At 35.5% G+C, this 288,358-nt stretch overlaps 1 protein-coding gene across 1 annotated transcript; it reads left to right on the top strand.

Annotated features, from left to right (window-relative positions):
- The first annotated feature begins 59,792 nt into the window (after positions 1-59,792).
- On the top strand, positions 59,793-236,381 carry SEMA3C (semaphorin 3C). The gene is made up of 18 exons (XM_059170961.1): positions 59,793-60,130; positions 62,177-62,317; positions 148,034-148,194; positions 149,314-149,376; positions 158,045-158,164; positions 165,416-165,506; positions 169,264-169,383; positions 170,773-170,915; positions 172,185-172,299; positions 174,671-174,740; positions 176,700-176,844; positions 185,410-185,632; positions 211,338-211,426; positions 215,462-215,503; positions 218,709-218,866; positions 227,654-227,721; positions 229,793-229,923; positions 233,567-236,381. Exons 2-18 carry the CDS (start codon positions 62,215-62,217, stop codon positions 233,975-233,977), a joined length of 2,253 nt encoding a protein of 750 aa, XP_059026944.1. The 5' UTR covers positions 59,793-60,130; positions 62,177-62,214; the 3' UTR covers positions 233,978-236,381.
- The last annotated feature ends 51,977 nt before the right edge of the window (positions 236,382-288,358 follow it).

Below are 288,358 nucleotides of genomic sequence, written 5' to 3'. Positions count from 1 at the left end.
GGATTCATTGTTTTTTACTACTTGCCTGGGATAAGGGTAAAGTTTATGTAATAGATAATAGCTGTTTCCAAAGTTAACTAGTGAGAAGGGAATCGTACATTTGTCTCATTTCCCCCCTCCCTGCAACTAGTCTGGTTCCTTAAGTTAAACACTAAAATTAAAAAAGAGATTCTTAAAAAAAATTTTTTTATAAAGACTATTTATTTATTTATTTGACTGACAGAGATCACAAGTAGGCAGAGAGGCAAGCAGAGAGAGAGGAAGGGAACCAGGCTCCCTGCTAAGCAGAGAGCCCGATGTCTCTGGATCCCAGGACTCTGGGATCACTTCCCGAGCCGAAGGCAGAGGCTTAACCCACTGAGCCACCCAGGCACCCAATTCTTAAAAATTCTTAAAAAAAAATCTTAAAAAGAGAGAAATGTGTACTTGATTTCTGAGAAACTGCATTCTAATTGCCTTTTTAGCTCTTTATGACAAGATCAAAGCAATTTATATTTTATATATATATATATATATATATATATGCGATTTCAGAAGTCTCTTCAAAAAAGCTCATGGAATATTTGATAATAAATGGCAATGGGATGCTAACAGTGTTATTGTGCATTTGTGGGTATTTTCTGTCAGCTATTTTTCTACATATTTTTCAGTATATTTAGTGATAATATATGTGTGCTTATTATCATTTCTTACTTAGAGTTCAAACAAATTATTTTAATATTCTTAAATAGGCATTAAACCATTTTTAATAGCTGCATAATATTTCATTTGATAGTGTTTAATACTAAAAACATTATGATGTTATTAGGCAGTTGGATCATCACTTATATTTTGCTGTTAGAAACACTACTGCAGTAAACATTTTATGCTATACAGCTTTCCCCCAGGCCTATATTTTAAGGTATTCTACCATAGATTAATTTCTGAGAAAAAACATTTGGTATCAAAGGGCATGTACATATTTGGTACTATTGACATTATAATGACTGAATTTCTTTTCAGAAGATTCTACCAATTTCATCTTACATTAACAAAACAATGAAAATGCCCATTTTAATGCATTCTCAATGGGAAAAGTGTCATAAACAGGGAAAAAAATGGCTTGAATTCACTGAACACAAAATTCAGAAGGTAATATTCACATGACATGCTTTTGAAAGAATGCCTGATTTTCCAAGTAATTAATTTTTACAACAATAGCAATAGTTAAAAAAAATTTAAATATAGGATTCCCCAATTTTTCTTTAGTGGTAAATATCAGTCTTGACATATATTTAGAATTTGGACCTGGAATCAGGTTTAGCACTAAGATTCTTGAAAGAATGATTATAAGTTGACTTGTGATGGGCATTTTAGTAGTATATATAGATGTGAAAAAACCTCTTTAGGATTTTAATGTTGCAATAAAAGAAGCACCTCTGTTCCTGCAAGGCTAAACCCATATCTCCCTGATATGAGGAAGTGGTGATGCAACATGGGGGCTTAAATGGGTAGGAGAAGAATAAATGAAACAAGATAGGATTGGGAGGGAGACAAACCATAAGTGACTCTTAATCTCACAAAACAAACTGAGGGTTGCTGGGGGGAGGGGGTTTGGGAGAAGGGGATGAGATTATGGACATTGGGGAGGGTATGTGCTTTGGTGAGTGCTGTGAAGTGTGTAAACCTGGTGATTCACAGACCTGTACCCCTGGGGATAAAAATATATGTTTATAAAAAATTAAAAATTAAAAAAAATTAAAAAAATACTATCCCTTTAGAAATGAAGTATTGACTTTGACAAAAATTACCCTATAACTTTTCCAAAGGGTTACCTATTCTCATTTTAGTACCTTTACTTTATGACCTTCCATTTTCTTCTTTGCTTAATCTAATCATGTTTTGTTCCCATACTTCACCATTGTGACTCAGATCAAGGCTGTTAAAGATCTCAATATTGAAAGAAATTGTAATTTCTCTTTCTCATCTTTTTCAAACTTTCATTGGAATTGACAAGTTAAAAACAAAAACCAAAAAAGCTCTATTCTAATAATCCTGAAGTCCCTACCTCTCACTACCAAGCTCTTTTCTTGTGTCTTTTTCTACCCCACATAGCAGATAGTGATCTTTTAAATATGTAAGACAATATTGCTCATTTGCTTTAAAAAAAAAAATTCCAATAGTTTGATTTTGAAATTAGAATCAAATCTAAATCCTAAATCCAAGATGCTGGTCTGCAGCAAAATCTCCTAATCCCTCTGGCCAATTCACCCTCCCCTTGGGAATAAGAGTCTGGCTTCTTTCTGACCTCTATCATACCACCTATGGCAGAAGCCATTGCAACTACACTGCCTAATGTTCACCTAACCACACAGGCAAAATGTCTGGTATCACCAGCAGGGACCTACAAAGGGCAGGGAAGATGAGGGAGGTAAAACCTCATTGACAAACTTAGACCACCGAGAGACAGAAAATGGAAGGAGCTGAGAGATCGTTTTTACTTTTTCCGTCTCCCTAATGGACTATTATGAAGTTCCATACGGACCCTACCCCAAAGTACTCCCTGACTGAACAATTTTTAATTAGCTTAAAAGGCTCTCCTTGTATTTTCATTTACTCCCCCTGCTTCATTTCCTTCCCCTCCTCACATTTCCTACCCTGAGAATACACTCCTCCTAATACAGCTTGCCTCAGTCTCTGTTTTCCAAGGAAACCAGGCTATGCAGTGTGTGAAGTCAACATGATGAATCACAGCTGACCTACACTTTATCATTCTCTGCCAGTATGCCTGATCCATTATATTCTAGCTAAACTAGCCAATTTCTGTTCTGGAATTGTTTCTTCTTCCTCTACCACGCTTCTTTTATATCTTCATCTGGCTGCCTCCTCTTCATCATTTATGTCTCATTTCAAATATGAGCTCCTCAAAGAGGCTTTCCAGGCCCACCCTGCCTAAAGAAGCACCCTCCCATCCTGGCACTTCTCATATACTGTTTTGTTTTTTTCATTACCCTTGACTGATTTTAAGAAGGGGGTATCAAAATTACCTTCTGCCAATAATAGGACATACTACCCACAGTCCCACCAATGGTTCTTATGTGTCTTCTAGTCAAATCTTATTATCATTCCTTCCCTTGCCTGAAATAGTCTTAGTACCTTTTCCTTCTCTCTATGCTGCATGGACCCAGCCATAGAATATTTTATATTCTTTTATTCCTGAGTTGCATTTATACAAGGTCTTTTTTTAAAAAATATTTTTTTATTTGTTTGACACAGAGAGAGAGCCCAAGTAAGCAGAGCAGCAGCCTCTCCAGTGAGCCCTCTCTGGGGCTCAATCCTAGGACCCTGGGATCATGATCTGAGCCAAAGGCAGCAACTTAGCCATCTGAGCCACCCACGTGCCCCAATACAAGGTATTTTTAATAGAATTTTATGAAAAATCCAGAATAGAGGTCAAAGAGTACGATAAAGTGGAGGGTTACTTTCAAGTGTACCAAGCATAGCACAGCACAACTATCTACCACACTTAAATTAAAAACTGGATATGTGTGTCCCAAGTATTTGGGCTACACCCACCGCTGTGACTATCTCACTTTCTTTCTTAGGCCTCACATCCCTACCATCTTGCTGGACCTTCTCCTTACCTGTATTTCTCACCAATTCAAATGCTTCCGGTCCCCAGAAAATGTCATTCTCTTATGAGCAGCTTTGGGAAATCTTGAATCATTCTAACTTTATTATGGAGAGATATTTAGTAGATTGTTTCTTTATCTTTGCCTAACTGAACAGGACTCCTAGAAATACTACTCAGGAAAAGACGGATCCTTCCCTGAATAATTCTGTCACTAGTTCTCAAATGGACTATTTCTCACAGCTACACCCACAAGTATCTTTTTTGTTATTGATGTTTCTGAAATAAAAATTGGGTCATATTAATGATGGAGTAAGAATGCCCCTGTAGAATAAGCAATATTTTCCAAAAGAAAAGACTGTTTACAGAATTCAGAGTCAATCTGCTTTCTCAAGTCACATCATCACGAAAGCATAAGTTATCCAAAAAAGCTAATGTTTACAACTGATCCAAAGATGCATTTATCCCATCCTCTACCTCTGCCTTCCTTCCCCTACATGGTGGTTAAACATGAAAGAGCTTTTTTCAGTGCTTTTTGGGTTGAAATTGTGCTGGCATTTTTTGATCCTTGCCATGATTAAAAATTCAGCTCACTTGTTTATTTTTTTCCTATTTATCATGCTTGTATGTGTAACAAGTTCCAGACCTCGGATCTGGCAGAAGTTTCTAAAACAACATTCAGGAGTGATATTACTATGAGACACTCTTAGATGTAGACTCTGTGGAATGTGTGGTTTGTCTTTTAATCTAGGTGTGTACTCTGAGTAATTCTGCACCATTATGAATCCCTAGGGGAAGCAGTTATAGAACTTAAAGTTGGAAAAATGTATGTGTGTAGGTATGTATTTATGTAAGTTTAAATAAATGTGTATCCATTGGTCTTAAAGATATATTACTCTACAAACATTATTCTTGTCTTAATGCTGAATAAACACTATAGGAAAAAATGAAGGGGAATAAGACACTGTTCCTCTGAGGACAAGATAATTCCAAGGGAAATTGGGAAATGTTCATACAAATCCTCAACATTTTTTTATCTATTTTTAAATTTCCTGTTAGTGTGTTAGGTTTCAATTTAATAAACCTGATAATTAAATTCACTTCTAACCAACTATACTAAATTTTTGTGTTCAGTCTCATTTGGACAATTGGATGAGTCTTGTTTGTTCTCCATAACAAATTACCTTCAATATTGGTATGAACTGTTTTTTTTTTTTGTTTTTTTTTTTTTTTGTAAAATAGCATATTTAAAGAGAACCAAGTTGAGTTATTTACTTTGTAATGCAGTGAAGTGATTTGAAATGAGAACAAGTAGAGTCTGGTTACCTGGGTATAATCCTGTTTCTTCCCGGATCTAGCTGTTTCAACCTGAAAATATCACATACACTGTCTGGTCCATTTAAAATTAAATGTAAGTTAAAGGAGTTAGATGAAATTATTTCTCTGTCTGTATGGTGTTGGGAAAACTGGACAGCAATAGGCAGAAGAATGGAACTGGACCACTTTCTTAAACCATACATAAAAATAAATTCAAAATGGATGAAAGACCTAAATGTAAGACAAGAAACCATCAAAATCCTACAGTAGAACGCAGACAGCAACCTCTTTGACCTTGGCTCTAACAATTTCTTACTACACACATTGCAGGAGGCAAGGGGAACAAAGGCAAAAATGAATTATTGGGATTTCATCAAGAGAAAATGCTTCTGCACAGCAAAGAAAATGATCAAATGATCAACAAACTCATATCTATCAATGATCACTCTAAATGTAAATGGACTAAATGCTTCAATCAAAAGACATAGAGTATTAGAATGGATTAAAAAAAAAAAAAAGACCCATCTATATGCTGCCTGTAAGAGACTCATTTTAGACCTAAAGCCTTCTCCAGATCGAAAGTGGGTGAACAGAGAACAATCTATAATGCTAATGGATATTTTAAAAAAGCCAGAGTAGCCATACTTATATAAGACAAAGTAGATTTTAAACCAGAGACTGTAACTGAGTACTATTGTATTACCTGTAAAATCGGTGTTTCTGGTAATCTCTTGTCCTTTCTAGTCTTTGTTGTTTTTGTTTTTTCTTTCCCACTCAAAGAGTCCCCTTCAGTATTTTTTGCAGGGCTGATTTAGTGGTCGTGGACTCCTTTAGTGTTCATTTGTCTGGGAAACTCTTTATCTCTCCTACTGATTGACAGCCTTGCGGGATAAAGTATTCTCGGCTGCATATTTTTCCCATTCAGCACATTGAATATATCATGCCACTTTTTTCTGGTGTATCAGCTTTCTGTGGAGAGATCTGCTGCTAACCTGATTTGTCTTCTTTTATAAGGTAGGGATTTCTTTTCTCTTGCTGCTTGAAAGATTCTTTCCTTATCTCTGTATTTTGCAGATTTTACTATGATATGTCTCGGTGTTGGCTGGCTTTTGATTTTGATAGGAGTTCTCTGTGCCTCCTGGATTTGGATGTATGTTTTTTCCCCCAGCTTATGGAAGTTTAAGGCTATAATTTGCTCAAATAAATCTTCTGTCTCTCTTTTTTTTTCCCCCCTATCTTCTGGGATTCCCAGGATGTGTTATTATGGTTTATGGAGTCACTGCATTCCCTAAGTCTGCATTAGTTAGCCAGTATTTTTCTTTCCCTCGGCTTTTCAGCCTCATTATTTTCCATGCTTTTATCAACTATATCACTTATTTGTTCCTCTACTTCTTCCATCCTTGTGGTCACTACATCCAGTTGGTTTTGCATCTCAGTTGCAGAGTTTATTATTTTGGCCTAATTGTTAGGTCTTTTATCTCTGCAGTGAAAATCTCTCCAGTTTCTTCTGTGCTTTTCTCAAGGAAGCCTTCACAGAATTTCTTCTCTTGTGTCCTAGGTTTCCTTCAGATCCCTGCCTTTACCCTGTCTATGTCCTTGCCATCTGCCTGCCCAGCAGTGGTACAGTGCTCCTGTGTTTTATCTCAGGTATGTAGCTGGGTTTCAAAACTCCAAATTTTAGGGACCCACAAGGTGCAGACCCATGCTGATATTGTGGGGGAATACTCACCACACTGTCACTGATACCAATTTGTCCCAGAAAAGGAGTTGCGTGACTTTGTAGGGCCTTGAAATTTATGGTAAAGCACAGCAAAAAGCTGGCATCTAGGTCAGCTGCCCTTAGTGAGCATCTCTGCTCATATGATAACAAATGGGGCAGGTCAGCTCAATGGCACCTGCTGGCTCTTTTGTCTCATGAAAGGAAGTGCCTTCACTCCCAAATACACTCCAAGAGGGGGAACTGTCTCTCCCAGCATGGCCCAGGGATTCTCAGAGCACTCTGTCCACTCCCATGTCTCTGCCCTCCTTCTCTGCAGAAGCATAACTCTGCCCACCAGGCTCAACCCTAGTGATAGTGTGGACTTCTAAAACTTCAGACTTTCCATTCTGCTGCTTGTAAACCTTGTGGTAATCAGCCCCCTTGTTGACTCAGTCAGTGGTTTTGGGTTAGTGTTTTTCTTGTACAATCCCCCATCTGCTGCTCTATCTCTCTCCCTCTCTCTCCCTTCTCTCTCTTTCCTCTCTCTCTGATCACCCATCTGCAATACCTATAGTTCTTTTCTCCCCCTAATCACATCACAGCACCTCCTATCTTCCACAAGTGGCCTCTTTTCTCCCTCCAGTTGTGCTCTTTGTTCTCTCAGTCCTCAGAAAGATTTCCTGGGTGTTCCAAATGATTTGATAATTATCTAGCTCTGTTCAAAGGGTAAAGCAAACATAGGGTACTCCTACTACTCCACCATCTTAACTCCCCTATATAGTATTTACTGCTATCTTATGTAATGTTGCTTAAAATAATTATATAATAATAGCTATTGTATTTATTCGATAGTGACTTTATTTTAATTGTTCCTTTTGTTGTATTCTCAACTTCAGGAGATTCAAAATACTTTGATTATCCCTAGTACTATAAATCTGGAGTAAGAGGTCTCTACTTAACAATTTCAGTCAAAAATTTTGATGGTCAAAAACTTAAATATAAATTACACACCTTAGTAAAACGTTGAAATAAAAAGTTACTTTTTTCTACCTGGGCGTACTACTCACTTCAGTATCATAGATATGTAAATAAAGAAGCCTGCGTAAAAGAAGAGGATGAAGTTACTAAAAATTTTAACCATAAACCTTATCATTAGTCATTGACTAAAATTAAAATTTAAAGTCTGGTACAGCACATGTCATTACATTACTTAAAATCTGTTGAATACATGGCCTGTTTTAGTGATTTCCCAAATTACTCTTAGCAGATTTTATTTTCCAAACAAAATCTTACAAGGAGCAACAATGATGAATAAAATAAGGCATGTAAAAAAGAGAGAGAGAGACTGGTTTTCTGAAACAGCGATAGGAAGATGAGACACCTCCAGCCTAGTTCTCTGTCTTGTTTGCAGCTGTTTATGACCTTACCCGGGACCCTTGTGTCTCCAAGGAATGCAGTTCCAAAACTCGCCATTTTTACTAATGTCTAATGGCTTAAATGTAACTAACTCTAATAATTAAATATGGACCAATTATATTTTTTAAAAATTATTGAAAGAATTGTAAACTTACACAAAGCAGGCAGAAACTTAAAGGAAATTGATGCTTGAAAAAAAGAATTTTACTGGGTGAGTTCTATGCTTATATGTTGTCATTGTTGTTGTGTTTTTCTTGATGCTTAGCCAATCCACAATGTTCGGGAAAACTTTAGCGATCAAACAGAAACCTGTGGTTTTATTGTTTTGAGGCGTAGTATAAGAGGCACAGACTTTGGTGTTACCAGACAGTTGAAAATTGAGATTAATTCAGGAAAGTAGGGAACCATAAACATAGAAATCTGTAAATTTTCATATTACTCCCTCATATCCTTGGCTGAACTTTTAACTGCATGAACAAGAAAGACTATAAGAAATCATGCAAGGAACAAAAGCTATAAAGAAGAAAATGTTGAGTGGGACTAAGAGTGCTGCTCACTATAGGGGAGTTAGAATTTGAAATTTGAAATGTACTAGGTTAGAGGAGTTTCTGCTAAAACTTAAGAGGGCACACACCATCTCATAATTCTATGTCTTAGAACTAAGAATTTTCCTAAGACCAAGGGCAAAACTTAAACTAATCCTTACTAATAAAATCTAAAACCAGGGCATCAGTCAGTAATTTAATCCCATGCCAGAAGATTAATTACCACTTTTCAGAGGAATATAGCAGTATCCAAAGTCTGTACAATGTATCACCCACAATGTTCAGTGTACAGTAAAAAGATTAATAAATGTGCAAAAAAACCCAGAAAAACAGGTGATCCACAATTAAGATAGAAGGCAATCAATAGATCCAGACCATGAGATCACCCAGATATTAGAATTAGCAGACTTAAGCTTTAAAACACCTGATATGTTCAATAACTAGCTTAAAGAAAATAATTATTATAAGTGAACCAGAGAGGACTTTCAGGGGATAAATTGGAACTGTTTTAAAAAGACTCAAATTGGAAATTCTAGAACTAAAAATTACAGTATCTGAAATCTAAGTGTGGTCTAAATCCATTGTGTGGTCTTACTATTATATTGGAAAGAACAGAAGGGAAGGGCAATAAACCTCAGGAGAAAATCAGTAGCAACTGTCTAATATGAAGAAGTGGGGGAAAGTTTGAAAATGAAATGAGCAGAGAGACTATGATCTGTGAGACAATACAATTTTTTTTCAAATATTTTTCTTTCTCCATCTGTTAACATTCTCTTTCTTGAACTTCAAGTACAAGTACATTAGACAAATTGATATGTTTGTTAGACCGGATTAAGAAGTGAGATCTAATATCAAAAAAGAAACAAATAAAAAGACTCTACTACATTTCGTCTGCAAAAGATGTACTTGAAATACAAAGAACAGAGAGAATGAATATAAAATGATAGAAGGGTTCATTCTTTACAAAGATAAAGCAAAATTTGACAGAGCTAAAAGTAGAAATTGACTAATCCAAAATCATATTTAGAGATTTTAGCATCCATCTATAAGTAAATGTTTGTTCAATAACAACCAACCTAACTAAAATATTTTAATAGTACTATCAATCTCTTTGACCATACCCCTATGTTGTAAAATAAACATTCTTTTAGCTGCACCATAAAATGTTTCAATAACTTTGAAAAGATTTAAGTCTCAAAATATTTTCTTCTACCACAATAAAATTTAATTAATCACAATAGGATAAATACAAAATCACTTAAGTGATTTTTAAAATCATAAATCTTTCAATACAAATATGAAAGAAGAGTTTTCAATTTAATTTATTTGAAGAACGGTATTAATGATTTAAAAACTAGATATAAGGTGCCTGGGTGGCTCAGTCAGTTAAGGGCTGCCTTCAGCTCAGGTCATGACCCTAGGGCCTGGGATCAAGTTCTGCATTGGGCTCCCTGCTTCGCAGAGAGCCTGCTTCTCCCTCTCCCTTTGCCTGCCGCTCTGCCTACTTGTGCTATCTCTTTGTCAAATAAATAAATAAAATCTTTTTAAAAAATTTAAAATTAAAACTGGATATATGTGTGTGTGTGTGTGTATATTTATTCAGGATTTATACTGTATCAGGAAAATAAAATGCAGAATTTCCTTAAATGGGTACTTTGTCACTCTGCTTTTTAAATAATTTGAGTGAAATATTTTCTTTAGATAATTGGTTATTTGAAAATTCAAAATATAGTAAATAGTTTTGAGTTCCCATTCAACCACCTAATTGCATGGACTGAGCTGTTGAACCAAAAGTTATACATTAAGTTTACTTTTGCTATTTTACATGGTAAGATACTCAAGGTTGGGGACCATTCTCTTCTGATCCTTAAGAGTCAGTTTTGTGACTCAAAAGTATTCAATAAATATTTGTTGAATCGATATTTTTGGTTCAGGAAATGATAAATATTTATCAAAAGAAAATGAAACAGCAAACTGGAAGAAATTTAGAACTAATATAGTAAAGGATATGAACATATAAGATAAAAGATATAAAGTCCTATTTTAAGTCCCACTCTGCAGCATTTTGGATGGTATAAGAAAACAGTTTATGATAAAAATGAGAATATTTGTTTTATTTATATCTTAGGATTCAAATTTATAATATGAAGTTGCTTTTGGATAGTATTTATGAAACTATATTTTTTAGCATTCATATCTTATTTTTCTTTGTTCATTGAGACTCAAAGAATAATCCTTTGTCTTTCCTGAATTCGATGAGAATTGAAGACCTTAGGACAAATGGCTACACAAAAAAGTAATTCTCTTTACTTCATAAATAGGAAAACAGAAGAATTATAACACAAGCCCTTAGGACTTAAAAATTCTCCAACGCACTCTTATTCTTTATTCTTCCTTTACCTCTTCTCCACCAAATATCTGGCTCAAATGCACTTAGTCACTACATAACTCAATGCCGTTACTCTTAAATTATACATCAGGAAAATTCTATTTAAAGCCTTTGTCTTTTACCACTTTATCTTCACATCAACAACTCTTTTGTGTTTTTATCCATCTGCATCCCACTGTGATGAGGTGGGGGGGGGGGGGAGCAGAGTTATCATTATGGAAACAGAAGCAGAAAGAACAAAGCAATTTATCAAGATTATGTACATTATCAATGATAATGGAAATAAAGCCTAGATATCAATCCTTAGATTCACAATGTCTTCTGCTGAAAGTTGAAAATTTTACTTGAAACAAAAGGAGTCTGAGAGATGTCAAATAAACTGGTTAGTCTAATGAAACATATAGCATATATTTAATACAGATGTCTTTGGGGCTAAAAATATGTTTAGACCCAAGTAAATAAAGTCCATTCAAATTAGAATTACATAGCATGACTTCTAGTTAACTCAAATTATCTTGACTATCTCTGGACTTATCATTTTGTTATTTCATGGAAATAGCATTAAATGGGAAGACAGAAATCTAGGTTATAGCTAACTAAAACACCATTTGACCTTGGGGAAGTAATTTCAGTTTCCTGAGACTCAATTTCTTTATTTATAAAACAAAACTTTAAACAATTTTTAGGTAAAATTCTGAACCCTTAACTCTCTAGATAGCAGCTAAGTGATTTGGATTAGAAATATAGGCTTGTGTTTTCAGTCTATACCTATAGACAGAAAGCAAAAGAATATTATTGAATGTTTGGTATGTAGACAGAAAACAAAACAAACTGTTGTTTTCCTGGATCCATCTAAAAGAGAGAGATCCAAATCATTATGATATGAAATTTTACTTATATCCTTATAATGGTTGCTGAATATTGGTTCTTTTCTAACTAGGACCATCTTCATTCCTTATAATTTTATCTAGATTTTACAGGACAGCAAAGTGATTTGTAAAGGGCTGTGGAAATACAGAACAATGGTAGTTCTTAAACCACAAACCAAGGGCCCAGTGTGGGGTTGTACCAACTACCAAGTATTTCTAGTCTATTCTAATTATACATTCAGGAACTGGGTAATAACCAGTAATCCACTGGGTGGATTCTATCATCCCCTTTTTGCCGTAAGTGAGCCTAGTTCTGTAATGGCTTTTCTTTCTATCATCCCTGGCTTACAGCCATCAAGGAACCCATCGTTTGGTAAAGGTCCATCATCTGTCCCCTCCACAGTGGGTTTTCTCTACTCCAACATGGCCACGTCTCTGAATCTAGCAGGTTTCTCAACCTCAGCACTGTTGACATTTTGGGCAGATAATTGTGCAGTTTTGTGTAGAAGCTATTGTGTGCATTGTAGGATGTTTAGCAGCATCCCTGACCTCTACCCAGTTGATACTACTAGCACCTCTACTAGCTATTAGTAGTACTATTAGTAGTATACTAATAGTATAGTAGGACCAATAGTAAGTAGTAGTGCTATTAGTAGCTATTAGTAGTATTCCATACTAGCTAGTAGTATGTGCCGATACTACTAGCACCAAAAATGTCTCCAGATTTTGTCAATCCTGGGAAAGAAATAGTGGCAAACTTATCCTCAATTAAGAACTACTATGCTATGGCAATTCTGGAATTGCAAGCTGACATAGCATAGGCCATATCTTTAAGCTTACTTCTACAAATAATCCAGTCTCAAGTTTGCACTCTACTAACAAATGCTGGGGGGAATTGGGAGGTACTTGATCCTAAGGGAGCTGGAATGAATACAGAAGATTCTGATTTTAAGTTGGACTAGATTTATTGATATGCACATCCTTATGAGTTGTGATTCAGAGTGCTAATATAGAATTGAGACATATGAATTGTTTGCCTACTTAGTTGACTGAAAGCAGAATCAACTGGGGGACTATTCCAAATAAAGCTCAAATGCCAAACTCATGAGGCTCAGAGGAAGAGAAATATCTCCAAGGGATCCAGGGTGAAGTTTAAGTAGCTTTATTTCTGGGTGCTTATGAACTAATATATTAAAATGGATTTAAACCATATAAAGCATTTTGGGATCCTCCAGTGGAAAGATCTTTGTGCAGTGCTCCTGGTCATCAACTTCATGTGAAACAAGAAGTGGTTTTAGATTAAGAGATATGTGAAATCATGGTCAGAGACAATGACCTGCCTGGCTGATCAGGAGAAGAATAATGTCAGAGATAAATTCTGGAATAGAGATGTATGAATATAAATAGCAGTGGGAATGAAGCATGAAGATTTGTGTATCACACACTCCTACTCACCAGAGAGTATCGCCAGAGGAAAGGTACTAAACAATTCAGGAGACAAATGACTTGTCCGTCTGTAGTTAATCAAGCCTTTCCATTGACCACTCTAAAGCAGGCATAATGGGCACCTGAGGGTAAAGTGGCCTTTGAGGTGGAGATGAAACTTGTGCATGGGCTGGCCCCAGAATACAATCTTCCAGAAACAGAGACTAATGTTGAATTCTGTATTTAGTACAATCCCTTAAGGATTGTATAACAAGACAATGGGTGGCCAGTTGACCACACTGGATCTCCTCTACCCTGATAGGGACAGCCAGATACTCACTCTGAAAGGAAGAGATGAGTACTCTGGTATGTTTTTGTCTATCATCTACAAGATTTACTTGCATGAGGTCCCACATGAATATGACATCAGAGAAGGAAACACATTTTAGAGCAAAGAAGATTCCAGAGTGGGACCATGAACAAGGATTCTATCACATACCATACCATCCAAAAGCTGCTGGACTGACAGAACAGAACAGCCTGTTAAAGTCATAGCTAAAGTGGTAGTTTGCAGACGACACGACACATTATGTAAATGGGGCACTGCAATAAAGAAGTATACACTTTAAATTAGAAGTCTTTATGTGGCACTCTACTCCCAATAGGAAGAATAGATAAATTCAATAACAGTGAAATGATAGTAGCAGGAATAACTCCACTTACTTCCAGTGACCCACTTGGGAATTTGTGCTATTTGTGCTTGTTCTGCCCATTGTAGATTTAGAAGTCCTGCTTCCCAAAGGGAGTGAGGGACATCTTCACCTTAGGACACAGCAAGAATTCCATTGAATTATATTAAAAATGATAATCTTAATAATACCAATGTACATTCAAAACATATTTCTCAAGCACCTGTTAATTGCCAGGCACTGCCTCAGTTTTGACACTTCCTGGACAGCTATATCCAATGACAGATCAATGCAGGGGTGTAAAGGACCTACTATCTCAGTCCAGCTTGGGACAGACCCAAAAGAACATTCAACTCCATTTCGATTCACTGAATGAGATTTTTCAAAATAATGTGTTGAATTGACTTGAATGGAGACATTCAGATATCAAAATCAACAATTGAGCATAGATGTATATTGTCTATACGTATACTGCCTATACATATATATATACTGCTCCACATCCACATTTCATTACCTGTTCTTCAAACATATAGATGAGCTCTTTGAAGATTTTACTTTTACCAGCTGGACTGATGTTAAGCTTTGTCAGTAAGGTTGGAAAGATATCACAGGTAGGAGTTGCCCAGTGTGCTGTCTTAGAAAACTTTTACAGTGCACAGTTTCTCTAGTACCTGGTTACTATAGTGAGGGCAGCTTCCCAGCATCTGATTCCAACAGGGGAGGCAGCTTCCCAAGTGCCCACCTTCTACAGTAGGGGTTGTGTATTAACCATGCCTTTTATACTGGTGCTTTCACACACTAGGGCCCCACTGACACTGGAGAGATTGCCCCTTCCAGGGTTCGTTAATTCCTATAGAAAGCAAACAATCAGTCTCCAAGAGCTTCTTTCATACGCACAGTGACCAATCCAGAGCGCAAATCCCTAAGGATTTCCTCTATCAGTCTCTCACACTCTTGAGCCACTATCCACCTGCCCCAATCACCCCTGGTCCAGGTACTAGACTACTAGTGACAGCCCTTATGTCCCAGATGCTATTGAAATTATTCAAACTAGCCAATCATAAGTCTGCTTACCCTGGCTTGCCTTTTCTTTCCTTTGGAAACAACTATAAAGTTCTTGCCACATTTTCTTCTCACTCCCTTTGCCTCTCAGCTGACACTACTGTTCCCCCTCACCATGACCCCTCCTCTTGGATGTGTGAGTATAAGAATCTGTTTTCTTTCAATGGCCGTCATCTCCTGATCCACTGGCCTCACCATACCTGAATAATAATACCTACATTTTAAAGTAAGTAGCTTCTCCAGTACTAGACTTCTGCAGGGCAGTAATCAGTAGTGCTCAGGGATCAGAAGCTTTCCCTAGCACACCCCATGGTGGTTTCACAGTACAGTGCCTCTAGTGACACAGCTCCCCAAGAATAGCTTTCCCCAGATAATCACCAAAAGAGTGATTGTTGGCAAGTTCTAAAGGACAGATTTCCTCCAAGTTCCACCACAACAGCTCCCTTTCAGTGAGCAGGGATTTTTTTCTCTCCCACAAAGTCTGGATCTCAGGCCCAGCTGCTTGGGGAGACTCTTTTGTGGATACTTTATCTCAGCCCTAGGATGTTGACTGTTCCTTATATGGTCCATTTCTAAATTTGTTAGCGTTCCCTTTAATTCTTACTAGCCAACCCCTTGTTACTCTAACCCCCTGTTATATTTAATAATTCTTTATATTAAATTCTTCCTGCTAAAATTCCTATGTGGTTTTATCTCCTGATTGGATTCAGAGTTATACACTGTTAAAATATATACAATTATGAAGAGATGACTGAGTTTTTCCTGCTAGCAAACCCAGTAGGAATCATACATTTTTTTAGCATGGGTATTGTTATTAAGTATTCAGCAAATGCTTAAAAAACACAGTCCCTTCCCTAATACTTAGCATACTGATTTGCCTTATATTAGTTATTTAACCAATTGTCACAATAATAATAATGTTATGCTGTGTGAATGAAGAACCAAATCTTCATTTTTTACTTACATATAACTATTGCTATTTAATCTTATTAAAAATTATTCTGGATCAAGGAAAATTTCAAAATCTATATGTCCATTTAGAAAATAGAACTTGGGAAAGAAACTGCTAAATCCTCATGAACTACATGAGGATATGGGATATGTGAATGAAAGTCTTCATGCTCCTAGTATTGCAAGACAAGTGATGTATTTTACTAAAGAAAAGTCTGATTGTTCACATTATCTTTGATATACTTTCTTGTTATCCTTAGACTTAGATGATGTGCTGTTTCCATTGATTAACTGAATTCGGCTTCCAACAATTCATTCTACAAACAGATTAAGAGGTCATGCCATGTGCCAGGCACCCTGTGGAAGATAAAGTTTGGTGGAGTCCACTGAAAGAGTCTAAATCAAGATAGTAATAATGTAGACTTTCAATTTTATGGCATGGTTATAAAGTTGTCTGACTTTTTCTATTAATGTTCTTCCAACAAGTGAACAATGGGGACGCCCCAAGGTCTGTGAGCAATTTCGTAGAAAAACTATCAGTTCTTAAATTTTCCTCCTTCTCTTTTTTCTGGAAGACTCACTATTGTGACTCTGTTTAGAATTAGTATTAATTCTATAAAGCACTTAGAAGATAAAGATCGGGGATCAAACATCATGAGTTTTATTAATTTCCCACCTTCTTTCTGCTATTGACATTATGTTTCCCCATAGTTAATTAGCAGTACAGTCCTTCACACAAAAAGGAAAATAAAGGAGTTTATGCAAGCCAGATATATCAGAATCTGGAAAAACAGGTGTTAGATGACCACAAGATTGTTTCTCCATGTGTGAAACACCAAACTGTTAAATGCTTTGTTTGACACAAGGTTTTTCCCCTCCTTACCATTACCCCTACAACTACAAGATTTCTTTGTCATAACTCAGAAGCATTCCATTTGGCCTTCATATATGATTAAAAAAAAAAAAAAACTATGAAAGGAAAAACCTAACAGATGGTAATGGGCAAATAAGTAGGCCTTGAAAAATAAAATCCCTGAATTCTAATTCCAGATTTGCTTCTCACTTACTACACTACAGAATTTCAATTCCCTAGATTGTAAAACAAGAAATAGTGTAAGGTCATATTATAAGAACATGAAAAGAACACCTTTAAAGTATATATATTTTTATAATGTACAAGAACTTATACTTACCATTTGAAATGCTTTTTTGATAATTCCAAACACATGTTGTCTTAGTCTGTTTGGGCAACTATAACAGAATATCACAGACTGAATGGCTTATAAGCAACAGATACTCATTTCTAACAGTACTGGAGTCTGGAAAATCCAGCATCAAGGCACCAGCACATTTGATGTCTAGTAAGAACCTGTTTCCTGGTTCACAGACATCTGTCTCCTCCCTGTGTTCTCACATGATAGAATGAGAATGGGAAAGGAAGCTCTCCCAGGTCTCTTTTATAAGGACACTAATCCTATTCATCAGGCCTCTGCCCTCATGACCCAATTACCACACAAAGACCCCACCTCCAAATACCACCACAGTGAGAGGTAGGATTTAACATATTAATTTGGGAGATAAAAACATTCAATCTATAAAACATATGGTAACTCCTTCAGCTACCTACATTTTAAGGTGTGGTTGGTGACTATTTTTTACAGTAATGTACTACATTCATTCTACTCAGCCTTAAAAAATAAAAGAAATAGAATATTTCAGATCACAGATTCCCATTTTCCTCTCCATCCTTTAGTGTATTTTATTGGTTTAGAATTTATGGTGACTTTCAGTTTTTGTAAATATTTGATTGTAATATCAAATAATCATCGGGATTATGTTATGGTATTGTGGATGGCTCATAGTTACTAAAATCTCTCCCTTCTGATAAATTTTATTCCCTTAAACAAGGACCACCCACTGAGGTAATTAGGCAATTGTTTTCCAGCTCATTCTTTCTTCATGACTTAAGTGAACATCTCAGTTTACTATCCGAATCCTGGGAATACAGAGAAAAAGCAGAAATTCTTTTAAGATGTTTATTAAGAAGCAAAGAAGAGAATAAGTGAGGGGAAAAAAACCAAAGTGTTTAGAGGTTTTATGGCGAAAGCAGAGAATTCAGATCATTTGATACATTTAAATCAGACTGGTCAAAATGTTTGAAGAAAAACAGTTGTGGTCTCAAGGGAAGAGGAAAAGTGACTTAAGGTGGTCTTTTCCATTTCTTATTGATGAGATTAAACATCTTGATCTCTGGCTTTTTACTGCCTTCACCAAAGAAGAAACCAATTGGTGGCAATTAGTATGTTGGCTTTACCATGTAGACACCTGCTCTAATAGCTAAGCTGACAGCAGATAAATTTTAAATATGTCAGCAGCTGTCAGGTAGCAACAATTTCAAGTCATTTCTATCCTCAGCTGGGAGCAAACCAGGAGCATATGGGTAAAATTCAGCTTAAGAATCCATGGATACATCAAATTCCTATTACATAAAACATTTTGGTAATTTCTTCAGTTCCACTGTTTTAATTTAAAGACATTAGATCATTCCTAGTCTTCAATTTATGGATTATTTATAAAAGGACTCTGGGTTGCCATTTTACCAGTCATATCATATGGTCTCTAAATCAGCACAAAGAACATGCTTTTGAATTCTAACTAAAAGTGCTTTATATCAACAAAATAGCATAGTATTTTATGGGCCTTTTAACAACTCCCAAGTGTTTACTCTTATTGTGCATGCTTTAAACCTACAAATTTTGTATTCTTAATTGCCAGTTAGTATTGAGTGTTGTTCTGTGTATGTCCTTCCCCCGTTTAAAGCTTCCTTGTGCTCCTAAAGTGATAAATCTCATTACATGGGTTTAGCACAAGACTGGCAATTGCCTCCATCATTTTCTTCAACCTCATCTTCCATCATATTTCCCCTCCTTTTCTCTTGTCTAATCACTCTGGTCTTCTTTCCTGTTGTAAACCAGTCATGTGCCCTTCTACTGCAAGATCTTTAACCATGTCATTCCTTCTACTAGAACACTCCTCCCTCTCTTCTTTAACAGATTAATGTCTGCTTCTGTTCAGAGTTCAATGCAAGATCATTCCCTCAAGAAAGTTCCCTGAGTCTCCCTAGGTCAACGCCCTATTGTAAGCTTTCATAGTGTGTCTTTATCCCCTGTCATATTCACTTGGGCTATGGTAGATTAATGCCTTTCTGCTGCACTAGAAGCTATGCTCCAGAAGGTTAGGGGACTGCCTCTCCTTTGTTCACCATTATATCATTAGCACAGAACAATGCACCATACATATTTGTTAAACAAATGAATTACAAGGAAGTATCTAATTGAACATTGTTACAGAAATCAAATGAGTTTTAATCCCCATAGAAATTGGTCCTGTAAATCCAGATTACTCCAAATTTTACTAGATAAACATTAAACAATATAACATGAAAGGATCTAACTAAAATGTTGTACTTCTTTTTATATATGTTCCCTATTCAAAAAAGAGTCTGACAGAAGATAAGCAAAGTACATCTGCCAAAATATCTGCCAAAAATAAACCAAACTAGCAACAAATTTAATAGACAATAGTAATTTTAGAATTTGTAGAATCATACACTGACTCATGTTTTAGAATCAAAATGTAAACTTAAGTCTTATGGTGATGTTTGGGAGACTCTCTAACCAGTTAATAAGAATTTAAAATTTTAAAAGTATATTTTAACCTTTTAAAAGTTGTATTGAGAGACAACATCCATAGCAAATATATTTTATATTAAGTTGCAATCTTGTAGAACCACTAACACATCAACATGTTCTTCAGGGTTAACTCATCTCGTGCAGATATTAAAGCATCTCCAGCCATTTCTGTGTATGTACTTAAACTTCTTGTAATGTTCTCATTAATTAAGAAAGCACTGTGTTTCTCAATTTTTTTTTTAAATTCAGGCTTCTGAGCATATTCATTATTGTAAATCAGTATAAGTGAGTATATTATTTAGGCAACTGTACCTGTATCAATCTCCATCAGCAAGGTACAAAGGCATTGCTCAGGAGTTACACATGTCAGGATAAAAGTGCAAATGACTAAATTAAAAGGTAACCACATTTTATTACAAAGTATTACCACTAGTCAATTTTTGGGTTTCTTTTTCTGATTTTATATTTATGATAAAGATACATTTATGATAACAGTGCTTCAACTTCAATATTCCCTACCACCTACTCATCTACCAAATATTAAAAGAGATTATCCTGAAATTGCAAGGTAAAGTCTGGAAAAAAGTTATCTTTACAGCTACTAATCTGTGACAATCAAGATGATCCATATATGGTACAATCAAACCAAAATAGAGCAATAACACATATTATCTACAATTGTGTTTTCAAGCCCTTAAGTTCAATTTTTAACATCTCTAAGACAACCAAATTATTCTCATTGACATACATTAAACAAGAAAAAGCTTCACATGTGAATTGAGATTCACCTATTATTTACTTTAAAGAGTTTTTTGTTGAAAAAAAAAAAAAGGATAACCTAAACACTATTAAAATATGTGTAAAGGGATCAGTAATACACTCTTGCTTTTTGAGTTTTACATGAGAAGATGGATATACCTAAGACTGAATACTTTTTTTTATTATTTTAAGGGTTTCTTCTTTGTTTGTTTGTTTGTTTATTTCTGTTTTTGTTTTTGACAGAGATCCCAAGTAGGCAGAGAGGCAGGCAGAGAGAGAGAGGGAAGCAGGCTCCCCGCTGAGCAGACAGCCTGATGTGAGGCTCCATCTCAGGACCCTGGGATCATGACCTGAGCTGAAGGCAGAGGCTTTAACCCACTGAGCCACCCAGGCGCCCCCAAGACTGGATATTTTTAACAAAGGAATGGAATTCTACATTTGCAGAGAATTAAAGAAGATGCACTTTGAAAGCAGAAGCTGCATTAATCCATAATGCGTTTATCAGCCAGCATAACTTAAAACCTTGATTGCTTCTAGTTTATATCAATTTATTTTATAATACACCAGAGTGTGAGAAGTATAGATTATGGAGCCCAGCTTCTTGGGTTCACAATTCCAGTTCTAGCACCTAATCCCTGCATAGTCATAGGCAAGTAACCTCACATCTCAGTGACTTAATCTCCTCATCGGTGATTCAAATCAAATGAGTTCAAAGAGAGCCATGGTCTATAGAATACTTGGAGCAGCACTGGGCACTTAGTAATTGATAAATAAAAATCATCTTTTAAAGTTTTTTAAAAGGCTGAAACTATGTAATAAATAAAATTCTAATTTCAGGTTTGTAGAACCACTATTATGACTCAGAAAGCACCATGTTCTCTTTTTTTGCAACCATTGATTGAGCCCTACTTTTCTCAAAAGGATTCTTGGATTTCAGAGATAACATTATCTGACTCTCAAACAGCAAAAATGATATTATGTACATTACTCACCCTTATTTATATGATCATCTCAGTAAATGCAAAAGAAGCATTTGATAAAGTATAACATCTATGCTTGATAAATACTCTCAACAAGGTAGATTTAGAGGGAATGGACCTCAAAGTAATAAAGGTCATATATGAAAAACCCACAGCTAGCATCATACTCAATGGTGAAAAACTGAGTGTATTTCTTATAAGATCAGGAACAAAACCAAGATGTCCATTCTCATCACTTTTTTCCCAACATAGTACTGGAAGTCCTAGCCACAGCAATAAAACAAGAAAAAAGAATAAAAGACATCCATATTGGTAAGGAAGAAGTAAAACTTCCAGTGTTTGCAGATGACATGATACTATATGTAGAAAACCCTACAGTCTTCACCAAAAAAACTATTAGAACTAATAAAGGAATTCGGTAAAGTCACAACATACAAAATTAATACACAAAAATATGTTACATTTCTATACACTAATAATGAAGTAGAAGAAAGAGAAATTAAGAAAATAATCCCATTGACAATTGCACCACAAGTGATAAAATGGCTAGGAATAAACTTAACCAAGGAGGTAAAAGACTTGTACTTCAAAAACTGATGAAAGAGCTGATGAAAGAAATTGAAGAGGACACAAACATGTGGAAAGATATTACATGCTTACAGATTGAAAGAAACAATATTATTAAAATGTCCATACCATCCCAAGAAATCTACAGATTTAATGAAATTTAATCAAAATACCAACAGCATTTTTCACAGGACAAGAACAAATCACCCTTAAATTTGTATAGGGAAACATCAAAGATCCTGAATAACCAAAGCAATTTCGAGATAGAACAAAACTGGAGAAAATGCAATCTCGAATTCAAGTTATACTACAAAGCTGTAGTAATCAACACAATGTGATAAAACAGACACATGGATTAATGCAACAAAATAAAGAGTCCAGAAATAAACACCCATTAATATGGTCAATTAATCTATGGCAAAGGAAGCAAAAATATGTTAATGGCGAAATGACAGTCTCTTCAACAAGTGGTGTTGGGAAAACTGGACAGCCAGATGCAAAAAAAATGAAACTAGACCTTTTTCTAATCACCATACACAAAAATAAACTCAAAATGGAGTAAGGACCAAAATGTGAGAACTGAAACCATAAAATTCCTAGAAGAAAACATAGGTAGTTACTCCTTTTTAAAATACAGATTTTTTTTTTTTAGATTAATTTATTTATTTGAGAGAGAGTGGTGTGGAGGACCAGAGGGAGAGGAAGAGAGAGAGTCTTAAGCAGACTCTGAGCTGAGTGCGAGGCTCGATTTCACAACCCTGAGATCATGACCTGAGCTGAAACCAAGAGGCTGACACTTAACCTACCATACCACCCAGGTGCCCCAGGCAATAATTCCTTTGACATGAGCTGTAGAAACATTTTCCTGGATCTGTCTTTTCAGGAGAGGGAAACAAAAGAAAAAGCAAATTATTGGGATTACACCAAAATCAAAAGTTTTTACACCATGGAAGAAACTACCAAAAATCCAAAAGGGCAACCTGCTGAATGGGAAAAGATTTTTTTCATTTTTACATTTTTACATGATAAGGAGTTAATATCAACATATCTCTTAATGTGACTATAAAGCTGTAGATTTCTAGAAGGCTATTTGTGAAAACGACATCATTTTGGAAGTCTTAGCAAAATGTGTTTTCCACTGATGATGTTTAAAAAAAAAAGCGCATTTATCATATCCAAATTTTTCAGCTTTGATCCATATTCATAACCATATTATAGGAATAAAAATACAATTGACTGTTTCTATTGTATTTTTCTGTAGAACATGATACGTGGGTGACAGTGGATTCAGTAACTACTAACTATGGTCCCAGGGAATACTGTTATGGAGCAGTTACTGCACATATTCTTCAATAGTTTTGTCCAAAGGGTGATTTTGAAGCTTCATGTGCATTTTCTAAGGGCCTATAAAATTTCTCCTATTATTTGAAATGTCATGTTAACAGCTATTCCTTTTGAATGCGTAACACTGTCAACCACATGATCATGAAAATACCAATTCAAATTGGTGATTAACTTTCTAATCTATCAATTCAAATCCTGCATTATGTTTCTCTCATAGAGCAGTTAGTACTGCAAGATTTCATTAAATAGTCCAACATATTTTGGCTTATTACATTTTAAAGACAGTATGATATTTATTTTTCCTATTGGAAACCACTAAATAGTTCCTCCAGACTGTCAGCAATGTGATTTCAAGCCATATGTTGCATTTTGCTATCAAGTTCCATTGAAAAGGAAATATTTTAATTCTCTTTATTTGTACTTTCTACTTTGGATTTATAGTAAATAATCCTTTTTTCCCCTCAGACCTACATAGCATTTAAATTTGCTTTCACTATTGTCTTCTTTGGAAATTTATGACTCATTGGTGTGACCAATTATTTCCTGGAAGTCATTTTTATTTTATTATTATTATTTTTTTTTAATTTTCAATTATTTGAGAGAGAGCAAGCACACCAGTGACTGGGAGGGGCAAAGGGAAAGGGAGAAGCAGACTCCCTGCTGAGCAGGGAACCCAGCATGGGGCTCCATCCCAGGACCCTGGGATCATGATCTGAGCTTAAGGCAGACATTTAAGACTGAGCCACCTACGTGCCCCAGGAAGTCATTTTTATATGTTTTGAAACAAATTAATAGGTTTTACAAAAATCCCTGTCATATCCAACTTGTTTTCTCATCTCTAGTCATTTTTTAAAAATCTCTATTATTTTATTAATAAGGGAATTTGAGGTACATACATAAATTATTTTAACAGAATGTATTCTTATAGACTTTAATTTTAATGCATTTTTGAAATACCAGGTATTTTTCAAGTTAGCATTTTACCTTATAGACATTTTATATATGTATTCACTCACACATATAATTTTAAGGCATTAAAATTTCTATTGTTTTTCAATAAAATGATACATATTAATACCTGTGAGAACATAAAATATAGGTGACAATAACTAAATTGTTCAAAAGCAAAAAAAAATCAGGTTATTTGCAACAAATTACACAACAGAAAAACTATTTTAGGCACGAATGATTTACTCTGTACATACTACATATAGAAATAAACATATTACGAAAAAAATGATCCTATACTTAGTGTTCACAATCTAATAAAAAACATCTATTATCCAATATTTCTCAGCAGACTATAAGAATTAAATATTATAATAACTATTTTAGTTAAAACTGGTACAAATAAATAAGTATAATGTAAGAAAATGATCAGAATAGTATTGCTTTGGATAGTCAAAGGAAATATCCTATGGATGGTTTGTCAGCGATCAGATGAGAAGGAAGAAACAGTCATATTTTTAGAATAAAAGATGAAGATGATCTATGAAGAATTGCAAGCATAATTACACAAAGAAAATCATGGGATGGTACAAGATGTTAAGGCCTGGAGAATTCTTTGCATTGCCTCAGTGTACCATGCCCTATATCTCCTCTGTTGTGTATTGGCACATTTTGTTTATTCATATTTACATCCCTTCCTACTCATTCTTTTCCCCAAGATTCCTTGGCATACTTTTCACCTTTAAATATCAAGTCAATAATGACCTCTTTGAAGGCTTTCCTGACCCATCGGGAGGCCTGAGGAATTTATTTTTTCAAATTCTAATTTGTTTTAATTTAGAATCACTCTTCTGTTTAAAAAACCACTGCTTCTCCATCTTCTCACTTTGAAATCATCAAGGAAATTTTAATACATTGATGCTTCAACCTCACCCTCAGAAACTCAGATTTAAGTGGTTCAGGGGTACCCAGGACATTGCAACTTAAAAAAAAAAAATTAAAAATCTTCAATCCCAAGTGATTCAGCAAAGTTTGAGCACCACTGGTATGTGAGTTGGTAGTTATATTTGAGATGTCCACATAAAGCTTCCCCCATACTTATGTGAATCTACAAATTGTACAGAAGGAATCTTCTTATTTTAGTGGTACTGGTTGGAATCCTGATTTGTATACTGCTAAAAAGCAGCGGTTTTACTGTGAGACCAGCTGAGTTGATAGTGCAACTCCCTGACTTACTAAGGAAGTGACTTTGGGCAAATAATTTAATCTCTAACCCTTAAACTTTCTTGTTACTTTATTGGGATGATTAAATGAAATGTAATATGTATATAAACATTAACTAGAGTGCCTAACACAAAGGTGACCTTACATAACTACTATTATTGTAATTTATTCATTGAATGTGTGTTATGTGCCAAGAACAATTCTAAGAGCTTAAATATATTCCATTAATTTTCAAACACTCTAAAATAAAGTGTTAGTAAGTTATAAATATTATTTAGTCTTATTTTACATATGAGGAAATTTTCAGTCAGAGAAACTAAATAGTTTGCCCTAGAATTCTGCTGAAGCTCACAAATAAGGTTAAGAAGAAGTGAGATTTGAAACCAGTGAGTCTAACTCCTGGCCCTGTGACTTATATCACTATAGTTTCCTAGAAAAGATGAAACTATTTAAAAATATATACTTTTGTTAATCGTATGTGATACGTGACCTATGATTATTGGAAACAAATATTTTAGAAGTTTAGGAGAAAAAAACTCATTATGTCCAAGAGCTCAAGAGAGGGTTCATGGAGGAAGTGTAATTTGAGCTGTATTACTGGGCTCTTTCCAATAGTATAAATGGAAATTCATGTTCACAAACATACACATACACAAATACACACACTCAAAACACCTTATTTAAGATATGCATAATAGCTACTCATGAATTGCAGTGTTTTAGGTGAGAAGTAGTATTTCTTGGAAATATATAAAAAGCAACAATTGAATAAGAATGAATGCAGCTGTATTTGGGATCATGAAGTACAGTAGATAACTGTTATTAAAGAGTACAGGATGTGATTCTATGCTAGAATGAATATTTTAGTCTTGAGAATAGACACAGATTATTAGACGAATTTAGAAGAGTTCTCTTTCAATGAGAATACCATGTTCCTGAAATCACAAGTGCAAACTTACTCACTAAACACTTACAAATTACTACCCTTTAAAATTAGGACAAAGGATGTGCACTGTTACCAGGACTGTAATATTACATTAGAAGTTCTAGAAAATGTAGTAGGATAAAAAGCAAAACAAAACTGTAAAAGATTTAGAGAAAGATAATCTATATATTTTTTTTATTTGTAGGTTATACAGAAAACCTAAAAGAATCAACTTTGTATCTTCTAGAGTGATTAAGAGTTTGACAAATTGGAGAAGGCAAAAAATAAATAAATGGCCAACACTAACCTATTAGAATGATAATTAGAAAAGACTACATTTGTAATAACATCTAAATATGTATGGTGTTAGGAATAACTTTAACAAGAAATGTACAGAGAATATAGAAAAAATATATATATCAAAGAGAGAGAATACCAGGTCACTGAATGAAAAGATTGATTTTGTAAAGCAATTTTCTTTCTTTCTTTTTTTTTTTTAAAGATTTTTATTTATTTATTTATTTGACAGACAGAGATCACAAGCAGGCAGAGAGGTAGACAGAGAAAGAGGAGGAAGCAGGCTCCCTGCTGAGCAGAGAGCCCGATGCAGGGCTCGATCCCAGGACCCTGAGATCATGACCTGAGCCGAAGGCAGAGGCTTTAACCCACTGAGCCACCCAGGCCCCCGTAAAGCAATTTTCTTGATGATTGTATAGATTTAATACTATTCAAATCACTATCTTAATGAACTATTTTTGGTAACTTGTCAAAATGTGTCAAAATAATGTCAAATGTACATTAAAAAAAAAAAGAAAATGTTGGGTGCTTGGGTGGCTCAGTGGGTTAAAGCCTCTGCCTTTGGCTCAGGTCATGATCTCAGGGTCCTGGAATCGAGCCCCGCATTGGGCTCTCTGCTCGGCAGGGAGTCTGCTTCTCGCTCTCTCTCTGCCTGCCTCTGCCTGCTTGTGATCTCTCTCTCTGTCAAAAAAATAAATAAAATCTTAAAAAAGAAAAAATGTAAAATTGAGTAGTTCAGCTATGCAGGTTCAGTATGAAATTACAAGAATTAAAACACCAAAGAGTTGGTATGAAGTAGATCTTTTTTAAAAAAGTAAATCTTTTTTTAAAAAGATTATTTATTTATTTATTTGACAGAGGAGAGAGAGATCACAAGTTGGCAGAGTGGCAGGCAGAGAGAGAAGGGTAAGCAGGCTCCCCGCTGAGTGGAGAGCCCGATGCAGGGCTCAAACCCAGGGCCCCAGGATCATGACCTGAGCCAAAGGCAGAGGCTTTAACCCACTTAGCCACCCAGGCGCCCCAACCATGAAGTAGATCTTTTAGCATATGGGAACACAATACATAATAAATACATAATAATAAAAGATGCTTGCAATTGATAATGAGGGTATTTATCATTGAATAGATGGTATAAGAAAAATTGAATCTTTATGGTTATGTGTATTTAAATCATGTGTATTTAAATAACTAAATTTCTAATTAAGCCAAAAAAATTAGAACAAAATATAGGTAAACCTTTCACTGATATTAGTACATTAAACCATTTCCTTCTGCCAATTCTATTATTCTTGGCCCAGATTGATTTGAAAATTAAGTGAGTGATGGTTATGAAGCCTCCCTCTGGGGGAAGGAAGAGAACTATATATAAGCACACATAGAAAATCCTGCATAGAATTATAGATAATTCATAAATATTGGAGAGGAGATGAGTGGGTAGAGGATAAAGAGAAGTGGTAAATCATGTATGGCTATTCTCATTCCATCCCTCAAAAATAAATTTTCTTTTACATAGTCCTACTGGATTCCTGAATTAAATTGAACCTTGCTTAAATTTTGGGATCATAAAAGATAAGGTTAGGATTATGAGGTAGTGTGGGGCAGTGGGGAGGAGAGTGTCAATTGTTAATGTATTCTCTTTACTTCCCTCGATAAACACTGTTAGTGGGCATGCAAGCTGGTACAGCCACTCAGGAAAACAGTATGGAGGTTGCTCAGAAACTTAAAAATAGAACGACCCTATGATCCAGTAATTACACTACTAGGTATTTGCCCAAAGGATACAAAAATACTAATTAAATGGGATACATGCACCCCCATGCTAGTCACAGCATCCTCAGAAATAGCCAAATGATGGAAAGAGCCCAAATGTCCACTGACTGATGAATAGACAAGATGTGGGGATGTGGGGTGTGTATGTGTGTGTACATCCATATATAATATATATATTATGTGTAGTACACATATGGAATTGCATATATGGAATATTACTAAGCCATATAAAAGACTGAAATCTTAGTATTAGCAACAACATGGATGGAGTTAGAGTATATTATGCCAAGTGAAATAAGTCAGTCTGAGAAAGGCAAATACCATATGATTTCACTCATATGTGGAATTTAAAAAATGAAACAGATGAACATAGGGGGAAAAAAGAGAGAGGCAAACCATAAAGCAGACTCTTAACTATAGAGAACAAACTGAGGTTTGATAGAGGGGAGGTGGGGGTAACAGGCTAAATGGGTGATGGGGATTAAGGAGGGAGCTTGTGGTGAACACTTGGTGTTACATGTAAGTGATGAATCACTAAATTCTATTCCTGAAACTAATATTACACTATATGTTAGCTAACTGGAATTTAAGTAAAACCTTGAAACTAGAAGAAGGAGGAGGAGGAGGAGGAATGGAGAGAAGGAAGAGGAAGAGGAGGAGGAGAAGAAAAAAAAAAGTGGTTCTATTAACTGTATGTTTGTGTCTTTCCAAAACTCATGTGGTGAAATCCTAAGCCTAGGTGTGATGGTATCTGGAGGTGGGGCCATTGGGAAGTAATTATATAATGAAGATGGAGCTCTTATGAATGGGATTCATGTCCTAATAAAAGAGACCCTAGAGAGCTCCCTTCCCCCTTCTCCCATGTGAGGACACAGCAAGAAAACCGGTCTATGAATCAGGAAGCAGAGCCTCAGCAGATAATAAATCTCCCCATACCTTGATCTTGGACTTCTTAGCCTGCAGAACTATAAGACCATCTAGTCTATGGTATTTTGCTATAGCAGCTTAAACAGATTAAGACAATGGTAAGAAGACAACTGCATAGAATACAGATGAAAAATAGAGATGCCTTTAGCCTATTGATACTGCCTCCCTTCTTTGGTTGCATAAACCCTTTGATTCCCTCCATCTTAAGCAGAAACGTCATTTCCTTTGGAAGTGTCTCCTGACTTCCCCACACTGTGTTAAGTCCTGTGTTCTTGATTCCCACTTTATCTGGTGCTTCATATAACACTTATAATGCACATACAATTATTCTCTAATACCTGTCTTCTAGTTCCTTGAGAACAAGAAATATGTCTCTTTTTAAAAAATCACTGATCCTTTGAGTCTGCTCAATACTCAGCACTATATAGGTACATGAGCATAAATACTGAATAAATAAGGTAGCATAAATGGTAGGTCATCATTTCCATAATTTTGCTTCATCACTCAAAATTAGCTTGGCTACTATGGGAGGCACTGGCTTTTGGCCCATAAAATAGGATTTAATTCAAGACATGTCTCCCAAGGCAAAGGAAACAAAAGCGAAAATTAGCTTTTGGGACTTCATCAAGATCAAAAGCTTCTGCACAGCAAAGGAAATAGTCAACAAAACAAAGAGGCGACCCACGGAATGGGAGAAGATGTTTGCAAATGACACTACAGACAAAGAGCTGATATCCAAGATCTATAAAGAACTCCTCAAACTCAACACACACAGAACAGATAATCATGTCCAAAAAATGGGCAGAAGACATGAACAGACACTTCTCCAAAGAAAACATACAAATGGCTAACAGACACATGAAAATTAGCCATCAGGGAGATTCAAATCAAAATCACATTGAGATATCACCTTACACGACTAAGAATGGGCAAAATTAACAAGATAGTAAACAAGTGTTGGAGAGGATGTGGAAAAAGGGGAACCCTCTTACACTATTGGTGGGAATGCAAGTTGGTGCAGCCACTTCGGAATACAATGTGGAGATTCCTTAAGAAATTAAAAATAGAACTATCTTATGACCGTGAGATTGCACTACTGGGTATGTACTCCAGAGATACAGATGTAGTGAAAGGAAGGGCCATCTGTACCCCAATGTTCATAGCAGCAATGGCCACTGTCGCCAAATGTGGAAAGAACCAAAATGCCCTTCAACGGATGAATGGATAAAGAAAATATGGTCCATATAAACAATGGAGTGTTATGCCTCCAGCAGAAAGAATGAATACCCAACTTTTATATTAACATGGATGGGACTGAAGAGATTATGATGGGTGAAATAAGTCAAGCAGAGAGAGTCAATTATCATATGGTTTCACTTATTGAGCACAAGGAATAACACAGAAGACATTGGGAAATGAAGAGGAGAAGTGAGTTGACGGAAATTGGAAGGGGAGACAAACCATGAGAGACTGTGGACTCTGAGAAAAAAACTGAGAGTTTTGGAGGAGAGGGTGGGGGTTGGTGAGCCTGGTGGTGGGTATTATGGAGGGCACATATTGCATGGAGCACTGTTGTGGTGCATAAACAATGAATTTTGGAACACTGGAAAAAAATTAAATTTAAATTTAATTTAATTTAAAAAATAAAATGGGATTTAATCTCAAAAATTGAGAAAATTTTAAAATCATATGAAATGTTTACAATATAGAAATAACGTCTATTTTGTCATTCAAGTATGTTCAGCAAATTCTCAGGGGTAATGATATACAGCTTTGTTCTGTTTTATGATTCTTTATGCCATATCTTATGAACTAAGTGCCCACCTATGGGGCCCTCTGTCTGGTTCTCTATCCTGGGAACATCATCTGGGCAGGCACTGGATTAGTAGATGTACAAAACACAAACAGGGTTTTGTGATATGACAGACCCTTTGGAATTTGAGGATCAAGTTTCAAAAGCATCAGGCATGCTCTGGCAATACTTGGCAATGAAGCACCATACTCAGAATAGGAAAGGCAAAATCACTTATACTGAACTTCAGAAGATAACTCCTAGAGTTCTGATGATCTATATTATCAAATTGTCTCTCTTCTTTAAGAGCTGTTTTAAGAGAGATTCTCCACAAAGTTCTCTAAAAATATCCCCATAAAAATACCATTTGGTAAGTGACATTTTTTATTAACAATTTAACCTATCACTACTCCAATGATAACTGATTTTAGCCTTTTCAGTGATATAAATGGAGTAGTAATTAAAGAAGGATTCATTAATTTGCACCTCTACCCTAGTCATGAGAATGAATGTTTATGTCTCTAAAAATTAATAAATCATTAGTTAATCATCCAAACCAAACACTTATAACTAGTCAAAATCTTCTAGCAATCATTTTACGAGCACTTGCTTTCATAAATATTTTCTAGATATTTACCCTTTTTATATGTATTAGAATGTAAAAAGTTCTATTTCATATTCCATAAAATGTAGATTTAGTGGTACTGTTTAGAAAATTGAGCCAAAGGCTTTTTACTGTATCCTTTTGCTGTATCTTTTTACTCTTAGTAAAGAAGTTACTTGTTGACAAGAAACATTAACAAAGCAAAAGAAATTGCAGGGGACAGAATTCAAATGCAATAAATGCTAGAGAAATTCAAAGAATAGCATTTTAAAAACAGAAAAATATAAAACATTGTACTGTACGTAATACATATATTGTGTTAATACATAATTTAACAGTTGTTGGTGGTTTCTTTCTTTTTCTATTTTTTATTTTGGTGGTTTCAGGTTTAATGTATTTTTTGAAGCTTTGATAGAATCAGTCCTTAAAACATTCCGACTGTGACTAACTATTGTGCAGGGACTGAGTAAGAATGACACTAAAATGACAGCATGATGATAAGCCAATATGGGATTTCAGATATGGGATTGGTTAAGCTCTTTATTTTTTTTTATTATGTTCAGTTAGCCAGCATATAGTACCTCCTTAGTTTTTGATAATGCTTAATGATTAATTAGTTGCATATAACATCCAGTGAAGCTCTTTAAAACAACAAGGAAACAATTCTGAATTGAAGTGCAGGTATTCTCAGATCATAGACAATTTCAAGCTGCCAATGGTTTTCCAGCTGGCTATCACAATTACTGAATATTTAACAACCATGTCCTCCTGGGCATAAGCTGTCCTGAACTCACGAGTTTGTCAAAAGAAAGAAAGAGAGAGAAAAAGAGAGAGAGAGGGAGAAAGAGAGAGAGAGAGGGAGAGAAGGGGAATGAGAAGGAGAGGGAGGGAGAGAGGGAAGGAGAGAAAGGAAGAAAGGGAGAGAGGGAGGAAGGGAGGAAGGAAGGAGGAAGGAAAGAAAAGAAAAGAAAAAAATGAAAAAGAAGCACACATACACAGAGATAGAAAAAGATTGTTTAAAATGTCATTTTCACATCAAATGCCATCAATGCCATCAAATAATATCGGGGAAGTCTAATAAAAAGCCCTTGTAGTATGATGGCTACTTAACATTTTCATCATGTTCTCACATGCCTGACTCTATGCTAACTCCAGTGGCATTCTGGGAAATGTTTAAGAACCCATTTGGTGAAGGGACCCATTTCTGTAACATATATTACCATCATGGCTGATTTAAAATTACCAACCTGCCATCAGTGAGCAGAGTTGAAAAGTGAAGTCAGGAATACATCATTAGATAATATTTTTACTATAGAAAGACAATAGATTTAAATAGCCTCAAAGCATAGATAATAGTAGTAAATAGTAAAATAATTAGGAAGTCATGAAGTTCTGGATGGTTATTACCTTTGCTTTTAATATAATTGAATTGTAAATGTATATAATTAAAATTTTATTTATTTTTTTAAAGGTTTTATTTATTTATTTGACAGACAAAGATCACAAGTATGCAGAGAGGCAGGCAGAGACAGAGGGAGAAGCAGACTCCCTGCTGAGCAGAGAGCTGGATGCAGGACTTGATCCCAGGACCCTGGGATCATGACCTGAGTCAAAGGCAGAGGCTTTAACCCACTGAGCCACCCAGGCACCCCTATAATTAAAATTTTAATAATGACTGTGTGGGCAGTGGTCTTCCAAAACTTCTGAACATTTAACAACCAATTCTACAAGGCCAGTGCAAGCCTACTCAGAATGCTACTACATTTTACTGTCTACCTGCCTCCCTGACAATCATATAAAATAATAGAAAGACTTGGAACCTCAAGCCAAACTGAGAGACCTCTACACAGAGAGATGCCTAAGGGTCACTGAATGGATCTCCCAAAACTTTGACCCAAGGTCACTACCAGAATATCCTATGATAGTTTCCTATCCCTTTCTATAAACAACAACAGCAACAAAGCTTTAGTCATCTGTCGTTTTAGGCCCAGAGATGTCATCAAGTTCAAATCCACAAGTGATGATACTGGATATAGGACTAGGAATGCAAGCCAAGACCAGTTACATCAGATACATTCTGCTCTCTCTTGTCTCTCCATTTCCTGAAAGCACCTGCTGACAAATGCTAGTCCTGTGAACAGAGCCTGAGATTCAGAATGCCAAGTGCTCTAATGTCTGGCTGCAGCTAACTGGGAGCAGATTGGTATCTCCTCCACTAAGATTTTGCTTTGCTCCAGGCACTATGATAGACTCATAAAACAGATGTTCTCATTTAATCTTGTTACTTTTTAAATATGTCTTATATTTTCATTTCCGATAAGAAGAAACTAAAGCTTAGAGAAATTATATGACTTGGCAGGATACACAGCTAATAAATGATAGAATAAAGTTTGAAGTTAGGCTTCAGAAACTGTGCTCCCCACAATTTCACTATCCTTCATAAGGTAATCATGATGATGTTTATGATAATAAACTGGCATTTGCTGAGTGATAGTTAGATACTAAGCACTATTCCGAGTGCTTTACTTATACTTACTCATCTAATCCGCAAGATAACTAGACATTAAGTAGCACATTTCTTCAATTCTAAGATATTATCAATTTATAGACACATTATTGACCTGACACCACCATTCAAAGAAAAATAGGAGCACAATATGTACTATGTTAAATTCCATATGGATTATACTATGCATCTTCTCTGTTTTGGGAGGTGGGGAGAGAGAGAAACAGAAAGAGATAAAGGGCAGAGGGAAAGGAAAAGAAAGATTCTTAAGCGGACTTCATGCCCAGCATGGAGCCCAACGTGGGACTCAATCTCACAACCCTGAGATCATGACCTGGAAATCAAAAGTCAGATGCTTCACCAACTGAACCACCCAGGCACCCCTATACTACGCATTATTAAATATTAAAACAGATTGCTTATGTCAAGGACCAATAACTCCTGTATTAAGGACACCAAAGGAAGAAAATTTGTCTCAAGAAGCACAAGATGTGAGAGAAAATGGGAAACTGAAATTCTAAATTACTTGAAGACCATTCAGTTTTTCTAAGTTTCTGAATTCACTGGTATTCACTACTCTGACATCCTCTTCTACCTTCCTCTTCCATATTTAAGGACCCTGTGATTCTATTGAGCTCTACTGGATACACAGGATGACCTATTTTAACATGGAGATACTAGCAACCTCTAGTCTTTCGGCAGACTTAATTCCCCTTTGCCATGTAACCTAACATATTCGCAGCCTCCATGGTTTAGAACGTGGACATCTCTGGGGGGCAGTTATTCTGCCAACTATAATGACCAAACTACAGAAACACAAAGAGTAGCTTTTCTTCATTTTAACTTAAAAACGAATCTAGAGAAGCATTCCAATCAGCCTGGCAAAAGGCACCTGCCCATTCTTTTGGCAAAGATGGGATTGGGAGCCAGACAGTATATTATAATCGGCAGCCTCAAAGAGAGCCACATATTTTTTTATTGAGATGTGCAGTAGACAATTAAAAAGAGGGGACTGCTTTTCTCAGAAGGAAGGAAGGGGGCTAGGGAGATGAATGGTGGCTGACCAGTGTGCTGCAATTTTACCCTGATCTCTTGCTACTTCCTTTAGGTACAAGATGTTCTAGTCACACTATAATGCTAACTGGTTCCTCCAATCCCCTTTCATTTTCATAAAACCCTTTCTATCTTCTCTCAGACAGTACAGCCTTCCTGTCATTCTCTGCCTATAAAAATCTTCATTTTTCTAATTATACCTCAAATCCTTAGTTCTTTTAGAAGAGAAGCAGATTTCTAGAACTGCTTAGCTCTCAAATTCAAACCATTTACTACTATATGAAAAGTTTAACAATAATATTGCCATTATTCTGAGAGCAACTGTTGTCCTTTCTCATTGGTTAAATATTTCCAAAACCCTCCTAACTCTTGACTTGGAAAAATGCATTTGTATTTGTCTGCCCTGTCCTTGTATTGTCCTCTGCTTCAAGAGTTATTGCAAATGCTTTCCAAAAGTCCAGGATATTTGATTTTGCTTTAGAGTGATTTATGAATGCCAAGTTGACTTTCTAGTTCAAATCTCTTTTCCTGCAGCACTAATAGAAAATAGTGACAATGCCACACCTCCAGGCCATTTGACTTGTTTTTGCAAAGGGAAATTTAATCCTCAAAGGGTATTTTTTATTAGAAAGGAAGTCATTGAATCAAAATTAGATTTTACTAGGTATTATTTTCTAAAATAAATGATTAAATTCTGACATAAAAATATTAAAAAATAGTATTTTGTCATATACTTTATCATATGTTATTTTTGTATAAAATGATATTTGTCTTAAACATATTCATGAACATCAGTTCGCTGCTCTAGCAGGGAGTTCTAAGACCAATACGATACTATGTTCTAAGAAAAATGTGTCATCTGATGTGATCAATGTTCTATTCAATTTTTTCCTCCTAAACGAAAGAGAAATTGCCTACTCATTGCTTTTGTAATAAAATTCAAAATCCTGAATATGACCTATGAAAGTCTAATTACTCTTGATATCGCTAGACTCAGCATAAGACATTTTAGCCATAGGTTTCTGCTTTCCAACCATATCTGCCTTTTTCATATCTTTGAGTGCATTCTATACCATGCAACCATAAGCCATTTGTATAGACAGCTCTTTAATCCTGGAATGCTCTGTCATCCCCTCTTCACCTAACTAATTCCTACCATTTCTCATATCATGCCTAATTTCAGTCTCTCATAGAAAATTTACCTGGTTAGATTGTATTGTTCTATTCCATGCTTTCTTCCCCCCAAGTCTCAAAATTATAATGTTATTATCTGGTTAATTCTCATTTATGTTATTGCACATTAACTATTTTCTTTCTTTGCCTTGGGAATATAAACTGTATAAAAGATTATATCTTTCTGTCCTGTCAACTCTACCTATCACAATCTTTTATGCAGAGAAGATCATCAATAAACATTTGTTGAAGAGAAAATAAACAAATCCATACTAAGATGCTGTTTAATGTGTTACCCCTTCTAAAAGAATTTGCTTTATTAAAGGAATAATTCTAATGGCATAGCTTTGTTCTAAAATTATATCGATAATTCACTTCTCTTAATTATCTTATGTTTCTCAGTCCTATACTAACTTTGTTCTAAAGGTAATAGCCAGTTTACCCCCAGGCAGACCTATAACTGTCACTACATTTCAATAAATTTAAAAACTGATACCTATTTGGAACGCTGGTGTAACAGAAAATGTTTATCTTTAATGCACTGAACAATACTCAGCTAATGAGAAGATCCCATAATGCTCTTTCTTACATATACATTCTGCTGTTCTCTGAACTTCAGTTTCCTTATGGTTTCCAGTGACTTCTGCCTAAACTTCCCAACTGATGTTGACAAAAAGTTATTCAAAGAGCCCAGAGTTCAGTGAGGACTATTCAGAAATAAAGTATCAAGCAAAAAAAAAAAAAAAAAAAAAAAAAAAAGTTGTAATTGAAAAATCTTCATAGCCTCAAGAGTTCATAATCTGAAAGTAACCATGTCTTTTCCTTAGCAGAGCAACCTAAAACAGTGTAGACCGTGTGTTTTTGTTGGCTTCTGAAAAGCCAAGTGAGTAAATAATTATCCTGTTTGGGACACTCAGGGAAGAATTCTAGATATTACAGCATTTAATCTAAGTCCTAAAACTGAGAAGAAATGGTAGTATGAGGAAGGAAGTTACTCCAGCTAAAGGAAAAAGCAAATGCAAAGACATAAAGACATGAAAGAGAACCATGTGTTGATAGCAATGAGTTGATACAGAGCACACTGGGCTTAGAACCTGTAATGTGACAGAGAAAGAGGTATGATGGAGAGCCCTCCTACCGTGCTGAAGAGTTTACCTCTTACCTTCTAGGAAATTGTGTGTCAAGACTTAAACAGGGAAGTGGATTTTTTTTTTATTTATTTAAGATTTATTTTTCTTTAAAGAAACATTATTGGTATATTAAAGCATGAACAAAAAGGATGAATGATACAGTTACTGGAACAAATAGATTTTATCTTTTTTGCCTATTATTCCTGTGAATCACAGGCACTGGATACATATCTCAAATGTAATCTCTGCAGAAAACGTTGTCAATCCAACAGTGATGTCTACCATATGTGGGGAAAGGGTGTGGTGTGTGAGTACAGGAACATCAACACACTGGGTAGAGGGTGGGGTTCCTGAGGGAGCAGTTCCAATGGCAAGAGGACATTTGCAATGGGGACCAAATGGGGTGTTTGAACTGAAGAGATTTTTAAAAGTTAACAGCAGTGAGGCATCTTGGAAAAAAACAATTAAGAAACAGTTTTCTTGAGTCAAAAAGAACATTTGTCCATTCCTATAGTTTGGTTTTGATATAGATAGGACTAATAGGGATGAAGAGTTGCTTCTGTATTCTCTCTATATTTCACTATCTTTAACGTGTTTTTGTTGTATTTTATTAACTTGTTCCTTTTGTATGTTTGTTTTGTTTTTAGATGACTATCTTTCTAGATAGGCAGCAACAATTTTCTTTTGGAGGCTTACTTGGGACAAAAAATAGAATATTGGTTGAAAGAAAAGAACATAGCATTTATAGGACCTAACTAAGATACTTCATATATGAATCACCATGTTATTTATTAAGGCAGCAAATGTTTGCTCAGTAACTCTTTTGAATCATTTTGTTTAATTATTAAAATCAGTAAACATTTGTTCACTGACTCTTTAATACTTGAGTACATACTCATTGATCCAAGGGGGAAAGAAAAAGAAAAAGAAGTAGTGTAGTCCCTCCCGTTGAAAGCGGTGTTTTCCATATTCTCAGAATAAAATTAACTACTTAGAAACTCTCTCTCTCCCATAGCCTTCAAAGCCAACGTATTAACTACTATTTGATCATAGGAAGGAAGTGGTTCTTTCTAGGGCTAATAGCCAAGAATCTTGCATTCCATTCCATTCATTGCTTCTGTTACTGATTTATTGAGCAATATTAAATAGCAATTCTGTAGACTTTCCCTTTGTCCTTCTAAGTGGGCAATGCACTGGAAATTCAACTAATGTGGGCATGGCTTGGGGCATGACAAATAAATAGGTGGAGACCAGAAATACATCTCTGGCACGTCTCAGGAATGTCCCTAGAGATGGTTCATTTCTGAATAGCTGAGCAGAGACATGACTCAGCCAGAGTTTCTGCAATGATCTGTCTGGGGCAGCTATGAAAGCGCTGGCAAGAGCCATGGATCAGCCAGTATTTCCTGGATGTAATAAAGAAAACTGAGCCTTCTATTTAGAATCATGGCTTTTAAACTGTAATTTGATTATACAAACTTACTTTTTTTTGGTCAGCACTGCAATATTAAGAAGAGAAGAAGTCTTCTATCTCCTTACAATAACTTTTTCAAATATTATAAATGTATTTGAAGCAATTGAAAAGAATTATTATTTAATCAGCTGACATTAGAACTTTTCTTTGGGATGGATTTGTTAGAAAAATACCTGGTTTTCATAGCTGAGAGGTGAAGAAAATCTCTGTTGGTAAAGAGATAACAAAAGGATATGTAAACTTGTTTCTTAAGAAATAAACTCTAAACTGGAAATGGAAAAAAGGGGAGAGAAAAGAGAAGAGAGAGAAGGAAGGTGACCAAACAACAAAACAGAGAGGATAAAGGCTCTATTGAAGAGCAGTGTTTAAAAAATGGCGCTTATATAAATTGTCCTTGTGAGAGCTATGGTATCCATTTAGAAATATATTTTGCATTCAGGTTTTGATAGTTTGGTACTTGTTTTGAGATTGTGTTCAGTCTCTGACATGAAGAATTTAAAAAATTTCTCCATTATGCATCATTGTGTTTTTTAGTGCCTAATTTTTTATGACAGAAACTGGGCAATTAAGACCAAGTGTAATCATTTCATTTCAACTTATTGGGCAATAGTTGCATGATCCTCTGTTTGTAGGAATTTGTGTGTCAAAGCTCATGTGACATTTTCTTTATGGAACTGAAAGAAGACTATCTTTGTCTTTGCTGTGTTCCTCCTGCCTACCCTTGGTGTATTCCTTATAACAATGAATTTGTATTTATGAATCAGAAAATGACTAGTTTGTAACTACAAAGCTAAATTTAACCCCCCATGAAGGTACCAGCTGTCCCCAACTGAGATAATTGCCATTATGATCCTCAAACCAAAAATTCCAGTTTTCCTTTAGGCAGAGCCTTGAAATGGGAGTCCCCCAAGAGGCCACTTTAGATCCAGTGATCTCTTTCAGAGTATCAGAGAATTTCCACACACAAGAGCAGACTCAATTTATTTTGTGATAAAGACCAAAGATTCCCAGAGGTGGCTATCCCAGACCCATTGCTCAAATATAGTTACAGGTTCCTGGTTTATTATCCAGGACATAGTAGAATGGTCACAGGACAGAACACAGTGCGCAGATAGTAAATTTTATGGTAGAGTTGATTCAACATCTGAGAAATATGTAGTGAACAGTGCAGGAGCTCTTCACATATCCTTTTGGATTCTTTTTACCATTTCTGTGTGGGGGTGGTAGGGTGTTAATGGTTTGTTTGTGTATTCAACAATCTATTTCCTACCCCTCAACAATGACAGAAGACTGTCAGATGCTGTGAAATACAGTTCTCTTGCTTCCAGTTTGGGCACCTGTAAAGCACAGGGTGTACTTCAGAGCTCCATGTAGGCTGAAGACTCATGCTTGAGACTAATCTGCACTGTTGTTGTTTTGGCTTCCTTCCCTTCTCTCTCCTGCTTCCTCCAGCTCCCTAACCGGTATCCCCTGGGGGCACTTCCTTTATAAATCATTTATACATATGTCCTTGGCTCAGTGTCTGCTTCTTTGGAACCTGACCAAAATAAAAAAAGGTAAAAGAAAAAGGAGGAACAGGGAAAATGGGAATTTTCAAGTGTGAGATAGGAAAATAGATTACCAGATGCCAGGATGAGAAAGAGTGAGATAATCTGGGGGGAAAAAAAAAGTAAAAGTAGAGTGAAGGAGGGGACAAAAAAGCAAATTAGTAAAATCTAAGACCATGGTGTGTGGGGCCTTCATTTAGCAATCCATGATTGAATACATGATTAAATATGAGCCCTGAACTCAAACTGATTGGGGATAAAATTCCAACTTTGACACATCATAACTGGGTGACCTTTGGCAAGGTGTATTATTCTCTAAGCTTTATTTTTCTATCTATAAAATGAATCTAAAATTTAACCCTTAGAAATAATTTTACATATGGAAAGAAGTTTTATACCTAAAGCTTTATACCTAAATACCTTTAGGTATAAATGTTTAATTTAAAGATGTGTTTCCCTACTGGGGGTGATTTTGTTCCCTAGGGCGCATTTGGCCATATCTGGAAACATTTTTGTTTTCTCAACTTGAGGATGGGGAAGGCACTAGTTACTAGTGGGTTAAAGGCCAAGAATGCCACTATACTCTTAGATGGAAGAGACTGCACCCCACCACCATCCCCAACAAAGAAATATTTGGACCAAAATATCAATAGTGCCAAGACTGAGAAACTTCCGTTTAGAGCAACAAAAAGTTGAAAGCTAACTAAATATTTTGAACAATGAAAAATAGATAGTGATTAAGTAAATTATAGTGCATCCTCTAGATGATGTGGCATAATTGAAAATACATAATTATATTGAAGGTATTCATTAACTCCTATGATGAGACTATAATAACATAAAAAGTGCTAAGAGTCTATAAATCATGTAAGTTCATCAATTCATTCAAGTCATAATTTCTGAGAACTACTTCGTGCCAGGCATTGGATTAGGGAAATTATAGTTGTGAAAGAGACAAATTAATTGCTATTATGAATTTACATTCCAGTGGAGAGAAGGGACCATCAAAGATGATAGGTAGATAGGTAGGTAGATAGATAGGTAGATAGATAGATAAAAAGAAGTTATGGAAAATTTACTCATTAAAAGTAAGAATATAGGGGCACCTGGGTGGTTCAGTGGGTTAAAGCCTCTGCCATCCGCTCAGGTCATGATCTCAGGGTCTGGGATCGAGACCCAAGTAGGGCTCTCTGCTCAGCGGGGAGCCTGCTTCCTCCTCTCTCTGCCTGCCTCTCTGCCTACTTGTGATCTGCCTGTCAAATAAATAAATAAAATCTTTTTAAAAAATAAGAATATAGAGTAAATGAATAATTAAAATAATGAACAAAGTATGATAAACATAAATAAATGAACAAGAAGCAGTTCTCTGAAGAGCTGACATTTCAACTGAGATATTAATGACTAGAACCACACAAGGATGGAAGGGAAGCATCCCAGGCAGAAGACCCAAAGTGAGAACAAATTCGGCAGTTTGAAGAACATAGATGTGAAGAGCCAAAGCAAAGTATGGTTAACATAGACTATAGAGAAAAAAAGACTTGAATTGGAATTCCTGTTCTGAGTGATATGAAGTGAGATGTTCACTCAACATTTTCTCTTCATCTGTAATGGAGAATAAGAAAACTTCTCAGGGTCATGGTGAAAATTAAAGAAGATAATATATGTAAAGTGCTATGTCTTTTGTGTAGTAAGTACTCAATAAATAGTTTTAATTGGATAAAAAAGCCAAGATGTAAAAATATGCATAGAAAAAACACAAAAAAACAAACAAAAAAGATATGCATAGGATATAGACTGAATACAAAAAAATATTCACATACTAAGCCTACATAATATTAAACATAACACATCCTGTAGGGGCACCTGGGTGGCTCTGTTGGTTAAGCAACTGCCTTTGGCTCAGGTCATGATCCTGAAGTCCTGGGATTGAGTCCCACATTGGGCTCCCAGCTCAGCAGGGAGTCTGCTTCTTCCTCTGACCCTCTCCCCTCCCATGCTCTCTCTCTCATTCTCTCTCTCAAATAAATAAATAAAATCTTTCAAAAAATAGAACACATACTATAAGGGTACAGAAGGTATAAGTATAATAGTTTTGATAACCTTTAAGATCTTATCTGATGATACAAGGTCTATGAATTCTTGTACAATAAGATGTGATAAATTGCTGTACAATAATAAATGACATGTTTACCTGTTCATCTCAGTTCTCTGAATCAATGAAGAATGAATATCTAGTTTACTAAAGTATGAAAGTATAGTGAACACAATGTGGAAATGGGAAGAGCTCGGGACTTGTGACCAACAGATATCAGTTCTATCTCAGGCTCTAATTCATCTTAGTTTAATTCTAACAATTCACCAGCCAACTCAAGCATCAATTTCTTTAGGTATAAAGAATGCATTGGACAATATGATCTCAAAAATCCCTTCTAATTCTAGGATTCTAAATATTACAGATGATTTAGGAACAAAAGGCTGTTTGACCAAGTATTAATTTAATCAAATATGAAAGTAGTTTTTAGATAATCCTACTGTTTGTTTCCAAAAGAAAAACTAAAGAAATCTTCTGAATTAAGGAAAATGTCTATTAATAATTTGTATAAAGTTATATTAATTATCACAACCCAAATACAGTGATTATAAACTTTTGTTTTAATGCATTTGCTTTTAATTTAACTTTTCAAACAGAAGTGAAGATGGTCAGGTTTTTACAATAAGTAGTTTAAAGAGACAAAGCAGTCACATAAGGAAACTCTGTAAATAATCGCAGTGGAGAAAGACGAGTTGGCCTAGACATCATTGAAATAGCTGTACATTAGACAGAGGCTATTCCTAACATTGGAAATGGCATCACATGGAAAGTTCAGCTCAGATGCACTGATCCAAAATTGGTGCACCGATATTATTTCTATATCATAATTTAAAATAATTTTATCACTAATTCATCACATAAAAGTGATTTATAAATATTTCATCACATAGCAAAATAAATGAATGGAAGTGAGGAAGTATTGGCTTTGTTTCACACAATTTAACGGATTAAAGAACATAGGTCTAATGCTTTACAGAAAGTCACATATAAATAAGATAAGGTCAGGGTCAGGATCCACTTAAAATCCATTAAAATGTCATGAAGTCATTGCTCCACTACACATGAGAAGGTAATTGTGCTGTCAGGCAATAAAGAAAAATATCCTTACAAGGAGATATAGAGACTTGCATAGTCTTTAAGACTAGAGAATACATAAACAGTTGTACATTCATGTGCTTAATACATACATCCTTACTTATTATTAATATATTATTTTTTTAAATTAGAAGACATAGTATCTAATGAAACCCTATTTAAGTTCCTAGTTGAACTTAATTCACTTCAAGTGAATTAACGGTGTGGGGGGAACTTTGTTCAAAACGGTAGATGGAACTTTTATATTTATGTCCTTTCCCAGTTAACTTTACTTTAAAGTGATATTGAAGGGATATGTAACAATAGGTGAGCAGAATGGAGCTATTTATGAGATCTTTATATACCTCTAGAAGAGAGAAAGCATATGATAAAGTGGTACTATTACTGAAAGATAGAAAAACTGTGACCTAGAGAATATGGGGATAAGACAGCAGTTGGTGAGGAGAAAGTCAATATGTGCTGCAAACCTACAGGAGGTTCAGAACTGGGGAGACCAGTAACTATAAGAAGTGGAAGATGAATTTAAAGTCAGTAGTTGGAATAATTGGCTCAATCCATTTATCACAACTGAATATAAAACACTTGGCAGCAACTTTTTAATTCTAAGATCAAATATTAACCTTTACGGGTGGCTCTATGTCTGGAAATAATCATCATAAAACCAGCTATCATAAGACCATGATATTCTGATATTTAGAGATCCAAGTATGTAGCAATCCAATTTTCTGATTTTATTCCAAGCAGTCTGGCAATCAGCAAATACCTCACACATCAGACAAACTCATAGCCATGAGTCCACATAAATGGACAACCAAAGTTCACAGGAAAGTTTAGAAACATACAAAATATGAAAAAACCAAAGTGAACAAACAAATAAATGACCCCAGGGATACAATTCACAAAAGCGAATAGAACATAAAAAATATATATATAGTAGGGTCATTAGACTTTGGTAAAGAATATACTGTACCCATCATATAAAAATAGGATTCTCTGACAAAAGAATAATCAGAGAACAAAACTCTCCTAGCAATTAATAATTTATTGCCTCAAAATAATTCATTATGAAGTTTGGAATATAAAGTCAAAGATATTTCTCAAGAACTTATAAAAGATAAAATAAATAGAAGAAGAAACCTGGGGACAGAATATCAAACTAATAAAAATTTCTAGGAAGCATGAAGAGAGAAAATACTAGGAAGAGAATTAAAAATAGTAGACAATCACTTTGGAGAGAGAAAGTTTACAGATTAAAAGGGCTAACTGAGGAGTTAACTGTGAAAAAGATATACATTTAGAAAACTATTGTAAAATCTCAGTATGGCAAGGAAAAAGAGATTGTAAAAGACTGATTAACTACAAAGGAATAATAATCAAACTGGTATCAGACTTCTTGACATAATTGGATCCTAGAAGAACGTGGTACAATACCCTCAAAGTCTTCATACTGGAACACATAGAGATAGGAAAGGAATGGTGGACAGAAAATTCGTCACTACACAGGTTAAGGTGTGAAAGTATTACTTTCATAGTCTTTTTAAAGGAAGTTCCTTAAGTGTGAGTTGCAGAAAAATGAAAGTGCAAATGGACAAACTAACACAAAAAGAGGAAGATGGACGCATAGAATGTAGAAAAAAGAGAACTGAAACCTTGTGAGTCACAGATATGTACCAGAATATTTTACAATCAGCCAAGATCGAAGTAGGACAATAAAGGGTAGAGATGGGAATTATTTCATAAGGAAAAAAAGGAATTTCATAGGTTTGTTATTTTGAGAATTTTAAAGAACGTAAAAGTGACAAAAGCAACAACAAAAAAAGTCACCTTAAACTTCAGTAAAGATATAAATAGTGGAATGAATGAATGAATGAAACTAGACAGAAAAGAAAATGTTATCACACCATAACGTGGTTCCATGGTAAGTACTATTTAGGTGGACATGAGTAAGAAACACCTCATACTGCCTGTCAGTTTTAAAAAGTAAGCTATAGAAGAAGACCAGAAGCATTAATTATTGTAGAACTGAATAAAATGTAACCAACCTTAACGACGTGTAAGAAAATGCTCACCTAACTGAAGAGAGAAAGTTGGAGAACTGAAGAAAAGGTTGTGGGTAGTAATAACATGCAGATCCTACAAAATGAGAATTCTAAGGATGCTGGCTATTGTTGGTGGCATAACGAATAAGAGTATAAGAATAAAATTTACAACAGAAACAAAACTAAAAATAATAATCATTACTCTTTTTTTTTTTTAAGATCTTGTTTATTTGAGAGAGAGACAGAAAGCAATAGAGAGAAAGGGCATGAGAGGGGGTGGGAGGGCAAAGGGTGAAGCAGACTCCTCACTGAGCGGGGGCCTGATGCAGGGCTGAGATCAGGATCAGAGCTGGAGGCAGACTCTTAATGAACTGAACCACCCAGATGCCCCAGTAATCTCACCTTACGGAGAAAGAAGATTGAGAATAAGTTAAATATTGTATGAATTCTCTGCTTCCACCTATCATTTTGTGAGCACAAAAGATCACCTCTGAAATTGATTAAGAAATACTAACATAGATTTACACGTGTTTAAAAGTAGAGAGTGGGGAAGGGGCTGGGTGGCTCAGTCAGGTGGACAAAAGACTCTTAATTTCAGCTCAGGTTATGATCTCAGGGTGGGTCATGGGATCCAGCCAAGAGTTGGGCTCTGCCCTGGGCATGGAGCCTGCTCGGAATTCTCTTTCTCCCCCTCTCTCTGTTCCTCCCCTGCTCTCTTTCTTTCGCTTAAAAAAAGAAAAGAAAAGAAAGAGAGAGAGAGCCAGAAAAATGTCATTTCTTTTATTATAAGTCCACGTGTACTATTTGATTTTTAAATTTGGTGCTTTGTGGGGCACCTGGGTGGCTCAGTGGGTTGAGCCTCTGCCTTAGGCTCAGGTCATGAGCTCAGGATCCTGGGATTGAGCATCAGGCTCTCTGCTCAGCGGGGAGCCTGCTTCCCCCTCTCTCTCTCTACCTGCCTCTCTGCCTACTTGTGATCTCTCTCTCAAATAAATAAAATCTTAAAAAAGAATTGGTGCTATTGTTGGCTTCTATTTTGTAATAGTTTAGATTTACAGAAAAGTGACAAAGATAGTATAGAGTTCTCACACACTTTCATTCTGTTCCTTCCAGTGTTAACATTTTACATTACTGTGGTACATTTGTCAGAACTAAGAAACTGACATTGATACATTACTATTAACTGAACTCCAGATTTTATTTGGATTTCACCAAGTTTTTCATAATGCCCTCTTTATGTTCCAGATCATACAATGCATTTAGTTTTCAGGCCTCCCTAGTCTTCTTTGGTCTGTAGCAGTTTCTCCGTCTTCCTTGTTTTTCATGACCTTAACATTACTAAGGAGTACTGGACGGGTATTCTGCATAATGCCTTCTAATTTTGTTTTGTCTGTTGTTTTCTTACTATTAGTCTGTGGTTATGGGTTTTGGAAAGAACAGGTGAAGTACCCTTCTCTTCACATTATCTCTGAAACATGCTATCTAAATTAGATCACTCATGATGTTAATCTTAATTACTTGCTAAAGTGGTGTTTTCCGTGGTTCTCTACTGTGTAGTCACTATTTTCTCTTTTGTTGCTCTGTCCTTTGGAAGTGAGTTATTAAGTCTAGGCCACCAGCATGTGTGAGGACAAGAATGAATCTTCACCTCCTGAGGGTGTAGTGACCACCCATTTGATTTGGAATTCTTCTGGGAAGAAATATTTTTTGCTTTCAACTATTTATTCATTCAGTCATTTATACCAGCATGGCTCATGTATACTTATCTTGTGCTTTAGATTATAACCTAGTACTATGTTACTTATTTTGTTACTGAAATTGTTCCAAGTGTGGCCATTTGGAACTCTTTTAAGTGGGATTTCTTTGAAGTTTTTCTGTCATTTCATTTTTGAGTATTTCCTTACTTCTTGGAAATACAAGATGATCCAGGTTCTTTTGTTGACTTATTTTTGCCCTGGTCTTAGAACCAGCCATTTCTCCTAAGTGCCCTGGTTCCTTTTTATTAGAGAATTGTATTCAGAATCCAAGGGCTAGATAATTAAGATGTGCTTGTTGTTACTGTGGTGTTATTGCTTCTAGGACTTCTCCATGTATACAGCTATTTATTATATGTGTGTATACTAATCCATGTATATACTGTATTAAGGTTTCCAGAAAAATAGAACCAGTAGGATGTATGCATTGTAGAAAGAGATTTATTTTAAGGAATTGACTCATGTCATTTTGCAGGCTGGTAAATACAAAATCTTCAGGATGGGATAATAGCTAGGAGACCCAGAGAAGAGCCCATGTTTCAGCTCAAGTTTGAAGGACATCTGCTACAAAATTCCTTTCATGCTCAAGAGAGGTCAGTCCTTTATTTCACTTAGAATAATATCATATAGGTTCATCTATGTTTTTACAAGTGATAAGATTTCATTCTTTTTATGGCTTAGTAATACTCCATTACACACGCACACACACACACACACCACATATATATTTATATATATATAATATACATTATATATAGTAATATTCCATTATATATATATATATATATACACACACATACACACACACTTACATCACATATATATTTATATATATGTACCACATCTTTATCCATTCCTCTGTTGATGGACACCTAAATTGGTTCCAATTCTTGGCTATTGTAAATAATGCTGCAATAAACATAGAGATGCATATAAAAAAATAAGAGAGAGAGAGAGAGAAGGAGTCTTTTTGTTCTATTCAGGCTTTCAACTGATTGGATAAGGCCCACCCTCATTATAGAGGGTAATCTACTTTATTCAAAGGCCAGTAATTTAAATGTTAATTTTATCCAGAAACATTCTCACAGAAATATCCAGAATAATGTTTGACCAGATATCTTAGTACTGTGGTCCTGTCAAGTAAACACATAAAATTAATCACCACACATATATATCATAACTTTGTTTCCAATATAAATATATTTATATATTAAGCTACATATGAGTTGATATTTATGTCTCTGGTTCTAATCCAGTCTCAATGTTATTTTTGCAAATATGGGTTTTTATTTCTTATTAAATATTTAAGACATGAAACATCTTGACTTTAATTAGTAACTATGAAATTGAGAATTTTAAATTATATATAATCAGAAAATGTTTAAAACTAGTGAAGCAGGGAAATAATCAATGACTCCTAATACATGTCAGATATTTCAAACTTTTTATTTGGTTTAAGCTACACAGTTATGGGAGGGAAACATCATTGGACAAGACAGGAATCTGAAGCTGAGAGAAAACAAAGAACTTGTTCAAGTTCTCATAGTATGTTAACTTACAACAAGTAATAGATTTACAGGAAAGAAAATAGCACAATGCAGACAGCAAGAAAAGAAAATTAACATTAATTAAGTTCCTAGAGCTGCTGTAAAAAGTGCCACAGTCTGGGTGGCTTAAAACATCAGAAGTGTATTCTCTCACAGTTCTGAGGTTAGAAATCCAAATTCAAGGTATCAGGTGTGCCTTGCTCCCTTTGCGCCCTGTATGAAAGAATCCTTCATTGTCTCTTCCAGTTTCTGGTAGCCTCAGGTATTTCTGGGCTTATGGGAGCTTAATGCCAGTCTATCACCATATTTGTAAGGTCTCCTTCTTTTAAAGATACCACTCATATTGGACTAAGGCCTACTCTAATGACTTCCTATTTTGGTTATCTGCAAGGACTATTTCCAAAAGTTCCTTTCACAGATACAGGGGTTAGGACTTCAACATATATATATGTTGACATATATGTCAACATATATATATATATTTTTTTTTTTGCAATTTTTTTAAAGATTTTTTATTTCTTTATTTAACAGAGAGAGAGATCACAAGTAGGCAGAGAGGCAGGCAGAGAGAAAGGAGGAAGCAGGCTCCCTGCTGAGCAGAGAGCCCGATGTGGGGCTCGATCCCAGGACCCTGAGATCATGACCTGAGCCGAAGGGAGAGGCTAACCCACTGAGCCACCCAGGCGCCCCTCAACATATATTTTTGAGGAACACAATTAAACCCATAATTCCTCCCAAGTGATGCTGATATAATTCAGAAAGCCACTGAAATTGTAGTCAAGAGAATGTAGCCATGACCTGCTAGGAGAGAGGACATCCCAAAGGATATAGCTGTGCACGATGGTGATGACCTAAAAAGAATAAGGAGGGACAGAGATTCTGTCTTTCCTATGTTGCATTCAGATTTATTTCCTTACCTAGCCTTCATTGTTTTCAAATCTTGATTGAGGTGTAGGAGTATATATGCTAAAAATATAATTCATAAATGCTAACAGAGTTGTTCCTTACTAAATTCCTTCGGATAATAGGATTCAAACTAATACAGCTCTCTGTTAGAAATTATCAGAATGGGGAATAATGTTATTTCCCTCCACCTCCAACTTACTTTGGAATTATATGAAGCAAAACTTTGATCCCCTATATGCTTCCATGTTTCAGCAGCAAGCATGGGGATTTTTGAATCAGAGATGAGGGTGAGTAGACAATACAAGAGGAAAGAGATAGTAGTGTAGGTGCCAAGGTAAGTGACTGTATTTATTTGTAACATCATGTAAGAAATATTTCAGGAGGGCACCTGGGTGGCTCAGTGGGTTAAGCCTCTGCCTTCGGCTCAGGTCATGATTCCAGGGTTCTGGGGTCGAGCCCCACTTTGGGCATTCTGCTCGGCGGGAGCCTGCTTCTCCCTCTCTCTCTGCGTACTTCTGCCTACTTGTGATTTCTACCTCTGTCAAATAAATAAGTAAATAAACCTTTAAAAAATATGTCAGGAAATGCTATTATACTGTACATTATTTGGGTTAAACTATTGTTCATAAAATATGGATCATTAATGTGATTTGATTAGTCACCAGGTTGCGATGTCCGAGGAAAGTAGATTTTTTTTTTAAGATTTTATTTATTTATTTGAGAGAGTAAGAACAAGAGAGAGCACAAATAGTTCGGAGGAGAAGAGGGAAAAACAGATTCCCCACTGAGTGGGGAACCTGATATGGGGCTCTACCCCAGGATCCTGAGATCATGACCTAAGCTAAAGGTAGATGCTTAACCAACTGAGCCACCCAGGCACCCCAGAAAGTAGATTTATATTTAAGTTTCTGTCTGTTTGTGATATCTTATCTTTAAAATGGTGAAACTGAGCAGTGGAGAGACTATTTCTTTCAAGTCTAAATATTTAAACTTTAAAAGTAAAGAACATTTGTTTGCCCTTCCAAATATAAGATTAAAACATGACACATTCAAAATTCCATTAAATGTTAATAGTGCATTGTTTAATGACTCATTGTTTAAAGCTTACTTTCTCCATTAAAAGTAATTTCTTGTGTGTAATTTGTAGATACTCCCACCCTATTTTGGTTTGATTCAAATCGTTATCCTAAGTAAAATTTTTAAGACTGATAAAGAAAGAATTGAAAAAAAAAAAAAAAAGAATGAAAACAACAGATGATTATGGGTTTAGAGAGTTTTAAATGAAAAGGGAAGGCAAAAAGAATCAAAATGCATATTCTATATAAATATGTCATGTAACTAAAATGTACCTCAGGAGATACATAAGGTATATAAAGAACATAAATCCCGTGGAGAAGCAATATACTGTGACCAAAGGCTACACACACTCAAGAGATTTAAATTAAATGGAATTCAAATAATGAAGTATTTTCTAATATTGAAGACTGTTGTTCTGTAGGAAACTTTTCACTATACACACATAGACAAATGACAACATTAATAAATGGATGCATTAATCTAATTTATACCTCAAAATTGAGGTTATGTCTTTAGTCTGCCTATGTTGTAATAGAATTAATAGAATTACAGTATATTTTGTGCTTGTTCTTAAACACTGCAGATCCAGGGACAGACTATTCCTAAAAACCTTTAATAGGACACTTTTTCAAAATATATGCATGTGTATTGGTGTTTGAGGGGTGGGCTTTTTAAAATCAGGAAGAAAAATAGTTCACATTGAAAATAGAAGTTCTCTAGAAGAACTCTCACCTGGAGTTACAGGTGTACATTTTCTGCCTTCTAAGTTATCAAGGAGAAAAATATCCAGTAATAGCACTTGATTCTATGGCACGGCTCAATGCTTCTCAATAAGGTTTACTTTTGTAAAATTTTCATATTTTCCATAATTATGAAGTACAAATGATTTTTTCCCAGTTGATACAGAATTGCTGTAGATAAAAGCAAAGAATATACCATATATTCCTGAAATAACATGCTTATAATTACAAAAGTTTTTTGTTTTTTTTTTTTTTAAAGATTTTATTTATTTATTTGACAGAGGGAGATCACAAGTAGGCAGAGAGGCAGGCAGAGAGAAAGAGAGGGAAGCAGGCTCCCTGCTGAGCAGAGAGCCCGATGCGGGACTCGATCCCAGGACCCTGGGATCATGACCTGAGCCGAAGGCAGCGGCTTAACCCACTGAACCACCCAGGCGCCCTAATTACAAAAGTTTTATAGTAATTTCTTTCATTGCATTTTAAAACTAAATGTTTAGTATTATAGATGATATCTATTATAACTCTATTTATTGATTTATTTTAGAGAGACAGAGCTCAAGCGAGAGGTTGGAGTGGCAGAGGAAGAGGGAGACAGAGAATTTTAAGCAGGCTTCATGCCCAACCTGGAGACTGATGCAGGGCTGGATGTCTCAACCCTGAGATCATGACCTGAGCCAATATCAAGAATCAGACACTTAACCAACTGAGCCACCCAGGCATGCCTGCAACTATTTGTTTAAATCACAGCTATTTTTTTGAAAATCAATGTATAATTTTTTTTTAACTTGAATGTATTAGGATAACATGTTGATTAAAGGAATCTTTTGGATAAACTGAAGAATCCTTTGATAAAGCAAGTTTTTATTAGTTTGCAAGAATTAAAATGAGACTTAATGTTATTATTAATCCATTAGTTAATGCCAGATTTTCAATTTATGAGATTATTTCAAATAATATATACTTTAAAAATAAAGAAATGGAGATGGAAATCTACAAATTGATAGATTAAAATATGAAAATACAATTAGAAAATTGATTTTTTTTTTTTTTAGAAAATTGATTTCTTAAAAGATGATATTCTTGTTGGTTCAAATTAAGACCTTGATAGAATGCTGGAATGAAACAAATCTATAATGAAACATGAGAAGAAATACTTCCAATTTCTGAAAACAGGTTTGATTTTTTTTTTCTTTCTAATGCCAAGAAGTGCTGCTACTAGTCTCTTTTTAATCTGCTTTTATTTTTATGTTTAATGAGACAAGATTTTCAGAGAATCTTATTCTAAATTTTAAATGGAGAACTCAAAACATATTTTCCAAATTTTAATTTTAAGACTTAAATGAAAAAAGAATTCAAGATTAATGCATACCACCTGTTCCTATAGTAGTTGATTATCAAGAATCAGCCAGTTCAAATGTTCCCACCATTTTTAAAACTCAAATTAAAATTCAGATATGGCCTAAAGGGGAAAATACAACATAATTATCATTGAGAGTAAAGTTATGAGCCCTGGAAAATGATTACTTAAGAAGCCTAAGAAATTTCATGTTTGAATGTAACACCAACAGTGACAATAAAATATTTTATTTAGGCTTTTTAAGGTCCACAGAACATCAATGAAAGAAAAGTTTGGTTTAATTAATTGAGTGACCATTTGTCCAGCAGTCACTATGTGACAAGATTAGCTTTGCTGCTGACTACAAAACATCTAAGATTCCTATGTTCTGCTCTGTAGAGTTTGGCCATCAATGGACAAAATGTTCACACAACTGTAACATTAAATGATATGGCAGAGGGATAAACAAATTTTGGGGAATACGGAAATGAAGGAGTAAATGTTAACACACATTATGGTATCTAATTAACAAAGCAACCTAACAGTAATTGTTATAATTCTTATTTTGTAAATAACAAAACACTGGCAATCAAGCAATACTCCGAATTATATAGGTAGCAAGTTATGTATCAGAGATGTAAATAAAAATTTTTTGACATCAAAACTGTAAAGTTACCAATCTACATATAACATCCAGGACTTGACTGTTTTTGCCTAGGATTGTAGAAAAGGAATGTTCTACACAGAGGATTTATTTGAGGAGAGTTTCAGTGAATAAGAAAGAATTTGCAAGGTGGGTGAAATAGAGAAAATAGCACATGCAAAACCACAGAAGTGTTAGGAGACATGATATGATCAGAGAATTGTAAGGTAAAGCATTTATTTGATACATATGAAGTTTAAGTCGCCAGAGGAAGGAATGGGTAAGAGGGAGTGAGGGATTAATAACCAACAAAGCAGTGAAAGGGAATGTAAGAGCCATGAAAATAAACTGGAACTTTATCCTTCAGTAAAGAACAAAAGATTTTTTGATAACCCTTGTGACAATTAGCATAACAGGTGATTTGTGAGTTGTAATTTTAAAACCAGACTTGACCTTCCCTGATATTGACGAATCTCATGTTATTTAGGCTTGAGTCCACGGTGCAAATTTGTTTCTGGATTAGCATTTACTAAATTTACCTAAGTAACAAACTGAACATTGGAAAGGAATAAAACCAGCTTATATATCTATAAAAGTATTTAGATGGATGATGAAAGAACTTGCATGAATTTTTGTTTCATAATTGTGTGGTCTTTTACCTACCTAATTTATTATCAGTTCCCTATTCCACCTATATTCCCTAAATCCTCCTCCAGCTATATGCCAGCCTGTTCATTAATCATCAGAGTTCTGGCATTCTGATAGATACTAAGAAGGATTAGACAGTGACTTGCTCTCAAGCTGTCTAGAATTTCATGATGAAGACGGGATGTCTGCATTGATCATTCAGATCTCTGAGACAAAGTGTTACAAGTGTCCAACAATAACAGAAAATCTTCTTACCTTAGAAGAGGTAAGGGTCACCACTTCCCCTTCCTATTTATTGGACTATTAGATTGATGCACAAAAGCACTGAAAAACAGGAAATGTATGGACTCTGGAACAGGCAGATCTGAATTCATTGCCTCGGGGGAGGGCTTAGGAAGGGGAATGGTGCCTCAAATTTCTGAACTGGCCTTTTTGTTCGCACAATGGAGATACTTATATCTATTTTTTTAAATACTAAAAGAAGTACTCTTTGTAAAATATTTAATAAATAATGCATGCTCTTTCGAGCATACTAACCCCCTCACCCCACTCCATCTGAATTTCAGTGAGCTCACTGCAATGGACAAAATCCATCAAGGAAAATTATTTCATTGAAATGTATCTTGAGAGTTGCATGTTTTAACTTATGTTTGTTAAAAAGTAAAAATTATATATCCTTCTTTAAAGTTGTTAAATGTCACCTGGAATTTCAAAGCATTAAGTATCGTGACAAAAAATAAGTAAGTAAAATAAGGAGTTGATCCTTTTCAAATTTACTATATACAGCGCTATCTTCTTGAAATTACTGGTTGAAGAAGACAACTGAATTTACCATATGATTTTCATCACGAGAGTGCCTCTAGTAGGATGTGAAAGTTGCTGTTTACACAGTTTAATTCTCTACTTTCTAGTCAACCATTTAAAGTCTACAAAGAGTAGAAAAATGGTAAAATCTGAAGACTACATGGAAAAGGCCTTTGACCATGTTGAAGGGCTGTAGATGGGAGTCAATTAGCCGTAACTAACAGTCCTGAATTCATTACTCCAGCTGGTTATTATTTTTGAGCCTCATTACGCACAGCTGACAATCAGAGGCACTTACACAGCCCTGTCCTGGCTCTCCTGTGAGAATAAATATGGAAGCGGTTTTGTACTCCCAGGTGAAGAGAGAAAGAGCGCTTTAGATATGAGGGCCATAAAAATAGTTTGCCTTTCTTTAAAGAAATCTTACTGTGGATGCACTATATATATTCAACTAATAAACATTATCTATTAAATAATGGTGGGTTACTTTGCAACTGTGGTTGTAAGGTTCATCTTAAAGACATATGTTCCTGGGCTGCCTGGGTGGCTCAGTGGTTAAAGCCTCTGCCTTCAGCTCAGGTCATGATCTCAGGGTCCTGGGATCGAGCCCCGAATTGAGCTCTCTGCTCAGCGGGGAGCCTGCTTCCTCCTCTCTTTCTGCCTGCCGCTCTGCCTACTTGTGATCTCTCTTTGTCAAATAAATAAATAAAATCTTTAAAAAAAAAAAAAAGACATATATGCCCGCATAGAGGTTCACATGAAATGTTATAATAAGGACAAAACAGAGTTTTCATTTTACACCTGTGAGAAAAGGGTGAGTGATCGCAACACTCTTAGGAGTTGGACAGGTGCAAATACTAAAAATGTAAAATCACTAACAGACATTTCTACTGAAATTCTTTATAATTCTATTTTTACATTTGAAATATTATAATATGTAAGCATTAGAAATGATGTACTCTTATTTTGGTTGAAATACAGCACTTTATGATGTCTGAGATGTTGAAAGGTATTTAAAAAATGCTGAAGAATTAAACTTTGAATTTTGTTAAGAGCTTATAGTTCACCTGGTTTAAAATTACAAAGGTGAAAAGAGGGAAACAATGAAAATTCTCTCTGGCCAGTTTTCCTCTCCAGGACTGTTTTATTTGTTTGCTTAATTTAATGCCAGTGACCCTACAGATTGAGAAGCCTAGTCTAGTACCTATCAACAGAGAAAGAGATCAAGGGTCAGGAATATAAATTAGCAATGTGTTAAGAATGAAAGTAGAGATACAGTCATCTTACTGTAAAATAAAGAATGATCTTAATGAAGGAAATACTAAAGCCTATCAACTATGCAGAGAGTAATTTCACACACAGATTTCTAGGCCAGACCTGTTTGACCGGCTTGGTCCCAGAACAGCTAAGGTAACTGGAGGAGAAGAAAGGCTGATGTAAACAAAGTAAATAAGCATTTGAAGTAGAGACTTTCAAAGATACAGTTCAGGAAATTTAAAGTGCTAGCATCTGGAAGTTGAGAAGAGGAGGAAGATCAAGAGGAAACAGGTTCATATTCAAGACCGTAAGGCAGTGAGTCAGTCATGCTTGAGTTTCTCTTTCTGTTCCAGTATTTACTATCCATGTGTGACTTTGGACAAAGTTTTAGTGTTCTCATTTGTGAGATAGTAACGTAATTAAAGAATGCTGCTCATAATACACAGAGGGCTTGGAATATGTACGGTCTATATATTTGTTTCCTGAGACAAATATTAGTTATGACAATAAGGAAACAACTTTTGATCTCTGGAGGATTGAGGTCCTCTTGTTAGATGAAGTGGATGTATATAGCGCATCTATATGATGGAGAAAAATATGAGAACAGTCTATTTTCTTTAAATTTGAAACAAGAGAATTCATAGCGGCCCAACTCGTAAGGAATAGTTGGGTACATCGCTGGAAATCGGTGCAAGAGCTTAAAGTAAATGGCTTTTTTCAGGATCACCAACAATATAAAATATTTAAAATAAGGCCACTACAGCAAAGCAACCACAGTGTATAAGATGTTTCTTTAACATCTTAATAAAAGTGACTCTAAGTATTTTAAGTTGGATGTTTTTCCCAAGACACCTTGATGAGGACAAACTGTAATTAGTGGCCGCTAAATTGAATCATGTCATTACTCCTGTGGCTCTATTTAGTGTCCTCCTTTCCCAAACTAGCTTGCTCAGTTAGCTCATGTTATTTCCCTCCTATCAGGAAAGAGTCAAGAACTCATCCTCGAAAAGTGGCACTGGCCACCAAAGTTTCTTATAAAGGTACTGTTGCATTAAGGTGGTTTAGATTTCTAAGTAGTTTGGAGAAATGAGAGTAGAGATGAGTCTTACTAGGGGCAACCATTGCCACTCTTAAAATTTCACTTATACGGCCCAAGTTCAGGCAAGCACGAGCATTCATTCCATCAGTGTGCTTGAATCTGCCTTGGCTAATGCCTATCAGTAATTTCATGACTTATTTTGAGGTAAGTCCAATGGTAAATGTCTCAGTATTAAGCAAATAGCTTTCAGTTAAATACATTGAAAAGAAGTTTATTTAGGCAAGGTAGAGGAAATCACAGTATAAGTTGCATAGACTACAACTAAATCTAAGCTATTTGTCATAGTTTCCAAAGCCTTGTGAACGTGTGTGAAACATGGATTTAATCCTTTGGATATTTGAAAATTGAGATAGGTAGTAAACTTTCTTGTAAAAACACCATTTGGTATGCATTTCACCTTGCCTTTCTTTATCTTGGTTCCCTGAAACTTAAAGGTAAAATGTATAAATATATTCTACTTTATACAGATGTACAGATTAATCAGTGTCTAATGGTTACACATTTCTAAATTAACAATTATATAATTTGTGTGAATGCTCACAGCAATCTTCTTTCTAATGATTTACTCTCCTCCCTTCTTAATTGATAAATGCTGACTCAGACATTAGTACTCAGTATAGAGGGTCTTGATTGGTTTCAGAATTATTTCAGAGAAATGTGCTTGGTGCTTCTTCATGTTTGCATCTGCTCTTTAAAACTGTCAGATGTTTTGTGGTTAAATTCATTATCATAAACTTAAGGAGCTGTTCACACTTATTAGGCTAATCACAAAAACAGTTTAACTGTATTAAACTTTAAAAAATAACCCATTTATTGAATTAGCAATTTCTTTCATAAACATAGACATTTGAAGATAATATTTTCCCTGGAATATAATTTTTTAGTCTTGAAATTTGCATTTTTTTGAACTCTTAAAATTACATTTGATATCATCCCTTTATAGCTCATCTGTACAGAAAGAGTTAAAGACAGGTTTATGCCAACTGGACATAACAGGTAGTGCTTGGCACATGAAAGATATGTCTTAATCACCTGTTCACTTCCTCTCACCTGATATTTAATTCAACTGGCCCACACCATCAATGATTTTGCACTCTCAGAAGTATTTTCTGTGATTCAGTTTATAAGAATTTAATGAACTGCTTTATTTCATAAAGAAAATTATAAGGAACAAGATGGAGAAATCACATTCCATATTCTTTGTATAGTGACATCTGTGGGCTGTTGTAGCCCACAGTGATTTATTTTTAAACAATACCTGCTCATTTTATGGGGGGGGGGGGTTGTCAAAGCTCATTTGTCCTCCTGTTTAAATATCTAGTCCACTGCGGTCCAGAGAAATAATTTTCACTTAAATATTAAAGTCAATTCCAGAGTGTAACAAGTTTTCCTGAAAGTAGTGTTGGAAATATATCCCTAATGTCTAGATTTGTACACTTCTATCTGGTGCCATAATTCAAACAGCCTTCTTCCGCAGAATTGTGAAATAATTTCTTGTAATTATGTTTTGAGACTACCCTGGAGGGAAGAGTTCTGAATATGAGTCAATGTGTAGAGGTCAACAGAGTTACTGCCTTCGGGATATTAAGGAAACGCAATGGAAAACAACACCCATTAAAAGGGTAAACTGCGATGAGATAGTTGGTTTATCTCTACCGGTTTTAGAAAATCTGCTGCAGGAAAAGGATAAGACTCATGCCCTTTTACAAACGCATCTCTTTGCCTTAAAAGGATGCAGTGATCTTTTTCTGGGGGGAAAAAAAAAACTGCTTTGCACTTTGATATTTACGGCTTAGCAAATCCTGAATGCCTTCCAAGAGCTGCCGGTAACAAAATCCTTGGAGCTCACCCTAGGAGTTGCTCACTCCACCGCGGACCGCGAAAGGAGCAGAGTTAGCGAGCTGGTCCTTCAGCCTGCAGCGCGCATTCCTGCATCTCCCGGCAGCCCGTCCTGGGGTCGGCCCCGCCCGTCGGGCGGATCGCCGCCCGCCCTCGGGGCTCCCTGCCACCCTCTCGCGGGCGTGCTCTGGGTGGGGCCTCGCGGCGGCGGAGATGCAGGGGGTGTGCTGGGCGGGTGAGGCTAGCCGGCTGGGCGGTGCGCCCGGGCAGCCCGACCCGCGCGGCGCGTCGCTGTAATCGGACACCCGAGCGCTCGCCCCCGGTGCCCGGCCACTTTCCATTCACTCCGAAGTCCTTGATTGAGCGACGCGGAGTAGGGCTCCCGGTGCCGCAGCACTGCGACGTTCAGGATTCTTTTACAAAGAAACTCAGAGGACCGGGAAGAAAGAATTTCACCGCTGGGACGCTCTAGAAATTAAAGTCTTCTGGGAAAAAGACTAGAGAGACACGCGGAGCCACACCGGTAGCAAATTGATGACTTTTACGCGCCGATCTCTTCCCATCTCGGTAAGCTGAATTCATTATTTTCGGCATTACAGATTTAGCAAAATATAACTTTTGGTTCCGTGTACCGACTTTTTTTTTTTTTTTTTTTTTTTTTTTTTTTTTTTACACATCGGTGTGCTCAAGTCTGGACATCTTCCTAAGAGCACATGCAGTTTGTCAGGGCAGTGTTTTCCTTGCTGAGAGCCCTGCTTGAGTTGTTTCTTTAGGTTAAGACACCTGCGGCGAGTTTAAAGTTGAGTATTTCAGTGCCTTCTAATGCAAGGTTGCTGGAGAGGACGTACGATTCCTTGTCCTGCATGTTATTAGTGTTGAATCCGTAGAAGTGAAAACAAGCAGCATGTCTAAGTGTCTCAGTTAAAGGGAAGTTATAATATATTGGGGGGACGCACGTGTAAGAAAGACCCTTGGCTTTCCCTCACTTCTCATCTCCAGGTAGTCTTGAAATCACATTGCTCTGTATCCTCACTTCAATTGACTTGTCATTTCATCTCCACTATTATTCTTTGCAAGTTTTAGCATATGTTACTTTTGGTGAGACATACCAGATAAAATACTAATAATAGCAATATGTAAAAATGTGTAAATATTATCCGCCTGCTTAATAAAGAGACAAAGTTACTCGTATTTATAGCCTTTTTTTTTTTTTTAAACTCTTAAGCCACAAAACCAGGGAGCAAATTACTAAGGGGAAGTTATCCCATAAAATCAATTTTCTTGTACGTTAATTTAGAGATGACAAGGTGAAGAGGTTGTGGAAGCAGGAAGAAACTGTTTCATTTGAAAATTACCAACACAAACATCTCTAGGGTTTCCTCCATCTGTGTGGTAAAAGAGGCAAACAGTTTTGTTTCTGTGTCTCATAACATGTACCACCTAGGAAATTAACTGTTTAAAATGTTTAAATTGTTTAAAAAGGCATGTTTAATTTAACTGTGCTTTTTCCTCTGTGTTCATGAGGCAGTCTTTTCAATTTTTTGTGGCCTTTCTTTATTAAATAATGTTAAGAGTTTAATATTAAAAGACACATAATAGTGAAGATTAGAATTATTGTAACCTGTAAAAGTAAATTTCTAGATTAATCTCTGACATTTTATTGTATAATTACATCAGACTCAAAATTATATGATTTCTTTCATGGTCTTGGGTTTATTTTGTATATTGTGGCCAGTGGAGCTGCTGTGACTCTCTAGTTACCCATTACCTGATCTTCCTTGGTATTCAGACATTAGTTAATAGCATGTATCAGTGTTATAGCTACAGTCTCAAAAGGTAATGCTTTTCTCTCTCATTTATCTTTTGGAATTTTGACAGCCTGCTTTCTAGTTGATTTATTTTAAATATACATTGAGGGATACATAGTTCACTGAATTGTTCACCACTAAGTCATTGGTTTGAATTTGGCACTAGTCCATGGTTACCTCATCTGCATCATTTAACAGCTGCATGGTCATCTGTATAAATTGGCAGATAACTAATTTGAGTGATTTCTGTGGTCAAGGATTGAGCACACATATATTTATGTGTAAAAAATCATCTCAGATGATTACTCCAAAAGAGCTAATGAGGATGGAAGTGAGTGGGTGCACGTGAATGTTCATGTGGCATTTTCCTGCTACTACTATATTTATGATAGAAAGAGAAGTTTTCATCCACTAATACATATTGGTACCATTCTCAAGTCTTTTCAATGTTAAGTGATTGTTAGAAGATCAACTTTAAATATTGGGTTTTTCTTTGGGAACCAATACCTTTTTCCTGGATGCTTTGTTCTGCTTTAATATTAGCATTATTTGTTGGAAGAGCAAGCAGTTTCTTTTCGCCCAAAGACTTCCAGATACAAATGAATCAAATCCAAATTTTCACATCTAAGAAACAAAGTCAGAGCACCTCCTACTGTTTGCATGACTGTCAAAGTTCAGATATGTCTTCTGTGAATAAGGTGCTCTGTCTAGATTGCTGGTTTTGTGTGTATCTCTGTGTATGTGCACAGGTGTGCTCCTAAAATGTGAAATGAAATATGACAAACTTGTTACCTCTCTTTTAAAGGTATTTTCCCTTGGATACTAACTTGCAAATCTGAAGATATGGCATTCCGGGCAGTTTTCGTGTTGTTTGGAGTATTTGTTTGTTCTATCTGTGTAAAAGGATCATCTCAGCCCCAAGCAAGAGTTTATTTAACGTTTGATGGTAAGAAAGTTGATAAATACTATGGGAAAATGTCATTTGGAAACTTTTTAAATATTTCACAACCAGATCCAAATATTAATAATAAATTAAAGGTAGTAAAATATTGACTATTGATTAATTTTGAAAATATTTACTGGACTGCTTTTTTGGATGATATGGCTATTTGAAATTATTGGTTCATAGAAAAAAGCCATCTATTGTATTTGTAGATGAAAATACTTGAAATATTTTCTTCCCGTTTTGAAGTATCTTCTTTCTAGTCACCTGGTGTTTGAGAAGCACCCTCCGTGTGCTAATCCTTATCAGCAGAGAGGTCTATGTAGGCTTAATTATTTAAATGTTTTCTTAATAAATTTTGGTCTTACCCTCCAAAATTGGTTCCTCCATATGTTTTTCTAATGGTGCTTCTTCCATGTCCAAAAGGAGGAGTTCCTGGGATTGGCAAAATCTCCTAATTAATTGAAAAGGATATAAAAGAATAGTTGGAAATATGTTTTTAGTTGCTGTTGTGTACAAATATTATCTTCAGAAGCTTAGGAAAATGGATGTGATTTCAAATTTGCTCAAACATAAAAGGTGGAAGACCCTCCGAGGGAATGGTTTGCCAAACGTATGCATGAGTTTTAATCTAGATAATTCAAATGACTTATAGATGGATGACTTTGGTCAGTCCATGCTAATTGGACAAGAATAAGAAATGGATCAAGAAGATCATCTTGCCAATCAGGGTTATTTAGTTTATTACTTTTTTCAACTTGCTTTTTGTATAAACCTTAGTGTCATTGAGCATATTTTCATTTTACTTGAGAAACAGTATACTCTCAGACCTTTCTATAGCCTGTCTTTGAAAAGCTTTATTATCTTGAATTTCAAAGAGCAGATGACTGACACTTATCAGTCAAATGGGTATCTTTTTCTTTCTTTCCTTCTTTAGTCACCAAGGGCTTTCCCCAAGGTTATCTATCATAAGCACTGAAAGAGCTTTATTTGGAACTTAAAGTGTGTATGCTTCTAATTGCTTCCTTAGCTTCTAAACTAGCCATTCTCCCTTAAAACCCATGACTATTCAGTTAAGTTGTGAAGAAAGGAAAAACAGACCCTTGGAAGTGTCTTTTTTTTTTTTTTTTTTTTAATTACTGTAACATCAGTCTACTTATACATTTTCTTTCAAGTTGAGAACTAGGAAATATCTAATCAAACAAAAAATAAAAGCATTAGGTGGTATTGTAATTTTTCTCTTCTATATTTCTCTCAATATACATAGAAAGATGGAGTGGTCTCATAGATTCATTATTTAAACTTGTTCTGTGGCATCAAAACTAACCACTTCCTCATATCAGGGAGATCATATGATAGTTGTCTTTCTCCGCTTGACTTATTTCGCTAAGCATGATACCCTCTAGTTCCATCCATGTTGTCGCAAATGGCAAGATTGCATTTCTTTTGATGGCTGCATAGTATTCTATTGTGTATATATACCACATCTTCTTTATCCATTCATTTGTTGATGGACATCTAGGTACCTGTACCCCGGGGGATAAAAATATATTATATGTTTATAAAAAATAAAAACAAAATTAAAAAAAAAGAAACAAAAAAAAACTAACCAAAATTTTTTTACCCCAAACTTAACTCAAAATGTGTAAATTTAAAAAACGAGTGTGTCACCAGAGATAATTCATCAAGTCCATTATTTGAAAACTTTACAGTTTATCTTTTATAGAGGAAATTAAGTAGTATAAAAATTTTTTTAAAGATTTTATTTATTTATTTGACAGACAAGAGATCACAAGTAGGCAGAGAGTCAGTCAGAGAGAGGGAGGAGGAAGCAGGCTTTCCGCTGAACAGAGAGCCCAATGTGGGGCTCGATCCCAGGACCCTGAGATCATGACCTGAGCTGAAGGCATAGGCTTTAACCCACTGAGCGACCCAAGCACCCCTAAGTAGTATAAATTTTTAAAAACAAACTTCAGTACTAAGTGGGACAGTAACTGCTGTGTGTAAAGTGACTAGAAGTTATAATGGGCTTTTTAAAATACTCCATGTTTAATGCTCTCAAACTCAAAACAGATTCTTGCAGAATAAGACTTACCTTAATTTATAACATATGTAGAATACAGCATGATAAGATAAGCTATTGATCTGAGAGTTCTATAATATTTTATTCTTTTTAGGAGATAATCAGACAGAATATCACATAATTTGTTTTGAAGAGTTATATCAACAGGGAGAAAAAATAATGAAATTCCATAATTTCTAAATTAATACAAAAATTTCTTACAGTAAACTATATTTTAGGCATAGTATTATAGAAAAAATTCCTTGGACAAAACAATTGTTAAAATGTATAAATTTTAATCATTAATTCATAATTATTTTGTTCAGGTGCCTTTCCCAAATTTCTTATTATTTAAAGTTTCTCACTGATTTTATGATGACTTTTCTGTGTATCACAATGAGTAACTACATTTCTTCCAAAATTATTTACTCTTAACATTAAAATAGAGAACTTTTACAGAGTTGACACATATATGACTATATATTAATTAAAATATATATGATATATACTTTCTTTCATTTCTTTCAAAATTTCTGTCACTATTTTTCAGCCAAAATTTATGAGTTAGAAAATGATTCTGAAGAAATTAAAATAATATCAGCTTATACCACACAGAGGTCATTTGCATCTTTATATTCTCTCATAATTACCTTGCCTCCAAACTCTTTTGTCTTGAATTCTTTTCCTTCACTATTACTTGGTCTTCTGCCAGTCTCTTTCTATATGGGACTTCAGAAGAATGCTCTCAGTCTTGTCTTACAGTCCAATTAACAATCGAAGTCAATTTAAAAATGTGTGAAACAAGAGATCTCTTCTCCCATCCAAGTTTTATCCCTTCTTATTGTGGTAGAGTGATGGACTGATAACATTTGGGAAACAATGATTTACAGATTTGCCTTCTCTATTGATCTAGTGCAAGGTCAACCAGATGGTCATCAGTCCTCTGAGAGAATGTACTTCAGATGTTATTAATTAGTTACATTGGTACAAGCTAAATCTTGCATGTTAAAGAACTGTGATTCCTATTAAATGCTATGTTTTATAATTGTTATCATTCTAATTTTTAAGCCAAATAGCTTTTCAAATAAATATAAGGTTCATGCAAAGACTTTTTGATTAAGTTGAATTTTTATTAAGAAAAAATCCAGTTTGACAGAATCATATTTCATAGCATTATTGTAATTGTATTTTTTTTTCCTCAGAAAATCTTTGGAATCTATAAGGGTCATAAGGAAAGTCAAGGCTATTTATGTACAATAGACAAATTTATGCTGCTTATTAATATACAAGGGAAAGCATTGTTGAGATGATTTTGCCTTTATCCAATAAGGATTTTAGCATGTAGTATTTTGCAAAGCCAGAAATAAATACTGTACAATTTGATAATAGGTATCAGTTGCACGTCATTTTACAAAAAGTCTTTGAGCTTGAGAAAAATGGAAATATTGTTTATATTTTAAAAGATATAAAATGTGATTCTAAGTTAAATGTGTTAAGTGTTGTTTCTGTTTTAAAACGAGGCAGATTCTTATAATAAGATTATTTTTTCACTTAGTAATTCAGATTGTGAATCTAAGATATGCAAGTTATTGACATGAAGTTGTCTATAGTATTACCTTACTATCCTCACTATGTCTGTAGGATCTGTAGTAATGTTCTTTACTTCATTTATGGAACTGATAATTTGTGTCTACATCCTTTATGTTCTGACTGATCCATGTGGAGATGAACTTTTTCCTTTTCATTGATCTGTTTAAAAATCAGCTTTGGTTTTGTTATTTTTATTATTATTATTCTGTCTAATATTTCTTTGGTATATGCTCTAAAATGAAATTGTCTTATTTCTTCTTGCTTTGTGTTTAGTCTGCTCTTCTTTTTGGAAATTCTTAACATGGAAACAAACATAAGTCACTGATTTGAGAACTTTTATCCTAATATAACCAGTTATGCTACAATAACCAGTTATGCTACAAATTTCCCTTGGTACACTGTGTAGCAGTGTTCTGCATATGTTGATAAAATGCGTTCTGATTTTCAGTCAGTTCAAAATGTCTTCTAATTGCTCCCCTTATTTATTATTTTACTCACAAGTTATTTAGAAATATGTTGTGTAATTTGAGGATATTTGTTTGTTTTTTATATATCTTTATGTTGTAGGTCTTTGACTCAGTCTCTTGTTGTCAAAGAACATACATAACATACCTCAGTTTCTCTAAAAAACTATGAAAACTTGTTTTATGGCACTGACTATAGCCTACAAAGAAAATAATGTATATTCTGTTTTTGTCACATTGAATGTTTTATTAATGCCAATTAGATTCAATCAGTTGATGGTTTGTTATGTTTTCTCTATCCTTACTGATTTTCTCCCTACTAGTTCCTTCAATTACTGACAGAAGAAAATGAACTTTCCAACTATAATTATGAATTTGTCTATTTCTCTTTTCAGGTCTATCAATTTTTACTTCATTTTTAAAAATTTCTATTATTAGATACTGACATATCCCTGATTATTCCTGATAATAATTAGAGTTCTAAAATGTATTTTTGTCTGTATATAATACTTCTACCTTTTTTGTATAATGGAAAATACCAACAAAATTTTAGTTATAATACATGGGAAAAATGTTTGTCATCATTCTAGTGGCCTCTAGAAAGTTTTTATTAAAATACTAGGACTGTGTTTAAGCCTATATTTTTGATGTATGTGAAAGTGTGAGCATTTGATGTATGTGAAAATGTGAGCATTTGAATGCTGTGAGAACAGCGTTTACATGGAATATCAGGATTTTCAAACTTTGGTTCTTCACTAACTCTGAATCTTTGTCAGGACCTTTGTTCTCCCAACCAGTTAATTGGGGGGCTAACTTAACTCTAAGACCCTTAGTAACCAAATTTATAACATGTCTAAGCTTAATTTTGCTTTATAATATCATCTCCTTTGAGGAAGTGTTCTACAATAATTCCTTTCAATGCTTTCAAAAACATTTTGTAGGAAGGACCCGGGCAAGGGAGAGAACAAAACTAAACAAACAATTTTTAAAAATTCATAAATTTGGAAGTCATATAGAGCTGTTTTTAAATCATAGTTCCCTGCTACTTTCTGGAGATGCTACATTGGGGTAGTTACTTAATCTCTCTAATCTAGAATTTTATCATCTATAGAATGAGAATAACACAGAACTCTTTTTAAAATGAAATGAATTAAATTTGTAAATTGTGTCGTGTAGTATATAGTATATGTCTTATTAAAATACACAAAGACTTACATTAGAGTTAGTATTTATAAATTCCTTTAGGGTAAAACTATGGTCTTTTGTACTATAATTACTTCCCCTCCACTTAGTGTGGAAACTGCCACTTGCTATTTTTCAATAAACGTTGAATTAATGTACATTTTGATACTTCTAACCACTCTACCTTCCCAACTAATAGAGCCTTAGTATTCTACATCAGTCTTTCATCATGAATCTTGGTTAATTTAAGACAATGAACAGTTACTAAGTAGATGCAAAATTTCTTCATCTTAGCATTAAGATACAAGTACCATGAGAGAAGAATTTTTGTTACTTTTTGCACAGATAGCTTTAGACTCGTATCCTGGTACATAGCTGATGATCAAATATTTTCTATCTATTTCCAAACTTTTCACATGTTATACACTAGAGATTCAACATAATCTGGGAATTCAACTTTTATATTTACTCTTTCCAGTTAATTCTCAAATCTCTTTATCTATTTCTTCTCTAAAAGACATTTCATCTCTATAAATTTTAGATGTTTTCTTCTAGAGAGTTTTTTGTGTGTTTTGATTGGAAGCCTAGTTTTCTTTATTAAAGGGAAGAGACTTCATACATACACAGCCCTCCACAGGGCCTTGACTGGTGACCTGTCAGGAATGTTGCCTTAATCCTTAATATTGTTGGCATCTATATATGCTAGTGTGTCTAGCATGTCTAGATAGTCTAGACTTTTAAAGTAATGCAGAAATGCATTATTTAAGATTCTATTTTTTTAAAGTCCAATTTTTCATGATAAACTTGAACTTAGTAAGAACCCTACCTACTTAGTTTACTTCTTATGATTATCATGGTACAGTGCATGGCTTGAAATTTTAGATAGCTTTTTCCCACTCTTGGAACATTTAAGAATACCATAAAACATCAGGAATGTGGAGGGCATATAGGATAATTTCTGATCCACTTCTGTACCATGACATGAAATATATATGTATAAATATACCCATAAAATAAAATACAAATATAAATATATTTATATAAATACCAAAAATACGTCATAAACATACTCCTAAAGTAATGGCTCTTAAATAGTGTATTAGATGTTTTTCCCCCTTTTCCTTTGCTGAGTAAATTGAAATTTACTGAGGAATACTTGGTCTTTGGAGTACATTTTCTGTACAGAAATTATTAAATCCTAAAGTTTATTTTAATTAAGATTTTTTTTATCTAGTTGATCTTATATGAACTAAAGAGTATTATTAAGTTACTGACATAGCAAAATTTCTTGCTTGTTTATGTGTAAGATTGGATATCAACTATAATTCAGGAGTTAACTTATCCAAAATTAAACAGTAGTTCCACCTCTGTTACCTTATAGGCAATAATTCAGCCATGAACATATTTTATCTGTCCAGTACAAACCTCTAAGATGTCAGACTTTTTTTTTAAGTAATCCTGATAAATTCTGGATTATCATTTATATTTGCATGGTTTTTGATCTAGAAACATAATATCCTGAAAAAAAGAAGTAGGATATTCCCACATCCCTCATCACTTTTCTCTTGGGTAAACAAGCCTGGGGGACACACACACACACCCCAAACCAAAATAAAATAAAGAAGTAGGATGCACTCAGTATCCCATAGGCTTCAAAAAACCTGTATATCATTTTACTGAACAGGCAGCAGTCTGGTTCTATTTCAAGTTTTCCTTTGGCTCAAAATCTTGAGTTATCAAGGTGGCTGTGGAAATATACAAAGCACTTATAGAGCCACAAAAACTCAAAAATAAATTCACCAATAGTTAGATGCCTTGCAGAAAAGTCAATTATTTGTGATTGCTAATAATTGTTTGCTTGTGTTCACTAGAACAGTAAAGAGTCCCTACTACTAAACTGCCCCCAACTCCACTGAAACCTGCAACTAATTGCCTTAAACTCAAAAGGAAAATGACAGTTAAAAGATTGAAACTTTATCAAGATTTCTACCATTTGGATACATTTTTTCCTTACCTTATATTTGCCAATTTTCTGACTCAGGGTTGAGTTTTACATTTACATGTGTATGATGGTGGCTTAAAAACATAAAAATGTCAGTTTGAGTTCTATTGAGAAGCAAGTATATGAAGTGTAGAGACTAAGCTTGCATAGGATTATCAGTTCTTTCAGTGATTTACTTTGTGATTCTTTTTTACCTTCTTTTGGTGCTCAATTTTCATTAATAAAATTGTCAAAGTCTCCAGGTCATCGATAGTATATAAATGAAAGATGCTAGAATTTTACAAAACATCTTTTATCTTTTAATATCTGCCTCATTTGACAAGAAGCTTAATTAAACGACAAATAAAAGGACCCCTGTGAACTAGTGAGCTTAACCTGAAAGCTGATGAATTGTTGTTGGACAATAAACTCAAAATAATAAATTGTCTCTTTATGAACTCTGGTAGCATTAACATTACAAGGCACATTTGTTGAAAACAGTTTCTCTTATGGTTGCCCAAGAGATCAAAATAAAGCCAATTGTTCTTGATTTCTCCATTAATCTTAGAGAAAGCTCATTCAGGTTGTATAGAATCTTCTGAAATATTTAGTTCTTGGGAAAATTTGTGTTGATGCAGTTTATTTTAATTCCCCTTCTGATAGTTTCACTTAAATGTCAGTTAAACATCTTTAAGAACACCTGCATATTTAATAACATCAAACTCAACAAGGAATGCTGCTGTGAGTAAGAAATTCTGCATTCTTCCCCCTGTGAGAATGTTTTTGAAATCAGAAAGGGATTGATGAATACAACTGTGAGTAGGACATCACCTAAATCATAAAGACTTTTAAGTAGAGTAGCACTAAATTGTGATATAAAGAACCAATTAAAACTGTTATACTGAGAATAGAAGATGAGAAGAAATTGCTAAGAAATTTTGTATGTCTGTTTTCCCCTATAATATATATTGGTATAGGATTCTAGTAGTCCAAGTAAAACAAAGTCTCTTTCATAGTCTTGAATTAGAGAAGTAGAGCAAGGAATGTCTCTTGAGAAGTATTAGGATAGAAATATGTTACAATGATGTGTTCTTTTAAAGATTTTGGATAAAAGTTGAAAATTCTTATTTTCCTCTCATAAAAAGAGTAATTCTTGCTCACAGTGAGTTTTGTCAAATTCCAGTAAGCTTAGTTCTGTTGCCAAAAGATGATGCTGTGATGATAAGCCATTTCTAAAGGTACAGGGTTCCTGCGACTACAAACAAGGATGGGATGCTCCAGTGATATGATATTAAAAGAGTGAACTTTTGTTCTGTGTTTTTTTCAGTCATCTCACCAAAGCACTTCCCTAAAAAAAGTGTGTCCTATTCCATGATTATCCATAGATATGTATAAACAATTATGATCGAACTCTCTGTTGAATGAAGATAGTTCAAGTGATGTTAGATCATTTAACTAATTAATGTTATTGAAGTATAATTGATAAACAATATTAACTTCAGGTGTACAATGTAGTGATTCAGTAATTGATACATTACTCATTGCTCACCATGATAAATGTAGTCACCATTTGTTACCATAAAATGTTATTACAGTATTATTTAGTTTATTCCCTATGTTGTACTTTTCATCTCTGTAACTTGTTTGTTTTATAACTGGAAGTTTGTACCTCTTAATCTCCTTCACCTGTTATGCCCATCCCCCCTCCCCACCTTCCTCTTCTCTGGGAACCACCAGTTCTCTGTATTTACCAGTTTTTTGTTTGTTTGTTCATTTGTTTTGTTTTATAGATTCCATATGTAAGTGAAATAATATGGCATTTGTCTTTTTCTGACTTAGTTCACTTAGAATAATGCCCTCTAAGTCTACCCATGTTATTGTAAATTATAAGATTTCATTCCTTTTTATGGCTAAGTAATGGTCCTGTGTGTGTGTGTGTGTGTGTGTGTGTGTACCATAGCTGCTTTATCCTTTCATTTATTGATGGACATTTATGTAACCTCCATATTTTGGCTATTGCAAATAATGTTGTAATAAACATAGGGGTACTGGCATCTTTTTATTTATTTATTTATTTATTTATTTATTTATTTATTTTTTTAAAGATTTTATTAATTTATTTGACAGAGAGAAAGATCACAAGTAGGCGGAGAGTCAGGCAGAGAGAGAGGAGGAAGCAGGCTCCCGCCGAGCAAAGAGCCCGATGCGGGGCTCGATCCCAGGACACTGAGATCATGACCTGAGCCGAAGGCAGCGGCTTAATCCACTGAGCCACCCAGGCGCCCCGATGGCATCTTTTAAAATTAGTGTTTTTGTGTTAGTTGGGTAAATACCCAGAAATGGAATTCCTGGGTCAAATGATATTTCTATTTTTTAAATTTTTTGAGGACACTCCATACTGTTTTCCTAAAGGCTGCCCCAGTTTTCAATCCTGCCAACAGTACGCGAAGCTTCCCTTTCCTCCACATCCTTGGCAAGACCTGTTACTTCTTGTCTTTTTGATACTAGCCATTCTGACAGGTATGAAGTAATAGCTCATTATAATTTTGGTTTGTATTTCTGTGATGATTAAGTAATGTTGAGCATCTTTTCATGTGTTTTAGACCATCTGTTTGTCTTTGGAGAAAGGTCTGTCCAGGGCCTCTGCTCATTTTTCATTGAATTGGGGTTTTTTTGGTGTTGAGTTGTTTAAGTTCTTTATATATTTTGAATATTAAGCTCTTATTGGATATGTCAGTTGCAAACATGCTCCCCCACAGTAGATTGCCTTTTCATTTTGTTGATGGTTTCCTTCATTGTGCAAAAGCTTTTGAGTTTGATATGGCCCTTATTGTCTGTTTTTGTTTTTGTTTCCCCTGCCTGGGGAGAAAGATCCAGAAAAATATTGTTAAGATTGATGTCCAAGAGATTACTGCGCATGTTTTCTTCTAGGAGTTTTATGGTTTCAGGTCTCACATCTAGTCCTTAATCCATCCTGAGTTTATTCTTGTATGTGGTATAAGACAGTGGTCTACTGTCATTCTTTTGCATGTGGCTGTCTGATTTTTCCCAACACCATTTATTGAAGATAGTCTTTTCCCTATTGTATATTCTTGCTTCCTTTGAACAGATTAATTGACCATATAAGTATGGGTTTATTTTCTCACTCTGTCATGTTCCATTGATCTATGTGTCTATTTTTGTGCCAGTGCCATACTCTCTGTTTTGAAATCTGGGTTGTGATACCTCCAATTTTGTTCTTCCTTTTCAAGACTTCTCTTGTTATTCAGGGTCTTCTGAGGTTCCATACAAATTTTAGGATTATTTGTTTTAGTTTGGTGAAAAATACTGTTGGTATTTGATAAGGGATTACATTGAATCTGCAGATTGCTTTAGATAGCTTATTTTAAATTTGTTTACAGATTGATCAAACATTTTGATGTTACTCATATATGTAGATTAAAAATATATGTTACATACCTTTCTTTGCAATTTTGATTTTGAAGAACATACTGAGAACTAAAGATAAGCATTTTTCCATTCTTCGTAGATGTATGATATTTTGTCTTCTGTTTTTTCAAAATACTTCTGATAATTTATTTGTATTTGTTATAATAATCACTAACATTAATATTGCCTTTGTGCCAGGCATTATTTTTAATTCTCTAAACAAGACTGTGAATTAGGTACTATTTTTATCCTCATAAAATGGAGAATCCAAGAAAGTAACTTGCCTGAGTTCACAGGGATGGAAAAGGACACAGACATACAAAACACAGCAATCAGACTCCACAGCCAGAGCCACTTCAGTAGATGCTACTAGAATTAGTTTTAAGACTCACAAAATCAGTAAAACTCACTTTATCATGTGAAAGGTGTCACAATAGACTTCTCTTTTTCTTTTAGAATATCCTTCCTTCCTGAAAATAAAGGAAATAAAAATTCACTCTCTATACCATCCCTAAGTACCCCTTCAATTCTGGATTCATCAAGGTGAGGATAAGGGAATGACTCCTGTGGAATGCTCTTCTTTCATTGCGGTAGATAAGGTCTTCCTTTGTAGCTAAGGGAGCAAGTCCCAGCTAAGACAAAGGATAACTATAGGAAAATTTATTATTCATTCCCTTTAGCTAACCGTGCAAATTTATCAGAGTAGTGTCTTCATAAGTTCCATAAAACCTACATTTTCTCTTAAAGAAAAAAAAATGATTCAAATGTTCTTTTTTTATGGATACCATTGCAGCATCTACTAAAGAGAGCACTGAGATATGCTCCATTTTTCCATTTCCTCAATATCTTTTATGTGACAAGGTATAAGAAACTATCATTTTGGTTTTAGTTCCATTACTGTCAAAAATAAAAGTATTGAGAAAGAGAGCTGTGAGCTTTGGGCAATTTCCAGTACTCTTTTGCCTTCTGTACTTTCATTTATATGTTCCTGAGGACCACTGTTGCTAATGAAAACAAATTTAAAAGCAAGGAACAGAAAAGTTAGACATTTTCTGACACAGTCTATGAGTTGGCAAGAAGGGCACATAAAAGGCAGAGCTAAGTGCTGAGCTATGTGCTATTTTAGGGCAGTGCTCTCCCCGAAACAATGTGCTGAGCTGTAAAAGATGGCAAGTTCATCCTACATTTCCAAGGTGCATGCTTCTCCAAAGCTATCACTTCAGTCTCCCCTCCTTATTCAGTGGGAATTAACTGCCTTTGAGAACTCTGTAGTGAAATGTTACTGTTGCAGAGTGCTTTTCACTTTTTGGAGGATTTCCATTTTTATGTCATTTATTACAGAATGCCTATGAAGTAGTTAGGCGTGAAGGCCCAGAGAGGGTAAGGACTTGCAGCCCATTGGTGACAGAGGCACGACTGGAGGAAATGGTATAAGAAGAGAAACGTTAATGATAGCTGTGCTTGTAGAGAATTCTGCAAATGTGTATTATAAAATCTTCAGAAATACCCAGCCATTAATAGGAATTTTAACAGATTTGCCTCATGTGATTTGTTTCCCAAAGTATGTGCAACACTGCACCCTTAACATTCCCTAAATTTTCAATTAACTACTGTTTTTTAGCAATAATTTGTCTATTATTGTGTCAAATTTTAAATATATTTTAGCACTGTATTAGAAACATTTCGAGTTCTCTGAGGAAAGAGTGAGGCTATACATAAATGTCAAAAATTCATATTTTTATTGGTGTCTAATTCATGTAAGTTAATGAACATCCTTTCTTTGTCTTGCCTTTCTCAAATTATAACTCCCATAAGTCAAGAGTTTTGATTGTTGTGCTGCGTACATCAGGATACCATTTTCCTCTTTGTCAACACCTAGAATAGAATATTCATTTATGAATTGTCTTAGAAGGAAAACAATCATTAATCTTACGTCCTAGTTTGAAGTGATATCAATGAAAATGCCTAGTATTCTTGCCTTTCTCAATTTTAGACTTGCTAGCATTTAAGATTCTAGATTAAAAAGTATGAAATATTCTACCTAATTAATTCCTAATTTACTATCTCACTGAAATGATTTCCTTAGAAAAAAATGAACTAGTTTCAATATAAGATTATTCATATTTAATCTTCTATATGTATGTAATGGCTAATGTCAAGTCTCTAGTCTCTATGGACTTGATAAACCGAAGGAATCAAAGTAATATAATTTTGCAACAGATAATTGCTATTTCTCTAAGAAGAGGGTCAGACTACTTATCTCATAAAAACAAAACAAAATAAAACACGTTGATTCTATGTAGGAGTAATAGCACTAACGAAACAGTTGCTGAATTCTTTCAAGAAAAATATCTTATTTCCTTAGCACGGAGTTTCACGTTCTAAAGATAGAATCAGTTATGGAGAGGGGATGTATATCTGAGTAAAAATAAATGTACTATCTATACACACATACGTACATACATACACACATGTACACTGTGAGTAAAGATCTGTTGGGTTTCGCTACTGATTAAGTCTTTCCTGAGCATATACTGTATTGTAAATGCATAAAACGAAAGTTGAGAAGTCAGGACAAAAGCTATTGTATAACTGGTATCATTTTGAATGTATGATTTATGCTTTCTTATGTTCAAGTTTCAAATACCACAAATTTATACTTACATAATAATGCGGTGATTAGCTTGGCAAACACTGTAGTTCTTAACATATTACCGCAATGCAGGTGTACATAGAGTAACAGCTCAAGGCAAGTGAGCTGAGGAGCAGAGGAAGAAACTCTAGTGACTTCTGTCTTTGAGCCTTGCCTCCTTCCCATCACTGATGGTTAGTAATGGTGAGAACAAAAGGATTTGCTGACCCTGCCAGAAGAAGGTAATCCATGGTTACTACAGATAACAGGAACCAGAGCCTACAGGGAATGAACGGGGCGAATCATATGCACATACACCACAAATATCTAAATTGGCTCTCTATGCTTGCTGCCTTTACAGCCAGTGAAGTCTAGCTGCCCAGGTTGCTCATGTTACTATAGTTAGCATGAATTGCCAAGGAATTAGCAGATTTCCAATTATAGCATATGAAACATAATCTTTTTTTACATGCTTTGTTTTCTAAAATCTTGATTTCACAAAATTTAGCTTAGAAAAGATGTTATCTCTTTTGTAAATAGACATCATTTTGTACAAACTGTTTGAGGTGCACCAAGCTGGCACTTCATTCATTACTGAAATTTGATAGTGCACACGAGTCTGAAAATTTTAAGACCGCCCTAGCAAAATTAGAAACCGAGAGTAAAGGGAGTCCAGTACCCTAGTATTCCTGACCTTCCTTCTTTGGCTCAGGTAGAGGGGGTATGTGTGGCCACTGTTCTCTCAAGTGTAAGAGACCTTTACATGTAAAAACACAATTCCAGCAGAACTGTCATTCTTAACACAGAGACCTTTTGTTTAATGAATAAGTGAACAGCACCAAAGTGATTATAAAATGGACTTGTATAGATGCAATAACATTTGTATTGCGTTTCATTATGAAGTTAGAGTTATGTCTGTAGGTATTCAAATCGTCAATAGACTGCCTTGAAAAACTTTCAATGAAAGAACTTAAGATGATGACCAGGCATGTAGAAATTCTGATAATATGATCCAGTGAATATTTTGGAGCTCTTTTCATAACTTTCCAACCTCTTAAATACACACTAGTTGTTATAATTCAAGCAAAAACAAAAACCTCATGGCTTAAGTTATTCCTTGGTTTGAAAGACTTTGAATAATTTATTTTGGATTACTTGCCAATAAGAGCCTTAAACATTCTCTAAACATTATCAACCTAGCTTTGTATTTACATGTAACTGTTATTATGTAATAATGATGCAAACAGTGGGGAGCAATTGGAATCTCATTGGTATCACATACAAATCCGGCTTTAAATAGAAGCACTCTTTCTGGCATCAAAAACTTCCAACTTTTGCCAGTCCATCCAGCTAGATTGTTGCTACATAAATTCAGACTCATGAGCTTTTTTTTTCTTCCTTTTCCCTGAACAGTAATACTCACAGCATTCCAAGAGACCAAAACATTAAGCAGGAATAAAACAATGAGTGTATTGTCATCACCAAAAGGAACGTTTTGAATTTTATTAGAAGAAACCAATTAAGATGTTATTTTCAAGCACAGGGCTTGGCATGGCTTCAGAAAGTTACTTCCTGGAATCGGGCGGGGGTTTAGATGGCACAGAGAGAAGATCTTTAGCTTAACATCTTGACAGCTTTAATGCACATGCAACTGGGATTTTTCTCTGTACGCTGATTCTCTTAAAAGCATGCTTCCTGCCACTGTTCAACATAATTGCATCAATTCCATTTTCCATTAGTACTCAAAACCTGCTGATATGACTGGAGTTGTAAAACCTTTATGTGAAAATCTAATTATGCATCTTTTTTTTTTTTCCTGGAGGATCTTATAATACATATGTTGTATGCAGTTGTATGTTTCTTTATTTTGATATCTAAAGTAAGATAAGCAAAGAGATCTCTATGCCAGTATTTTATACTTTGGTTATTCATTTAATTGTATCAATAATAGTGGTGTAAACAATTTTCTATTGCAGGAGGGAAAGAACATTCAATAGGCTATATTTTGTTGAAGAAAGAGCAGTTATGGCTTTGCTGTAGAATAATAAAATATGCTCATTTCAGGTGAAAGGGAAGGATTGCTTCTCCTCATTTATGCCTACAAAAGCTATATCTTTAATAATTTATTTGTTTTCAGCAGTTTGCCTTTATAGAATCTTGCATGAAATTATTCACAAAATGGTGAAAGCCTCAGAGCCCAGGTACTGATGGAATGTGTAGCAGGAATTGAGTTAAAGGTGGCCTAGTGTTAAGATATGTCATTTATTTATGCTTTGGAAATGAAATTCAGTGCCTTCAGCACTTAGGTGAGTGATCTTTAAAACAAATAACCATCTTTGGTTTCCAATTTTTACAATAAATATTTTATACTAAAATAGAGTTTTAAAACCTTTACTAAAATTGCTTCTGGGTAAAAAAAAAAAAAAAAAAAAAAAAAGTTGGGTTTGTTTTAGAACTAAAGATAAATTTGATGAGGTCCCTTAATAGCTTAGATCATTTTCAAGGTATACAAGTAAATCTGTATTAAGTGCCAACAGTACAAATTATGTTCACCTTAAAGTGAAAGCTGGGAAATCTGCTTAGAATTGATTGTTGGCAAATTATGGGTCAATATGAGAAAAAGCTTTTAGGCTTTTATAAATAATGTGTCCATCTGTTTCTTATTCCTTTGTTCCCCATTCATCCTCCCTACTTTAGATAGATTCCATTAATACATCATTTCAATTAAAAAAAAAAGTGCACGGAATTCTAGGAATATTTTAGAGTACCCACCTCGTGCAATGTTGTGTGCTACATCTTTCTGTATAAAAAGAAGTATGGCATGAATCCTTTCCGTGGTGACCACCCATTCTAGTCAGCAGGATACTCCATCTACATAAACAAGTGTTATACCAGGCACACCCGGCCATAAAAGAGGCACAAACAACACATAGAAGAGGTCAGTTTTGAAATAAAAACATTATCTTAAATTGGTTTAGAATATTGGCTTTAAACCCGTGGTGGGCATTAATCATTCTGCTTACAAGGATTAGAGTTTTCATCAGGGTTAGAAACTAGATTGAGAGGGGAGTTCAGTTGGAATGCCAAAGAGGAGGTATTTGCACTTGAGGAGAGGTCTCCAAGCCTCTGAGGCAAAGCACTTTTGCTGGGTTTTCTTTTCTTTTGTCTTGTTTTATTTACCTCCAGATTCCCCTTAGTGTCTGTAACTATTCAGAATCATTATCTCTACCTGATCAGTTGACAAACAGCTTGACTCCAGTTTGCCAAATTGTCTTTAAATACCCTGCATTAAAAATCCTAAACTGTATATAGTGGGGGTAGGGATGGGGAACTGGTTTTATCCTCTCCATTTCTTGATTTCCAAATTTCTCCTTTGCTCACTCTCCAGCACAAGTGCTCTTACTACCTCTATTCTCTCTCCTTCTCCCTTTCCCTCCCTCTCCTCCCCGCCCCCCACAATCTCAGCCATATTTGAGGGATAGAATGAAGGACCTAGACCAGAGGTTCAAGATAATTAGGTCTTCAGAAATATCTTCCATGCCCCCAAATGAATTCCATACCAGAGGTCGTGCTTTCTCTGAGCTTTCATTCCCATCAGTGGTTTGCCACTCCATCATCATAAGTCTATAAGACAGAAGAAATTAAGCGGGGGGCGGGGGGGGGGGGAAATCAGTAATTCTGAGTTTGGGGAATCATGGCTTAGGTTAAACGTAAGACCTCAGAACAGTGATTTTCAACACTGGCTACACAAGAGTCGTCTGGGAGCTTTAAAATCCTGATGCCCAGACCACACCCAGAGCATTTGAGTCAGTTTATCTAGTGATGAGGCCTAGAAACTCGTGTTTTTAAACTATTTGAGACAATTCCAGTCTGCAGTCATGTTAGGAATCACTGTCCCAAATCCCTAAAGTTCAGTTTCTATGAGAGAACATGAAATCTCCCAGGAATTTTTAAAAATGACAGAGAGCTGTAGACAACCTATTGCTCTAATGGTATTCAAGATAGTGCTAAACAGTAAATTTTAGCTCCTTTACTCAAAAATTAAGATTTTCAGTGCCAGAGAAATCATCATTAATGTAGCCATAATGAGCTTGAGGGTTGACATCCCATTAAGAATGAACAGATAACAGGGCGCCTGGGTGGCTCTGTTGTTAAGGATACCTTCAGCTCTGGTCATGATCCCAGGGTGCTAGGATCAAGCCCCACATCAGGCTCCCTGCTCATCAGGAAGCCTTCTTTTCCCTCTCCAACTCCTGCTCCTTATGTTCTCTCTCTCGCTGTGTCTCTCTCTGTCAAATAAATAAGTACAATCTTAAAAAAAAAAAAAAAGTGTGAACAGATATCCTTCATTTCTATGTGAAATGTGAGGATCTGTTTCAAAGCCACAACCTAGAAAATTATGTTCTACTTTTATTACCTTTATATTTTGAAATTTTAGGGACATCTGACATCTCACCAAGGTTCTTGATAACCTAAGCTAGGTCTTGATTTATGTTACATCACTGGTCATAGAGTGGTCATAGAGTATGCTGCTAAAAGGATTAAATAAAGTTTTGTGCAATGGATACTCTCTCCTAGACAATTTCATTTGTATGTACTTTGTGTCACCCTCCAGAAGGTGAAGAGCTTTCAGATAGTAGTGATAGAGGTAGGGAGAGGTGTAAGAAAAGGAAACTTTCTTCTCAGGAAAAAAAAAAAATGTGTCACCTATGGCAGTGGGAACACATTCTGTTCTTTTTTCCTATATCCTTCTTTTCCAGGCTCTTCAATGAGCATAGATGCTATTATATTTGCATTAGTGATGGAAGAGTACTGGAGGGGAGCCGAAGTAGGTCAGAATAGTGAATCAAACTCTGTCCAGCTCTGAGTTCCAGGATCATGAAGGGCCAATGATTCAGAGATCTTTCTTAATAAATACACTTTTAACCTTCTTCTTAGAGAATTATCTGGATTTAGGCCTTTGGGCTTAGTAGTGTCATCCTATTATTGCCATGTGGGCAGAAAAGATAAGGCTTTTATTAGCTTATGAAATGTATCTGCATACTTATAGATCAGAAGATTTCTGGAGTAAAATACCATGTGTAAAGGTAATGAGAGAGAAATTTAAAAAGCCATGTTACAAGCAGATCAATAAACAGAACACAAAAGTACTTGAGGCCTTTGAAGAGTCAGTATTGACTCTAAAGGATACGTCATGTTTACTTGTTTATATTAAAACAAGATGAATTAAAAACTTAGCCATTCTCAGGAGCTTTATGGTGTATGTTTCAGTGTACCAATATGATGTCTTTCATTAGAGGGAAAAAAACTGTTTTTGTGGAAGATAGAAGTTTAACACCTGAAATGTACAGTATGCATAAAATGGGCAAATTCCAGAAAGCACATTTTGCTCACTGGATGCAGTTTATGAAGGAGAAGAAAATTAACTACTTATTAACGAAACAACAATGGTATTCTAGGACATTGTGTGCTTTTAGTATTCCAGTCACATCAAACTAAGGTTTTGGTTTTTTTCCCCAAGATTCCACCTATGACTTTATTGACTGATCTTTAATGGAAAGATATATTTTTGCCTTTTTAAAAAGAACTGATTCGATGTGGTGTACTCCTATTATTTAGGACTTGGTAGCAAGTCTTGCAAAGTATATAAACAAAGCAAAGTAAATGAAAAACTGAAAAATAACTAATAATGGCTTGAAATATTTCCAGAAATATTTCCAGAACCAATATCTGGCTTCACAGACTTTATGAATACAATTTAGTGTATCAAAATGCAAATTTCACAAATGGAACATACCTTTGTAAAATAGCCACATTTGTAAATTTTAGGGTCATGAGTGAAGGGAATATTTCCCTTATCATTTATTTGTTTGGGAAAATCATTTATAAAACTCAAGTCATTATTTAATTCTAACATGACAAATGGAAAAATTGCTTGACTTTTTAAATACTGTACAGGTTCCTAATTTATTTCTGGAGTTAATCCACCAAAATGAAGTATAGTAATTCCTTGTACCACCCTCTGTAACAGGCAAAACTGTGACTCATTTCCCCAACCCAATTATGCCAGATTGTTTAGTGCAGTGTAACAAAATGAGGTGTTATATTGCAATATTTCCCAATTTATTTTTAAGCCACTTAGGCAATAAATCCAACATCTTTTCTTCCAGGGAAAACACACTAAAATACTGATTATACATTTTTCACATTTCATTCTTGTGTCTGTGTTATCTCAGTAGTAAAGAGGAAAAAAGTGATGGAGAGTTTATAGGGCAGTGCAATGAACTAGTCATGGAAGAACTAAATTTTATGCATTCACTTGTTACGTAGAAGGATTTTATTTATTCACATTTAATGAACAATTTACAGGATAGTAGTGAATAGTCCCTTCTAACTATTATCTTTGCCCAGTTATATCAAAATGGAACAACTGTTTCTGTTTTGTACATGCTGTACAGCTAAGGCAAGTAGGTCAGTCTTAGGAGTAGGGTGCCTGGGTTTGAAATATCCCTCCACCAGTTAGAAACCATATTAACTCATGGCAATTCCCTCAACTTCCCTGGACTTTATTTACTAGGCAGTAAGGATAAATTAGTTCTTACCTAATACTTTTATTATGAATATTAAATGTTTTATAATGTATGTAAAACATTTAGCAAGACATGACACACAGTAAAAATATACTAAATGTTAGGTATTATTTTTATAATTTGCATAAAGCCAAGGGAGTTAAAAAATGACTAGGATATACTCCATGCCCTTAAGAAATATATTGCCTGTTTATATTATGAAACATTATTCTAGATGTGGAAAACTTGTGGGTCACTGGCCTAAAAAAGAATGGTCTTAGCTCCATAATATTTAAAAATGAATTAGCCAACTGAATATTGTAAAATAATAAAAATTAAAATATTTAACAAAAAATGAATTAGCTGCTAACATTTTAGAGTCAGATTTTCACTGATGGTGTGTATTTGTCATTGTTCTTAAGAAGTCAGAAGCCCTAGGAGGGACAGATGGGAACTGAGTAGGGTTGCCTCCTTCTAGCCTTGTTTCCTTTACTCATTTATGTTCAACATGAAGTTTTCTACTCCTGGTCTAGAGTTGGACACAATGACAGATGAAAAATCATTTCTGGGTAAAGCAAGAGGTCTTATAAGAATGCTCTATCTTTGGTGGCATTAGAGCATAAAAGAGAAAAAATAGAACTCTTAATTTAAAGAATATATAATTAGAAAAAAAGAAATGAAAATAATAAAACAAGGTTTATATCATGTCTTCCTTAAAAATATATACCATGTTTATGATATTGAATATGAAGAGACCCAAACTGAATAAAGTAATACATTTACTTTTGTCCTTGTTTATGAAAATACTAGTTATGAAGAAAGTATGTGGCCAAAGAATATGTAAGAAAGTATAGTGAAGAGAATAAAAAACAACACAACTTCTTTTTTCATAAATGTGTAGGTATGTGGGCATGTGTTGAGGTTTGCATGAAGGCACAAACTGTCCATAAGATAACATAGGCGATGCTGACAGACTCTGGGATAGAATATATCAGACACTATGATCAGCAGTGAAGTTAGAGATGTTTTGGGCAGGCTGTGGTTAATGATGTGATCAAATTGCCTGTTATGATGTACCTAAAAAGGTTCATAAAACTTTTTTATTCAATCATTTCTTTTTTTATTTAAATAAAAACAATGACATTGTATTGAGGGATTTGTAACATGTAGAAGTAAAGTGTTGGTAACTATAGCACAAAGAATTGGAAAATGGAAGTTTAGTGATGTAAGAATCCTTTTTTTTTTTTTAACATCTTAATTTTATTTTTTTTCAGTGTTCCAAGATTCATTGTTTATGCACCACACCCAGTGCTCCATGCAATACGTCCCCTCCTTAATACCTGCCACCAGGCTCTTTATTAAAAATCTAGTGCCAGATATCCTAGGTTCATACATATTCATTTAAGGAAAGAGAGAGCTTGCGTTAAGTGTTCTGATACTCAACACAGTATTATTATGGTGGTCTGATTCCCAAGTACTGTGAGCTGCGGGATTGATATGATTTAGTTCTGCCATATTTTGCTAAATATTGACAGAAAACATTGCTTGGAGCTCATATATACTAATAATATAATAATTCTTGTCTTACTATTATGATGCATATATATCTCTTTGTTTCTGTTATTCTTATACATGGAGCTCAGTGTTACTCATCTTTAATAAGACTTATTTAAGATTGAGTCTTTGGGTTCATATAATTTTCATTTTTTAAATCTGGGAATTTTTTATGGTCTCCATAAACCACATCTAAATTCTATCCTGTTATTCTTTGTGTCACTTCTTATTGACAATTATGTCAAGAATAAGAACAAAGAAAAAATATTTCCAAGTTCATAAAGAGTTTAGAAATTTTTATTATATATTCATTCAACATGAGAATGATCCATTGCTTAATACTATCTGACTGTACTATCAATTTAGAAAGGTACTAAATAACAACCTAAAAAAACTTAAAGAGTTACAGTTAAACCAAATAGCACAGTAGCCTTAATCTTTAAAGTGTAAATGCAACCTTCTTCTTAATCTTAGACTGAATTTACATTCAGTTCTTTGTTTTCCCGAGTATCCAACCTTCTACTCATTAAACAGCTTCAGACTGTTTTTCATAAGTTTTCCTCAGCTGGTTACCTTTCTGCTCTTCAAGTACCTGATCCTCATTCTTTCGTCTTCTGTACCTCTGAGCACTCTTTTCTGTCTGTGTGCCCTGCCCTGCACACCTCCTCTTGCTTTTATTTATCCTTCCCAGAATTGACCTGGGCATGGGAGCAGGTCTGAAGACTGTGGTCTTCCCTAAGCAGCCCTTTTACTGCTAGTCATCTACAGTCTCCAACCTTAAAAGAAGACATTTCTTTCCTCCAGAGATCTCCTTATCCCATAGGGAGTAAAAGAAAAGAATATTGAGTTTTTATGGACTTCGGCTGTTTTATGTTTTGATGCAAATTCCCAAGTTTAATATATCTAGTCACTGCCCTACAACTCCATACACTGCCCCACAGCCCAAGAGACAAGAATGAGTAGTTTTGTATAGCTCTCATTCACTTTAGATCCTTATTTTTCCGATAAGTACTTAAAGGAAAATTGTAGAGAGAAGTGAACAGAATTACTAACTTTCAGAACACATTGGCCAGTGGATCAGGCAGGCCGTGCCAGCTGCTGGACAGTTCCACAGTGCCATGCTGTGCTCAGGGGTCTATGTTCCTCTCTCACCTCCTCTCTCCCTCCTGGACTGCTGCTCCATGAACCCTACGGTCCTGCCACACACTGCCTCATCAGCTTTCCTTTATTGGGAGATTGATTCAAGAAGTAGCAGAATATTTTTTTAAAAGCTGGCACAAAAGGAAGAGAAGCTAAGATGTAGATTAGCTGAGTTGCAAGATGGCAAGACTAGATTAGGACCCAACAGATAACCCTATGATAGCCACTTCTGGAGGAACAACCGTTATGATTGAGGGAGGGTCATTTGAGATCCTATTAGATTGTAAGAGGTACTAGTGTACTCCACCTGAGGTTCGGTTCACTATTATTAGGCAGATCTAGCTGGTTGCTAAGATGGCTTTTTGCTTCCCTTTTAATACTTTTATATATTTATTTTATTTTTTAATGTAGAGTCTCCTTTTGTGAAAGGTAACCTAAAATGGACCTGCTCTTGATAATAGGTGTATGACTGAGGCTTGGTTAATTGACAGCATCAGGAGACAATAAAATGAAGAACTCTGCACAGTTGGAATGACTTTAAAGGTCAGATGACAAGTGTTTTTACTGTTACGTTGATTTGACACAAGTGATGATACCAGTAACTACCTTGAGTAATCACCTTTAGATGCTGATTTCATAGTGGTTTGAAGCATTTTCAAGTTCTCTACAATTGGCATTATTATTATGGATTAATAAGCAGATCTAATGTTTGTAGTTGTAGGGCTATTTAAAAGATAATTTAAAAATCATATAGTAATGTGAATTGTAATATGATTATGCTAAAAATTGGGAGTACTGAGTATGATTGATATGAAAAACTAAACACAAATCTTACATTTACATTACTATATTCTCTATATTTTCTCTTTTTACTTCATAGCATTTTAGAGAATATTATGAAAAACATTAATTAGGCAGTACCTACAAACTCTATTCATATAGTGGTACCTAAAGATCAGTCAGTCAATATTTAAGGATGGATTGTAGAAAAAAAAACTTAAAAATGAGAGCAGTTGATGTAATTAATGTATGTAGGACAAACTTTGTTTTAGGCAGCCCTAAACTGAATCATCACCTTGATTTTTCCAGATCACAGAGATATTTTAGAAAAATGAGGTAACTGGATGTTTCCTAAGAGATTTTTTTTGAAGCATTCTCCTGCGTGTTTTTGAAGTGATCATTGTTTCTACATAGATAATAGATTCCACATATTACAGAGTGCTTTTGTGTTTAAATTTTTAAATCTCTGCAATATTCTAATCACTCTATGTACTGTGTCATTTGCTGTGCATATTAAGAATTGAATTTGTTTTATTTATCAAGGACTAGAATTTCTGCAGATTTTCATTTAACATTTTGAATCTTTTGCCACTTTGTTAAGCATCGTCAGGAAATACATTTTAAAAATTAAAAGATTACTGTATCCCAACATTGGACTCAGGGAACACTGCCCTGCATTGTCAGTTTACATAAGGAAAACTAATGAGGCTATAAAGAAATACTATCTGTTTTATTAGAATTTCTTTTACCAGTGAAACAGCTGGAAAAACAGAGTTAGTCGGCTGGCTTCCATTTTCCATTGCTTTCTGCCCTTTAAATTCAGATTTCCTCTTGTTCGTGACCACATGCTCACCACACACAGACTCCTTGGTTTGTTACTTTAAGCCACATGGAGATTAAGCACCATTAGTAAAGACTAGTTTAGGAAAAGTTTTAACTAAAATAAATGGCACTTTCAGAGTCTGGATTTATGGAGAGGGTGTATGTGTGTGTGTGGGTGGGTAGGTGGGTAGAATAAATCAATTAGGAAGAAATCAGGTGGTTGGGTTGGGTGCCATTAGTGACTAAGGCATGTTTTATGTTGCAGTCCCATTTCTAACAGTCTAATTGTACCAAAATGTTAAGTGGCATTCTGGTAGCCAGAAAGAATATGCATCACTTTCCTATATTTAGAATCAGAATTCTATTTCTGGAAGAAAAACCAGAGGTCATTTAATCTGGCCCTTTTAAATTACAGTTGAAGCCTAGGAGATTAAGTGTCTTGGCCACTAGGCAAATAAATAGAACTTGGGTATATTTGTTGCTTGTCTACGGCATTCCTATGTCATCATCATTCTCTTCTCTACCTATTCATGTAAGGGGTATATGGAGAAATTAGAAATGTACCATGAAGGAGAAGAGAGAGAGTAACAGTCGATCTAATCAAGCTTTAAAAAGATACAATCATAAAAGATAAATTGAGTACTGTGAGCTAGGAAAGCTTTTGGACCAGAAACAAATAAAAGTTTGTTGATGTTTTATACCTACTGTTTATGGTTAGTATCTAAACAGGAAAAAAAGCATTTAAAGTCATCTGCCTCCAAAATTCATGAATTGCTACTTAGCCAGTGTCAGAGAGGGTCCAAATCCTTCTACTTTGGAAACATGTTCTTTAGGGAAATAGGTGAATTTTGTTTAAAAAAAAAAATCTGATAGAAACATGCTTCCATAGCCTCAACATTTCAAAAGAATTTCCATAATCATTTTGACAAAAAATATTTTTTTAAAAATCATGTAAGTGTTAATTCCAATAAATATTCTACTAAGATGACAATGAAATAACTGTATAAGACATAAGGAATGATTTATGTTCTAGTTTTTTTAGGAAGGCGCAGTAAGTTTAAATTGCATGTATGCAAATCTAACTCACTATGTTTTTAATGCTCTTTAGCAATAGAGGCCCCCCGCATTTAAATAAGAGTAAAGTAGTACATCCTAACACACTCTCTGATTCAACTGCCACAGTTAAAACTATAATTCACAATATTCAGGAACTAGTTTGAAGTATTGTCTACCAAGGGAAGAATTATCTCATTGTACTATAAACTGGATATTTATATCATAGCAATGACAGAAACAGTTTGGGCAGTAAGGTTACTTTTCTTAGCATTCATGTGTGACAACTCAAACAAGTTATAGCAATATATTCAAAGTAGAGAAATGACTTCAGTTTCTCCTTTCAATCATGACACAGCATTAAAATCCTTGTAACTTTAAGGTTTGTTTACATTTTAAAAATGGTTGTCTGTTTCATTAACGGCTGAAGGGCAATTTAAGTTAATTTTTGTATAAGGTCTGGTCTTTCTTTCATTTTCAGGAATAATTTTGTATGCCTTGGAAATATCCTTAGTATATTTCCCTGCATTATTCATGTAACCTATGAGCTAGAATCTGTATAAACACAGGATGACAGCTAACACAAAATATACATTAATATGATATCCCCATCAGCCTTTCAAGATGTTTCCTAATTTAAAAATTTCTGATTGAGAACCCACCACATTTAAGGTATCCTCTCCTATATTGAGCAGAGTAAATGAGGGACACCTTGCTTTCCAGGAATATACAATCCCATTAAGGAGATGCAGAGAATAATAACTGTACAATGTGACATAATTAGTGACTGGTATTGAAGGCTAAAGAAATAAGGGAAAAAAACAAAGAGATGGGGTAAATCTGAGTTTTACCTGAAGAAAGAGTACAGTTTCAGAATGTGCCTCCAGGAAAGAAGGTAAAGAGTCTATCTGATAGAGCAATGGCGTAGACATCAATTTCCTAAGTTCTGTTTGAGTCCAGGACATTGTGTGATGGATTGGAACAATGTTGATTCCAGGGATTAGGATGAAATGGGACTGGAGAAACTAACCTGACTAATGTGTTTCCCAGATGTTGAGGTAAACTGATGGACATGACAAGGCAGTTGGTTAGAGTTTAAGATACAACATTAAGAGAAAGGGAGAGCCAGACAAGGAGATCAATGTAAATAAACTAACAGGGGATGATTATGGTTTAAAAATAAGTAGAATTTCTGGGTATCATATTTTCTGCCTCTTTGCCATTAATTATCTTCTGATGAAAGAGTTTATATTCAAGGGTTGAAGTACAACTTTAATTATCTAATATAGCACCATTCCTGACTTCCATTCTTTTCTGGAAAAATACAGTAGTACTCTAAGGATAGTCAATGTCCTATATTCTTTTAGAATAAAATGACAAGCAACAAAATGCTTTCACATTAGAGCGATGAAAAATGGAGGGAAAAAAAAGATCATAATACAGTCATATATCCCAAATTTTAACAGGGGAGTCAGTTATTTAGAATGGGAGTTTGTTTAGGAACTTGAGTAGATCCAGAGCAAGTACTTAAACCTGAATCTTTAGAAATACCTTGTAAAAAAAATGAATGTTAGAAAACATGTTTTTGAAAAATCTGTGTTTGGTCTAGTGACTTATATTCTTTAAATCAAAAAATATTAGAAAGTCTATAGGATCTGTTAGCTGTAGGATGCTCTAGGTTTCTCTTTTTCCCCAGGGATTTCAGAGCTTTTTAGTATATCATTTTCCTACAATGTCTGGGACCTACTTCTGTCTCCTTTTTTAGGCAGTGTACACCCTGAACTTAATCACAGGTCTATAGTAAAGTAGAAAGTCAGATGAAAAGAAGAAAATATCATGACTACCTTTGAAGCATTGTATGTAAAAGAATCTATATTGCTCTGCAAGATATAGGTGACCTTGGTATTAGAATAATTTTTTTTTTTTTTTTAAAGACTCCCGTAACTGTTAAAGTGGAGAATGGTCTCTCTGTAAATGCACTTCAATAATCTGTGCTAAGTCTCCCATTAAAGTGTTGGTGGGCATTCAACATTTAACTGTGAAAGATTACAGAGAACTGCAAGATAAACCAAATGTTACAGTGATCTTACTCAATTTGTAAAGCAATAGTTTATTTTCTCCTGTAAAGAAACTCTGTACAAGCCGATGATTTTGTATGTGATCCTAAGATTTTAACATTATGCAAGGAGTATTTACAAAGCTGTATTTCTAAAGGAAGCAGCCTATAACTAATAGAAATATAAATGGAAGAATATATGTGTTTTTAAAAAGACATTTACTATTTCAAACTTTTGCAAAGGTTATTATCCCAAGCGTATGGTACATACTTTTAGAAGAATAAGAGGGAAAAAATAAAATTTCCTAGGTCATCATTCTTGTTTAAATTCCATGATTTCAAGTGCTTTTTACATTCAAGAGTAAATGTCACAGTTATACAATTTTCTAGTTAGCATGGGGAAAAGAATTGTGACTTGGGCAAGTAAAATAGTTCAGTAATCTAACAAATGTATTTTAGTTAAGTGGATAAAATTATTAGTGCTTGTAGTTTTGTAGTTTCTAGTCTGATTTTGACTACTGTATTCAGCAGAAAAGGTAGAATGTTTCTCCCCATAACTCAAGAAAATAATTTGAATATTTGTGTTTGTTCTTTAAAGAAATTTGGTATTTCCCCTTCAAAAAAATTTTTTTAATCTATCATTCTCATATATTTTATCATTCAAAACAAGAAAAAAATGTGAAAGGAACCATAGTTACGTGTTCTTGCTTTTCATTGCGTTTTGATTCTCTTTTCCTCATTCTCTTTTCTCTTCATGGGTCCCAAGTTACTTGAAGATTTTGTGTGTATATGTAATGCAATGGATAAAGTCCATTTATCAGAATTTTAGTGGGGCTGGGGCAGATAAACTGGCCTTTTGGCTATTTCTAGTATGGAAACAGTAGAGGTATCACAAGAAGGGAAGGATAATTATGGAGGGGGATGGGACCACTGCAATAGATTGTGAAGAGTAAGGAGGGACATAGACCATGAGTTTGGGCTCAAGAAGGGATGTAGAGGACAGATGGCAAACATGCTTTAATGACTGATGAGATACTCCCGTCTCACTCATGGACCATTTCAATTAGCTGAGTATCACAAAATGCTAAGCATGTCTGAAATTTCTGTGGAAATTTGCAGGAAAGTGCAACATCCAAGCCCTATCTCATATGGGACACGTGTATGGCAGACAGTTCTGAACCACAAAGTCAAACAGACTTTTAATTGTACCAGACTCAGAAACTAGGGTCTCAAGCAAGACTCTTTAAATCTTGTTAGTTTAGGGAGGTCTCAGTTAATATACAGATTACGTGTGCATGTGCTTTGTAGTGAAACACACTAAAATATAATACTGCAAAGGTCATAAAATAATAGCATTATCCCTAGATAATGCATTTATTTGTTACTCAGGATATTTGCCATTTTGGGTTTTGGAGAAAGCAATAGTATGCTAGTAATTCAGGACAACATATAGAAAACAACAACAACAACTTTGCCAGAATCTTAAACTTTCTCTGTAGAGAGATTACTGAGCTTTGGTATTTTTGGAACTCCATGAACTTAGTGGTTAATTATGTGCCAACCTAGGGGGAAAGTTCAGTCACTGCTAAACATGTGTGTTTCAGCCTTCAGACCAACAGATTTGAAAAGTAGATAATATATAAATAATAAAATAATTCAGCCAAACCTCAAATGAAAAGCAACTTCGGTCATTTTTGAGCCTTTAGATTTGGTTGTTTAGAGGTGGTTTCTAAAGTTTATTTTACCAAGTATTCTTTCAAGAGTTAAGCTTTATGAACTTAATTTCATATTCCTTTATACACTTTTAACGTTGTTATTAATCTTTTTATTGAGTTTTATGGTCTATGTTGAAAAGGGTGTGGCAGGTAAAGGGTACCTTTGAAACCTTGGAAGACCCTCAGCTTCCTTCAGGAACATTTGCCCATATCAGCCACTGAGGAGATCAAAACTAAAAATGAGCTTTCTTTTTTCTTGCCCTTGATCGAGCCATGGTAAAATTTTATCCAAAAGTGACAGCAATAAATGTTAAAGATTTACATATTGAAAATGTGGTAGATTAAATTGGACAAGTGCCCAGATTGTCAAAGACAACAGACTTCTTAGCCACAATGTCAATGCCTTCAATATGTTAGAGTTCTAAAAACAAATGGTTTCTCTTAACACACATCTAATCTGATTCATTTCTTCACATTTTAATTAGGGTTTCTAAATATGAAAACAATAGATGGCATATGAGAACATCAAACATCTAAAAATTGAATAATATGGTTGCTAATTTTGCTTAAAGTGCAAAAGATACAATTTGAATGGTTATTCATCCTCTCCCAACTCCATGGTTGACTTGACTGAATTAGTTATTTGTGACTGTTATTAAAAATTCTCATAAATACAAAAATGTTTTTATCATTAGGTATTATTTAGGAGAGTGATACACAAATGAATTCTTTTTTTCTTTTTATACTATATGATATATCATCATTTCTATCATCACATTTATGCTTAAAATAACTACATCTCTACCTTTACAACATTGCACTCTATTTGGAAATGTACATAGTTACTTTCATTTGTTGTATTTGTCTAAAATTTACCTAAAATACATTTCTATTTACTTATTTTTATTTCAAATTTATTTATCTAATTGACAGGGAGAGATACAGCGAGACAGGGAGCACAAGCAGGGGGAGTGGGAGAAGGAGAAGCAGTTCCCTGTTCAGCAGGGAGCCTTATGTGGGGCTCGATCCCAGGACTCCAGGATCATGACCTGAGCCAAAGGCAGACACTTAATAACTGAGCCACCCAGGCGCCCATAGCATACATTTTTTACTAACAATGCATACTCAATTTGTAACCATACCTCTTTGAGAATAATGTTGTGTTTTTTTTTTTTTAAGATTTTATTTATTTGAAAGAGAGAGTGAGCAGGGGTGTGGGTTGTGCAGAAAGATAGAAGACTCCCTGCTGAGCAGGGAGCCTAACATGGGTCTAGATCCCAGGAACCTGAGATCTTGACCTGAGCAGAAGGCAGATGCTTAACTGACTGAGCCACCCAGGTGTCCAGAGAAGAATGTATTTTAAAGGTTAAGCAGAATTAAAGAACTTATATGACAAGAATTTTACGTCAATCACAGGGACAGGTTATGATACAAGAAAGAAGAAAATGACACTTTCTATATTAAAAGGGAATCCTCAATGATAAGCAATTGTTTGCAGATTTATTTATAACATAAAAAGGTGATGATATGTATGTGAATATATGTAATACAAATAATATATACAATTAGGAATTCTGAAGCTGAGATTCTAGTTTTAATTTGACTATCCCAGTCCCTTAAACTCTGCAGTCTTTCCTTTTCTCTTATCTAAATGAAAATATCAATAACTGTCCTTTCTCAACAGGGCTATTGTGAGATCAAATGGAAAAAAAAGATATTTATTTTTGTAATATAGAATTCAAGATATGCAATTTCAAATATACGATCAAAGCAGAACACTGTTTTTGGCATTTAACTATGAGACAAAATACATTTTTAATTAGACTTAGTATATTTCTTTAGTTATTATGGTTACAAATATTTAAAATATTTGCTATGACCCAAGCATAATCAAAGCCAATTCAAGGATTATATTTGTGAGACATGAAACAGAGGTAGTGGTATAGACAGAAATTTGGACACCTAAGAATGATACCAGATCTTCTGTATTTTTTTAAATTACTATATAGATATATGTCCAGGATGTATTTCCTTCCTTTCCGATATCTCTTCACTACATTGTCTTATAAATTTAGTGTTCATGTCAATATGTTTATATTAACTACAAAATTATTTCTTTTTAAATCTGGAGGCCATCTCAGGAATTATCTCTGACTGTAAATGGTGTAAGCAGAAAACAATGTCAGGAGACATCTTTCCAAAACATTTTGTTTATTTTATATTATATAAATCTGTAATGTTAAAATATGCAAAGAGACTTCTTTAGACGAAGAACCTTAATCTATATTTCTGTCCCCCAAACTACATTCTTTATATAGACTGTTTACTATTGTTAAACTAAAATCAAAATTATACTCTTTGGGATGTCTAAGATAACATACAAAATCAATATTTATAAAGCCTCCACACTAGACTGTGTTAAATATTTCAATTATGGCTTTAGAGACATAAATTTATTTGGAGTCTTTTAAGATTCTTTTCCATGACGAGCAACTACAAGTTGGTCTCGAGTCTCAATTACTCTGTATACTCAGGACAGGCAGTGCTTTCAGTTGATAGAACAAATCCATGTTATAATTAACTCTAAGAACCATAAAACCCGTAACCAGCATCTCAAAACTGGTTTGGCAGATTGAAGGTAATATTCTTTAACCTTGGCCTTGAGGCTACTGTATTTTTTAATGCTGTAATTTGTTAAACATACTACCAGTGCTTTGATTTGGGAATTTGTTTCACCCATTTAATCTTGGTTTAGAGAGCTGAGTCATCAATTTAATCTTTATACTTCATTCTAAATTCAGTGTTTACTAAAGATAAAACCTCAGTGAGAGGCATTCAGTGGGTCACTCTTCTCGACTTATTGACATTTGTTTTTCTCAACCTATTTCTAGCATATCAATTGTTTTGGATGCTGTGTACAAAGTGGTAAGCTCAATCTCTTTAAACATTTAATAACTCTTTTCATTTAAAACTTCATCAAGCTGCTAAATAAGGATTCCATGCAAGAGTGTGTAAACTTCCTTGATGAATCATGCCTTAAATTTTGGATCTGCTCTGTAAATTACATTAAAATGTAATCTTTTCATGGGATAATTTAATTACTTAGTAATAGTATGTGTGAGCTAAGCACTGAGAAGCTGCATGTATATGCCATAGTCTAATTACCCTAACCTATTAGAGATTTTATACATATTTGCACACATTTAAAGATCTTAGTGGTCAATGATGGAATGAGAGAAAAATTGACCAGTATCTGTTACCTAGAAATATCCCAATTCCTTTGTCATTGGTCTCGTTATAAGAAAATACTGACTCAATGAAACTTTTAAATGTTTCTATAAATTCAGCCATATATTCGGCATTAAGGACTAGACTACATGCTGGTTACTTAAGCACAGAGCTGACTTAATCAATTTTAGGATATTGCATTAACTAACTCCTAGAATCCTCAATCCTTGCCCACCAAGCCACTTCTCATAGTCACTTGCCATGTGAATGGTAACCTTAACCTTGTGAATGGAAGTGATCCTTAAGAAGTTTAATTTCTGAGTGTATATATGAGCCCAGCTAAGCCTTTTTTTTTTTTCATAAATACATGGACATTTGAATACAGACTGCATGTACAGTATATGTTTATTGCACAAATGCCAACTGAGAAGCACTTTACCAGATGTTAAAAATAAAATAAACTAACAAGAGTAGAAAAAAAAGTGACTCAATATGTGCAAAGCTATAATTAATTAATTTGCTGATTGGTCTTTACTGTTAGCATCTTCAACAGGGGATGCATTCACCAGTGATTAACTATCCCTCTATTTGAATTACTTTGAATGGATAATGTCGAGTGTGTTCTGGGCTCAGTGGAATCTTACCAAAAAAACGCAGCTGCTCCAAAATCTCAGGGGAGACAACTGAAACTAAAAAAATCAATATGTCACCAGCAGGGTTGTTGTCATAGATGCTTAGCACAGCAGGTTTATACAAACCTCACTAGGCAGTGACAAGACAGTTAGATTAAAGAACTGCCAAGGCAGAATCATTGAGGCAGCAAGTCACGCAAATACAGAAATGCAGGATTTTTGGTGGTGGTGTGAGGGCAGTGTGGCTAGAGTTTACAGTACTACAAACTGAGAACAGGTTTTAAACTTCACAAATGTTATGTGGGTATAAAAATCACTTTGAATTGACTCATGTATTTAAAACTCATTAAGAAAAAGCTGTTACATTTTTACTTTATTAGAGTTTATATGAATTCATCAATGGACAGTTGGTTGGTTGGTTTTTTTTTAGGAAAACAAAAATTATTCTTTACACAATTGATCGAGGGATTTAAGAGAGAAAAATGAGAAGAGCTATGTTCCCAAAGTCTCAAACCATAAAAAGAAACTATATTTGCATTTCAGACATCAGGTAATATTCTCCTTAATAACTAAACCAGGGGCGCTTGGGTGGCAAAGTGGGTTAAGGCCTCTGTCTTCAGCTTAGGTTATGATCCCAGGGTCCTGGGATCGAGCCCCGAGTCGGGCTTTCTGCTCAGTGGGAAGCTTGCTTCCCCCCAACCCCCGCCTGCCTCTCTGCCTACTTGTGTCTACTCTGTCTGTCAAATAAATAAATAAAATCTTAAAAAAAAAAAAAAAAGAACTAAACTATAGGGGAAAATTCCAAGTTGCAAAACATTTAACAGGTTAACAAATTTAAATATAAGAATCATCCTCCTTCTCTCATTCTAAAGAGAAATGTTGTCACAAAACTGTAATCTTATGAAAGTCTACAGCAGCGATGACTTCATTGAAAGAATGACTTCAACTCAACAGTAAAACGTCTTACTTGTACCTACAGGAACCAAAGATTTCCTTAGAGTCCTTTTATTTTTTTTTTAATTTTAAAGGACATCTAATCTATTTTTTTAATTCATACACTAGCCTTAACGTTTATTATTCTTTAGGTCTTTACACAGTTTTCCTCAACAATCAACATATTATTACAACCTGGTTTGTGATGTGTCATCACAATCTTGTGACCTTTAGGCAGAAATTTATGATCTACATCAAAGCAGTAATAAACACATGAAGAAATTCTTCTGTAAACAGACTTCAGTATTTCTGCTGAACATGTGGCAGCAGCTTCCATCTTGGGTGCCTTGCACCAGGTTCCATGAAAAACAATGCCACAGTTTGTATAAGAGTGGAAGCCTTCTGTTCTTGCATCCACCTTCCCTATAAGTCTGGAGTTTCTCTCTGCCCGGCCTTTCTGTTTACACTGCTGGAAAGTATTTGCTGCTTGTCTTCACTGTGGAATTGCCCGTAGAGTAGTTTGTAGAATATGGGCTTCGTTCATTTCTTTGCCATATTGGAACATAGTGGTATTTTTAAGATCAGATAGTCTTACAGCCTATCTCGTGTTTGAAAAGTTAGTTAAGGAGGCCTCAAATTTTTGCAGCAATTAGATAGAGGCTAGTTAGGTGGTTAAAAGTCTTCTATGGTGGAGTTAAAAAACTTTACCTTGATTCTTTCCTTAATAGCCTTTTGGTCTTGGACTGATCTCCAGTTTCTTACCTATAAATTGTGGAGATTTAAATGGATCTTTCTACCTAAAATATTTTCTTGATACTTTAAGGGAAATGGGATTATTACATATATGAAATTTTACTGAGATATGTTCACATATAAAATTAGGGATACATTTCTTTTGCTTAGAACTTTTTATGACTGTAAAGTAAACTTATTAATAGATAAATTAAGAAGTATTAAAATTCAGTTGAAGAGGGCAGTTTAACATAGCAGGTGTTGTTTTTTACTGAAAGGAAATTTCTGCTCACAAATTGGTCATGACGCTGATTTTAACCCAGATTAGAGTACAACCTCTTGGGTTTACCACAGTGCCTCACACTTAGTGTGGATTCTGGAAACATTTCTTGTAGGAAATCATGGCTACCAAGTGAAAATGAAAGATGAGTGATGATTCTTGCAAATTATGGTAATTGATGGTATGAATTAATTTATAATGACATCTTTGATCTTTTCCTCATGATTTAAGTGTGTGCTTTGATACCATGAAGGACCACAGAGAAGTGAATCACTATAAAGCTGCTTCTTATTTTTTTTTTAAAGATTTTACTTATTTATTTGACAGACAGAGATCACAAGTAGGCAGAGAAGCAGGCAAAGAGAGAGAGGAGGAAGCAGGCTCCCCACTGAGTAGAGAGCCCGATGTGGGACTCGATCCCAGGACCTGGGATCATGACCTGAACTGAAGGCAGAGGCTTTAACCAACTGAGTCACCCCTGTAAAGCTGCTTCTAAAGCAAGTCTTAGGGCAAACTGTGAGCCTTTATTTGTGTCCAGGGTGGGAGGAACAGCAAGAAGCATGCATGAGTCATAGGACAAAAAGACAAAATGTCACTCCAAGGAGAGGGTGAGAGCCCTTATGTCTGTCTGAGTGCACAAAAACTACTGGGGAAGTGAGCAGCCTATTCTCAAAAGCTCATGTAGTTAGAGAAAAACCAAAATTTTCCTTTAGAAGTTTATTCCGTTTAATTATACAGTTACTTTTACTGATATTCCAAATGACCTGCCTCTGATTCAGTTTGAAACTATCCCAGAGCAGGCAGAGTCCAGATGCAGACTTGCCTGGGCCTAGTTCTGCTCTTTGTGATTTGGAACAAGAGGACCAATGCGAAAGTGTGTTCTTCTGCCTTCTGAGACTTGGAGCCGAATCCAAATTCCATCTGCACTGTAATGTGCTTAGGCAGACTCAACCTGTCTTTTATTTTGGATAGAGTCTGTTGATTTATTAGATTTAACTTTTTAAAAATTTGTATTTTGTATTGATCGCTAAATACGAAAAGCATTACATACAGGGTGATCTGTGGCCTATTAACAAACATTTGGGAGAAAAATATGAAGTATTATAATAGGAAAATGGGAAAGAAGTCATTTAAACTAACTTACCTGATGGAAGAGAACTTCTAGTTTTCTCATAGTCTGGCTTCATAGAGTGTCACGTCATAGGACCCTCATTCTTTTAATCCATTCCTTCTGCTTTATACATGAGTTTAGGTGAAAGTCACTTTCTAATAGGAGACTCCTCTTTAGGACTTTTTCTTTTTTAAAATTTTCATATGTGCATATCCATTTTTTGTGGAAACTGTCCAAATGAAACATTTGCTGTATAAAAATTTTCCAGATAACTCTGAGACTTATATTGGATGTCCTTACTATATTACAGGACTTAAACTAAAAAAGAAAAAAAAAGGAGGGGGGACAAAGACTATATCCAATTAAAACAAGGAAAGAACTCTTGAACTCAGTCATGCATACAAGAAAAATAAATTGTTTGAAGTGAGACATGAGGTAATCGTGGTTCCCTAAGGGAGAAGCCAGTACTAATCTGGCTTCTAATGTGCCTGTTGGAGATGAAATGTTTCATTGACATTAGTGCTTAACAAGTCACCAAATGTTCAATGAATGCCTACTATGAGTCAGGAGCTCTATTAGTGGCTTATTTTTTATATGATTGCATTCTAGCCAATATGTAAATTATATGAGGCATAGTTGACATGTAAAATATCAGAAAAAAATGCATTTTCTAAAAATTCCAGAGAGTATTTTGAGGTTTCGGTCAGTGCTCTACAGTGATTCAAAGTTCTTGCAATGGTCCAGCCTCTGAGAAAATAAAACTGCCAGAAGAGATATTGCATTTCATGCTAATAACATACGTCCCAGGAAATAAAGACATGTTCATAGAAAGGGTTAACACCATTTTATAAATCGAGATTATTTGAGTCTTGTAGGAGGACATTTTAGTGGTCTAATCCATACAGTACTGAATAATAGCATTTGGGGAACTAGGTATAGTAATCTACACTATCAGTTATAATGACTGAAGTCCATTGTGATTGGGGTTCCTTTTCATATGATCATGGTAAATTTTGTATTGCATAAGTGACAATTAAAAAAACCCAGGCCCTTGTGTGCCTACATGAAAAACTATTTTTCCTCTTACTGATATACTTATGTCTTATTTAAAGATGGTGCATTCCAAAATATTTATTATTAGATTAAATCAACAAAATCACATGAGTACTTTTTTCATGATTTTTCCCCAGTAAATATCTGCATCCCTGTATGGGTGAACTTCCTCAGCCTTTTATGATTTTCAGCAAGCCTTCTTTGTCACTACAAACTTTATGTGGCTTGACATTTCCCCCTCACACTGTCATCAAGTTAATGCACTGGTTGATTCGAGGTTTTCAGCCCTAGTCATTGGTTATCTGCACAAGGAACAGTATGGGTCTAATTCTCTAACCTTATTTCAACTCATTGCTGCTGGTGGTGTGAAGCCAATTGTAAATGCATATAATAGTTTCCATGATTCCTAAGATAAACACCACATGTAGGAGACGTTTGACTTTTCCATACTACAAAAGATAAGCTCTGGGAAGAACGTAGCAATTGTAGCATTCAGTTTCCTAATCAATTACATATGCAAAACTTTTTCAGTGGTGCCAAAACTTGTCTATTATTTCTTATAAACCCTGGATTAAACTCAGAGTGTGCTTAGAGGAAGTATCAATCTATTTTCTTGGAAGCTGGTGCTGTTATGTTTGTGGTAAAAAAAAAAAAAAAATGTGATTTCATCATAAAACATAGCATAAAACATATCTTACAGGTTGTTTCTGAATATAAAAATGGTATGAAATTAGCTAAGAAACTATAGATAAAGCAATATTTAAGTTTCCTTTGGAAGAATAATAGTGTTAGTCTTGTTGACTTCTTGGGTAAAATGGTTGATAAACTTGAGTGAGTAAGTGTGTGTGTCTCCTTCGCCAGGGGACAAGAATAACACTCAGCATGAAATTTTTGGTAGAAGAACATTCTTTTTTTAAAGATTTTATTTATTTATTTGACAGACAAAGATCACAGGTAGGCAGAGAGGCAGGCAGAGAGAGGAAGGGAAGCAGGCCCCCTGCTGAATAGAGAGCTGGATGCGGGCTCTATCTCTATCCGAGAACCCTGGGATCATGACCCAAGCCGAAGGCAGACGCTTTAACCCACTGAGCCACCCAGATGCCCACCAGATACTATTTTAAGTGCTCAGAATATCACTGAAAAAAAAAAAATGCCCCTACCATAGTGGATCTTATATCCCTGTGGAAGGAGGCATAAAAAAAAATACATATGACAAATAAATTATCAGTGTCTTAGACTGTAATAAGTATTATGGAAAAGCAGATGTAGAGTAGGATAATGGTATTCTACAGGGCTAAAGGCAAGGCAGGCTATGTATTATGTGGCAACCAGTGTAGGCCTTCTTGAGACTGCAGAGATTTGAAGGAAATGAGTGATGATCAAGGGGATATCTTTGGGAAGAGCATTCTAAATGGAGCACAGAACCAAAGCAAAGGAATAAAGATGTGAGAGAGCATTCCCAGCATATTTCAGAAAGAGGGACAGTGCAGCTGAAGCAGAGTGAGTGGGAGGGCAGCGGGGTTAAAGTCAAAAGGTATTGGTTTGAAGGCGGGGTTGGTGCACATTTATCTTTTGCATTATGGCTTTAGCTCTATGGCTTTAGCTCAAAAAAAGAAAAAGTAAAAGAAAACTCTACGTACAAAGAGAAGAGTTCATGGCATAAGCCAAGGTAAGGAGTAGCTAAAATTCCATGCATAATTTAATGCATGGCCTGCAAAGTATTTTCACGAAGTGTTATATGTGTTTGGAATTTGTGCTTCTTTCCTCCCCTTCCTTGCACAGCATCTTGAGAGCACAATCAGGTGCCTGCAATCTTATTGCATCCATGTCTCTCTCTGCCTCTGGCCCTCCTGACTGAAAAGAACCAAGTGTCCTCTTTCTGATTCCCTGTGCTCTGGAATTCCATATAGTTTGTCTATGAAGGGACTGTCAGTGTTCCATCAGTTGATGTCCCTGTCCTGTATCTCCAACAAATCCTGGTAAAATGACCATTTCCTTTAATGCATGCTGCTCAGAGGTCTCCCGTCATTTAAAAAAAAAAAAAAAAAAAAAAAAAATCCCTTTCTAGGTCCAGTGTTTTGGCACTATCTGCTTCTCTTGTTCAGTACCGACCTCTGTTGGATGTGTTTCTGTACTTGCTTTCTGCATGTTGTCTTCTCTTTTGTTAGGCTTCAGATCTCTGCAGATGGGATTCATCTCCATTACTTAACTGAAGGACCACCAGTCTTTACCACTACATGAGGCTACTTTTCACTTCTTATCTGATTTGATCTCTGTAACATTGGATATTTCAGGCCATTTTTCTCCTTGAAAATATTCTTTAAAATGACACTATCCTTTCAAGTCATTTCTACCTCTCTGGTAATTTCTTTCTCATCATTTCAAATCCTTCCTTTTGTGCCTACTCTATAAACATCATTGTTCCTAAGGTCACACTCCGTGTTCTAGGCAGTCTCATTCCCTGGCAAGTCTTCCTATCACCATCTTCGTGCTACGAGCCTTTCCAGTTATAACTCCATGGAGGTATTCCTTGAACCCAAGGCTTTTACAGACAACTGTGTACCAGACACCTATGTGAATGCCCACATCCTGTAAGTGCCATGAAACTCAAGATGTCTAACTCTGAGTACTGATTCCTTCCCCCAAATTCCTTTCTCTTCCTTCTGTACCTGGTAAATGACAACCTATATATCCCAGGATCCAAGCTAGGAACCTCAGTCCCATTATTATTTTTACTGTTATCATCATCATCATCATTAGGTTTTAGGCTCATAGTAAAACTGAGAGTAAGTTCTAGATTTCCCCGTAAACCTTCTACTCTGACACATGCACAACCTTTTCCATTATCAACCTCCCCCACCAAAGTGTTACATTTATTTGTACAATTGACAACCCTATGTTGACACATCATAATCGCCCAAACTCTGTCAAGGTTTACTCTTGATATTGTATATTCTGTGAGTTTATACAAATACATAATGACATGTACCCATTACCATAGTGTCATATGGAAAATTTGCCATCATGGGTACCATTCTTTATTACTTTTTCACTCCTTACATTCCTCCTGTATAATCAATTACCTTGTCCTTTATAGCTTGCAGCATAAAACTTCCTAAATTACTTTAGTGTTTCAATGTTAATTTTTGTGAAATTATATTCATTTTTATTCTATAGAATTTGAAGGAAATACAATAAATTCCATTGTGAAAATAAAATTCATATTAATGGAAGAGGCTGTAATCATAAAAAGTTATTAAATTTGAATGAGGATTATAAATTTTAAACTTGTCATTATAGAACTCTAACCAAAAGTGTGATTTAGGTTTGAAAGAAGTAATTTCACCCTGAGTAATTTCAAGTAATTTCATTCCTTGAAAGAAGGAATTCAACACATAGGATCCATTGAGAGGAATTTTGCCGCCTTTCCCTCATATCGCTTCTAACTATACTACGTCAAATCTCACACATCATAAATTATCTCTTATATTTCAAAGTTTGCAGAAAAGTTAATTTGGGAAAAATTTTTAAAGTGCAAAATACTACATTACAATCAATTATCAATACAGAACAAAGAACTAGACAGGAAAATATATATTTAAATTATATATTCATTAAAATTGCATGAAGATGGAATTTACTTTTAAGAAAAGAGGAAACTATTGGGCTGAATAATTTCTTTAGTTCCATCCATCAACTAATACGTATATTTAAGCAGAAATGTAATTAAAATACTTTTTGAAATATCAATGGCTGTTATCACCAAATGGCATGAAAACATGAGACAAATTTAGGGGATAGAGTATATGATCATTAAAATCACACTTTAGAATAATATTTACAGGGATTTAAAAAACCATCCTTCAGTATGGAAGAAATTAAAGAACTTTGTCTATTGTTGAAGTTAAAGAACTTCAGCTTACAAAGAGTTTGGCAGTTGGAGGAGAATGAGGCAGAACATTCCAAATTTGAAGACTTCAGTAGGGTATGACTAACAAATATATCTTGGAATATATAATAAATTAGGACACTTGTTAAAAATAACCATGTAAAGGAAGTTTGTAGTGTAAGAGGGACCTATGCATGTCTCTTCTGATACTGTGCTCCAAATTTCGTAACTATGTATTTTCAATGTGTACTCACAATCTTGCTATGATCTTTCGCCAAAATAAACTCTGATTGCTCCAGACTTTAAAAGGTTGGCTCAGAAGCAAACTGTAGCATGTCAGAAAAGTAATCTTCATCACTTATAGCTAGCTAGTGGCCATCTAACATGACAGATGGTGCCCTGCCCATCCTCGGCAGCTTGTGGGACAAAGCTGAATGTCAACACCACTGGGATGTAATTATTGCAATCTCTTGGGTCTAGTTTGGCGTGACCCTGAAAGCAATTCCCTGGGAACTGCTGGGAGCAGTGCAATGATGGAAAGAGCAAAGAAATGAGAGCTTTTGGAGACTGGCAGCATTTTCATTTTAATGACAAGTGTTTTCACGCTGCTTACGAATAAGTATTTTACATGTGACAAATCACATTGACAAAGAAATTTAAAAATTTGTGGGACTTTCAGTGTGGCCTGTTTTCAGTATTATCAAATGGCTTTCATTTATGTTGCAGAAGGAGCTTTTTAATTATCAAAATGATTTTTTAAAAGATTTTTAATGCTAAAAAAGCAGTATCATTTTACTTCAGTTTGCTAAATAATTTAATAATGCTCTCTTATATTTTGGGACATAAATCATACATTACCACCAAAACTCATTTAATCTGAAGTAACCCTACAGGTTTGATATTGTTATTAGCCCCAATTTATAGATGGGGTGAATGAGGCACAAAGAGGTTAGTCATGATAGAAAACAAATGGTAAATTCAGGACCCCAGCCAAGTCATCTGGTTCCAGAGTTACTCACTGTTCTTAATCATTTCACTTCTTATATGTTGCCTACTGTATTTCTTTACAACACTCAACCCACCCATGTAGGGTGGTAGCAGCTATAAAGATCATGGTGCTTCATACTGGAAACAGATAATGTGAGAAAATCTGAAATTCCAAAATTACTTAAAAAAATAAATCATTAGGGAATTTATTAATGTATAAATTGACTAATCATAAATTTATTCCCAGAAAGATGTCTTTTAAGTCATGTATATTATATATATAGTAATATATAGTAACATATATTAAGCAATTAGATAATATATATAATGCATGAAATATAAAGTATAGTAATATATATATATTCTGAGGGTGCTGAAAATGTTTTTTAATAATAAAAAATTAATATCGTGAAAGTATTCTTCCATACACCATTTAATGAGGAGGACTTTATAAAAATGGCAAAATTTTTTTCCGATTTAGGAATAGCACAGACATTTCTCTTACATACAAGGACAAGCGTCTGGAAGCTGTGCTGCTAATGGTAGTTAATAAGAACTGAACATAGTATATGTATTATCTCATTTAATCTTCATAACAGCCCATGAGTGAGGCGCTATTTATTCTAACTCCATTTTACAGCTGAGGAGACTAAAAGATAAGTTCAATGACTTGCCCACGGTCTTTTAAATAATACATAGAACAGGGAAGTACCTGTGGTATAAAAGCAGTTGCTTATACAATAGACTTAATTCTGGTCATTTCTCAGTGGTCTGCCTATCCTGATCAGTCTCCACTGAACAATAGATCATGGGAGCCTAGACAGCATGAGGAAAGCACCTCAGGAATTATAAATGCTGAAAACACATGCTGGTTGTTGTGATTTTGCTCTTTGGGGTTGGTAGGAGCAATCAGTTCTAGATAGTAGGAAAAGCAGAGAGATAAGTTCAGTTCCTCAAGGAATTTATAGTCTAACTGATAAGAATATTCTGATTGTGAAGAGGTCTAAAGCCATGGATTATAATGTTGTAGGGTAAACAAGGAGTACTGTAAGGACCTCACGGGAGTGATTGTAGTCTGGGAATACCTCCCACCCACATCTCCACTTTGAGGAGGGGGCTTTGAGGCGGATCTTGGAGGAAGAAAAGGTGAGGTATGAGTTGGGGGCAGAACATTCTTGTGGGAAAGGCAAGAGAAAAGACAAAGTTTGTGATGCATTTGAGGGGGGGAGGAGGTGCAGATGAACATTTCAACAGGAGCTTCTACTCTGCCCCCTACAATCTGTTTTCCAGGGAAAAACTGGTTGTCTTTTAAAAACATAAATGAGAGCATTTAACATACCATAATTCAAGGATTTCTCATCTCACGTGAAAGTGAAAGCCAAATGCTACAAAGCCAATGCATCTTTCCTTAGAGCTCTCACATATGCCACATGTCTGTGGCACATGGAAAATGACTTTAGTAAGTGAAACAGGCCTGGATGAATGGAAGCAGAGAGGGCTTCACCTTTGAGGAGGCAATAAGGAGTGGTGGGGACTGTGGTTCCCTCTGATGTAGTAAGTGCTGCCCTACTTGAAAATAACCCTGCTATTGCCTGGTGTTCTGGTCTATTTAAGAGAACCTAGAAATACAAATTTTATATGAAATTCCCATTTTAAAATATGTGTCTCAATAAGGATAGTTAAAAAAAAAAAAAAGAAAGAAACTCTGTGCAGACAGAATACATCTGTAAGACAGATGTCCGGATCAGAACCACAAGCCACTAGTTTATGACCTCTGCCCTGTTCAGTCTGCCTGTGCCTTGCTCTGCAACCACAGTTCATAGCACCCTTTCCCCTGTTTGCCACATTCTCACCACAGTGACCTCCTTTCAGATTCTTTTTTTTTTTAGCTCTTCCATACTCCGGACCTTCTGTGTTTTGTTTTCTATATGTGTACAGTTGTTTTGGGTCCTTCTCATTCTTCAAACCTCTCCTCAGCTTTCACTTCTTCAGAGCAGTATTTCCTGACCCCCATCTAAAATTCTTACTTCACTCCCCAACTTTTGTTTCCTTCCCTTATACCAGTGGTTCCCAAAGTATGGTCCAGGATCCCTAAAGGCCCCAAGATCCATCAGGGTGGTCCACAAGTTCAAAATTAGTTTTATTACAGAATAAGATGTAGCTTTCTTTTTTTCACTCTCGTAATTTCATGACTATATAGTCAAGTTTGACATGGGGCATTGCGCACTGAATGTAGAAGATACGAGATTTCAGGTCTCTTCTATTAAGCCATATACTAGAAAGATCTAAAAAAAAAAAATGTAAAACACTGCCACTCTTCTCAAATTTTTTGCTTTGAAAATACAGGTATTTTCATAAAATCACACCACTTGTGTTTTTATGGTTATTTTTAACATGTTAATGCATATTTAAACTTTCCTCCATTTTAATTTATATTATGGTAATAATCAATAAATATAAAACCAAAACAGGTTCTTCAAGGTACATAATAATTTGTAAGTGTGCAAAAGGGTCCCGAGACCCAAAATTTTGAAAGTTGTGTAAAAATAGGCATCATATGCTGAAATTACCTCTCTTATTTACTTGTTTCTTTTACTAAAATATAAGCACTGGATGGGCACAGACTTTGTCATATTCACCACTTGCACATCCTTCAGCACCTGGAACAGTACCTGAAACATTGTAGACAATCAACCTAAGGAACAGGTGAATTAATGTCTGAACAAAAGGGGTTTGAAGGACAGTAACTCTTAGGCTAGGTGTGAGCCAGCTCTGTAGGAAGCTTTGCATGCATGGCAGCTCATAAAACTGATCATGCAGCTAATACAGAAAAAAATTAAGGTCTCCAAATGGGAAAGTAAGAGGGTAAAAGCTGGGTACTAGAAAGATGATCCTATAGTGACAGATTTGTCTTCCTTTTCCCATCCATCTTTACCAACTCTTCTACGGACTTCCCCCTTGGCTCTTTGAGGGGGCAGAAGTTTGTGAAACCCTCGTGTGTTTCTTACAGCTATAAATACATTTGTGCTAATGAATGAGGTCACATCAATTTAAATGGAACACGGACAGAAAACACAATTTAGTTCGTTAGTAAGGCATGACAAATTTACAGCCAGAATCTCGTGTTGACTTTTATAGAGCAACATAAATTAAAGGTGGCCAGTATTAAAGTCTGAACTCACTCAGGCAAAAATACACATATCCCTCCAAGGCAAGCTGTTAATATATAAAGCAAGGATGTGTGGTATCTGTGGTGTGATTTGAAGGGTTCTCTGGAAAGTCTTTCTCCCACCCAGGGGCACAAGTGTCTAAACTCTACCATTAAAAAGACATTCTTTAAAGTGTCTCTTTCTGCTGTACTTTTTAAAAATACAGATCCCATGGAGAACATTAGGAATTGGGGCTCTGCACCAAACTCCTGTATTTAATTCTGGCTTCATGTTATGTGAGCTACACGATCCTTGCGCAAGAAGTTGAACATCTATCTCCTTGCTTCAGCTTCTGTGTTTGTAAAATAAAGATTTCTAGAGTGTCGTTGTGAGAATTGAACAACACATGTAAAAATAATGAAAACAGTCCCTGACCCCCGGCGTGTCCTCTGGTAGCACTGGTGTTTACTGTTATGGCACAGTGGGTAGCATAGCAGGCTGGCAGGAGGACTCAAGGAGCACTAGCTTTACAGCTGCATGGCCAAGAAACTCCGGTTAAGTCCTTTAGCATGTCGAAGCTTTGGTTTCCCAATCTAAAAGTAAGAGGAGAGGAGGAAAGGCTTGCTTTCGTTCAGTTAAAAGAGAGAATCTGTTTAACAAGTGCATGTGCTGAGTGAAAGGAATAAACGATGACTTCTAAAAAATTAAGATCCTCAGTCTCAGTCAGTTTCTAGTTGAATGGGAATAGAAAATATCATATAAACTCTGCAGAAAGCTTTAGTGGAGGCGTCCCCAAAAGGTGCTATGGAATAATCAAAGAGGAAGATGACAGTTTTGATGAGTGGCATCAAACAAGACAGTGGAAGGGAAAGGAGCTTTTGGGATGGACTTTGGGCACATTAAAAGGGCTTTGTCATGCTATTCAGGTAGGGCAAGATAATTCCCAGTAAGAAAAGAAGGCGCTGATCCATCCAGCCCGTTTGCATAATGAAGAGTTTACAATGCTTCATACCCAGTAAGAGGTGGTGTAGTAATAACATAGTCTGGGACAAACAGCTCAGAAACAGCATAGAGAACACAGATCTCTCCAGGTTACAGGCTGGGCTTTGGCTCTGCAAGGAAGAGCGGGGAGGGAAATTTTCGAGCATGGGAGTTTTTGATTATCTGTTGTCTCTTCTGTAAGAAAGTCATCTTTGGTGACAAGGTAAAGGAAGAATTGGTGCCAAGAGAGAGTCAAGTTTGAGAAAGTAGTCAGGAAGGAGAGGAACCTGAAGGTGGAGTTAAAGATTAGGAGATGTCAGGATTAGATCCCATAGGAATCTTTCTGAGTTGAGGAATGGGGGGACTAAGGGGTCAGGGATGATATTGAGGTCTGAATCCCAGAAACTGGAAAGAGGCGATTAAGTGAATAGTGCTTTATGGAAAAGGAGACACTAGTTTGGGGAAGAAACTAATACATCTAGCAATAAATTCTATGACTTTTAAATACCAGCAAGAGGAAAACATATTAATCAAAAACATATTTGAGGTCCTCTGATTCACTTTTCTCCTGCCGCAGTGCCTGGCACGGGGAATATCAATAAATACAAATCCAACCCTCCTGGAAGGACTCTGGTGTGGGGTCTGGAAAGGCGATGAAGAAGAATGTAGAAATAGGAATGAGAAATGGCTGTGTAGAAAAACATCACCTACTGCACATTTTTACTTCTGTGAGTTTTTATGTGGCTATAAATGTTAAAAGTTACATAGAAAATTCGTGCTTTTAACATTTAAGAACTCATCTATGAACAAGTGCGTTTATACATCAAATGCTCTCTGCTGGTCTGGTAATGAGATGCTGATTTTCTTTGCTACTAAAAAACACACTTTCATTAACATTTTGCCAGCTAATGACAGTTAATTATGAACATCAAGTTCATGTGTGATTACCGACAGCGTTGCCAGATCTGTGTGTGGGGGGGGAGAGGGTGGCATTCTAGTTCATTCACCTAAGTTACTAAAAATTGCAGTGAGTTGTAATACCAGGGTTTTATATGAAAATACCCTTTTGAAAAATCTCCACTCTCCTTATTGTAGTTGAAATTGTAGTTGCTCATAATTTCTTCCACTGAAATAATGCAGGGCATTTTATGCTCTTAAAAATACCATTAAGTTAAGTTTGGGGAATAGTAAACAGTCTTTCCTAATTATAAATGTGTTCTAATACAGCTTGTGCTTTGACAAGATAAACTTGTTGTGCCTTTAAGATGGGTAATTCCCAATTTATTGATAAACTTTCTTCCAAAATGTTGTTGACTGCTCTAGTTCCTTTTCTTTTTTTTTTTTTTTTTAAGATTTATTTATTTATTTGACAGAGAGAAATTACAAGTACACTGAGAGGCAGGCAGAGAGAGAGAGAAGGAAGCAGGCTCCCTGCTGAGCAGAGAGCCCAATGCGGGACTCGATCCCAGGACCCTGAGATCATGACCTGAGCCGAAGGCAGCAGCTTAACCCACTGAGCCACCCAGGCGCCCCCAGTTCCTTTTCTGATGCCTGGTCTGGCCACAATAGCGGGGTCTGGAACCACACACACATCAGCTACAGGTTCCCGTAATATGCTTCCTGGGTTTGGAATTTCCCCAGATTATCCAGATTACAGTGACCTCGCTTCCCTTTAACCCAAATCACAGATTTTGACATCGTCCTTTAAATGTCATGAATAATCTTTGCCTCTGAAGAAAGGAAAGTATATGGTCATGGGTTGGTTACAAATACATGACTAATGCATGCAGATATTAATACTCCGTGTCCTGTTTTAAAATGTAAGGGAGGGAGCGAGGAAGAGAAGGAGTATTTGCTCTTGCTGGTGCTGCCTCAAGTCTGTCATTTGTTTTGTTTGTCTTACTGGTATCCCAGCCCCGAGACCAAGGCTCAGTTCCAACTGACCATCCATTTGTAACATCTCCTGGTCTGCTTCATTCATTTGCATTCCATACTTAGTCTCTAGGGCATGGAGTGCTTCCCCCTTACGATGTCTTTTCCAGGGAGAAGGTTAACGTGTGTGTGTGTGTGTGTGTGTGTGTGTGTGTGTGTGTGTATAAAGAAATGATAAGTATGCTTCTAACATAATAATGGTATTTTGCGCCCTCATTTTCCTCCCTGGTTTCAGCATCACCACATGACTCCTATCTGTAGTAGCAACTCACAAAATTTCACAAAGCACCTGGGACAAGACAGAGAAACATGGGGAGGAAAGAACACAGGGACAAAGCAAGAACAGGGTTAACAAAAACATTGTTATTAGTGATTTTCATATTGTGATAATTTGAAATATTGCCACTTTCATGAGGAGGTTGGTCCTAATATTTAAAAATTGCCTTATGTATACACCAATAGAAACATATCTTCTCCTCGTTTGAAAAAATATATTTAATTTATTTCAAAATATTTTCCTATAACCACTAATCCGAAGGTATTCTGGATTCCCATAATGGTATGTTAAATTGTAATTGGTTGTTTATTTCATGTATTAACAAGTAAATGGTTTCCCAATAGGCATTCCTCCAATAGGCATTCCCGACAGGATTCCTTCCCTGGAAGCCTCTCTTTTTTCTGCTTATTAAAACTTGCTCTTTTTTGCTGGTTCGCAAGCTTCATTGTTTTCACAACTTCAACCTTACGTTGCTCTCTGCATTCTCTCTAAGTATATCCAGTTGGCATCTGTGTCAGCTTTTAAGCTATGTGAGCATGACAACTTCCTTTTGTGCAAAGTTTTGTTCTTGTTCAGTATTTCTACCATGGAAATCTTATGTTAGAAATGTACTGTCTACAAGTGCAAATGAAGATTCCATATCTTCTCATGCTTCTTATTTTGAGTATTTAAAATAAATTAAAATTACTACTAAGTTGTAAAAAGCTCTAAGAATGAGCTCCTTCAACTCTAAGTTAATACTTGTTTCTTCAGAATGCACAGATAGTTTTCAGTAAAAACAAACACCTTGTCCAGCTGCCCCGCCACCTTGCAGGAGTGTTGATTATAATTATGCACAGGCATCACCATGGAATTCACTGATAAACCAAGCTTTAACTGGGTGACATGATACCAATGCCCCCCAAGAAACTTCATAAAGTGAGGTTTTCATTATGCAAATAAACTTCTTTTAATTTTAATTTTGACCATAACATCATAGATGAAACACTGAACTCAGAGGACAGTCTTTTCTTTGGATCTTGGGCCTGAGTTTCACCATCTAGTTATATAATCTTAACAAATTACTTAATTTGCTTGAGAGTCAATTTCCTTATATGCAAATTGAATCTATGGTCTGCATCATAGAGTTTTATGCAAATTATTGAGGAAATACATCTGAAAACACTTTGGAATCTTTAACCTGTTAAAATAATGTAAATTATTTCATTCCAATTGTTAGGTAAATGTTATTAAAAACATAATTACTTAATACTTACTGTATGCAAAGCACTAAATTAGGCAATCCAGAAGATAAAGAGTAGCAAAATATAGTACCTCCTCTTAATACATGTATAGCTGAGAACTGTAATGTGTGAAATTATTGCCTTACAGATAAGTAAAGTAAAAGCAGTATAAACTAAATTCTGTGGACATTGAAAAGAGAGATCTCAGAAAAATCTGGATGTTTGATATGCATCCTTAAAGACAGATGAACTTCGGGAAAGAATATTCTAAATAACAAAGAGAACAAAGCCAAGACATGAAGACAGAATGATTGGAATGATGTTTGTGACATATTAAGTAGACCACCAGGATAGAGTGGAAGACACATTTAGAGCTGTCATGGAGGACATGGCCAGAGAGGTGGATTAAGTATTTCAGGGTCTAAGTGTATATTTAGTGTATGTGGAAATGAGGTATTTTAAAAATATATATATTTCTGTGTTTCTCTTTCTTTTAGATATCATTTAATTTCACACATTAGTTTTCAAGAGCTTATGTGACCTGTTTAATTTCACAAAGCTAATTAATAACAAATGTATAGAAATATGATGTAAGGAAGATTCATATTACTCCACAGCATATGTCAATGCTACAAATGTTTAAGATAGTAAAGAACATTTAAGAAACCATTTCAAGGGGCACCGGGGTGCCTCAGGTGGTTAAGCATCTGCTTTCAGCTCAGGTCATGACCTCAGGGTCTTGGGATAGAGCTCTGCATTGGGCCCCCTGCTTATCAGGGAGCCTGCTTCCCCTTTCTGTCTTCCTCCCTCTCTGCCTACTTGTGATCTCTCTTTCTATCAAATAAATAAATAAAATCTTAAAAAAGAAAAAAAGAAGACCATTTCAATATTCAGATGATAAAAAGAAACATACAATATGTGATGCCAGGTGGTATAAAATCCAACAGAAAAGATCAGTGAGAGCTGGGGAATCATTAAGAGAAAATGAAAGATGTTGGGTACCTGGGTAGCTCAGTCGGTTAAGCTTTAGGCTTTGGCTCAGGGCACAATATCAGGGTCCTGGAATCGAATCCCACTTCAGGCTCTCTGCTCAGTGAGGAGTCTGCTACTCCTTTTCACTCTCTCTCAAATAAATAAATACATAGATAGATGGATAGATAGATAGATAAAAGACAAGTGAAAGGTGTTGAGAGAAAGCATCCGGGAGACTCACAGTCCCTTTAACAGCAGAAGGTAGACAAGGCAGAGTCTGGTTTGAAGGAAAAATAATGAGTTCTGATTAACATATGCTGAGTTGGAATTATATTTACAAAGATCAGGCAGAGATGTTTAATAGGTATTTGGGAAAGTGACATTTTTATAGCTCAGGAGAGAAGTAGAATCTAGAGTGATAGACTCAGGAACCACATACATCCATGTGACTCTAAGGGAAAAAAATTATTTTATCTGATAATATTTTGGAGGCTCTAAGATGTTTGTGGGTTTTTTGGTGTGTCTTTCTTTATTATTACTTATTAATCTCCTACATTATATCCAGTCTTTCTTGATATTTTTCTCTGATCACTGTATAACTGAAGTTTATGTTAGTAACAACATCAAAACCCTGCAGCATTAAGTTAAACATTGAATGAAAACTCCATGAGGAGAGAGACGTGGTGTTTAACTCCATATTTATATTCTTGGAGCCAAATGATTGGTCAAAAATACACACTCAGTAATATTTTTGAAAGAATGTAGCAATTTAATAATAGTTATATTTTTTCAGCTTTGAAATCACTTTTTGAAAGGCTTTAACCATTTAAATTTATAGCTATTTAATTTGTATGAACAGAGCTAGTAGCTTCTGGCTTGATATATATATTTGACTTGATAGATTGCCACAAATACTTATAAAATTTGATATAGCCATAAAATGAAGTAACATAAAATTTGGGCATTTTATTGGCTATCCAAAGTGGGCATGTAATATTGAAAACCAATGCAAGTAAATATGCGACATCATCCTATTTAGTGACAAGTTTAACTGCAAATTACATTTATTACCTTATTACAAATGATGACTGGATTATTTCTAATGTGTTTATAATAAGTTTTCAGAACTAACTGATCTGGAAGCAATGCCTTTTAGAAACACTTGTTTTTCCTCTTAAGGGAGAGACTTTTCTATGGTTTAGGAATAATAGATGGATGCACAGATTTAAAAATCAAATATAGGAGAAAAGATTGCAGAATATAGGAGAAAAACAACTTTGTAATGTGTCGTATTTAAAATCTGTTCTGGGGACGCCTGGGTGGCTCAGTTGGTTAAGCAGCTGCCTTCAGCTCAGGTCATGATCCCAGCGTCCTGGGATCGAGTCCCACATCGGGCTCCTTGCTTGGCAGGGAGCCTGCTTCTCCCTCTGCCTCTGCCTGCCATTCTGTCTGCCTGTGCTCGCTCTCTCCCCCACCTCTCTCTGATAAATAAATAAAATATTTATAAAAAAAATAAATAAATAAAATCTGTTCTGTATTGTTGTCAGGGAAAAAATGATAAAATAATGTTCTTATCAGTATGTTCCCATTTTTTGGTGTCTGTTTGATCAACTGGATAAAGGTCTTTGTTAATAAGGTGAAAATCCATATTATTTCTTCCCGTGTGCCTTTGACTTAAAGTCACGTATAAAGCTATGTCAACATTGCTGACACTAAATAAACAAATTCTAATTAAAGGAGAAATGCAAAACTATGCTTCAAAGGTACCTATAGAAGAAACAGCACTTACCAAGCAACCAGTTTCCCCAAACAGAATTTTTAGGCCCCATAGCACCTGTCTTCATGGTATTCTGTGAAAAGAACCAAGCAAGCAACAAAGCTTTGTGTGGGTGGCCTCCTACTCACTGTTCATCCCCTTTGATTGAATGCACTTGCCAGTTCTGTTTCTGCCACTGCCGGAAGAATAATGACCATAGGCCCTTGACCTCTGCAGTTTTGGATCTCCAACCTGCACTCTGGTTTTCTGCCAATTAAACTTAGATCAGGCTCTCTGATTGAGCTTATTTTCCTACTATCAAATGGAAACAGGAAACTGCCTCTGTAATAATCAGGCTGTTGGACAGAGTTCAGGCTGTATGTACAGGTTTTACCAGGCTGAGTCAGTTTGCTCTGCCATGTTGTAGCAGTGTTTTAAGGGCCATAGTCTGGACCTATTGTAGGACCAGACAGAGACAGAGCCTTATATTAGCAGAAATGTGATGGTACTCCATTCTGAAAAATAGCTATAATCAAGATGGTATAGAATTTTGGGAAAGCAATAGCTGTGTTCAAGTATACCCAAAATAGTAATGAAGAAGCCAGAAAATGGTTGGCCTTTGGGAAGATTCATAATCTTTTTTAAAAATGTATTTTTATGATTATAAACTTAATATAACTTATGCTGGGCCATAGTTATAAGTTTACTTTATTTGGTAAAAACTAGACAATAGTTCATTTCCTCTGGGAAGGAGTTTTATTGCTGAATGGTAAGTGGGATAAAAATACTGGCCTATATGCATTTGCTGGGCATACATTTTTAAGCACAAGGATTATTACAGAAAAATTAAAACTTACTTGAATAAAAGCTGAGTATTATATAAATAGCATTTTATACTTTATACCTCTTCATTAAAATATTATTTCCCAAGTTTACACATGAATTTGTAGCCCAACAGAGGAGACATTCTCGAGTCTGATTATTTAAAATATAAATTGTGTTTGGCAGACTTACAAAGGGACTCCTAAACCAAAGCATATGTGAAAGGTGTTGGAGATTTCTAAATTTCAGTTCAGCTCAGAAACATTTTCTGTGCCAGCCACTGAGCTGGGAGCTAAGCTATCATCACCAAATAAGGCCTTGTGCCTTGTCTCAGAGATGAGCTTACCATCCAGTGAACGCAAGAGACACCCAAACAGAGGCTGTCAACATTCAGTGGCAATGGTTTCAGTTTCAAAAGTGGTACCCCTGAACAATCTTTAACACAGAAAACACACACTCCAAAAATCATGTCAGCTGTATATTTGATTTAAATTCTCCCTTTTGGTTGTTCTCAACCTATGCAGTTCAGTTCATGTGATCCTTTCGCCATAATCGAGAGGGCTGGCTGTTACCCTGACTTAGAGCAGCTCCTTTTTGGATTTATGAGCTTACTGGATCCACCTGAAGTTTGATGTAAATCTTTAGGATGAACTTGGAAGTGACTGATCGTGTATCCCTCCTGTAGATGCATTGGGTACTTTTCCAAAGCAACCACAAACTCGAAGACAGGCATGCCACAACTTAGTAATACACTTGCTATAAACAGCAATGGAAGTGACTTCTAGACCCACATACATAAAGGGGAAAAAAAATTATCGAAGTATGTGTGTCTCAGCATGTAACTAGGATAAAACATTACAATGCCTCATTAATGTATTTAAAGCAAATACAATTTTCACATTCAGAAAAAAAAAGGGGGAATTATCTTGAGTTTTCACTACTATTTACTTCTCTTGGGTTTACGGTCTCAGAACTTAAAAGTATGATGGATGTCTGTTTTATGAGGGAGTTTAGACAAAGATTTCAAATAATGAAGGTTTCAAATGATGAAAGGTAAAAGCAAGAGAGAAAAATAAGCCTCAAAACCCAAAAGCTCTTATAAAGTCCAAGTGTTGCAGTGAGGGGAACAAATAATGTAACTCTAAGGAAGGAGTCCAGACTTTATCCTTTGTAGATACCACTTGTTTCTAACATGTCTAGGATTCAGTTATATTCCAATTTCAGTTGATGTGAAAACATTTGTTTCCTCCCTAAACTAAGACTCCTATAATAAATGGACAAGGAGATTGTAGAGTTACCTTTCTCTACTTCCAGGCTGGACCCTGTCTAGGCTAAAATGCATTTGATCTAATTAAACATCCCAGGGCTGTGTGGGAGAATAGAAAAGGAATGGTCTCTGCTCTACACCTAGCAGCTTCATGAACTTGGATGGCTCAACTGGATACAACTTAGTCTTCTTGTTTCTATTCATCTTATGCATTTTAAAAATTTCCTATTCATTTTGTACACCCTTGTTTGAGCATGTGTGATTTGTAAACAGTGATATTTGATGCCATCGTCTACTTTATTCAGTTGTTTCCTCATCTATAAAAATAGGAACTGAAGTTCCTCCTTGAAAGTTCTTTGGTTTGATGAATTTACAACAAAACTCATAGGTATTATCTTAAGTACTCTAGTTTGCTCTACATTATTCACTGAGGTTTTTCAGTTTGGAATATATCTGGACATACATGTAACCAAACATTTTCCTCTGGGGTCTAGTGTCAGGCCATCAGTTAAAACCAGATGGAAGCCCTACAGGCAAACATCTTTGTTCTGTCATGACACAGATCAGTACGTCTTAAACATGCTTGAGATTCAATATTGTCAGGAAGATTTATTGGAAGTATACATTATTGAACCCCACTCAAAGAAATTGTGATCCAGTGGTTTCAGTGGGGTCTAGGCTACATATTCTTGTCAGGCTCTCCTGAAAGCCTTCCTCATATACAGATAGATTTAGTAGTCTGCACCATCTTCAGTAGCAAATGCCTAATGGTATTTTCAAGATGTCAGTACTTTAAGTGTTGTCGAGTCCTTCAGACATATTAAAAATAAGGTGAAAGTAAAACAGTATCTTAGATAACCCCATATCAGGGTCCAATATCCAAACACTATGGAAGTTTAGGGGAGAAGAAAGTGTTATGTCTTATCAGGCTGTCAGATTCAGTTTCCTATTTTGCGAATATAGAATATCCTTGGTCATATTTAGAAACATCACAATTAATGACAAGGTATGAGTAAACTTGTCCTGCAACTAAGACACTAGTAAATGCTTAACTGTTAAAATGTTTGAGCTGGGGGTGCCTGGGTCAGTTAAGCGTCAGACTCTTGATTTCTGTGCAGGTCATGATCTCAGGGTCATGAAATTGAGCCAAATGTTTGAGCTGGTAAAAATTCTTAGTTTGGGGGCGCCTGGTCGGCTCAGTGGGTTGAGCCTCTGCCTTCAGCTCAGGTCATGATCTCGGGGTCCTGGGATCGGGCCCCACATTGGGCTCTTTGCTCAGCAGGGGGCTGGCTTCCCTTCCTCTCTCTCTCTGTCTGCCTTTCTGCCTACTTGTGATCTCTGTCAAATAAATAAATAAAATCTTTAAAAAAAATTCTTAGTTTGCTTAATTGACAAAGAGCTTTTAGCTCCCTTATGTATTCTTCATGCTGACTGTAAGCTATAACTGATATGATCAAAATATTCCCCTGAATGTTACTGTCAGGTGGTTTAGGGTCCAGAGAAAGTGAAGAACTAATTAACTATACTCTCTAGAAAATTTTTGATAATTTTAAATGTTCATAATGATGTGATTTTAATTTTTTTATGATGTATTCTTAGATGGAGAGAAAATCCTTTGTGTCGGGTTATAGCTACTAATTTTTTAAAAAAATTTTAATACATCATAAGTCAAAAATTAATACACCTTAAGAAAATATTTTATTTGGGAATAAGCAACTCTGAGATGACCCAACTGATTGGGGAATAAATCATGTAATTTAAACAGTGCCCCCATCCCCGCTTTTTTTTTTTTTTTTTTTTTTTGGTCTTTGCTAGCTTTTTCCTTTCCTCCTTTAACTGCTGAACATTTATGAAACTATTTTATTGTGTGATTTGTTAGGTTTGAGATTATATGGCATGTGAGTATGTTCTGAAAATTCAGATTCCCTTCAATAAAGGACCCTATGTCACTGCTACCAAAGCCAGCGTCATTTGATGCCTTATGTTCTCTTCTTGGAAGGCAGGAATTTGACTCTAATTTAAAGAAAATATGTACATATTTAAGAAGACAACAAGGAATGAAAATGGATTATGTTCAGGAATTAATTTAATGGAAAGTGTAGGTAGAGGTGAAGAGAGGTGTTTTTCATTAACATATATCGATGATGAAATTTGTAAGGTTAGGGCCTCAGTGATTGCTCCTCTTGATCCCATTATCCAGTGGCATGTGGTAGTTAGAATGAAATAAGAGGGAGGAAAGGGAGGATGGGGATAATGTTGATTTTTGCTTCAAGCTCAGCCCCAAGGGCTGTAATTTTCATTCCAAAGCACAGGGGAGGCAAATGGAGTGGCCATTTAGGTTATAACACCCTTGAATTTCTGCCATACTTAAAGGGGTGGGGGTTCCTCTTGGTGTGCACCAGGGGCCATAGGCCCAGATAAAGGATCAGGTCCATTTTCTTTTCAGTTCTGGCGCCTTCAGCAGTAGAGACATGTAAGTGAATGAGTTTTACCCAGTAACAGAAGTGTCAGTAGATAATAAGATAGCATATATAACATATTTTTCTGGAAAAGAATTTTATGCACAATGCTTCTTTGTTTATTAATCCTTAAACTCTAAGTCCAAAGTACACAGTTTTTATCTGCATAAATTCCTCTTCTGACCTACTTTCCCAAACAGGATTACGTGTCCTTTGCAAGTCTGGTGGGGGTGTCACCATTATTTTGAATGCTGTGCCGCATGGCAGTGCCAGCCTCTCCCTGCTTTTGCTAATCTTTGTTCCTTCTAGGTGATTATATTGTTAGTTCACCATGAATTCACGGTCATGAGTATTTTCTGTGTTTGAGTGTTGATGTTTTACTGTGTATCACAAGCAGATACACTTGATCTGTTCCACATAGGAGACAATGGACAGAAAAGGGCAACTGTCATAATGTGCAGCCTCAAAGGGATCACTTTTGAAATTCAAATTATCTAGCAAATCCAATGTTATCTTGACACCTTTATAAAATTGGAAGAACAGTGAGTTTTTACCTCATATTCATGGAGAACCCTTCAGGAAATAATAACAATTTTAAAACTCTAAAAATATTGGTAACAGTATTTAATTAAGAATTCTTTTGTTGATTTATGAAAGGCTATTAAAAACTGTATTATCTGAATACATTTAATCCAAATATCTCCTCACACACAACCCCTTTTTAAGAAGCAAGTAATAAATTCATACACACTTAGTTTTATATAAACACATGATAATGAGATTGCTTAAATACATGCCAAGTCTAGCTAAAACAACCTGAGTGATGGAGAAAGGTTTATTTTTTTAAAAAATCTTCATGGTGAACTGAAACCTAAACACCAGCAAAACAAGTAATCTCCCTAGCTCAAACTGGTGTTAACAACCAAATATCAATGAAGGTAAATTGTTAGTTGGATAATCTCCTTTCATTGCTCTTAGTTCCCTTGAGTTTACATTTGTGGATTCCACTGCAGTCAGTCATCCAGGCTTGTGGTTAAGGTCAAGGACACTGGAGTCTGACTGCTCAGGGAGTCAGTCCTGATTCTGTCACTTCATAGATGCTGTGAATGTGGGCACGTGTTTTTTTTTTTGTTATTGTTGTTGTTTTTTGTTTTTTGTTTTTTGTTTTTTGTTTTTTTTAAAGATTATTTATTTATTTGAGAGAGTGAGAATGAGCAGGAGGAGCAGAGGGAAAGGGAGAGAGAATCACTGGCATGAAGCCCAGTGTAGGACTGAGTCTCATTACCCCAAGATCATGACCTAAGCCGAAACCAAGACTTGGTCACCTAATTGACTGAGCCACCCGGGTGCACTGTGGTCATGTGTTTGAAACATTTGTACCACAGGTTCTTTACCCATATAAAGTTAAAATAGTTCTCATACATAGGGTAGCCATCCCTCTTAGTTTGCCAAGAATAGCCCCCATTTATACCAGCTGTCCTGAAGAAATTATTACTAGTTCCCCCCTTTTGCATTCAAAAGCTTCCTATTTTAGGGGTGCCCAGCATAGGGTCCCAGGTTCCCACGGTCCTGAGATCCAGCCCCATGTTGGGCTCCTTCCTCAGTGGGGAGCTTCTTTCTCCCTCTCTTCCCCTCCCCCGCCCTATCACTGGTGCTGTCTCTTTACCACTCTCTCTCAAATGAATAAATAAAATCTTAAAGGAAAATTCCATTTTAAATGATAAAGTATAGGATGTCTTTTCTTATACAGAGACTGTGAAGATTAGATGAGCTGATCCTTAATTATGTAAAGCACTTAGAGAAATGTTTCTTACCAATACAAGCTTATTATATTTCTTATCGATTTTAATCCCACTATAAAGAAATAGAGGGATGCCTGGGTGGTTCAGTTGGTTAGGCATCAGCCTTTGGCTTGGGTCATGATCCCAGTGTTCTGGGATAGAGTCCTGGATCAGGCTCCCTGCTCAGTGGGGAGCCTGCTTCTCCCTCTGCCCCTCCCCCTGCTCATGCTCTCTCTCTCTCTGACAAATAAATAAACAAAAAATATATACATGTATATTATACATATACATATATATTTTATTTATATATATTGTTTATTTATATATATATATGTATATATATAGAGAGAAAAAGAATTGACAAGGGAAATCCAAAAGAGGGGCACATGCAGTTATATAGTAACAAGAGAAAATGGAGGAACGTGGTACCCTCAACACTCTGAAAATATGTATTTTCAACATATCTGGTTGTGTCTTTTCTTACATCTAAAGAGCAAAACAATTTGTTGTATCAGTGGGTCCACTTTTTAATAATCTCAAATCACTAAAATAATGAAATACAAAATCAGGAAGTAATGTTATTGGTAGAAAACGTATGTGAAGTTAGTCTTGGTCTTTCAAGCAGCTATTATTTTAGGCAAATAATAGGTTATATATTAGCTAAAATCTAACTGGATTTAATTGTTGAGTAAATATCCTCTCCTTAAAGGTATAAAAGAGCACAAATGGCCACCCATTAATACAGTGGATGCAGACCTGGTATTCAGCTGAAAAGTATCAATATGCCTGTATTACCATTAAAATATTGAAAAACCCAGGTGACTCTTTTCTACCTTGGTCAATGCAGCCCTACCCCAAAAATACTTGGTCTTACTCAGGATCCAGCAACTAAGAGGTTCCTTTCTGGCCCAACAGTGGGTCCAGCTTTAGGTTGTGACCCTTCTAGTGATACCTGTGCTGTTCCTTTAATAACTCTCCAAGTGGATGGCAGGGAAAATTGTCCCAAAGCTGGATCAGGTAAAGAAGAGTAAGTCTCCTCTCTCCATGTGGATTCAAAAGCTGCTTTCTTTTTTTTTTTTTTTTTTTTTAAGATTTTATGTATTTATTTGACAGAGAGAAATCACAAGTAGATGGAGAGGCAGGCAGAGAGAGAGAGGGAAGCAGGCTCCCTGCTGAGCAGAGAGCCCGATGCGAGACTCGATCCCAGGACCTTGAGATCATGACCTGAGCCGAAGGCAGTGGCTTAACCCACTGAGCCACCCAGGCGCCCCAAAAGCTGCTTTCTTGTACAACTTCATGTTGAGCCTCCTGTAAAGTTCACTTCAAACAAACAAACAAACAAAAAAAACAGATGGGAATCCTTGGAAAGGCCTTCTGTCATCTTTGACAACATTTTTTGGGGTAACAGATGATTTTCCAGAATTATAAGAATAACCTCAGTAACATCACTTAAAACGTAACTTTTCTGGATCCTCCTGATGTCTAATTTGTAATCATACTGTATCAGTTAGAGAAAAATCATTTTTGAAAATCACATAATAACCTGAGTTTTCACCATGGAGAGTAAAACAGCGAATTTATTTCATTTCCTTTGAAAGTGATGACAGAAAAGAATATCCTTTTCTTTTGAAGAGCTTTGTGAGTAACAAGTGACACCAGCCACGTTCCAAGGGGATACACACGCATTTCAAACCAGTGACATTGAGAAGGTCCGAGATTAAGCTGCATATGTAACAATAATGCAACAATAATGTGGGAGTAGGCATATGAGAGTTTCTCCACTCCACAGGATTGCTCTGAGACCTGACTAGGGAATGTAATGAACTGGTTCTTCTGCTTCCACGAAATTGTGCCCGGGTCTTGCTGTAGTGCCTGGGTGATGGTGAAACGCTTTGTCCCCAGCCTCACGCTGTCAGGCTGTTTACATTAGCAGCCTGGATCACTCTGCATAAGGGAATAAGCCTAGGCACTTAGAGATGGCAGAGGGTTGCTGAAGTGTGGAAAAAAACCCCAAACAAACAAAAGTTGTCCATGATTTTTGCCTTTTAGTCATGGTTTTGTTTTGTTTTGTTTTGTTTTTTAATGCTGAAATGAAGATTTTCATTGGTGCAATTGTTGGCTGTGTTAAGAACAGCTAAAATGGATATTTTCTCTTTTCATAATAATGTACCCCGTTTTAGGCACATTTTCATTTGTTTTTACCAGTAGTGGATTATATTAATTTTTCTTCTTTATTACCTGGCATCCTTTGTGGCCGTTTGGGACTGTGACTCCCTATTCTTTACACGTTCTGATACCATTATCCATAAACATGCAGGTCTCCCCTCCTGCTCTGTGAGCCCTTCTCAGCTAATGTTCACACTATTCTGGCATCCTGATTACTGTCAATGGCACTACATATGACAGGCAAATTGTGGCTCCATGAAAGACAGCCACATCCTAATCTCCGGGACCTGTGAAAGTTACTTAATATGGCAAAATCGACTTCACTGGTATGGTTAAATTTAAACTCTTGAGATCTGGAGATTATCCTGGATAACCCAGGTGTACCTTAAGTTCAAATACAAGTTTGCTTGTAAGACAGTGACAGGGAAATTTAAAACAGAAGAGGAAGGAAGGCAATGTGATCACAGACGGAGAGATTGGAGGGAGGTGGTTGCAAAGCCAAGGAATGTCAGTAGCCCCAGAGCCTGCAAGAGACAAAATAATTTTCTTCTAGAACAGCCAGCAGGAGTGTGTCCTGCTCCGCGTCAGCCTGGTGATCCTGATGTTGGACCTCCTGGCCTCCGAAACTGAGAGAATACAGTTCTGTTGTTTTAAACCACAAAGCTCATCGTAATTTGCTACAGCAACTCAAAAACGAACACAGCCTGATTCGGAGACTATGCATGGGTAGATTTAAATATATCTTCTTTTTTACAGTGCAATTTTCCACAAATCAAAGAGAGGTACAGAAAAAGTGCAAAAAAATCCTCTGTAAGAGTGAGTTCTCACATGAGTTAGCACCAAGCAATCACACTTTGACCCAGACTGAAAAACCTGTGTGTCCTCTTTTTGTCCCTCTCCTTCTCCCTGAATGTGATCCTGTCCCAGCTTCTAACATCGTAGCGCAATTTTGCCTCATTTTAAACTTTTTATAAATGGAACTGTGTATTTTATTTTTGTCTTATTGTGCTTAATATTTTGTTTGAGAGATTCATTGACTTTGTTATAAGTAGAAGTAGTTCAGTTTTGTTTGTTTGTCTAATTGCTGAGTACTACCCCTTGTAGGAAACTACAGTGTTTATCCATTTTCCTGTTTGTAGACATTTATGTCTTTTCCAGTTTGGGGCTGTCATGAGTAAAGCTGCTGTGAACTTTCATATACATGTATTTTGGCACATACCTAAGAATTGGAATGCTGGGTCACATAGTATGTGTATGTTCAGATGAAGCGGAGAAAGCCAAATTATTTTCCAAAGTGGTTATTACAAAGTTATATTCCTTCCAGAAGTAGATGGAAATTCCATTTGTTCTATATCCTTGCCAAATCTTGAAAATTACTGTCTTTAATATTTTTTTTTAATAAGATGAGACATTTAGGCAATGGTATACAGTGGTATCTCATAGTTCTAATTTCTGTTCTCTGCATGACTAATGATTTGGGGCACTTTTTCAAATATTTGTTATTTAATTGAATATATTCTAGGGCAATTATTTCAAGACATTGCACATTTTATTTTAGGTTATATTTTTCCTACTGCTTTTCAGGAGTTCTTTATACATTCTGGATATCAGCCCTGTGTAGGTTATAAGAGTTTACAAATATTCTTCCATTGGGCTTTCTTTTTAGCAGTCTTACTGTTGCATAAATGGAGATTTCAAATTTAATGTATTCCAATTCATTGTTCTTTTCTTCTGGTTTATACTTGTTAGCCTTTTTTAGCAAATCTACCTATTCCAAGGCCATGAAGGTAGTGTTTCCGATTATTCTCTAAGGGAATTCTTGTCTAACTTTTCAATCTATGATTGGCCTGCCTTTCAGAAAGAGTATACAAATTTATACTTGAACCAGTTGAAACTGAGAGTATCTATTACTCTATACCCTCATTTATAGTGTTTTTTTGCTTTGCAAAACTATTACGAAAAGGCACATTATTATCCACTATATTCAGCAGCATCCCCCTTTAAGAAAATGCATTTTCAGGCATGCAATTTTTTATTATACATGGAGTAGAGACCTTGATAAAAGTAACATGTAGTCTATAAATTTGAAAAGTACATTAAGGCTTTAAAATCAGGGAAAAGTATTTTTTCAGCAATAGTAATTTTTCTTTGTATGTATCTATCAGCAAAAGCATCCAAAGTTCTTTAATTGTCACCATTAGTAAAACTTAGTCTTGCTGTTTCTCTGGTTTGAAATTTTAGGTAGAAAAGCTGTTTATAAATGATATAAAATAAAGGCTTAAAATAAGCATTCTTGTATTATTTTTCATGGGGAATATTAACCATAAGAGATTAAGCAATTATCTCCTCATGGTGGAATTAGATAGACATTTTTAAGGCTAAATTTGGAAACTTATCTGCAAAATGATGTTTTGTATGACATTCAAATGCTGGGTTAAAGAGGCAGTAAAACTTTTTAGTTTAAGAAATGTGTGTTGCTGTAAAACATAGTAATGGTAGGGTGCTGAAGTGATTTTATCATCTCTTCTGAAAGAGATTGTGTTCAGATTGGAGGGATTCCAGAGTCAGAAAAAGAATTCTTTGATCCAGATTCCACAACAAAATCATCATGAACAGATCCATCATAGATTTAAAAAATGAAAGGAAAACATGGGATGAAAATGACTACATTCTACAAACTGCATAGGCTGCGAAAAGATATGTAAGAAAGAAATGATAAAATAAGATAAAAGGCTGATCAGAAAGAAGTTTGATTTCAAAGAAAAAAAATGGACTTGGAGTATTTAGCCTGTTTTCTAAATATACTTACCAGAGGAATAGAGAGAGAAATCCTTTAGAGAATAAAACATCAGAAAGTATAAAAAGGTTGGTACTAAGAGGTTGTTTTAGACTTACCTAATGGAGGCTTTTTTTTTTTTTTTCTTTTTAATGTATTAAGAGAAGAATCATTTGACAGTGACCCATGACCTGACCTTGAATGCTAGTCTATGTCTAGGCTATGGACACATGAAGGTAGTAAAGTTATCACCTAATAAATAATAATTTTTAAGTTGCTTGACTTAATGCACAATTGTGTACTAGATAGATATAGGGATCTCCTGATAGATGTAGGATTTTAATCAAGATATGACTTCCTAAAGAAAAAAAGAGAGGGAGAGAGAGAGAATATATGATTTCCTAAGGTCAAAAATTGGAGCTTCAAGTCATGAGACTAAACAGGGGGCATAGTTCTAGTCAAAATCCAAAATATTACTTGAAATGTTTTTTTTTTTTTTTAATTTTCTCAAGCATTAGTTATGTTTTTATTCTCATTATTAAATCAGGGGGAACTAGAAATATACAAACTGAAATTTAGTTAAATACATGTGCTTGGGCATTGCTCAGAAATTTTGTAACTGCTTCTTAGACACTAGGATTAGTTGCATGTGGAGCAGTGAAAATACTATTGGGAAGGAAGAAAAAGCCTATTATAGATTAAATTAGAAAGAATTCAGTTTATGTTGGGGTAGAGATTAAGGGTTGTTTTAGAAAGTTTAAAAGTTGGAAAAGACCAATGCTAGAAAGGACCTTATTATTTGGTTCAACTCTTATTTACAGATGCAAGAACTAAGGCCAAGTTAGATGATATGTGTAAGAGTAAAAAGCTGGTTATAAGAACATTATTGTTGTTTGTCTGCTACTGATTCTTTTTCTAGTAGATGTCTTCTACAATGCCACCTGACTATTTGTAACAAGAGTAGTTCTGAGACCTGCTGCTTGAGTTAGCACTGTGTAAAGTGCTCAGTACTAGGAGCCTTGTTGACAGAGTACATTGTTTACCCATTCATTGTTTGTCCTAATTGTTGCACAAGCAAAATGAGAACGCCAAGTGAATTTACTCTTAACTACTTTTAGAAAAGGGAAAAACAAAAACAAAAACAAAAAAACAACTTGTTTGTACCAATGCTATTCAGGCATAGTCCTCCATAACTGACAGAGAATGCCAACAGTTGTTACCAGTCCACAATGTGGTAAATAGAGAAAATGATAGTACAGCCATTTGACAGAATATGGTTTACTGCATTGAATGTGAAGACATCTGGGCTTTTATTTTGTATGGTGGAGTTGTTAATTTTCATTTGTCTAGAAATTCACTTTTATTATATGTTAAACAATTTTTTATAAAGGAAACAAAAGCACTTGTCCTACACCACTGATCATTTGAAACGGTTTAGTCTATGGCACTCTCTCCTCAGATTCCCTGGCTGGTAAATAACAAATACTTCAAGTCAGGCAACACCACCTGCTGGGACAAATAATCCTTTCTCTTCTCTTCTCCTTCCTCTCCCAAACTGGGTTGAGAATTTAAGGAATTTTACAGATTGATGCAAACAATTTTTGTTGAATAGGTACAGTTTGCTAGTCTCTTTATGGCATTCTGGAAGCTTCTAAAAGAAATTTAAAAATTTTTAAAGTGCCTAGTTTTGCACCTAGATTTGCAACACTCAAGATAAATGAGTCTGATTAGGTCTAATATGTGTGAGAATAGATGTGTACTCAAAATGTTATAATGGAAAGAACTTTAGAGTCAAGCTTTCCTGGATTCTGAATTTCAATCCTGACTCTACCACTCCATAGCTATAGGGGATCAGCCCATATTTAACTCCTCTAACAGTAGTTTCTTTATAAGACACAGAATATGATGTATAAATCTCATGGTGCAGGGATTAAATATAGGTAATTAAAACACATCTCAGTGACAGTCAAATCATATCTTACAATAAAGGTAAGTCATTATTCTCATTTCTCAGAGGAGAAAGTGAGAATTGGGAAAGACTTCATAGAAATTATATGATTAGTTAAGCCTTAAAAACACGGAAAAGTTAGCCAGGCAGGTAAGACAAAGAAGACTAATATGAACGAAGCTGAGAAGCATAAGGTAATAAGATGTTTTTGTCAGACACTACAGGTAGCTCAACTTCAGAAACAAAAAGATCAAGGAGGAAATACCAGATGTTAAGGTTGAGGAAGTAAGAAAGTCATCAAAAGCCTTACTTAGAAAACTTGTAGGCATGGAATTTTCCCTTTAGATGGGAGATTTATAACCTGGGTGCATGGAGCCTCCTCATTGAAAATGGGGTATTTGAATGAATTCCAAGGTATCAGTGACATCCTAAAGTTGCATACAATATTTTATGACTTTAATCACATATGAGATTTTTGAGAAAAAGGAAGGTCCTAAGATTTGCTAGATTCTTAAAGTGTCCTACACTTCTAACAAACTCAGAATAATCAGGTTGGGAAATAGGAAGTCACTGAATAGACTTAAAGTGGGACCGGAGTGCTGTATGTGTAAAAAGACGTGGTTATACTTAACTTTTGGATGATAGTTAACTCAAGTGGATACAGGAAACTGTTGTGAGAATTCCACTTGATTTGTAGGTTAGGGTCACAGTCTTTGTATCCCTAGCACCCAGAACAAAGATTGCCTCATAGTGCCCATGTTTCCCCAACATTCAGTAAATATTTGAACAAGGGATAAGACTAATGACAAGAAGAGAAATTATCCATTTTATGCTATTATCCAGTCGGAGATGGCATGACAAGTGTCTAGAATTAAAGAGTGATAATTGGGATGGAGAAGAAAGGACAGACTCGAGAGAAGTTTTAGAGATAAATCAGCAACACTCGACAACTAATTGATTGTGAGGGAGGAACTGAAAAATGATATCCTGGTTTATAGGTTGGATGATAGATGCTTGTGTCATTCTGTGCCTGTCTTTAAAGACAGTTATTTTCTACTGCCTTGTGTTATATTACAATGAACGTACTATATCTCCCCTTGAAGACTGTAGGTCACTAGGAGACATGATTTATTTTTCAATTTTTATGGTATTTGCTATAGCAGTGGGTTTAGTGGTGTCCAACTAAGACGACTCAGGAAGTGTATGTTTTTAAAAAGTTAAAGATGCCATAAAGGATGTTGTCCCCTTTTTAGTACCTGCAGGGAAGATTACATTTTGTTTCCCATTTTTAAACTTCCTGACAGTTTTTGCCTCACAATAGTTTCCAGTTTATGTGAGGAAATGGTTGCAATGCAGAAACCTTTCATGGACTGGGAATAAAAAGTTGAGTAGTACATCTGTGCTCTGTAAACAGTGAAGTGGGAGATTTGGACAGGCAGGGTTCAGGAGCTCCTACTCAAAACTCAACAAGAACAATTTCTCACTGATATGTTGTTGAATTTCTGATTTCACTTGGTGAGTTCTGCTCCTTAATCATGTAGGAGTGAAATGCTTTGACAAAGATAAAGATGTTTTAACAAAACATATACAGAGATTTAAAGTGATATTTTAATGGTGGCTATAATACATACACACACACACACACACACAAAATACATATTACATATTTTATATGTATATATAAATTATATCTTGAAAATTATTGCAGTGATGTACTCGATTAGCACTTTGCATGCATTTCCTTAAAAAGACTTGGTCTAGGGACGCCTGGGTGGCTCAGTGGGTTAAAGCCATTCTGTGGCTCGGGTCGTGATCCCAGGGTCCTGGAATTGAGCCCTATATCGGGCTCTCTGCTTGACAGGGAGCCTGCATCCTCCTCTTTCTGCCTGCTTCTCTGTCTACTTGCAATCTCCATCTGTCAAATAAATAAATAAAATCTTAAAAAAAAAAAAAAACGCTTGGTCTACTGGCAGTCAGGTAGAGTTCAAGGGATGGTGCCCTGACAATATAGAAAGATGGTATGGTGAGTTGTAAAGGACAGTGGCTCTGGGGACAGAAAGACCAAGTTTCAGTCTTCTCCCATTGTGAGAAAGATGTCTGACCTTCCTGGAGGATATTGCTATTATTCCCTGAAAATAAGAAAATGAGTGCAACTACTACATTATAAGCAACATAATGTGCCTGTAACTGTTCTAACTACTTTAATATATTAATTTATCCTAACAAACCCATTAAATATATGATTTCATCATCCCCATTTTATAGATAAGTGAATTTAGGCTCCAAAGAATTAGGTAATTTTCCTTGATAACACAGGATGTGATAAGGAGGGTATTTATCCTGATGCCTAACCACACACAGGACCACTATAGACCTTGTAGGACCGTAATAAAGATAAATGATCACTTATGTAAAATCTTAGAAAATAATATAGGACATATATTTGCTTTGATATCATTATTAGTAATATTAATATGATAACTAGGCTTTTTTTTTTGCAAGGGAGAACTGTGGACCTCAGTCCCACTTATAACAATGGTTTCTTTTAAAGGAAAAATTAGTTTTAAATCTCAAATAATTAGCTTGTTCATGAATTTTTGGATCTTATTTATATATCAGTTAGGGATCTTCTTTACCAAAAACTGGGGAGAAAGGTTTTCTATACCAATGTTTCCATCTCATGCATTTTTGAGACTCTCCAAATTCTTTGTGGGAAGAGGAGAATTAGAGCAAAGTATAAATTATCTCTAATCTTCACAACAAATCTTTGTGAAGAAAAACAATTTCATCTTTTGGAAGATCTGGAGTTCTTTTGTGAGATGATGTTTTAAAAAGTAATTGTCAAAAATTCACATGCAAATGCATAGATTCCAAAAACAATTCTAGTCACATATTGATATTAATTCTATCTCAAACAGCATAATATTTAAAATAAATTTGAGACTTAAAGCCAGAAAAAATTTTAAACACTTGAAGATAACAGAATAGGGCTACAACATAGAGAATAATATGGAGGGGCATTTTCTTTAAGCTTTATTTAGAGAGAGAGAGAGAGAGAGAACAAGCAGGGGGAGGGGCAGAAGGAGAGGGAGAAGCAGACTCCTTGCTAATTGGGGAGCCCAATGCAGGGCTCAATCCCAGGACCCTGAGACCATAACCTGAGCCAAAATCAGACACTTAACTGAGCCACCCAGGCACCCCTGGGAGGGCATTCTTCTGGTAAAGCGAGCACAGATATGTCTTGGACTAGTGCCAGTTAAGGTCTGAATTGTAAGAAGGAGGCAACCTTGGGAAGATCTTCGTTAATCTCCTTGTCAATCACCCTGGTACTACCACAGATTTGGTATGTTCAACAGAGAGATCTGAGAAGATTCTCTGAATAAGTATTTCTGGAAGGAACTATTTTTACTCCTATGAATTTTTATTCTTAATAAGCAATTTACACATCTCTTCTCTGTATATTGAAATTTGAAAACCAATGCTCTACCCAGAGACGAGTGAAGGAGACCAAGTCTTCCAGCTGAGTGTGTTCTCATCCTCCATGAAGGCTAGGAACCGTGGACTATGGGACACACAGACTTACATCCAAAACTAGGGAAAAAGTTACCCATACCATCCACTATTTTTTCATCTATTGCAGAAAACAGTAGGATTGCTGTGAAGATTAAATAAGACAGTGTAAACTTTTTTAGTAAATTGTTAGGTACTTCATATATTCTCAATAGGTGGAAGGTAGCATGAGTGGTAACTTAAGAGAGACAGACTGCAAAAAGATGAAGAAAACTTCTACTTTCAAAAATCATTTGCTTTTGTGATGGAATCTGAGAATTATTTTTGTTAGAACTTGGAAACATCCTAACTTTTTAATTGGTACGCAAATTATACTTCAATATAAATTAGACATTAATTCACAGATGTTATTTTAGCAGGATTAGCTCAGAAAACAATTGCAGAGTAATGGCCTAAAGCTAAGACAGTGTACAAATAACCTGTTTAAAACTGAAACTTTCATCTTGGCATGGAGACCAGGTGAGAGATACTATACTTGAGGTGCTTCACACATTTTCTTGTTCTATTAGCATAATCGTCCCATGAGATAGGTATTACTTCCATCATTCAGGTGGTAGTACTTAGGCACTAATAATTTAAATAACTTGCCCAAAGCCCTATAACTGGACAGATGCAGTGCCAAGATTTGAGCATAGATCTCTCTGTCTTTAAACATCAGACTTTTTTCTAGAGATGCATTAGGTTAAAAAAAGAAGAGAGACACAAAAACAAAGCAAACAAACAAATAAAAGAGAGTTTCATTTTAATTATCTCTGTGTGTTAGGTTAATATGATTTTTGGACTTGAATTGTACTAACTTGAATTAATTTTCCACTTGGGTGTTAAAAGACAGTCTTGGTTATTCTTACATTCATTATTTATGAGTAATAAAACTTGCAAAGCTTTAAAATTATAGAGGTATAACCTGTATGTCTCTTTGATGAAGAAAAACCAAAGGCAAATGCCTAACTAGAAACCTGTTTATCCACTCTTCTGGTTTTAGGGCACAAAGTGGCTTGTTTCACTTAATCTTGCTAAGTCACTTGAACTGTGTAATGTGAAATCCCTCAAATAACACTATCCCAACTATCTGCACCTGTCGCTTTGTCTAGTAAAATATGTTTTGCTCTTTGAAATTCAGGAGGAAAACTGGCTATAAATCAGTGGACTGAAACTTCCCTCCACGTTAAAAAGACAACTGTGAGCTGTTAATACTCAGGTCAAACTTTTGGTTTCCCATAGCTTGACAGTTCCTCTTTTAAGTGTGCCTTATTTCCACAGAAAGATTTTACTTGTACCCTGAAAATTAAAGAGACAGTCTTGGCTAATGCTTCCCTCGTGGAGGCAATAGCATTTTGTAAAATACATCCACTTTGAGTCCATATTCTGCTATTCTCCTTGAAGTGCCTCCAGGAGTGATAAATATTTTGTTTCCAGAGCAAAAGCAGTAAAGTGCCAACAGTGATCTTCTCTTATGAAAGATTGAATGATGCCGCACCCACTCCATCTCGAAATACCGAAATACCGTCATGTGAAATTTGGAAGCCAATGGTTTCCAGGTCTAGGATGAAAAAAAGAGAAATGTGTTGTGTATACATTGTATATGCAAGCCATTGTATACATGATGAGTCTTAGGCTTTTCAAAGCTGCAGGAAATGTGGTCCGATCCTTTGTGTTTCTCTTGAAAAGAATCAAAGGGGAGCTCTATTACTATGTAAAGGCACACTCCAGAGGACTCCCTTTAAATCTCTTCTCCAGCAGCTGAGCACTGAGAGTCACTGACCTTGTATTTTAGACAATGTCAGGGGAGAGAGATACAAGAAGAAAGGAGAAAAGGAGGCTTCGGCACTGAATGACTAGCGAATGTGTTTAAAGTGAAATGAACATGTCTCTACTGTCCCCTACATTTCTCCAACTTGTTTCTTTGTTTTGAAGCCAAATGCAGTAACTTGGCTAAACAATGAGTCACACTGAATTAAATAATGTTTAGATAAAATAGCTGTCTTTTTAGGAAAACATTTCTTTATTTCTTTGTTCATGAAGCCTGGTTCTTTAGATTTGAGAGTTTACTATATACAGTTTATGATATTTTTCTGTGTGCAAATGAAAATGGGTTTAAGAATGCGTCAAGTGAAAGCCGAGTTCAAGAATTTTGGTTGGTGGGGGTGCTGGGTTATTAAAAGCCAAATAGTCTGTCTATGTCTGTCTTACTAAAAGTTGTGTGTGGTCCATCCTGAAAGAATCTGGAGATCAAAAAATTTTGGCAATATACAGCCATTTTCCAGTTAGTGATAACTGCTATTTCTTCCTTTTTGTAGCTCTCAGCATTTTGTTAGGTGCAGTGACTCCAGATTCCTGTATGAGAATATATTTAAATCATAAAGGTCTGTAGAGAGAGTTTGCACTGCCTAACTCTTGATTAAAGATAATTATATTTCTTTAAACTGACACAAGGTTAAACTGAGCCCTCAGTACTATCAGACTCTTATTTTTAACTGAGCACATCATGAAGAAGAGTATTAACAAGTTGAATATTTTCCAAGACTTTTGTCTATGCGTATGTATTTCTATGTGGACATCTTATAGTTTAGTTATGCAAATATTTTTATTCTTTACTCACTCAATATTGCGTCATAAAAAATCTTGCCCTTGAGAACTCTTTAGTAGCAGAATTTATCTAACAAACTTGTCAGTGATCATGTCCTGCACTTGCTCAGATTTTTTTTTCCCACTGGCACCTTCAGCAGCTTTGGAAAAATCGACCATTTTGATTTGATACATGAGGAGTTTGCATCATTGCCTGTTGCTTGTGTGACATCCAAGAAGTTTGCTTTTTTCCATGTTGGTTGATTCTGTACTTCTGTTTGATAAAGCCTGCCCAATTCCTCCTTTTTATCAACTCCAAAAACTTATGATTATCCTTGCATCTCCCATCTCAGGGCTTCTATTTAAGCTCTTTCCACTCCCTGGAAAATGTTTCTTTATTAACCCATATTTATTCCTCAGGTCACAGCTTATATGACACTTGGCTGCTGTAGCTTTTTCTGACTCCTGACGTAAAGCAGCTGCCCTTGCCTTAAACACTTAGCCTGTCTTCTACCACACTTTCTTGGTGTTTGGTAAATGTTGGCATTTATCACTGTGATTATTACTTTAATAGATAAAGTGCCTCAACTAATATTTGTTGAATGAAGACATAAAATGAAGACGTAAGGTCAAGCATTTCCTTCTGTTTAAGATTTCCTTGTTATTTCCAGGAAGACTTAACCTTCCTTCAGTTCTGCCTTAATTTCCTGAGTCATCATTTTTTTTTTTTTTTAAGATTTCTTTATTTATTTTAGAGAGAGAGAGAGAGAGCACTAGCAAGAGGGGCAGGGAGAGGGAGAGAGAGAATCTCAAGCAGACTCTGTGCTGAGCACAGAGCTCAGCGGTGGTGGACGGGCTTGATCTCAGGACCCTGAGTTCATGACCTTACCCATGCTTAACCAACTGAGCCACCAAGGTGCCCCTGAGTCATCGTCTAATGCTGTAGTTGTTTGTGTCCCTCCATTCTGCACTATCCACTTTGAGGAGACCATGAATGTTTTATCTTTTTACCTAGCCCTGGCTTATACACTATCTATTGTATAACTGAATAAATACACATCACTGTTAGGTCCCCCAATAATGGGTCCATGATTAAAGGAGCGAGATTGATACAAACCGAAGGTCAAGCAAAGCTTTATTTCGTGCCAGGCATCAACAATCAGACTGACCGCCCAGGGCCATGCCTCTTACAGAGAGGACGACCCTTCTCGGTTTCGCAGACTAGCTTTTAAGGGTAAAGGCCATGCCGTTGGGCCTGGCCATGCACACGTAGCCAATGAAACTGTAACACACAGAGAAAGCAGCACAGTGATGCTAGGTGACCAATTGAATTACAATTTACCTTATAGTAGACATTTGACCTAGCCTATCACACTTGATTAGAATTGGCACCCAAAAGTCTCCCAAAGGGCAGAACCCATACTCCTTGGTAGCTAGGGAGACAGTATGCAACCCGCCACTGATTGAATGTCTCTACCTGGCCTGACCCATCCTTGTATCTGGGCTTTATTACCTGGGGCTGGTTTCTGGGACTTGTTTTTAAGTAAATCCCTTGGGGGAGGGGAGCAGGGACAGTTTAAGGGTTAAACAACAAGGTTATTGTTTAATCTTAATGGAAGCCTCTGGCTTAAAGGTCATTCCAATCACAAAGAATATTTCAATTTTGTATAGAGCCTACTGTATGATATAAAGGTAAGCTTTGTGTCCTAGAGACCCGTGGCGTGAAGCTTACAGAATTTTATGGGGGTGAAAAGTGACAGGGGACTCACCCTGCACATGGAATCTCCCCCTACTCTCGCTACAATCAAGGGGGCTGACTGCAAGTTCCCACTGGAAGGCTACAAGATATCCCAAGGAAGTTTTGTTTCAAAGTGTGGAAAACCAATAACCAGTTCAAATTTTGTGACAGACAAGTATTAAATGCTTCTGTAAAAATCTTTCCATATAATGGATCCAGTGTGATCACTCTGGGGATTATCATGGAGGAGTGGGGTATATTGTATTCTGGGTGCTCTGGGATTTTGCTGGTGTGATATACCACGTTAGCTCTTCGCCCCTGCCCATTGCACACATGTTGGTCTGAGGGATTGTCTTCATGTCTTTAAATTTCTATGTCTCACCATCAGAAGCTTTTCAGCACTAATATTTTAAAATAGATCCTCTTATTCTTTATTATCTGTGAATAATTTTTAACAGTTTTCATATTATAGCCTGCTTTTAAAACTTTATGATATGAAAAATGTTTCCCATATCTTCAAATCTCTACATATATAATTGTAATGAAAGCATAATGCTATATTTGTTATAATATTATATTTGCATTATTATATACTAATTTATACCATTCTCCAATTGTTATTATATCCCCTTAGTTGTTTTTGTTTTGTTTTCTTTTGGCTTTCTCTTGTTGCATTTCTGCTTTTGTTTTGCTAACTACCTTGGACTGATGGTTTTGAATACCTTGCCCCAAGGCAGCTTTTCCAGAAGTGTCAAGAGTTGTAGAAAGGAGGTGTCAGATGAAGTGTTTCCTCCTCTACAAGTTATCTCCCATGTTTACATCTCAAGTGGTCACTTTGAAACTGAGGCCTTCCTGACAGTAGGGACACCAGTGATGAAAATGATGGCTCAGCTCCTTCATGCTGTCCTCTACAGCTTAACAATGGATTCAGATTTGGTTCTACTTTCCAGAAGTTACTTCCTTCTAGTTTAGAGACTCTCAAGACATCTTAACCATTTACCAATTGCATATTCTTCATACCCTGAGATAGAATCTAGCCACCACTTCCCTTACAAGGAGCCAGAGATTGGGACCTAACGTCCTTGAAGTGTGCTTTCCTGTCTCCCAAATGAGCTTAGAGGAAGGGAGGTCCAAGTTCGTAATGTTCCAGTTGATTGAAATATACAACACAAACTGAATATGCTTTAGGTAGGGGAAAGGAATGCCTTAGTTTTTGGCTTAGCTTAATTTTTCCAGAAAAAACACAGTTGTATTTCTTTGGTCATATTTCTAAGATACGTTTTTAAACATAACCTTTTTTCCTGTGAGATTTATGGTAATGTGAAAGATTACATTAGCTTTACAGATACTCTACAACAGTAGGTAATACTTAAAAACAGTGGGAAAGGAATTGTTTTCATGGACATTTTTATTGCTGCAAGGAACATTAGAGATCATTCTCATTTATAATCTTATTCTTCCTTTTATTCTGTAGATAATAGAGCCAAGGTTGGGGTGGGTAGAAGGGAGTGGTTGGGGAAGGGGGACAAATCAAACCCTGTATCAACAAATGGTGAGGCGAGAACTTCAGTTCCAGTTGGCTAATTCCAAAAATGATTCTACCCTCTCCCCCGCATACACCTTACCCTTTAATAGGAATAAATTATAATCATGTAAACCTGAATTTTTGAAATTTGATAGCATTTTTTTTTCTCATTTTATTGGCTCTGGTCATATTTTTGTTTTTGTTTTTGTTTTAGAGAGAAAGCATGAGTGGAGGGAGAAGCAGAGGAGGAGGGAGAGTATTTTTTTTTTTTTTTTTTTGGAGAGAGATTGAGGGAGTGTATGCAAGTGGGGGAGCGGAGGGAAAGGGGCAAAGGGAGAGGAATGAGAGAATCTCAAGCAGGTTTCATGCCCAGCATGGAGCCTGAACTGGGGCTGATCACAGGAACCTGAGATCATGTCCTAAACCAAAATCAAGGGTCAGACACTTAACTGACTGAGCCACCCCTCAGGCACCCATCATTTTCATAATTTTTAACTCATGAAGATTAAAAGATCCTAAGACTCAGTATAAAAGGAAAAAACGTAGAATGTGAATGGACAAAGAACTCTGTCTTGTATTCAGACACAGTTCCAGCTGTAAAGTGATACAGAATACAGAGATGGTATTAACAAGTCATAGAGTGTAGTCCCCCCCACCCTCTACTCCATGGTATTTTAGAACATTTTAAGTGATCTTCTAAGCAGTCTTTAAGAGAAAACCACAAAGGGTAATTGAGCATATATCAACAGACCTGAGACATAACCTCATCTAGAGGATTAAGGAAGCCTTTATGAAGCATCCAATTTAAGTTACATGGAAACTACTGCTTGAGTTATGAGTGGGTGTTAGAAAATGGCAGAAGGAATCCTGTCAGCCGAGGAAGAACATGTACAAAGGCCCTGAGGCAGAAAGGAGAAAGGCATGTTTGAAAATGTGAAAAGAAGGTCAGAAGGGTGAAAACACAAAGAGGCAAAAAGTGATGAGTGAGAATTTTAGTGAGGTAATCTCTAACCAGATCATTGTAAGGACACAAAGAATATTAGATGTTATTCTAAAGGTAATGGAAAGCCGCGCCAAACAAGAGAAAGGGTCTTAAAAGTGGAGTGACCATATAATTCAACATCCAAACCATGAATCCTTTCAGAGTACAAAAGAGGCACTAGAGATAATTTTGCTGGGAAAACAGCCACACGCTGTACGGTCTAGGGCAAACTAGAGTAAGAACCATCCTTCTTAAAGGCTTCTGGATATTGGCTAATTTTCCCTCTGACCCAACTCCTGGGAGATAGTCTGTACTCACTGTTACCATCCCTGGCCGGGCTCACTGAATAAAACTGTTTCCCTGGTTCCTTCTCTCATCCAGGTGGCATTTCTCTTCCACTTAGCTAATCATGCCCGTCCATCCCAAAACGCAGAGAAGTAGATCTTTTTACCTTTACGTGAAATTATGTTTGACTCTTTTCATCTCACTTTCATAGTAGCCTTTTTCAGACTTGGTATGATGGCTTAGTAAGAACAGCATCCCTGAGAATTTTTGATCATTCTCAAGTTGTTTGGAGTGTGGTCACCCCTTCCCCTCACCCCCTGCCATGCTCCTCAAATTAGCAAAGACAATTTGAGGTTCAGAGGCATTTCTTACACTACATTTGTTATTGCACTGGTGCAACTGCATATGTACGGGGAGAACATGCTGGAAGCCCAACAAGTAGTGTTAAAGTCTGTCCGATTTGAAAAAACAAGGGTATTCAACTGAATTCATGGATTAAGGAACTCACCTTGCCTTGAATCCTGGCTCTAGCCTCTTCTACTCATTACCCTGTGACCTTGGTTAGATTGCTCAAATTCTCTGAATTTTAGTTTCATTATGTATGGAACAGGAATAATTTTAAGGCCTAACACAAAGGCTTTGAATGCCAATTAAGTGAAATAAGTTTATAAATACATGGAACCATTTCTCCTACTGGTAAGCCCAGACGTGGTGATTATTAGGGGCTATTACTTTTAAGCAAATGTGGTTTTAACAGCATGCCTTCTAACTTCTCTTTGCTTTAGGAATTAGGAGGTATCTTTTTATTCTGGTGAAGTTTGACTGCTCTTGTCTCTATCTGCTTGTTTGTCCTAAAGGGACAGGTGAAGTTCAGTTTCTAACCCAGTTTCAAAAACAGTGAGCCTTAGGGAGAGGATGGGTCATTTAAGCCAGTACTACTTAAAATTCTTCTGAGATAAGACATTCTGGAGAGGAAATTATCCTGTCACTAGCAATAGCTCTGAAGTAAAAGATATCCTAAGGATTTACTTTGAAATCTGTAGATGCGCATTCTGCCTGGGGGACAGCTAAGGTTTATGTTGAGAAGGTCACGGTGGGCTAGCCAAACAGAATAGCAGAATGTAAGATAAGATTTGGAATTGTTGTGAGGGCCTGGGATCTTCGTATTTGTGGCCTCTATTTGAACAGTGTCTAGTCGGCTGTGATGAGGGCTCAATATGTATGTATTGAACACATAAGCTAATAACATCATGAACTTTAAATATAATTAATAAGTAACCATAGCATATGCTTCTAATAGAGAGACCCTGGAAATTGATTTTCACTCAAGTAATCTTGTACTTGTCATTTATAAAAGGCCAAAGATAATGTAGAATTCTGAACGAATGAGTTCTCCTACTTAATAGTTTAGCAGATACATATTGTTTATGAGAAAGAAGGACTGGCCACCCTTCACCAAGATCACATTTCTCAGAGCATGAATGAGTTTTTATTGACTTAGTCACCACAGAAATGTTAAGATCTCTCACTAGTTCGAAAGAGAACAAAAGTTAGTTCTCATGTGGTTAGAGATACTGTTATTTACAGACAAAATATATTACTGTATATTAAATTATGTTGTAATTGCTACAGCAATATATTGACTATATTAAAGTGAACCCAGAAGCTTATATTGCTAGGGTTTATATTTTGGAGGAATGTATTATTCTCCCAACCTTGGTGAAATTCTCAAGGCTACTGGTAATTTCTATTACAAAGGAAAATCCATGTCAATACATGAATTTCAGGTAAGCATATTATGCTGCAAATTTTCCCTCAGGGAGCATTGGCATGGAAGGCATTACAGTAATTTTCCATCACAGAACTCTACAATAATGTGGATTTCAGGATAGAAGCATGTATTTTTTTTTTTTTTAATACTGTTTCCCAGGAGATTTTCCCAGGGACTTAGAGACCTACACTGCCCTTTGTGGGGCACTGCATTTTCTAATACTACATACTCTCAGCCAAGGTTCCTTCTCAAACTGTTGAGCATGTTCTAAGAAACAACACAACTAGTTTTACCTCCAACACTTAAAAATCGATGACATCATTAAGATTTAGAGAAGTAAAAGGACGGTGCTTTCTTTGACTTGTTTAGTTGAAAGACCAGAAATAGTGATTTCCTTCTCACTAGCCAAATCATTAAATCATTTTCTTTTACTATGAACAAATCACTGAATCATTCATTTGGCTTATGTTGGATCTGCATTAAACCAAAATGATAGATTCTTCAGTCATTTTTTTTATAGATAAAGATCCTCAATGCTTTGAACTCATCTCTTTATTCTAAAAAAAAAAAAAAAAAGTCTGTTTTGTTTTGTTTTTTTCCCAAGCTCCAGAGTTCAGTTATGGCTAACTAACAGTAATTTAAATAGCATTTAAACAAAATAACCTTGGCTTCTAGGTTTGTAACAGGGCACTTCCTAAGTAAATCTTCCTTGGTTAACAGCTGTCAACTGTCAATGGGCGGCAGGTAATTAAATTTGAAGATAGCTTTATGGCTCAGGAAAATAGATAAAATCCTTGAACCAGAAAGGTCTTTAGTTAATGTGGTTATTGCTCCCTCTGGTATTTGAATTAATGCAAGAAATTGATTATCTTCTAATGAAACAGATAAATGGGAAAGCTGCCATTGTTTGTTACTTGAAAGTAAATTTCGGTTGAGGCTGTTTTCCCGGCTAAGATCACACTCTTGGTTTTATTTCAGTATAGATTAGGAAGAGAAGGGGAAAATAAAAAAAGAATATTTAAAAAAATACTGGAATGAAACAAACCATGATAGAAAGAATGAGAAGATGGCAGGTAGGGGCTGTGAATACTTGGAAGACGTGGCAGTTAAGAAGGGTTTCTTTTTCTTTTCTTTTTTTAAAATTTTTCTTACTTATTTTAGCTAGAGAGCGCACAAGCAGGGGGAAGCAGCAGGGTGGGAGAGGGAGAAGCAGACTCCCACTGAGCAGAGAGCCCTGCACGGGCTGGATCTCAAGACCCTGGGATCATGCCCTGAGCTGAAGGCAGACACTTAACTGACTGAGCCACCCAGGCATCTCTAGGAAGGGTTTCAACAACAGGAAGTGCAAACCTCAATGTGTCTAAAAAAAAAAAATTGCATGGATTTTTGTTTTTTTAATCTTCTGTTACGAAAGTGGTCCAGTGATGATAGAGCAGTTCTAGGATTTGTTCAGAGATTAAATCATTTCTTCAGCCAGTTTTTTTTTCTAAAATTTTGCTTGCCATTCTGAGCTCCCAGTGTGCATAGTAAGCAGCAATTACGTCACATATCATAGCCCTCATGTACAAATGTCCAGAGGCAGAAAAAGAAATCACCTCCTTTTTTTGTGGTGCCAGTTTTGAAGACAGAAGAAGCCTCTTCCAGTACTCCTGCAGAAAGCTTCCCTTTAATCCTCATTGACCAGCACTCATCACATGTCACATTTAAGTCACTCACGGGCTAGGGGTGAGGTGGGACAATGATGGTAGATATAGATGGGCTCTGCCTACGGGGAAGACAAGGAAAACTCTGTTAGATGGAAGGTCAAGGGAGCACACCCTGACCCACTACTGGGTGTTAGCATAACATATAGATGAAGAAATCAAAATTGGGCAAAGAGTGGTAGCTTTCTTAAAATAGTATGCTCAGTAAGTGTTTAAGCTTGCATTTCAATTCAGGACTGTCTGACTTGGATTGTATACTCCCACCCCAATGGCACACTGTTGCCTATATATCATGATTCACTTTCAGTTTCAATTACAGAGCTGCTCCTTTTGGGTGAAACAATCAATGCATCTCTATGTTTGGCTTTTCACTTCAGATTTACTACCTCAGAGTCTCTTCTCAGGGCATTCTCAGAGCTGTCAACTCTCAGAAACTCAACATAACACCTGAGAAGAATTGGAAAAACTCTACCTGCTGACTTGATATTTCTTTTACTTATTATTTGACAGAGAAGACACAGAGAGAGAGGGAACAGAAGCAGGGGGAGTGGGAGAAAGAGAAGCAGGCTTCCCACGGAGCAGGGAGTCTGATGCCGAGCTTGATCCCAGGACCCTGGGATCATGACCTGAGCCAAAGGCAGACATTTAATGACAAAGCCACCCAGGCGCCCCTGACTTGATAGTTCTGATGGCAAACAGATACTTTAGTTTTACATGTTTGTGGGATGTATCTGCTTTGATTTGAATTTAATCTGTCATTACTCAAGCAATCTCTCTACCAAGGAAATTTCCCTTTCAAATCCCCCAGAACCAGTAAAGGCATGTTCATTTGTCCTGTTCTTAGCTTACAGCTTCCATTTATCCCCCCAGACCAGCTTCTTATAAAATCGATTCCAAATCCTTTCTTTTCTGCTCATCAATTCTTCTTTTCCATTTTTAGCATATCAGGTCTCTATCAACATCCTATTTGGAATACCCTCATCTCATAGGTCCAGTCTCACGTACTTTAAAATTATCCTGCTGCTCAACAAATTATTTTTCTTAAAAATGATTTTGTTATTTTATTCCTATTCAAATAATTTGAGTACATTCTACCTGTGAAAAAATGAAGTATTAAATATATGAATAAATAAAAACCAGGCCATCTGGTCCTTCATGTTTCCTCCATGTGTAAAGAATTGTTCTTACCTTGCTGGTTGAAGCTTGACGTCTTTTCCCGAGTCATAATAATATAACCCATGTCACTATGGGACAGGCTCTCTTTTAAGCACTTGATGGATATCAACAATTTAAACCTCACAACACCGCTATGAGGTTGGTACTATTATTATTATTCTGACCTTACACATGAAGACACTAGAGTGCAGAGGGATAAAATAACCTGCCAAGTATATATGGAAATATATACATGGAGCGCCTGGGTGTCTCAGTGGCTAAAGCCTCTGCCTTCAGCTTAGGTCATGATCCCAGCATCCTGGGATTGAGCCCCGCATCAGTCTCTGCTCAACAGGGAGCCTGGTTCCTCCTCTCTCTCTCTCTGCCTGCCTCTCTGCTTACTTGTGATCTCTGTCAAATAAATAAATAAACTCTTTAAAACACACACACACACACACACACACACACAAACCCAAAAGAAATGAAATGGCAGAGCTCGGATTCAGACTCTGGTGGTTGGGCCCCAGAGGCCATGAACTCAGTCATATTTTACTTTCCTAGTCTATATATTTCACTGGAGAGTTATTTATTGAAGAGGTATGTGTTGAACATCGATTCTTCATTCCAACCTATCCCTTTCTCCTAATGTTTTTTATAGAAACATTATACAACCATGAGTCTCTTCCATATGATGAAAACCAAGCTTTATATAACATCTTGAATTTTAGGCAATATCAAGGCAGACTTCATCTCTGCAAACTTTGAGTGACATTTCTTGGATACTATATTCTCTCATGTTCTGAGCTCTTGGATTTTTTTCTTTTTTTCCCCTATTTCAGCAATAATCTGGTCTGGCAGGAGCTGACTTTTTTTCCTGAATGACATCCCTCTCTTCAGTCTTGCTTTCCTCCTGAAAGAAGCAGTTCCAGTTCCTGGACCAGTGGCACCATGGTTGTCATCCGTATCACCTGTCTGTGATGCCTCCTGAGGCCCAGTAACTTAGAACTAGGTTAGCACGCCACACAGCGCTCTGCATCTCAGATCTCCGATTTCCAGATCTGTCATCTATTCTCTTGTTTAAATCATCTTCCAGTGTCTTTTGTTTCTGTCTTCTCACATGATTTACTTCTTAAGACTCTTCTGAAGTATTTTTATATCTTCCACATAAAAAAATTTCTACACTGTACTGTCATTGTGTGGACAAAATATCAGAGACTATGTTTTATGATTATGTGTTAGTAATTTGAGAAATCTAGTTCCTTAAATTAAAAGAAAAAGGGAAAAAAATGTGTATTTATTTATCCAATTTCATATGTCATTTGAATAGTAATTCTAATTTGATAATATTATACTAATAACTAACCCATAATTATTAGAACTTTTTGGATACTTTTTCTGTCAGTCATTTCTAAGATTTACATGTATTCAGTTGATTTCCATGGAAACTCTTGGTAGAGGTGATATTGTTGGTTTTTGCAAATGAGAAAATTAAAGCCCAAAGATGTTAAGTAACTTGTTCAATGTCACAGGAAGTTTGGTACCACAGTCTGGTTTCATAATCACTGTTCTACTCCCATGACATTTTCAGATTCTTGGCTAGATATAGAACTGCTTGAAGAATATAGTGGCAAACATTCTGAACTGATATGCCCAGGAAATAGGTTAAATTTGTGACTTCTCTATCCTTGCATATGGGATATGGCCCAAGAGTTCACAGACTATAGTTCATGTCTTTCTATAAGAATTCTTACCATTTTGAGGCGCCCGGGTGGCTCAGCTGGTTAAGCGGCTGCCTTTGGCTCGGGTCATGATTCCAGGGTCCTGGGATTGAGCCCCGCATCGGGCTCCCTGCTCAGCAGAGAGCCTGCTTCTCTCTCTCCCCCTCTCCCTGCCGCTCTGCTTACTTGTGCTCTCTCTTTAGCTCTTTGTCAAATAAATAAATAAAATATTAAAAAAAAAAAAAAGAATTCTTACCATTTCAAGCTTTGGTTTATGTCACACCACAGCCTATGAGAATTTCTAGAAGTATATTTGTGATTCAATATCTAAAATTTAGAAACAGTAAATTATGAAAGCAGACTGCTTTGTAGAGTTTGTCACTCTCTTAAGATCATAATCCCAAGAATGAAGAAATACTTCACCATTTGAATGGGAAAGGCATAAATTGTAAAAAGAAGTATTTTGGCTGGAAAAAAAATTGAATGTGCTATACTGATTGTTGTTTTTTTTAATTGCCGTGGTGCATTCATTGTCTTCAAAGTTCGGCTGTATGGACACATATTTTGCACATATTGTAAAAGAAGTTAAATGAGCATGAGTCAGTGATCATTTACATACTGAAAATCTAAACATTCAAGTGATCTGAATATTTGTGGTTTACTTTTTGATATATACATAGCCAGACTGTCATTTAAATAGCATTGTCTTCTGGATGAGGTATAACAGGCAAAGAGTAGATTTGTTTTCAAGTAATTTATTAAAAAAAAAAAAAATCAAACTAGTTAGAATTATGTTAAGGAAGTAAGGTAAATATTTCAAGTAAAAAATACCTATCTTAAAATGATGAATGTATTGATTATAACCATAAAACATTAAGAGAAGTTAAGAAGACATCATACTGTCATTATTTTGCTTTTCTTGTTGTTGTTCAATCTGCCCATTTACTCTGTTTTTTTGGTTGATCTATTTTAATTTTGAGCTGATGATAGCCAGTGATAAAACTGAGATGAGATTCTTGCATAATGTGAATAATATTGCAATAAAATAGAATCATACCAAATCGGCAAAGAAGAAGTCAAATTATCACTCTTCGCAGATGATACGATGCTATATGTGGAAAACCCAAAAGACTCCACTCCAAAACTGCTAGAACTTATACAGGAATTCAGTAAAGTGTCAGGATATAAAATCAATGCACAGAAATCAGTTGCATTTCTATACACCAACAGCAAGACAGAAGAAAGAGATATTAAGGAGTCAATCCCTTTTACAATTGCATCCAAAACCATAAGATACCTAGGAATAAACCTAACCAAAGAGACACAGAATCTATACTCAGAAAACTATAAAGTACTCATGAAAGAAATTGAGGAAGACACAAAGAAATGGAAAAATGTTCCATGCTCCTGGATTGGAAGAATAAATATTGTGAAAATGTCTATGCTACCTAAAGCAATCTACACATTTAATGCAATTCCTATCAAAGTACCATCCATCTTTTTCAAAGAAATGGAACAAATAATTCTAAAATTTATATGGAACCAGAAAAGACCTCGAATAGCCAAAGGGATATTGAAAAAGAAAGCCAACGTTGGTGGCATCACAATTCCGGACTTCAAGCTCTATTACAAAGCTGTCATCATCAAGACAGCATGGTACTGGCACAAAAACAGACACATAGATCAATGGAACAGAATAGAGAGCCCAGAAATAGACCCTCAAATCTATGGTCAACTAATCTTCGACAAAGCAGGAAAGAATGTCCAATGGAAAAAAGATAGCCTTTTCAATAAATGGTGCTGGGAAAATTGGACAGCCACATGCAGAAAAATGAAATTGGACCATTTCCTTACACCACACACAAAAATAGACTCAAAATGGATGAAGGATCTCAATGTACGAAAGGAATCCATCAAAATCCTTGAGGAGAACACGGGCAGCAACCTCTTCGACCTCTGCCGCAGCAACATCTTCCTAGGAACAACGCAAAAGGCAAGGGAAGCAAGGGAAAAAATGAACTACTGGGATTTCATCAAGATCAAAAGCTTTTGCACAGCAAAGGAAACAGTTAACAAAATCAAAAGACAACTGACAGAATGGGAGAAGATATTTGCAAATGACATATCAGATAAAGGACTAGTGTCCAGAATCTATAAAGAACTTAGCAAACTCAACACCCAAAGAACAAATAATCCAATCAAGAAATGGGCAGAGGACATGAACAGACATTTCTGCAAAGAAGACATCCAGATGGCCAACAGACACATGAAAAAGTGCTCCATATCACTCGGCATCAGGGAAATACAAATCAAAACCACAATGAGATATCACCTCACACCAGTCAGAATGGCTAAAATCAACAAATCAGGAAATGACAGATGCTGGCGAGGATGCGGAGAAAGGGGAACCCTCCTACACTGTTGGTGGGAATGCAAGCTGGTGCAGCCACTCTGGAAAACAGCATGGAGGTTCCTCAAAATGTTGAAAATAGAACTGCCCTATGACCCAGCAATTGCACTATTGGGTATTTACCCTAAAGATACAAATGTAGTGATCCAAAGGGACACATGCACCCGAATGTTTATAGCAGCAATGTCCACAATAGCCAAACTATGGAAAGAACCTAGATGTCCATCAACAGATGAATGGATCAAGAAGATGTGGTATATATACACAATGGAATACTATGCAGCCATCAAAAGAAATGAAATCTTGCCATTTGCAACAACATGGATGGAACTAGAGCGTATCATGCTTAGCGAAATAAGTCAAGCAGAGAAAGACAACTATCATATGATCTCCCTGATATGAGGAAGTGGTGATGCAACATGGAGGCTTAAGTGGGTAGAAGAAGAATAAATGAAACAAGATGGGATTGGGAGGGAGACAAACCATAAGTGACTCTTAATCTCACGAAACAAACTGAGGGTTGCCGGGGGGAGGGGGTTTGGGAGAAGGGGATGGGATTATGGACATTGGGGAGGGTATGTGATTTGGTGAGTGCTGTCAAGTGTGTAAACCTGGTGATTCACAGACCTGTACCCCTGGGGATAAAAATATATGTTTATAAAAAATAAAAAATTAAAAAAAAAAATAGAATCATAAACTTCAACATTGTATTTATTGATTTATTTATGTCTTATTTCAATATAAAAGCAATAAATAAAAATAACCACTAACATAATCTTTTAAATTATTTATTATCATAGGAAGGAAAATATATCTTAACTTTTTTGGTAAATATTTCTAAAGTAATTTTCATTAAAATAATAGAATCATGGAACCAAGATACACTATTTTCACTGTGCTATTCACTATTTCAGAGCTTCGTGAAACCAAGACCTCTGAATACTTCAGCCTGTCCCACCACCCTTTAGACTACAGGATATTATTAATGGATGAAGATCAGGACCGGATATATGTGGGCAGCAAAGATCACATTCTTTCCTTGAATATTAACAATATAAGTCAAGAACCTTTGAGTGTAAGTTTATCATTTCTATGAAGGCCATGTTGAGTTAGTTTCCTTTTTCTTTAAAAATTTCAAATAAAATGAAAAAATTGTGTATTCCATTAGAACTATAAAAAATACAGGCTGCATGTCAACAAGTAATCAGAAGTTAGTACTTACTTAATTCAGTTCTCACTGTCTAGCTTCATAGATTTTAACACTTCAAAATCTAAAACTAAATGAGAAAACACTTCCTGTGTATGTGTTTGCATATGATTGTTTGTGGGTGTGGATACAGAGAGAGAGACAGAAAGATAGACAGATAGAAAGAAGCATATAATATAGCCTGAAAAAATGATCAGGCTAAAGGAAGATCTGCCTTGCCATCTGTATGCAATCCAAGAAGGCCTTAAAAAGAACCATTATTAAGTGCACTGTTCTTTGAACAAGTGTGACCTATATTTATCATTCTATCTCATAAGAAGGACATAAATTGGTCTTCATGGAATAAAGAAATAAAAGTTAATTAATTATACGTTTATTACAACAAGGAGACTTCTGAATTTATTATTTTAACAAGGGTCAGTGGCTGGCAATTAAAAAAAATAATAATAATCATCACTGTCAGACTTGACCCAAAGCTGTTGTGACTTAGAACACTAGCTAAGTATTTCAGGGAGGGAATCTCTTGGATTCAATCCAAGTTGTTTTAGCTCTTGAGGCTAGGGGCCTGTTTTAAGTAAATCTACCAGCCTGACTGTGGTTTACCAAAAATAATATTAAACCAAAATGGTAATGTAAATATAAATACATTGTGATGTAAGCAGTTGAAAAAAGAATAATGGAAAAGGAGGGAAATAAACATTTTATTGTACACATGAATGACATTATTTTAATATTATATCATTAGGAAATGGGCACATATTATTGAAAGTCTTTTGTTAAAGGAAAAATTGATGAGAAAAATAAAAAGTTATTAGAATAAAATAATAAAATCTTTATGAATTTCAGTTTATAAACTGAAAGAAAGAATCCTGAAATATAAATATAGAAATGCCTTAAAGAAATGTGTTAACATAAAGTAGATGAAGAGCACTGAGCTGTCATAAGTGTAAGTGAGATTATGTAACCTTTATTTTCCTTTCCGAGCAGGTTTTCTGGCCAGCATCTACAATCAAAGTTGAAGAGTGCAAGATGGCTGGCAAAGATCCCATGGTGAGTGCCTAAAAAAGCTCTATAACTTAAATATTTGGTCTTTGAATCCATGTACCTCGAGTGCAGCCAAGAGTGAGACAAAGGGTGTTGGTATTTTAAATCCTCTGCTGGACACATGGTAAAAAATGAAAATGCAAAGGAATTGGAACTCTTAAACACTGTAACTTAGGAATTCCTGACTTGGTAAAAACTTCTTGCCTTGCTTTCATTATTGCATTCCGGCACTTTTCATGATGGATTTCAGTAATAACCCCTGTTCCAATGGATCCAACCTGCAGAATTCTCAGCAGGCCACTGAAATAATGATAATGCAAGTGTCTGGAGAAGCTCCCAGATACCATGTGGGCTTTTCCAAAGAAAGATCTCCTCAAAAGGGTACTGGTGAGCCAGCACATTCCAGAAGCATAAATCACCAATGATTACCGATACCTTTGTTAGCTAAAAATAACACGGAAACAAAAATCAAGGCAGCTGTGAATATCAATAAATGTTCAGTATGCAACATTTGTACAAATTGTATATCTTATGTGGAATTCCATATAAAGAGTTAAGAAAGAAATCTATGTGGATTTCTGCAAACAACTTGCTGAAACTTATACATTAAATTATTCTCAAATATGCTAAAAACAAATACACGGAGCCAAGCTTCAGTGTACATGTTTGTTAATTTTATAAAGAAGCATGTACATCATTTTGTCTTGTCTCAAATCGTGAAAACTCTTATAATGGAACTCTATATCAGAATTACCCATCTTACACAAATAATGTGGTAAAGAACTTTTTTTATGCATTGATTCACCGTTTCAGTCATTCATTCCACCAATATAGATTGAGCCCCTATTATGTGTCTAGCATAATGTTTATTGCTACAGCCATAATGTAAACCAAAATAGACAGTCTGATTCTCCTCAACTTTATTACCTTGCTGGAGAAGTCAACATTAATTGAAGGAGCATGGAAGTGCTTATGCAGGTATGAAGTTGAAATACGGTGGCTGGTTAGAAAAACTAGTATTTGTACACATACATACACAAAATCAGATCTGAGGTCATAAGAAATAACAGCTTTGACTTTGTGTAAAAAATGTTGACTAAGCACTCATTAAAAGTGTAGAGGTAAGAAATGTTGATTTCAGGGTCCAAGGCTATGGCACTGAGATTTGATAGTGAGGGTTTCAGAGATTCGTCGTGGTGGTTCAAGGAAAAGACTAATCTTTGTGGAAAGAGGAAGTGTGAAAATTAAACTTTTATTTTCACTGACTTTTACTCTCTGGGATGAGGTTCTGAAAAGGTCTGGTGCAAGACAGGGCCATGGAAGACCCTGGCATCTAGTATCTCTGGGTCTCACTGGAGGGTGTTGTTGAGAGCTGGTGATTCAGTTCTGGGTCTCAAATTTCCAGGTTTAGAATTCATCTTTTAAGAGAAGTTTTCAAATGGGCAGAAGGAGCTTGCAGAGGCATATTTGCTTCCCATAGGATCTGCTGGACCATAGTTTATGGGAAAAAATCCAGAAAAATATATAAGAAACACTAAAAAAAAAAAATTATACTTATCTTCTAGGGAACAAATAGTAGAAAGTGTAATGTTGTGGAGAAGTCTTTTTTTGTCCCATGAAGCTATTATTTCAATAATGTACATGAATTTAAATGTTTTCATTCATCCTTTACTGTAGAGATTTGCCCCACTGATGTGCATTCTTCCATGTCTTTTTTTTGCCACAATAATATCCTGTGACTGTAATTTCTATATTTAGTTGTCCTCTTTGTTCAAAAAGATTTTCATTTCCCATTCATACAAAGTGTCACAGGTAGAATATGTAGGATTTAGATACCATTGTACATTATCTTTCCAAAGATTGGTATTGATTTTCTGAAGAATCTTAGCCAAATCATTTAATGTCTTTCCTCCTTTGGCAAAATGGAAATGCTCTGTCATTTACTTTCTTGTAATTAGGAGTCATTAGATGAAATCTTCTATATATGCTTACATTTTCCCATAGTTTCATCATGCTGTAATATCATCCATGGATATCTTTAAATTCTGCTCTGCAGCCAATTAGTATACATAACAGAAGTAACTGGTAGAGAGTTCTCTTCTAGTATGGCCAGCATAGTTAGGTGCTGGGAAATAATCAAACTAACTTATAAATCCAGGTTCTATGAAGAGAAGAGAATGTTTGACAAACCCAGTTGATTTCATACATGTGAAGAAGTACTTACAGAGAAGTGTCCTTTCATCAGGCCACAAGAAAAAGACTAGTGGTAGGGAAAGGTGGTTGTTATGGTTATTGTTGTTATTATTATTACATTCTTTAATGAAACTAAATAGTTAAGCATCTCTTAATTCTGTTAGAAGAAATATCAACTAATACTTTCTATTTTATTTATAAACAGGGGAATCTTAATTTGTGAAAATCAGTTAACTATTGTGAAGGAACCAAAGGTAAATAAGATGGAGTCTCTAAGAGTCCTTATAATACATTAGAGATGATGAGACATATACGCAATACCTATCAAATAACAGTAGTCAACATTTAATGGAATGGGCCAGACACCGTTCTAAGTCTTTCTTTTTTTTCAAAGACTTTATTTATTTGAGAGAGAGAGAGAGTGAGAGAGAGTATGAGAGGGGAGAAGGTCAGAGGGAGAAGCAGACTCCCTATGGAGCTGCCAGCATGATCCCAGCACTCTGGGATCTGAGCCGAAGGCAGTTGTTTAACCAGCTGAGCCACCCAGGTGCCCTCTAAGTCTTTCTTTCAATCCTTGCAACAATGCTACAAGATGGACATTATAGTCACCATTCGCATTTTTTTTTTAAGATTTTATTTATTTATTTGAGAGAGAGAGACAGTGAGAGAGAGCATGAGCGAGGAGAAGGTCAGAGGGAGAAGCAGACTCCCCATGGAGCTGGGAGCCCGATGCGGGACTCGATCCCAGGACTCTGGAATCATGACCTGAGCCGAAGGCCATCGTCCAACCAACTGAGCCACCCAGGCATCCCCAAAAAATCACTCAAAGAGTGAGGAACTTCCCTCAGCTGTCCTGCTAGCAAGTGGGCAGGAGGCTACTGTCTTATCTAATAAGACATGGCCTCTCACTAGGAAGAATTCAGTAAATGCTGAGGATACCCACAACAGACAAAGAAAAATCAAAACAATACAAAACAAAACACTGCAGTTGGGGTATTTAGGAAAGTTTTGATAGATTTTACTGGCAACTATACTAGGTCTGTATTAACTTTCTTTATTTCATTTCAATGACACTGAAATTCAAATAAGTATTACCCTTTTCCTCTTTCAGCCTTTGACACCGCGTACATATGGCTGCCTTATTCAGTCATCTTCCTATCTTTTTAACCTCAGTCATGCACTCACCATCTCAAGTGACAGCACAGATGTCACTTCTCTGGGAAGTCTTATGGGGGTGGCCGTCCCTCTGTGTATGCTGGAAACACTCTGACATATATTGCTGTGTTAGTAACTATAACTCTCCCCTTATTGATTGGAAGTACTGGGTAATGTCATTATTCTCTGTGCCCAGACCTGTATCGAGGCACTTAATAAAGTTGAACAAGAACTGAAAAAATTCAAAGCATGGGAGTCTGTTCCAAGTGATTGTCAGAAGTTGGGGGTAGGATGCAGTGGATGGTGAGCTTATTAATGCCTTTAAATTAATAATATTTGTAACAAATTCATTATGCACATATTTTAGAATTTCATTTTGGTTAAAGTAAAATATTTTTATTTTACATATTATATTAACCATCTACTTAAGCAAAACATAAACTAGTGACAGTTAAAATCCATACTGCTGTAGCTATTGAAAGAAAATATACAGCATGGACTTAAGCATCTCTTATTCCTTTAGATTTTTTTTAAATGTATCAAATTTTAATTACTTAGAAAAAATAACACTTATTAGAGAATAATTCAAGATAGACAAAAATTTGATCCCAGTAATCATATATCATAATAAACTAATGTTTGTAAAGAAAATACATGATCATGGTGGGAATATAACTAATTTTCTGCCTACCTAAAGAGACTATAACCTGCTTCCCATTTCCCTCTCTGTCCCTTTGTATTCACATTCCTCCATGCTCCATTTGTTTCTAAATATTAATATTTTATTCATACTCTAAATAAATTGAGCTTAAACAGTAGCACATGCTGTCAAACATATCCATGAGATAGGGCATAATGAATGCGCTGAGTAAATACTGTAATAGACTGTTGGAAAATTAAGCAGGATTATATATATTTAGATATATGTGCATTAAATGCACAGAATGTCAAACTTTATTTATTAATTGAGGAATATCAGTATCCCTATTTATGTGACCAAAGGATCCCAAACTACTGGATAATATACTTTTTTAAATATATTTATCAAGGGCGACTGGGTGGCTCAGTGGGTTAAAGCCTCTTCTTTCGGCTCAGGTCATGATCCTGGAGTCCTGGGATCGAGCGCCAAGTCAGGCTCTCTGGTCAGGGGGGAGTCTACTTCCTCCTCTCTCTTTGCCTGCCTCTCTGCCTACTTGTGATCTCAGTCTGTCGAATAAATAAATAAAATCTTAAAAAAAAAAAAAGAAATATATTCATCAAAATACTTTGATTTATTGCTCACACCAAAGATGTGTAGGCCAAGAAGAAAAGAATCAGGGATTTTTTTTCCTCATTGCTTAGTTTGGGCAATGAGGAGTCAATATTTTTAAAGCCTTATGCATCTGGGCTCCAAGACATTTCAAAAACATTCCTATTAAAAATTACATAACGAATACATGTTCAGTATGGAAATCTTTGAAGACCTAGAAAAGCATGTAAAATGCAACAGAAAACAATCTCTTCTGAACTCTTTGACCCTAGAAACTTAACCTCGCTGTGCTTCAGTTTCCTTGTCTGCATAATGGGCATTCTCATCATCTTTACCTTACTGGGTTGTTACAAGGATTAATGAGTTAATATTTTAAGAGAGCTTAGAACAGCACATTGCACACAGTAAGTGGTATATTACTATTAAGTAAATAAAATGAATTCCACTACCCCAAAGTAATCACTTAAAAATTAGATTGTTTGAAATGTTAAAGAGTGTAGAAAAAATGGTATTATATTCTGCATAATGTTAACAGCTTAATTTTTCATTTAGCATTGTATCAAGAAATAGTTTTTAAAAAGAACTAAGCAATTAAAAAAAAAAAATCCACAGTATTGAACTTCACTGAAGATGCATTCTCCAAACCTTTCATAGAGGATCAGTACTAATCTCTGTTCAGGACAAATGCCCTGTCCACTTCACCAGGCTTTTCTGACCATTGAAATTAAAAAAAAAACATATGAAAGAATCCAATATCTGACACCGTGCATATGTATGATTTGACAGACACAATTCCAAGTGCTTTATTAGTATATTGTTCACAACAAATGTTATCATCACAATTTACAAGTAAAAAGATTTAAGCACAGAGAGGCTAAGTAAATGTCTCAAGTTCAAACATCTACTGAAAGGTAAAGCTAGAGTTTGAACCCGGGTCAATTGGCTCTGATATCTGTACACTTAAATCCACCATCCACTGCCCATCTGAAGACGATGGCATGATGACAGACCAACTCTAATTGCATCTCCGGTTTCATCACACAATAATTCACTATCCCCTCTAGGCACTGCTTCCCGAGTAAACCCTGCCCTGTCATGCCCCCATTATTTTGTTCATATTCTCTTTCTGTCTGTTGGAAAGCTCTTTATGCTTTTGCCTGTCAAAATATCTAGCCTATTCTTCAAGTCCCAGCACCATTGACACCCGTTTACAAACCCTCACACCAAAGTCAGCGTTATTCATTCTCTCTTCTCTCCTCCTACAGCATATTTTTGAAAAAAATATAACTCTAATATAGCATCCACACGTAGCCTCATGTATTATGGTTTCCTTTCTCTGAAAGGAGAAATTGAATTTATTTATTTCACTGTTGCTGGTACCATATACAGTGTTTACATAAAATGAGTTCAGTAAATATTTGCTGGATAGCATTGATAGGATTGCTGTGGTCTAAATCAGAAATAATGTGAACAAAAACTATGGAAATGGAAAGGACCTAGAAAATAATTTTCAATAATTAACTGATCTATTTTTTCTTTTGAGTTTTTCTCTGTGGGGAAGGTTGCAGGGGCACACTGGGTATCATTAGGGAGCCTGGAAATCTGTCTCATGGTGAACCCACCCCTTTCTTTACAAAAATTGGATGGTGGAGGGTAGCCATGGTTCAAGATCCAGCTCAGTTACTTATTAAAACTAGAGTACTTCATTTAACCTCTTTCGGACTCAAGTTTCTCATCACTAAAATGGGACTAATACTTTAATTGGAACATGGCTTTGAAGATTAAAAATACTTAACATCAAAGTATTAAGAGTTCTGTAAACATTAATAACTTGGAAAAACTCTCCTCTACCCACTGTAGATTCCTTACCCAAGGACAAATTATAAAGTGATTCAAAGTACAAGATTCAATGTTAAACACATTTGTGCTTGAAAATCTGTTTAACCTATTTCTAGCTCCATGACCTCAAGCAGATTAACTAAAAAAGCTCTATGCTCTATTTTGCTAAAAGGCGTTAAGTTGTATCAAACTGAATGAATGTGAAGTGCCCAAATGACATAAGTACCTTTAATAAATATAAGCTATAAAGGTGAAAAATCAAACCTCCTGAGAAGTCAAACAGGTTAAATATGTAAAATGATCATTCTAAAGTCTAGGGAATGATAAATTCCCAACAAATATTGATCATGATAAGTAGATATAAAATATACAGAGAGATAGAAAAACATATACATGAAACAAGTATAATATGTATTTGAAATATAGAACATATTAGTGATATCTTTCTTCTTACCAATACCAGTAATTCATGACAGTAAACTGTCTACAAAACTCAAGATGACATATAATCTATTATTAATAGAATTGAATTCATGTCTTATGTGGGGAAATAGTATATACAGAATCCCAGAATGACTAAACTTGGATGTGAAAAAAATAAACAGAAGTCTCATTGCTCACAGATAACCTTAACATAGATGTATTATATAAACACCATACTTCATCTATTCTTTTTCTACAGAGAAACACATTATCATCTACAATTATGTAGTCAATTTCCAGGTACCCCTATAAACAGGTGTCAAGACATAGTGACACTATATATTTAACAAAAATTCTTGATGTCTTAAAATAAAAATGAAGTGTGTAGTCTGGTGTGTAAGGATTAATTTGTTTGACAACAGAGCGAATGATTGATTGTTTCATATAAAATCCATAATAGAAATTGTATAAAATTACTACATATAAAAATAAGCATATATTCACTAGCGAATAATAATATAAAGGGAGAATATTATGAAAAAAATAAAATAATGTTGACTTTAAACTTGACTTCTAAAAAAACTAACTTGTATTTTGGAGAATTGGGGGTTTTTTTGGTTTGGTTTTTTTACTTTCCTAATAATTTAAATAATAAATGTGCTTATAAAAATTAGTAATATGGTACCTAGAAGAGAAGAAATATATGCTGTCTGACTACCCATGGGAAAACCACTGTTACCTTTTAGTATATCTATTAATAAAAAAATTTATCCTTGTAACATCATTTTTATTTATCTTTTATCTTTTAAAGATTTTATTTATTTGTTTGTTTATTTGAGAAAGCACTAGCAGGGGGAAGGGTAGAGGGAAAGGGAGAAGCAGAGTCGATGCTGAGTGGAGGAGCCTGATATGGGGCTTGATGCCAATCCCCTAAGATCATGACCTGAGCCGAAGTCAAACACTTAACCAACTGAACCACTCAGGCACCCCTTTAACACCATTTTTATGATCTTCTTTGTGAAAAAAATGACTGAAGAAAACCACATTCAATCTCACGCTTGCTTAATTTGTAATCAGCAAGGGATAGTGAGCCTAGCAATACACAGCACGCAATGATTAATTCAGTCACAGAAATCTACCTTTGGTGCTAACTGTGTTTACATACTTCTGCATGGTCAGAGTCAACTTATAATTACAATAATATTTTGCATTTCATTGAGTGAACAAATGACACCTTTTCCAATGGTGGGACTAGAAGCAGGTGAAAAAGAAAACTGGGGGAGAAGGTATTTTAGGGGATGAAGGCTAGAGAGACAATGATTATATCACAGCGCTGGCATGTGTTTAGCAGTCTGTTTTATTTGCCAACTGTAAAAGCCAGTAGCGTTTGCCATTGTGTAGTACTGATGATATGGATCTTGTATAGGCGGTTTTGTTCAAAATATGTTTATATAACATGTGTGTGCACATGTAACATTTTGACGAAAATTTGAGGAAACAATTTGGTGTACTTTTCAGTTTCTCAGCTTTCTCAGATAAAGAATAAGTTCATAAAGTTTCAGAACATGAAAACTTACACAGTATATAAAATATTGAAATATGAGAGTGACATACCATTTTACTCATTATCCAAGTTGAACTACCTTCTTCCTGAAGTAAACCAATAGAATAAACCATGCTATTCTCTTATTACCTCCTAACAACAACAACAAAGTGAGAGCAGGAATGAAATGTATGGTGGAGTATGAGCATACTACTTAGAAATAGCAATAAATGTCACTGTATTGCTAACTGCTTATTCATTTGTTCTTTCAGCATGGCTGTGGGAACTTCGTCCGTGTAATTCAGGCTTTTAATCGCACTCACTTGTACGTTTGTGGGAGTGGTGCTTTCAGCCCTGTGTGTACTTATTTGAATAGAGGGAGGAGATCAGAGGTAAGTGAAACAATTTCTCATTGTTAGTTTTGGTGTTAGTGCCAAAGATTTCTTAAAACTGTATTTGAGGGGCACCTGGGTGGCTCAGTCGGTTAAGCAACTGCTTTTGGCTCAAGTCATGATCCCAGAGTCCCAGGATTGAGTCCTACCTCGGGCTCCCAGCTCCGTGGGGAGTCTGCTTCTCCTTCTGACCTTCTCCCCTCTCATGCTCTCTCTCACTCTCTTTCCCTCAAATAAATAAATAAAATCTTTTAAAAAAGAACTGTATTTGAATCTAAAAAAGGTGTAATCATAACATAATAATAAAAAAAGTTGTAATCAGTCAAAGGTTGAAGCCTTTTTAACGCAAAATATATTTAATTTGATTGCTGTCCCCCACAATTACTGAAGTGTGGCTCTTGCCTTCAAGTAAATATATATATTTCTGAATAAAAAAGCTACAAAACATAAAAGAAAGAAAAATGGTGTAACTTTAAAAAAGGTATTGATACTATTTGTTCCAAATTATAGAAATATTACAGTATAACCTCACTTTCTTAAAGCTAATTTAAGTAATTTCTTACGTAACTTTTAAATTTGGTAAGCTTTTATGAGATACCTATACAAGATACATAAAGCAGGGAGCCCAGGTGTCCTTGCTAAAAAGAGCTTTCTATAGTTAGTCGATAATGCTTTCATTTTAGACCAACATTAGTCTACACTAGACTTTTCTAGCTTTATTCTTACATTAGTTAAAATGATTTGGGGTTCTGTGAACAAACGCATTTGCTAAACATTAAGTATGTACCTAATATGTATAGACAAATAAAGGCTGGTTGAACTTTACCAATGATACTTAAAACTGTGTTTTTCTGAGCTTGTAATTAGTGACTAAGGAAAATATGCATCAGACCAAAAGAGCCTTTCCTCCTTCCTTTAATTGAACATGTTGTCTTACTAAATAGAAGCATTTAAAAAATGTAATTATTTCAAATTATCTGGCTTTGTTTTCCTTATGCAACTTAAATCTAGAATGTCCAATTCTTAAAGAATGTCAATTCTAGAGTTTAGAACTGTAAAAAAGATTAAATGTTGCTACTGATACACCTCATTAAGTTTATTTTTCTTTCACAGAGATTAATGTACTCAAGTACAAATATAATTCAACAGTGCTTCTCTTTATATTGTTTTACTATTAATTTTTTCAGACATGGTATTTATACACACATATCTTTTGGTAAATAAAAAGTCATTTAAAAATAGCTGAGTAATTATAAGTTGACCCCAAATGAGGCATTTCTAAGTGGTTCAACATGATATGAAATATTACAATTCTTGAAGAAAAGTAAAACTATGCTTCTTGGAAGACTACAGTTGGCTGCATTGAGCTTGTCATTAGAACCACATGCCTGTGATCAATTGATTAAATAAACTACTGCCCCAGACGTCTGCAATCTGTCAGACACTCCACTGAAGGCTGTGCAGTCACTGTACAGGCCAACAATAGCATAGCAGTTTGCAGAGCACAGATTTCAAATAAAGTCATTTTCCCATGTACAAATTGCCCACTATGCACTTTGAGGCTTAATTGGAAAGTTGGTCCAAAAAATAATCTCCTTTGGAAAACCAGCATGGAATAAAATTTAATCACTTTACTAAATATGAACTACTTTAGTCTCCCTTCAAAAGATAGATTTCAAAGGGGGAAGCATTTTCATTAATTAATCTCTTTAAATAATATGTGAACATCATAAGAGCCAATTAAGTAGGAAAAGCGTTAGGAATTTTAAGCTTTGTGTATGGTTGACTCAAGTCAAAGGGTTTCACATTAACATCATTTTTTATATATCTATAATATATAAATAATAACATAAAGATAGAATGCATGATCTAGCAAGCATCTACTGTATTTGTTTTCTTTAGGATAAAAGATCCCTGAGCATAAAATGACCACATGATACAGAGAGTTGCATTTTGAGAGAATTTTCCTTCTTATGCATCACTGATGTTGTATTTTGTAATGACCAGAAGTAGTACTTACTAGTAACACCATGTGCTGGTATAAAGATATGGCTTTTATCCTGTATTTTAAAGCAGTTTGAGAGTAAACCAAATTAGGATGGCACAATCATTACTTAATTCAGTTTTATTCTTGAGACATTATCTACCACCTTCTATCTGCTTATCAAATAGCAATGCATTGATTCTTGGATTATTATATGAGCCTACTTCACATTTGCAACATCACACACACTTTCATTATATCCTATGCATCTTCCATTATTCTGTGAGACTGAGTCAGAGCTTTCTCAGAGCCTATCCAAACAGCCTACGAATCCTTGCTACATCAATTCCTAACCATTATGGTACCTCTCTTCTGTCTATTCTCTTGATTCTCTGTCGTCTGTTCCTAAAAAAAGCAACACAAGTACATAATGACTTGAAATAATGAATAAAACATTTGTTTAAAAACTATAATTGGTTAATTTTGCTGCATATTCTTAGAATATTACTATATCTCATTTCTGGTTGATTTTATCAGATATCTCCATACATTGGTTCCAGCAGTTGAATACCCTTTAAGTCACTGATTTTGTCAGTCATCAAGCAGATAAACTTATCTTTGAATGACCAAGAATATCACAGACATTCAAATTATTCCCAGAGCCCTTTGAAGCAAATTAGTCCCCAAACTTTTTTGTTTATGTATCTTTTCATAGCTTTCCTCTTCTCAGAGGAAAAGTTGTGGATTTTTCTTATCAATAAATTTCTTTGATCAATAACCTTCATCATTCTGTTTACTATCTTCGTTTTCTTTCTCCCGTGTTTACTCTTTCTCCTGTTTTAAAATAGGATGTTTCTTTTCCTTAAAATCATTATCTCAGATCTGTGACTTTTCTCAACTTCTTCTTTTTCTCTCGTTTACTCATCACAAAACTTCTCAGACTAGTAGGCTATATTTCCTTATTAAGCCTTTCTGATCTGACTTTCATTACCATCCATAAACTAATACTATTTCTCAGTGACCAAGATTCCTCAGTGATCAAACTGACTCCTCTAATCAGCATCCTTTCTCCTAGACTGATCTCTAATATGTTGGCCATGCCCTCTGTTTTTCAAAGACTTTATTGACATCCATAACCTGAGACATTTTGCTATGCCTTCTTTCCTAATTTTTCACCACCTACTCTCTTTCTGGTCCTACTTATTTCTCTCACTGATCCAGTCTATAAGTAGGTATTTATTTAATGAGAATAATGGCAAAAACAAAATTATTTCAGAACTTGTAAGCTACCTCTAAGATGTTGGTCTTTATCCTGTGTCAAAGGAGGAGCAACTGTAATGATCTTAGGCAGAAAATGGCACGGCAAGGCTTGTGTTTGTACCTGTGTGTTGCATTACCAATGATTTAAGGTGGGGAGGGAATGAGAGGCCTGTCGTGAGATCAGTTAGAGAGTGGATGTAATATTTCAAGTAAGAAAGAGAGTGGCAATAAAGACAGAAAAATAGGCATGAAGTATAGAATAGTATAGTTGATGTTAGTGGATTTAGCTATATAAAAGAAAATTTACAATGATACAGATATTTGTTTGTTGTTTGTTTTTTATTTTTGGCCTTTTCAGTCATATATTTGTCATGAACTGAGATGAGATGCAACAAAGAGGATCATGTTTGAATTAAGATTTTAAGCCTGAGCTTTGTTCTCTTGAGTTTGAGTTGCTGTTGAAAGATTCAAGTAGAAATGTCAAGTAGGCAGTTGAATATACAGTTGGCTATATTAATGTTTGAGCCATTGTTTTGTAAGAGTATCTGAAACCCAAGCAATGCATGGGTTTAGTCATGCAGAGAGGGAATAATGTGAAAACAGAAGTGTGACTATGATTGAAACTTGAGGGTCTCTTAATTTAATGGCAAGATGGAGAAAAAGGGACCTTCGAACATGACCTAGAAGAAATAGCCAGGAAAGAAGAACCCTCCAAGTAGGGAGGAAAAAACAAAAATGTATTCATTCTCGGAATAAAAATAAGTCTTTTTAAAAAGATAGAAATGGGTAACAATCTAAAATATCATTGAGAATCCAAGTAAAATGAAGTCTAAAAAGTAAACAGGAATTGTGAAGTGTGGTTGCCATTAGGATATAAAAAAGGGTTTCAATAGAACAATTGAGGTTGAATACCCAATTGAAATGGATTGAGAAGAAAGTGAGAAGTCAGGAAATGGTGATGAGTTTATGTGATTCTTTAAGAAATGTGATTCTCAATGAGAGTAATGTGTAGGAACTGACTGCGTTCTTTAAATGATGATATAAAGTTTCCAGTTAAGAAGATTCAAGAAAGAGGGGGGATAATTGAAAGTACAAGTTGCCTAAGAAGATTGGATACAATGAGATCCAAAACATTGGTGAAATGACCTTAAAGTAAGAGAAAGCGTTCCTCTCATGTACTAGTGGATGTATTAGTGTATATTCATTTATGTGTTTGGAGTGAGAAATTAAAGATGTCTCATTTAAAGGCTTCACTTACTCTGCAGTCATATGATCAATTATTTGTTGATCATATGAACTAAGAACAAATTAGGTGATTGTCATGACAATGGTTTGAAATTATTATCAGAAGAACCAGTTGATAGAGTATCCTTGAAAGTTTACTGAGCAGTATAAAGGGTCCATTTTGTGTTGGTGATCACAAATCTGTATTACGTTGAATTTACCTTGTAGAATCACTTTCTGCAAAATGCTTAGATGTTTGGACACAAGTATGGAGAATGTATAGACAGACATGCCCTTCCAGGCTGGTTTCAATGAAAAAAACCAGAGATTTAAGGAACTTAATATTTCTGCAAAAAAATTAGTGGAACTAAAGAGCACAGAATCTAAATGGTTTAACAAAGAAAGTCAGGAAGAGAGAAGGCTGATGAAATGGGTTCCTAGGAGATGAAATTGGAGAATTGTTGCTGCATGAATGAATTAGTGATTATTCAGGTAGACCACACTCTTTCTGGTGATAAGATCTAGACTCAAATTGTGTGAGAAATGATGCTGAACAATGGAGGAGTAGTTCAGTGGAGAGCAAGTGGTACCTAAACAATTTCATCGATTCCTGCAGTGCCGACTCTCACATTTGTAGTAAAATATGTGTATGTCTCTAAGTAATCACAACTGGCCTTACTAAATTTTATTGTTTTTCCTCAATCATTTGTTTAGTTTAGTCATTTTGTAGATACTAATTCTTTTGGAAAGCAGACATAGTGAAGAGTCAGGAGACTGAACTTTTTTTTTTTTTCAGGTTTCATTTTTTTTCTTTTTTAAAAAATTATTATTATTTTGTTATAAACATATAATGTATTTTTATCCCAGGGGTACAGATCTGTGAATTGCCAGGTTTACACACTTCACAGCACTCACCATAGCACATACCTCCCCAATGTCCATAACCCCACCCCCCTCTCCCAACTCCCTTCCCCCCCAGCAACCCTCAGTTTGTTTTGTGAGATTAAGAGTCACTTATGGTTTGAGGAGACTGAACTTTAATTTTACTTTTGTCATTATTTAGCTGCATGACTTTGGGCGAATTATATTTCCCTCATCTATAGAGTTAATTCATTGAAGAGGATCATTTTATAAGACCTTTCCAGATGAGAGGACTGTGATTCTTTTTAAACGCTATGATTTCCTAAAATCTCAGGGATATCCTGCCACCATATCAAACTCAGTGTAACAAAAATGAACTAGTTTTATTTTCTTTAAGGAGTCAAAACTTCAGAAGTCTTTCTTTTCTTCATTTTCCTGAACTACATCTGATCTGTAATTGATTGCCAAGTCTGCTGATTTTTACTTTACAACTTCTCTTGCATCTTTACTGCTGTTACCATGATCCCTGAAATCCTGACATGTCAGATTATTATTACCTAATTCCTGGACTATTGCTAGTGAAAGCAAATCTATTTCTTCAATCCAGTGTCTGTTTTTAAAATGGCCATTCTCAAGGTGCCTCAGTAGCTCTGTTGGTTAGGTTCAGATCATGATTTCAGAGTCCTGGGATGGAGCCTCACAACAGCATCCCAGCTCAGCGAAAGATCTACTTCTCCCTCTGGCCGGCCCTCCCCTGCCTGTTTTCTCTCTCTCTCTCTCCCCAATAAATAAATAAATAAAATCTTAAAAATAAAATTAAAATTGCCATTCTTAATCTTCTTAAAACACCAAGGTAAGGCCCAATCTTCTTAAAGCAATGTTTTGATCCTTTCATTTCCATATTGAGCCTGAATTTCTTTCAGGAAAATTTTGAAAAACCTTAGCTTTATAATTAAGATCTTCTATCATCTAATGCAACCTACAAAAGTGAAAAAATTTGTCTTTAAATTTTAGTAGTAGTTTTGCTAACTTTGTTTAAGAAAAGGGTAAATATACCAACAAAATATTCCTTCTCCATTAGGCTACACTGATCATCATATTTCAAATTGAATCACTGCCTCCAATCCTGGGTTTCTCAAGTTCCATTTTCTGCTTAAATTTTTTCCTAAACACTGAGCACCATCCAACATATTTTATATTTTCTGTACTTATCCTTTGTATGTTTATACTCTCTATCATTATATTATAAATTACTTGAGGATAAAGATTTTTGTCTGTCTTACTTACTGTATTCCTAATGTTTTGTTAGTACCTGGCATATAGTAAATACTCAATAAATTTTTGTTAAATGAATGAAAGAGTAAAAAACATTTTTACCTAAATTATGAATTCAACTTTGTTGAATCTATCATAATGCTTATATAACAAAATTAACTGGTAATATAAATTTTATATTATATATTATATTATATATGTATTATATTATATATATAAATGTCTTGATTATTTTGGAAATATTATAATCCTTGTATAGATTATTTCTCTGTGGACAATTTTCTTTTGGCTAATTTTCAATGTATCTAGTTTGATTTACAATGATCCTTGATTCCCAGGTGGATTTTGCTGGTATTATTTGTTTGTTTGTTTGTTTTCTGATATTGATTTTAGAAGAACTTCTTGGATCAGCTTTATGTAGATGGTAGTAGGATGAGAACTTTGGCCTGCTGAAGTCTGCTTATCATTTCCAGATGTTTTCTTCATATAGGCCAAGAAAGTCTTAATAAAGTAAATTGAAGAGGCATAAGGAAACAAATGGAAAGCATATTATTTTTGAGGATGCTTTGTTTTACTAAAAAACAAATTGGTTAACTAAATATAAAGTTATTTACTGTTGCTGTATTTCTGTTTTTTCTATAATAAAGGACCAAGTTTTTATGATTGACTCTAAGTGTGAATCTGGAAAAGGACGCTGCTCCTTCAACCCCAATGTGAACACAGTGTCTGTTATGATCAGTAAGTGGAAAATAAAATAGGGAGGGGGAAATACCAAATGAAAGGGAAACTAAAATAAATGCATGACATGGTATGCCCATCGAGATAGTCATATGAAGAATGAGGTAACAGCAAGTTGTGAGCTGAGAAATTGTAGTTTATCAGTTGCAAGAACTTGTGATGAAGTGATAAACATGTATTTTTTTCATTCACTATGATGATGCTGTCACTTCTAGAGCAAGTCAACCATTTACCAAAAAGTGTGTGTTCATATACTCATAGTGATAGGGATGCTTGAGTGGCTCATTTGATTGGGTGGCTGCCTTCAGCTCAGGTTGTGATCCTAAGGTCCTGGGATCGAGGCCCACATTGGGCTCCCTGCTTGGTGGAGGGCCTGCTTCTCCCTCTCCCTCTGCCTGTTCCCTCTGCTTGTGCTCTCCTTCTCTCTCTCTGTCAAATAAATAAATAAAAATCTTAAAAAAGAATGATATATATTATAAAGTAATTTTCAATATTTTCTGTAGTTCTTTTCTAGTATTAAGTATACCCATTTTTCTCATATTTTAGTAATATTTTACAAATGATTAAAATTACAAATGATATTTCTTTCAAATGAAAGAATAACAAAATGCATATGGATATCCTTGGGAGCAAAAATTAGAAAGCTTTGAAATTACAAGATACTCAGCTATTTCTGATGCAGAATCTTTTCAGATAAGCTTCTGAATATTATTTAATAAAAGCAGTGTCTTGGAAAGTCTTTCCATTAGGAAGAAAACTATATTCATCTATCGAAATGGGATGATATATATGTAATACTAGCTAAATATAGAGTTTTCATTTATTTCAAATTAAATTCTATGAAAATAATCTTTAAAGATCTATAAAGACTAATAGGCATCAAATATCATTTAGAACAAAAAAGATTTAAAACAAAACATTTAAAATTTTCCTATTAAACTGATAAGTCATTTAATATTTTTGTCCTTAAAGAATTGAGTTTGTTTATAAAATTAATTTAGTTATTGACCTTCATTTTTCAAGGATTTGAGACTTCAATTTTTATTCTTACACTCTTTTTTTTTTTTAAAGATTTTTATTTATTTATTTATTCATTTATTTATGAGAGAGAAGGAGAAAGAGAGCGAGCAGAGGAGTAGAAGGAAAGGAACAAGCAGACTTCGTGCTGACCACAGAGGTCATTTCAGGGCTTGATCCCACCACCCTGAGATCATGACCTGAGCCAAAATCAAGAGTCAGACATTGGACTGACTGTGCCACTGAGGTGCCCTTATCTTTTAATATTTTGATTAACATTAGGATAAGTGATTTGCTTACCCTCAAAACTGAAAACAGAAAGGAGGAATAAGTTTAGTAGCCTGTATTTGTCATTTTATTTGTTCTACTGATTATCCCCCTGAACTTATCTCCAATATTGTCTCCAATATTGCATAATGAATTTCTGTGTCATCTCACGTTGCCATATGGGGTTTGATCATTTCTGTTCTAGTGCAAGGCACTAAATAACACAGATCATTTAAAGTATTTCTGTATATTAAAGGATCAAGAAACATCAAGAACTGAAGAATTTCAAATTTCATAATATAGTTGTGGTACGTAAACCAGTGTTCAACTTTAGAGGGTCTTTTTTGTTGTTTTTCTTTTTTCATGTCATTGTAACACAGCAAGAAGTTAGGTGATATCTCTTAAAAGAAGCTATCAAGAGCCTCAGGAGGTTTTTCAGTGGAAGTAAAATTGGAAAGCAAAGGATTTTTGAATTAAAAGTTAAAAGGCACAGTTTATCTTTGCATAAACCAGCACAGACATTCTGAAAAATACATCCCTACTCAAAATTCTTTTTAAAGTGATATTAATTATTTAATTATTTCTTGTACAAGATAAAGCAGAAGCTTTATTATTCCTAACTTGCTATTAAAATTAATAAAAGGGGCACCTGGGTGGCTCAGTTGGTTAAGTGTCTGCCTTTGGCTCACGGTCCTGGGATCTAGCCAGAGTTGGACTCCCTGCTAAGTGGGGAGTCTGCTTTTCCCTCCCCATGCTCTCACGCTCTCGCTCAGTCTTTCTCTTTCTCTCTCTCTCTCCCTAACAAATAAGTAAAATCTTTAAAAAATTAAAAATATAAAATTAGTAAGAGTTTAAGACAGGCTATGAAGCCAACAAGGCGAGTAGGCTTTTAACATAAATAATGAGTTGCAGTAGGATTAGAATCAGCCCTGCCACACACCATCCTCCGAGTGTCCTTTTTCCTTTTCTTCCTGGAAACAGATAGGATAATATCTGTGCTAATCGGTCTATTGAAAAGCAGGAATTTATAACCCACCATTCTGGGGGTAATCGATATAGTAAAAATGAAAAATAGTTCATTACAAAGTTATCTTAATTTGACAGCTGTTCTGTCTATAGAATACTTGAGCTGATGCTTCACAAATATTCACAAAATGAAGCTAAATTGCTCCAGATGCTTTCATGAACATTTGTTATTTTCCTATAATCTGTTTCCATGGGTTTCAGACCCCCCACTAAGGAAGCAGAACTGGGCAACACAATGGCTGATACCCACTTGCTAACCGGTAGGGGTCCAGTGCATGACTTGGTGAGCACATATTAAAAATATTTCATTCTCCATTCTATTCTGGGTTAATTGGTATCACTTATTACTAGGCAGTGAGTTTGGAGTGCTTCAAAATGTTGCAGTCCTGCCAAAATGACCATGATCTGAAGATAGCCAGGGGAGTAATTGTAGAACATCAGTCAGAGAAAAAAGCTGCATAGTGGTTCAGTGGGTCAGACCTGATACATTTTATTCTTTTTTAAATAGACATTTAATTACTTTTTTTATTCTGGGGTTACACATAGCAATTCACTGCTTACTGTCCTTACTAGGGTAGGAATTAATATGGACCTTAACAAATAAGCTCAATATCTAATGTTATGCAAATACAGATTAAACTATCTGATTTTGCCATTAATGATGATAATTTAATTTTAAAATATATTTTCTTTTTTATCTCTGCATTTTGTTTTTTAAGGCTTAATGTGTCAAACTACATGTGGTTTATTAATACAATATTATACTTTTAGCATAATGTTAGTAATAATATTGTGTATTATAATTGAAAGATTACCTTATAGAAAACTTCTAGCACTAAATATCACAACATATACTTTTAAGGATAAAATAACCTTATCATTAATAATATTTTGACAATAAAAACTAGTATTTTCAACCTATGTAGTGAAATCATGGAATTTTTAACACATGGTGAAAAATTTTGAGATCATAAGACAATTCCTATATTTTAAAGATGAGAAGGTAGAGATTCAGGGTACTAAATGACTTAGTCCTAATTCCCAGTTGGCTAATTCCTGCCAAAATTAGAAACTGAGTGTTCTCTTATAGTATTTTTGACTTATTAAAGGAAAGTAATAATTAATTAGGCCATTTTATTAACTTCATGTATATTATTATTTCTGTCATTTTTGATACACACTGTATAAACTTAGGTTTTTAGTATAATTAAGTATAGTCAGAGGAATTTTTATTTCTATGTAGAAAAAATTTGCTTTGGTAATCATACAGGCAATAATGAGACCAGATTAAACTTAATCCAATTTTTTTATTTAATGGACAATGGAAACCAGCAATTATAAACACTCTGTAATGTGTGTGGTTACCTAATAAATGAGTTTTCCTTGATTTTTACAATAGCCTTAAAAATATTTAAAATTATGTTGACATTTTCTTACTTTTTCTTAGACGAGGAGCTTTTCTCTGGAATGTATATAGATTTCATGGGCACAGATGCTGCTATTTTTCGAAGTTTAACCAAGAGGAATGCAGTCAGAACTGATCAGCACAATTCCAAATGGCTAAGTGGTAAGAAACATTTTCTGCATTTTGAGAATCATGCTTTAAACTGATTTAGTTCTATAATGAAGAAAGGTTAAAATGTTTGAAAAAAATCACTTGTGATGTAACAATTCTGTAGTCTATGACTTTAAATATTTAGGAAAAATAAATATTTGAAGTAGTCCATAGTCCATATTCTCTTTATTAACTGTCATATAATTATCATAAATTAATAAATAAAAATGACAATGATATTTACTAAACAGGCTCATATGCAAGAATCTTCTCCAGTTGTCTACTTGTAGTATATAACAATTAAATATGCTATTTATTCATTTAGTCTGCTTAAATATTTTAATAATGTCAAGCCTGAAGATTTTCCTAAATTTATGACAGTTAGATATAATGACTAGGGTGTTTTCAGGAACTCCTCATATTTGTTTTATACTTAGATTCTTAAATGATAAAACTGGTATATATAATTTTTAATAATTGATTTAGTACTTAACAGAAATCATATGTATGATAACCTTGTGATTATCACTAGTCATTTATTTCTAATTTGGGGTAGAGTCACATGACATTCACATCCTGAAAGATGCTTATTTGACTTTAATGTGTAATTTCAATCGGTTGCTGCTGCTTAGAAGAAGAAACCACTATGATCTTTGTCATTTCACCCTGGGGATGATTTCTAGCTGACCCTAAATTTGACAATTCATTTAACATTGCACAGCAAAGCATGAATCACCACAGTTCAGCATCTTATTTCACTGATAGGCAGGCACAAGAAAGCAGCGATTGTCCATTTACTTCTTCAATTTATGACTCCAGTACATCTGGATTCTAAAACTCGTTTTGTTCTTGAAATAAAAAATCCCTCTATGTCTTCAGATGACTGCATTTTTTTCCTTGAAAAATTTCCCCTTCATTTCTTATGCCGTCTTAAGAAAAAAATGTTTTTGAGATCTTGGACTCCCGACTCTATATTCTGCTTCAGTGAATTTGAGATTTTATGCACTAGATTGAAAACTATACTTCGAAAAACAAACTTTTTTTTCCCCCTATAAAATGACCATTCAATTCCATGGGATATAGCTGGTAGAAAAGCATTTTGATTTGTTAGAACTCATCCCTGCACAAAGGATTTTTGCATTTACTGAACTTCTAGAATGTATTGCAGACAGGGAAAAAATAGTTTAAGCTATAATGTTATAGATATATTTTGTAGCACTTGACATTCCAAATACAGTATGTTGTGTGAATGCAATTATTGCTGTTAGATTCTGCCTATGAACATGGAATTATTCTTCTATACCAAAGATGAAGAAGCCATATGCCTGTAATCTACTTGGATGAACCATAGATGGATTTCCATCAGGAGTATATATATAGTCTTTGTATTTTTTTCCTCAGAACCTATGTTTGTGGATGCACATGTGATCCCAGATGGCACAGATCCAAATGATGCTAAGGTGTACTTCTTCTTCAAAGAGAAACTGACTGACAATAGCAGAAGCACAAAACAGATTCATTCCATGATTGCTAGAATATGTCCTGTAAGTGTTAATCTTGTCCTAATTTGAGGAAAGACACAAATTCAAATCATATAAATACGTTTTCTTTTGCCGATAGTTTACTTTCCCACTTTTATTTGTGGTTACAAATTAATGAAATATTGAGGGAGACATTTTAATTTACTGTTTATTCACATCAGTCATATGAGATTAAAAAGCTTAATTCAAGGAAATACTGTTGTCATGGTTTTACACAAATAAATGGTTTTTGTTTATTTTTTTTGCATTTAATGCATTTGTATTGAAAACAAATAGCTAAATTGTATGTTACAGAAAGAAACAATAATTCTTGTGAACAAAATATAGCAAAACCTCAATAAAGACAATTATTGAGGAACTTTTCATTTTCTAATGAAAAGAAATGCATTACTAAAATATAGTCCTAATTAAAAACAGTAAACAAAATAGTCTTCTGGTATAAATAGCAAGTATACATAGCAACTCAAAAAAACTCATGATGCCCTCTCAAACAGGAGTTTTATAGGGTTGCCCTGACTTATTTATGATTAACATACTTCATGCAAAAGTATTTCTTAAAGTGTTCAGTGTTTTAAATAGTTTATTTTTAATATTATAATATTCCATTAATTGTGGAGCTCATCTGCTTTTAAGTCATTTAGAACAAGACAGTAGAGCCTGCAGAAGGAGTGAAAGGCTTCTGGGCATACAGAAAAAAAAGATCAGGTCATTCACTATTTGTGAATGACCCAAATGCCATTTTCCCCTCCCTGGCTGGAGAAATATATCTAGTGAAGCATCTGATTGGAAATACTGAGGATTAAACAATAACACAGAGAAATGAAGGAGAGAAAATAGAGCTATTGGAGACCACTTGGTATAAGTATAGCCCACTTTCCTGAACACAGTATACTCTGCAAGCTTCATAGTATACAAAAATTTATGTTCACTTTGAAGACAATGAGTTATTAGGACAAATTAGATTATGTGTTCTCCATACATTTTCTAGATATTTTCTCCATGTACTGTTGAAGTTAGAAAGCTTTAGGGCATATATAAATTGAAACATTTACAGTTGATACCATACTATAGAAAATTAATAGTATAGCTATGGCTATTTTATAAAAATACTGTAGATCTTAAATATTCATCTTCACTGGTATGCACATGTAGTTAGCATTTCTACCCTTCAGATTATAACAAACCCTCAAGTAATCCAAGTCCAAGCTGAACTTTTAATGCACTTTAATATTTATTTAAGCTATCTGAAGTATGTTTTCAAAATGGTTTCAGAATGACACTGGGGGACTGCGTAGCCTTGTCAACAAGTGGACGACCTTCTTAAAAGCGAGGCTGGTGTGCTCTGTAACCGATGAAGACGGCCCAGAAACACACTTTGATGAATTAGGTACATGGATGTGAGATTGAGAAATGTTTTTTGAAAAAGAGTTTGTAAAGTTTATTTTAATAACCTCTCAAAAGAGGGTGTATTTTCCATGAATGCTTTTAGCATAAATAATCTGCCAATTTGAATGAATGATCCAGACACTGTTCATAAATTTCCTTAAGTGTTTTTTAAATATGTTTTGTCTCTGAGTGCACTACTGAGACATTTAGTTCATTGAATTCACCATGATATATAAAGAAGTGTGTGCCTGTGTGTGTGTGAGAGAAAATGAAAGATGTAATTGCATAATTTACATATGAATAATATATTTTTGCTTATCTGAAAGACTATGCATTTCATATATATTTAAATTTTAATATTCTGATTTGAAATCAGTTGGTATGAGAATGGAGCTATATATTTTAATAGTTACTGAGCACAATCAAGGTTGGTTGGGACCATGTCAGAGTAGAAATGATAGACGTGCTCTCTAGTCTTAGTCCTCCTTGGTGACCCTGGGATTAAGTATTCTCAGCATGTGTGACTTGAAGAGGGTGACACTTTCCAGGTCAAATAAGACTAACAATCTTATTCCTTTCTACCAAGGAACAGTTCTCTTTTTAATCAGAATAACTTGATATACATCATAGTGTCATGTTTACTAAGTGCCATTTAGAAATAACTTTTATTTTGCTTTAATCCATTAAAATGTAAAATGCTGGCTATTCTCAGATTTTGAGGCAGATGATGAGGTAAGCAATAAAAATGCATTACAATATAGAAAAATCTGGTTCTAGCAGTTGTAGAAACCGGAATAGGTAGCTGAACTCTTCAAAAGCCAGCCAGTGTATTGATCATAGAAACAAAAGTCTTTGTATCAGCTTTTTTTTTTTTTTTTTAAGATTTTATTTATTTATTTGACAGAGAAAGATCACAAGTAGGCAGAGAGGCAGAGAGAAGAAGGCTCCCCACTGAGCAAAGAGCCCAATGCGGGGCTCTATCCCAGGACCCTGAGATCATGACCTAAGTAGAAGGCAGTGGCTTAACCCTCTGAGCCACCCAGGCACCCCTGCATCAGCTTTTCTAGAAGAAAGTTCCAAGTGTGACTTTTGTGTTATAACCTACTCATACATTATATTCCCCAAATTCTTTGCAAGTATGTTTATGTTTTAATGACTTAGGTTATTTCAGTCTTACCTGGTTTTTTTAGGGAAAGCCAGACAGTTTAGCCTTTTGTTCCCATATGGAAAGGCTTCTCTTTATTAATTTATTGCTTAAGAAGTCCTAAGTTCATTGTGAATTTGAAATAAACACATCTTTCTTTGTATTTCCCAGCAAGAATTTTAATTTGCAAAAGTGTCACTAAATTCAGATTTTTCTTTTAACTGTAACAGTTGATTGTTAACTAAGGGTTCCCACAAGAAATCTACTTCCAGGTTCTCATATGTGTTACTGAACCAAACTACCTATAAGTTTGGCTTTGCCTTAATATACTTTAAACTTTTTGTCATTAGGGGAATTATTGATTAAATTAAACTACCACTAGCTCTTTTGACCATAAACCAAAAAAAAAAAAAAAAAAAAAAAAAAGTCTTATTTTATATAAAGAAAAAAAGTCATGTTGAAAGAGTTTTCTTAAAAAAAAAAAAAAAAAGAGTTTTCTTCCACATTCTAGCTTCTAACCTTAGGTCAAAAAAAATTGTAATTTGTAATACTTTTTAAATTTAAAAAAGTGACATATTATCCTTAAAGGACATTTAGAAAATGCAGAAAAAAGGGGCATCTGGGTGGCTCAGTCAGGTAAATGTCCATCTTGTGATTTTGGCTTAGGTTGTGATGTCATGGGTCCTGATCTTATGGTTCCTGAGACGGAGTGCCCCTTGGGCTCCATATTCTATGGGGAGTCTGCTTAAGATTCTCTTGTTCTCCTTCTGCCCCTCCCCCCACTTGCACTCTCTCTCTAAAATAAATAAATAAATCTTTAAAAGAGAGAGAAAATGCAGAAAAAAGAAGACAATATTTCTATATTTCTGCTAACCAGAGACACTCACTGGTGATCTTATTGTATCGTGGTGTATAGGTTTACGGTTTACATGGTTCCAGTCTATATTATATACCACTGTGCCTTGTCCATTTAATATTACTTCATTAGCATGGTTTCCATAAATTTGCAGTTTTTATAAACCACTTTGTGTTTGTATAATATTTTATTTAATTTACTCTATTATGTGCCTGTCATTGAGTTCGTTTAGTCATTTCCAGATTATAATGATGCTGCCGGAATACCTATCTCAATAATACTTTTCATAGTTGAAATTATTTTCTTAGGGTAAAATTTTAAAATACATTTAATATTTGGGAACTTTAAAAGAGTGATGTTTTCCTTTTATAGAGGATGTGTTTCTACTCGAAACTGATAATCCAAGGACAACACTAGTGTATGGCATTTTTACAACATCAAGGTAATTATTAAACAATTACAGCTTATGGATTAAACAATAAACTTTATTGAGTAATAGTAATTATTACAAAATATTCTTTTCAAATTTTAATTTTATATAACATTCAGGATGTAATCATCCTGTTTTACTACTTTTGCTTGATTACCAAAATATGTTTAAGCTGAACTAACACTTTCAAAATAGGTTTGAACAGTGTTTATGATGACTATATGCTATTTTTCTCAAAGAAAGGAAAACATGAATGATAATGCAGGAAGTATGTAAGCTATTTTGTTTTAAGGAAGTAAGTGGAAGACTAATGTTTCACCTAAAACTTTTGGTATTTCTATTAAAATAAATTTTACTTCTGGAGCAATCTAAAATGATGACTATTCAAAAACTAATAAAATACTGCACTAATTTTCACGTTCCATATGACGGACGGTATTTCATATATTTGGAGATAGGTTTGATGTTTAATGTTTAATGTTTAATGTTTTGTAACTTCTCAATTGTCATATGTCATATGTTTCCAGACAATTGCCATTTTCTCACCTTTCCTAGAGATGCCTCTGTTTACTCATTTTACACTGGAATGTTACTCAGAATGCAACACAGTACTCCAGCTGTGACATGGCCAATGCAGAATACAATGGGTCCCTTTTATGAGACCATCAATTATAAAGCAGAAACTTAAAGATTTTAGCATTCTCTTCCAGTGGGGCAAGCACAGCATAATTGTAAACTGTAATGGGCCCTTCAAAGTAACAGAAAATCACAGAAATATTGATTATAAATCATACTTACACTTGCCCTATGAAACTTGTAAAAAGTTGTTTTTCAGGATGGGCAGTTTAACTCCTGCTCTAACAGAGAAAGTAGTCTTGACTTAATCCACAAGGAATTGAACAAAGTGAAAAGAACCAAATTCTTTTTTTTTTTTTTTTTTAAGATTTTATTTATTTATTTGACAGACAGAGATCACAAGGAAGCAGAGAGGCAGGCAGAGAGAGAGGAGGAAGCAGGCTCCCCATGGAGCAGAGAGCCTGACATTGGGCTCGATCCCAGGACTCTGGGATCATGACCTGAGCTGAAGGCAGAGGCTTTAACCCGCTGAGCCACGCAGGTGCCCCAAGAACCAAATTCCTAAGAAGAAAATGTTGTCCCCAAAAAATATTTCTACAGTGTTTGTTTTTACCTAGTAGCTTTTTGAAAAATTCAAAATTGTCATTTCTGACCAGTGATGCTAATGATTATCTTGTTTTTTCCAATGGTCATCTAAGTTTTCCATTAAGCATCTGATTTAGGAGATATATATAAGTCACAATGTTTATTTCAGCCAATCTGCCTTAGTAACAACAGAAATAGTCTTTAGTAAGGATCCAAACAAATTCTATGAGATTTTATTGACAAAGTTAATGTAATGAATCTCTTTCAGAATCTATCGTTTTCTTCTGTTACTAACAGGGAAAATACAGAGACTATGACAACAGACTTTTCTAGCTACTCTTTAGGATACATGTAGGAACATTCTCACATTAAAATAATCTTAAGGCAAAGAGATACCATTTTCCCTTAATGAGATTTATTTCTCTGAGTTAAATTATGATAGATTGTATTGATGGTGACTTAGAATTGAAACTCATACTTTTTAATAAATCTTCAGTTTATTTTTTCTTATTAAGATAACTAGTTAGAAATTTCTTTGACTTGTCCTATATTTTGGGGACATTGGTGACTCTTTTATAACTTATTACTGCCTACTACCTCCATGGATGAATTAAATGTTTTGATGTTTTATGTATCAATGGCTTATTTCAAAATAATAGAAGTTTTTTAGCTTTATAGTGTGTATTGTAGCTTTCAAGTTTTCTATAATGAATTATATCAACTTTTATCATAAACTTTATCTGTTTTTTAAAATTGTATTTAAAAGTTAAAAAAATAAGAAAATAGATTTCTTTCTGTTTGTTTTTTTAGCTCGGTTTTTAAAGGATCAGCAGTGTGTGTGTATCATTTATCTGATATACAGACTGTGTTTAATGGGCCCTTTGCCCATAAAGAAGGGCCAAATCATCAACTGATTTCCTACCAGGGTAGAATTCCATATCCTCGCCCTGGAACTGTAAGTATCCAGGAATGTTTCTTTGTTATTTTGGTTTTTAGAAAATATAATTTAACAAGATATGAATATCATGTTCATGTTTATTAAATACAGCCATAGACCAACTGATACACTCACTATAATTTTTCACGTCACTTGGGACTTTACAAATATAGCACCCTCTATAATTTTTTTCTATGTACTATTACTAATAAAATCTCTTTTAGACTTAAAGACAACTGGATATATGAAACAGGACAGAGATATTTCCTAATTTTATTCGCATAAAAGCCATAGCTTGGAAAGTGTTAACATTTTGGTGTCAGCCTGAAAGAATTTGAATGGTAGTTGCTTTTAGCACCTCTTCCTGATATTAATGAATCTTACCTATTTTAATAAAGGAATAACCATATAAGAATTAATTTAGAGATAAAATATATGTGGATCTTTGAATTTTAAGGGATATATGAAAAATTATATGCTGTGTATTTCTCAAAGAAAGAAAATAGTATGTGTAAATAAACACAATGAAAGTGATGTTATAGTTCAATAAAATATTTATGAACTATAAAGTTCTGAGGTATATGGTATATTAGCAATATTAAGAAGTACATTGAAAGCTAACGTTTCTAGCTGAAGTTATAGACGGTACACTCACAGATTGGAATTGAACTTTTCCTAGGACAACAATGATCATAGTCCTACTATTTGTTTTACATTTGGCCCCTTGTAATGCTTTATTGAATTCTAGAATATTGATTAGTTTTTATCTCTATAAAATGTCATAGTGTTACACTGAAAAGAGACAATCAAGAGGAATATAATTTTTTTGTATTTTTGCATTTCATAGAATATGGTTATATTTATAAACTGGAGTGGATATGAGTAAAAAAGAATGTTTTCATGGAAAATAATTAAAAGATAATTGTTAAAATATTATTTTCCTAAAATCTTTCTCCTTTTTACTTGAATATGAAATTTCCTCCACCAAAATTCTTTCAGATATATTCATCCCACATAATTTTTACCAATTGTTGATTCACTTTATTTTATGTGTTATTATTAGAGTTTATTTGCAATGTATTATTCAGTCCCTTATTTTTTTCATCGTCTTAAATTATACTGCTGTCACATTTCTTTTAAAAAATAGGAAAAATAGTTTGCTAAGCCTTTAAACCTAATTTATTCAAAAATAAAAGAGGTCACATTTGGTTCCCTGGCTAAGAAGCTCAAAGATTAATCATTGATAGATCTTTTACAGGAACAATTAACTTTTAATTAACTGGAAAGATTATCATCCTTGCTCTGTAGCTGTGAAAGAATTAAATTTTAAAACGCCACACTTAATCATGGCTGGGGACAAAGTCCTATTATACAATTCACGGTCTCCTTCTACATTATCTCTTTTTCAATGCTCATAGCTCAAGAGAAAGTGAAAAAAATAATTATTTGGTGTAACACAAGGAAGATATCAATAGATATACTGATCTTAGGGTACCTCAAGTTGGGATGTGTTGAATAAGAAGCAGAGATTACATAAGAGGAGGCAAAGGGAAGGGGAAGGCAAACCACTTCCGAATCCCATTACAACTCATGGCTCTTTATTTCATTCAGTGTATCTCCAGCACTCTCAGGTGACTCACTGATAATCTGTTCAAACTAAATCTTCTTCTTGAGAATTATTTACTGTTTGAAGTTGACCAAGTCATTGCTTCATCTTAATACAGAAAATTAATGATTGTGATTGTATATGCTTTCATGAATTGTTCTTTTTAACAACATACATATACAGGAACAGCTGGGTTTGTAAACCCAACAAAATTCTGTTTTCCCCCAAGTATTACCTTAAGGTAAATTTCCCAGATGAATAAAAACAGATAAATGAGAGCCCAGGCTCATTGGTTCAGGTTTGAGGCCTCAGAGCCTCAGTGAATATATGTGGGAGCTAGTTTATACCCAATTTACAAGAGCGAATTGTATGTGCCTCATCTCAAGTAAGGATTCACAGTACTAACTTGAGATCAGCATGGTGAGAATAGTTACAGTCTGGAAACTGACAAGTATTATAATTCAGGGAATTTTTTTTTCCTGAAGAAAAGCTACTCCTGTTCCTGCCCCTCATCAAGACTCTTCATCAAAATGACAGTTCAAAAAGACTCTCAGGAATCATACTGAGAAAACCACTCACGTCAAATAGCAATTATTCTACATAAAATGTGGGAATAGATAAAAACCCTTTTAGTATAACAAAATAAACTAATGTTGAATTAGAAAATGCTGCTAACAGTCCCACTTTTCACGATTTCCAAGCTCCTAAGAATAAGCTTTTTTTTTTTTTTTTTCTGTTGTAAAGTAGTGTGGTATAAGCCAGGGCTTAGTAACACACATCTGGAGCTGACACTGTGAAAAAAAAGGGAGTAGTCAGGCCTTGAGACATATTTCTATAATGTGGTTTCTTACATCTGGTGCTGAGACCAGAGCAGCTCCCTTAAATAAAAAAAAATTGTCAGATGAGTGATCCTTAGGGAGGGAAACAGGCAGGGTGGAGGAAGACCTCTGGAACTCCTTCTGGAAAGCATACCTCCCAGAAGATCTGGTCCCTCCACCCTTCCCTGAGCAACACACAAGGAAGTCTCAGCTGTCTGACTCACAGTGGCCAGCGTCTATCTTTTTCCTAGGCTTCCAGGGTTTCGTATCCCACTGATGTAGCAGGAAGACCTACAGCCAAGTGACCCAGATCATTCCCTTTTCTTTAGGGCTAAAAATGTGACTTCTGAAGTCCTCCCATGAAGCATCAACTGTGATTACTCTACTTTATTTCCCTATGCAGTCGTCCAGTTGCTGGGTCAATCTCATAAATCCATGACTGGATTCTTAATGAAATGACAGGGGCAGGGATTGTCTACCCTCATTCAAGTGTTCCCTGTAGGTGATTCTTTTAAAGCCAGGTTGATGGCAATGTTAGCAAACTGCCCCAACTAGCAAACCCAAGTCATTGGGAAGAAGCCTGCCAATTGTGTCATAATGTTTTTCCATAAGTAATTCAAGTTTGTGGAAGAAACAAGACACCTTTGGTATGTTGCAAAGGGCGGCCAAAGACTGCATATTCTCTCTGTGGCTGAGCTAACACATGACATTATTCTGTTGCAACGTGTATAAAGCTTCCATAGAAAATTATTTTTGCTTATACACTTCTGTTTAAAGCAGAACCTAATAGAAGTGTTCTGTTTTAATGTCTATTTATAAGTGGACTAGAACCATTTGCATTCATCGTTGTGCCTGGTACCTGGTGCAGCAAAAGAACATGGAAAATCTGTGACCCACTTAGTGAGTGATGGCCAGAAAAAGAATTTTATTGCTGACACTTTTGTTGATTCTGTGTATCTTTTGGAGATTCTTACACTAGAAATATTTCTAGTCTTCACAGATGTTTAAAACATTGTTAGGGAAGTTTACAATAAAATTAAGTACATAAAGGGTATAGACCTGAAAAATGCAATATATGTTGTTTCATATCATTATTCAAGACCCATGAATAAAGTAGACAATAAATACTATTGAAGTTTAGGGGAGAGAGAGACTGTCGTGGGACAGCCTTGTGTAGAGAAGGCATATAAAAATAGGAAACCGAGCTTGCCCCAAAGGCAGTCAGATTTGGATAACTTTGGTGGGGAAAGAATAATATTCCAGAAAGGCTACAGCTTATATTATAAGGCAAAGATAGAAATTAATAAGTGAGTTCTAGAAGCTCTGCCTGAACTAGCAGGACTGGAATAGAGCACTCCTGTCAGCAATGGTGGATAAATGGAGGTAAAATGAGGATCAGCTGGTATCTAAGTACAACTCCTCAGCTATGTAAATCTTTGGGCTTTAAATAAAGGGCCTAGATTATCAAAGGGCCTAGATTATCAAGCATGAGCTCAGTTTCTCTGAGAATACAAGTTCCAAAGACCAGTGCCAGAAACTACCACAGATTCTGGAATGTTTTATTTATGTTCTTAAATTTATTCATACACCACTCAGCTTGCAAGTGTTTAGGTCAAGCTCCCCTTGACCATGCCCGTCACTCCTTCTCTGAGTAGTTTTGCTTTTATTTTCTGGAGTCTTTAACCTCAGTTCCTACCTCTTTCTTCCACTTTGTGCTCTGTGATCCAGCAATGTCCCAGAAATTATAGTTTCCTAAATATTCCAATTTTTTTTTCTATCTCTAAACCTTTTCACCAACCCTGAGAGCCTTAAGTTCTCTTCTAGTCTGAATTCATTTAAAAAATATTGGATCTTATGCATATATGGTAATTGATATGAACCAAGATTGTTATTTATCTTATATTTTTATAATTTATTATCTTATAAATTATATGTCTTATATTTGTCTGAATTTATTATTATATACCTTGATATTTTACTTTGAATATGCCCATCTTCCTTACTAGAATACTTATGTCTAGAAGATAATGGTGACTTCTTCTTATGTCCCCCACTGGGCACATCAAAATGCTTTTTGAATAAAAAGTATCCAAAGAATAGCTATGTGAATTAATAAATGAATATATTAACATTTTTCTAAAGATTTTTAATTTTTTAATATATTTGACAGAGATCACAAATAGGCAGAGAGGCGGGCAGAGAGAGAGGGGGGAAACAGGCTCCTCGCCGAGCAGAGACCCCGAATGTGGGGCTCGATCCCAGGACCCTGGGATCATGACCTGAGCCAAAGGCAGAGCCTTTAACCCACTGAGCCACCCAGGTTCTCCTGACTACATTAATATTGGAAACCAGGACCATATATGTGAGATTTAGGAGCATCAGAGGATGGCAAATGTCAAGGATACCTAAAAATAGGAAAGAAATTTGGTTGAGGGCAACAATTGCTGATACTTCCTTAACATGGCATTGTTATTGTTCCTAGCATTTCACCCAACACTTTAGTAATCAAAACACTTAAAATGTCTTTACTCAAAAAAGGAGTCTTATCACTGCTTGATAAACAGAAAACTAGAACTGGAAAAAAACATCTTAAAGGAGAAGGTTAACCCGAACTACTTAATGACTATTTGTAGAGCTCAGTCAACCTTCTGAAGAATGAGACACCAGCCTCATTCATGGACAGAGGCTTTATTTTATGGCAGTATGTGGATATTGTATTATCTTGAGATTTCAGTACACATGCTTTCACATATCACAAGGAGACGGATAAGTTAATTGCATCTTATTTATTCTTGGTAACGTTACACTGAACAAATTCACAAGTCCAGATAGAGACTCTCCAAACAGTAATCCATTTTTGTTCTTGTCACCATCATTGTCACCCATCCTGTGTCTTATCTGCAAAGTTTATGCCACGAATCAATGGAAAAAATTAATTATTGTCAAAAAGGCTTCTTTTGTATTTTTGAAAATACTCCTGCCAGGAAACACTGATTTCTAAGCAAGAAGTTCATATAACAAAAGTCCCAAATGGGGGACATTTGAATGAATATAAAGTAACTGATTTGAGTTAATTTGTGTGGGTTACCTATTTAATAAGTTCACTTTTGAGCACATGAGACATAATTTTTAACCGAATTTAAATTAACTAATACCCAGAAACTAACACACTTACAATTTAATAACCTTATCACACATGAAAATAAATGCTAACTGGAAATTATATAAATTGCCTAGTCATATATGCTAACTTTGGATCTTTCTGGAACTTACAAATGAGAATGTTTGCAAATATTTAAGGAGACATCTCAGCTTAGCAAACCATAATTAGTGGTGTTTTATGAGGAACTGGATTGCCCATGCGTTTGTTCTTTCCATTTTTCCATTCAGTGAGCAATGCATTTCCCTTTTTCCACTTTGTGTGAGGAATGAGGATAGAGAACACCCATAATTCTACACTTTGCAGAAGTATGGAACACATCCATCATTTTAGAATACCCTCAGATGAAATTCTTTGTCCCTCTTTGGGTTTTTTTGTGGGCAATTTATAAACATGTATATTTAAATATAATGCTTTTTCCTAAAAGAAAAACATATGAGCCCCAGATGAAAGTCACTTGATGGGATAATGAATCAGAGGCTTACTTTTATTACTTGTCTCATTTTCTCTCCTCAGTGAAGTCATTTAATTGCTCCCTGTGCCTTTCTATAAAAAAAAAAGCACTGTATTTACTGGTCCTGTAAAAAGTCCTAGTAATGTTAACTGGTCAAAGTGAGTCTAAAAATTGCATTCAGTATAATACAGTCTAAGTGAAAGAGGCAGCATTTGTAATTTGCTAAGAGTTATTTGCAAACACGGGTCTGCCCAACGATACTGGTCCAGAGGCACTAACATTGTGGGTTAGCTATTGAAAGGATTTAACCTAGAGGTTGCCATCTTTTTGGGGTCCCTAAAGTTGTTTTTCTTTTTTTTTTTTACATTGAGTTAGCATTATAATTTTGGCAGATTTCGCATAAAGCTCCACATTTCTATCTTCTGTTGAAATCTCGCCACATTAGGCTAATATTCTTGCACAGAAGCAATCACCTAGAAATGAGTGTTCATTGCCAGTTTTAAATAATACACAACTTTCCAGTTTGTTACGTCCCTATTACATCCTACGGTTTGCCCAGATGCTGTACCCATTGCTGTTGATCAGAAAGTTTGCTTTGTTCCCTTCCTTTAGTTTCTACCTCTTTTAAGAGAATAAATAAAAATTAGAACAGAAGTGCTTTTCTTTCAAGAAAATATGACAAAGCATTTTTGCTTTTGAAAGTGGAAATATTGTCAGGTATTTAATAGGGTTACACAAATAATGTGTATATGTGTTAAAGATTATACCTAACAGTTTCACTTGTATAACTTAGCACTTGGATCCTATTCATGGATAAGTTTGAGTTCTAAGCTTCAGCAGCTCCTAGCCTACCGCTGAGCTTGGCCTCGGATGCCCTATAAATGGAATCTTCTCCCCAGAAGCCCTTGTCATGCCTTCTTTCCAGAACTGCTGAAGTTGTCCAGGATTCCTTTTTCAGATCTTGTTATTGCTTTCTAGCTGCCTCTTTGAACTCAATGTTCTGAATCTTGCCTCTCCTGGCAGAATTGAGGCTCTTGTTTCATACATCCCCTGTACCAAAATTGAATGCCAGATAGAACAGAGTAATTCACTCATTAATTACTCTTTGTTGAATATCTACTATTTGTCAGCTTTGGTATAGGTCTAAGAGTGAAACAGTGAACAAAATATATACCCAGCTAAGGTCAACACGAAGCTTACATTCTAGAGGGAGAAACAGACAAAAAACAGACAAGCAACGAATCATAATATAGAGTTAGGTAAATAGAGCTGTGAAGAAGAATAAAGCAGGTTAAGGCGATAGAGAGTGGAGATGGAGATGGGGTATATTATATGTGTCACCACCTTTAAAGAAGTAACTTTTGAACTGAGAGCTAAAGGAGGTAACAGGGAAAACCATGGAACTATCTGGATAAGCGTATTTCAAATGGGGCAAGTGCCAAGGTCCTGGAGGGGGAGCAGTGAGAACTATTCTGGTAATGATAGAGGCAGACCAGAAATACAAGGGTTTCTAGTTCATGCTAAGCTGTTGAAATTTTATTCTAAGAGTAATAGAAGTCACAGGAGTCTTTTCTAGAAGGAAACTATCAGGTCTCATTTACCACACCCAATCCATGCCCAAACTTTGGAGATCCCTCTTCTGGGAGGAGGGAATCAGGTGGAATAAAACTCTTGCACATTAGAGTTCTGACTGAATTTGATAATGATGATGTATTTTAGCCAGTAATAGCATTAGATTATATCCACAAGATTTTTTTTTTTTTCTTTTTTCCCTAGTAACACTGCCAGCGGCACAGAATAAGAACAGAAAAGTGATGCGTGGAAAGGCTAAATGGCATCCACTGCTCTCTGAAAACAAATGGAATTAGGATCAGTGGGCTTAGCCTTGCTCTAGTGGTCAAACTGTGTAAATAATTTTCTGTAGATAGTTGCATAGTCATGCTGCTTTCTCCTCAACAGATAGCAAATACAGATGGTCCCCACTAAGGATAGTTCTTTTGGTGTTTCTGACTTTTTGATGGTGCAAAAGCAATACACACCCAGCAGAAGCTGTTCTTTGAGTACTTAATCTTGATCTTTTCCGAGGCTGGTGATTTGTGACTTGATCCTCTCTCCTGATGCTGGGTTGGGCAGTGAACTTCAGCTCCCAGACATCCACAAAGGTCAACAAGCCATACACTTACCACCATTCTGTTTTTCACTGTTAATACAGTATCCAATAAATTATTCAACACTTTATTGTAAAATAGGCTTTGTGTTACAGGATTTTTGTCTAATTGCAGGCTAATATAAGTGTTCTGAGCATGTTTAAGGTGGGCTCAGCTAAGCGATGATGTTTGATAGCTTAAGTGTATCAAATGCATTTTATAAACTTACAACATTTGCAATTTATGATGACTTTATCAGGATTTAAACCCATCATAAGTTGAGGAGGATCTGTATTTACAACAACTTAAGCTTCTAAGTATGTTGAAAAGTAGAGGCCTTTGGTTATCACTAAAATAAAGTAACTCTTTACTATTTCTCTTTTAAAATATTTTATTAGTGTCCAGGAGGAGCATTTACACCCAATATGCGGACCACTAAGGAATTCCCAGATGATGTTGTCACTTTTATCCGGAACCATCCTCTCATGTACAATTCTGTCTACCCAATCCACAGAAGGCCTTTGATTGTTCGCATAGGCACTGACTACAAATACACCAAGATAGCTGTGGATCGAGTGAATGCTGCTGATGGTAGATACCATGTCCTGTTTCTCGGCACAGGTAATTATTTGAGCTCAAACTATACTCTAATGTGTAACAGAAGAGCATAAGAGGTAAGGACTATAATATTGGAACCAGAGACTTCAGTGTTGATGTCTGTTGGGCCCTCACGGAGATATTTAATTTCTCTGTGCCTGTTACCACAGCTGTAAAATGGAGTTAATGAAATACATTATTTCATAGGGTTATTGTGAGGAACAAATATTGAAGGAATTGTGAGGAATTAATATATGAAATCACCTGGAACAGTCCCTGGCACATATTATAGTGAAATACAATGATTATGAGCCAAATGAAAGGATGGGAACAAATTTTAAGCATGGGTAGTGTTTCTCTCAACTGAAGCAAATTCTGCAACTTTTTAATAAATACATGGAACCATTGTCCAGTGATAATGATAATGATAGATAGTTCTAGGTAACATTTAAAAGTAAATTTAATTTAAAAAAAAGACAGCTTTTTAAAAAATATTTATGTTAGTATTTTAATACACTCACAATTGTAGTTTGCCAATTTAATAGACAAGTTGGGTGAAAAATACTCTTGTTTAGAGATCTACATGAATCTAGAAAGGCTGACTTTATAGCAGTGGTTCTTAAAATGTGTTCCCCAGACTAACAAAATCAATGTTACTCAAAAAGTTGTTAGCAATGCAAAGTTTAGGGGTCCAATCCAGGAACTCTAGGGATAAGATCCAGCCATCTGTGTTTTAACAAGCCCTCCAGGTAGCTTGATATACACTAAAGTTTGAGAAGCACTACTCAAGAGAAAAAAACTAGTTTGCCAGTCAGGCGGTAGTTAGTATCTTTCACACATTTCTGACCACCTTGCAAGAAGTGATGAAATCTCTTTAAACATTTTCTTTTTTTAAAGATTTTATTTATTTATTTGACAGACAGAGATCACAAGTAGGCAGAGAGGCAGGCAGAGAGAGAGAGAGAGAGGGAAGCAGGCTCCCTGCTGAGCAGAGAGCCCGATGCGGGGCTCGATCCCCAGACCCTGAGATCATGACCTGAGCTGAAGGCAGCGGCTTAATCAGAACTACTTTATGAAATTAAAGCTCTACTAGCTTAAGAAAGAGATATAAGATGTGTCTGTAAACCTCATTATAAGATTTGCAGTCGTGCAACAGGTATTCTGAGCTAAGAAATGAATTGCACTCAGACCTCAATCAATTTAAGATGTGGATATTTCTTCTTGGCTAAATAGTAATTTCAAAGTGTACCTTTCTTATGAAATTCTTATTTTGGTCTTCCTTAAAACCCCAGACCTGAATTTCTCACTCCCATAATTTCAGCTTGTATTGGTCTGAGGTTGAGAATTTGCTGACGTGTACTCCTTGGTATCCTCTTTACACTTGGACAAATTGGTGTTTTCACTGATCCTCTCTTTGCTTGCCCCACACCTGAGAAACAATCCTTCCTTCCCAGACTAACCATTCTCTAGTGTGTTCTCAGTTTTATCTTTTCCTGCCATTTCCAAGACCTTTCTTTATCAGCTATTTTCTTACTGGCTTTATTTGTTCATTTCATTCTCTACTGTATCCTTGGCCTGGAAACCTTACACCAGGATACAGAACTCAACTACACCTTGACCCATTGCTCACCCTCTGCTAGCCTGCTGATTTTGCCAAGGTCTTCAATGTCCTCATCATAAGAAAATCCAATGACCTTTAACCGCTGAGATACCTCCATCTCCTCTTTGCATCGTTTGGTAGTGTAGAATCGCTCTTTACCTGTTACTTCAGACACAAGTAATGTAATTTCCTTCTCAGTTTCTCTCATCAGCCCAGCTTCCTCCTGCTTGTCAGCATAGGTATCCCCTGAGATTCTGTCCACAGTCCTCCTGTTTTTACATATTCTTTGGCCATCTCACCTATTTATTTGGTTTTAATTATCTGTGATGTACAGACAAATCCCACATCCCTAATTGTTGTCATTTCCTGAATTCAATATTTGCATTTACATCTTACTTGTTTTTTTTGTATTTTATTTTACTATTTAAAACATTTTTTCAAAGTTTTAATTTTAATTCCAGTTAGTTAATGGTGTTAGTTTCAGGTGTATAACAGAGTGACTCAATACTTCCACACATCACCCTGTGCTCATCACAAGTGCATACTTTAATCCCCGTCCCCCACCTACCTCTCCACTGGTAACCATCAGATTATTCTCTATAACTAAACGTCTGTTTCTTGCTTTGATTCTCTCTCTCTCTCTCGTTCATTTGCTTTTTTGTTTTGTTTCTTACATTCCACATATGAATGAAATTATATGGTATTTGTCTTTCTCTGTCTGACTTACTTCACCTAGCGTTATACCCTAGCTCCATACACATCATTGCAAATGGCAGGATTGCATCCTTTTTTATAGCTGAGTAATATTCCATGGTATATGTACCATCTCTTCTCTATCCATTCATAAATCAATGCACAGTTGGGCTGCTTCCATATCTTGGCTATTGTGAATAATGTTGCTATAAATATAGCGGTGCATATATTCCTTTGAATTAGTGTTTTTATATTCTTTTGGTAAATACCCTCTAGTGCAATTGTTAGATCATAAGGTGTTCTATTTTTAACTTTTTGAGGAAACATCACACTGTTTTCCACAGTGGTTGCATCAGAGTGCATTCTCACCTAACAGTGCTCTGAGTGTTCCTTTTTCTCCACATCCCTGCTAACATCTGTGTTGTTGATTTACATCTTACTTTTAGGTAACAAAATTTGTGAACTCCTTAATATTTCAAACATCATGCTTCAAACTCAGTTTATCCACTTCCAAGACTTTAGAACCAGTGCTTAATCCAGTCTCCCATATTATGTATTTTTACTACATGCTCCTTTCAACATTCAATTTCTTCATGATATGTAATTTCTCTGTAGGCATATCACCATGTCTGGTAAGCTCAATAAATATTTGTCAAGATGAATTGAAAATCATGATTATATCCATTGCTATTCATATAATGAAATGAATTCATAACTGTTTGCAAAAGCTCATCTTCATTTTGCATATAAACTGTGTTCTCCAAAGATATAACCTCCATATGGATGACTTCGAAGAGTTGCTCTTAGCCTTGGCTGGGATTATCTGGCATGGAGATTGCATTTTTAAAAAAATTCCTGAAGTGAAGTAGTAATTTTAGAGTCATACTTTCCCCTAATATCTCATATTACTCATAAAAAGCAAGCTTGCTTGCTTGCTTTCTCCTTTTGGAACTTGTGTTAAATGTGAACTCTGATGTCATCGTCGTGTGGTGTCTCATGAAGGTTTGCATAAAATATGTAGATTTAGTGGATGGAATTTTCAAGTCTTTATAAACTGTGTGGCAGTGTTTATTCAGATAGAAGGCAGTAAGACACATACTTATGCATAAATTCTTTGGCTTTTCTTACCCTATAAGTATCTGGCACCTTTACATAGACTTTTTGTGTTGGTATTTAAATATTTGTGTCATTTTGAAAAACAGTATTTAGGCATATGTTTTTAACTGTACTGGGAAGCTTCCTTAATGACTGCTTACAAAGCCACATGAGTCTCTGAAAGACTCGATTCTAATAGGAAAGTACATACTATGACAATCCCCCCACCAACAGCATCTTTGTGAAGAGACGCTAACTAACTGAACCATTGAATCTTATCCTCATGGTCATATCAGACTGTACAAGAATTTAAAAGCAGGGATTTCCGTTTACCTGAAACTCTAACAGCCAGTATATTGGTATAAAATATTTGCTGCCCAAGTAGTTCTTGTATTGCTGGTGAAATTTCTTCAAAAGAGGGTTCCTTGTGCTTATTAGCTACTAAAAGTGAATAGAATTGCCTTTTCTGAAATGGAGCTTGGGAGAATTACAGGTCACCGCTCCCAAGAATTTCTTAGCACTATGTATCTAAATGTCTTAAGAAGGGCATAATATGTCATGGTGTTACCAAATTCCTCACTGCCAGAGGAATCTGGCACTCATTAGGGAAGCTTCCCTGTACAGTTAAAAACAGCTTTTCAGCTGTTATAAGTAAATAATAATGTTCCAGCCCTTGCCATGAGGCAAGCTTCTCTCATCACTTCCTTCTCTCTTTACCATTTGGAAATATCGTAAGAATTCAATGAAGACATTAGTTGTCAAAGAAGATGTCATTAAAAAACAAACAAAAAAGAATAACAAAAAGTAAGTAAAATAAAAATAAAAAAATAAAACAAACAACTTACATGACAGCTAATTGGAATGCAAATAAGATGTCATGTAACTGTATTCACTTTGAATATTATGAACAGTTTTGTAGCGCTCAGAATCTCCACGGTAGTTACATAGGCCCAATGCCTGCAAACCATTATAGTTAGCCCCTTACAGTGGACTGTGATACCAGCTGAATTTAAGAGGCTGGTAGTCTGACCCTCCACTCTCCCGGTACTATTTCCTTATACTTTGTGTATTGCCAGATGCAAAGGTAGACAGATGATACATAGATAGATAGATAATAAATAAATAAAAAAAAAGGGGGAAGTAAGAAAGATGAAAGAGAAGAAAGAAAGGAAGAAAGAAAGATAATCTGAGCTTTGTCTTCTTATGTTTTATTTCCTAGAGTTTGCATTATTAATGTCTAACCTAGGAGTTAGCAAACTACAACCTGGACCAAATCTAGCCCACTGCATGTATGGTACATAAACTAAGAATGTGGTTTTATACTTTTAAATGATTGGGGATAAAAAGAACAATATTTCATGAGCACTGAAAATAACAAGATTTGGAGATTATCATATCCATAAATAAAGTTTTATTAGAATATGGCCACATTCATTCTTTTACATTTTGTCTGGGGCTGCTTTTGTGCTACAGTGCCAGGTTGAGTAATTGCCACAGAGACTGTTTAGCTCCCAGAGTCTAAAATATTTGTTACTTGGCCTTTTAGAGAAAAAAGTTTGCTGACGTTGTTTTGTCTGATAGTTGGGTAATTTTAGAAAAATGAAGACTTCTTGAAGAAGCTATTTTCTAATATGTAGATATAAACAGGAATTCATAATGTTGCCCAAAATAAATATTTCTCCTTTTATCTTGAGTAAAAAATATTCTGCTGTTCTATTAAAACTTAAACTAGAAATTAACTTTATTACATTCCCATTCATTCCTGCTATGACCCTCTAAAAAAGATCTCATGTTGAAAAACAAAAAATGTATTTTCCAGTCAGTGTTTCGTTTTATTCGGTAGCATTTGCTGATGTTTTGTAGTGTGTGTTGCTTTGTTTTGTGTTTTTAGTTCTTGGTATTGGTGCTGTGCTTGGTATTAGTGCTGGGTATTTGTGTGATCCTCACTCCCCTGCCTCCTTTTTTTCTTAATCTTTAGGAAAGGCTGTAAAACAGCAGGCCAGAGCTCTCATAGGATTAACGTTTCTATTTTAACTTTGCCACCTACTGCTTACATCCAGGCCATTTGTTCAGAGCTGACTGTGTTGCACAGTGAAGACATTTTTGCCTGTTTTCCTTTTGCCTCTGGAGTTATGAAAATATTTAAGTGTCCGGGTCAGGTTTAGACACATTCTATCAAATTCATATTTTTATCACTATATATGAATCAGAATGACATGCGGTTTCTGATGAAAGAACGATAGTTTTCTTGTGAATGGGTGTTAGCGGTTTGGGATGATTTAATTCCATTGGATCATTGGAATGGTTTAATGCCATTATGATTTTTTAATGTAAGGTCGATACATGTGGTGCTCTGCCAAGGTGCTTATATAGTATGTACTGTTGCATGCTTCTTATTAGCTTCCGTTTCACTGGATGAGTACTAAGTTGGAATGTTGGCTTCAGTAAGTCCTTTGAAAGTGTGGAGTTTTGAAGTGTGTGCCACATATGTGACTAAAGCCTTAATATGTTTGCCTTGCAGCATTACAGGATAACTACCTTCATAATAACGACGCAGTTTTGGCAGTCACATCTCTTGGAATGGCACACTTAGTGAACCGCAGAGCCAGGCATTTTGATTTTTAAAGGGCTCCCTAAAATACTCCATGTAAAATTTAATAGCTGGAGCAGTCAGTGCTTTTGAGCTCAGAAAAGACTCCCATCAGATGGAAGCTGGGCCTGAATGTCACTCTGAGGATAATGTCTAGACTTCCCCTTTGCTTAGGAGGAAGGAACAAATCCCTTTATAAGTCACTGGTTTTTAATAACATTGTGGTTCACTGCTTTCCAAAGCAGAATCTGGAAACTTCTGAGAGTTTACCAAGGATTCTACTGGGATTTTCACAGCAGGAAAAACTAATGGAACAGAGTGGAATGATGGCTGAATTGACAGGAGAAGATAAATCATGGTGTGATGACTGCTTGATTCGTGTAGAAGACTAGCAAAAGGGGTATATGTGGAGAGAGGGAGAGAGAGAGAGAGAAAGGAACCTAGCCCATAGAGTGATTGCTAATCCAGAGATAATGTTCTCATTTAAAATTTACTTCCAAAAGAGAGCTTATTAAAAATACATACATGGCCAATTGCTGAAAATTTTTATGCCAAAAAGCAGATTTATTTTTCTTTAAGCTACTCTTCAGAGATATTCTTTTAAAGACAACATACAAAATCTCATGTAATGATTGCGTAAATTTTAGTGTTCTTAGTTTACCTGAATAACCCATTTGTTTATTCAGTATTCTTATTATGCAAAAAGTATACTTTTTCACATTTTTGAAATATCTTATTTCTATTATAATGATGCTAATTACATTTATTTACAGTACTTACCTTTGCCAGACATGTTATTGACTCTCATCTGGCCCTTATCATTACTCTGTGAGAACTGTGAGCATGCATACTCCATGGGGCGGGGGGGGGGGGGGGAGGGTGCGGATGGGCAGCACATTTGTTGGATTTATTCATTGCTATTGCTGTATCTTCCGTACTTAGAATAGTGCATCACTCAGAGTTGCCAGTCAACAGATATTATTTGAACGAATAAGAGAATGATTTGTACTTATCCTCCATCATGTTTGGACAGAAGCTCAGATGAGTTAAGTTCACGTAGATATTTGGTGTACGATACAACTAGAATATCAACTCTTACTGTTTTTACACCCCGAGCATTTATTCTCTTCATATTACTACCTCATTGACCATCACCACTTTATATTATTTACCTTTTATGAAGTTAAGATCATTTCATCTATATTTTCTCACTTGACTGGGAAATAAATGCTTTATCCATCTAAGTCAGGACGATGTCATTGACATGCTGACACTCAACATCAGCATCAGATTGTTTTGTTTGAGTGACATCACTTGCTTTTGCCACCCACATGTTGTCACCAAGTCTTACACATGAACAAGATATATCTTACAAGGTGACAGAAAAGACTTGAAACAGACTGGATTTGTGTGTGAATTAACTCAACTCTGCTAGAATTTAACCTGTGAATCTGATATCTTTTCATGTCAGTTACCATATATTCAGGAAGGAAGGAGATTATATTTTGGGGGAGAGGAGAGGTTGTAAAAATGGAGTAGGTTTTCACCTTTATTTTTGATATATCAGTAAATCTTTGTGCATTTCCAATTTTATTTTTAATGGGGCTTATATCTGTCTTCAGTATGTCTTACGAACTCACCAAAAACACATGCAAATCTCTTTGGCATGGTTCTATTACTTAATTAAAATGGATTCTGCATATTCAATTGATGTATTTGGAAGATTTCAGAATATCATGAAAGGAGACAGTGCCTCTCAACAGGAGAGATGGTGATGATTTGCTCTGTGACACCGACTCTTTTACTATTTAATCACTGATATTTTCCTAGATGACCTGAAAACAACTATAGCCAAACCTCATTCTTGTATGTTGCCTTTATTTAACCCTTTAGTCATAAATGATGTAAAAAATTTCCTAGCACAAAGGCAATTTAAAATCTTTTGTCTGTGTATTAAGAAGAAATAACCACCCTATGTTTTTGTTCTTAATGTGCTGCCAAGTTCCTCTGAGGCAGACTTGGCAGCTTTTGTCTCTAGGAGAAGAATTCACAGCCTTAGACTCAGTAAGGCCAAGCCTTCTTAATGTGATTACCCAAAGGAGGTCTATAGCTAGGTCTCAGTTGTGGGGGTGGTTTCTGTGGAAAGCCAGCTTTACAAGTTTTTGTTTTTGTCATTTTTTATTGAATGGAGAAGAATCTAATTTTTGTAGAAAATGGAAAGAAAGGTTTCATTTTAGAATATGAAATACAGTGTAAATTGGAATAAAAAAATTTGAAATTGGATTTTCTGAGGTGATTCTGTGGTACTAAAGTCATAAATGTTTTACTTAGTTGTATGCTATTTTCTGCTTTCAGTCCTGTAGCAGGTAGAATAATAACCCCCCAAAGATTCCATTTTGGTATCTGGAACCTGTGGATTTGTCACCTTACATGGCAGACTTTGTTATAGACCTTGTGATGAGGAGATTTGTTAAGATCTGTTATGTTAAGATCTGTGTGTTAAGATCTGTAATGTAAGGATCTGTAGAGTCCAGGAAGGAAGTGGCTGCCTGATGCACATTTGAGATAGCTTTCTGATGCTGCTTAGCAAATTACCAAAAGATTAGTGGCCTAAAACTATACACACTTGTTATTTCAGTTTCTATAGATGAACACTTAGCTGGAGTCTCTGCTCAGGGTTTCACAAGTCTGCAAGATGTAAGCCAGGCTGCATTGCTTTCTGGAGTTCCAGCGTCTCTTCCAAACTCATGATTTTTGGAAAAAATTAAATTCTTTAGTTTTGATGCAGAAATGAGGCCATAGCTGTTCCTTCCCACGTGGATCTCTGTTGGTCATTCAAATCCTAGTTGTTTGCTCCTTCAAAATTAGCAGTCTTTCCCTTCAGTCTGCTAAAATGGGATTTCATATAATGTGGCATAGTCATGGGATTGACATGCTATCAATTTAGCATTTTTCCCTTGATTGGAAGTAACACACACATTCCACCTACACTCAAGGGGAGAGGATATACAAAGACATGATCAGTAGGGGCACCTAAGAATGGGTCAGCTGCTGCCTGTAAACATAGTAAATAAATCACTTTGGCAAGCATGTGGAGCATTCATTTAGACAGAGAAAAGGAAACCAGTTAGGAGACTTCTTATTATAGGCAAGAGAGGATGAGAGCGTAAATTAAGACAGGTGTTAGAAGTTGAAGGTTGAGAGGGATTACTGGATTTAAGAGATATTTTGGAAGAGGTAAGGACTTTATGGTAACTGATTGATTTGGGAAAGGTGGAACAGTGAAAACTGTGTTTAGAGTGTTTTATAGACTATAATAGAGTGTTTATTGTAACTTGGCAAATAGATGGGAAGATGTACTATTCACTGGTCAAGGGAATATGGAATCACCAACCAGATTTGGAAAGTAATGAATTCCTTTTTGAACGGCACACCTACACTTTCCTGTGACCTGTTCTCCATCAGAGACTGAGTTCATCACTGAAAATACATTACCTTATCAAAATCTCACAATGACCCTATGAGTTAGAATCAGTACCCTCATTTTATAGTTACGTTAACTGAAGCTTTGAGAGGTTAAATGGCTTTCCTAGGGTTGTGATGCCATTGGAAACAGTAATTAAATTCAAACCCAAGTCAGTCCCACGCTGAGTTAAAGATTTGGTGGACCATCAGAAGAATCAGTCAGAGAGTGTTGTTGGAAATATACTTCAGCAGAGAGGGCTGTGCTAGAGATGTAGATACGGTAGTCACAGCAATATAGGTGTTAGCTGAATCCATGACAATTCCAGAGGCCCCACTAGGAGCCTATTCAGATAAGAATTTAACTCTGGGGAGCTCATTTAAACTTAGGAAAATAAAGAGAGTTTACCAAGGAAATGGAGAAGGAGCGATCATGAGAGTTAAGCAAAGAGGAGGAAGTAGCATAATGGCAGCCTGGAACAAAGAGAGCAGCCGTCAGGAAAGAAGCTGTAGTGGAGAGCATCAGAGGTGCAGCTGGGCTGTGTCTGAGGGACCTAAGCATCCATTCCTTTCCACATTACCCTATCTCCTTTCATACTAGCAAGGTTTGAGAAGGGAATGGCCATTCCAGTTGAAAAGAATGAAATGTGGACAGGAGGAAGTAGGGAGAGGTTAGCAGGGCAAGTAAACAATAGCTTGAGAGATGACCCAATGAAGAGGGGAAAGCTCCTCTCTGTACCTGAGCACCCAGAAATTTACGTTTGTGCTCCAGGTCACAGAGCATCCATAAGCAGTTTAAACTTTGACAATGAATACGAAACGGCCTATCTTCCAGTCCAAACGGTGCAGGAAAGTAGGTTAATTAATGACTATAAATTTTATTACTCTCGGATGAGTAATTCTTTCCCCAGATGTTGAAGGGTTAAATAGAAAGAGTTAGCCGCCATTTTGCATCTTTGGAAATTTAGTTGGAAATTTAGGTGAACATAGAAGGTACACCTGCATTGTTCAAAGTAAGTCTATTTGCTTTAAGTTAAATGTAAATGAATTACTCGTGATGTAATGCAATAGAGATACTAAAATGTGATGTGTATGTTTTAGCAGTTGACAACATCCTCAAATGTTAATTTTAGTGATTTCTGAGACCCTACTTCAGTATTCTTTAGTTGTATCACTAGGAAACTATAATAATAGCAGATGTTGTTGGGTTATCACATGGTCTAATACTAAAGGACAATTTTTATTTTTCTAACCCTCACAAAGAATATTAGTTTCTAGAATCAGAACAAGCAAGCATATTATATTGTAAACTTATTAAACATATTTTGATACATTGGCTATAGCAAGTATTTTTCATGAGATCACACACCTTAGTGGAATAAGTAAGTCAAATTTTTAAAAAATGGTACATTTTTCTGCTTTCTGGTTTTATGGTAAGCCTCAACCTAGCCAAAACTGGTGATTTAGTACTTCTTACACAACTGCTAATTTCATAAAATTGTTGGCATTAAGATTTCTCTTTCAGCTTTGCCCGATTTGAAGTAGTGTTTGATTGAACACTACTTTTCAATCAATTACCTAAATGTGTAATTCTGGCCCTTGAACCAGCAGTAATGGATGTGAGCACACATGTACCCTTGATACTATAGATCCACATATGGCAGCATGATATGGCAAATGAGAATCTCCAGAGATTTTCCTCATAATGACCAAATCTAATTTTGGTTGGGATTTTTCTAAAACCTTGTTAAACACAGAACAACTTGTTACAACAAGTATAATAAGTTATCCTTCTGACGTGTTTTTGTTTGGTTGGTTGGTTGGGTTTTTTTGTTGTTGTTTTGAGTAGTATTCTTGGGGTCTGCAGCCACTGGCCAAGAAAGAATTCTTGAGACGTCTTCCATGCAAAAATGTGGTTTTATTAAAACACAGGGACAGAACCTGTGAGCAGAAGGAGCACTGCCTCAGGATTGGGAGGGGCAGCTGATTCTATACTTTAGGGTTGGAGGAAGTAAAACTAAGGGAAGTTCCTAAAGGACTTTCATATGCTAAAGAAGATTCTGGGATATGGAGGACTTGCTATTGTCAGGCTAAGGTTGTTTTCCCTCAAACAAAGCATTAAACTTAAAAACCAGCTCGGGTTTCCTGGAGGAACTTTATAATCTCAAGTATTTGTCAAAGGGCTGCAGGTTATAAGGACATTTAATTTAATTTTTATCTGCATTTCTGTCTGCCGTTGTGCCCCAGGTCACTTGGATGATTCTAGACTAAGAATTAAGGAACAGGCTTTGATTTCAAAGGATATAGGTTTAAATCCTGTCCTCTATCTCTTGTCCTTGTAATGACCTCAAGCAAATTATATAGCGTCTCTAAACCTTAGTCGTAATCGTATCTACTTTTTGAACATATTTCAAAGATTGAATGAGATGATATATGTAAAACCCTGAAGCTACTGCCTAGAAGTCAGTAAATATTCAGCAGGTACTTGTATCTACATAGTAGATATATATTTATTGAAACCAATCATGTATGTCTATGAATATAAATATACAAATATATATGTATACACATAGATATCCTTGAATTCCTATTATGAATCCTGATGCTATCCTATCCACTAGACATAAGCAATGAACAAAATACGAAAATGCCTCTCCTCTCATAGACTTAATATCCTTGTCGAAGGAAAGAGGCATATAATTATTTCAGTATTACCTTTGAGTGCGCTACATTAGAAAAAGCAGAGCGAGAAGAAACCCTAACTCCAGGTGGTAGGTAAATCTGCTGGTCACCTAGGAGACATTTCTTTTGTCTCAAAATTATAGATAAGAGTAAAAACACTAGTTATATGAGAAAAGTAAACAACATGAAACAAAGAGTGGGAATAAAGAAAGATAATTTCAGGCCTTGGAGAGTAAAATTAGTTACATTCTCTGTAGAGTTTACAGAGGAAGTTCACACGGGCTCTCTCCTTTGATCTTGAACAGCTTTGTCAAGTGTATAAGGTATATCCACATTTTATAGAGAAATAAAACGGATTATAACAGGTAGGTTTGCTCAAATTGATCCCAGTTACAAGTGTAAAACCAGAATGGATACAGTGGAAAGAGAGGACACTAAGCATCTTGGTGGAAGCCGGTGTATGTTCTTTTTCAATAGTGAGGCAGGAACTGCCATTAAGGGGGTTGTTACCAGTAAGGCTTACCCACTCCTGTGAGCTCATTGCAAAAAGACAACCCTCTAAGAGCTCAGTTACACATTGTTCAGCCTGTGGGTGAACAGTGCAAACTGGTCGTATCCCTTCTAATGTAACTGATATTAGGTGATCTCAGGAGCAGTGTCCTGAATTACTAGAGCAGCTCTACTTAGGTCTGCTTTGGAATATTTACATTCTCCTTTATCATTTTAGTAACAACTAGAACATAATTTCAGTCTACAGCTTTACCTAATTATATCTCTGAAATTATTTTTTAACTGCTCAACTTACGTATGCTTATTTTTTTAATCAAGAAAGAGATGAACAAAAAAAGAAAAAAGAAAGAAAAGCCATCTTGGTTTATATTCCCTATTTGAAACCAAATGTATTTCAGCCTTTGAAAGTATTTGAATAGAAAAAGGTAATTTGTGCCTATATATTAGGTAAAGTGGCTTGCAGAACCTTGGACCACACCCAGTGAAATACCTAGTGCTATTTCTGCAGTGAGACAGAAATCTTCAAACCAAGTATAATAAATAAAAAACCATAAGTAGCCTTAAGTAAGTGCAGGTCAGGTTTTGGGACCAAATTAGTTCAAGTCAGGACAGATTTTACCACTAAAGGAACTTAAAACACAAAAACAAAACAAAACAAAATTATTTTTTAAATTAGACTTGCAGAAAAAAGATAATGGGCCTCCATTAAAAATAGAGTGTAATCTCTGTTATGCCCCCCAAAAATGGGTCCATGATTAAAGGAGCGAGACTGATAAAAAGTGAAGGTCAAGCAAAGCTTTATTTCACACCAAGCATCAAGAAACAAACTGATAGGCCAGGACCGCGCCTCTTACAGAGAGGGTGACCCTTCTCTGTTTGACAGACTAGCTTTTAAGGGCAAAGGCCATGCAGTTGAGCCTGGCCACGCACAGGCGGCCAAAGAAATTGTAACACACAGAGAAAGCTGCACAGTGATGCTAGGTAACCAACTGAATTACAATTTACCCTATAGTAGACCTTTGACCCAGCCTATCACCTTGGTTAGAATTGGCGCCCAAAACACTCTCAAAGGGCGAGGCCCATAGTCCTTGGTAGCTAGGGAGACAGTGTGCAACCCCCCACTGATCAGATGTCTCCACCTGGCCTGACCCACCCTTGTATCTGGGCTTTGTTACCTGGGGTTGGTTTCCGGGACTTGTTTTTAAGTAAGTCCCCTGGAAGAAGGGGAGCAGGGATAGTTTAAGGGTTAAACAGCGTTATTGTTTTAACCTTGATGGAAACCTCCGGCTAAACAGGTCCTTACAATCTCATGCTGATATAGAGGAATCATGCTATAAATACTGATTATCTTTTCACTCCTAAAGATATCACAAATGGCTGTGCTTGGCTTTTTGAGGGAGAGAGGGGTATTTATTTTACTGGCCCTTAAGAGTCTAAGAAATATTGTTTGCTTGTTAGTAGAGATTTATTGGTTCACAGAGCTGAAAAACAGTGGTAGGGTAGGTAGCTTTAGATGAGGTTTGACTAGGGCTCTAGCTTCTTTCTTTGGAGTCTTGGGCTCTATTCTCCTTAGCAGGGAGCAGGAATCAGTTTTGTTCTTCTATGAACTATTGTCCTGTTAACATTCGAAAAGATATTTGCACCTCAATCAGGACAGCAAGGAAGAGGGTCATATCTGGTTCTCTTTGTTCTTCCTATAAACCTGAGTTTCCATTTTGAATTATTTACATTTAGACTAAAATACGGTCTTCAGCATTTCTTCAAATACAGGAGATCTGTAGGAGATAACTTTTCCCAGATTTTATTTATCTAAAGAATGGCTGATTTCATCTTCATTTTTAAAGAATATTTTCACTGGCTTTGGAATGCTTGGTTAACTCCTTTTTATTGTTTGTTTGTTTGTTTGTTTTTTCCTTTCGGCAATTAAGTGTCATCCCATTATCTTCTGGCCTCCATTATTTCTAATAAAATGTCATCAGTAATGATAGCCCTTGTTCTCTATTTTCTGGTGTGTTTTTTTTTCCCCCCTAAGTTTGTTTTCTATAGCTTTTGTTGTCAACAATTTAAATATAATGTGCCTGGGGTGGCTTTTTTTTGTCTCTCTTCAGCTTGGGTCTTACTGCATGCCTAGATGTGCAATATAATATTTTTAATCAAATTTGGAAAATTTTCAGCCGTTATTTCTTCTCGTATGTTTCTTCTCCAATATCTCCCTGTTCTCCTTTCAGAGCTCTACTTGCACATATATTAGCCTATTTGATAATATCACACATGCCTGAAAGATTCTATTCACTTTCTTCAGTATTTTTTGCAAGTAGGTAATTTCTGTTGATCTGGCTTCAAGTCATAGACTCTCTTCTTTCAACCCTAGTCATCTACTAAGTCTATCGAGTTGAAATTTTATTTTAGTTATTATACTATAGTTGTCATCTGTCCATTTAGTTTTATATAATTTTTATTTCTTTGCTGAGTTTTTCTATCTATTAATTCAGTAAGACCATGTCTTCCTCTCATTTCTGAATTTCTCTTCAATATTTTCAACATATTTATGTAGCTATAATAGCTACTTTAAAGTTTTCACTTGCAAAGTTTAACATCTGGATCATGTGAACTCCCTTTTCTTCTTGATTATTAGCCACATTTTCTCACAATCTCTTTCTCTCTATGTATAATAATTTTTGTTGTTATTGAATACTGGATATTACAGATAATATCTTGGCTTTATGTTCTGTTATCTTCCCCTGAAGAGTGTTCATTCTTGTTATAGCAGGCAGTTATTGGACAATCATGTATAATATGTTCAGACTTGTCTTACTCTTTGTTAAAAATCTTCTGTTCAAGGTAAGTCACTCTAATTTGGCAGGAACTCAAACTCCAAACCCCTCATATGTCTTATCTGGTCTTGATTACAAGTTTTGTTAGGACAGCCCTAAAGTTAATTCCTACTCTAAAATGTGGCGCTCTTATAGGCTCAGGCTTTTCATGACAGCTGTATGCCAGAAGTTTTAACAACGTGTGAATGAGATGTGTGTACTCTGGTTGAGCCAGAACTCCCACTTCACCTAGGATTGCTCTTCCCTAGAACTGCTGAAACTATCATTTATCTATCCCATTAGTAACTGTAATTGGTTAAGCCCTGGGTAGTCCTGCTCTGCAAATAAATATCCCAGGAATCAGCAGCAGACTCACAGGAGAGTTCCACCTGGACTTCTTCTGGAATCCCTTTTCTGCACAGCTTTCTCTCTCTGATGCCTTGTGACACAGAATTAATTTGCTTCTGTTGTCCCAGATTCTCACATCTGTCTCCTCATCTCAGTGAGACCACCATGCGCTACTTGGAGTCTTTACATCTCTTTTGGGAAATTGTTCCCAAACAATTGAAAGTTGGGGTGATCATGTAGATTATCTTGTGAGTTTTTCTTCTTTTAGTCATGTGCTATTATCCCTTACCTAGAAAGAATTACCTCATGTAGTTTGTCAGTTTTATAGTTGTTTACTGCAGGAAGACTGTTCAGGTATTAGCTACCTCATCATGGCCAACTGCCACATTGCCCTCCAGAAAGATGTTTTGGAATGCACTTTCCACCAAGTGTTTGAAAGCAGCAGTTTGTTTATGTCCATGCCAACTCTAGGTTTTGTCATTATTTTAAGATTTGCAGATTAAGTGGGTATTTTTATAATTTCATATATATATACACTTTAAAAATATAGGTACTTTTTCATAAATACACTGCTTATATACAAATCATATATATATTTACATATATAATTATATAATTTTCAAAATGTCTGAAACTTTTTATTACAGTTTTGCTTGGAGAATCTCCCAGAGTATTTTAGTACATTCCAAATAAGTCACTGATTTTATATATTAGTAGAAAATATATTATTTTAGCTAAATTTAAGCAGAAAGAAAAATTTAAAATTAATAGACATAAAAAAAACTAATTTTGAGTTTGTTCTTTGACAAATACAGACTACTACCAAGACACAATACAGTTTACAAAGAATTGTATTGTTCATCTTCTGCAATACTCAAACGTATGAGGAGATACATATTTCTTCTGTAAAGTTTCTTTAAAATTAACCCTTCTAAGAATTTTAAGTTTGTGGTCTGACATGGGAACCAACACCCAAATTGTCTAGGAAACTCCCTAGGTGGTTTTGAGTGAAAGTTTGAATACCACATTTTGAGAAACTATTTGTCAAATAGAACACGGTCTCTAAATGGACATGGATGGTAGGTCCTTGGGAGTGAAATGAAATTAATGGTATCAGGAAATAAACATGAAAGTCGCTGAATTCTATATTTTCTTCACAAAGCAGAAAAGTATTTCAACAACTCTAAAAGGTTCTTCAGCAAATAGCAAAGAAACCTCTTTAACCTAGGTAAACCTAGTACTATCCAAATTGACTTGATCCTACAAACTTTTTTTTTTTTTTAAATTTTTTATTTTTTATAAACATATATTTTTTATAAACATATATTTTTATCCCCAGGTCTGTGAATCACCAGGTTTACACACTTCACAGCACTCACCAAATCACATACCCTCCCCAATGTCCATAATCCCACCCCCTTCTCCCCAACCCCCTCCCCCCGGCAACCCTCAGTTTGTTTTGTGAGATTAAGAGTCACTTATGGTTTGTCTCCCTCCCAATCCCATCTTGTTTCATTTATTCTTCTATCCTACAAACTTTTTAACACCATCACACTTCAGGAGATCCTGAATAGATAGCACTTGTTGATACTGCCTTCCTAAGGGCCTCCCCTCAAATAGAGACATTGAGATGACTTTGATGGACAAATGGGGCTCTAACTGCCCTAAGGGTGCCGCCAAAAGTTGTCGACATCAGGGCACTTAAATTATCTATTTAGTGTGAAAAGTTCTGCATAGTGTGAGAAACTGTGGTGACCTACTTTAGAAAAGTTTCTTTTGTTGTTGTTGTTTTTAAAAGGAGAACATTCATAAATAGAATTGCTGCCTTTTAAAGGTACATTTGGTAAACTATTAATAAAGATTATAAATTTATGATTCAGTTTTGTTCTCAAATTTCTAAAAAAAAAACTTTTAAGAGAATGTAGCTCATATGTGCAGTTTGATAAACTAACAGGAAGAAATCTATTTTGAATACATATTTTAACTAACATGAAACAAGGCAGCCAACTGGTAAGATCTACTTTTAGAAACTTATCATGTAGAATGTCCAGCCATCCGTCCCTTGTTTATCTATAAAGCTTTCATTTGTCATGCAGAGTTATTGCAGGGGTTTTTGGTTTGGGGTTTTTTTTTTTTTTTTTCCATTTTAATTATGTTTCTTTACTTTAATAAATTGGCTCAGAAAATCAAGATGAAGGAAGAATTGTCATTTAATAAATATACTGATTTTATCTTTTATAATACTAATTTTATGAATAAATACTACTACTGATTTTCCTGCAATAATTTGCCATGGAAGTCATACTTAGTGCTGCTTAGGTTGACGTGAAGACAGAGGAGAAAGAAGAATGTGTTGAGTATATGACTTTGTGATTTGTATGTTTGTCTTGACGAAATTGAGTAAGACTGCTCCTTAGATAGTAGAAATTGCCATTAATCACCAAAACTTAGAATCAGGTTGACAACGTAATTTGCAGAGTCTGGTACAAATTGAAAATGCTTAAAGTTATTATGAACTTCCAGGAGGTAACCACAGAACATGAAACCAAGCATGGACCTCTGACTACGGGAACTTGTGTGATTACACAGGTCTTAACACCACAAAGCCAACCCTGACTAGAAAATCTTTACAGATTAGCAGTGGGGGAAGGGCTCTGACAGGAGAACTGATTAAGGAGGCAGTGTTCCCCCAAGTCTTCAGGTGACCAGTGAAGCAGACAGTTTGGTACAGCAACTTTCAGTGAAACACCCTAAGGATTATAGTTTAAGTGAAACTCAGCTGATAGATAACACAAATGACTATTCCAATGAACTGGTGGGTGATGAGCTATGTTTGATCACCTGTTTGAGGCAGCCAACATTTACTTGCTATAAATTCAAATCATTCTTTTGTCTGGAGACAGTGGAAAGGTTTAAGGATAGTATTGCTGTGATTACTTGAATTAGAAAAAAAAAAAATCCTAGGTGGTCTAAAATGTAAAAGGAAGGAAAGAAGCTTTCTGGGGAATTTTCTTTAATGATTCAATGAAACAAAAGAAAATAAAAGTGACTAATGTAGGTTGGTGAGTCAACTGTGTTATCTTTGCATATAGGTTTATATCATGAAAATTATTTGTCCTGCTTGGTTCATGTCACAGTGCTTCAATATGCTCAAGATATGACTATTTTCTATATCTTGTAGATGAGAAAATTGGAGTTCAGAAAAAAGATGATTCCAGTAATGTCAAAATTTTTGTAGGTGGTTAAGCTATTAAAAAAAAAAAAACTTGTATTTATTGAAGGTATACTATGTACCAGACATTAAGCTAAGCAAATTCCACATATTATTCATCTAGTTTTTATTTGTCAGAACTCTTTCTACTGAAAGTGAGGACACACCTTCTTAATCTAGTTTTATAAAAATAACGTTCTGTGTGTATGTTCAACTGGGAAATGCAGGAGGCAGCCTCAGACATAGCTGAATTTGTACAAAAATGATGTTGTCAGGAATTTATCTCACTGTCTTTCAGCTCTGCTTTCCTCTGTGTTATTTATTCTCAAAGGGAGTCTCTGCATGTGGTAGGAAGGACGGTCCTGCACCTCCAGATTTGCACCTCCAGATTTACAAGTCTTTAATCACCTTGATCTCAGAAAAAAAGAGACTCCCAAATACCTAATTCCCAGGGAAGCCTGAGTCCTGACTTGTTTCTGGGCCCATTCTTGCATGAATCACCAGGGCAAAGGGATACACTTATTGGACAGGCCTAAGTCATGGCATCTCCCTGGAGCTGGAAAAGAGAGACACATTCCTTAAGTGCTTATTGTCTCAGGGTGTTATGACCCAAAGAAGGGGGTGTGATTCTGGGTAAGCCTTAGGAACAGATATCCATTACAATAGGGTAATTATTATGTATATTTACACTCAAGCAAACAGGCTTGGGGGAGAAAGAAGGATACTTTGCTTCACTGTAAATATATTGTAGGAATGGAGCTTATCCCAAGGAGATAAATGCAATACCCCCAATTCTACAAAACAATAAAAAGGATTTATGTTTTGAGTACGTTCAAGGAATGCCAGTCTCACTACCGTCAGAAAGAAGACATTTGGTAACTACATTATCATCTTCAAAACTAAAAGGTACAGAGATTGCTTTATGTAGACATAAGTAATTGGGAGTTTTATGGACATTCCGGAATGTGTATCTTTCAATGACTAACATTTTAATGGGAAAGCACTACTCAAAAAAACACAAATTTTAGACTGTCAACTCTTTTGAGGGCTGTGCCTATTTATTTTTGCATCCATACCAGATACAGTGCCTGCACACTGAAGGCACTCAGTAATTCCTTGTTGAATCAGTGAGTGAAGATGGGTGGGAGACAATGCAAGTCAACTTAATTACTTAGTAGTGAATGATACAACCCAGGGATACCTCAGAAGTATTTTCTATATGGGGAACTGAAGGATTTGTATGTCTTGGAAACGAAGCTATACATGTCCACCATGACTGCATTTTGAGAATAACTATTCTATTAGCATGGGCCTGCTTAGGGAGCTGCAGCAAACTGTAATTGGCTCTGTCAACTGATTGAAATGACACTTACAGACTGGTGACTGACTGGTCTCCAAGTCCTAGTTTATGCTGTGCCTTAGCCATGATTAGATTGGGCCAGATTAAACCTATGTCTTAAGACTCTGAACTGGAGTTTGTGGGAATCGGGCAGTTTATAACAAAAGCAGAAATATAAAGACATCCAGAGTAGAGCTTTGTAAATGGTGTACACTAGAGTTAGGATATTTGTTTCTGCAGCCCCAAGGACTAGAAATCCTGACCTAAGTTGTTGATCTATTACTAGAACTATATTTTTTCAGTAAGCTTTTAATTTTAACTCCAGCATAGCTAACATACAGGGTTATATTAGTCCCAGATGTATAATATAGTATAGTATTCAGTAATTCTGTGCATTACTCAGAGTGGTGCTCATCATGATAAGTATGTTCTTTAATTCCCATCCCCTCTTTCAATTATCCCTGTGCCCATCTCCCCTCTGGTAGCCATCAGTTTGTTCTCTATAATGAAGAGTTTGTTTTTTTGGTTTGTCTCTCTCCTTTTTTCCCCCTTTGCTCATTTGTTTTGTTTCTTAAATTCCCCATATGAGTGAAATCATGCAGTACTTGTCTTTGACTGACATGTTTTGCTTAGAGTCATACTCTCTAGCTCCATCTATGTGGTCGCACATGGCAAGATTTCATTCCCTTTTATGGCTGAATAATATTCCATTGTATATACACACCACCTCATCTTTATCCACTCATCAGTGGATGGACACTTGGGCTGCTTCCATAATTGAACTATTATAAACAATGCTGTAATAAACACAGGGGTGCATGTATCTCTTTGAATTAGTGTTTTTGTATTTTTTTGGATAAATGTCCAGTAGTGTGATTGCTGGATCATAGGGTGGTTTTATTTTTAACTTTTTGGGAAACCTCCCTACTATTTTCCACAGTGACTGCATCAGTTTGCATTCCCGCCAACTGCACGAGGGTTTGTTTTTTTCCATGTGCTTGCCAACACTTGTTTCTTGTGTTTTTGATTTTAGCCATTCTGACATGTACGAGGTCAACTACCTAGAATTATTGCTGTGCCTTTTAAATAGTCCAGTTTCAGTGAGGTCTGTCATTTGGTAAAATAACAGCATAACCATCTACAATTCTGTTCATATTTTAAATAGGATAATGCCAAACAGTGCAGTGTCCAGAGCTGGGCAGGCAAAAGGGTTTGGTTTTGAATTTTAATAAATACACTTGAAGAGAGTGCTGATGCTTAGACCACAGGAAGAGATTATGAAGATAAATATAGATGGATGTAAAAAGAAGACTGAGTATATTCTTCATGCTATAGAAGAAAGACCAATCAATAAAAGCAACAGAGAGGTAGATTTAACTGAAGAAGACATTTTTCAACCTTTTGCTGACTTGTGAAAGATGATCTTGGGCAATAAAATTGTAGTGATATTATAGATGAGATTTGTTCAATAGAGATTCTTCAATATAAAGAATATGTTGTCCAGTTTTATAAACAATTTTCTTTTTTTTTTTTAATCCAGGAAACTAGTCTAATTATTAGAGGTGGTCTTAGCACAAAATTGAGAGTTCCTCATTTGCAATTGTTTGGGAGAAGACACAACTCTGTTTTTGTATTTATGAATTATTTCCCCTAAAAAAGGCTTCCCAAATTACATAAATTCAAGGTCTCATAAAACCTAAATTAACCATTGTTAAAACTGATGACTAACAACTCCACAAAGATTTAAAACTATTATATTCATATTTGAATCCACACATTTGAATGACTATTCTAATTTATTCATATAAAAACTTTAATATGTGGAATTCTAAAAAGAACAAATATATTCATTTGTAATGCAATGATGAAAATTGAACCAGCATAATGAAGAACTCTGCAGAAATACTAGCTCATAAAGTACCAGTCCATGCCTACACATGGAACAGTAAAGGGATTAAAATGGATATCTATTTTCTTGAAAGTCAGAATTAAATAATGCATTTTTATGATAGAATGAGGCACATAGTAGGCATTCAATAATTATGTGTTTCTCTCTGGGGATCTTGCATTTCTATGATTTTATTTAAACTTGATTTTCTTTTTTTTTTTTTTTAAGATTTTATTTATTTATATGACAGACAGAGATCACAAGCAGGCAGAGAAACAGGCAGAGAGGAGGAAGCAAGCTTGATCCCTGGACCCTGAGATCATGACCTGAGCTGAAGGCAGAGGCTTTAACCCACTGAGCCACCCAGGCGCCCCTAAACTTGATTTTCAACTAGAAATGTTACCAATACTTAAAGTTACTTATATTTTTGCAAGAGTTTCAGATAAATTGACATTCAGTTCTACTTGGTATAAGAATATATTTTTAACTTTAAGGGTCATAAAATAAAAGGGAATCTACTCATCATTACCAGCAAAACAAAAAATAACTCGCATAGGAAGACAAGCAATATATAAAAGTGGTGTTTTTGCTTTTATTGCAAATGAGTCAAAAGCAAATATTTCATTATCTTTTTATTAGCCCATTTTTATAGCTGCATTTGGGGTAATATTTTATAAATGGCATGCATAAAGTGTGTTTGTTGTGGCTTCTTTCAAAAGAAATAATGATTTGTGTAAAATATTGCTCACATAGTTAAGTTAAAACCTTAGGTTAAAAACAGGAGCCAGTTATCTCATTTCAGAATACTTAATTTTTCTCAAAGCTGATAGTTTTATCTTTGGGAATCCCTGTAGTCAAGATTCCCTTTCTTGAAGTTTTATTTGGGACTATGGTTATATACAGTTTCTGCTCAGTCTTCGCTCAAGAAAGAGGGTCACTGTTGTGACAGAGAATGACAGTGATCCTTACAAACTGCAGCAGGGAACCATAAAACTCTATTGTGACCTCTTAAAAAAAAGAAAAAAGAGTATAATGTTTATGACCTAAAATAAGGATGGTTTTTACACCCTCATTCTTTACACACTCTCTCTCTCCTACACACACACACACATACATGCATGCACTCACACACACATACACAATACTACACAAATCCTGCCCTAGCTACTATAATTTCAAAGCTTTCATTTTAGGGATTTTGGTATATTTTATTCCCTCAGAAGTTTCCAAGGTTCTTGGTGATGAATTGTTAATAGAAACTGGGAGACACCTGCAACCACATTCATCCATTTTAATTGTGACATGTCTCTGCACAAGATCCCCAAATGTGTTTTCCCTTCAAACTTATACATGCATTACTTATCTTCCAAGAAAAATAGTACAAATTGTTATCAGGGCTGATTCTAAGGAAGCTGATCAGTAAAACAGAGAAATTTCAAAGCATTTTAGTTATACCTAGAGCTTTCAAGGCTTTGAGATTTTTATTTATCTTTGAATATGGCATAAGAAATGAATTTTAAATTACAGAATATAGTTTGAAACTTCTAAGATCAGGCACACATAATTTGTATCCTTACAGGGTTCGGGGGTTGTTCTGGCAAAATCCCTTTATCTTGTTCTTCTGTACATTTTATTATTTAGTGGGTTTTAATTTTTTAGCTGAAAACACTATGAAGTAGAGTTTCTTTTTTATATTAAGAATTATTTTGAGGTACACCTGACTGGTTCAGTTAGAAGACCATCTGACTCTTGATCTTGTGGTTGTGAGTTTGAGCCCCACGTTGGGTATAGAAGTTACTTAAAAAAAAAAAAATTATTTTGAATCTTTCAATTAGGCTGGTAAGATAGAAAATGTAAATGTGAAATAGGATTTTTTTTTCTTTTTTTAGAGCAATTGAGATGGGTAGGGGGTAGGGGCAGGGGGAAAGGATGAGAGAATCCTAAGAAGTCTCCATGACCAGCATAGAACCTGAGTGGGGCTCCATCTCAGGACCACGAGATCATGACCTGAGCAGAAATCAAGTGTCTGTTGCTTAACTGACTGAACCACCCAGGGTCCCCTCAAATGGGATCTTTTATGTCAGAGATAGTTCTGCTTGTGGAATACAGGCCAGTTTCAGATGTGGGATTTGGAAATTATGGTGTTTATCACAAAATGGCTCCTAGTTATAAATTTAGCCTTGTAAGACTCAGTTCAAATGAACTCTTTCTGGGAGTGGGGGGGCGGGATTACAAGCAGGTTCCATGTCCATGGTGGAGATCTGATTGGGGCTTCATCTCAGGACCCCGAGATCATGACCTGAGTGGAAATCAAGAGTCCATTGCTTAACTGACTGAGCCACCCAGGCGCCCCTCAAATGAACTCTTATTGACAGAATTTAGAAATGTTCCAATATCTGTTGATGATAATTCATCTTTCTAAATTATATACCCATAGTTACACACTCATAGTTAAAAATAATGACTTGATACTTAAGCTAGAGCTCATTAATTATTATAATAGAAACATATTTTGGTGAGGAAATATATTCTTACTTTATCAAATAATTTACAAATTTGCTTTAACCGCACATTGCTGAATCTCAACTAGTTTCCTTTAAACCTAAAATGTATGTGATTGGTAGTGTGGCAAAATTTTATGCTTAGAAGTAGAAAATTATATGTGATGTATGAAACTATCTTAACTAAAAATATTGACATAAGTAACATTTTCTGCATGTATTACATTTATTGGGCATGTCTATTTTTGGCAATCTCATTGGAACTATGAGTAAATTTTTTATTTGCTTAAGTTTATTTGAACCATCTAATTTCATATTTTCCCCTGATTTTTAAGAATATCCAAAAACATTACCTGAATTTGTGTATGTGTGAAAATAGTAGAATTATTCTATGAATAGGTGTCCACATCTGATATGAGACCACAGTTACGTTTCTGCTCTGAAAATTATTTTGAATTGTGTGTGTCTGAAATATCTCACAACTACAGATTAAATGTAAATTTCTAGGACTATTGTTCATAATATTATCATAATAACTCATTTATAATAATCTTTTTTCTCAGATAAATCATTATGTGTCAAGGTTAACAAAACATGGGAGTGTCACTTTATAAAGTTTATAAAGTCATATAAGAGATTTTAAGTAATATTCTTAAAGGCCAAACATAAAATTATGTGTTAATATTTGAAAAATACACACTTGGTTCAGAAATAGAACTTTTGATTTAATAAGGCATTTGGGCATTCTCTTCTTTCTCATAGCTATGACTATACCAAATATGTACAGAATGTCAGATGTCCATATTGGTTCATTTTGAGTCAATTTCAATATTCATTTACATAAATGAGATTTGTTTGGATGGCTCAATATATACAGCCTCTTTTTGATGACTCAGTAATTACATAAATAATATTCTAAATGCTAAGTCAGTGGTCTTACGTTTAAAGTCTTTCTTTCCTGCATCTCATTGTTTTGTTTTGTTTTCCTTTGGTTTAGATCGAGGCACTGTGCAGAAGGTGGTGGTTCTTCCCTCTAACAGCTCTGCCAGGGGTGAGCTCATTCTGGAGGAGCTGGAAGTCTTTAAGGTTTGAGCATCTCTTCTGTTCATCTCAGTACATACATGATGGATGGAATTCTTTCATCTTAGGGCCACTTGGGAGGAAAAAAAATATTTGATAAAGGATCAAATAAATATCATAAGTTTTTGAGGTTAGGAAACACCAGATAAACTGAGAAATATAGAACAAATATTTTTCTGAAGGTTTTTTTTTGTTGTTTTTCTTTTTTCTTTTGCATTTCAAGTTATCTTAACATTAAAAGATTCGCTTTTTCAACTATTATCACAACTCAAGGAATTTTGGTCATCATTACTTTTATAAATGAGTTGTTGTGGTCAAGGTCGAAAAGATTTGCCAGCAAAGGGCTTTTATCATTTGCTTCACAAGCCACTAAAATCCAAGTGCCTTACATTATTGATTGTTAGATAAACTTTCTCATATTTTTTTTATCCAGGAATTTTAAGAAAACTGCTTTGTTTCCTCTTATTTTATGGCTTTCAACTCAAATGACATTCAAGTTACATAAAACAAACGTCGTCTCTTGATCGCTCAAAGCTTCATGTTCTGCTGAACTTGAGATTTCATTATTACTCTCTTTGTTCTTAAATTTCGGCTTAAGGAAAAGAAGAAGAAAGAAAAACAATACACGACATCAACAAAAAGGCACACAGTGGGAAGTTCAGTCCTGTAAGACATCACCTGCTCTGGGCAGAGTGCATATTCTTTCTGGATCTGTGACTTGGGAGAGCAGATCTGTGGTGTCCCTTCTCTCCTTAAGATGTAAATCATTGTAGTTCAGGTGATTTCTCTGATAAACATTTGGAAAGATGGATAAACACAGCCAGAGAAGCTGTTAGGGTTGCAAAGATACTTTGGCATGGAATCAATCCTATTGCAGACTACTATTTCCAACTAAATCAATCAAGAGAAATGGCCCACGCAAAGATGCCGCCACCCCAGAGCCACCAGCATGGCCCGCCCTTGGTCAGCACCCATGGGTCTTTGACATCACCTTGGACAGTGAGCCCTGGGGTTTGTCTCCTTCAAGCTGTTTCCAAAATTCCAAAGACAGCAGAGAACTTTCATGCTCTTAGCACTAGGGAGAAAAGATTTAGTAATAAAAATCCCCGCTTTACAGGGTTTTTCCAGGATTTCAGGGCCAAGGTAGTGATTTCACGGGCCATCGTGGCACTGGCTGCAAGTCGATCAATGGGGAGAAAGCTGATGATGAGAATTTCATCTGAAGCCCATGGGTCCTGGCACCTCATCTATGGCAAATGCTGGACCCAACACAAACGGTTTCCAGTTTTCATGAGCACTGCCAAGACTGAGTGGTTGGATGGCAAACATGTGGTCTTTGGCAAGGTGAGGGAGGGCAGGAATATTGCGGAAGAGCTTTGGGTCCAAGAATGGCGAGACCAGCAAGAAGATCACCATTGCCGACTGTGGACAAATCTAATAAATCTGACTCCTGTTTTATCTTAACTACTAGGCTCTTCTTTCTGTAGCTTAGGTGAGCACCCCTTCACCCACATCTGCTCAAAATATCCTATAATTTCTGTGATCTCATTGCAGTCCTGTGGGTTCATATTTTCCTTAATCCCCTCCAAATCTAGCTGGATTGAAGATTTAAGTTTATGATGTAACATGATAAACAGCAACAAACCAAAACAAACAAACGGTCCATGGACATCCAAAGACCAGAGTCAGCCTTTAACTGAATAAAGTTAGCACTTCAGGCCTCCCAGGAGCAGACTGTTGCTGGTTTAGTCAGTTGCTTTGCTTAGTTGAGTGAACTCAGGATATATTGACTTCTTAATATAGGTTCCCATATTCACCAAAATTACTGAATTTATAAGCATATAAATGATCAAGATGCCTTGTTTAGATTATGCTAATTCATTTTAAATGTAAAGAAATATTTTTTAAAAGTAACCAAATGAAATCTGAGGAACTCTGGAAAATTTTCCAGTGTCTTGTTGAATTTATAATTTTAAATGCTAGACTCACTTTGGCATAAGGTTCTTTGTGATTAGTGTGTTAATATTGTGCTTACAAAATGTTAACTAGGTACATTCAAGTGTTTTTTTTTTTTCTATGCCTTGCTTTATAAAGGAATTGATTGTTTCATTAGATTAACCAAAAGTGCATTATATATAAAATATTTTTTCCTCGTTCAGTTCAACACAGACAACTTGGCTAGCCAAAATAACATAAAGTATTTGGAATTTGCTTGAAGAGAGCAAAAAATGCCATTGGCAGACCTTCATTTTTAATTCTGAAATATAATTTTTTGATAATCAGAAAACATTAAGTGAGTTTGACACAAACCCAAACATGAAAGTCATGGAAAGCTCTTAAAGAAATGGGAATCATTCTGGTCATGTGCTAACTACTTATAGTGTGTTATATTAGTTGTGCTAGTGTTATCATTATGAAGAATAAACTCTCAGTGGAACAACAGAGTCAGTCAAAATGCATGTGGGGGACATCAGCCCAAGAGAGAGACTAAAAAAGTTTGAACTTTCTTGTGGACGTGTGTGCCAATGACTAATACAGCTAAATTGAGAGACACAGTTACCAAATACACTTACTTACTGTCTTCAACAGTGTTTGTGTCATATTTTCTGAGGTGAGGTAAAAATAACTGGGTGTCTATGATATACTGTGATTAGCACGTGAGGAAATAATGCATTTGAATGGAAACAAATTCCTAAGCGAAGTGTCACACTGATACACTGCAGAAAACTCAAACTCAATGTAACCTTAAAAAACCAGACTCTTTGTTTTTATAGAGTGCAGAACCATAATCTCTTTTAATCCTCTATTCAGAATATTTCCGGAAAATACATCCAGCTTCCTCAGACTTAACTTGAATTGGTGGTACAGCTATTAGTAGTTGCCTGGATGGATATAAATTGCAATACCTTTTTTGTATGCATATGTATATTTCTAAGTTGTGATCAAAACACAATTGAGTGTTTAGATTGAGCTAATCTAATAATATCACCATTTTTTTCTTTTAAACATGTGTAAGAACACACACTTCCAGAATGTGAAATAATTGTAGGTACTGTTAATTTTGAGAGCTTGCTCTCACTTGCATTTTTCAAATAAAACTTAACAGATGATTATCAGGTTATCATGAGTCTAGTTTTTAACAGGAACTCATAATGTTTAAGAAGTAAACTCTATGAATAGAGTCACTTTCAAAAAGGATTACTGGGGTGCCTGGGTGGCTCAGTGGGTTAAGCCTCTGCCTTCGGCTCAGGTCATGATCTCAGGATCCTGGGATTGAGCCCCACATCGGGCTCTTTGCTCAGCTGGGAGCCTGCTTCCCCCTCTCTCTGCCTGCCTCTCTGCCTACTTGTGATCTCAGTCTGTCAAATAAAATAAAATGATTTAGTAAAAAAAATTTTTTAAAAGGATTACTATTTCAGAAAATCCTTAGGTGCTTTCATTAATTCGCATTTATCAAAAGAGAACCTTTTCTAACTATTTCTTTTTTCCTTTTTTTTTTCAAAGTTGTAAGATTTTTTTTTTTTCTAACAGTATCTCTTTGTTTGCAAAAGGAAAATTAATAAGTATGATTCAGGCTAATATGTCTTTCCAAAGCAACATTTGGCAGCTACATGGTAGCTTCTTATGCAGACGCTTGAGTTGTGGGGGAAGAACATGAGCTGCCATTCCACAGCATCTTATCTACCCCTATCCAAACCTAAGTTTTATTCATTGCGTTCAGTATTCCAAAGTATAATTTTTTAATTCTTCCAAATTTCTTAGATTTTGTATTTCTAAAGATTATATTGATGATGTGTTATAATTGCTACTTTTTAAAATTTAATCATATATTTGTAAAATATATCATATATATTTAATCAGATATTTGTTAGCACAACAGAGGAAATGTACTTTAGAGACAACTATTGCTAAACTTTGAGTATATGTGCATGTGTAGAGAAATGATGATGTCTTGAATTTTAAAAGACATGAGAATATCTTTAATGCAAATCTTTTTAAAGAATTATTTGAACAGCTAACAATTTTTTTTTAATTTTTCAGAATCGTGCTCCTATAACAACAATGAAAATCTCATCCAAGAAGGTAAAACAACTCCATTTTTATTTTCTTTACGTATTAAAAATTTTACTGTTGTGAAAAATATATTTTTTTAATTTTAGAAAAATTAATATTAGCATTAGAAAAATAATTATTATTTACAATAACCACAAAATCACCTTTAATTTTGATGCATAGTTGACAGGCTATGAATGGAAGACAAAATAGGTCTATTTTGTATAAAAGCCCAGGAGAGCAGAACTTATAAATATATACTGCAAGATATCCCAACATTTTGTATATCCTATATATCCTGTTTTCTCAAATATTACAGTGTGTGAAGCCAACCAAAATAAAAATAATCTTTTGAATGAAGACTTTGGTATAATGTTTGGGCTACTATAGCATCACAAACATTCTCAGGGGCTTGGAATGAGTAATCAGTCCTCTTCCGAGTTCCTGCTGCTATCACTTGAAATGTGTAATGCATTCTTTTATACTTATTGCTAAAGAAGTGCTATTTTTTAGAGTTTATATGTGTCATTTAAAAAATCTGAGTTCTCAGATCTAAACCATATAAGGAATTGGGTTTGAGGGAAGAAATGTTTGGCTATGATTATCAGAAATGTTTCATCTTCTAATTCATGCCTGCACAGGCAAATACACAATGATCAGAAAAAAAGGAAAAGCCCTATCCCAGTCTCTGCCTATGCAACGTATACACCTCTCCAGCCCGCAAGGCGTTCTCTCTGGAAGAAAGTTCCAAAGTTCATATAGCCAGAAATGGAGTAGGCTTCAGAGCACAATGGACGTGCATTTGAATCCCAACTTATCCATAAATTATGAATAAGTTGTTAAACTTCACTGACCTAAGTTTCTGCCTCTATATGGTAATGCTTTTCTCACAAAAGAGTTAATTTATATAAATTGCCTAAAATAAAGCAGGTCCTTCATAACTGCTGTTTCAAGAGCCTGAGACTTATTTTTCTTGGAATATGGAATAAAGGTTTTAAGTATTAGCACAACTGATGACATAAAGTTAGTGTTCTTTACCTTATTTGGTCTGTTACAGATGAAAGAATATTCCACAGTCAGTCCTGTACTCTTTTCACTTGACTCAATTTTATGAAGAAAAATAAATAGGGTACCATAGAGCTAAAGATCTCATCTGTAAAAATGTTTGCATGGTGCATAACAAACATTTTCCCAAATAACAAGAAGCCATTCGTCATTTTCTCCAATGTCCCAGGGAGCTGATCCCAAGTCAGAATTGTCTTTGAAGTCAGTAGGGAAGCCCCTTGTTTACAGTAGTTTAATGCAAAGAGAAAGTATCGGAGCAAAATTCAAAATGAACACAGAGCCATTTGTGTGGCCGAGTAGCCCAGTACACAGTTACAGTGACACACGTTACTATCCAGGCTGTAATTCAGCTGGTAGACTCATAGTTCACAATCCATTCCATTGAATTTCAATATGCAGTACACATACACACAGGAGAAAAAATGAGTATTAAATCTGTCTTCAACATCTTATATTGTAGATAATTAAAAATGTTTCTTTCAGTCATTAGATTTAGGGCAGGATAATTATTTCAGTTTTGGGAAACTTGCACGTCTGGATACCTCATTATTTTTTCAGTGAGAAAGAAGTACAAATTGCCAACGGTATTTTACGTACATTTAAGCTCTCTGAATTTAGTGCCTTCCCTAGTCTTCAAATTATTTTATTTTCTATTTTATGCTTCTTTATTCTCTAATTTATTCTTGCATTCCATATAGCAGAAAATAGTTGGATTAATTTTTTAAAAAAGATAATTTCTAGAATGAAACTACTTGTATTCTTTCCTCAAGTAAAGCAGTTTCCTTAATTTAGCATAGCTGATGCTTTCATTATATTATTTATTAATGTACTCAATAAACACTTATTTGAAATGTTCTTAGAGAAATGGTTATTGTCAAAATACACCATTGTTTTCATACAGTTTGTCTCAACTGGGGATCAATCATTTTCAGCCCAATTTCTGCAAAATTAATTAATCTGAATAAAATGATTTTTTATTAGACAATAGACTGAGGTGTGATTCAAATGATTAATTAGAATTGACAATGTATAAGTTGATAGTTTGTTAACTGGTAATTTTCTCTACTACATTATTTATTCATTCATTGAGCTCTTAGGAGTCAGAAACTATTCTAAGTATTTCATGTGGAGTTAGCCCTTACATTTAGTTCTTAACATAATTCTATAGGATAAGTACTGTATCATCCCAGTTTTACCCAAGAATGGCCTGAGATTCAGAAAAGTTGCATAGATGGTTGTGGTTGAGCTGGGATTTGAATCCTAGAAGTCTGCCTCCAAAACCAGACCAATGGTGCTCCTAAATTGCATGTAGGTGAATATGTATAGATGTCTTTTTGTGTGTTGCACATGTGGATATATTTGAGTTCCAGCTTAGAGATTCTCTGCTAATTTGAATCATACACTATCACTTCTTTAGAAAATAAGCATCAGTTAGAAACTTACTCTTTTCAACTCCTGAGAACCAATATATGCACAGAAAGAACTGGAGCAGTATCCTAAGAAGTTCTTGACATCCTGTAAATGAAGGAGAGGGAAATCTTTATTTATGACTTGGGATGCTGAAGATCACTGGATCACACAGCAAGTTTAAGACATGACTAAATATAAATACTGATATTCTTCTAAGTAATTTAAAAGTTGCTCCAATGAGTAATATGCCACTTTCAAAGGCATGCAAAAAAAAAAAAAAAAAAAGTTTTTAAAAGTTTTTATCTAATACAGTGTACTTTTTCCCCTAAACTTAAAAATGCCCTTTATTTAAGACTTGACGTTTTCAAATTTACAAGGTGATGGGTTGCCAGATTTGAAGAAAAAGAAAACTGCCTTGTGCATTCAAAAAATAAAGCAAGCATCATAATTTAAATCTATAACATATTAGCACAAATTTGAGAGAACAATAAATCCCAATGTTTCAAATGTATGACCATTCTACACAGGGCCCTGAGTTTTGTTTTTTTTTTCCTTTTTCTTTTAACAGGAAAGTGGTAATATTATAGGCATATTAACATAAGAAAATTCTATTTATCTTGGCTTATACCCTCTGTGCTTTGCTTCTTGTTTTTAGTCTATTTTAAAATGAATCTCAGGGTGTATAGACATAATGCGTTCCTGCTGAAAGTCCTCTTTTAACGTCCACATCTGAATTAAATCATAATCATTCCTCCAATAGCAACAATTGTATGTGAGCTCCAATGAAGGGATTTCCCAAGTGTCTCTGCATCGCTGCCACATCTATGGTACAGCCTGTGCTGACTGCTGCCTGGCAAGGGACCCTTATTGTGCCTGGGATGGCCATTCGTGCTCTAGGTTCTACCCAACTGGGAAGCGGTGAGTACCAAACATTCAGCTGAAAGTCAAAACTGATGTTGCCAGATACTCCACATCATTAGAAAAAATTCTATTGCTGTATTCTTTAAAATAGCACTAGAAGTAGTAGCTATGTTTAGCATCATGTATAGTTATTGAATGAAGTAAATGACTATAGTTTTAACTTGAAATTCTCACAGATATATCGGAATACAATACTTTGGAGACATTTCTTTCTCCTCTTAAAGCTCCTCCAGCAACACAATTTCCCCCTATGACCCAGCAATTTTTTTAAGCAGTATTTAATGTTTTCCACATTACCTAATTTTTTGTATGCTTCTGTATATCATTAAATCCCACCTTCTTAGGGTTTCCCTGTGCCATTTAATTCTCTAATGATCAGAAGTTTGTCCTAGTTCAGGCAACAGGAACATTGTTCCAAAATGGTTTTTTTTTTTTTTTACATTTGGTTTGAATTGCTTTCAGAACCTTGGTGACATGCTCTTACCTCTGAGAATGGGAAGTGCATGGTTGCTGGTCAGATTGAGAGAATAAGACAGTCTGAGACTGAATGCCATTTATCCTAGCAAAGACTTAGATGAGAAACTTAGAACCAACTAGTACACAAGTTGTGACACCAGTAGTGACACTGATTATAGAACAAAGAATATGCAGAATTTAGGGTCAGCCAAGATCAGAGCTATGGGTCAGTCAGGGTGATTAAGGGGGTGATATTTGAACAAGGACCTGAGTATGATGAGGAATGACACCAAGTCATTATCTGGGGGGGATAGCATTCCAGAGAGACGGAAAGACCAGAAATCCTTAAAGCTGTAGTGTGTCAAGATTGTTCAAGAAATAGCACCACGACTAATGGGACTATCATGGAATGAGAAAAAGGAAGGGTGGAAAGAAAATGAGCTCAGAATGGCATATGACATAGGATTTAGTGAGTCACTGAAGGCTTTTATAGAGTGAAATGGAAAACTATGGAGGGTCTTTGAGCACATGAATTTTTTTTTTTTTTTTTTTTTTTTTTTTTTTTTTTACATTTGGTTTGAAAAGCTCATCTGGTTGGGTTTGGCTAGGATTGCAGCCCTGGGGTAGGCAGGGGATAGGAGGAGAGGAGATAGAAGCTGCAAGGCAGTTAGGGCACTGTACCTTCAAAGTGAGATATAAGGAATTCTCACACAGGAATGATAGACGTAGAAATCGCACAAGGTCTGATTTGGGGTAGAGCTCAGTTAGAGAAATAGAAGACTCAAGAATGAACCAAGTTCTCAGAACTGAGCATATGCAGATGTAATTTCCTGAGAAACAGAAGACCAGGGGAGAAGCAGGTATGTGGAAGGAAAGATGATGCTAAAAGTATCTATGAGATATTCAAATGGAGAGGTTGAGTAGACAGTTAGAAATATGAATTTGGAATGCACAGGTGTGGCCTGGTCTGGATAATTTGAAAATCTTTTGTTTTTAAAGACATGGAACGTGAAGAGAACTCCTATTCTTTAAACCAGTAGTCCTTAGTATCTGTGTTTAAAGACCTGTGTTCTTCTGTGTCGTTTTGAGATTTAGGCAGGAAGTTTCTAGCTTCTTAATTTCTACATAGAATTTTTAGACCTCATTATCCTGAGATTTTCTGTTTGCACTAGACTGGAGATCTGAACTTGGACAAAGTATGAGGAAAGCAAATTCCAAATGTAATCTCAAATAAATGATTTTTGTAGTCATTGCTGATAAATTTTAATCATATTTGCTTTATACTCCCAATTACAATAACAGTGATATTTAAAAATTATTACCATAACTGTTTCTAAGGTAATATATTTTTCTTGAGAAAGAGTTATAAAAATTGGCATATCTAATACCTGGAGTGTAATCTTCTATCTATTAAACAGATTTAAAGCTAAAGGAAGATGAAGCCTCACACTTTCTAAGAAAGAAAGTGCTATGAGGATCACAAAGTGAATCTTATCATATTCCTTTAGGCTTATCAGCCTCTCCTGTAATGTGGAGGAATTGGAGATGGTACTCTTTCCCTGTAAAACCTCCAGACCTAGGGTTTGGCAAACAAGCGTTTTCATTTAATAAACAAAGAATATTTCTCAAGTAAAATTTCATACCATATATAAACTATCATTGCATATTTGAGATTTTTGTTTACATTTTAGACATTTAGATTTTTGTTTACATTTTAGTTTCTGCTAAAATATGAGTTGACTCATTTGTTCTCCTATTCTCCTTCTAATTACAACCTCAGTAATCCTTTCTCAGATGCATATGTCAAGGTAGGTTCCACATTGTCATCCTAATTCCACAAATTTGATCTTGATCATGTCCTTGTAATCAATAAAGAGCTGAAATTGTCTTGCAATTTTTAATGTTGCAATGTCATGCCTGGTATGAAATCAGGTATCACAGAAAAAAAAAATTCAGTAAAGTTACAGGGTATAAAATCAACAAACAAAAACCTATACATGACTAATGAGCTACCAGAAAGAGAATTTAAGAAAACAATCCCATTTATAATTGCACCAAAAGAATAAAATACCTAGGGATAAATTTAACCAAGGAGGTAAAAGACCCCTACACTGAACTATAAGACATTGATTAAAGAAATTGAAGACACAAATAAATGGAAAGATAATTGACATTCATGGAGGGGTAGAATGAATATTATTAAAATGGCCATACTACCCAAAGGAATCTGCAGATTCAATACAATCCCTAAGAAAACTCCGTTAGCATTTTTCATTGGATTAGAACAATCCTAATATTTGTATGGAGTCATGAAAGACTCCGAATACCCAAAGCAATATTGAGAAAGAACAAAGCTGGAGGCATCGTGCACCTTGACTTCCAACTATATTACAAAGCTGTAATAATCAAAACAGTATGCTATTGTCATAAAAAAAGACACATAGATCCACATGATCTATGTGAGAGCCCAGAAATAAATCCATACATATATGGTTAATTAATTTACAACATAAAAGGCAAGAATATACAATGGGGAAAGGCAGTCTCTTCAATAAATGGTGCTGAGAAAACTGAGCAACCACATGCAAAATAATAAAACTAGACTACTATCTTACATTATAGAGGAAACTTAACTCAAAAGGTTTAAGGACTTGAATGTAAGACCTGAAACCATAAAACTCCTAGAAGAAAACATAGGCATGAAGCTCCTTGATAGGTCATGATGAGTTTTTAGATATGATTCCAAAGGAAAGACAACAAAAGAGAAAATAACCAAGTGGGATTATGTCAAACTAAAAAGCTTCTACACAGGAAAGGACATCACCAACCAGATGAAAAGGCAACCTACTGAATGAGAGAAAATATTTGCAAACTATAAACCTGATAAGGGGTTAATGTCCAAATATATAAAGAACTTATACAACTGAGTATTCAAAAGACAAGCAATCTGACTTAAAAAGTGGGCAGATCTGAATAGGCATTTTTCCAAAGAAGACATACAGTTTGCCAGCATGTTGTGAAAAGATGCTCAGTGTCACTAATCATCAGCGAAATGCAAATGAAAACCACAGGATCTCACCTCACATCTGTCAGAATGGGTATTATCAAAAAAACAATAAATAACAAATATTGGAGAGGATGTGGAATCTTAATTGGTGCAACCACTATGAAAAACAGTACAATGTTTCCTTAAAAAATTAAATATAGGGGGCACCTGGGTGGCTCAGTGGGTTAAGCCGCTGCCTTCGGCTCAGGTCATGATCTCAGGGTCCTGGGGTCGAGTCCCGTATCGGGCTCCCTGCTCGGCAGGGAGCCTGCTTCCCTCTCTCTCTGCCTGCCTCTCTGTCTACTGTGATCTCTCTCTGTCAAATAAATAAATAAAATCTTTAAAAAAAAATTAAATATAGAACTACCATATGATCCAGCAATTTCATTTCTGGATATTTATCTGAAGAAAACAAAAACAATAATTTGAAAAGATAGATGTACCATCAAGTTCACTGCAGCATTGTTTTCAATAGTCAAGACATGGAAACGACCTAAGTGTTCTTCAACAGATGAATGAGTAAAGATGTAAACACACACACACACACACCACACACACACACACACACACACAAGAATACTACTTTGCCATAAAACAGAATTCAGTCTTGCCATTTGTGAAATGGATACCTTGAGGCCATATGGTGAGTGAAATAATTCAGAGAAAGACTTATAGTGCATGATCTCACTTCTATATGGAGTTTTGAAAATAACAAAAAAACAGGCTCATGGAGATAGAGAACAGATTAGTGGTTCTCAAAGATGGGGTAGGCGGTAGGAAAAATGAGCAAATGGGGTCAAAAGGCACAAACTTCCAGTTATAAAATAATTAAGTCATGGAGATGTAATGTTCAGCATGGTAACTATAGTTAATAATACTGTATTGCCTGTTTGAAAGTTCATAATAGAGAAGTACATCTTACAAGTACTTACCGCAAGGAAAAGAATTTTGTGACTACCTATGAGAATAGATGATATCTAGACTTATTGTGGTCATTTCACTATATATCCATCATATATTATATATATATATGTATTATATATATACTTTTTAAAATTGAGAAATAATTGACATATAACATTATATTAGTTTCAGATATGCAACATGAATGGATGTACACCTGAAACTAATATAATGTTATATGTCAATTATTTCTCAATTTAATGAAGTATAAGCAGGAGGGAAAAAGTATGGGTTGAAAGAGAAGGTAGTAATCATTTAAAGAGCTATCAGAATCTCTAGCAGTGTCTTAATTCTATAATTAAAAGCTGAAAAATCTCTATCATTCTATCTTTCTATCTTTCTATAACCTATCTTATTCCTTGGCCTACTCTCACCCATCTTTGGCTAGCACAATGAAAGTTTCATTACAAGTATCTATATTGTTTAACTTCTCAAAATTATTTTAAAACTTAAACATATAGTGAATGCAAAACATGTTTGCTGAATTAACTATTTCCTAAATTCTCATATATAATATTTTTAAGTGATTATATAATAATAATAATGATGATGATCACTTGTATTTTCCATACCAGATTTCTTTAATAGTGTTAACTTACCTATTTTATTTCTATTGTGCTGTCTACCTATCTGGAACACAAAGATTATGTGGAGGAGTTCATAGGAATGAAAATCAAAAAGGTGTCCTTTGTATGGAATAAGAATTACAGTGATACTTAGAAATCTATGAAGTATATATATTTTGATATAATAAAGTTGTTAAATATCATTGGCTCTGTAGTTTCTCTTTTTTTTCAAGTTTCCTTATGGTAAATAATACAAGCAATTTTCTTTTTCATTCTCAAGTATCATAAATATTTGTGCATTTGTATCCAAATACTGCAATTTAATCTCAAATGTTATTTATTTTGGATTCAGACATGCACTTAGAAATTTTATTCTAAGACAGGATAATCAGTTCAATCTTCAAGTAAATATCTGTTTTACATACAAGAACAAAATGATTTCATTGTTTATCTGAAGGATTATACTATAAAGAAGAAAACATTGGAAACTTGAGCTCAAATCCTAAACCTACATTCACATATAATATTACTCTGCCTACCAGCTTTTGCAATGCTATATGACTATCCTAAAGGGATTCTACAAATACAAAAAATGTCAGATAGCTGTCTTGCTGATCTCATCATTTAGGCCAAGCCATAATGATTTTTTTTCTGTAAAGACTGTCTGGAAGCTATGTGATCCCATAAATTTGGGTTCCCCAGCTATGCAAACCATAACATAGTACTGGTCACAGGACAATCAATTTAAATATTGTGAGTGATAGTGCCTCTCTAGATGGCTGAAAATGACTACTTCAGCCCTAAGAACTCTCACATGGTGCTCATATAATATCGTGTACTCACAAGTTGATTGGTAATAAATAATGCCATGGCTTGGAAATATAGCAAATGCAATGCGGTGAAAAGCTGATATGGGTTATAGGAGCTATTCTAGAGTAAAGCATAAATTGTATTTCCTGAAACAACAGTGACTTCCACTAGTTTATGTGTGTGTTGTTGTATTAGAAATTAAAATTGAGGGGCGCCTGGGTGTCTCAGTCAGTTAAGCATCTGCCTTCGGCTCAGGTTGTGAGCAGGGATTGAGGTCCATGTCAGGCTCCCTTCTCAACATGGAGTCGGCTTCTCCCTTTCCCTCAACCCCCCCCCCCCATTTGTGCAGGTGTGCTCTCTCTTTCTCCCTCACATAAACAGATAAAATCTTTAAATATATATTTTTATATATTTCTATATAAGTATATAAATATATATTTATATATTTTTAAATCTTTAAATATATATATGACATAAAATTATATACCTGTATTTCCATAGAGAGATTTACATGAACCATTGAATACACAAACTATTATTTGTTGTAACCTTAAAATGACCTTTTTCACTATTGATGATTTTGAGATTAGTTTCACTTTGTAAATTTAATAATCTTTGTGATATTTTAATATTTCTGCTCTTCTCACTGAATGTTATAATTTATCTTTAACAATAAAAATATTGAGACTTAACAGATGATCCAATTAAGTCATATGCTCATTTATATATACTTCAGAGCCTTGATAGTAAACAATCAATGTATCCCTGTATTCCTGATATTTGAAGAGTAGATCTTTTCCTTTTCTCTTTCTCTCCCTCTCATTAAAGACTTTCATTTATTTATTTATTTATTTATTTATTTATTTATTTAGAGAAAGAAAGCACATTCAGGGGTTGGGAGGAGAAGGAGAGAGAATTTGAAATAGACTCTGCACAGGGATTGATCTCACCACTAGGAACTGTGACCTGAGCTAAAACCAAGGGTCAGACCCTCAACTAACTGAATCATCCAGAGAGCTCACTTTCTCTCTCTCTCTCTTTCTTTTTTTTTAAGATTTTATTTATTTATTTGACTCAGACATAGCAAGACAGGGAACAGAAGCGGGGTAAGTCGGAGAGGGAGAAGTAGGCTTCCGGCTGAGTAGGGAGCCCAATGCAGGGCTCAATCCCAGGACTCTGGGATCATGACCTGAACTGAAGGCAGGCACTTAACAACTGAGCCATCCAGATGCTCCTCACTTTTTCTTTCTTGTAACGATCTGCATACCCATGATTTATTGCTAAGAGAATTTCAGTTGCTTTATTTTGTTTTGTTTCACTGTGTGATACAATTGAAACTATTATATGTATTAGTTTCAATTGTATATTCAATACTATATATATATAGTATATACAAAATGTATATATATATATATATATTATATATACAAAAATACATATTTTGAATATGAATATTTTGAATCTAAGACTCAGGAAATTAATTCGTATTAAAATAATTTAAAACATTGATTTAACTAATGGCCAACTTATAAAGAATGTAACTGAATTTTGAAATGCTTAATTGATGATACATAATAACTAAAATGCAATGAGTGAACTTTGGTCCTGACTAAACTTTTCTCTTTTTTTAAGATTTTATTTATTTATCTGACAGAGAGAGACACAGAGAGAGAGGGAACACAAGCAGAGGGAATGGGAGAGGGAGAAGCAGGCTTCCCGCCAAGCTGGGAGCCTGATGTGGGGCACGATCCCAGGACGCTGGGATCAGGACCTAAGCTGAAGGCAGATGCTTAATGAGCCACCCAGGCGCCCCCTAACTAAACTTTAAAAAATTCATAAGGGATGTTTAGAAGACAATTAAGGAAATTTTAACATAAAATATGTATTGTATGATATTATGGAATATTCATATATTTAGCATGATAATTATACTGTTGTTATGTAGGAAAATCAGAAGATTCATGCTGAAGTATTGAGGAATGAAGCATTATGTCTGCAATTTATTTTCTAAAGATTTTCATATATGTGCATAAAGTATATATACAACATAAAACTTGCATGTTAGAGGTGCCTTAATGGCTCAATGGGCTAAGTTCTTTGCCTTCGGCTCAGATCGTGATCTTAGGGTCCTGGAATCGAGCCCCACATCAGGCTCTCTGCTCAACAGGGAGCCTGCTTCCTTCTCTCTGCCTGCCTCTCTGCCTACTTGTGATCTCTCTCTTTCCATCAAATAAATAAGTAAAATCTTTAAAAAAAAAAATTGCATGTGAGAGAAAAAATAAATGTGGCAAAATTTAACAATTCACGAATCTAAGTATGTCAGTATTTAGTGTACTCATACATCTACTCTTCTGTAGGCTTGATGTTTTTCAAAGTAAAAAGTTGAAGGAAAATTCTTATTCTAGTAAATGAACAATTTTGCTTAACTGTGTATTAAATGTCTATTTTCTATCTCTCAATCACCTGTTTCAGAAAAGTTTTAATATAACAGGAAAGTGTTAGGAAATGTTGAATTTTGTAAGAAAGCCATGTTTATTTAAAAACAAAATTATAAGAAAGAAGATGCCAGTGGGTTTATACTCTAGAGGTTTTCATCTTGGAAAATTTTTGATGAATGTCTCTAAACTAAAATTTACACTATTCATTTGGAATCTAGCATTTACCCAGAAAATGCACATAATAAGGATTTCATAGCCATTCTATCACCAATAATAGGGAAGGACCGAATTAATTCAGAATGAAAACAAGGTGAAGTACCAATCCTATCATGAAGGTGGTGAGTAAGAAATGTCAGCTAGTGGTGCCAGATAAGCAGACCTCTTTTTTCCTTATGAAAGCTTGGGCAATTAAAAGACTGTGAAATTAAAAATGCAATCTTTTAAATGTGGTATAATTGGCAATGTTAATTCTAAATCAGTTTTATGTATGTCTTTGCACTTATAGGAGGAGCAGAAGACAAGATGTGAGACATGGAAATCCATTGACTCAGTGCAGAGGGTTTAATCTAAAAGGTATTAAAACTGAGCAAGGGTCAAACTTGATAAAGAGTCACAGTGCTCTAGGTCACATTTCAGGGAGGGAGACCTCATTATAATTCACTTTTTCTTTTTTAAGGAAAGATTATGAAGATTCTTGGTGTTCATATGGAAATTAAAAATTAAACATATTTGTATGTATAGTAGGAGAAACAGAGGTCCATGAATACAGAGACCGTGGGTGTGAGTTGGTTAGGAATTTCACATAGGTATCAGTTACAGATTTTCCAAGCTATTACTTTTTTTCTGAAGAAACAAAGCTATTGTCTTCTCTCTTAAGAAAAAAGTTGCTTTTTTAAAAATTTAAATGAAAATTTAAATTTTTTAAAAAAATTTACCATTTTAAAGTGTATAGTTCTGTATCATTAAATACATTCACAATGTTGTGCAAGCAGCACCATATCCATCTCTAGAACTTTTTCATCCTTCCCAAGTGAAACTCTATACCCAGTAAATATGAACTTCCCTCTTCACCAGCCTCTGGAAACCACCATTCTACTTTCCATCTTTATGAATTTGACTCTTATATATACCTCTTATAAGCGGAATCACACAATATTTAACCTCTTGTAACTGCTTATTTCACTTTTTCTTCGGGGTTCATTCATGTTGTAACATGTGTCAGGATTTCTTTCCTGTTGAAAATGGAAAAAAATATTATTTGTATGTATAGATCACATTTTGTTTATTCATTTATCACTAGACACTTGGATTGCTTCCAATTTGGACATTATAAATAACCCTGCTCTGAATATGGGTGTACCAGTGCCTTGGTTTTACAATTTATAACCATTCCAGTACTTCTGACAATTCTGCCTGTGTCTTATGATCACTCTAACCCATTTCTTCCCATCCTGGCATGAAGATCCCACGGTATTATACTTTCCCCACTAACCTTCTCCCCTCCACCTGAACCCCACCAGGGAAATTTCTTCAGGCAGAGCTCTCTTAGCTCACAAAGGTGCCATAGACCCACTGTTGCTAACAATTAACACCAAAACTCCTACTGCTAATATTTTTGAGTCTGGGCCTTTCTTTAATAAAGACTGATATTCTTATTACTAACTACATGAGCTATGAGAAGAAAATTCTGACATGTTTTGCTTAGTGGTTCTATACATCTAATTGAGGGGATAAATCCAAGTTACGATTTCTCTATTTACTGAGTATTTTATAAATATGTGTGCCAGTTCTAATAGTAGTTACAGTGGTAGAACTGTCAGTGGGGTTAATGATGAACAAACATGGATGTTAGCTTTGTGTCAGAATCTCAGTTAAGCACTTTTTTTATGGAATGTCACAATTAATGCTCAAGACACTATCCCAAAGTAAGGTCTATTATTATCACCATTTTATGAATGAAGATGCTTTTCATGTCTAAGCTACTACATGATTTTACTACATGCTCTTCCTGAATTAAGAATTTCAGTGCAGAACCTATATGAAAACATAATCCATGTTTTAGAGCCAAGTAAAACTGAGACACAGAAGGGTCAAGTAAGTTGTTGAAGGCTACACAGTCAGTCTTGGTGAAATCAGAATTTTACCTCCAATATCTCTGCCAGGACTGTGTTCTCAACCATAACTTCCCGCTGCAGCCACACTTGGCTTTCTGACTTTTCCTGATGCTTCTGGATTCCATCTATATTCCACTGAGTATGGATGAACCTGGCTTTAATAATGCCTGACACTTACTAACTCTTCAAGTAGGATGTGTTTCCTAATAATTCACAGCATCAGTTTGCTCAACTCTGAAACACTGAGAAAACCTAACTCATAAGGATACTGAAATAATTAAATGTTCAAAGTGATATTAAGGACATTCCTTGGTTTAGAGTACTTCTTGAATAAAAATCGGTTCCCTTATGTCTTTCTCTCCTTTCCTTTAGGTTAAACACAATAGGTAAACGATGTGTAATAGTCTGCTTCTTAAATGATTAAAGATTGCCTTTTGGATACTTTATAGGTAGTGACAATTTTACAGAGCAATAAACATATAGGAGTATATGTTCTGAGTTCTCTTCTCTCTCTCATTTTTGCTTTTCAGCATATAGAAATGCAGCTGAAATTGTTCAGTATGGAGTAAAAAATAACACCACTTTCCTTGAGTGCGCCCCGAAGTCTCCACAGGCATCGATCAAATGGCTGTTACAGAAAGACAAAGACAGGAGGAAAGAGGTGAGTAACACACCACAGCAGCAATCAGTCAGGGCTTCAGAAAGACATTTGATCACCATCCCTCGGTGAGGTTCAGATCAAACGGGAAAAAAAAGGCATATGAACATCCTTTTGTCTTTGGGATGACAGGTGCCACTTCCTTTAAAATCTTTTGTCTGCAGAGATGATGAATTAATTAGAAATCCTTGCTGCCTGTTCACCTCTATAATATGGTGATTGAAACAAGAGCTTGGACACTCAAGACAGGGGAATTGATATGAGGAAGCATTCGTAAAAGAAACAAGATGTGTGCAAAACCAGACTCCAGGTTCTCACACAGCAGCACCTTTGTGTGATTCACAAGATAAAAGGGGGCCTTAAAAAAAGTTCAGTTTTTCCTCAGTAGCAAATTACACTAAGCCATAATTTTTATGGTAAGGAGCATTTTTCTGCTATGTGGTAATCTGTTTCCTTTGCTTTATTATCCACGGCTCTAGGGTTTTGGTTTGGTAATATAGGGAATCATTGTTTATGGGACTGTTGACTTTATTTAGTGATATGGAAAAACAATTTTTCAAAGGAAAAAACACTGACATTAACCTCTCACTGATCAGAAAGAGCTGTTTTAAAAGGGAAGCATTGTAAAACGGCTTAGGGTGAAATATTATAAATAATGAGCTCCGTAATATTGATCTCATGTACTGAAAAATGAGAGGAAGAAGAAGAAAAATATATATGTGTATATAAAGCCTTAGGGTAGTCTAAAATGTAATGCTATTAGCAGTGTCATAAAATCTGATAGAGCAAAGGGGGAAATGGAGCCTTCTGCATTTGGGTGTGTCCTTCTGTTGTGGGTAGTTTGGGTACTAAGTATTAAGTTAATTGGAGATATTCAGAATGGATACAATCCCAAGCTATAGAACACAGACACTTGCATCAAAGTTACTGAAATACATGTTGACTCCATATGAGAAAATGCTTTACAACTCAGACCTGCCTGTCCGAAGACAATATGAGCTGTTTAGGAAATTGTGTGTCCCCTGTCACCGGAAGTAAACCATAGGCTGATGTCCACTTGCATAAGCAATTTAACCATCTGGAGGCAAAAGGAGCTAGATGAACTCCGGGGTTCCTTCTTGCCCCATAATTCTATGATACTAATCAAATCTTTTTGAACATTTTTATTAATAAAAAAAATTGTTTATTTAAGATCTCTTTTCTTTGCCATAAAAGTCTGTCATCAAAGAGACCTGGAAATTTCTACAGTCTAATTAATTTTGAATTCTTTTCAATGGATGTAAATGGTAATACTACTTGCCTTACTAAGTAACCTAGAGTAGAAGTCATATTGTGCCATGATGATTACCACACAGAAATGAAGTTCTTAGGCCAGAGCATGTGACAGGGTTATAAATGGTCCTTCCTGAGAAGTTCTGTGTGTTTGTATGTGAATTGGAAATCTAAAACTCAAATAGGGGTTACCTAATATGAATAAAATATGTTCCTTTAATTCAGTAAACACTTAAAATAGAATAACATGCAATAAGTGAAAAAAATTTCTATTTAAATTAAAGAAAATGAATACATGCAAGCTTGAATACATGCCACAGAAATTAATAAATTAAATTAAAAATGGAGTGAGTTATAGATTTAATGACTATTTAATGACTGAATCTCCTTTGCAATATTTCTGACGTTTTATTTCAGAATGCTCAAGAATGTAGACTCCATTATTACTATCTTGCTTTTTCTTCTATAGCATAAGAATGCTATAAGACTATGAAAAAATTAACTATAATTATGCAAATCTATTATATCCAGAATTACAGAGCACAAGTCCACTCATTCTTAATTTAGTTAAACAAATTGTTACCATATTATTAAATTTATCCTGATTTGTTATCTGTAGTTTAGGCAAACACATGCATATGTCTTATATTAATGATATATAAATATTGAAGACAAGTCATAAAAGCTCATGGACAAAACTGTAAGTAGTTCGTATTGAATAGCATAAAGTGAAACCTGAAAGATCTCCTTACCTTCACTTCAATATTTATTCATACTTCTAGAGTATGAAGCTACTAAGAATTATATATTCAGTCATAATATATTCCTCCATATATTCCCCATCATGTTCCTATTTTTGTCTTTCTCTCTCTGTCTCTCTCTCTGATGTACACACACACACACACACACACACTTCAATATCAGTACATTTGGAGCTAACTTACTTTTCTTGGCTATATACTGTTCCACTATATGAATATATCTGTTTCTTTAAGGCTCTCTACTACTTAAGGTTATTTTTCTTCTTATAAAAAAAACATTATATAAATGAACATCTGCACACTTGTGAGTATATCTTCTGTATGAATTCCTAGAAATGAAATTTCTGTGTCAAAAACACGTTATATAATTTATAAAATTGGCCTCCAAATTTTTTCCTAATTTTGCACACATAGAAAAGTCTTCCTTTCCTTTTGTTTCTGAGTGCATTTCTACATGATTGAAACTATTTTTGAGACACCTTTAAACTTTAAAAATTAAATTAACATCAAAACTTTGCTTTATATATTTCAGTCCCTTCTTCTGATCTCCCTTTTCTAGATCTGTTCTATTATCTTGTTTCAATATTATACTTTGCCTTTTTGTGCTTTTTTCTGGAGGAGGGCATTACTTTTTAACTAAAATAATCTATCCTTGATTTTTATTTCATTAATAATAAAATACGTATTTATACAGAAATTAACCATTTAGAAAAACATTCCTTTATTTTGATTTGGATTCATTCTCCCCACACCCCCCACCCCATGAAAGAGCAATTCAGAGTTTCCATGTCAAGGAATTTCTTACCACTTAGCTTTTTAGTCTGTTCATTGACAGTACTATAGCTGGAACATTAAGAAAGAAAGATTGCATACATATCTAACACATGAGAGTTTTTCCAGGATAAGCTTGTAAAGTAATTAAATATTAACCTCAGTTTTTTATTACCTTTCCTTGGAAAGTAAAACCATTTAGACTTAGAAGATGATAGCATTTCAGCTTATTTTTAGTCATTCTTTAATTTGGGATAATTGGAAAAAACCCTTGATAGTGTTCAAAACTCTGCCTCTGCTTATATAATTTTTTTCAGGTTTTCAGTGAAGTAATAAGTTGTTTGCATTTTTAGTTAGGAGAAAATTCATCATTGAAAAATGGTAAAATTCAACCATTTAACTGTGGCTTCATGATTCTACTAATAAGAGAGTATTTCTGTTGCAATTAAAGGCAAGAACTCCAGGACAAAAGAGATATTTTAAATATTCTGTGAATTTTATTTTATAGTTGACTGTGATTCACACTCCAAATGCAACCAAAATTCTGTGCCTATATATACCGAAACCACTTCTGTCCAAAGGGAATGAATTTGAAGCTATTTTTGGTAATATGGGTGATAACTTCACCGTCCCTTTAATAGCTTCAGTGCTCCTGAAACAAAATCTCTTGTGCAAAAGAGGCAACCGAACTGACCAAACATTTGTGTTCACTAAGAAGGAAGCTAATAAGTACTTGATGCTTCCCCAAATTTGAAAGTCCAGAGATACTCTGTATATGTTGCTCATATCTTTTTAGAAAACATAGAGACGGGTTTGGGATCTTTGATGAGTCTCTCTTTTAGGTCAAGCTGAATGAACGAATCATAGCCACTTCACAAGGACTTCTAATCCGCTCCGTTCAAGATTCTGACCAAGGACTCTATCACTGCATTGCAACAGAGAATAGCTTCAAGCAGACCATAGCCAAGATCAACTTTAAAGTTTTAGATTCTGAAATGGTGGCTGTCGTGACAGAAAAATGGTCCCCCTGGACCTGGGCCAGCTCTGTGAGAGCTTTACCCTTCCACCCAAAGGACATCATGGGGGCATTCAGCCACTCAGAAATGCAGATGATTAATCAGTACTGCAAAGACACTCGACAGCAACATCAACAAGAAGAATCCCAGAAGATAAGAGGGGACTATGGCAAGTTAAAGGCTCTCATCAATAGCCGGAAAAGTAGAAACAGGAGGAATCAGTTGCCAGAGTCATAATGTTCTCTTACTTGGGGCTTATGCTTCCAGTAAAGAATGGTCTGTCTTCAATGATCAAATTTTGAGCAAAAAACCTTGTGCTTTACCCATGAGAAATCCCTGAGAAAGGTGTAACTCACTCCTAAAGTGAATATTACATGAACTGAAATGAGCATGCATTTTCTTGTATGATATTGACTAGCACTAGACATGTCATGATCCTCATGGTGCATATAAATATTTAACTTAACCCAGATTTTATTTATATGTTGATTTCCTTTTCCTTCAAATGAATGTGGCGGCTATAAAACTAAAATTCCTACATCCCTTAATTGAACGATGGCCATAAACCCTGTGATCTTCCTTCCTTGCCTTAGGGGTTTATATTTGGAATTGTCAGTGATTTTATATATGGAAACAAATGCCAAGTTCACAACTTTTACATTGTAAAAGTTGTATAAATATATGTGATAGAGTAGTCGTCAAAAGAAATGTAGACTAGGTACAAGTCAAGGAAGAGTGTATCTAAAAGTTGTACAAAACATGAGTGATTCATACAGAAAAATGAACAGCTTATATGTTTCCAGTGAAATACATTAATTTTTTTATTAAAAAAACGGTCAGTTGCTGGTATCTGTTCTTGATCTTTGTTTCCTAGTTTTAAGAAGATAAAATGAATGACCTTCACCGTAAATATTTTTGATTAGAGTTATGTCAGTGAAGCATTTAAGTTTATATTCTTATGCTATCATCTTCCAAACAAAAGCACTTTTTTTGGAAGTTATTTAAGTTATTATAGAATCAGAGAATATAATCTTACAGTGTTTAATTACTGTTTATGTTCTAATTTTCTAGTCTGTGTGGTAAAGTAAACAATATAAGAAGAAAAAGATGAAATATCAAACTTGTATATGAGAGGTAAAACTATCAAAATGGGGAAAAATAAAGAAATGCAATTTTATAAAAAGCTATTTATAAAAAATGTCACTAGTTTTTACCATCAGTGATTAATTTCAATAATTAAGTCTCACATTGTTTTTTTTTGGTTTACCAACCTCAGACATCATATGATTTTTAAGTCACCGGTTCTTTAATGATGATCTTTAGTGTATGCTGGCGAGGTGCTCATTTTGTGGAGAACTGAAAAAAATTTGAATATGAACAAAAATAGACATACTTTCTTTTGAAAGAATGTTGGTACATTCTGTTCACTGGTTATAAATACAAATGTGTTAAGTTTTGTAATGAATAAAATAATTTCCTTCTAATTATATGTTTGGGTCATTTCATTAGAAAAATTTATTATTGAACCTTTTGTTCCAAATAACAATTAGATGGGAGAAATATGAAAAAATTCTTTATACTGTTATGTTTCCTTTTGAAACACAACTTTTGCCTTTGAATTTTATTTGCTTTTAAAGAAATTTTCGTGTTTCCCAGCACACACAGAAATTGCATCATAGGCCTATTCAAAAATCTAGTGCAAAATTTTATTTGTAGTTAATAGTCCACAAAGAAGGTAAGGTAGACTTATCACCTTTTTAAGCACCATAGCATAAAAACTTCAAGAATTAAAATTATTGTCAAAATGAATGTAACCATTGATCAGAATCTAAGAATATGACTTACTAATTAAGTGGTGATAAATTATGATATTATAAGAGGCAACCTCAGTAGGGGCAAACATAGCAGTTAAAATATACAACATAAATAATGTTCATTCAAAAATAAGCTAATAAATAAAAGCTATCTTCCAAATGTATATGATTCCGAATTACTCTCTAAAGCGGTTTATTTATACAAATATTTTGCTTGCTATGTGCCCAAATAGAAATGTTTGTCAATGGAAGGCCAAAACCAACTTTATTGTTTATGGCCAATATGTTCTATGTACAGAGTTTAAAGTAAAATTGTTTTAGAGTCAGAGGATAGGTAAACTACACAGGTCCCCTTGCTTCATGTAAACACAAACTGATAGACAATAAGGGTGTTTAGTTTTGTAATATTATTTGTGCTATTTAATACCTTCTCTTTAGAACATTATTCAGTTGTATATACTTTTATTACTTTTGTTTTAAAATTATAGAAATTCTTCTTCAACATAACTGCCATATGTGAAGAAAATTTTCTTTCTCCAAAATAATGTCAACATATATTGAATATTGGTGGTTAATTAGTTTTATTTTGTGTAGTTTGACATTTCGATGACTTAATACATTTTCCATTTATATTGTACATAAAATTTCTTAGGAATGCACTTTTTTCTCAAAGTGTAGGTTTGTGGATAGATTTTAGCATGATGAAACTGTCATTACGGTGAATGTTCACTCTGTGAGAAAATAAATGTAATTAGTACATTAATATTTAATTGGATATTGAGATATCATTTGCCTGGCAAAATAAAATGTGTTGAATTCCCCAAGAATGTCTTCAACTTTTCTTTTTAATGATGGATATATAATTGCTTGTTGACAAGAAAGAACCCGCTGAATCTTAAAATTTTTAAGTTGTATTTATTTATTTATTTATCCATTTTTGTAAAAATAATGCAACTAGATATTTCTAAATTCAAAACTTCTAGAAGAATATACATGGAAAACTCTCCTTGTACCATTATCCCTCATTTATTCAAGTCCCAACCCCAGAGACATTCAATATTGTCAATTTCTATGTGTATTTCTGTGATATTTTACATATATGCAAACAAATTCATATCTGGTTTCCCTTTAAGAGGCACTGTATATGCATTCGTCTCCATCAGTCATTATTCATACTGTGTTGTGACTAACAGTGGAGGGAAGAAGAAGTACAGTTTAGGCATGCTTGGGCTTTAGAGCCAGACTACCTAGATTTGAATCCAAGCTCACTGTCTTGGAAAAGTTATTGTATTTCTCTCTGCCTTAGTTGTCTGCCCAAGTTCATACCTGCAGAGTGTTGGAACAGAACATATGATGCAATAACTCTTCAATAAATGTCTTAATACTTTCCTTATTTAGAAAGTGACATCCTGCTAGAACAGGAAGGACTCTTCCCGTTGTGTTCTGTGTCAAGTTAAATGCCAATGACCCAGGTTGGGGAGCGTGCAGTCAGTGGATCATGTAACACCTTACCAGGTAAAACCAGCCTTTATGAAATTGAGGGAAGAAAGTCATAAGCTAATTCATAGCGCTGCTAATGCATTTAAAAGACATAAATATGAGAGATTTTTTCAATTTCTGGGCTTTAACTCTGTAATCATGTGAGTAGAGAAAACCTGAACCAAAAAATATATATATTAAAAGTTATCTCAGTGAATCTTCCAACCTAATGATTTGGCACTACTCCCTAATTGCCTCATTATTTTTCAGTGTCTTCCTTGCTTATATTTCATCTTAACTTTAGGTTAAAGTAATTTTAACATATTTCTTATCATTTTAATGTATTTTTGAGGCTTATGGCTCCTACTTAGGGGGAAAAATTAAGAAAAAGATAACGGTTTCCTATATCTATTCTTGTAGCTGAAGTCAAGAGAGACATTGCCGCTTTATTTTACATGTAGTAAAGCCTGTAAAAACTGTAAATCTAGACAAAGTAATAATCAGACTAAGTGAGAATGTTTACTTACCTAGAAGCAATGAAAATTTCATTGAATTTTATGCATCAAGACAAACCTATGAAAGACTGAATTTTTATTTTTTTCTTTAAGAATTTATCCCACCATTGTTTTATCCAGCCTCCTTTTGCACAAGAATACCAACCTTTCTGCAAAATCAAAATCAGTTGCTATAGGTTCTGTGTATGTGCCGCTCAGTGAACTTCATTGCAAATAAGTTGTTTTTCCTAAGGGGCTTCTGACATGTATTTCAATTTTTATAGTTTCATAACAATATTACTTTCACAGTGCATAGGTATTGAGGATAGGATGAACTAGCTTCAAGACAAAAATGCCCTCCTGCTATGACTAGTGTATTTATAGTGTATTTGTCTATTCACTTCATAAAATAATACTTCCCACAGAGTTTGAATTGTGTATTTCTCAGGGCTATTATGTTGCCATGCTTGAGTGTTACTTACATAAAGTGCTATTAGAGAATGGCATTATAACAAACACATTAAAACAGTTTATTCTATGTAAGGTTACCTCTGTGTTCCCCAAGAACAAAAGCAGAACAAAGTCTATTCCTTAAGAGTTTCTCTGAATTATTTATATAAAAATGTCATTCGCACATTTTATGAGAGCAAAAACCATAATGATTTCTACATGGCAGAAGGGATATACGATAAAATTATTATAAAAATAAAAACCACTCCTGTTGTTTCTCCAGGTATTTTTCAATATACATGTGATCTTGGCTCATAAGGGGGTACAGTGACATGAAAGGAATTTCCTATTTTCTTAGTCTTTTCAGAATGTTATTCCTACCACTCTGTATAGGAAAACAGAGTTGAAGCTTTCTGTTTTATTTTTTGTGTTACTGATTTGTGCTTGCATGTTGGGTGTGTGGGTGGTTATAATCATCTTCCTCTTTCTGTTGCATCATGGCTTGTCATAGAAGCTGGACCTTCAGAGTAACTTCTTTTGAGGTGATACGATTTGGCAGTTGTAAATTGTGGTTTGATGTTGGGAGTCAGCTTGATTCATGAATAGGAGAAACAGCTATGAAAAACAAAACACTGAGGAGGTGCTACCTAAGCCATATCAGCCTGGGACAATCAGTAAAATTTTTATGTATGTATATATATTTGTTAGGTCATGGATTATGCACACAAAATTCCACAACACAGCTATATTCGATTTATTATTTCAAAATAAGGCTCAATTTTTTCTTCAAGTTTCTGTTCCATCTTCTTTGCTTACAAATGATATAAGCTGGGAACATTACATCCCTCTTGATAAATTATTGCTTTCTCTAAAATTGGAATTATAACTATCGCATGAAGTAGTTGTGAGAATTAAGTCAATATGTGTGGAATTCTTACAGTGCCTGACACATAGTAAAAGTTCAGTGACTACATATGATTATTTTTCTACCAGAAGAAAGACTATTTCTTTCAAATATTTGAGTATTGTTCCTCTTTTATCTCAGATGGCATCAAAATAGTTCAACTGATAGTTGATGTCATTTATCTATATTGGCATCCATGGTGACATCATTTTTTTTGTTTGTTTGAACTTAGCCATCAATGTACAGATGTCCCCTGAGCTATCCCTTGTTGCTGATACAAAGTCCTGTTAGGGCAGGTGAGCTTTCCATAACCTCCAGACACTCTTAGAAGAAGAGGAATGTTTCTGCTATTCTTGCATCATTCTGGGAGACAAGCCAAGGGCCCCTCCTGACTAAAATTACTTGGGAATGTGTGTGTGTGTGTGTGTTTATGCTTGGCCCCATCAGGAGCCTGTACCTTTTCAAGACACAAACCTAGCAATGAAGTAGAAAGATAGGACCCACAACCCCTTTTATACTCATCACCCTTTTCTCCAATCTACCCTTCACTGTTGTGGTCTCTGATAGCAAGACTTGTTCCTTAAGTATCTCCCATGAGCTTCAGCAGTGGATTTCACACTTCACCCTCTAAGAACATTTTAAAAAGCTAGGTACCCCCTTACATATTTCCAAGATAATGTCTAAATTTTTTATTCTAAGTTCAAGTACTTGCAAAGGATATCATTTCTAGTATGACAAATTATGACATTTAAAAAATTAAAGATTTTTTTAATTCCATGGTTTGTAAGAGGTATATTGATATATTTCCAAGTTACTTAGGGATTTTTTCCAGATATCTTATTATCAAGTATCTATTAATTTTTAATTAAATACCACTCTGGTCAGATGATATAAACTGAATGACTTCAAGCCTTCAATATTTATTAAGGTATGTTTTAGTAACCAATCTGTAGTATAGGCTAATGTCTCATGTGTATTTATTAGGTGCGGTATTCAGTATCAACTAGATCATATTGGTCGATAATGTTTTTCAAATCATTTGTATTTTAATTTTAACTTTTTTTTTTTGATGTTTTTATCAAAGAGAAGCTTGTTAAATTTCCAAACTATGCCTTGTATGCCTGTATGTCCCACTCCCTTTCATCCTTTTGCTCACCCCCATCTTGTCTCTGGGAAACAGCAGCTCTCTCTTATTCTGGTTTTTTGTTTGTTTTGTTTATTAAACTTTTTAGTGTCAGAATTTATTTTAATTAATAAGCTAACAATCTGATTATGTTCTCTAACAATTGTACTTAAAGAAATTTTTGGAAACCATCATTCTTCTTGATACTTGTACCGATCCTTCAAGCCATGCCTTGATGGGTTCTCTGTTTCAATGAGCCACCTCCATAGTTTTTCCATGATAATACTTTGTAATACAGACTTCCAGCTGCCACTTGCTTACTGAGTGGCCTTGGGAAAGTTACTTAACCTCTCTGTACCTCTTGTGCTTCTTTTCTGAAAATATTATTCACCTCATAGGCTTGTAAAGGTTAGAATCATGTCTTATATGTATGTAGGTATATAGAGTGTTTACAACAGTCCTGCTACATGATTAAAATATTACTAGTTCAATTAGTGCTCTTATTACCTGCTGTTATAAAACCCATTTGTCTTATTCAAAATTTCCGGTGACAGTTTATCTTTATCATTGTTCCAATTACCGTCATCTTCCTGCCACTTGCCAGCAGACAGTCTGATGATCACTGTTATCTTGTGCCCTTTGTGGATCTTCATTTTTAACCCTCAACTTTTATTTTCCCAAATCAAGAGCAGGCTCTTGACTCCCTCTGTCCTCGAGCTGAATTCCTTTACCATTCACCTGGGAACCTTGGAGTTACTGTGAGAAGCTGGCTTTCCTGGAGCTTGATTTATTCATCTTGGATGTTAGCTGTCATCCACAGTGTTACAGACTTGACCTTTTGCATAAGGCTCCTTGCTATCCTCTTTTTATAGCCTCCTGTCTGCTAGGTCCTGGCAACCTTCCAGGCATAGTAAATCTCATCTGAATTCATACTGGGGGAGAAGCTAAACTATGTGCTAAGCAGCTCCCAGCATCAACAGTTACAGCACCATCAGAAGTCCATTATCATCCTCATAAAAATAACCATTTATTGAGTCCTTTCTGTGAACATTCCTATATAAAGGTATGCATCCTTATCTATTTAAAAGTAGATAAGTATATAAAGTAGATACATCCGTATCTACTTCCTTTACAGGAATCTGCTTTGTAAATGGCAAAGCTGAGAGTCTTACACCTATATAGACTTGTCCTGAATTGAATAACTTTCTAAAGGCCCGAAAGTGTGAAATAACAAGTCTAGCTCTAGGCTTTAAGCATCTTCTATATTTCATCTCAATAAAGAATATCCACTACAAAAATATTCATATACAGTAGCCTTTGTAATGTGATTTATAGGACTCCAGGTAAAATGAGCTCAGGCCATGGAGTCAGAATGCCTAGATTTGACTTTCTAGCTTTCTAGTACCTAGCTTTACAGGTCCGAGATTATCATGATAACATCAATCTCACAGGACTGTCAGGGTTGAGATAATTCATGTAGAGCACTTCAAACTTACATAATGTAAAATGGATATCAAATAAATATTGGCAGTTTTATTACTATGCCTTTGATGCTGGAAATACCATTTATTAATTCTTTCAACAACTATTTATTAAGCACTTACTATATGAGCGTATTTTAGGCATTGTATTTTAGGACAGTATTTTAGGCATTGAGACTATGGCAAGGAATATATTAGTATCTCTCCTATTGTGAAGTTCACTTTCTAGAGGGAAAGAAAAGAAAGAAAGAAGCAAGTAATTAGGCATTAGCTTAGGCTGAGGTAAGTGCTGCGAAGAAAGCTAGAGAAAGATAAGGAAGTCATGGAAAGAGCAGGGAAAAAGAACATTCCAGGCAGAAAGACAAGCCAGAAGAAGGCTCTAAGGTGAACAAAATTTTGGTGGATATGAGAAAAGGGAAAGAAAACCCATGTGGCTGGGTCTAATTAAAAGAGGAAAATCCAGGGGTGCCTGGGTGGCTCAGTCGGTTAAGTGGCTGCCTTCAGCTCAGGTCATGATCTCTGGGTCCTGAGATGGAGCCCCACATTGGGCTTCCTGCCCAGCAGGGAGCTGGCTTCTCCCTATCCCTCAGGCCCTCCCCACTGCTCATTCACTCTCTCTGTCTCTCTTTCTCAGGGCAAGAAATTTAGGCTTGATTCTAAAGTTTGCAAACGCTACTGGAGACTAATGATGTCACATGAGTGATCTACTTTAAATCAGAAATATTCGTGGCTGTATTTCAGAGAACTCTGAGAGCAAGAACACAAATAAAGGGAAAAAAAGACCAACTAGGAGTCCAAGGCATATTTATTTTTTTAAAGCACATAACTCTGATAGATTAAAGTATGGACTTCAATTCACATGGCAGTATAAACAAGCAGCAGTACTGTTGAAATAGGGAGAAGGGTTCGTAAGTGACTGTCCTTACGCTGTGGCTGAGGAAGAACTGTTAGTGTGGTGTACCCCATACGGGTGAAAGGAACACCAAGAGAGGTCAAGAGGTGGCTTGAAGAAAGGCCTAAAGGTGATCCTAAAGCTAGAAGAAGCAGAAGCTGCCAGAATGAGGGATTTATTGCCAAGTAATGTCCACAGGATAAAATGGCATAGGTTTCAACATAGGGAACCAAAATAGTCATGGATAAAAATCTACAAGTCATTAAAGACAATGTTGTGTGGATGTTTTAAGACAGACTGGAGTCACATGGAGAGTGGCTGTAAATAACAGCATGTAAATACCCATAATGGATGAAAGTCCACGATAAATAACCTTACTGAAGATACAATGCAACATGATTGATGGGCCAACTAGTTGCCAAGGCCAGCTGCTTTAATGGCCCCCTTACTTCATCCTGATTTTATTTACTGGGGAATAATGCAGTTGCATCTTACATGTAGAAACAAGCTGTCTAAGTGAATGGGACAGCTTTGAGAATGGAGCGGGTGGTGAAATACCATTTTCCAGAAGGGTGAAATTACCACGCAGTTTATATAGAAACTTGTGTGTTTAATTAGGGCACCGGGGTCAGCATTAAAATAGTGATTCCCTGACTATTACTACCATTCACAGTAGACTCTCCCACCCCAGATTATTGCTTTCCTCTGCTCTGTAAGAAAGGGAAACAAAGTGTTTCTAGAAAGATGGTCTTTGGACTGACTGCCTTGAAATAATTTCATCAGAAGCTGGCATTGAGGTTTTGAAAATGGAATTAAATCCAGGTTTCTTCTTGGCAACAGAATAATTATGGATACTCATGGATAAAAATATTTATGGAAGATGAATTTGAGGAAGAGAAGAAGAAATAAAAGACTAATTCATTTCTTTACCTCTCCTTAAAGAGCATTACCCTGCACCACCCCTACCGCTACCAAAACCACTAGCTTAAGTCAAGAAAAAAGATATTTATAGCCAGAGAACAGCAAGGAGATTGCTTAATGTGTTCTGAGATGATTAGCACTTGTTTTTCTTTAATTCATCAGGAGAAATCATAAAAATACCTTTTTTCAGGCTTTTACTGCCATTTAGGAAAAAAAGTATAGCTTTGTGAACCCTTCTCCTGCTCCCCTAGGTTAATTTATTATTCCTTGTTTTTTCCACAAGGCTTGTTCATAGTGTAACATTCACCCTGTTTATTACATTTAACCTCCTATTTTCCTCTCTTGCCAGCTATTTTATTCCTAGTGTCTAAGGCATTGTTGACCATATAATAGGTACAGGGCCTTCCCTTTTCAATAGTATATAGTAAATCCTTTTAAACTCTTATCTCTAATGAATAGGGAATCAGTAATACTGCATACTATAATACATATTTCAGAATAAGAACCGTTGTTGGTTTGAAAGTTCACAGGCTTTTCATTATGGTAATGAGAGCCCTCGCTAAAACTTACCACCAACAAACAATTAAAAATCTACCATGTACTTCTATATAAGAAATGAATAAGACCATTGCAATTCTCCAAGAGAAAGCAAAGACAAAGATAAAATATTTGTTAGTAAAAGATGATGCTTAAACAACTGTCATAAGGCTTATATCCCAAGGGGAACAAGAGAACATGATTAAAATATCAGCTTTGCTCTATCAGTGCCCTATTCACTGTGTGAGTCCTACTGATTCAGTGGCTTATCGAATTCCCACAATGGCACTGATTTGGTAGGCATCACTATACAAATTTTATAGATGGAAAAAATGGACTCTGAAGTTCCTTAAGGCCGCAAGTTGGTGGGCTCGGATTGAAAACCACCCTTACTTTTTCCCTACACCTCCCAGGTAGTAAGAGTGGAGAGAATGGAGACGTCACGGTGGGAATTGGGGAATATTTCACGTTCCAGCAGGTCTTGGCACGGAGGGTGCAGTACTGCATTCATACAGATGAATGAGGAGGAAGAAGGTTTATAGGTGAGAAGCATAATAAATACACAAAAGAAAATCTACCGGTTGAATGCAAGAGTTGAAGTTATGAAGAGCAGAGATAAAGTTTTAGATGTGTGTACAAGAGAATGGAGTAAATAATGGAATGTGTGACCCGCTTTTTGTTTTTGAGAAGGCTATATTTCAGAAGGGAGAAATGAGAGGCAAACATCTACTTTAATTGATAGATGAATGCCCCAGCTGCTTCTCTAAGGAAATCCAAGTGAAAAGACACCATTAGGAATCAACAAGGTTAAAGTGGAGGAAGAATAATGAGCACTCATGTGTGGTCAATAACTCAGGGGTCGCACTGAGAACGCGGTTCTTGTTACACATGTGTGTCAGAACATAGAAGGCCCTTGGTATTTACATTCGGGTTAGTTGAATCATGATTGGATGGATTGGAATATTGCCAACTTTGTGCTTTAGGTTTTGGTAAAAGAAGTAATAATAAAGACAGTAGAGCTAACATGAATAGGATTTTTCTAATTGCCAGGCATTGTTACATATGTGCATTATCTTGTTTAATTCTCATTTTCAAACCTGAGATCTATAGTCTGTTATTATTTACCTTTTTATAGAAGATGACACCAAGGCAGAATAATATTAAGAAATTTAACATTAGGAGGTACCTGAAGGACTCAGTTTGGTTAAGTGTCTGCCTTCAGCTCAGGTCATGATCCCACGCCCCGAGATCAAGCTCCAAGTAGGGCTCCTTGTTCAGCGGGAGTCTGCTTCCCCCCTTCCTCTCCCCCTGCTCATGCCCCTCTCTCTCTCTCAAATAAATAAATAAAATCTTTTTAAAAAGAAATTTAACATGAATAAAAGAGTAAGTAAGCAGATTTTCTAAACTATGATGCTCTATTGCATTGTAATTAGTTATCCACAGGTGCCCTACGAGACCCAAGAGATTTTTAATATTGGTGGTAAATTTTCATAGGAAATATTAATTTCTATGAATGGGAACTTCTAGCTTTGTCTTCCTTTTATTAGATATTTGTCTCTGTAGATAATATGACTTCATCATATCAGAATTTCTAATAACTTCCAACTGTGTCCACAACAATTATAACATCTCAGAACATCACTTTTATCACAGGAAAAAAAATCAATGATTAAGATTAGGTTAAAATACCACCCATGTGTAGAATTATTCACAATATGCACACTTTAGTTAGGAAAATCTTTTCAACAAATTTAGCAAATTTAGGGCTTAAGAATTCAAAAAATCTAGGGCAAGGAACACACTTTATCCGGATACACTGAAACAGCCAGAGCTGAGGAATGAAGTGTTTTTAGTTGAAATCCTTTTACAGATCAGAATACTCTGAGCTGGAAAGTTTGAGGACAGGTAAGAAAACCAGCGTGGTCCCAAAAGCTGTTACATACAACGGTTATACAGATTATAAAACCGAGACCCAGAAAGAAGTCAACACGTTGGGCGCCTGGGTGGCTCAGTGGGTTAGGCCGCTGCCTTCCGCTCAGGTCATGATCTGGGATCAAGTCCCACATCGGGCTCTCTGCTCAGCAGTGAGCCTGCTTCCCTTCCTCTCTCTCTGCCTGTCTCTCTGCCTACTTATGATCTCTCTCTGTCAAATAAATAAATAAAAATCTTTAAAAAAAAAAAAAAAACAAACATAAAATAGGAATCCTAACAGCACATCTTTAAAAAAAAAAAAAAAAGTCAACACGTTTTGTAATTCAGCCAGTTCTACTTATCAGTGTGGTGTTTTTTCTATATACATAAGTGCCTGGAGATATGGTTATATAGTGCAGAAAAGTGAACACAAACCCCCCAGAATTATTCTTTTTGACTGTTAGCATACAATAAGAAAGAGCTTGGGTTCCTGGGATTCCAGTTTATGGTCTGGCTGCTGTTCAGTCACATTAACTAGACCAGATTTTTTTGGTCTTATTTGGCTTTGCTTAGCTACACAGGGCCTTGGTGTAAAACAGGGCCAAAATGAAACAAGAATATGTTTTTCCTTAATCCACATTTTCTGCTTGGTGAAAATGAAGAGTGTTACCCTCAGGATCTCAATGACAATTTTCTCCAATTTTCTCAGCAAGTAGTTGAGAATTATCTTATCAACACCACTGTTTTTATTTCCTTTTTTTTTTCACAATAAAATATTTTTATTTTATTTATCTATCTTAATTATGTTCATCATTAGTTTTTGATGTAGTGTTCCGCGATTCATTAGTTGCGTGTAGCACCAAGAGCTCATCACAACACGTGTCCTCCTTAATACCCATCACCTTGTTACACCGTCCCCCCAATCCCCTCCCCTCTGAAATCCTCAGTTTGTTTCCCAGGATCCATAGTCTCTCTTGGTTTGTCTCCCTCTCGGATTTCTCCCCCTTCAGATTTCCCTTCCTTCCCCTACGGTCCGCTGCTGTATTGCTTATGTTCCACATATAAGTGAAACCATATGATAATTGTCTTTCTCTGCTGGACTTACTTCACTTAACATGATCAGTCCTGGGAGTAAGACAAAACACCACAGGTATAGCGGATAGAAAAATGATCCAAAAAAAGTCTTTTAAAAGCCCAAATTTGTCCTCTGCTTTCCCTCGCTTTTGTAGAGAAGCCAGCATACTATGGCCTGACAATTGATGGATGTACCTCTGACCTAATCCAACATCATCTTACCCTCCTCCCGAGCGACCTTCCTTTCGCTGTCTCCCCCACCACTCTATCTCCTCTATCCCAGAGCTTCTCAAAATTTAATGTGCATATGAATCACCTCTGAACTTTGTTAAAAGGTAGATTTTCATTCAGTAGATCTAGGATGGATCCGGAGATTCTGTATTTCTAATAAGCTTCTAGAAGTGCTAATCTGCAGGCCATATTTTGAGTGGTAAGCCTCTATTTTACTTTTATAATTTACAGATGAAAGCATGAAGGTAGAGTTTGGAGGAGAAAATAATTAATTTATTTCTCCTTTTCTTCCCATTCTTCACAGAGAAACCCATGTTCCTTTTCTTTGCAAACAATTAGAAGCAATTGTGATCACCTGGGATTTTTAAGAAGCACAGACAGTATTATTTTTTTTAATTTTTTCACAGACAGTATTTTTAAATCATGATTATTCTAAGGAAATTTCTAAGACTAAAGTGATTTCATCTAAAGCTGTGAAACAGTCATAAAGGGTGAGCAACAGCCTCCTGAGAGAGGCAACAGGTAGTGAGGACCCGCTGAGGAGGCAGAGAACAGAGAGTTCATAAAACTTGCTCTGGGAATTAAGGAAATAGAGTTGTATAGGATTTCACTTCAGGTGATTTAAGTTTACAGACAGCCAAAACAAAGAATCAGTGACTGTGAAGAAGAATTCTTAAAAAAGGGCGCCTGGGTGGCTCAGTGGGTTAAGCTGCTGCCTTCAGCTCAGGTCATGATCTCAGGGTCCTGGGATCGAGCCCCACGTCAGGCTCTCTGCTCAGCGGGGAGCCTGCTTCCTCCTCTCTCTCTCTGCCTGCTTCTCTGCCTACTTGTGATCTCTGTCTGTCAAATAAATAAATAAAATCTTTAAAAAAAAAAAGAATTCTTAAAAAAAAAAAAGTGCTGTTTTATATGGAAAATACTTAGAAGGCTGCTGGGTAAAATAATTTTAAAATTAAAGTACAAAATTGTATATTAATCTTTTCTAAGCTGGATGTTTTATTGAACTGTAGAGTTGTCAAAGGTCTATCTATATGTAGGTGCATGCACACGCACACGCCCAAGTACACACACACACAAATACCTCAACATTTTATTATTTATTTATTTATTTATTTATTTTAGTTTTATGGTTTTTAATACCTCAATATTTTAAATGGCTTCTTGAGAATGTTGTGACTGATTTATCACAGAGGTTAACTGGAAATGTTACGAGTCGTTCTCTAATGTTAAGGGCAGGGCTACAATCTGGAGTCTATTTGATACTCTATTTGATAATTTTGTTAAATCAGTATATGTAGATGTCATTATTTTAGAATGATAAAATATACCTTTTGAATGATCTATTCTCTCCCATATTCTGCACTTCGTTGGCCATTACAGGACACAAGTGGAAAAGTAGGTTCATGCTATTGTTTAGAAGTAGGATTATTTGCTTTGTTGCCATCATTGAACTATCCTTACAGATATATAGATTTGTGTATTTAACATTCGCTTCTCCAATAACAGTTACACAGAGGTGCAGGCTTAGATCTTTCCTGAGATAAGGAACTAAAATATTTTCTTAACTAATGGATGGATAATGATGCTATCAAGTTTGTTTCTTCTGCAAATTCATGTTTGGACACTGTATTCAGATTACCTTTGACTGTGCATTTAAGTATCAGATACCACCTAAATGTCAGAGGGGGGGAAACGAGACTAATCTTGACAGTCTGGAAGAGCAATGTTGTCAAAGGTCATCAACAAGTCTGACAAAACAGTCCTCATTAACAGTGTCTGTCAGCACCTCCATTTGGAAGTCATTTGGATATTTGCAGTGACCCCATCAGTTCTGATTGGCTGGGCAGTGACCTTGACCAGGGAGAAACCTCTTCAGTGTAGCTCATACAATGCACTGTAGGTGGAATCCAGAATGACAGATGGCAATGGGGTCAGCAAAGAGGAACTTGTCCATCACTGCTATTGAACATGAAGCCACTCAACAGCATAGTTCAACTGGCCCAGGAGCTGTAGTTTGCATATGCCACGAGAGAGTTGTTCAAGTTCCTTTATTTTTAAAGAAATGCTATAGTCTCATAATCTCAGAGTTCACGAGACTGATGAATAAGTGGGGGAAAAAAAGCATAGCTGTTGGAGGTTAGCAATAAACTAGACATTTCAAAACTTGTCTTTGACTCAGTAGCTAAGCCCTGAAAATTCATACTGGCTCTATCTTTATTGTGGGTAAATTCCTGATCAAAAACTAGCTTCTGAAATATTTTTCTTCATTCTCACTAACAAACTGGGTTAGTAAGAATAATTACTTTGCTCTTCTGCTAGACACATCTCTTCCTTTTACCTTCCTCACATATCAGATTCAATATGAAATATAATTGTGAGAATAGAATACATTATATTTTCTAAGTTCTAGACTATAAAAGCAATTATAACTTATTCTTGAAATAATTAACTTTTGATAGAATAATATGGATCTGTTTTTTTTGTAGTTACAGTAGCACTTCTTTTTAACATAAAGCATTGGGAATAGATTGGATATTGAATGCCATATGGCACAGCATTTTGATTCTGGGCTCTGAGTATGTCATTCAAAAAACACAAGGCACATTGACAGGCTAAGGACCTAACAGAACCACACCTGTGAACTAGGGTAAAATGATAAATCAATAAGAAAATACACATAACTTTCATTTACTCGTGGAATTTTTTTTAAAGATTTTATTTATTTATTTGACAGAGAGAGAGAGATCACAAATAGGCAGAGAGACAGACAGAGAGGGGTGGGGGAAGCAGGCTCCCTGATGAGTGGAGAGCCCAATGTGGGACTTGATCCCAGGACCCTGGGATCATGACCTGAGCTGAAGGCAGAGGCTTAACCCACTGAGCCACCCAGGCACCCACTCATGGAATTTTTAACAATCTAGAGAAACTTTTAGAACTTAAGACTTTTGTTCCCTCCTGGCTGCTCAGGATTTTCTTCCAAATCTTCATCATTGACTTCCTCCTTATAATGTTTTTAGACCAAATAGCCAATCAGTCCCAACCAAAAATGAATAAAAAATGACGTTAATTTATTTCATAGAAAAATAAATTATTAAAACTAGAAGGAAACAGGTGATGTAATTAAATTGATTTCCTGTCCTGCAGGTTTTTCAATGTCCACATCTAGCATTTATTTGTTTGTTTGTTGAGGTATAATAGACATACAACATTATATTACAGCCAGTTGTACAATGTACTGATTTTGATATTTATATATATTGTGAATGAGCACTATAATAAGTTCAGTTTCCCCCTGCTACCATATAAAATTATATATTATGCAATATAACATTATTGACTATAGTCCCCATATTGTACAGTATATCCTCATGATTATTTATATCATGGCTGGAAGTTTGTACCTCTTGACCATTTTCTCCAGTTTCACCTCCCCCACCTTCCCTTCCCTCTGGCAACCATCAGTTTGTTCCCTGCCTCTCCATTTTGTTTTGTTTGTTTGTCTATTTTGTTTTTTAGAGTCCGCACATAAGTGAAATCATATGCTCCTTGCCTTTCTCTGTCTGACCTATTTCCTGGACCATCTGTATTATCATTACTGGTAAGATTTATTCTTCTCTATAGCTGAGTCATATTCCATTGTATATATACCACATTTCTTTAGGTTGTTTCCATATCTTTGCTATTATAAATAATGATACATTGAACATAAAGGTGTATGTATCTTTTCAAATTAGTGTTTTTATTTTCTTTGGAGAAATACCCAGAAAAAAAAAACTCTAGATCATATGAAATTTCTATTTTTAGTTTTTAAAGGAAACTTCATACTGTTTTTCACTGTGGCTTTACATTCCCAAATTTACATTCCCAAGATGGTGCACAAGGGTTCCCTTTCCTCCATATTCTGTCTAACACTTGCTATTTTGGGGCTTTTTAGAATAGCCAATTTTTGTTATTCAACTGTATGAGTTTGTATTTATCTTGGCTACTAACCCTTTATTGGACATATGATTTGACATATCTTTTCCCGTTCAGTAGGTTATCTTTATTTTGTTCATTTTTTTTTTTCTCCAAGAGCAATGTCAAGTTGCATACAGCCTATGTTTTCTTCTAGGAATTTTACGGTTTCAGGTATCATGTTCAAGATAATTTTTGTGTGTGGTAGAAGATAGTAATCCAGTTTCATTCTTTTGCATGGAGCTGTCCACTGGTTCCAACACATTTTATTGAAGAGACTTTTCCTTGTATATTCTTGCCTCCTTTGTCATGAACTAATTGACTATATATACATGTGGGTCTATTTCTGGGCTCTCTATTCTGTTCCATTATATATGTATCTGTTTTCATGCCAATGCCATACTGTTTTGATTAGTATGGATTTTTTTTAAAAATATTTTATTTATTTATTTGACAAACAGAGATTACAAGTAGGCAAGAGAGGCAGGCAGGGAGAGAGAGGAGGAAGCAGACTCTCCTTGGAGCAGAGAACCCAATGCAGGGCTCGATCCAGGACCCTGGGATCATGACCTGAGCTGAAAGCAGAGGCTTTAACCCACTGAGCCACCCCGGCACCCCTCATATGGCTTTTAATAGAGTTTTACATTAGGAAGAATGGTGCCTTCAGCTTTTTTCTGTTTTTCAAGACTGTCTGTGATGGCTCTTCAAGGCCCTCCACAGTTCCATGCAAATTTTAAGATTTTTTTGCTTTATTTCTGTGAAAAATGTCATTGGAATTTTGACAGTGATTGCAGTGAATCATACATTGCTTTGGATAGTATGGACATTTTAACAATATTAATTCTTCTAATCCCAAGCATGGAATATCTTTCTATTTATTTGTGTCTCCTTAATTTTTTTTCATTAATGTCATAATTTTCAGCGTACAGTTCTTTCATCTCATTAGCTACCTTATTAATGCAACTATAAATGGGATTATTTTCTTAATTTCTCATTCTGCTAGTTTGTACTCAGTATATAGAAACAGAACAGATTTCTGCATATTAATTTTGCATCCTGTAACTTCACTGAATTTATGTATTAGTTCTAACAGTTTTTTGGTGAAGCCTTTAGGATTTTCTGTATATAATATCATGTGATCTGCAGATAGTGACATTTTACTTCTTTCCAATTTGGATACTTTTCTTCCTTTCTTTTGCCTAATGGATGTGTCTAGAACTTCCAATATTATGTTGGATAAAAATGGTGAGAGTAGGCATCCTTGTCTTGTTCCTGATCTTAGAGGAAGTACTTCCAGGTTTTCAGCTTTGAGTATGACTTTGTGTATAGAATTTTCATAAATGGCCTTTATTATATAAGTTACATCTCTTCTATACTCACTTTTTAAAAGTTTTGATCATAAATGGATGCTGAATTTTGTCATATGCTTTTTCTGCATCAGTTGAAATACTCATACAGTTTTTATCCTTTGTTTTATTAACTTAGTGGCTCACATTGATTGGTTTGTGGATATTTAGCCATCCATATATCCCTGATATTTGCTATTCCCTTTCTTCTACTAAATTTGGGCTTTATTTTTCTTTTTCTATACCTTGACATGTAATGCTAGGTGGTTTACTTGAGATTTTTTTGGTTTATTTCTTGATGTAGGCATTTATTGCTATGAGCTTCCCTCTTAAAACTTCTTTTGCTCTACCCCATATGTTTAGGTCTGTTTTATTTCCATTTTCACTTGTCTCAAGGTATTTTTTTAAATTCTCTTTGATTTCTTCTTTGACCCATTGGCTCTTCAGCAGCATGTTGTTTAATCTTTACATATATGTGAATTTTCCAGTTTTACTTTTTTTTCTTGTTCCTGAGTAGAATACTAACTTTATTTTATATCAAATTAAACTTATATGAATTTTCAAAATGTAAAAAATCAAGGTTTTTAAACAACATCAAGTAAAAATCAGGAATGTTCATCTTCATATCAAAAAAAAAAAAAGTTCAAGTAGAGATTCAACAAAAATCATATAAAATCTGAAGTGAATGGCCAAAATTTAAAATTATTGGTAGATAGCTCTTCAATTTTAAAGGACCCCTCAGTATACTTTGGTTTGAAACAACAAAAAAGGACTATTGATTAAAACATGAAAAACATTTCCAGAAAAGTATCCAATTTGAAAAATAAAAAATTAAACCGATAGTAAATAAGAAAAATACAACATATGCTGAACAAAGGGGGACTGAAAAAGGCAACCAGTCTTTACAGGAATCAAGACAACAATGTTTTTCCTTATTGATTTTCTGTCCAGATGGTCTATTAGTGCAAGTGGGGTATTAAAATCCCCTACTATTATTGTACTGCTATTTCTCCATTTAGGTCTATTAATACTGGCTTTATGTTTTTAGGTGTTACTATATAGGGTGCATGAATATTTACAAATGTTATAACCACTTGTTGGATTGACCACTTTATCATATGTAAATGATATTTCTTTTTCTCTTATTACGGTCTTTGTCTTAAAGTCTATTTTTCTGATATAAGTATGGCCACCTCACCTTCCTTTTGGTTTTCATTCATATGGAGTCTTTTAGTCTTTATTATCTTTACTTTTAGTCTGTATATATCTTTACTTCTGAGGTGAGTCTCTTGTAAGCAGCTTATAGACAGTATTTTTTAATCCATTAAGCCCTTTCTGTCTTTTGATTGAAGAGTAGTCCATTGATGTTTAAAATAATTATAGTTATGTACATATTGCCATTTTGTTCATTGTTTTATGGTTGTTTTGTAGTTTATCCCTATTTCTTTCTTTTTCTCTTGCTCTTTTCCCTTGTGGCTGATGAATTTCTTTAATGTTATGTCTACATTCCACTCTTATTTCCTCTTGTGTACCAACCATAGGTCTGCTTTGTGGTTATAATGTGGTTGACAGGTATCAGCCCATATGTATACCGATCTACTTTAAGTTGAAAGCAAGTTAAGTTTGAATACCCTCTAAAACTCTATATTTTTACTGCCATTTTCCCATGTTTCATGTTTTTGATGCCACAATTTGCATCCTTTTCTTTTCTGTATGCCTTAACTAATTATTATAATTATACTTATTTTTAATACTTTGTCTCTTAACCTTCATGCTAGCTTTGTAAGTGATGAGTCTACTACCTTTACTATATAATTACCTTTACCAGTGAGATTTTACTTCCACATGTTTTCTTATTACTAATTAGTGCCCTTTCTTTTCAGCTTAAAAAAGTCATTTCTTTTAAAAGTCAACATTTCTTTCAAGATTGATTTAGTGGTGATGAATGCCTTTAGCTTTTGCTTGTGTGGAGTACTCTTATCTCTCCTTCAATTCTGAATGATGACCTTGCCAGGTAGAGTATTCCTGGTTGGAAGGTTTTTTGCTTTCCACACTTTGTATCTATTATGCCACTCCCTTCTGGCCTATAAAGTTTCTTTGGAAAAAAATCTGCTGATTGTCTTATGGGGATTATTAATTTGTAACGAGTTGTTTTTCTCTTGCTAGACTTAAGATTTTCCTGTATCTTTAACTTTTGACATTTTAAATATAATATGCTTGGTGTGTTTCTGTGGGTTCATTTAGTAAAACTTCTCTGGGTTTCCTGGATCTGCATATCTTTTCATTCTCCAAAGTAGCAAAGTTCTCAGTTGTTACTTTTCAAATAAGAAGAATTCTCTCCCTTATCCTTCTGGGACCCCTGTAATGTGAATATTAGTCCTTTTAATGTTGTCTCATAAGTCCCCTAAGCTATCTTCAGTTTTTTCATTCTTTTTCCTCTTTTTTGTTCTGATTGGTAAATTCCATTGCCATGTCTTGGGATCACTTTGTTTTGCTTCATCCTGTCTGTTGTTGAAGCCCTCCAGTGTGTTTTTCAGTTCAGTTAGTGTATGGCAAGGTCATGGGTGGTGCTGGACTGTGGTATGCCTGTCCATCAGGTTTAGTGGGACATTGAGTCTAGGGGGTATAGGGCCAGGGTAGGCCTGCCTGCTTAACAGGACTGCACCACAGGTGAGTGGGGAGCCAGGACAAGCTTCCCCTGCCCGGTTTAGTGGCATGGACCTGTAGAGGAGTGCAAGGGTATAGTAAGTGCTGCTAGCAACATAATAGGATAGTGCAAAAGAGGCACCAACCAGTATCCTCATCTCGCAAGAAAATTCCAATAAATCCCTATTCCTCTGGCAAACACTTTAAGGTATGAATGAATCCTTTCATATAGGGTCAAAGAAGCACTTTCAACCTGTTACTTTTGCACTGAGTGCTGAGGCCAGTGAGTCTGTGCATGATTCTTTAAGAACAGAGTCTTAGTTTTCTGCGCATCCTTTGTGTCTCCTGAGCAGAAGCCCTGTTGGCTTTCAAAGCCAGATATTTTGGGGCTTGTCTCTGTGCAGGTCCCAAAGGTTGGCATGCTTGATATGGGGGCTCAAACACCTTACTCCTCAGGGATATTCTATTTGTGAGATTCTCCTGCTTGTGAGTTACCCCACCAGGATAAAGGTTTTAGGCAACACCATGTATCTGTCTCTCCTGCCCCATCTTGATGTGGTTTTTTTATTCTCCGTAGTGGAGGATCTTGTTTAGCTAGTTTTCAGGTCTGTTTCAGAAAGAAGTGTTTTATATGCAGCTATAGATTTGGGCTGTCCATTGGAGGAGGTTAGTTTAGGGTCTTCCTATTCTGTCATCTTGAACTGCCCTCCCTATATCTGGCATTTAGAATGCCTCGCACATATTTAGAACATGATGAGAATCCTTATACTGAATTCTGCTTAGTAATTACACATCAGCATTCTTCCCTATTCTAGTTTGAAAAGGAGCTTGCTGCAAGGCAAAATATTTTCCTGACCACCCAGATCCCCATAAGCAGACATTTATGGTTCAGTTATCAATTTAATTTTCTTCATTTGGTCATTTTATACATAACAGATGACATCATCCAGATGGCTTTTAGGATAATGCTTCATTTTCACTGAAACACTTTGCCTAACTGAATTTGAGATACTTCCCATTTGGGTACAGCAGCTTTTATAAAAATTGCCTCAACCACACTCATTACAGCTAAATTTACACCACCTGTTTTAATGTGCATATTGTCATGACCCACTGAGACTGCATTAAGTAATTAAGAGACAGACCTATAGTGTCATTTGTTGTAACTGAATCTGTGGATTCAATCATAGCCACCTGAAAGTGCCTGGGGCTACAGGACTAGGGCGCAACCTGCTGAGTCAAGCCCTGGGGGTCCAAATGGGGGTACATTAATTTGTGACCCCGTTGTGCTGTTTTCAGTCCCATTTTAATTAGTCACAAAACACAGCATAAGCCAAGTTGTTTAACAAAACCATCCAAGACAGATTCTTTCCTTAGAAAAGATCTGAAACAGAGCTAAAGATAAAAGAAGATCACCAGTTGAGGAGACATTAATCTTATCTGCCTTTTTAAGGCACAGTTTATTTCCTAAAAAGAGCTGAATCCCCTGTTTGCTGCAGGCTTTCTGATTTTCTAAAAACTAAAAGAAACAGCCATTTTGAAGTGCTAATGCAACTGTAAACACAATTCATTTTATTTGAGTTTTTATAGTTCTACTGGAGAAGGGCTGTGCAGCTGTTGTTTGCTAAATTGTCGTTTGTTGGGTTAAAAGTTCGTCACACTCATCCAAAGTATGGTCACTGCTCAGGAATCAGATGACCACACCAAAGCTACACACTATATGGGTCATATAATTTATTTTGGATCAGCTTCTTTCCAGATGCTAAAATCTGGTGTATTTATTAAGAATTGGCTTAAGCCCTGATTCACTCTGGAATTCAACTGAAACAGACTAATTGAATGGGACTCTTCCCAACACATATGTCTCCTCCAAGCTGAAAGTGATTTAGGGTTTTGATGGCACTTAGTGACCATTGGGTAGATTTGTACTCATTCTAGTCAGATCACATGCCACAGTGTTTCCACCCTACAAGAAATCTTGAGGTGAATATTTCCCATATGGCTTTTTCAGACAAAGGACTCTTACAAAAGAAGAAAGGAACACTTTTACCAAGTCCAAAGAACAGTTCATATTTAAGAATATTGATGGACAAATTTAGGAGCTTTTTCAAACTCTACAGGGTGCTTTCGGAATATGTTTGGAATATAAACACATGCTTGCGTATTGCCCAGCTGTTACCTGGCCTAGAGTGTGACCTTTCATAGGAGGAATCCTGGTGGTCATTGGGGTCAGACTCTCCCTTTACAGAGAATAGGGCTAAAGAGAATAGGGCTAAAATAAGTTAAGCAATACACTTAGATGAACGCGATCCCCATCCAAAGTTCCACATTCTCTCCCATTCCAGAGGGCATCCTGGGCTCTGTGGCATGTTTGCAAATCAGTATCGCGGCACATGCTGGCGACATTCTTTCTCTCTTGCTTTTATATTCTCTTCCTTCCCTTTCACGTCTGTTCCATTTTCTTGCTTTCCCCTACACTTGCTCCTCCTCTCCCACTCCTCCTTTGCTATCTCTCTGTTTAAGAACATCTCTCAATTTTGTCCCTCAGTTTTAGTTATTGTACCAATAAGAACAGCTTGTGGAGACAAAACAAATTTTAAAAATCCTATTAAGTAATTTCTCATATAATTTCTGACTCCTCTCAACTTTCAAATGAGAGTGTTTATTGCCTATTTAGCGTTTGTCAGAAAAAAGTACTACCTTGTGACATCTGAGGTTTTATTGGAATGTATTTACTTTTATTTTTTACGAGTATACTTAGAAGGAAGATCTCAGATTACTTTGATTCTCCCAGAGTATCTAGTACAGTGCTAGACTATCTGATTAAAAGTGTTAGACTATCTGATTTAAAGAGGTTGCTATTGTATCTGGGTCTTTTAGGTCGGGGGCTTTGATTTAGAAAATGTATACACTCTGGGGGTAGGGTTATGGACATTGGGGAGGGTATGTGCTTTGGTGAGTGCTGTGAAGTGTGTAAACCTGGCGATTCACAGACCTGTACCCATGGGGATAAAAATATATGTTTATAAAAAATAAAAAATATATTAAAAAAAAGAAAATGTATACACTCAATCAAATGGTAGCTTATGACTAGTTTGGGGGGTGGGGACACTTCCAAATGCAGATTTACCTGTGTACCTTGAATAGGATGGGCATTTCAATGCCCATTTCATGATAATGTGATTTCATGATAATCATGATAAGGAGAGCTAATTCTGATATTTAATTTAGGAATTTTAAATTTTTAGGGATTTAACTTCTCTATTCAATTGAGAAATTACCTCAACTCTTTCATTAAATCTTTGCTTTCGCCACACACACATACACACACACACACACACACACACACTCCATTACACCTGAAGTGCAACTGTACAGAAGAAATAAGAAGTTCATTTTAATCACCAAAGTTTATTAACTTAATCTTTAGGCCTAGATGTTCAGAATTTGTGTGACAGCTATGGCAAAATGAATGTTAGAAATACCATGCTGGAATTACAGAAATGTGTTGCAATCCTGATCATTCATCATCATGAAAGTCAATAAATTAAGGAAGTGAGAAAAACCCAGGATAACAAAAAGAGCTTGTGAAAGAGCACCAGAAATTATTTGCAAGAAGACACAGATGGAGAAATGTGTCATGTGCAGTGCAAGTGTGACTAACAGAAGGCGGGGTGACCCAGAAGAGAATGAAGATGACCGAGTAATGCAGAGGCCAGTGGGAAGGAAGCAGGGAGCACACTGGCAGGAAATACAATGGCTCATGCAGGAGTGACTGGGGGACAGCACAGGAGCTAACTGGCCAGTGTGAACCAGTCTTCACTGCTGACTAACGGGGGTCACAGGAATATGAAAGGTCAATGAGTGGCAAATTAGATGACATAGATTGACAATATAACTATAGGTGTACTGACAGTTCAACGTGTGTGTGTGTGTGTGTGTGTGAGAGAGAGAGAGAGAGAGAGAGAAATGGGCAGAGCAAATTACTGAGATAATTTGTTTTGTTCTCACAGTATTTGTTTTTTTCCTACTCATCACTCATGCTTCAAAACAGATAACCAGGCCATGCTATTCTCTTGCCCTTGAGGAGAAATTGTAGCTTGCAATTTGAAAATTAAAAGTGCCTTGGAAAAATGGACTCTTTAAGATTCAGTGCATATTCATCATATTATGTTAATTCACATTATAGATATTAATGTTGTTTCCTACATAATCATATTGAAAAATGTTTGAAGTTTATATTACTGCCAATTTCCCAGTTTCATTGAGATATAATCAACATATATCACCATGCAAGTTTCAGGTTATAGCATAATGACTTAACTTAAGTAATCATGAAATTATTACTACAATATGTTTAGCTAACACCCATCATCTCACTTAGATATTGAAAAAAAGAAGAAGAAAAAAATTGTTGTTTTTTTTCCCCTTGTGGTGAGAACTCTTGGGATTTATTCTTTTAACAACTTTCAGATACACCGTACTCTCATACAAATTTCAGCAGTGTTAACCATAGTTGACTATAGTTGTATGTTAGATCCCTAGTACTTATTTATTTTGTAACTGGAAGTTGGTACTTTTGAACACTATCATCCACTTCCCCCTCCCCCACATCCTGCCTCTAGTGATCACAAATCTGATCTCCTTTACTATGCGTTTCTTTCCTTTTCTTTTCCTTCTCTTTCATTCTTTCTTTCTTTCTTTTTTTGGTTAGAACGAAGGCCGAGAAATGAGTTATTATTATGTTGTTGGACACGATCCTGAATACCATGAGGAGGGTTGCTGCAACACAGTGTGGAAAAACAGGAGTCTGTCTAGAAACCAGGGGTTTCCTGGAGCATCTTTGGTGTTTTTATGCCTACTGACGAGCTTAATGGGCAATTGCAATAAACCCCAAACTGGAAACATTAAAGTAGGGAGCTCCAAATTCTCCTGAAGCAAACCATCTAGACTGAAATTCTAGTCAATGGTGAGAAAAGCATAAAACTGGTGCTAGAGGGAAGAGCAAATAAATAACCTGTACCTTTTGGGCTTGTTGCAGCAGAGGAGACAGCACACTGTTTATTAACTTTTGCATATTAAATCATGGTGTGTATCCCAGAAAATTTTTGAAAAATAAATATATTACATTTTTATTGTCTAATTGTTGCTGATGCAAATTTCACATGATTGTATATACTGGTCTTTCTATATGCGCATTCTAGACAAGCTGGTCATGCTCTGCATATTCCTTTCTCTAACCTTCTCCATCCATTGGTCCCACATACCTTCCCCAAGCTCTCCTCAGTGACTTTAACCTGATCCATCATTTATAGCCTATTTTCCTTTTCAGCCCTTGCCCTAGTTTTTTTCTTTCATTAATTTTCTATATATTTATTATTTCTCTTTGCCTATTTTGCTCTGCTGATAACATAGAAACAGTAAATCAAACTCAGACAGTATCTGGGTTCATTTAAGTGAAGTCAGTATAAGGAAACACCGAATAAGGGATTAAGCACTACAACAAAATAAATAATATTCATATTTTCTTGTATTTTAAGTATATTGTCATGTGCATTATAATTATTTCTTGTGTTATTATATGTTGGGTGAGTATCACTGTTATATTAGTTATCACTTTGTGTGCCTCCTGTCTGTGCGCATATTGTCTTTTTACTAGACAATCAGGGCTTTGAAGAAGGATTCACTATTTATCTATGGGCCTTCCACCATCACAAAGCTGGCGCCTTGTACATGAGAGATCTGCAATGATGTCCATGGGGATAATAAATGCTATTACATTGTTCTACTATTTGGACTTTGAGTTACAAACTATTCTATAAGGAATTTTAAAATTAAAACAGCAAAATTATAAATGATGGTCCAGAATTTATATATATTCTATTAAGAGAAATGCTCAGCCAAAGGGCACATGCCCCTTGCACCGGTATGCTCCAGTCCACCAGCAACTCATGTAAACACACATCTGGAAGGAGTCTGTTGAATCTACTATATATAAAACACAGTTCAGATTACAACTTCTCTAAGAGACCTCTAAACCTCTCATACACAGTTGACTCTGACCTATTTCTGTGTCATCTTTTCAGCTATAGACTTTGCTTCACCTGATATCCTGCATGCAATTAGTCATTTACATGGATTTTCTTCTGTCATGTGATGGCTCTATGAGGGCAGTGATCCTCCTGTTCCCAGTCCCTATCACAGTGCTTGGCCCATGTTGTGTTTGCAAATGCTCATTAAATTGGAATTAATTAAATTAATTAGGGGAAATGAATCATTTATAGTGCTTTATAATTACAAAAATGAAAAAACTTGAGATATAAATTTGATATGGGAAAAATATATATACATATATGTTATTATGTAAGTTTCATCATCATAATAATTTTGGTAAACTTAATGATAGCAAGAATACCCAAAGATGATATATTACTGTCAAGCATACAGAAAAAGCATACAGAAAAAGAACTGCATGGTATCTACTAAATATAGTTCAGTCAATATCTGTTTATGATGCCATTAGTTACTACCTACTGGTTGGTATTTAACCATAATCAGCAAATTAATAGATTGTATTTCTAATGATACTTCTATTATCTGCCTAATGGTGTATTAAGTAGGCTCACATTGGGTGTACTAATTAGAATCAATTGGCCTCCCATCCAAGTACTAACCAGGCCCGACCCTGCAATTGGCACATTAGAACATTGTTTATTAAGCATGGCAAATATTTGCCTAAATTATTTTGCTTTCTTATTTAAAAAAAAAAAAAAAGAAGAAGTGTGCTAAGGGAGACCTACCAGGAAAAGAAAACGAAACTGTTTAAGTGAGAATAGGAGCTTCCATAGCCCCAGTGTCTTGATTTTCAGATCACCACTGTGACACCAACTGAAGGTGAAAAGGGTCTTGGACAGATCTCTGAGTAAAACTAAGTTCTAAGGGTTAGGCAGAGAAAGAGAAGCTGCAATAGAGACTGAGCTGTGCCCAGAGAGGGAAACAAGGAGATTCTCGTGTTAAAAGAATAATCTCCAGGAAGCCAGATAAAGAGTGTTTTCAGAAGAGGGTTATGACCACAGAATCTAATTCTGAGATAAAGTCAAGTTAATTTAAAATCTAAAAAGTATTCATTGATTTGGACAACAACACAGGCATAGTTTCAGTGCAGCAGTGGGGAGAAATACAGTGCTCCACCCAGATCCCTGCTCCAGGGTGTAAATGTCTATGTCTATCCCCTCAACACTCCAAATATCTGTGGTTATTTGCTTTCAGTTGTGCCCCACAGTGGGAATTGCTGCAGTCACTGGGAACTGTCTCACCGAGAATTACATCCTCCCCCTCGGTGGATCATGACCAAACACTTCCTGATGTGAGGAAATAAAGACCTCCTGTTTCAATTTAGGATAATTCTAAAGGGCCATCTCAATTCCAGAGCTCTTACAGTCTTGGCTGAGATAAGAAAATGTTCTGCTCATAATTCTTCATATCAGAGTACATTTCAGGAAATCCAATCTAAGACAGCCAGTACCAGAAGTGGTTCTACAAAGTAGATTCTAAATTGAATTTGGGAGATGGGTCTCTCATTGACCAGCTGGCACTGGGGACCCCATCACTGGGAGTGGTTGGAGTATGAATAGCCCCTGGCATGCTATGATAGTACAATTGCTGAAAATTTTACTGATGGTGAACTGGGAGGGAATATCAGTGGGCAAGCATTTGCTGACTATGGAATGCCTCTAGCGTTTTTGAGGAATAGGTGAAAATACATTCTTAAATGCTATGGCTATTGCTGGTCAACATTGAAGAGAGAGCAAGTTGAGTTCAAGGTGATAAATAATTAATTAGAGGCAAAATGTGAGAGTCAGAGAGCATCCTTGACATCCTTACAAAAGTCTTAATCTCCTGCAACTAGAAAGCAGAAAGAGGCGAGGTCCAGGGTTTACAATTTATTTATAAGAGCAGGGGAACTATACAAGATGGGAACAATATGTACTGGCAAGAGGCAGGAATATTTGTCAAAGACTGGAACCTAAGGGTGCTAGATCAAGGGAGAATCTAACATGAAGTCGGATGAAGAAAGTTTATCAATATGGATTTTATAATGAACCCAAGAGAGAGCATCTGATCCTGGACTGTCAAGTGCCTAAGTAACCAGAGTTTCCCTCGTGAGCTGTAATCACCAAGTCATAAGCAGGGGAAAGGTCAGCAGAAATCCATTGTAAGATGGAAATGGTACATCTGGAAAGAAGCATAAGCAGAGCCAGAAAACACAAGTAAACTGCACAAGCACATGTCTTGGATACCGAGTCATCTGCCACTGTTGTCTGGCACTTCTTTCTCAGCTCACTCCTACTGCCTCAGGGAAACCCCTTTATGGTTTCCAGAGAGGAGAAAAAAGGAGCAGGATTAATGGATGGGTAGCTGAATGATTGGTGCAGTGAAAATGGATGTTTCTGTACTACACGTGACAGGTTCTGGCCTAAGAAGAAATTAGCAAGAAGAAATTAGCAAGAAGAAATGGGCAGACTTCCCTTTGGTGGACCTGGTCAGCCATTTTGTAAGAAAGAGACATTGCCCAAGATAAGTGTCATACCCCTGAAGTTGAGCTGTTCCCTTTCTCTCCTCCTTCCCTTCCTTCCTTCCTCTCTCTCTCTTTCTCTCTTTCTTTCTTGGAGAGGGAGAGAGAGAAAATGCAGAGTGGGGCAGAGGGAGAGGGAAAGAGAGAATCTTAAGCAGGCTCCATGCCTAGCATAGAGCCCAACACTGACCTATCTCAGAACCCTGAGGTCATAACCAGAGCCAAAATCAAGCATCAGACACTTAACTGACTGAGCCACCTAGGCACTCCAGTTGCGTGGTTCCCTTAAATGTCGCACCCTAAGTTCTCACTCACTTGACTTATCTAGTTACAGTCCTGCACAAGAACAAGGGATTCGCTGGTCCTATCACATTACTACATGACTCAGAACCAATCAGCCTAATTGACATGGATTGATCTCTTCCAGGCGTAACTGAGGTGCCATCTTGGGGAAGATACTCTGTGAGAAAGGTGTCACCTTCCTGCATGACAGATGGAGTCTAAATCAGAAACTATTGTATGGAGCTGTGTCCACAGAAGTAGAATTTGGGGCTTGGAAATGAAAGAGTCAAGTGGGAGTGGCTCTGATTGCCATAATTCACAATGACCCTCTTGGAAGGAGTAGAGCAGCTGCAGCCTGAGAGTGGCCCAGCAAGCAGGGGCTCCAATCCTTCAGGAATGGTGGTGAGTCAGCCAACCCAGCAAACTTCTCAGCTGGCAGAGGTGTCAGCCGAGGGAAGGGGCACCTAAATGGGTGATGGAGGAGGAGAAGATGAATGTCTGTTGTAGTTTTGAGATCAGGTGGAGCCATAGGGGTTGTAGCTCATTCAACCAACACTTCTCACCTAATTTCCCCCAGGAAACCGGAGTAACTGGAATCCGGGTCAAGCTTTTCCCTGATGGGGAGAAATCACTTAAGAAGCCAGTGGTTGTAAACCCCTCACCGAGTTGATGTAGCGGATAATGTAGTGGACACGATTTTGCTCTACCCAGTACTTCCGGAAGGCCAAATACTCCATTCTTCAGTGAGGAATCGCCACTTGCCATGGGCAGTTGCCCTCAGTGGCAGGACACTGCCATGCACAAGGCAGCCCAGGCCAGTGACTGTCTGTGATGGGATCGAAAGGCCCGCTCCCCGTGTTTTGACTGGAAGAACTCTAACCCCCCTCTCCCAGGATCACCTGAGCACTCAGTAGGACCTACACTGTGGGTCGCCTTCTCCATCTGCTTAGTTCTGCCTTCTTTACCTCCTTCCTACTGCATCTCCTGAGAGCACATCCTGAAAACCCTTCTGTCCAGAATTCTCTGGTTGCAGAACCTATTCCAGAGACCAGTGTAAGACATGGTGTGCCATGTAAGAAAAGTGGAGGGGAAGCAAAGGGTGTTTTCAGCAGAGGGCTCTTTTAAGAAGGCAGGAAACGTGGTAGCTGAAAGAAGCAGGTTGCGCTGAGAGTTTTTCTTCTGCTTAATTGGTTGGTTAGTTGTTTAAGATAGAAAAGACTTAAGTATGCTTAATTATTTAATTTAAATTCAATTAATTAATTAGATAAATTCAATAGACTAATGTTAATTTAATTTAAATTAAATTAATTAATGTATTAGTTTCAGAGGTAGAGGTCAGTGATTCATCAATCTTATATCCAGTGCTCGTTTGTTTGTTTACACCAACAGTGTAAAAGGATTTCCCTTTTGCAGCATTCTTGCTAACATCTGTCCTTTCCTGACTTGTTAATTTTAGCCATTCTGACTGGTGTGAAGTGGTATCACATTGTGGTTTTGATTTGTATTTTCCTGATGCCAAATGATGTTGAGCATTTTTTCTTGTGTCTGTTGGCCATTTGTGTGTCCTCTTTGGAGAATGTGTTCATGACTTCTGCCCATTTCTTGACTGGATTATTTGTTCTTTGGGTGTTGAGTTTGAGAAGTTCTTTATAGATTTTGAATACTAGTCGCTGCAGCCGAGGTCAGAAAGGTTGCTGCCTGTATTCTTCTCCAGGATTTTGATGGATTCCTATCTCACAGTTAGGTCTTTTGTCCATTTTGAGTCTACTTTTGTGTATAGTGTATGGAAATGGTCCAGTTTCATTCTTCTGCATGTGGCTGTCCAATTTTCCCAATACCAGTTGTTTATAGAATTCATCTTTTTTCTGTTGGATATTCTTTCCTGTTTTGTTGAAGATTAGTTGACCATAGAGTTGAAGGTCCATTTCTGAGTTCTCTATTCTGTTCCATTGCTCCATGTGTCTGTTTTGTGCTAGTACCATACTGTTTTGATGATTACAATTTTGTTAACATAGCTTGAAGCTTGGAATTGTGATGCCACCAGCTTTGGTTTTCTTTTTCAACTTTCCTTTGACTACTCAGGGTATTTTCTGGTTCCATACAATTGTTTGTTCAAGCTCTGTGAAAAAAGTTGATGGTATTCTGATAGGGATTGCATTTAATGTATGGATTACGCTAGGTAGCATAGACATTTTAAAAATATTTGTTTTTCCAATCCATGAGCATGGAGCATTTTTCCATGTCTTTGAGTCTTCATTGTTGATGGCAAAGAAAGAAAGAGGTGGAACATACAGAAAAAGGTCAGGAAAAGGAATTTGACAGAGGTGACAGAGGAAGAAGGAAGGATGGAATCAAAGGTTTAAGAGGAAATACTGAACTTTATTTTAGTGTACAGTATGGTTTGTAAATATCACCCGATGTTTTGCAAATGGTTAGTCACTCATTTCAACACTATTCTCAACTAGTTCACTTTTTTACCACTTACATAGATTGCTACTTTTATCACAAACTAAATCCTCATATATTCATGGGCTTGTTTTTAAACTCTTGCACTTCATAGCCACTTTCTTTCTGATCCAAAATTAAAATAAAATTACTCTAGTTTTTTTTTTTTTAAAGATTTTATTTATTTACCTGACAGACAGAGATCACAAGCAGGCAGAGAGGCAGGCAGAGAGAGAGAGGAGGAAGCAGGCTCCCTGCCGAGCAGAGAGCCCAATGCGGGACTCGATCCCAGGACCCTGAGATCATGACCTGAGCCGAAGGCAGCGGCTTAACCCACTGAGCCACCCAGGCGCCCCAAAAATTACTCTAGTTTTTATGTAACGTTTTGATAATTGATAGGATAAAACATTTCTAATTCTTCTTATTGCTTTTTTTAATTCCAAAATTTGTTTCTTATATATCATGTGCTTTACTTTTTGGGTTTATTTTTAGGACTTTTAAAAATCTTTCATTGCTTTTAGAATCTTTGCATTTTTCAAATTTTTGTTTGTTAAGATGGAGAGGGCTACAGATTTTATTACAATGATCTCTCATAGATCCCCTTATGGAATTTTTATGGGTGTTTTGCATTTATTCATTTTCTTTAGGGTTTTTCCAATTTTTCTTTTTTGAATAATTTATATCTAATTTATTTCTTGTTAGCCTTCTTAGCTGGAACCTACTGTACTGTGGAGGAGTACATAAGGTGATTTGAGTGTGGGGAATTTGAGGGAGTGCTTGTGGAGGAATGCCTATTGTGGGGACCGGGAAGGAAACAAGTTTGAAGGCATCAGAAAGGTGTTGTTACACAGTAACAGTCAAGTCCTTAGCCACCCACAGGTTGCTCTAAAGCTCACCAGATCCTTCAGAATTGTGGCATGGGATCCAGATGACCTGTCACCGGATGCTGTTTGTCCCTAAAGGGAATGGCCTTAATTAAGCCAGGGGATTCCCATCACATGGTGCCATTCCTGCACACAGCTGAACCTGAGGGCTGTGTTCATTCACGGGATCCTTGGGATCTTCCAGGTGTGATGTGAAACGGTCCCTGTCCTCAGAGGGCAGGGAGATCGTGAAGGGGCAGGCCATCCATGTTGGTAGGTGGCAGTTTTCAGAAGCAGAGGGAACTTACAGAGGAGGCTTGTCTTGTGTTGGTAGTACGGCAAATCAATCCTCATGTCTGCAGGCCAGGTCTTTAAAGTTTATGTAGAGGCCTTAACTGGAATCAGTCACGGGTACCATACAGGTGTTCTTAATACCACGTCACTGCCTCAAGGCTTTGTCTTTGGAGAAGCCTCTGGAAGTGAAAAAGGCAAGCAGAACCTGTGGGTCAAAGACAGGGGAGGGAGTGCGGAGCCTTTGATTTCCCACATCCAGCTCACAGGTCAGTTGGCGGTCATGTCTTCTTGGTGACCTTCCCCCATCAGGCGTGAACCAGGCAGCACTCCCGGCAGTCTTCCCAGTGGCAAGAAAGTAAGTGCCAGTCCCGGAAAGGGGACATAATAATGCTATTATGTAAGCACATAATAGCATTTACTGCTCTCTTTATATGAAAGAGGAGGCCATCTTTGTGTTATGTTTTGAATATGGTCAGGGATTAACTGACATCCATAGTTTGGGACAAACTACTAAAATTAGCCTGCACGTTTGTGATACCTTTTGTGTTGCCAGTGTAATATAGTTTCCCCTCTTCTGGCTTCCCCCGTCCCTGGTCCTCCCTACCCTAGCCTAGCTGAACCTATGTGATTTAACAGCTAGAAGCCGGGGAACCACATTTTTTTTTTTTTAAAGATTTTATTTATTTATTTGACAGAGAGAAATCACAAGTAGATGGAGAGGCAGGCAGAGAGAGAGCGAGAGAGGGAAGCAGGCTCTCTGCTGAGCAGAGAGCCCGATGCGGGACTCGATCCTAGGACCCTAAGATCATGACCTGAGCCGAAGGCAGCGGCTTAACCCACTGAGCCACCCAGGCGCCCCGAACCACATTTTTAAAAATCTTTACCAGGAGTTTCCAGTTTGGGTTCCATGAATCAGAAAGACCTGCATGAAGTTTGGAGGCAAGAGAAGCGGTGGGCAGACACCATGTTACCGCTCTTCAGACAATGGTAGGCAGATGGATAGGTTTTGGCAAAGATACCGCAGGAGCCTCTGGGCATTTTTCTAAATGTCGTCTGCCACCGTTTGCATGGCGTAACCTAGTCTAGTGACTTTCAAAACAGCATCATCTGGGAACTTGCAACAATGCAGATTCGTGGATCTACTCCAAGCCTACACTTTCATAAGCCCTAGAGGTAAGTGCTTTGCTGCGTCCCCTTAGTTGATTCCATATACCGAAGCTGAGAACTGCTGAAGTCTCTTTTCATACAACAAACATCATGGCCAAGTTTGCAAAGCGGGTTGGTTATCAGAATTACCAGAAGTGGTTCTAAAATCTGCAGATTCCTGGGGACCACCACCTACTTCCCCATAAATAAGGCCCTCCAGAAAAAGGGCCTATGAATGTGTATGTTTCCGGGTATCCCCAGGTGATTCTGATTGTTGGTGGAATGTCAGAAGTTGTTGGAGTATTGCCCTGTGGTTCTCCCAGTTTCTTGTTTAAACAGTATTCCCTTTTTCCTTTTAGTCACCTAGGGAGGAAAAAGCAATTACACGAAAAAGCTGTGACTTGTTTGGAAAAGTGTGCTCATTCAGCATAAAACCCCTTTCTGAAACTTTCCATTCTATAGTTCTCTGCGTTTCTCAGTACCAACCAAGACTGACCTGCGTCAGCACAATGATCGCACCATCCCTGCTGGAACTGCAGACACCTGGGCTCCATTCAGACCTAGTGAATTGCCTCTCTGGGCCTGGGGCGTGTTTAGCAAACACAGCAGCACACAAATGTTTGAGAGCCACCGAGCAGTTTTTCCATTGTTGACACAGACACCACACCAGAGTATAACACCAGCAGCACTCTGTATGCTACAAGGGCACATTGACAGAGGGACATCCACAGATTCCCGGTGTTAGCTCTGGGCTTCCATTTCCTCATGGGTCAGTGAGGGTGTGGAAAGAGATTGTCTCTAACTTCTCTAAAGTGATATGATTAGGTTGTGTCTTATCAACCTATACACACAGTCACTTCAAAGAACCATAAATAATATGATACAGTTTTCCATAGGTCTCCCGCTTCATCTTGTCATTTACTGCATTAGCTAGAGGAAAATATTATCATTTTATTGTCCTGTTGGTTCAAAATAAAGGGAAAGGAGGCAGAGAGGTGTGCTTTAAATATTTTGTTCATACTTTCATCTACTTTTAACAAATTTGTTATTTATATTTTACTCAAAATATCGAAAATGCTGATCACAATCTGGGACGGTCTTATGACTGAATTAGATTTTACTACTAAATGAAAATATCAAATACTTAAGTAGCACAAATACTGTAATACCCCAAATCATCACATTTTATTTCAATGTTTAATTTTATTCATAACTGTTCTTTATTGTAAAAATATAGTCTATACGTAATATTAGCAGCTAACAATGACTACATGTTTAACTATTCAGTCTTTTTATCATTGTTTTCAGTTAAAAATGTATCTTTTTAGCCTATGCATAAACAATGATAATCTACATGCTTATAGTGAAACTAAACCCCTGTTGAGAAGTGTCCAGCACTGTCTTGAATTAATATTTAGTAATTTTTTTTAGTGGTAAATGTTTTTTGAGTGGCAAGTGAGTACTCCCCACAATATTTCTGACACATAAAATGATTTTTTAAAACACCTTTTGCATAATTTGTATAATGAATAGTAGATCTTTCTGTGGGACTATACAGGCCTCAGTTTCTTTGTCTACAATTTTAATGTATCTTAGGGTAATTTCCTATTGCCCTAAAATTGCTCTGGATAAATTAAGAGTTCTTATGGGGATGGGAGGGACAACTGTGAGATTAAAGAAACCACATTATTTCTTTTGTAATGGAATTTTGGTGTGTGCAGGGACCATCTTAAGAAAGGTGATGCAGGAAAAATTTGTTTAAAGGTAAAATTGAACAACAATCTGAAATTGATTAAAAGCTCTCAAGTTGTGGCTTAATCTGGAATTAAATAAAAAGTGTTGGTTTCCTGGCTTCTATTTACTAAGATGCTCCCCAAAGATTATTTTAATAATCCCTTATTTCTGGAATATTCCAGTCTGGTAAAGTGTTATGAACTAATGACAAGGAAGGGGCACAGCCATGGGTAATCGTCATGGTCCAATAAAGCCAAGTCTATTTACCTTTAGGGCTCAGTTCAGGATCTGTTTAGCTAGGTTTTTCCTGGCTGAGAAGTCAGTGAGATCCTTAATTGCAAAATTGCATCATTTCATTTTAATTTGATGGCCTGGCTTTTATATTCATAGTTCCTATGACGTTTATTATTGGTACATTTTTAGAAATTAAAGGTGATTATTGTGTTTTTGCCTGAAAGTAGACTTCATTTTATAACTGGGGGAAAAAAAATACTGGTGCAATAAAATGTATTATTGTTATAAAACATACCATAATGAGTTTAGAACATGTAAATGATAGAATAAGGAAATTTCTTGCTATCCATAAGAATTTATTCATCCTTTGGTATGAGAAATGTTAATATGCTGAGCAGAAAGGCTAATATTAAGAACTTTGACATTGTGGGACTCATTTTTTTGAAAGAATGAAGGTTATTTTATATTAAAAAAATCATCAAATTCCTGACCTAAGTTATATTTGATGTGATTAAACCGTGCACAGTTAAAGTCAATTTACTTTTCATAAGAATAAGAGTTTTGAAATGATTTGTGTGCATTTGAGAAACCTATCAGACTTGATAAAATTGAATTTTCTTTAGTAATATTCTTTTGAAAGAAAAAGGGCCTTCTGTAAACTAACCAAAGTTCCCAGAGAATTGAAAGAATAATAATGCCACATAAAGAATAATGAATTAGCATAATCAGAGTAAGATGTACTTGATTCTGAGTTAGGAGATAGCCAGCCAGCCCCAGACACTGGACTTTGTTATAACTTGTAGACTCACTTCAGGCAGAAACTTATGTCAGAAATACTGCTCTCTTGATCATACGGGCCAAGCTTTTTCTGACTTGGGAACTGTCGTGGACTATCAGAATATTATATATCCTCTTATTATATATGATGCATTCTATACATAGGGCTTTCCCTCCTTTGTTAGAATAAAATTTTAAAAAGCAGAAGAATCAGCATAGAAAATATTTTGAGATTTTTCACTCTGTATTTACTTCTCATGTCTGTAATAAAATACAAGTACATGATAATTTCTTAATCTTTGTTCCCATAATATACAAGGTGTGAAATTAAAAAGATTCTATATATATAAGTTAATAGGAATAAAATAAGGGGCACCTGGGTAGCTCAGTCGGTTAAGAGGTTGACTTCTGGTCATAATCTCTGGATCCTGGGATCCAGCTCCATGCTCAGCATGGGGTCTGCTTCTCCCTCTCCCCACTCCCACTCAGCTCTTGTGCATGAATGTGCCTGTGCTCTCTCTCAAATAAATGGATAAAATCTTTAATAAATAAGAATTAATTATTAGTTAATTAATAAGAATAAAGTAGGAAAAATTAATTTCTCTAGCAAAAAAACAAATCCTTTTTAAAAATCTCTTTTCCAAAATGACTGCCTAAGACTAATGGTTCTCAAAATCTGGTGTCTGGACCAGCAGAAGCATCACCTATTTGTACTTTATCAATGTAGATTTTCAGATCCCACCTAAACCTAGTGAATCAGAAACTTTGAAAGTAGAGCCCAACAGGCTGAGTTCTGACAGGCTCCCCATGTAATTCTAATGTCTACTGCAGTTTGAGAACAACTACCTTAGACCAGGGAACAAAACTAAAATAGATAGGTCTGAATTGCTGGGTGGGCTCATTGGTTCTCATTGACTCTCAGTCCTGCCTACTGATCTCACCTGGAGATGCTTTCAAGACCCCGACCCAGATCAAGTGAATCAGAATCTCTGTCTTTGTATCAGCACTTTAAAATTTCTCTGGTGGCAGGGGGCCTGATGGCTCAGTTTGGTTGAGTGTCTGTCTTTGGCTCAGATCATGATCTCAGAGTCCTGGGATTGAGCCTCCCCAATCAGGCTCTCTGCTCAGCGGGGAGGCTGCCTCTCCCTCTCTCTGTGTGCATTCTCTGTCTCTCAAAAATAAATAAAACCTTTTATTGAAAAAAAAAATTTCTCTGGTGGTTCTCATGAGCAGCAGGATTGAGAGGCATGGTTATTAGTTTTGTGTGCCTGTTCTTTAAGTCAACCACTTGCTGCATATTCTGCATAGATTAATATGTGGTTATTCCTGTTGCCCTTTTCTGCTGACCGATTCCCTGTTTTTCCTGGCTACCCCATGAGCTGAAACTGGCTCAGCTGCCAGAGGAGCTTATATGGGAGTTGCTCTTATTTGGGGAACTTTTATATTCAATTAACAAATTGGCCCATTATCTCTTGGAATATCAAATACACTTCACTATTGTTTTTCTTTCTCTGTCTTCTCCTTTTTCAATTAGTTCTCCACATAGTGCTGTAGCCAGCATATTTCTTTCTAAAATATAAATCTGATTATATCCATATCCTCAAAAATGGCTTTCAGGGCTACACATAGGAGGGTCCCATGTCCTCTATCCACTATTTCCCTTCCCGAATTCCTTCTATGCTGCAGCCGTACAAAATGTTCAGTTTGGTAGTTTCAACATAGCACATTTTTTTTCAATAGAATACATGCTGTTTTCCCTGCTTGGAATGCTGCTCCCTGACAGACAGTTGGTTCTGTCACCATCACTCATTCATCCAAGACTTTGATATGATTTCTTCCAACTTCACTCATCCTTGAAGCCTGTGATAACACTCCCAGTGTTAAAATCTCCCTTATGACACTTTGTTATATAGCTTGCTTGCTCATCTGGAATTCCCAGTGGACTTAAGGAATTAAAGAAGGCATTATTCATATATTTCTTTTTAATTTTTCATTTCCTACATCTAATGCAGAGCTAATACATAATGTTTTCAAGAAACTTTTATTGAGTAAATGAAAAAATGAATTCTAAACAAGCTGAAGACAGGTAATACAACTGAAGTTAAAAGTAAGTTAAAGCAAGCTAAAAGTAAGGAAGAAAGGCACCAAAGGCAATGTAGAGTCAGGAGTAAAACTTGTGCATTAACTGTGAAGTGAGAGCCTGGGGTCCAGATGGCTGGGCTATGAGGTAAATGACCTTTTTCTTCCACCAGCCTGACAATTTAATCCTTTCCTTTCCATCTCACAGTAACTGTCTTCTAAAAAACCAATTCAGAGATGCCATTGCTTTGTTAAAGGAATTTGCATTTCTCTTAGTTGGTCAGCATTTTCCATACTGTGTTCCTCAAGCAGGAGATACACAAGATTTTAATGGATATTTCATTTAAAAATGTTCTCTGGCCAAACAAGTTTGGAAGGTACTAAATTAAATGAAACAACTTTCTTTAGTCTAAACATATTCAGGACTTTTATTGTGCTAACCTCTTTTGTTAATCTCCAAAAGAGAAAAATAGTAAGCATTTATTTCAATTTTTTTTAAGAGACAACTTGCTGAAGTGATAGTCACTTGATAGAAATAGTTGGAGAAACAACAGTTGAAAACCAGTAAATTTTTTACTCTAAGAAAGGTGAGGATGGTGGAAGTGGGGGAAGGAGAAGGGAACATGGCAGAGAGATTTCCTCCATCCCTCAGGAAATTAATTGATCAGAATTATTTTCTGAACTATGGGAACTTTGTGAACTTGCACAAAGAAAATCTATATGAAGAAATACCAATTTATACATTTTCAAGGTTATTTGAAAGTATGCATTAAATATATAAATATACTTCATACAATATATGATGTGAGGAGCATAAAATATTCATCTTTAACTACACATTCTGTGGAACATAAAATTCACTGTGGTGCATCAATTTTCTGAAATGTAAAAACTATCAATGTTTAACGGTTAGAGGAAAAATATAGTAATCCCAGCTGAAACAGATAGGAAAATAAAAGTTCAGGAGGAACCTAAATGGGCCCTGAGGGAGAATAATATGAGACCCTTTTTGAGTCTTGGAACTTGGGGTTCAGATTATATTGAACAGTGGAATGGGGCACCATTCATTTCCAAAGTTAGGCTTTTGGTGTCAGTGGGTATCGTTGGTGGGTACGTCTACTCTATGTATGCATTTCTACTTAGTAGGCTCCTAGGAGGAAAGGCACACCTCGAACACTGAGATTTGAAGGCATAAGTGCCTAACTGGCTGACTAGAGTAGAACGGAGTGAATCTTGACACCCTCAAACTCCCCACAGTAAGGGAAGCTGGACCAGTGAAGAACAGTTAGGTCTAATGTCTAAGTTATCTGAGAAAAGTGACCTAGGCACATTGTGCACTTAATTCCAGACCTTCTCTACATGGCCAATGTGTCACTGAGGCAAAATTTAGAGATGAACAGTTTGACAAGTTCATGTCCTAAGAACCGTTTAAGCTTCTGTTATACATGGAGACATGGAAGTCTTCAGTGTAGGATCCCTGACTGAGGTTATTTTACAGGGACCTAGTAGACTATGTGTGTGTGTGTGTGTGCGCGCGCGCGCTGTGAGTACATGCACACATGTGTTCTATTTCCACCGAAGAAATTTTCCTCTTCTTTTCATTGTGGATCTGAAGGAAGCTGTCAAGGAGATGGCCCCTCCCTCTCTTAAATACAGGACTGGGCCCCACTTTGGCCTTGCTCATGAGGGTAACCTATATTCTTAGTCAATGACTGTGGTATTCCAGTAGGTGGACATGGAACTGCAACAGGACCTGAGTCCTTCATGAGATTAGATAAACCCTGGGAAAGAGAGAGGCTTTTTTTTTTTTTTTTTTAATTCATTAAGGACTGAAATAATGAGCTGAGGCTGAAAGCAGTCCTCTTTCCTACCATGCAGAAAAGCTGGCATAAGAATGAAGTTGTCGCAAAGAGGGACTCAGAGCCCAGAGACAGAGAAACTAAGATAGCTTTGTTAGAAACCCTGGATCAAAATGTGCTCAAAGTCTACCCCATGATTTCATTATCCATGTATATAAATCAATACTTACTTACTTATTTACTTATTTAAGCTAGCTTGGATGTGCTTTTGGTATCTTTTAGAGAGAGGCTTTTACTAATGGAGAGAACTTCTCACAAAGAGGAGGCAGGAAATGGATGAGGCCCCTGGCAGGAGTTTTCATCAGGACCTTCAGGAGCATGGCACTAGGGATTCAAGAAGAGGTGTTTGATGCTTAGGTGAGCCATGGACTTGAAGAATTGCTAGGGCTTCCTGCAAAGTTGGCCGTGATGGGTTATATCCTGTTGTACCAGGGAAGAACCGCCATCACTGATGCCAGAACGTCACTGGCACTGTCACATGAGCCATACTCAACTAAGGGCCGAAAGGGGTTTAGAAGTGGAGTTTGACCTCTAGGACCCTTACTTGAGGTATTGCTCCCTTAGAGTCTGAAGGGTAAGTCCAATGACAAATATGTCATATTGCAAATGTTGGAACTTTCTAGAAAAACAGAAATCCTTCCAAATATTGTAATTTCTTTAAGCAAGATTGGTGGAGGCTTACAGCAATCGTGGTTGAAGGTATAGTTTTAAGTGTATCTCAGACTTCTTATGTGGAAAAGAAACGAGGAGAAGTCATTCCAGAGATAGGGAAATATTAGCAATGAAACATTTGCAGACTCATAGGGCTTTGAGAGAACATCGGACTGAGAAGACAAAATGAAATTTTAGAGAGGGGTGTGAGAAATAAGTCTGGCTAGTTAGAAGGGCGGGTTACAGTGCAGCGGGTCAGGAAAGTTTAAATTGAATTTAATATGAAATAGTGGGTAGGAAGAGGGTTTTGTATCACCAAATAATATAAACTGAGCATCATTTATTTAATTTGGTGTCAATATAAATACAATCACACTTATTTTCCAGCTTGTTGTTTGAGTTTTCAGGTTTCTTTCTATAGTATAAGGTCTTCTATTTCTCTTTTTAAGATGTCCCGCTATATTCTAACCCCAACCCTACACTGAACTGTCCAAGAACTAAGGAGCTTATTGATAAAGGAGAGTAGTTCTGCTTCAAACACCAAATAGGAGAAGAAGACTATAAACATCAGATTAGCCCATAACCAGCATTGGCTAGGTCACAAGCATCTCTCACAATTAGATGATGTTTCTCCCTTCCTTCAGAAGTGTCCTGCTGGTCCAGATACCTGCCGATGATGGAGTGGTGACCATCTTTCAGCTTCAGCTATACAGATCTTAAATAAACATTTATCTTCTAGATAAATTTGTCTTCTAGTGGTTTACAAAAAGAGGACACCATACCATAATGGCTGGGGGTTTGAACCCATGCTGACTCACTCAAGCACAGGGATGTTCTTTGAGGGTCAACTCAAAAATCCACACTTTCTGCCTCCCAGCAGCTGATCATGGAATACATTTTGCTGCCCTGCTATAAACTGGCTACAAGATGAACAGTAGCAGGTGTTCTTGAGAACGTGGATAAACTGCAAATTTTATACAATACTGGTAAGAGTACAAATGGTTACACCCATCTTGAAAAACAATTTCACATTTAGCAGAGTGCAAGTTGTGACTATGCTTGTACATGGTAATTCTCCCAAAATACAAGCTCAAGATGAGGATGTTCATGACTGTATTGACAAAAGAAGAGGAATTGATTGAAATGGTTGGCAACGGAGAATGACTACATAAATTATGACATGGTCGTACAATTGATTAAAATTCAGCAGTGAAAATAAATGAACCAGAGCTATATGTGTCAACATGGATAAATCTCACAAACAGGGTTGAGCAACAATAACAAAAGCAAGTCCTAGAGGAACACAGGCAGTTTGAAGCCGTATGTCGTTTCAAAAATATGAAAAACTAACAATATACTGTTAAGGACTGTGTACATGGGTCCTAAATTAATGAAACACAAGGGAATGATAAACACAAACTTCAGAATCTAGGTTAGCTCTGGAGAGGATGCAGAGAGCTGTGGTCAGAAATGCCATATGAGGGGGCTCCAAAAATACTAACTTTATGTAATACAGAAAACAAAAATGTTTTATTCTTTAAAGCAGACATATTTTGTGTTGTGCACACCCATCTTCATACAAACACAGATATGTCATTGTAAAAAATTTTTAAAGGGTCATTTTAGTGGACTATGTAATTATATAAGTGCAAATCCAGTCAGAAAATCTTGGTCTCTGGTTGAAGAACTCTTTGCCTAAAAGTCTCACTGGCTCTCTGAGAGAGGAAAGATAGACTACCAACTCCTCCCTAGTTGTTCTCTGCAAACAACCACAGATACTTGTGACCAGATCATGAGACATTAGGAGAGTCTCCTCACACAAAAGCCTTCCTGTGGACAATGACCACTCACAGCTTTTTCCAGCACTTTAACCTCCAGGTCTCTCCCCTCCAGGCGACCATGGCTCAAGTGCGTAGCCTCCAGTGTAGCCATGTAGTCTGCATTTGTTCAACATTTCCTACTCTTCCAACTTCTTTCCTTCTCTCTTCTTCCTTCACCTACTTCCCTGTTTTTTATGTTTGCCGCACATTTGATTTTTACCTTCATTATCTACTTTTCAAATTCTTAAAAATCAAAGTAATAGGGGGAGAAAAGGGGTTGGAGAGATAAAAATAGAATGAGATCCTTCTAAAAAAAAAAACCTGTTCTAAATCTACTCATTGTGTCTTTATAGGTGTTCGAGGGGAGACAACGCCTCCCTTCTTCAGTAAGTAAGAAGTGTTCTAAAAAATTTTTGCTTTGTATCAGGACTTACCAGAGTCTTTAAAACTCTAGCAGGAGGAGCTAGTATGCTGTAAATTTCCAAGTTTGTTTAATAAAATATTTCCCTCTTTTTCAAATGCCTATCTTGAATCATACTATGTTCAGTGAAATAATGATGGGAAATAATGAGTTTGAATTACAACCAAGAATGTTCTCATAGTAAAAAAAAAAGGAGTTAAATATTACACTTTTCTATAATAAACGATAATAAAATATTTTACTGAATTCTCCTTTTTAAAAGTTTTTATATTAATTCCTCTTAGCATACAGTGTTATATTGGTTTCAGGTGTACAGTGTAGTGATTCAACAATTTCATATATCATCCTGTGTTCATTACAAGTGCACCCCATTAAAAAAACTGCACTCCTTAATCCCCATCACCTATTTAATCCATCCTCACCCATATCCCCTCTGATAAATCATCAGTTAAGAGTCTGCTTCTTGTTTTATCTTTCTCATTTTTTCCTTTTGCTCATTTGTTTTGCTTCTTAAGTGCCACATGAATGAAATTATATGGTATTTGTTTTTGACTTAGTTCACTTAGCATTATACTTTCTAGCTCCATCCAAGTCATTGCAAATGGCAAGATTTCATTCTTTATAATGGCTTAATAATATTCCCTTATATTGTGTGTGTGTGTGTGTGTGTGCATGTGCGTGTACTTCTTCTTTTTTCATTCATCAATGGATGGACACTCGGGCTGCTTCCATAACTTGGCTGCCATAAATAATGCTGCTATAAATATTGGAGTGCATGTATCATTTTGAACTAGTATTTTTTTTTTTAATTCTTTAGGTAAATATCCAGTAGTGCAATTCTTGGATCATAGGGTAGTTCTTTTTTAACTTTTTGAGGAAACTCTATACTGTATTCCACAGTAGCTGGAGCAGTTTGCAGTCCCACAAACAGTGCAAAAGGGTTCCCCTTTCTCCACATCCTCACCGATACCTGTTGTTTGTTGTGCTCCTCATTGTAGCCTTTCTGACAGAAACTACTCATTGTAGTTTTGATTGCTTTTCCATAATAAGTGATGATGAACATCTCTTTATGTGTCTCTTAGCCACCTATATATCTCCTTTAGAGAAAGGTCTGTTCATGTCTTCTGCCCATTTTTTAATTGGATTTTTTAGGGGGCGGTAGTGTTGAATGGTGCAAGTTCTTTGTATACTTTTGATACTAACCCATGATTGGATGTTATTTGTGAATATTTTCCCCATTCAGTAGATTGTCTTTTAGTTTTGCTGATTGTTTCCTTTGCTGTGCAGAAACTTTTTACTTTGATATACTTTCAGTAATTTATTTTTTCTTTTCTTTCACTTGCCTCAGGGAACCTATCAAGAAAAAATTTGCTATGGCCCATGTCAGAGAAGTCACTGCCTGTGCTCTCTTCTAAGACTTTTATGGTCTCAGGTCTCACATTTAGGTCTTTAATCCATTTTGAATTTATTTTTGTGTATGTGAAAGAAAGTGGTTCAGTTTCAATCTTTTGTAGGTAGCTGTCCAGTTTTCCCAACATCATTTCTTAAAACAACTATCTTACCCATTGCATATTTTTTTCCTGCTTTGGTGAAGTTTAATTGACCATATAATTATGGTTTTATTTCTGGGTTTTTGACTCTGTTCTATTGATCTATATATCTACTTTTGTGCCAGAACCATACTTTTTGGATTACTACAGCTATGTAATATAACTTAAAGTCAAGAAGAATTGTGATGCCTCTAGCATTGCTTTTCAAAATTACTTTTGCTATTCATCATCCTTTCTGGTTCCATACAAACTTTAGGATTGTTTGTTCTAGTTCTTTGAAAAATGCTGTTAGTGTTTTCATACAGATTGCATATTGGATTAAATCTGTAGATTCCTTTGAGTGGTATAGAAATTTCAACAATAACAATTTTTATTACAATCCATGAACATGATATCTTTTCATTTCTTTGTGTGATCTTCAATTTCTTTCAACCATGTTTTATCATTTCCAGAATACAGGCCTTTCTCTTCTTTGGTTAGGTTTATTCCTAGTGTCTTACCATTTTGGTATATACTAGTAACTTATTATAATAAATATATCACTATTATATAGTAAGTATACACTTACTATAAAAAATAATAATTTACTATTATGAATATTAGGTTTATTCCTAGTAACTTACTATTCCTTAGTATCTTACTATTATTACTAGTAGTAATAATACTACTATTACTATCTGCATGCAATTACAAATGAAATTTTCTTAATTTCTCTTTCTGCTGATTCATTATTGTTGTATAGAAATGCAAAAAATTTCTATACATTGATTTTGTATACTTTGACTTTATTTATCAGTTATAACAGTTTTTTTGGTGGAGTCTTTCAGGTTTTCTGTATATAGTATCATGTTGTCTGCAGATAGTGGAGGTTTTACTTCTTCCTTACTGATTTGGATGCCTTTTATTTCTTGTTGTCATTAACTGCTGTGGCTAGGACTTCCAGTACTATGTTGAAAAGAAGTGGTGAGAGTGGACACTCTTGTTTTGGAGCTTACATTAGGGGAAAAGCTCTCTGTTTTTCCCCATTAAGGATGATATTATCTGTGGGCTTTTCATATTTGACCTCTGTTATGTTGAGGTATATTCCCTCTGACCCTCCTTTTTTTTTTTTTTTTAAACTATGAACAGATGTTGTACTTTGTCAAATGCTTATTCTGCATCTATTGAAATGATCATAAGGATTTTTTCTTTTGTTGATGTGATGTATCATGTTGATTATGTTAGTTGATTAGCAAGTATTGAGTCACCCTTGCAACCCAGAAATAAATCCCAACTGATCATGGTGAATGATTTTTTAAAATGTATTTTTGGATTTGATTTACTAGTATTTTGTTGAATATTTTTTGCATCTATGTTCATCAGAGATATTGACCTGTAGTTCTCTTTTTTTGGGGGGTGTCTTTATCAGGATAATGTTAGCCTCACAGAATTAATTTGGAAATTTTCCTTCCTGTTCTATTTTTTTAGTAGTTTGAGAAGAATTGATATTCACTCTTCTTTAAATGTTTGGTAGAATTCACCTGTGAAGCCATTTGGTCCTGGACTTTGTTAGAAGATTTTCATTACTGGGTCAATTTCTTTTCTGGTAATAGGTCTGTTCAAATTTTCTATTTCTTCTTGACTCAGTTTCAGGAGTCCTGTTTCTAGGAATTTATATCTTCTAAGTTGTTCAATTTGTGGTCATATGATTTTTTCATAATATTCTCTTACAACTGTTTATATTTCTGTAGTGTCAGTTCTTATTTATCCTCTCTCATTTTTTGAGTCCTTTCTTTTTTTTCTTGATAGATCTGGCCAGAGGTTTACCAATTTTATTGCTTCTCCCCACCCCCAATCAGCTCCTGATCTCACTGATCTGTATTACTGGTGGGTTTTGGTTTTTTGTTGTTGTTGTTTTGTTTTAGTTTATCATTTACTTCTACTCTAATCTTTATTATTGCTATCATTTCCTCTAGTTTTAGGTTTTGTTTATTGTTCTTTTCCTGGCTTCTTTAGGTACAAAGTTAGGTGGTTTATTTGAAAATTTTCTTGCCTCTTGAGGTAGGTCATAAACTTCCTTCTTAGAACTGCTTTTGCTGTATTCCAAAGGTATTTGTCTTCATTTTTCTCTCTCTGAAGTTTACCTCAAGTTGTTTAGCTTAGGTAAACAAACATTTAAAAACAATAAAATTTAGAATTTAACATCCATAACGGTGTGTTATTAAAACATAATATTTTCTCTAAAATAACCCCACTACAATGGATAGCCACTATCCATTTCTCTCCCAAATTGCATCTCCACACTTCTTACCTTTTTCAATGTGATCTCCTCTCTACTTTAGTTGTAGAGTTTGTTCTTCCAGAGTTCAGATTGATTTCTGGGCTATTCGATAATTATTTAGTTGTATTCATATGACAAGATGCGCCTAGGGTTCTCTTACTCTGCTGCCATCTTCCCTTCTCTGAATTCTACTTTCTGCAATAGATTCTTTGTTGATATGGAAACATAAAATTACCTGTGGTAAATGTTACAGTTTAGTGAATGCTTTTTCAATGTAATCACCTTTTAATAAATTTATATCATGTTTTCTCCCCCAGTAATGAATAAGTATCTACTCTATAATTGGATAATATCTTAGTGTTAGGGACACAAAGTGAACAATATAGAAATAATTACTATTTTCATGGAGTTTTATAAGGAACAAAATTTTAAGACAACTTGAGTGTTATTTATTACTTCCATTCCCCACCCCCCCCAATTTATTGCAACTCTATTCAAGTAAAATACTTAGTTGTTTATCAAGGTATTCACTATTTGAATTCCCCATAGGAAAAAAATACTGCATGGGAAGAAATATTCATTATCTGATGAAAAATTTATTTAGAGCTTTTTATTCAGTTAGTCCCTGCTCAAACATTCCTCTTTTATTAATAGGAGTCCACTGTATTACAGGACAGCAATATTTTTTGCCAATATAGGTTTTTAATTATTGTATTTGCCTTTTATAACCTGAAGTTCTGTGCAAATATGATTCGAATGAATTATGAAATGAAATTACCAATGTTATTGAGAATATCAGATTTAACACAATTGATTAAGATGGTATTAGAAAAAATATTGTAATAAAAATCCCATAAAGAAATTAGTTCCTAGCAGAATAAGAGTTGTTAACAAAAAAATTTTTTTAAAGAATGATAAAATAGATTTCAGAGGTTAATCATTGTGAAATTTGGTAAGCCCTCAAACACATTTTCAGAAATACCTCTTTTTTAAAAAAAATATTTTATTTACTTATTAGAGGGAGGAGAGGCAGAGGGAGAAGCAGACTCCCCAATGAGCAGGGAGCCAAGTGTGGGACTAGATCCCAGGACCCTGGGATCATGACCTGAGCCAAATTCAGGCACTTAACCTACTGAGCCACCCACGTGTCCCCAGAAATAACTATTTAACATGATTACATAAAAGCCAAGTGCAAAGGCAATCATACCCTATCATATTTTTTAAATAGTATACCACAAGGGTATACTATCATATGGCATATGGCTTTATTCTCTGTTCAACAATTCTTTTTAAACGTAATACATGCATTTGTAGAATTTTAAATTCCTCTGTGAGGAAAACATCCAGTCAACCTTGCTTGTGATTATTTAATATGGATTGTTCTCCCTATTTTAAGTGGATTTACTTAAAAAGTCTTTTTAATTGTCAGTTATTTTCAGACAATGAAGATTTTCTAGAGTGGTATTCTCCTGGTTTAAACGTCTATCTGAAAGTCACATGGAAGTTTGGAGACCTATTTTCTCATTAAATAAGTTCCTGATTCTGCTTTTAGAAATTGTAGATAGCTGGCTTAGCCATGTGCCTGAGATTGTTAAAATATTGAATCTTTCATCTTTAATAGGATGGTATTTGTTTCCAAGTACTATGCTCTTGACACCAGAGTAATAAAAAGAAATCTTTGTGGTAGGCTGGATAATGGCTTCCCAAAGAGGTCTACGGACTAATCCCTGGAACCAGTGGGTGCATTACTTTATGTGGTAAAGGGAAATTTGAAGATGTGATTATGCTAAGAATCTGGAAAATGGGGGAGAGTATTCTGGATGATCCATGTGGGCCTAATGTAATCATAAGCATCCTTATCAGAAGAAGGTAGGGTCAGAACATTTATAGAAAACATTTAGTGGATGGAATCTGAGGTCAGAGAGGAAAAGTTAAGCTGCAGATTTTGAAGACAGAAAGGGGCCATGAGGCAAGGAATATAGGTAGCCTCCAAAGTTGAAAAAGGCAGGGAAAGAGATTCTCCCTTATAGCCTCTAGATGACATGAAGTCCCATGGACCCATTTAAGACCTCTTCCTGACCTCTAGTTTGTAGGAGAATGTATTTGCATTACTTTGAGCCACTAAGCTGACGGTAATTTTCTGCAGCAAGAGGAAACCAGTACAGTATAGTTTCGAATTTTTTGGAATTTTGTTCTCCTTGTGAAAACAGAAGGAAAACTTAGCTTTCTGCTTCTCAGGTCCCTTTTAGGAGGAGGCTGGCAAGGAGTAAGAGAAATGGCTTTCCTTTTCTAACTGTTCCATTTATGGGTCAGTTCAAGTGTCTTTCCTCCATGAGGCCTTAAGTTCATCCCTTGGCCTCTCATAGCAGGATGCTTTTATTTACAGTGACCATAGGTCAGTTCTAAAGGTGCGGTAGGCGAAATTAATATTTATGCTGGGAAAACAGGAATAAGCTGGAACTGTCCTGGGACAAGTGGTCAATCTACTTATATTTCCACTCCAGTGCTCGCTGCAGTTGGCTTTCGAATTACAATGAAATACTTGTCTGCCCTCCCTATCTCCTTTTTCCTTCTGCCAGAGATAAGGAAGGTTTCCCTCTTTTTCTGTTCTCCATATATATTCATCATCACCATGACCATCATTATCATGATCATTATAATAGCTAAAACTCCCATGGTACTTCTTATGTGCTGGGCACATTGTGCACATCACATATAATAACTCCGTGTTTGCAACAGCTATGGAGAATGGCACTAATTTATCCTCAGTTTATAGAGAAATTATTGAGGCATGGGAGAGGCCGAGTAATACGCTCCAGGTCACACAGTGGGAGGTGATAAGTCCAGGATTCCATTATAGAAAGTTTGACTTCTTTATCACTATTGCCTCCCCAAGTGGGACTGTTCACTGACAAGGTATATATAGTCGTTTGAAAAGTAAAAGACACTTAGATTTATGCACTTATACCCCTAATTCTAAATATTAATGGAAAAAAAGGTCTTTAAATAAGCAATAATTTCAATATAGTAATTTGTGTTCTATCTAAACCTGTATGGCAATTTTTTTAAAAAAGCTATTCACACAAAAAGTTGTCCTTGGCCTATTGAGACCTAAGGTAAAATTATTAAAATTGATTTGGGGAAATGAGGATTATTGGAAAACATGCATGAATTTTTTTTTCCAGTTTCGCTGAGATATATGTAATTACTATACAGCACTGTGCAAGTTTTATGTGTATAACACAGTGATTTACTTCATATGTTGTGTAATGGTCACCACAAAAGTTTAGTTAACATGCATCATCTCATACTGATGCAAAAAAAGAAAGAAAAAATGTTCTTTTTTCTAAGTCTTTCTAAGTCTTTCTAAGACTGTCTTTCTAAGACTGATTAGAAGTCTTAGGATTACTCTTTTAAGATATACCATACAGCAGTATTACCTACAGTAGTTGTATTGTACATTGCATACCTAATAATTATTTATCTTACAACTGGAAATTTATACTTTTTGACTGTCTTACTCTAATTTCTACTCCCCCAACACCATCTCTGGTAACCACAAAGCTCATCTCTTTGTTGATTCTTTTTTTTTTTTTATTCCATATGTGAGTGAGACAATTATGTATTTGTCTTTCTCTGACTTATTTCACTTAGCATAATGCCTTCCAGATCCACCCATGTTGTCACAAAGGACAAGATTGCATTTTTATCAAATGAATAGTATTCTATTTTGTGTTTGTGTGTGTGTAAATTTCATATCTAGTCCGTTATAAATAATGCTGCAATGAACATGCAGGTACAGATATCTTTTCAAGTGAGTGCTTTCTATTTCATGAGATAAATACTCAGAAGTGTAATTGCTGAATCATTTGTACATTTACTTTTAAGTTTTTGAGAAACTTCCATACTGTTTTCCAAGTGGCTACATTGATTTACAATCTTACCAATTGTGTGCAAAGATTCTCCATACCCTCACCAGCATTTGTTATCTTTTGTGTTTTTTATAATGGCCATTCTGACTTGTGTGAAGTGATATCTTATTGTGACTTTGATTTGCTTTTTCCTTTGAATACTGATACTGAGTGCCTTCTTATTTGTTCACCATTAATTTATCTTTTTTGGAAAAATTTCTTTTCAGGGTCTTTGCTTATTTTTTTAGTTAGATTCTTCATTTTTTTTCTTGTTTGATTTTACTATCGTGTTGTGTGAGTTCTTTATATATTTTGGATACTGATCCAAAACATACATGATTTGCATATACTTTTCCCTATTCTGAAGATTCCCTTTTTATTCTGTTGATCATCTCTTTTGCTGTGCAGAAGCTCTTTTCTTTTGTTTTATGCAGTCCTACTTGTTTAATTTTTATTTTGTTCCTTGTGCTTTAGCTGTTGTATTTTAAAAAACCATTGCAAAAAGAAAATAATAATAATAATCATTGCCAAGACCCATGTCAATTTTTTACCCTTGTTTTCCTCTAGGAGTGTTATTGTTTCTAGTCTCACACTTAAGTCATTAATCCATTTGGAACTTTTCTGTATGATATAAGATAGTGATCCAGTTTCAGTCTTTTGCATGTGGTTTTCCAGTTTTACTAACAGCATTTATTGAAGAGACTGTCTTTCACAGCTGTTGATTATTGGTTCCTTTGTTAATTAATTGACCATATATATGTGGGGTTATTTCTAAGCTCTTTATTCTGTTCTATAGATGTATATGTCTGTTCTCATACCAATATGATAGTCTTTTGATTGATTTAGCTTTATAATATAGTCTGAAATCAGGGAGTGTGATGCTTCCAGCTTTGTTCTTTGTCAAGATTGTTTTGGTTATTCAAAGTGTTTTGAAGTTCAACACAAATTACAAGATTTTTTTGGTTCTTTTTCTTTGAAAAATGCCATTGGAATTTTGATAAAGATTGCAATGAATTTGTAGATTACTTTAGTATGACCATTTTAACAATATTAATTCTTCCAACCCAAAGCATGGAATATCTTACAATTTATTTGTGTCCACTTCATTTTCACTCAATGATTTTAGCTTTCAGTGTACAGTTCTTTCATCTCCTTGGTTAAAATCATTCCTAGGTATTTTATTCTTTCTAATGCAATTATAGATTAGATTATCTTCTTAATATTTCTGTTAGTTTATTATTAGTGTATAAAAATGTGACAGATTTTTATATGTTGATTTTGTATTCTGAAATGTTACTGAATTTGTTGATTAATTCTAACATTTTTTTGTGGAAATTTTAGGATTTTTAAAAAGATTTTATTTATTCATTTGAAACAGAAAGATAGAGCATGAACAGGGAGAGAGACAGAGGGAGGTGAAAGACATTCCCTGTTGAACTGGGAGTCTGACATGGGGTTTGATCTTAGGACTTGGAGATCATGACCTGGGCCATGAGCCACCCAGGCCCCCCTAGGATTTTCTACATATAATATTATGTCATCTGCAAATAGTGACAATTTTACTTCTTCCTTTATAATTTTGATGTCTTCTATGCCTTTTTCTTGCCTAATTACTCTAGCCAGAACTTCCAATGGCATTTTGAATAAGAGTGGAAAGAGTGGGCATCCTTGTTTTGTTCCTGATCTTAAAGGAAGAACTCTCAGTTTTTTCACAGTAAAGTATGATTGTTAGCTGTGGGCTTGTCATATATAGCATCTATTACATTGAGATACATTCCTTCTGTGTGTAATTTGTCAAGCCTGAACAGATGTTGAATTTTCCCATCATATTTTTTACTAGTATTGAGGGAATCAGATTTTTTCATTCTGTTTATGTAATGGATCACATTGTATGGAAACCATCCTTGCATCCCAGGCATAAATCCTACTTGATCATGGTAAATGACCCTTTTAGTGAGGTGCTGAATTCAGTTTGTTAGCATTTTATTGAAGGGTTTTGCACTTATATTTATCAGGAATACTGGCTTATTGTTTTCTTTTTCTTGTAGTGTTCTTTTCTGACTTTGGTGTTAGGGTAATGATGGTATCATTAAATGAATTTGGGAATGTTCCCTTATTCAGCTTTTTTTTTTTTTTTTTTGGAAGAGCTTTAGAAGAATTGGCATTAATTCTTTTTAAAATTATTGTTTAAAGTAAAGCTGTCTGGTCTTGGGCTTTTCCTCATTGGGAGATCTTTGATACCTGGTTCAATCTCCTTAATAGTAATTCTTCTATTCAGGACTTCTGGAGAAGATGGTGGGCTAGGAGGAAAGTAAGCTCACCTTGTTTCAGAGATACAACTAGATAACACCCGTATCAGTGTTAATAATCCAGGAAGTGACATAAAGCCTGGTGGAAATGACTCTCCATAGCTAAATGTAAAGAAAAGGCCTCAAGTAAACAGCGTAGGAAGGGTGGAGA

This window comes from Mustela lutreola, chromosome 4 (genome assembly GCF_030435805.1).
Source record: "Mustela lutreola isolate mMusLut2 chromosome 4, mMusLut2.pri, whole genome shotgun sequence".
Taxonomy (NCBI): domain Eukaryota; kingdom Metazoa; phylum Chordata; class Mammalia; order Carnivora; family Mustelidae; genus Mustela; species Mustela lutreola.
Note: the sequence above shows the minus strand (reverse complement) of the source record. Positions and strands in the feature narration are given on the sequence as shown.

Bases quoted from the DNA above. Each gene is read 5' to 3' on its own strand.
- SEMA3C (XM_059170961.1), top strand. From the start codon at position 62,215: ATGGCATTCCGGGCAGTTTTCGTGTTGTTTGGAGTATTTGTTTGTTCT. The intron at 169,384-170,772 runs GTAAGAAACATT...TTTTTTCCTCAG, and splicing joins CAATTCCAAATGGCTAAGTG to AACCTATGTTTGTGGATGCA. The intron at 211,427-215,461 runs GTTTGAGCATCT...TTAATTTTTCAG, and splicing joins AGGAGCTGGAAGTCTTTAAG to AATCGTGCTCCTATAACAAC.